Source organism: Heptranchias perlo, chromosome 36 (assembly GCF_035084215.1).
Source record: "Heptranchias perlo isolate sHepPer1 chromosome 36, sHepPer1.hap1, whole genome shotgun sequence".
Taxonomy (NCBI): Eukaryota; Metazoa; Chordata; class Chondrichthyes; order Hexanchiformes; family Hexanchidae; genus Heptranchias; species Heptranchias perlo.
In genome coordinates, this window is record NC_090360.1 from 21,421,275 (window position 1) to 21,709,632 (window position 288,358).

At 44.1% G+C, this 288,358-nt stretch overlaps 1 protein-coding gene, 2 long non-coding RNA genes and 1 other non-coding gene across 13 annotated transcripts; 2 read left to right on the top strand and 2 right to left on the bottom strand.

Moving 5' to 3' along the window:
- Window positions 1-16,239: 16,239 nt before the first annotated feature.
- On the bottom strand, window positions 16,240-24,805 carry LOC137304192 (uncharacterized). The gene is made up of 3 exons (XR_010958528.1): window positions 24,566-24,805; window positions 18,544-18,584; window positions 16,240-17,878 (listed from the first exon to the last, which is right to left on the bottom strand). It is a non-coding gene; the product is annotated as an uncharacterized lncRNA (long non-coding RNA).
- On the top strand, window positions 20,906-29,761 carry LOC137304191 (uncharacterized). Of its 4 annotated transcripts, none has more exons than XR_010958524.1 (5): window positions 20,906-21,562; window positions 21,697-22,544; window positions 25,152-25,278; window positions 25,414-25,555; window positions 29,489-29,761. It is a non-coding gene; the product is annotated as an uncharacterized lncRNA (long non-coding RNA). The 4 variants fall into 4 exon arrangements; XR_010958525.1 differs by having other exon boundaries at window positions 21,697-21,938; XR_010958526.1 differs by having other exon boundaries at window positions 21,697-21,850.
- Window positions 29,762-32,007: 2,246 nt separating this feature from the next.
- LOC137304189 (paired box protein Pax-2-like) lies at window positions 32,008-213,116 on the top strand. 7 transcript variants are annotated; one of them, XM_067972714.1, is made up of 10 exons: window positions 32,008-32,729; window positions 35,587-35,797; window positions 38,523-38,720; window positions 43,928-44,013; window positions 48,391-48,513; window positions 141,214-141,410; window positions 155,664-155,790; window positions 190,620-190,721; window positions 206,950-207,036; window positions 209,555-213,116. In XM_067972714.1, exons 1-10 carry the CDS (start codon window positions 32,687-32,689, stop codon window positions 209,674-209,676), a joined length of 1,296 nt encoding a protein of 431 aa, XP_067828815.1. In that variant the 5' UTR covers window positions 32,008-32,686; the 3' UTR covers window positions 209,677-213,116. The 7 variants fall into 7 exon arrangements, with proteins under 7 accessions (XP_067828815.1, XP_067828817.1, XP_067828816.1 ...); XM_067972716.1 differs by having other exon boundaries at window positions 32,009-32,729; window positions 209,536-213,116; XM_067972715.1 differs by having other exon boundaries at window positions 32,009-32,729; window positions 141,235-141,410.
- On the bottom strand, window positions 116,247-116,318 carry trnaq-cug (transfer RNA glutamine (anticodon CUG)). Its single transcript has one exon. It is a non-coding gene; the product is annotated as a tRNA-Gln (tRNA).
- Window positions 213,117-288,358: the final 75,242 nt, after the last annotated feature.

Sequence of the window (288,358 nt, forward strand, 5' to 3'; positions counted from 1 at the left end):
CAGAAAAGTGATCATTTAGTGCTATAATATTTGAATGATCAGATCATTTGAATCAAGCGACTTTGAACTTGGAGCAGCAAGCCGCAAATGTAAAAAAAATCGAGGAAGGCAGGGGATAGATGTAAAAATGAGGAAACCTATCAAAACTAATTTCTTCCCCAATCTGGGCCAGTGCGTTGGCAATCAGACAGAGTTCCCATTCCTGATCATTATCCAGTGACCCCCCTACTGGAAAGTGTGTGTGGATGTCAGGTGAGGGGAGTATCTGCCGTGACGCCTTTTGACAGTTGAATGGCCCATCGGCACTCTAAGCTGGCACCCACTTGGATGATGTGAGTGCCAAAATCATTTTAGAGGTGTGGACCCATCTCCCACCCTGAATCAACGTAAGATAGGCAGGAAATAAATTCTCAAGACAGATATTATCTGAACTTGTCTTAAAAATTCCACTTGCCAAAATTCTTAACACCTAGCAGTAAGAGTTGAGCTTATAATGCAAACTGACTGGCATTTCTGGGAAGGCTTACAAATCCATACACAAACACACTAAACCATTCCACGGGAGGTCACACAGGAAATAAAAACTGTTTGTGCTACACAGTGACAACAGCTTGTATTACTCCTTGAGGTCTGCCTTACACTGGACTTTGTGATATTACCCCAGAGGGAAAAAGGAAGCATCAGACAAAGACTTGGTGCCATTAACAATATGTAAGCATACAACAGATTATACTCTCTACAAGATGCCAAAGGCAACAAAGGCAAGTGTTTGTGATGATTTGAATAGGAGCAGCCCTTTCCCATATTGCAGACATGCTACTGGAAGCTGCTTCCCATCTGACCTCAGGATAGCAGCTGGGTCCTAGTGCCTGAGGTGGCCTCTATGCAAACTATCTAGCTGAGCCCACACAGCAAATTACCCCCTCCCCCTCCCCCTCCCCCTCCCCCACCCCCCCACTGCAACACATAACAGTGGACCCTTACATAAGGGAGAGCTACATCATTTTCCTCACGTTAGAGAACAGCTTATTGTCCAGGGGATTTCTGATGCAGGAGCAATCATGATCAGGATTAAAGGATATCCCTGTGTCAACAGTCAAAAGACTAATAAAGTATTCAAGCTTTAATCACAGTTACGAGGAGAGATTACACAAATTGGGATTGTATTCTCTCGAGTTTAGAAGGTTAAGGGGTGATCTGATCGAAGTTTATAAGATATTAAGGGGAACGGACAGGGTGGATAGAGAGAAACTATTTCCGCTGGCTGGGGATTTTAGGAGTAGGGGGCACAGTCTAAAAATTAGAACCAGATCTTTCAGGAGCGAGATTAGAAAACATTTCTACACACAAAGGGTTGTAGAAGTTTGGAACTCTCTTCCGCAAATGGCAATTGATACTAGCTCAATTGCTAAATTTAAATCTGAGATAGATAGCTTTTTGGCAACCAAAGGTATTAAGGGATATGGGAAAAAGGCAGGTATATGGGGTTAGATCACAGATCAGCCATGATCTTATCAAATGGTGGAGCAGGCACGAGGGGCTGAATGGCCTACTCCTGTTCCTATGTTCCTAGCATCCTGACACCATATACAGTCGCATCCCTCTAAGGGCTAACGGAGTAGAGATACCTACCTTCCTCCAGCATTAGTGGTGAGGATGTGGGATGGGGGAGCATCCATCTCACCTGGGTAACATGCAACCTGGTTCTGTTATTGCTGACTCTCCGGCTCGTATATGCACCAAAGAGAAGGTGCCGCAGACGAGGCAGCAACAGGTGGCTCTTCCTGACACTCTGCAGCAGTGTGAAGTCTATGCCTTTGGTAGCTGATAGTTCCCCCTAACTCAGAATCCTGCACCCTCCTGGACCTGGATTCAGAATCCTGGACCTGGACTCAGAATCCTGGACTCTCCTGGACCTGGACTCAGAATCCTGCACCCTCCTGGACCTAGATTCAGAATCCTGCACCCTCCTGGACCTGGACTCAGAATCCTACACCCTCCTGGACCTGGACTCAGAATCCTGGACCCTCCTGGACCTGGACTCAGAATCCTGGACCCTCCTGGACCTGGACTCAGAATCCTACACCCTCCTGTACCCTATCACTGTAACTTTCTGAAATGGCCATTGCCTGAGCTATTGCTCCATTAAAAACGTGGCTCGACACATGCATGAGAAATGTAGCACTGCGGCAAATGCCAGCCAAATGTAAAATAAAGCAAGTTGAGGGGTATGAACACAGAACTTCATTCATATAAATGAATGACTTCCATAACTGACTTTATTAAAGCAGAGGTTAAGAACGATGTTTTCAGACTATTTGTACTATACCAGGATATTTTTGTTTAAAATAAAACACCCAACTGGCCATACTTCATGTGTAAGCCCAGGTATAAACTGTTGCCAAACTGTTTGACTTAAAGGACATCACAGCTGCGCCCAATCCTCTTCTCATCCAACACACTTTCCATCAGCAGGTCACTGGATGACCAATTTTTTCCCTCAATAGACCAGCTGTGCCAAGACCAATTGAAAACCCCCCAACTATTACCTCACAGGAGTATCTATCTGTTGAGACTGGGATTTGGAAGCAAACCACCTAATTGAGAGAACAGCACACTGGTATTGTCATCCCTGGCAAGATAATTCTCTTAATAGCTCAAACTGTTGTGTAAATGAGAAAATTCCCGGCATTTTTGGGCAGTTATTGAGCACAATTCAAGAGGAACATGCAAAACATACACCGTACATGCAGGCAGTTCATGTACAGTCTCCAAAAGCTCAAAACACAAAAGAGAAACTGTGCACTGAATAAAGATATTTGCTTGGCCTGAATATAGGATTACCAAGTCATTCCACCTGCTCTATGATGGAGAGATTGCTTTTCCAGAAGACCCTGATGAGTCCAAAATACTGTGCTTTCTGAAACTATTTCCTTGTGCTGTACTAGCCATTTGAAAACACTCTTTTTAACCTCTACCTTGATTGCCTTGCTATAATACAGGTCCTCAGGAGAGAAGGGGAGAACTTGGTTAGAAAAAAATTGATAGGTGGTCCCAGGCCTCGCCAAGAGGCTTGAGCCCATTTTGGCCAGTTAATTTGAAGATGGAAAAATTAATCTAATGGGAGGGAGCTGTGCCTTTTGTATCTGTCTCATGTAATAGGTCATCCAGCAACACTGACAGCATTGATAGAGGCGACTGGATAAGTGGATACTTGAAATTAAAGAAAATGTCATTTATTCTCTTAAGAAATGAGAAGTAGTACTCCATGGCATGATGCATCTGGATCGTGAATTAATATAAAGTTATCGTCTCCACTATCCAACCGAGAAGACCATTCCATTGACAGTCATTGTGTCAAGAAGTTCTTCCTAATGTCCGGACTAAATTGGCCTTTCATCAGTTTAAACCTTTGCGCTCTTGTTCTGTCTTCTCATAAGTCAATTCTCTGAGGCTTAGAGATTAGCCTCATGACTCCTCTCCGCACCACTCCTATAGTGCCAATGTTTCCCTTGTGGCTTGGCTGCCAAAAATGAACTCAATGCTCAAGGTGAGATCTAACTATCACATGTCATCTTCTGCCTTATACTCTATTGATTTAGTTATACTTCAATATCTTTCATCATTCAATTTACTTGGTTTACTGCTGCTCCAGTGATTTGATATGTTAGGTGCCAAGTCTGCTATCACCCCAGATCCTTTGCAACGCCACCTTCTGCCAGTTCTACACTATTTACATAGCATAAATTTTCCTTCCAATTTGCATTTGCCTCACATTTGCCTGTATTAAATTTCATCTGCCACTGTTGCGTCCACTTACAGATTGTATCTAACTCTTGGAAGTACATGGCTACTTCCTCTGACTTGATTGCTCCCCTCCCACTTTAGTGCCATCTGAGAGTTTAACCAATTTGCATTCCGTTTTCAATCCAAGTTGTTAATGTAGATTAGGCACAGTAGGGAGGCCCAACACCAAACTGTGGATCCACCCCTCATCCCAACAAGCAGACGAGCAAGTTGTGACATTACTTTCACCTTTAGAGTTCTGCTCTAAACTACTGGGGGATAAAGAAAAGGCTCTTGAAGAATATTAAACTCGGCACAAAGACACGAGGCAAGTGGTGTTTTCAAATCAATTAAGTGTCTCAATAGGAAATGTCAGCTCTGCTCCCTTTCTTTAGACAGAAGATTGATGGAACTAAAAAGGGAGAGGAATTTTCATTTAATTATCAGGAAGACATGCTTAAATTACTTAGCTGCAATGACGAACTGAATTTGATTTCATGCAACAAATGAGACAAGTAAATGCAAGTAAGTTGTTCTCAACTTTAGTAGGCGCTTGCAGGTCCTGGAACTTGCAACCTGAAAGACCTGCGATGCTTTCAAAGTGCCTGGGTTTGTTTACACAGCACCATGGCCTAGGGCAAGTTAGTGTTTCCATAATGGCACCACTGGGAGACAAAGTAGGCTTCATGTCATGCTTTTTCCATAACCTCAAACATCTGTCCCCAGCTTCCATGCTGTCAGCAAAGGTTAACACGATATATAAATGTTTCCTGAGACAACTCAACATTATCATAGCTATTGAGTTACAATGACACAGTGTAGAGTGGTGATGTTATATTCCGGTCCTCGGCATGAGGCTGTTCTCCCCAGTAATAATGTTTGTTTTTTTAAAAAAACACTATATAAGAAAACAACAATGTGTTTCAAGGTAGTAACACGTCGAAGGGTTCAAGTAACATCTCATAAGTGAGAGCAAAGCCTGGGAATTTAATCAAGGTTATCGCAGTGCCTTGAACCAGGCTGTTGGATGCGTGTTACTTTATACTGTAATATATTTACATATTAAAGGAAAATAGTCCGAAACCTTGGAAGGGTAGGAAATATTGGAGCTCAGAGGTAAACTTGCATGGACAAACTAAAATAGCACTGAAATAAAAATCAGGAATGCAGCACATAGCTCAAATTAACATGTCATGAGATTTATTTTGTCTGATGTCACAAAGTAACCTGCATCAAGAAATAAATGATAACCTAGGTTGTTAAGGAATACAGGGAAAATCATGTTCTGTATATTAGAGGAATTAGTATACACTGCATTTATTATAGGGTACATCCAGTATATATTGCAGTGCATATCAGATCCTGTATATTTTATAGGGAATATCAGAAACTTTATATATTATAAGGAATTTCAGACCCTGTGTATATTATGAGGAATATCAGGCCCTATACATGCATTATAAGGAATATCAGACAGTGTATATATTATCCAAAATGTCAGACCTTTTATATATTATACGGAATATCAGACCCTATATATATTATAGGGAATGTCAGGCTGTGTATTTATTATAGAGAATATCAAATAATGTATATATTATGGAGAATATCAGACCCTCTATATATTATAGGGATTATCAGACTGTGTATTTATTATAGAGAAAATCAAACCCTGTATACATTATGGAGAATATCAGACCCTCTATATATTATAGGTAATATCAGACCCTGTATATATTATGGGGAAAATTAGACTTTGTATATTATATTGACTAGCAGACCCCAGTGCATATTGCAGGGAGAATCCGTCTTTGTATACACTAAAAGGTATATCAAATCCTATACATAATGAATATCAGAATATGGAATATCAGACCCTGTTTACACTACAGACAATTTCCAAAATTGGTTTGCCCTGAGGCAGCCACCAGCACTCTGGGAAAACAGCCCTAGGGATCGCCTGCAACAAAGAAGGTAAGTAACTTACATGAATATAAGCACACCTGCCCCTCCCGACTCCACATTTAACACCCCTCCTGATCGCTGCAGCATCCCACCCCTGGTCGGTCCCCCCCACCCCGGTCTCCTCTCTCAACTCCAGATCAGCCTCCTCTCCTGACCTCCGATCGGCCCTCCCGACCTCCTCTCCCAACCCCTGATTGGCACCCCGACCTCCTCTCCCAACCCCCGATCAGCCCGCCCCTCCTGATCTCCTCTTCCAACTCCCAATCAGCGTCCTCTCCTGACCCCTGATTGGCCCCCGACCTTTTCTCCAAACCCCCGGTCGGCCCCTCGGCCTCCTCTCCCCACCTCCGTACAGCCCCCCCAACCTCCTCTCCCAACCCCTGATTGTCTTTCTCCACCCAACACCAAGTTGAAGGACCTGACCACCCCCCACCACTGTCACCACTTACAAATTGATCCCCGACAACAGCCCCGATCCCCGACCCCAGATCCATGCCCCATCCCGATCCTCGGCCCAGACCCTGATCCCTGATCCCCGATCCCCAACCCAGGCCTGGATTGCCGACCCAGGCCCTGACCCCTGACCCATGACCCCATCACTATCCCCCAACCCAGGCCCTGATTCCTGACCCATGACCCCATCCCTATCCCCGACCGAGGCTGCGATCCCCAACCCAAGTCCCGATACCCGATCCAGGCCCCAATCCTGATCAACATTTACCTGAGCCCTGCTGTAATGCTTGCAGTGGCCCAAAAGCTGAGGTCCTGTTCACTGGCAAGCTCTTGACATTTTGCCAGCAACGTGAAATGAGGCAGAAGGCCCAATATCTGGAAATCCTTGGGCTTCACCATTGTGGCTACGTGGTCGCAGCCCAATTTCTAGGCCCCTGTATATATTATAGTTATTCACATTTGATCAATTCTTCTTTCCCCTCCTGTCATTATTGCCAATTCACCAATAATGATCGGATAATCTGTTATAGTGAAATTGGTTGAGGGATAAATATTGGCCAGGACACCGGGGAGAACTCCCCTGCTCTTCTTTGAGATAGTGCTATGGCATCTTTTACGTCCACCTGAGACGGCAGACGGGGTCTTGGTTTAACGTCTCATCCGAAAGACAACACCTCCGACAGTGCAGCACTCCCTCAGTATCCCACTGGAATGTCAGCCTGGATTATGTGCTCAAGTCTCTGGAGTGGGACTTGTACTCACACTCTTCTGACTCAGAGGCGAGAGATCTACCACTGAGCTACGGTCGACACTCAGTACATTTGCTCACTGAGTAAACTGAGTGCTTCTAATGACAAAAATGAATGAGTGAGAAAGAAGGCATTCCAGTGGGTGTGCATGTGTGTTTTTGTGTGTGTTTGTGTCAGTTTGTATGTGTTCCCATGTGTATGCATCGTTGGATGGCTGTGTGACACTGTGTGGTTCTGTGCTCCCGCGTTTATCCCAGTATGTGTATCCCTGTATGTATAATATGTGACCCTGAGAGAGAGTGAGAGCATGTGTGCGTGCATGGGTGTGTGCATGTGGGTCTATATGAGTATGAGCATGTGCAGGCCTGTGAATATGTGTATATCTTTACGTATGCATAGACATTCCATTATGCATGAGTGTGTGCATGTGTACGCATGTGTGCACTTGTCTGTAAGCACTCCATATGTCACATATGCATGCATGAATTTATATGTGCATCTATATATCTATTTATACACTTGTGGGTGTGTGAATGTGTGTGTACGCCTATTTGTATATGTGAGTACCTTTGTGTTTGTGTGTGTCCATATGTGCACATAAGAGTCAGAGTTGATGTTTTCCTTCTCACTGTCTGTTTCAGCAATCAGCTTCCCCTCACGCTGAGACAATTGCAGGCATTGTATTTCCCCCACCACCCATATACAGGCACCTTCTCATTGTTTAATGCTCGATTGGGTTGCCAATTGTAACTGGGATGTATCAAGCTCAGCTTCCTGAATTTGAAACTGACTTTCTGCATTTTGCAGGCATGATTGTAGTTTCTATGCAGTAATAGAATCATAGAATGATGCAGCACAGAAGGAGGCCATTCGGCCCATCATGCCTGCACCGGCTCTTTGAAAGAACTATCCAATTAGTCCCACTCCCCTGCTTTTTCCCCACAGCCCTGCAAAATTCTCCTTTTCAAGTATATATCCCATTCCCTTTTGAAAGTTACTATTGAATCTACTTCCACCACCTTTTCAGGCAATGCATTCCAGATCATAACAACTCGCAAGAAAACAAATTTCTCCTCATCTTCCAATTACTCTTTTGCCAATTATCTTAAATCCGTGTCCTCTGGCTACCGACCCTCCTGCCAGTGGAAACAGTTTCTCCTCTTTCAAAACCCCTCATAATTTTGAACACCTCTATTAAATCTCCCTTTTGCCTCCTCTGCTCTAAAGAGACAGTACAAAGGAACTATACTGCATAATATGTACAAGTGGCTGGTTTTCCTTGTGTGCTTCTGTTAAGCATTGAGTGGCAGTGTCACTTACTCCTGCTGGCCGCACACAGCACAGAAGCTGTGCTTTCAGCATCATTACAGAACAGACAGCCTTACTCAACCAGAGACATCGGCGGTGAAAAATGCGTGTTATCTTTTAAGACTGTAACCTCAAGAATGCACTGTCAAAGCTCACACATGAATAATGGCCACTTGGGCATGGTACTAGAGGCTGACTACTGCTCTAAGAGGGAGTCACGTCCTTCAGGAGCGGTGGGGAGGAAATTGGAGAGCTGATCTCAGCCAGAGTGGTCAGGTGCTATGGCCAGCCTTAGTGACCCAGGTTACACACTAAATGCTCAAAAAGTCCAACCAATGCAGAGCAGCAATCAACAAAGCCAATAGAATATTGAAATCCATGGCCAAAGCAGGTCAGAGGAAGTCATGATCAAATTGTACCATGCGCTGGTCAGACAGCACCTTACTTGTGGCCAGTTCTGCTCAACGAGCCTCAAGGGAGCCATAAAAGTGGTGAAAACAGTGCAGATAAGAGCCATGAGGCTGACCCTTAAGGGCCAATTTTAACCCTCCATACCCCACAGGAATGGTGCGAGCAAGATGGTATAAGATGTCAGGGGGTGGGGGCGCTCTGCGTTCCCGACACATTCCCAACCCCCACTATTTTACTTGCTTGAATTCAGGCACGAGAAGGCCGTCCGCCCCAGAGGAATGGAGCCTGATTTAAATGGCAATGCCACATCACATGCACGCCATTTTAACCAAAGACCCGCCAATTGCCCCCATGATCTCAGGGCAACAAGAATCCAGTCCACGGGAGGCCCAGGTAAATGCTGTTTTTAAATTTTTTAAGTGTCCTTGTGGGCCAGGAGGAGCAGGCGTGCTCTAGGCCATGATCTTGTGCAGGTGTATATGATAGATAAAGGAATTGAATAAATTAATCTAGAATATCACTTTAAACAAAACTGTGGGAGTAGGTCATGGGACACAGATTCAAACTTGGACTGATCTCAGGAGGTTATTCTTCACACAGAGTGATCAGCACTTGGAATGGATTCTTAGATTGGTGGGGGGGAGTTTAAAAGCCTAGAATTATTTAAGAAACAATTAGTCCTATCAATGGAGGAGATGTAGGGTTGTCCTGAATGGATGAATTGAGGTGAGCTGAATGGCCTTCTTATCCACGAGTATCTTATGATCTTGAACTGGCAAGATCGCTGTGGGCTGATTGCACTGAAATGTGGCCTTAACCTAAATATGCAAGGTTTGATCCCCTCCCTCTCTCAGTTTCTACTGGTATACTTCTCCCCAGTTCCTGCTGACAGTCTCCTCCTCTCCCCCATCGAACCCCACCATGAGTAAGAGAACAACATAGGCTGACTTGCTTGCTGATATTTTTTCCCTCCAGTCAAACACCCAACCCCCTGGAGAAAAGCTTTGCCTTTGCTCAGTAATCCCTACAGGTGTGTGTGACCAGGAACTTAACTTGTGGGAAATCACTGCAGTTCGTAACAGCTACCCAATGTTGTTGCTCCAAGATTACAACAGTGATTATACTTCAAAAGTACTTAATTGGCTGTAAAGTATTTTGGGACATTCTATGAAAGGAGCTATAAAAATGCAAGTCTTTCTTTTTTATTTCTTTTTTTTCTTAATTTCTTTTGAACTACAATGAGAAATTCCAACCACAGCAATATTCCCTCCACCACTTGGCACCAGGTAGGAATTAGGAGTAGCTTTGGTTTTCAACGTTGACAGAAATAATTCGGAACTCATGGTTTTTGATTAAGAGGATGAATACAAATTTTATGGGGGAAAGGGGGAAAAGAAATTGGATACCAAATGAGACTGATCAAAGAGTGGGTACCAACCAATGGGCAAGCATGAACACAGTAGCTCAGGGATATATATTGGCATGAGCTATCGCAACAGGGTAACGCAGTGAGAGGGTCAAAAATAAAATGGTCACAAATCTACATTAGGGTGCTAGAACAATTAGGCATAAGGAACTAGAAATTCCTGCCATCTGGCAATGTAAAGTTATTTTGGTATGCAAAGAAGGAATTTGAGGCGGGACCCAGTTACACCAGATCTCCACCCCTCTCTTTCCCCGGTGCCCATTCTGCCAAAAGTAGGGGTGAGTGCTTCATGCAGGGATCAGTGCTTCATGCACCTGCCCCCTCTTTGGTGACAATTTGCATGTTTCAGGACTAGAATGTTGCACCAAAACATTGCCCCTAAGTTGAAGCTGCACAGACTTGCAGGCAGAACCTAGGGACCGAATATGGACGACAGAGGTGCCTTGGTCAAAATAGAGATGGTCCTCCAAAGACGTGTTGGCTGACCTCAAAATGATTGGGGGGATCATGACCACCTCCCATCCCACTTATACCCCCACTGACTCCACCACTGGATGAAAATAAGTTTAGCATTTAAGAAGAAAATATGGGCAACATAATGGATGTTGTTGAAATAGCTATGGGTGAAGTTGAAAGAGATCTAGGCTAGGGGTACAAGTAGACCTGGTGCTTAACATGTCCAATGTTGAACTATATAACAAAAGCAGTTGAGTACAAGTTAGCGTAAGTTATGCTTAAACTGTCCATTGCTCTAGTCAGACTACGCCTCATGCAATGAGCCCATCCCAAATGAAACAATGGAAGTAATTTCAAATTGGGGATGTGTGCACGCTATTATTAATATTATTACTGGATTATTATTAGTATTATTACTGGAAGAGCAGTTGCTGCCCTTAAATTGGCATGTGTAAACTGGCATTTAATCAACAGGGTCAAGTGGTTTATATACGGAAAAGTGGATCCCCCTGAATGAGTTACAGATTGGAACCTAATCAAAGGATTCTGATGGGTTATGCATTGAATAATGAACTGTTAGGAGTTAGTTACAGACTGAAATCTAATCAAGGGGTTCAGTTGCCTTTTGTACAGAATAATAGATTCATGCAAATGAGTTACAGACTGGAATGCTTATGCTTTACTGAAATTGTAGTCACAACATTGCATTTCATGATGTGGTCCATGTTGGTCAGTGCAGCTCTGAAGCACCCAAACACTGCAGCACTGAGGAGAGGTTTGTGATTTTACTGCAATGAGCAGTCTGAAATAGTAACACATGTCATACATGGGCTTTTTAATATGGGGTAATGGTACTAACAGCAGAAATATCTGGTGTTTTCAGTACTTAAACACATCAGAACTGGAGGACTAGATGGTCCAGTGGGTCAGACAGGGCCTTTCACTTGTAGGATCTGGGTTGAACTAGGTCAGACAGATGGGTTGAAAATCTTCTGTGCCTGGTGACTGCGAGGGTCATGCATGCAATGATTTTGGATAGTCTCAGTCCAGTTCAAGTCCAACCTATATTTTGGCACTAAATTGGCCAATTTTGCTATCTACTCTGGAACATAAATTGCATGTTTCAGGAGTAAGATGTCACACCAAATCATCGCCACTAATTTGACACCAATATGGCAATCTCACTCAGAGACATTTAGTGTGGAAAATGGAAAAATGTGACTCTTGTGCAGTAAATATGCTTTTCTACAGTTTACAGTCAAATAATTATATGCAAATCATCTAAATGCCTCCATTAGATTACAGATTATAATTCACTCCCACCTATCCATTGCTCTATATATGAATGATCTGAATCCCTTGTCTCCATTATTCAATACATATAAACCATCTGACCACTTTGATTAGATTGTAGCCTGTAGCTCAGTCCTATGTATTCATTATTCTGTAGTATTTATTATGTGATTCAGTGCTTCCATCAGGGTAACTGTGTTTGAAGAGAGTGCAGGGTGGAGATAGGGCTGTAACATTGTAGCCCCAATTCTCCAACCCAAGGTCCCAATAAATGTGATTCATTACTAGGAGCAGAATTACAGAATTAAGCCTTATATGTAAGCCATCTAAACCCTTTGATTAGATTCTGGTTTATAACTGGCTCCCAGGTATCTGTTATTCGATTTGTAAATGATCTGAACCCCTGGATTATATTCCAATTTGTATCACACTCTGGGGTCTCCATTGCTCAATATATAAACCATCTAGGCCCTATGAATTGATTATGGCCTGTAGCTCAGGTATCCAGTATTCTTTCAGATGATAAGTTACACAAAGACCCCATCTGCCTGCTTAGGTGGGCGTAAAAAATCCCATGGGACTGTTCAAAGTAGAACAGGGAGTTCTTCGTGTGCCCTGGCCAACATTCCCTTTCAACCAACAGATGCCAAAAAAAACAGGTTATCTGGTCATTCATTCATTTGCTGTTAGTGGAATCTTGTGCAAATTGCTGCCACATTTGCCTACATAACAACAGTGGCTGCACTTTAAAGTAATTTGTTGGCTGTGAAGCACTTAGGGGCATCCTGAGGGTGAAAGTTACTGTATAAATGCAAGTTCTTTATTTGATTCTTATTCTATTTATTAACCATTTGGACCTTCTCCATCTTTACTGGAATCCAACCTATAGTTCAATTGAAGGAATCCATTATGATTATGTATATAAGTTATATACTTTGGAGTGCTAGAAGCACAAATACTGAACCATGGGCTCCATACCCAGTTTACCCTGTTCATAGTCAATTGCCCATTTTGCTGCCTGTTACACATATGAAGTTTCTTCTTTCCCATCGCTCACCTACATAAATTCTAACTGAACAAAAGGTGAAGTGATGGACCAATGTTGATGCCTTGCATTGAAAAGTGCACAATTTCCAATTTCTCATTAAAAATCTTGAATAAAAATTAACTCAGAGAAAAACAGGTTTCATACAACACGTCCTGTTTAACTGACACTCGGTATCAGTGGCTGTTTAATCATTTAAAGTAAAGCATGCAGTTACAAAGTTTCAGAAATGATTTCCAGTGAGATGACTGGTCAAGTGTTTGAGCTCCTGGCTCATCCTGTTCTCCCCTGCAAAATATTCCGAGATAAACTTTGGATGTATCACTGCACATAATGCAATGATTTGTGAAACTGCTTACTTTAGTTTCATTACTCACAGTAGAAAATATAATGCTTGTGCCACAAAACTGCACAATTGCTCAGATCGCAATAAAACATCATTGAGAATTATTTGAAAAAAATGGAGTTTGGGGAGTTCCACTGGAATTGGAGGAACGTCTCAAAAACAAAGAGACACTTGGTCTAGCTTGGGGCTAGAGTTTTGAACCCCATCGCAACCTTGTCACCTCTCTAAATGTGATACAGTACAAGCCCCCTCAACCAGGCCTCAGCACCAGATTTAGACTGAACTGTCATGCCCTGCCACTGGAAGTGTCACCCTTATAGTGTGCATGTTTTAACCAGAATATTTAAAAACATTAAACCTACTAAAAGTTCGATAATGAGGTAAAATAAGAGAAATGTGACAGGTTTTCAAAATTATGGAAGGTTTTGAGAGGGTCAGTGGTGAGTTTCACCGGTTGGTGAATCAGTAACAAGATGGCATAGACTGTGAATTATCACTAGGACGGGGTGGTCAGAAGATTTGTTTGATGATACAAAGGGTTATTTTACCACAAGTGGCCATTGACGGAATTGGATAGGTATTTAAAAAAGGATAAATGATACAGAGAAATAAACGTGATTAGAGTCGATAAGTTCAATTAAAGGGCAGGCAGGGAGAGAGACGATGGGCCAAGTGGGCGGTAAATTCTATGATTTTCAACTTCTTCTGCTTAACACACATTCGTACTTAAAGTTTTGCCAGTATCTGGCCCCAGCAGGTGCCCGCGGAATGTAAATAGTGTTTAATTCTCGTGAAACATAGAACTGTCGTTCCAAAGCTTTACTGGTTAATGATGAAAGTCTCACTTATTGGAACCACAATCCCATTAGGGAAGTGGAGCTCCCATTGAAATTAACGACGCGGAAGAATACAAAAATTCAAAGAAGGGATTGTAAAACCTACATACAGGAACATTAACAGTCCCAATAACTTATAAAACATAAGTAATCTCATAGTAATAAACCATGAACGCAATGAAATTCAACATAAAAATAGATTATTGCAGTCATATATTTCATCACCACGCATGGGACTTCTTTGGACTATTTTTTGACACTGCAGGATACCGTGGTAAATGGCCAGTTACTGAGCTCCCAGTTGCTATTCGGCTGCAATTAAACCTTTTTGTGAATTGTCAATCTTTTAATTTTTAGAAGTGCAACAAAATACAGTTCACGGCACTTTTAGCTGCAAACATGCAGTGTTGTGGCAAACGCCCTGCGTTGGGTGAAATGTTGAACAGATTTTTTTGAATATAAATCAGATGAGTTTTCAAAGAGACACAGATTTCATGAACTTCTAACGCCAGCCTTTGCAGACTATGATTAATATGGCGCATTTATAAATAATTTGAAGTGATTTTTGTTTTTAGAACAATGACTATTGTGATGAATGCACATGCCTTGTAGATAGATGACTGTTAAATCGGTTTAATTGTCTAGACTGGTGTTCAAACCGAAGTTTTAAAAAAACACCTGAAAAATATCTGAAATTATATAAACAGCAAGTCAATATAATCTTCATAGCGCAGGTTTTCATTTGTCCGTGCTAAAACATATTCATCTTTTCTATTTAAATATTTATTTTCTTGGATGTAATAGATGTTATTGATATAATAACTGTGTGCATGTGTGTACGTGAACAATATGCTCAAATAGTCATTACTAATAGAAGTATTAATTAACATTAGTATTACTTTTGGCTTTAAAACTCATACAGGTTTGATGTAAGCAGCACATATCTCCATTTTTCCTTTTACTGCTGTGCACATTCATTTAAATAGAACTGGCACAGAGCTGCTTCGCTGAGCCGTTTTCTACTGTAACACAGGCTACATGCGTGACATCTTCGGTTCTGGACCATAAAAGCTGCAGTAATCTACAATGTGTTGCATGCTTAAATAGCTGAGTGGCGTTTTTGCTGCTAATATTTCATGTCAGGCAGAATTTCAGTACAGTAACATGAAATCAATGACCTAGGCAGGACAATGTAATTAGCGATCATCTGAGATCCGCCGTGAAATCCACACACACACACACACACAAAAAGGATTATTGAATTAAATATGTGAAGACTTCAATTCTCATTTAAGTGTAAACGATTATGACAAGACGGCTCCAAACCACCCCCTCGATATCAACACGTTACTTGCTGCTAAACTTGTGAATTAATAGAAATCACTTAGTCTTGAAAAGTTGATACAACGATTCCGTTTGGGAAAGAGAACTTACGATCAGATAATGAGCACCTTAGCAGAAATGGAACAGTTGGCTAGCAGGGAGAAGGGAGTTGGTTTTTTTGGGGAGAATTATATATATATATTAAAAAGCATGGAGTGCAAATAGCGCCCGTAAATTCGTTGTGATAAATAATTGTAATGCAAAATGCTTTGGACCCATTGAATATCACGCAATCTGTAAATTATAAAGTGCAAGCCAAATTTGGAAACAAAATTCTTCGTCGATGAAATGAGGAGAGGTTGTGAAAGATCAGATGTTCCTTTTAATTGAAACTTTACTGGGACTTCTCAAAATAATTTTGCAACCCTCTCTGTCACCGTTATAAGGGGAGAAGACCTGTCTTCGTTTTATCTTTCTCTCGGTGTACAAACAAGTGAAACCGTGAAATTTTACAGTGTGAAGTTTTATCAACCTGCAACAGAGAGAGGGAGAAAATCTTGTTTTCTGTTTCTTGATGTCACGTGGACACAGGGCACTAAAATCATTTCATTTTCCAGATTCCGTTGATGTGTTGAGATCGGGCGATTAAGGCGCTGCGCAGATCAATCTTCGTGGCAAAAAAAAATGAATGCAGTTGTCCTCTCCAGACTAGACAGGGGCCCAACACTGAGCAATATATCGAAATGCCAGTTAGAAGTCAGCCTCTCCCGCATTTCGTTCCGTGAATAAAGTGTAATAATAATTAAAAATGAACAATTTAGGAAGTTCACAAACGCCATCGATTTAATACAAAATCAACGATGATTTTAATGAACACAATTCAATTGGTTGACACTGCGTTCTGTAATTCCCCTTACTTTATATAGGTTGCGATTTGCCCTTGTTAATGTAAACAGTCACACTCATTCACTTATTCAAATCCAGCTGAGCTGCCCCACAGTGTAAACCATGTTCTAATAGATTCGGTTTAAAATGTGCCTCTCTGAGAAGTTTGGAGCTGTGCAAGGTGTGTTCATCTCATTCACAAATCGATCTGTGCCGGCCGACTCTAGCTGGAGGTTCAAACAAGCAAAATACTGGAAACAAATGAGCTTCTTTTCACTCAGACGAGCTATATAGTTTGTACATGAACTCAAACACACCAGCCTTAGGAACTGTGTACCTCTGTGCTTGCATGTATATCAGAATACTATATCTTTATATACACACATTCCGCAATATGACACAGAACTGTGAATGACCGGCTGGACTTCCATTATACAATGAATACATCATTAACGCTCCCATTCTCTTCTTAACAGAACTCTTACCAAATCAAAATTGGAAAGGACACTGCCATCAATTACTGCAGGGCACGGCTGTTTTGCCCATATATCTACATATTAAATGAATGAGGACATACGTGTGCTGTATAACTAATTGTCACAATCTTTGGGATCTTTTTAACTCTTCGTTATTGTTTACGAACCCCTCTTTTGATGATTGCCTTGTTTTAAACGAATAAAATGCATCGAGTGTCCAGTTAATTTATTTCTTGTGAATTTGAATAATCTTTTTCCACCACCTTTCATTTTCTAGTCACCTCCGTGAGTTTTACTGAAAGAAGCGAAAGGTCCAATGCACGCGGTGTGATTGCTTTTTAGAAACACACATCAGATGAGTACTTAAATGGCGGTGGTACTGACTTTTGTTTTTTTTTTCCTCCCTAAAACTATCCCGAGGTGTACGCTTACAAATCTCAGCTAACCACCCGTATGACTGGCAAGCACTCACAAGAGAACGGAGGTGCCGCATCGAGATTGGATTCTCTCCCCGTGTCAGTAAACTTAAATCAGTAACTCTTTACTAAATTGGAACGCTTTACGCTGTGAAGAGACCCACGGTGAAAGGCTGAGGGCAAACAGGGAAAGAATAACTGGTGGGAAATGGGGAATGGGTAGTCGTACGATGAAGAGATAGGGAATTAGCCGGACTAAAACCCTGCTAGTGTCCACACACACACACACACACGATGTGTTCTGCAGGGGGGTTTTTTCCGCCTCTGTTGCAGTTCTTACTGTTGACTGACGCCTCTCTCCAGTCCCTCCCGTGCTGACCAGCATCAGCAGGTGCCCCAGTCTGAGACCCTATGCGTTTGTTTGTAGCTCTCTGCCCTGCAGTGCCACGTTATAAGTGACCAGGTGAAGCCGAGCAGAACTAAGTTAGCCTGGTGCAATGCAAGCGCGGTTTAATGAACTAGAAACTCAGGGAACGCGTCACTCTCACACAAAGTTGAGTTTCAAAGTCCACAGTTATTTGGGAGTCGGCTGCGGTGTCATGGAGACGGGACCTGAGCGTCTCCCCTGCCGTGTGCTGGTCAATATATCGGGGCTTCGCTGTCCGTGTGACACCCGTTGAATCAAATCTGCTTTACAGAGGGACCTGAAACAGAAGCAGACTATTATTGTACAGCTTTACTGGAACTTTAACCGTGGCGCCTCGCCTCGCTCATACTTTATTATACTGCCTCTCCTGGTCAAAGACTCAAATAACGTTTAGTAATCTTTATCCTCACTTTAGATATAAAACTGTTTTGCATGATTTTACAGGAAGATATTAAATAATTCATATACTGGATCAAATAGATAAAACATTACATGGAGAAAACGTGTGAAAAAAATTGTTAAACAGTAAGACTAACGTGGGGAAAACATCAATATGTTGGATTTCAGTAAACTAGCTTTTTTTATAAATTATTTTATCTATAATACAAATATTTAAAGAGATATGTCTAACAATCTAAAGGTTTTTTTTAAACAAAATCTTTTTCACCGAGTATTTGGTAAACTACTGTTTCAAACAGAAACAACATGAAGATTTTATGTATCGCCGTTTCCGGTATATTTATATTTAAAATATTTATATACCGGCCGCCTCTCAGCATGCAAGTTTAATTATGCTTTTAATTTCTCATGCCTAAAACTCAGCGTAGTTGAATTAAATCTATCACGTTGAAAATGTTTCTGAAATCAGGTTTACCGTGTGACAATAATCCCTGATTAAATTGCAGATCAGATGCAAATATTTCGTTAATAATTTGCGGATACCTGCGGGCTGCAGTGTTCCTTCATCATCAGCGGGTCCACATCTACAGCAAAGGGGGAAAGTCATTTTCAGATTATCATCTCTCATTAAAACCAGACCTCATTCACACACATAAACACACATACAGAGAGACAGACAGATAGATAGATAATGATTATATTTAGATTACACACGATGCATAATCAAACATATTAATTACATATTTTGCTCCTTTTACAATGCCCATTTCAATATATATGTGTGTGTTTGTGTCAAATTATCTGTGTAGTCTCTATTTGATTCTCAAATGCTCTAAGAAAAAAGTGGTCACTCAAATGTAATGTTCGCCCTTTTCTTGGGGACTCTGATCTCTGCGCAGCCGGAATGACTGCAGACCGCTATCCTGAACTCCCTGGAATCCGAAACATTTCACTCTGCCCGTTTCGTTCGAATTTATGGACAGGAGAGGAAAAAATCGGTGAAAAATCCTTATTTTAAAAGGCCACAATTTATACTTAATCGGTTAAGTTAACAACTTTCAAAAAAGTTAATATTTATAACAATAAAAATAACGATTTTTGTTTTCTCATCTTATTACTTATAATTTTTATCTGGTCTTCAAACAGTAATTATGTCAACCAGTGGGGCCCACAAGCAATTATTGTAACCAGGGACTGGAAATAAACGAATGTTTTTAAACAGGGAAAAAGTTAAAGTCACCCCTCGCTGCTTCTTAAAACAAAAAAAAACTTTTATATTAATAGGAATAGTTTTCATCGATGTTCCATGCAATTTCCTATATCTGCAATTTACTTTCTATTATGTGATATAGATTTATGAATAAAATCAAATTTCTCACAAGTGCCTAAATAGTTGAGTTGGAACAATTTGTTGGCCGGGCCTGCCGTGTGATTCCGTTTAGGCAAATTCCTCACTGCCCCAGACTTTAGGTTCAAAAGGCACGGTGAACCCGCTCTCCCAGCTGTAGGGCGGTGATTTCATTCACAGCTTCCACAGCCTTTCTGTTAGAGAGAATATATATCCATAATATGCACAACGGCAAGTAAATCTACCAGCTGAGCATAAACGAGCGGAGCTAGAACGAGAAAATTGAATATAAACTGCGCCTGAACTTGCATTGTCATTTTGGATTGAACGGATCAAACACCAGACACTTACGGTGTATCTTTATTTGGGGAAATGGACATTTCACTCTTTAAAAAAATAACTGACCTTTTCGAAATTATTTAGAATTATTTCTAGACTTTTTATTTGACATTTTGGCCTTTTTATCTCCTTTCATTTCCTATTCCGCTCTAACCTTATTTATTTTCTTTGCATCTATTTACTGTGCGATTCATTTGTCGTCTTTGACACCCTCTCCGGTGCTTGCCTTGTGTCGATAACTTTGTCCAGAAAGGGAGGGTCGGTTCTGGACTTTAACCCTTCGCGAGCTGAAATTCGTTTTCACTTTACACAGGGACACGCATGCACGCTTTAACCGTCTCGGAAGAGCACTGAACAATAGCAATTCCATTTATATATCGGCGGATATTGTCAGAAGGGACAGGGATTAATGGTCAGAGTGGCGGTAACAGAAGTGATTGTGTCTCGGCTGGAAGAGTATCTGTAACCAACCCGCTTAAAAATGCAAGACATTTGAGTTGATAAAAGACGCGAAGTCTGGTTATTTGCACCTACATGCCTGCTCTATGGAGCAGCTGACCCAATCCGAACTCCAACCAAACCTTAACACTAATACAACCCCAATTAGAGCCCTAACTCTAACCCTAACACCAATTCCAACTTCATTTCCAACCCTAACTCCAGCCCCAACTCTAACACCAAGTTTAACTCCAACCCTAACACCAAGACCAATACCAACTCCAACCCTAATATCAACCTTAAAACCAACCCTAACACTAACCCTAAAACCAACACTAACACCAACATTAATTCCAACCCTAACACTAACTCCAACCATAACACCAACCCTAACCCTAACCCTAGCTATCACAATATTGTTCCCAGAGTTAATTTTAACAACAGAGCACTGACTGGCGAGACTCAGCCATTCAAACTTGTGCAACTGATGTCGATCGACCGGCACAAAGCAATCACTTTATTTTGTTTCATATTCTTTATTCTCCGACATAAATGAAATCCTTTTCTATTTTTATTATTATTTAAATTGACATCTTTTTAATCATTTATATTTATTGAAGCATTTATCATTCGATTAACCATCCCGGACTTGGAGTGTCGGCTCTGGGTGGCTGCCTGTGGGCGGGTGACTCTGTGTTACGGTATTTTGAAGGTGTGCGGCTGTAAGATGTTGCAAAACTCCCTCCCCTTTAAATGTAGGTTGCCTGCAAGACGGCAACCAATCGGCATCTTTGCCTGATCAAAGTAATTGCGGCTATGCCAGGAGACTGAAATTTGGGTATTTTTCCCTCCCGTCTCCACTCCCCACGCTCCCCATTCTTAACTTTCAGGAAGTTGTTAAACAGTCTGACCACCAGCAGACTTCTAAAGCGCAAATCTCAGTGTAATAGGAAGAGCGGAATAATCAGTGCCTAATCACCTCTTACCTTTCCTTTTGTTACCTGGGTAAGAGGCTGACTGGAAATAGGATAGTTTTCCAAGTACATTTTCCTAATCGACTTTACCTTACAGTTAAGGAAGGGAAGGTTCATTTTCTTCCACAAATATCGTGCAAGGGGGAATTGTTCCTCTTTATTTGCTATTTACAAATTCCCCTTTTATCAGTTCGCAGCTCGATCGATTTACTTAAACTTTTAGTTTCGGTTAGTTGTACGTAGGGCAAAGGAATTAATAAAAACACAGAAAAGACACACAGGGTGGGGGGAATATCACCACCAAAACTAACAGGGAAAATGTAAAAAATAATACAACAGTGGGGGAAAGAGCTACAGGGCAAGCCGACGAGAAAGTTCAGGAGCCCGGAAAGATTTACTAGGGTGCGTCGGGCAACAGACCATTAAGCAAAGCTCTGCATGGCTCACAGAACAGAGCGATCAGGTAGGCTCACCCATCATGTCAAACTGTTTATTTGAACTGGACCAAAAAGGTGTGATTGCTTCTGTGTTCGCTCTCTCTCTCTCTCTCTTTCTTTCAGTCTGTGATAAGATCGAGGGTGTGATTTTTTTTTGCAGGAGTTGCGGGTTGGAGTTGCAGTCGAAGACACCGGTGCTCGCCCTGCTATCAGTAGACTGCCTTGCGGCACATTTATAACGTCAGAACAGACGGAGCCGAGCGGCCAGGTCCCAGTCCCCGTTCCCTGCCCAGCTCATTCCCACCTCTGCCAGGGTACAAGTATCGGGCGCTCAGCTGATGTTACCTAATTATAAAATGATACCTGCTTTCATCACTTCAAAGGATAGATACTCTGTTTCTGGTATTTTTTTTAGCAGAGATTGTTAGTTATAATTTCACTATTCAGGGTGAATGGCGGTACAGTATAACTGATGTATTTTCCTTTTAATGACGCTGATTTCACGTTCTAATAAAGTTCTGCCTGTACTGTTCAGTTAGTTTAGATTTCGCATGTCATTTTCATTGCCCTTTACCATTTCCTAGTGCTATGGATGCTTTACTTCGACTGTACATGCCCAACTTATGATGCATTTCTTAAATCGGGTAACTTTTAAATCCATCGCTTTGATTATTCCCGTGTACCTATTCATAGTTATATCAGCATTTTACATTCAAATATCTTCTGAACGCGTTTATTTGAAATTTTTTCTGGAGTTCACTGTGATCATTTCATTGCATTAATGGACTCTGTGCGTTAGCGTTTAACTGGTCCGTTGTTTGCCCGTAACATTCTATTCAACTTATTTATTGGGGAAAAAACAATCCATTAACATGTTCTGAATCCTCCCCTCACAAGTTTCAGTGAAGTTTAGTTAATATAACTGGTGGCCGACAAGCCCCTAACAAACAAGCCTCGTTCTCTGGGTTTTAAAAGAATGGCAGAAAAAAATATTGAGGTATTTTCACGGTAAGAATTTGACAAACGCCAAGGCACTGGACGGTCGATAGCGGGTCCTCTTTAAAGTCAAATTAGGAGACCAATACAGAACCGCTGTAATGATCTAATTAATTATGATAAAATTAAAAAAACCAAGTAAAAAATCAATCTCCGATCGTGTCGAGTGTACAATTAAATTGATTGCCCATCTGGCTCCGTTATACATCCGTTATGAATATGCAATCTGTACTGTCGCCAAACCTGGAACCCTGAGGTTTGGTATTAAAAGCATCACGTTTATTTATTTGCAATTGGATAATCGTGATTCAGTCTACGCGAATTGATTGAATTTTTTTTAAGCGTCCAGGAACGAAAGAACAAAATAAAAACAATACATCTCCCTGCAGTGAGAGCGCGGCAGTTGTGAAGGTAGAAGTTTTGTGAATGAGTTTTTTTTTTCGAGCGCGACGATGGAGCTTTTGGCCAGAGTCTGCCTCGATCGATACTGCAAACGCTTATTTTCCCTTTCGTTGCGCTTGCCTTGTTGCGGCTATTCTCCCGGAAAGAGAGGCCACTCGGGGTGGGGATTCCTAGAAATCCAAACTTCACTTTTACACCAATTGCCCTTCTGAGACCCGCACAACAGGAAAGGGAGTTAAAAACAGGCAGAGCATCGGGTACACTGTTTATTTAAAAAAAAACCTCTGTATATGTCTACGCGTATATCCATCAGCACAGGTGCAGGTTTCTAGATTAAATCATAGCATTATATAAATATACATTATTGCTATTTTAGAATACACAGAACATTGCAGACTGTGTACACAAACTAAGTATTGAACATCATATTTATCTATATTTAATAAAATACATTGCTACTCAATTCCCGTTTTACTTTTAATTTTGATTTAATAATGGGACAATAAAACATTCCATTTTTTTCATCCTCCCGAGTAGCGTGGATCCGTATCTATAAAACGCCAAACTTTGCTCAATTCACATCTTGGAGGAAAACAAAACCTTCCAATTGTTTTTTTTTTAAATATATATATATTTTCCTTTTTTTTAAAAAAATGTTGCGTTTCACTGAAGCAAGCCCGGATGAGTTGATGTTACGTGACATTAATTAATTTTAAATAAATACAAAGTCACAGCTGTGTAGCAATTATTTTCAATGCTGAGTAATCTCGGAATCTTTATTCCTTGCTGCTCTGTGTGTAACACACAGCGTTAAATAGCAAAGCAGAGAAATAATACCTCAGAATATGCAGAGCGCTCTATAACGGCACTATGCATATTGTTAGTAATATATAATATGTGATTTAAATGGAGGGGTCACATCATCTCTCGGTTCCTGTCGCCAAGGCGGGCAAGCTTTGCCTGGATCTCCTTTATTCTAAAGACTGTGATGCGACACGATAGCAACAATTATGTTGATTAAACGCTAACGAATAAATTGAAATCATTCTCAACAACCGCTTTCCATCCGGCTCCTGGCCTCACTCAGAAACACAAATAAAAAAATAATAATTCCCAGCCTCCTTCGCCCTTCTTGGCTCCACGCGAGGTTCTAATATGATATATTAATTGACACGGTGATTGATCTATCGATAGGAGTGATTGATTGACAAGCTGCAAATAGAAATAGCGCTTGCCCCTTTAGCTTTTGGCCGCTTTCTCTGCGATCTGAGACAACTTTTTGGAACTAGAATAGTGCATGCTATACATTTGTTTCTCTATTTTTTCAACATTATAAAACTTCTCTGCCATCTCAACCGCCGATCCCGTACTCAATGAGCAATACAAGATGCTGTCAAATAAATTCCGCTTATTATGAAATTTCACTATAAATTATCAATTTATATTCTTTAATGAATCTGACGTTTGCCGATTGTTAAACCCTCGTGTTAAACAAACACGATTTTACAGAAACCGTTCACTTTATCCCCGTTTAATGGTAAATCATCGCGTCAATATATCGAATTACAAACAATGAAACGTTTTTTTTTTAACTGCAGCAAGATGGTTAAGAGGTTATGTGGTAAACTCACACCCACTGGCACCACGTCCTATAGAAGCATAAACACACCGGTCGCTAAAGCTGCCTCCGACACTGGCATCTGAGCTGAGCTTGAGCTGAGGTAGAGCTGCAATCTGAGTTTGGACTCACTAACTGTGCACCTGGCTAAAAGGGGAAGGTGGGAAATGCCCAGCGTCCGCCCGTTTGCACAGGCTGGGCGGGGAACTCTCTCCAGCCCGAGCTCCGAATGGGGGCTCCTGGCCCCAGCCAGCCACCAGGAACCGTTAACAGCTGAGGCTAAAGACGAATGGATTTCTGTCACTCGCTCAAACGGCTTTTAATTAGCGTCAACTCTCTTTTTTGGGGGTTTAATCTCTATAATCACCAATTCCCAAATTACATTTTTCCACCCAATTATCTGTTAACCAAAACAATACACTCGGAGTTAGCGGGAAAAAAAATCTTTTCAAAGCCAAACACACTCTATAAATCCAGAAATGGTTTCTATTTCTCCCAAATGAATGACTTATCCCCTCCATATCTGTTAAAGAGCAGTTAGAACTATGTAATTCAAACCAGTGGCACATTGTTGAAAGTCTTTTTTACGTGTAATGCAGGTGTTAAATATAATTCAACCAGGCCCAGAAAGGATCGCTTAAAGACCGACTTTCTTAGTCATATCTTCTTCATTTTTAACCCCTACTCGTGGGTTTTATATCTCTATTCCACGTTTCCCTTCGGCAGGTTGGTGACCTACTTGTAATTCACCTTGTTTGTTGACTTTTAGCATTTATTCACAATTATTTTCTCTTTAACTGCCTCTCTCCCATTTTCTAACTTTGTTTATTTCATATTTTCCCCCTCTCCACACCGATCCAGGTAAATTGTCTGCTGCAGATCTGCCAGTTCAACAACTGAAAAGTGCACATCTAAGTTCAGAGCGTTATCCTGGAGGAACTTTCCCCATTCAACACATAGCAAAGTGTATCTCAGTGTGGATGAAAGGCTCTGGGACGCGTGTGTATGTGTTTTATATATGTAATACACGTTTCTTTATCTGAGTGAGTGCCCATGTGTCTTTGGGTGTCTGTATGTTTGTGTTTGTACATGTATGTGTGTAGTAAATGTGTTTGGTGCCTGAATGTGAATGTATATTGAGTGCAAAATTATTGATCTAACTATAAATCTATGTATCCATGTGTACACAGGTGTGCCTACTATGGTGTCCACATTTATTTATGTATATGTCTATATGTATGTCCATATTTATGTGTTTGGTGTCTGTGTGTTTCTTAATTTGAACGTGTGTCTATGTGTGCTAAGATGTGTGTCTATATGTGTGCACGTGTACTTGCTTATATTTGCTGGTCTATATGTGTGTATATGAGTGTCTGCGTTTCTGTGCATGTGCGTATACGTGTTTATATAAATGTGTGTGTCTATTCGGGTGTGTCTATATTATTTTTGTATTTATTTATGTGTGTGTGTCTATATTTATTTGTGTGTGTGTGGCCACAGTCCCTACAGTCTTGCTACAGGTGCCTTCAGCACTGAGGCCTTGTAAAAGCCATGACTGGCTCCGTTAACATTACTTGCTAACCTTAAACCAGGGTGCATAATGGATTAGGCACTAACCAACCCGTAACAAAACGGACAAATGGGGTTTCGTTTTAGCAAATGCAGGTAGTTAATACTTTAGAGTAAAATATACATTACCAGGTATTTTGGTTATATGTAATAACATTATGTTATATGTTTGGGCAAGAAAATACATTATAAACATGTCAATGTGGGCTAAATGTAGGATTGCTATTAATCCATCAAACTCAACAAGACTGTATTTTTGCCCGTTTTTTACTGTTCTTGCATACCACCAAACTTGATTTAATTATTTTTAGTTTATGAATGAGATCATGTAAATGTTTTAGGGTGGGGGGTTTATAATGCAAAGTTATAATCAAAGTTATCACCAAGTGGTATCTAATACTGAATGCTGCAATTATACCGGCTCGCTTCACTAACACGCTCTCTGCAAAACACCTGGACATGAATTTGGAATCTAATTCATTTTCCCGGTCCGGGCGTACATAAAAAACTTAAGATTTTCAGATGCAGTTTGTGAAAAGTGTTAATTGTGAGGTGGCTAAACAGGACCTCTCCATGTGTGCTATTAACATTCAAAGCAGGCAGATGCAAAAGAAGGGAAAATAGGCTATTACCGATGTAGCGTGACCAGATTGGATATAACATTTATTTTATCCTTGCTTCCTCTTTCTTGAACTGTGCATTGTAACCAAGCACTGTAAGGTAAAATGGCAATAATCTCGGGGAGGGGTCCGAGACAAGGGAGGAGGGAGGGGGGGGGGGGTGGGGAGAGAGAAAAAAACACAAGTTGCTTTAGGCAAAATGTTCTTCGGACTGTGAAATTGCAGCCGATGCCGCTACATTTCGTACCAGAACGCCTCAACTTCTCCAAAATACGCACATCCAGCAACCCCAAACCTAGCCAAGGGCGCACAGAGCACAAACTGGCACCATGTGCCCACTCGTGTCCCGCCAGCACATCTTAATGCACTTAGAATTCCGCTTGGAAACAACAACTATTTGTTGGGGATTGATGAGATAATTTGTAGGAGTGTGTTTATATACATATATAATGTGTGTGTATGTGTGTTTTATATATATGTGTGCGTGTTTATATATGTATACATATATGTGTGTATGTGTGTATATATATGTGTGCGTTTGTGTATGTGTGTAGATATGTGTATATATTTATATATATATGTGTATTATGTGTGTATATATAATTAGTGTATATATGTGTTTGTGTATATACACACGTGTGTGTGTATGTATGTATGTATGTATATATGTTTATTTATATATACATGCGGGTGTATGTATATATATATGTATGTGTGTATATACGTGCATGTGTGTATGCATATTTGTGTGTGTATATGTGTATATGTGCATATATATGTGTGTATGCATATTTGTGTGTATACATATATGTATGTTTGTATATATATATGTGTGTGTATATGACACACATATATAATGAAGCTTAATTAATGTCAATTTTGCTCGTCGCCCCTCTTTACCAGCAAAAATCATAACTAACCACCGGTAATGTGCAACTTACCCACCGCTTTGACATTGCCTCAACTCCCCAGCACACACACACACACACACACACACACTCCGCCTGATACTAAAGCACTCGTTATTATCTATTAACAATGCGCAGTTTGCACATACAACTATCTCCAAGTCACAACATTCCACGGGGGTTACCTATAAACTGCATTAAAGGGGGATCCAGAAAAGAAAGGGGCAAGTTCAAAATAATTCATCAAAAATAAAAGATTTGTAATTTACGAGTAAAATACTTTTTTTTCAGCGAGAACATAATCGAGTGAAAAGCATTGTTTGGGAGAACACACGCATATATTGAAAATTAAATTATACACACATACAAATACTTTCCAATTCATTATCCCAATGTTCTGTCAAATTCTACATTTAACTTTTAAACGATCGGCACTTGCTCTGTGACTGAAAAGATCCGTAAATTCAGATCAAAGGCAACGATACAGCCGCGGGTAATCCTGTGTGTAAACACCGAGAGGCGTCAAATCGGACCAGTATATCTACACGTAACACGATTATAGAGTTAAACAGTGAGCGGACAAGAGGGGTCTGGATAAAACAGATAATCAAGGGATTTGCCTCTCTCAGATAGTATATAAAATGAATTGCGGATTGACTGCGGCCATACAGGGGCTGATCTAGAGAATCCACGCAGTCCCCTCTCCCTGAAAACACACTCCCCTCCCTCCACCACCCACCCCCCCCCCCAAAAAAAAAGTTTATTTTTCTTTAATTTCCGTTGGGCGAGACGGCGGGCCTCTTTGAAGTGCAAATGAAGCGAGGGGAGCTTCCTGTGAAATAGGTTAATGAAAGACTGGAGAGCGGGGTTATCCAACCATTAATCCCCAAACCCTCCGATTCTCTCCCACCTCTTCCCAGACTGGCATCTAAAGAACATGGCACAATTGCACCTCAAATAATAGACTTTATTTCCCTCGCACATTTGATCAACGCATTTCTTACTGGTTAGATATACACTTTCACTAAAACACTGCTAGACGCGTGGGCGTCAGTCTACATTGTAATTTGTAATTAATACTGAAATTTATATTTTTTGAAATCACGTATTTCTTCCCTTGGATTATTATTATACAGTCAAGAATACATGGATTCATACCTGGAATAATCCAGGCTGTGTTGGCGCTCCTTAGGATGACTAACTAATCCACTGCTGTGTGTTATAACAGTCACAATAGAACATGGCTTTCTAAAGTTGACCTTTCCTGAATAGGATACTAAAAATAAATAAAGGGACTGATCTGCAGTTAATGATTGTTGTCGCATAGGAGAAAGTGTTACTTTTTATACGGGTGATGCAAAAATCTTCAATTTTTTTTTTCAAAAAGCCAACAGTTTGTATCTTTTTCGGGATTGTCTGTAACTATCACTTTTTAGGTGGTCATTAGGTCTAACAGCGCGGTGAAAATTCTCACAACTATCGACGATTCCGAGGGAAACACAGCAAAGTGGCCGTTTTACACGGGATAATTGCAGCAAAAGTGACACAGAATGTCGCCACATTGCACTAATTTGTCCTTTTTGATTCATGATATAAACCCGTGTCCCCCTTGCAACTCCGATTTGCAATTTCTCTTTAAGTGACAGTGACTATTCTCTTTGCTACAGCCCCATTAACATTTCAAGCCTTTAACAACTCCTGCGCTATATCAAATGAATTTGCACAGATTCGCCTCCAACGTCCTGTTTAACAGAATGACAGTTCCTCCCTCATATTTAGTCTGATAAAATATAGCAGCTAATTTCGATTCTATATCCTAACATACTTTCTCTTTCCCAGAAAAAAAAATAGGAAGAACAACGCAGGAAAACTCAGTTACACAATTGGAAATGTGACTTAACCTCAACCCCCTTCTCCCCACGCCGATTTAATCCAGTGTTTTACTGTTTTGTATTAATTACATTTTATTAAAATTGATCAGGCGGCTAATGGCTACTTGTACTGTTAAAAACATATATATATATTTTTTAAAATACAAGAATTAAGACTGAATTGCATGGGCTGAGCTGAATTGAAATCATTCTTTAAATGTTACATTAAACTACGACTTTAATTTTTTGACCTGTATAGTGTCTAATTGGGTCTTTAAGAGAGTCGCCGGCTTAAAGAGCCGGCACAATCCAAGCAGAGCAGTGAAAGCGGGAATTGTTTGCAAACTAAAATTACTTCAAGTATGGGAAATGGGATTGGGGGGCTGGAGGGGGAGAGAAGTCGCAAAGAAAAGATTTCAATTACAATATTCACCACACGATGACAGAAAATCGTTTGAAAACAAGCAGCCTGATGACAGATTAAATGATTTGTCACCAAGAAATCAGACGATTGATTCGATTCCAAGAAGAGTCGCAATAGTAAATAGCAAAATTAATACAAAATAACATCAGTGCCGAAGCAGGCATATATATATGTGTGTGTGTGTGTGTATCAAATAATCTCTGATTTAGGAGAGATCAAAGGGAGATTTTATTCACAGTAACAACCAAATTTATGCCCAGAAAGATTTAACACAGTTCTGTTGGCCGGTGTTTCAGGGAGTTTTTTTTGTAATAAAGTTCTTATTGTGTCCCAGGGGAGTGAGAGCTGAGTTAAAGCAACTCTGAACACTTCCAACTTTGAACTCACCCAAAACCTTTATCAAACTAATTCTACCCCAGACAAGTATAAAGCCAGCGCCACCTACAGAGCGATCGGCGACAAGGCGTCTATCTCCCCTCAAAAAAAATATTAAAGAGAAAAATCACCTCGTAATCACTTCAACTGAGAACAAATCATTTGTTTTTTTTAATTAAAAAAAAATCCATCCAAAACATTCTGTTATGGGAACACCGCAATTAACGAAATGAAACACACGTTAACTCTCCATTTCAGAAAAAGATCACAGTAAGTTCTGAACAGTATTCACAAGGAATCGGCCTGGTACAGAGTTAACGTTTAGTATTCTGTATGGTCACTCTCACCAGGCTATGTGGCTGTCAGATCGCTGTGGGTCAGTCACTTTACAAACCGATTCAGTGAGAAGTTAAGAGGAAACCTTAATAATAAAACAAAACACCTGGGAAACCGGGTAAAGTGTGATTTGTAAACTCCATTGATGCCGTTAAAAACATTTTTTTTTAAATGTCTGTCAATCTTATTTCACCTTCCACCCCGTGTGCATAACATACAAGCGCAGGTCAGCCAGCTCAGGTGACCCAGCGAGGAGGGGGGTGGGTTGGGGAGGAGGTTAAAATAATCCGGTTACACAGACACATCGGTAAACCAAATCAAATATACAAACAGCGTCGCGTAAAGTGGAGGCACCATAGTTGCCGTTTGATATATACCCTTCTTTGGAAGAGGCTGATTGTAATAAAGAGTCAATCTGTTTAAAACAAACAGATGTACAGGGAGAGACTGTTCCCGCAGAATTCGATTTAAAAATAGACAGGAATGCATATGCTATGTTGGAGGGGAATACAGCAAGACACAGAGTAAAAGAGAATTGGCTGAGCTCTGCCTACTTATTCCACTTATGCATGTGCCTCACTGAGATCAAACGGGCTATTTCCGAATTCACTTTCCCCAAATAAAAGCGAAACTCAGAATCTGGATTTGGTGTGTGTATGTGTGTAAGTGTGAGAGTGTGTGCGTGTGTGTATATGTGTGTATGTGAGAGTTTGTGTATATGTATGTATGTATGAGTTTGTGTATATGTATGAGTGTGTGTGAGAAAGTGTGAGTGTGTGTATGTGTATGAGTATGTGTGAAAGTGTGTCTGTGTGAGTGAGTGTGTGTATATGTGAGTGAGTATGTGTGCGTGTGTGTATATATGTGTGTGTTTATGTGTGTGTTTATGTGAGTGTGTGTATATGTGTGTGCGTGTATATGTGTGTGTGTATGTGAGTGTGTGTTTATGTGAGTGTGTGTATATGTGTGTGTGTGTTTGTGTATGAGTGAGTGTGCCTATGTGAGTGAGTGTGTGTAAATGAGTGTGAGAGTGTGTGTATGTGTGTATGTGTATATGTGAGAGTGTGTGTATGTGAATGTGAATGTGTGAGAGTGTGTGTATATGTGTGTACATGTAAGAGTGTGTGTGTATTAGTGTGTGTATATGAGTGTTGTATACGTGAGTGTGTGTGTATTAGTGTGTGTATATGAGTGTTGTATATGTGAGTGTGTGTGTTTGCGAATGGTAACTCTCAGAGTGGCAGATCACGGGACCTCCTCATTTGGGGTCCAATCTGCGTTGGCGAATCACAAAGTGTTGTAATCTATTGCCTTTGTCTGACATGTCATCCATCTTTCTAAAGGGGACTGGAGTGGCTGGAATCTGCGCAGGGTTTTAGAGAGAACCACGCAGAGCCCGGGCTTCAGTCCGCACTTCAAAACCTGCAACCAGCACCAGCAACTAACCAGAGACACGCTCTCTGGGTCCATTTGGCTCATCCGCCTCCCTCTGATCCTGCAGATCGGCCTGTTCCACTGGCGCAACCAAGGCACCGCCAGTCGCATTTGAGGAGAGAGGGGGAAAAGAAAGGATTTGAGTGAAGGTGTAAAGAATTTTCAGAGGACAGTGAAACTGACAAAACGACGTATCGCGCGTTCAATTCCCGTCACTGCGTGAGCGTTTTTTTCCAAACAGTCTATAAATCCGAGCCTTGGTTTCCGACTGATGCTATTTGCTCCACAAACATCTCAGAAAAGTGGACGGACATGCGTCCCACCTGTCCGATTGCCGATCGCTCCCCTATCTCTCCGTGCAGAGGACTGTGAGAGAGGACAAGGGGCGCCAATCACTTAACTTTCTTTTCAGGAGTAGTTTTATTTTTTTCGGCTCGTCGCCACAACTGAAAGGGGGAGAAAAAAGAAGTTGTTTTTTTTTGTTTGTTTTTTTTTGTTCTTGTTTACAGTCAATGTTTTTTCTGCATTAACGTAAGCATTTAATTAAAAGACGAGACGGCGGAATCAGCCCCCTTCATTTCTGTAGCGTTGGCACTCATGGATATACATTGCAAAGCAGACCCTTTCTCAGCTATGCACAGTGAGTAGGCGATTGATTGTATTTTTTTTTCTAACGCCAGTAAAACCTATTTTAAGTAAAATATTAGATCTGCAAACCGCAAATTAATAAACCTTTCTATTTAAAATTGCTACTGTATTTTTTTACGCAGAAATATAACGAGATACACATCACTTTATAACACGGCGAGTATTAAAAGGACGGAAGGGGACTGCACTTGTCAAAATGTCACTTAGATCCAAATATACATTTACGCATTGTTTAGATTCATTTCAGATACATATTACACGAGTATTTGAAGAACATTAAAAAGGTAAAAATATAATCGTACGAGAAAGGCAAATTGATTAAAACTCCCAGGAGTTGCTTATATTTTAAGGAGGTGAGTGAACTTTCCTCTTCCTCGCACTCCTCGGCTTGATACCAAAGGGAGAGCGAATGCTTTTCTCGCCGCATATATTAACACACTTTCTTTCACAAATGCCCTCACTAATATTCGCGTTGTCACGCTATTATTGTCAGTAATATACAGGTAGGGGGTTGCGAAATATTTTCTTCCCGGCTTCCAGCTGTTTACATTCGCTTGTTAAAGTGGGTAAACATTTGGAATTAAATTTGAAAAGGGCTCCGAGAGTTCAAATTGTAATAAATTAATTTACTTTCTTTTTATTATAAACAGATTTATGAAGCGCGCGTTATTCCGCTGTCTAATTTCACCGTTAACCACGTGTAGGGCCCTATAGCATTAGTAGAAATCTCTTAAAACCAAAACTGACACACTGCAGAAACACATGCATAGATCTGTATATTATTTATAAATAGGTAGATAGATATACAGATTAAATATATATTGTACCATATTTAATTGACAAATAAAACCATTCTAACCTCGACAGAATGCAGAACAAGGCTGAACAAAATATAAAATGATTCATATTTTGTTATTACTTTTAAAAAAATGAACCCTGGGTTTAAAAAAACTGAAAAGACTCGCTAACATATTACAGCGTAAAAGGTTTTTAAATTATTTATTCTAATCCTTCCTTGATGATGCGGCTTTCAAATAATCCGTAATCTGAGATATCAAAGCTAGTTTAAATTATTGATGTCGAATCTGATAGGAGTTTTGCCAGACAGTAACTTCAAACCACATATCGGAGAGACGAGGATAACTGCGAATAAACAAGTATCATTAGCAAATATTTACCCTGCGCTTCTAGTATTATTTGATAGGATAGATTAGCAAATGTTTTAACTTTTTTTTACAATTGAGTAAAATAGAACCAAGATAAAATATTTTTTAGAAGATAGGCCAGACTCTAAGAGAGAAAGATTAAGAGAGAGCGAGAGAAAGAGAGACTTAAAAAAAATCTGTTCAAGATACTCCTTCAAAAATCCATATTTATAATCTTCCGACATGGGTCGATTTGAGGGCAATTGAGAGTTTGGCGAAGTCGTCTCGCATCGATAAGTTACTGTTTGAAGTGGAGGAATTGTGATCCGCCGAAATACCACGGTCACTCCTACACAAACACAAATAACAAACTTCCAAATCACCTCGAACAAGTACATTAGCAACAAGAAGACAATCGTGCGCTCACGTGAAAGCTCCGTGTCGCTCTTGTTTCAGGGAATGACACGGTCTTGTAAATATACCGAGGCGTTTGATATAATTCTTCCCGTTCGCTATTAAACAGCATATCGGCAATCAATAACAGATCATTTTCACGCATTCTGTGCTTTTTAAAAACTATAACATACAACATAACATACAAGTAAAATAAATTGATATTAAGGACTGGCTACATGAAATGTCTACACAACAAATATTTAAATGTAAACATTTGATACATCCAATTAACTTGTGTCCAGTATATGCGTCCCTCATACAGATAATAACGTATGTTTGCTGTTCATTAACACCTATAGATATATGCATTCTATATGACACATAGAAATACATTTGTAAGTTATATATATATATATATTAGCCCTTCTCACTTCATGGTGCCGGTACTAAAATTGCCTAAAATGTTATTGGCTTTCAAATCGTTTCATTCCCTGAAATGCACTGTCTTGTTAAGACTCCCTCAGAGTAGGGCAATGAGAGAATGCTTAATCCGTGTACCCCAGTAAAGGGGATACACACACACACACACACACAATAGGAGAAGCAGAGGAAACGGAGACAGAGGAATTTTCAGCGGGCTCTATGAAGCCCTGCAGCGAGGGAATCCTGCACTGTTGTAATCTGTAGCTTTATCCACCCTTTCCGCACAAATACCAGCGTGTCGTTCAGTAAACAGATCGCCTTACTGCTCCGTCAAACACTCTCACACACGTACTCACACTCACACACAATGCAATCAACACACGTTCGAAAACAAAAAAAATGGAACCTATTTCGAAGTTTTATATATAGTCTTTTTATTGTAAAAAAAAAGTCATATCATTCTCATTTTTCAAAGTTACGCTGGATAATTCTGCTAGCTAAAACTGCCACGTCATATTATAATAGATACATTGAATTTAGTCGGGTGGCAGCTGGTATCAGAAATTTTGTTTTATTCTATAAATATATGTGCTTTTGTTTTCATTAAAAGACAAAATGAATCAGTAAATGAAAATAATATAGTCTTAAAAGATGGCACTTCATGTGCCTTTATATTTAATTTAATATGTGAATTATATTGTCTTGCCACTCGTGTCCACATATATGTAATTTCTTTATTCCATGCTTTCGATTTCTTTTTCCTCTCGTTCTTTTTCTCTCTCCCCCCCCCTCCTTTCCTCCCTGTTCCATTCTTTTGCTTCTTTTTTTTGCCACTCCTCCCTTCTTCTTCTTCTTTCCCCTTCTCTTTTTTTTTCTCTCTTTCAGGTTGCAGTTCTACCTGGGATGAGTTCAGTTGTGTGTGTTTTGCAGGGCATGGGGGTGTGAATCAGCTGGGAGGAGTGTTTGTGAATGGCAGGCCCCTTCCTGACGTGGTGAGACAGCGCATTGTGGAACTGGCACACCAGGGAGTCAGACCCTGCGACATCTCCCGGCAACTGCGGGTCAGCCACGGCTGTGTCAGCAAGATCTTGGGAAGGTGAGGGGTGAAATTAGCAGAGAGAGAAAAAATGCACCAAAGAGAAAGATTTTCCGATTAATTATATATATATTATATCCCAGAATTAATATGAGAGATTGGCCAGAGGTGAAAGGAACCATAAAACGAAATCAATTTATAATCCAACCTACTTCCAACCGTGTACTGATCAGCAATTTATTTTTTAAAAATAAAATTCAAATATTTTATGTAACGAAAGTTAACTCAGAGCAATTAACAGCGGGAATGTGAAGTAACGCTATTTTAAAAATCAAAATTATGGACAGTACCACCAAACACAAGTCGAGACTCTCAGGACACAACAGATGAAAAGTCCAAAGTGAAAGAGAAAAGTAATCAAGAGAGAGAGAGAGAGAGGTACCAAAAATAATTGGAAAACGAATGAGTGCAAACGCGGACACAAAAACTCACAGACAGAAGGTGGATGGGTAGCTAGGTGAGAAATCAGTTACAATCTGTCCTTAACACCAAACCAGATGAAAATACTAAATATCTTTGAAGTGCCACTTCTAAATGTGCACACATTTTAGCAGTAAGTAGATCAGATCGGCTCTAACGGAAGAAATGTGAACCAGAAGTGGAATAAATTTAGGGAGGGTGGTAGGATTTGCAGTTGGTTGTCAGGCCTTCGAGGTTGACGTGGTTTATGCAAAGTGTTGTAGTTTTAATAGAACAGGTGGACTTGCGAATGGACTATATTTTTCATTAGTTTAATTTTTACTCTGTCCCCTTAGAGTACAGCCCACGACCTGTCCCATTACTTCGGGGTAACACGTCTCTTCAAATCAGCTTTAAACCACTTCTTTCCTAAGGAATGCCGTTTTCCTAAAAAAAATATATATGCAACTACTGAAGTGTTTTAACAATTAAAAACGAAGCTGAATAGAAAGACAAGATGCATTTAAACCAATAAAAAACTTTTAGAAAATAAAACTTGGGTCCAGAGTAATATATTTAATGACTGATGTTTCAGCATTCAGCGAGCTGTTGTTTGATAAAGTCAGTGCATGGGAACTGAATGCCGGTCTGGAATATGAGTTACACTTTTCCTGTGAAACAGGAGTCAGACACACAATTCACTAAAATTCACTGAAAATTAATCTTCAAACGAATAATTGTTGTTGGGCTCTCACTGATTTTCATTTTCCATTCGTTGTCATTTTAATGTAACTGAGTTATTTTTTTTATTTGATTTATAATTGACCGACGTGACAACTGGAAGTCATTGTATTCGAAGTGAAACTCGCTGCAATTCGCATAGGGGGCAATGGAGAAACTTTAAAATTGCCCGTACCACGCTGAGCATTTAGTGCCCTAAACTCACTGATTGTACAATGTGAATGCATGTGCGCAGTTAAAAAAAGCTTATTATCCAGTGCAGCCACTGGGAATGTGCACAGTGGGGGAAACAAAGTGTGTGTATTATCCACTAGTCATTGCATATGTGAACTGTAAAAAACAGTCCAATATTATCCAATCTGAACACAGGGCATATTTGCCCTGAAACACCTACTGTTTATTATGGAGTGTGGACACGGTGTGCATACCTTAAAACACTGGCTCTGTATTATGAAGTGTGCACACTGGGTGTATATAACTTAAACCATTGCTGCTAGGTTGAATCACAGCGACGTTATTTTGTTTACAATGGAGCGTTCCCAGGTTTAATCCGATGTTGTTACCGAACTAACTTATACGGAGTTAATTCGAATCATTGTGTCGTATTCAATTGTTAGTTAGATTTGACCTCCCATTTGTAGTCGAAATCAAACAGGGAAGCGAAGTTTATTTATTTTCTTTTTTTCTGTTTATGAGTCTTAACAATCTAACCTGGCCCTGTTGCACAATTCTTTACCATAAAACGCACTGAGGCTGGGAGGCCTGCTTTACGTGTTAGTGGCAGTAAGACTCTTAAAGTCAGCCGTACAATCCTTATTCACACTGTGACATTTGTGCCTGGATTCGGGTTTCACATCAGATAATACAGGGAGGATTGAAATGAACCATCACCTTTAAAGACCTTTAATATCTACACATAAAACGAACAGAATCTTAGAATAAATAAACTTTCACACGCACAATATCTTGACTTCCTCTCGTCCCCAATCTTTTCCTCCCCTTTCTGGCTTTCTTCTTCCTTCTATTTCGCTCTCATTGCAGAAATGCACTCGGGAGAAGAGCAGAAACTTCTGATTCTTTCCCTCACTCCTTCATCAAAGGCAACATCCAGTACTAAAAGTCTTGTCAATTTTTAATATTAATTATGCCCTTACTAAAATTGTTTCCCCATAAAAAAACCGAAAGGGATGTGCATCGATGCCTTTAGCTTTCTAATCTACCAGCGACGTGACGGTTTGTTTCAGAGTAGGGAGGACTGTAACACAGACAGGTTAATACTTTTGCATACATACACTGATTTATTTGCGTTTTACTGTTTCATATCCATTTTATGAGGCTGTAAATAACGACTGAGGTCGAGTTTTGCTGTCGTTTCCTTAAATTTAATTATATAAGAGATACAGCAATTGTATAATTAATATATATATGTATATATAATTGTTATATATAATGATAGCAAAGGAGCGCCCAAATTCAATTTTTTGTTCATTGTTTAAACGCTATACCAGTGCGGGAATGAAGCCTATCTTTGCTGAAGTTTTACTTGTTATCTTTTTTCGTTTCTTTGGCTTTTCTCCCCTATCAGATACTATGAGACGGGCAGCATCAAGCCCGGTGTTATTGGGGGCTCAAAACCCAAAGTTGCAACCCCGAAAGTGGTGGATAAAATAGCCGAGTACAAGCGCCAGAACCCCACTATGTTCGCCTGGGAGATCCGGGACCGGCTGTTGGCAGAGGGGATTTGTGACAACGACAGTGTTCCCAGCGTCAGCTCAATCAACAGGTACAGCAGCCCCCGGGAAACTGGGGAGCAACTGCCTCCAGAACCAAAGACAATAAATAGACAGCTTTAATTTATGTTTTTTTTAAAAATACGAATAAATGCAAAACGCGAGCGAATGATGCTAGTTCCATTTAATAACTGATGTAGGTTAGGAGATTCTATTAATGAGGGTTATAGTTAGGACTCAGCACCATTATTTGGTAAATCATGTAGCAGGTGTATTTGATCAAGAATATGTCTGTCAGACTGATACATTGATTTCATCGTGTAAATGCGTGTGATATTAAGTGTTAATTTAAGCAAGTGTAGATGAAATGATCTTAACGGACCCTCGCTGAATAATAAGATTAAATGGAACAATTTAACCTAACTAGTCGCAAGTACACAGTGAAGGAGGGGACAGAGACAGAGCGACAGAGACAGAGGAAGTACCTGGCAGTTTATATAAAGAAAAATGAAATTTCAATTATGAAATACCGGGAGCATTAATCTGTCTGATTGATATGGTCAAGAGAGACTGAACGTTCCGTCCAAAAAAAATCAGTTCCAAACACAACGCTTCTTCAAAGGAACTAAGCACGTCAGACTCAGCGTCTATTTATATAATACACAATGCAATAAGAGTAAGCTAGAAATATAAGCAATTAGCCAACAAGTAATTTTCATTCTGAAAAATGGGCTTCTAATGAAAACACAGCAAATGCCAAGAGTGCCGGCCTCCTTCCTGAACTCACCTGGGACCGCCGTGAATTATACAGGAATATTAGTAAAAAGCAGGTAAATGAGACCCGGATGCAATGCCCTTTAATATAATTGCAAATTGGTGGAAATGTAAACTGTTAAGGATGGTCTATAAGGATGTTGATTTAAAGATTGCAGCCTGGACGCTGGCTGCTACTTTCTCCCCTGTGCCTTGATGTAGCTAACAGTACAAGTGGAAGGTGCTGGGAATCGGTTCCCATTAACACCCCCGGGGGAAGGAGGGAGTTTACACAGAAATAGACCAGTTGGGGCGGTCGGCGTGGGTAATGGGAACACAGGAAGGACAGTTCCAGGGAAAGGAGTACCGAAATAAGCCAGAGTCGGAGCCAAACGCAGAGTTCTGTCCAAGGATAGCGAGATCTTTAATTAGAATTTACAGAAACCGCTTCTTAAAGGCGCACGGATAATTTGGGTGGATTATTATTGTATCTTTTACATGGCTAAATTGAAAACTTATTGCACAGAAGAAAAATTAATCTCCGCAAAGCAATCTTGGACTTTGTGTGTATATCTGTCTCCTTCTCTCTGTTTCCCTCTCACTGTTTTTTCTCTCTCCCTGTTCTATCTCTCTATCTGCCTCTCTCTCACTCTCTGTTCTCTCCCTCTCTCTGTTCTCTCTATTTCCCATCGCTTTAGAAAGCTGTACACGGCCCGAATAGTGAATCCGGGATCTAAGAGGAATGCAAACATTTTTAACAGTAATGGAGATGACTTGTTATGTGAATGCACACTTTGTCTGAAGTTCAGTGAGGTTCAACCATGTGAAACCGCACACCGCGCCTCTACATTTGCACTGAAATCACCAGCTCACTCCTACCTAAACACACACATCTTGACCGTAAAACTCACCAAACTATTCCCCACCAACCGCTATTGGTACCGAAACGATTTCTGCTGATAAGAATATAGACTGACAACTTTTAGAAAGATAGCTTTCACAGCGTCTTAACACCTGCTCCGTAACGTCTCCGAATTAAGAACGGAAACTGAAACCGGATTTTAACAACTCTGCACCCAGTTCAGCGGGTTGATTTCTAAATTACTGAAATTGACAAATACTGAAACGCTTAATGAAGTATTCAGAAAGCTTCTGAGCAGATGCAGAAGGATTTCGTCCCATTCCGGCGAAGATTTAATATCTGAAACAGTGGGCATCCAGTTTCGCCTTTCCGTCAGCCTTACTTTTGATGTCTGGGCGGTGACCAGTCTGTATTCCCTTTGATTAATCTGCAGACATCCCCACGAACCGAAATAGTTATCCCTTAGTGTCTCTCGATACTCTTTTAATATCATTACACAGACAATTTAAGCAAAACGAAAGCCTTACATTTTGTTGCACACACACATAAAACAGTTTAAATTTCTACTTTCGTAAATCCACACCTTTAGAATGTTTAATTCTGGAAACTTTTCTTTCCGTGTCTCCCAGATTGCTGGAAGGAGAAATTGGGGAAAAAGAAAAATATATTGTTTCTTGCCTCTGATTTAATTCGTGAATGAGCGGGGAGGGTAGAAGGAAAAGATAGTCCATTATGCCCGATTGCCTCGGCTTTTTCTTACCGCTCACAGTGTTTAAGGAGACGTGAAACAATCATCAAATAAAAACTAACAGTTGCTGGTGGCCAGCTCGCAGGGAACGGGTTTATTGCACACCCCATAACCGTGACGAAAAATATCCGTTTGTGATTTGATTAAAATTAGTTCAATAGATCCACTTTTATACAGAGAACAAAAAATCAATTCTGTTTATTTTCGTGTCTGCAAGTAGCTTCTTCAAGTTCAACAGGTGTTTCAAACAATTGTTCTCCAACATTTATTTTTGGAGGGGGTTTTAATTGGGTTTTTCCATCCTCGGTGTACAGTAAAGTCTAATCTCCCCTCCTCAACCAGCCAAGCCTCCAGTCACCATCCACCCCGGGGGGTTTCGCTGACTTCTTCGCCACCCCGAGGCTTCGGGAACAGCCGCTAACTCCCAACAAGTCTGGCCTTGCAATGTTTAGAAAAGCATTGGAATTTTTTTTCTCTCTCTAAATTTTCAAACGTTAAAAATCACTGACGCCCATTAGCTTCGATGTGTGTAAAAAAAAAAGTTTTCTTAAATTTAAAAAAAAATCCTATTTTAAAACGCAACCTGTTTTATGTTGTTTATTCTGAGCTGAAATATGACAAGGTGCAGTTCGAAGGAGTTGTGGGGAGAGGGAGGGATAGAAAAAGGGAATGTGGAAGGGAGAAAGTGCTTTGGTACAAGCTGGGATGTAGTGATGAACTTTGCTTGGAGAGTACTGCTCTTTAGTGCTGGCATCAGCAATACATTTTAATGAGATCTTTGGAGATCAGGGCAGCGTTTCACGGGAAATTTCAGTGTGTGTTGAAGAAAAAAAGGTTGAAAAAATTCATTTCATGCACCGTGGTCGCTCATAAGGGCGATTCGAGCAGCTTCCAACATACGTGTGTGATACATTCTAAGTGTGGATTAATCGCATTAGAGAGCGTTTGTAAAACTTTTCAGCTTCAATTAAATTGGAGTGGGTTTGAAAGAAATCTAGTTGGCTGCGGGGGCTGGTGTTTATACAGAAGATTAGAATGCAGAAATACAATTAAATGTATTTTTTTTCGCCTTAATGAAAGGGCGTTGCTTTGCAGTGTTGGGTTTTAATTCAATATACAACGATTATCTCAGATCATTACATTGGCAAGTACACATTGTAGTTAAACGCTCTCCCTGCATGAATTTTTAAAGATTACAACTAGACAAGGCTTCACTCTGTTGTTGCATTGCAGTCAGGAATTAGCACCAAGCGGCTGGTGCCCATTAAAAAAAACCAAGTCCTTCTTTCGATGCTATTGATTCCGACTCAAAGCAATTTTAATATTTCTTCAGGGAATTTTCCGCAACGGCCAACTCATTAATTCACCCTTCTAAATTGCTTATTCAATATCGAGGACATGGATTCTGAATAAAGTCGGTGAATTTATGTGACTGGCGCGAGTCAATAGGTCAAATAACAGTTATGGAGGAATTTGAAAATCCAAATAAAATATTGATACATGTTTTTTGATAAGTCCTGTAGCTTTTGTCGTGTAGCCCCAAGGACATTACTAGGGAGATTGTGGGCGATCTTGTGGCCATTAAAATCAATGAGTGTTTGATGTATATTGACTGTTTTTATATGAACTCCTACTAGAGAACCCAAGTGTTAGAGGTCACGCAATAACATGGAGGGGAAAAAAAGTCAGCTTTTAAACATTATAGAGGGAACAGAGTTTAGAAGGATGCATTTAAAGCGGGCTCTCCCCATGGCTCAGTTTCTAAAAGGTTCTGTATAACTTAGAGGGAATGACTTGCTGTAGTGAGAGGTTATCTCACGACAGGCTGCTTGGGGTATGGGGTGCTACAATTAACCTAAGCGCCCTGGGCTAGGAATAAGGGAGCACCTGCTCCTGATCACAACTCCCCCGCGCTGGACAGCGTGCACTTCGGGCGAGGACAGGGCAACACCGCACCACGGTGAAACTCCCATGGTGGAATAGCCGCGCACAGCGTTCGCTGTCAAGGGTCACGCATGAAGAGTTGCCACTCGGCCGAGAAACAGGAGGCTGCCGGGTGCCATGGGGGCCCATATCTGAGTGACCGTCGATGCCTTCGGAAGGGGAAGGGGTGCGAACGGAGGAAAAGGCTGGGGGGAATAAAACAATAGCGAACGAAAAAGGGTCATCTGCATTATTTAACAAAACATTAGTGTGTCTCAGTCTTGAGTTAATTTATAAACCTCAAACTCTTTCATTGAGGAGAGAATATACTAATTTTACATATTTAAAGCACTGATTTTTTTTCGTTTACTGATTAACTGAATGTTTACACTCCATCGCGATAAGAAATGAGCTTTTATATTCCCCATAAAAATATATTTTTTTTGGTTAAAAGAATTGCTGGAATAAATCGCTAAATAAAAATTAACTTTTTACATGATTGCTGGATGCTTTTATAATTCAGGAGCAAGTACTGTGTCCCCGCAGTCGCTCTTTCTTTGGCTCTGATGATAACATTTTCTTCTTGGTGAAATCTCAGGCTCACACACTTATCAGTTTAAAAATTCAATGGTGGCGAATCCCATTCCAAGTGTCATTCGTACAGGGTATTCTGTGATAGGACAAGGCTTGCGAGCAGCATTACAGCACTATTGCATTCCTGTCACTAATAATTTATAGCTTTCTATTTGCATTACTTTGCTTGCAACTAATTCCCAACTTTTCCGAGCCTCAGATCAATTAAATCACATACTTTTTAGCAGTATCCAGGCGCCTCACGCAGTTTCGACTCTGGGAGTTCTGCCTGGGGAGCTTCGGCTGCTTACACGCTAGACAACTAGATTAGCCGTGGCCAGGTAGAGTCAGTCGCCCTGATCATTGAGGTGAATTGATGTGATTTCATGGTTTGTTTGCAGGATCATTCGGACCAAAGTGCAGCAGCCTTTTCATCCCTCACCGGATGGGCCTGCGACAGCAGTCACTGCACCAGGCCACACAATAGGTAAGAGAGAAAACAGACCCGGGAAGAAATGTCAATCATTTCATATGTATCAAATTTAACCCTTTCACTATCATAAACCTATATTTCTAGCTCTACCAGAAGTACAGAGCAGGGTTGTGCTGTTTGTCTGCACACGTTTTCAAGTGAAACCATTCTGGGCTCCACACTTTAAGGCCATACAGAGGGTGCAAGAGACGATTTACTAAAATGGTACCAGGGATGAGGGACTTCTACTTGGAGAGACTGGAGAAGCTGGGATTGTTCTCTTTAGAGCAGAAAAAGGTTAAGGGGAGAATTTAATAGAGGTGTTCAAAATAGTGAAGGGTTTTGATAGAGTAAGTAAGGAGAAACTGTTGCAGAAGGGTTGGTAACCAGAGGGCACAGATTTAACGTAATTGGCAAAAGAACCAGAGGTGAGTGGAGGAGAATTTTATTACGCAGCGAGTTGTTCTGATCTGGAATGCGCTGCCTGAAAAGGTGGTGGAAGCAGATTCAATAATAACTTCCAAAAGGGAATTGGATAAATACTTGAAGGGGAAAAATTTGCAGGGCTGTGGGGAAAGAGCAGGGGAATGGGACTAAAATCATAGAAAGGTTACAGCATGGGAGGAGGTCATTCGGCCCATCGAGTCCGTGCTGGCTCTATGCAAGAGCAATCCAGCTAGTCCCACTCCCCACCCCATCCCTGTAGCCCTGCAAATTTTTTTCCTTTCAAGTACTTATCCATTGGATAGTTCTTTTACAGAGCCAGCACAAACATGATGGGCCGAATGGACTTCTTCTGTATCATTCTATGATTCCATGATTTTATGCAGACACTGGTACTTTAATATGAAGATATGTGATACATTTTTAAAAAATGTTTCATGGATGTGCTTTAATGTATATGCATCCAACTGCACAAATGATCAGGGTCTCAGTTTAATGTCCCATCCAAAGGACACAGCACTTCTGACAATGCAGCACTCCCTCAGCACTGCACTGGAGCGTCAGTCTGGACCATGGGGTAAAATGTCTGCAGGATTTCTCCCGATCACTCGCTGTAACTAGTAGAAATCCTAGAAGAATGGTGTAAATGGCTGTTTACACTATTTCTACATGATTTCCATCAACCTTCCACCGAAGTTCAGGCAACAGATCGGGAGAACTCCCATGGATATTACCGGTGCATATGCTGAAGTTCTGGAGTGGGTCTTGCACCCACATCTGTCTAACCTGGAGGTGAGAGTGTTGCCAGGTGTACTAAGCTGCCAGCATCGCTTGCTGTACCAGTGGGACACTTTCCATTTCTCACACCAGCCGTCCTTGTGACGTCTCTTGAATGAAATTGCCAATTCATGGCAAACAATGGACAGGTTACTATTGTGGTTTCACAATCACTAGGAACCGGGGCTCATTTTGTACAGTTATTAGAGGCGATATTAAGCCACTCGTCCTAGGCTGGATTCAAATGAAAAGTCTCAGAGGCAAAAGGAGTGTATGACATCCAGATCTGAAAAAGTGAAAGGGCCACTTGCTCCATATCTCATTTTCATTTGTAAAAAGTAGATTATCCCCCAATTTGACTGTAATAATTCAGGTAATGTTTACAGTGTATTAATCCAGGCTTTGAGACTAGCTTATCAACACCAATAGCAGCCATCTGCTCTAGTGGGGGATCCTAAGTCAACAAACTAGGGGCTGCATGAATTAGCCCTCTGGTATAGTACGATTCTTGGTGAACACAAGGGGAGGTGGCAGCTAATGCCCTGATTTTGCTGTGGAATTAGCCCTTTGGTATAGTAAGGTTATTAATTCCAGCCCCCACCCACCCACCCACCCAGTTCCTTTCCTCCTCCCCTGAAAGTGTTGCCTGTGGCTGGGGTACAGCTCCAATGGTGCGGCAAGCCCTCGGTACCTCCCTCAGTTAGTCATTCTTCAAATATTAGCCTAGGCATGAGCAGGAACCCTGGCTGAGATTCCCCCTTTCCAGCTCAAGAATAATAAGATAGATTGTAGTTCCCCTACCTGAGATCAGTTAACTCAGGACAGACCAGTAGTTAAACCTGGGACCTGCTCTGCATGGCTCAGTACCACATTAGGCAGTGCCTCTACCCAATGGGCCTTTGGGGGATGTTTCTACATTGAGGAATTCAAGGTCAACACAGCCAGGGGATGTGGGAGTTAACTGTCTGGATAGGGAGTGATTCTTGATGAACAAGACAAGGGCCTGCAGAAGTTAAAGCCAGGGTCCAATTGCTTTGCACTTGTTTTCACAGAGGGTGCTCCTACTGGGGAGATTTGTAGATTATCTTGGCCGAGGTAATTGGTGTAATTTTACAGTTACAACACAGTGAGACGCCGTGCATACACTCCCACAAAATGGAACAGTTACTGACGGCAATATCACACAGATCTATTTGAACAATACTGGGTGTACATGAGTTACAGCAACCTGTAACTGAAGACAGGAGGCTGATTGTCTCACCCGTCAGTCACACTACTTTTAATAGCCATGTTGTATAATGCAAGATATATGTATATACACGCTACACATACATACACACATGCCCACATATATATATGCTGCACACATACATATACACACACATACATGTTTTATATATATATATATATATGTGTGTACACACACATATAAATATATGAAACTGTACCCAAACTTAACACATTCATGGCAAATGACTATACCAGTTGTTTTAACGAAGGCATTAACACACTGGGTTACTGTGACAGAGTAACATCATACGCATGTATTTATTTGCTAATATCACAACCAGTCATTTCTGGCCTCTATTTTGTGTGACTTGTTTTAAAATAAAGCAAGTCCATTGGGGTTGGGGCTGGTCAGTAGCCTCAACGTGAATTTGGCAACATTGAGTGGGGTGAGGGGCAGCTCAGGAGAAGTCAGTTGAATGGACGGTGGCCTGGCATACTCTGATGCCCCATTACGTTGCAGTCCGGAGGCAGAGAGCACCAACTGCCAAGTTAGTTTTGTCCCATGCCTGCTGGAACAAAGAGTAAAGTAAATGGCTGTCTTGCACTTTGGCCGGTTCTGGTGCTGTCTCTAACCCAAACCTACTGCTGGCTGAGCTACTGGCCCTGCCCCATCCTTTCTCACACAATGGCTAATGCTGGGCCTCAATTTTCACTGGTATCAACAGCTCTCTGGCAACTTGCGAAAGTGGGGTGAGCCCAATATTTAATTAAAATGCTTGACCTGACCGGACTATGGCTTCTTTGGGTGGCCGTACGGCCGGGTGGGATAGTGAGCCATCCAGATCGAAGAGGCCCCAGATTTATTCTCCGGACCTCGATGAGTTTGTTGGTGGACCCAATTGGAGCACCTTGGGCTAGAGAGGTGAAAAATCAGCCAGGGCTCCAGTGAGTGGGACGTTCACAGGCTAGACTCACACATGTAAGCATGGCCACCTGGGCCAGGTACTGGAGGACTTTCGTTGCTTGTGGGACTGTAGCCATCGAGCGTTAGGGAGAAAATTGGGTAGAAAATTGCTTGGCCCTTGAACATAGGCAGTCTAACTGAGTGAACTAAGCTGCTTATTGTCTTCTAACCAAGCTAACCTCTTAACGTCCTTAAGGGGTTGCCTGAAGGATCACTGTATAGGGTAAAACTGGTCATTTTTCTCAAACCCAATAACATATAATTTGCCCTAAACCCCCTATATTGAGTCTAATAATTATATTTCTTTCAGTTTCATTGTCAGAGATTCAATGTGCAGACTGAGATTACGCACTTTCTTTTTAATTACAATTTTTCTTTTTCCCAATTTTGTCTCCCCGTTCCCACCAGATGTTTCCTCTCACTGGGCTGCAGATCTGTGGGGAACCAGCTGCCCTCCAATACCTTGCTCGAGTGGCCTTTATTCACGTCTGAGCCTTGACAGTGAGTATTGGCCGGCTATTCATCCCTGGAAGGTATCACAGCCAAATCCGATCCTATCCTAACTCAGCATTCACCTACATGCATTTTCCAGTAGAGGTCACTGGATAGCAACCAGGAGTGGGTACCCTGGCTGATTTTGCCCCCCTCCCTAGCTCAGTGGTACTGAGGACAACTCAAGCTCCCTGACCCTGCCCTACAACCATCAGTTAACTCAGCACAGTTAATACAGCCTGAGACCTCCTGTCTTAATATTATATCAGGATGTGCTCCTATCCACTTGGCAATGTATTATATTTGGTTATTCTCCATGCTGATTAGCCTCTTGGTTTATGAGTGTTATAGAATGTTGTTCAGTCTCGTTTATAACCATTAAAGTGCTCAGCTGGCTTTGCCAAAGCAGGTTGTAGAGTGTAACAGGTTAAACTGTTGACTGTGCTGTGAAAAGCAACTTTTTAAAAAAAGCGGATTCCTTTCAGTCCCCAGCACAAACTCTCCACCTGTGTCCTCCGCATCCAATGACCCTGTGGGATCCTACTCCATCAACGGAATTCTGGGTATTCCACGATCAAATGGCGAGGCCAAGAGGAAACGAGACGAAGGTAAGAGGGGAAACACGATCCAGCTTTTTGTACTGTCACATGTAGGGCAGCTAGTGTTTCTGGCACAGTGACCGCGTGCTGCCCATCTGCTCTCTAATCATCTTCTAGTTTACACAGGGTTTGGGCTGTTGGCTTCAGTTAGTCTGCAGATGGGTTTAATGTTTATTATATAATTCTGTTTCGCGATCGGGTTTGTGTAATGTGATCGGCTGCGAGGTGGTGGTCATTAAGGCTGCACGGTTAGAGCTCAGTGCAGAGCCTGTAGTTCTAGTAATGGGAATTTCGAACTCATGCCTTCGTTTGCTCTTTCAGTGGTTGGTGGCAGTCCCAACTCACCATTTAAAGAAGTGGGTGCTTTTGTGTTGGTGGCACATGTTGGTGCCTTTGTGTGGGAAATTAGCTTGTTACAGTCATGAAGGAGTTAAGTGCATTCCCTTGTTTGTGAGGAGACAAATCTGCTTGGTCGGTGTGATCTCTGCTTAAAGAGACAGAAAAGGAGTTGTTTAAGTGGCATTAACCCTTTGGGTGCTGGAAGATTGTGTCAACAGTTGTGCAACTTTTTTCTATAAGAATTGCAAAAGGGTTTTCTCCTTAACTTCCTACATGTGAATATCAAAGTAAATGATATATAAGGTAAACAAACGCAAGTTATGTTACCCATTTCTTGTGCCATTCTTTCGTTCATCTTTAAGCATAATTTCAAACGCGGTAAGCAAGAGTGGCGATTTGGTCAGATGAAATTAATCAACAATGTGATATAATTGGGTAAAAAAACGAAATCACACTAGTGAACTCCACTGTGCATCACCCAAGAAAACGAACAAATATCTTTTACACATTGGTGTATAAAGTCCTATTAATGACACAAAGATGCTTGCAATAGAAGCCTGCCGACATCTACTGTTAAGGCTTGCAAATTAAGATTGGGATGTCAAGTGAGATACTGGAGGGCATTTGGCACCCATTAAACCAACTCCTCAACATGAGTCAACACCTTCAGGATAGGAGGAGATGGAAGGGTATAACATTGGAAATATAAAATGTAAATAAAACCAGCAATGAACCCTGTGATCCGCGCGTGTTTCACACCTCCACATTCCTGTCGTCTCAAAACGCCCTCCTCTACCCTCAGAGCTCAGAATGTTCCTTCAGCCTCATGGTTTCAGAACATGGGAGCATACACGATTTGAACTTTGGTCACAGAGAAGCGACTGTAGGTTGAGTTCTCTCCATTGTTTTTTTATTGAAAAATCCAGGTGAAGGGTCAAGGGCCATAGCGCAGGTCACCATCAAGGCTGAAAGAAATAGGAGACAAGACAAATTAAGTCAAGAAATCGTAATTAGATGGCCACCAAGCTTGCATTTTGAAATGGTGTTTGGCTGTAGGACGAGGAAAGGATTCAGAGAGCTATGGAGTTCTGCAGCTATGAATTCCAGGGAAAAATGAGTTAAATTAGGAGCCTGTGAGATGCTGCAAGGAGAAAACATGTCTGTACTTTTGAGAATACCGATGCAGCCTCCCCTGTCATCTTCTCAGCTCTTTGATGACTTTCTAATAACTCAAGATCATTGATTATTTACTATGTGTATCCAAGAGCTTGTAAGAAATGCTTTCCGAAACAATAATTTCTATTTTTTTTAAGATGATATATGTATCCTTGTTACATAAGATAAAGTATTGTTTAAAAATGCTGTGGTGTTTTGGTTTCTCTCGATTGTGATTGAGCATATGGATGAGGTTCACGTAATGTATTTTAGAAATAGGTGTGGTAAAATAATTATAGAATAATTCTGTATGCTCTAGCAGGTTCATCATGGTGTTAAAAATATTGCACACTCTTGCAACTGTGCTGATATATTTAAGGCACCGTGGTATTTAAGGTGGCTTGACGATTACAGAGAAGGTTACCTCTTACGAGCAGTCTGGTACCACCCGGTCCAGCAACGCCTCGATTTTAAAATTCTCACTCTTGTTTTCAATTCCCTCCATGGCCTCGCCCCCTCCCTATCTCGGTAACATCCTCCAGCCCTACAACCCTCCGAGATCTCTGCGCTCCTCCAATTCTGGCCTTTTGCACATCCCCGATTTTCATCGCTCCACTATTGGCAGCCGTGCCATTACCTGCCTAGGCTCTAGGCTCTGGAATTCCTTCCCTAAGCCTCTCTGCCTCTCCTCCTTTAAGACGCTACTTAAAAGCTACCCCTTTGACCGAGCTTTTGGTAACCTGACCTAATATCTCCTTATGTGGTTAGGTGTCAAATTTTGAATGGTTACGCTCCTGTGAAATGCCTTGGGATGGTTTACTGCTAAAGGTACAATATAAATGCGAGTTGTTGTTGTTGTTGTCGTCGTCGTCGTCGTTGTCGTCGTCGTGGTTTCAAGTCCCAGAGTCATCTTTCACTCCAAACTGCCTACTGAGGTTGGCATACGTTTTCCCAGAGTTGGCATCTATTTTGCCTGCTGTGTTTAATCTGAGTTTTGCCAGTCTAACTGGGTGCTTGCGTATGGGAATCATCCCGTTACAGTTAAGGACGGCTTTGTCCATCGGTCACTCCGATCTGCCTGCCCCAGTTGGACAGTGTTTTTTTTCCTGTCCAACTGGATCACTAGGAGAACCTCAATACGAATGGCTCAGTTGGCAAGTGGGCTGCCCAGTGAGTCTCTGAGTCACACATGGGGCCAGGAAGGTCTCGGTTTTGGTCTCCGACCTGTGCCAAGTTAGTTGCTGTCAGTCAGGACTGTGCTTTGGGTGCTCCATGAATCTCAGCATCCCTGGCCCAAAGTGAGGGAAACCTGAACCAGGGTTCCTACTGCTGATTCTCATCCAATGCCTCCCTTGCTGGAAAGTATGTATTGTGCGGATGTTGGGTGAGGTCAGAATCAGCTGTGATGCTCTCCGTGGTCTGGCATTCACCCACAAAGGGTGGCATTCATTGTTTAAGCCCACCCACAAAGAATGGCAACTTGGGTGGGGTACCAGATGGTGAGGGGTGAGGGGGTGGGGTAGGCGCTTGGGGAATCACATCCGAGCAAGAATCAGTACCTTCAGGGGACCATTGGAGAAAATTGGAGGAGAAACAAAGCCTCTTAACTTCCCTATAAATGTACCACCAACCGCCACAGAGGGCAACAGTCGTAGAGCCCAACCATCTTACTGCCCGATCTTACTGAAGGAATAAGCGGGGCAATGAAAAAGCTCAGAGAGTAGAGTGGTGAGCTAGGAGGGGGGTACAAAGCAGGAGGGAAGAAACTGAAAGGAACAGCTGAGGCATTCTACGATTTAAAATAACTGGCTGTGTGGTTCTGGTGATATTCGAATCTGTGAGCACATTCAACAGACAGACACCTAGCAAAAAAAAACGAAGCTTTCTTATGCAGATCGTACAATGAATTCCCTGAAGATTCTATTCAGCCTTGTCCCCCTCCCCCCAACCCATACCCAACCGAGCGTAACACTGACCACCACCCCCCCGTAAAAAAAAATAAAATCTTGCTTCCCTTTCAGTGAAGTTTATTAATTGATTCAATGAAGCACGTATTGAACAGAAAGAGAGGGGTTTCCACTCAAAGGCCTGACCTACACTTTTGTCACTGTTGTCTTATACAATTAATCTTGGGTGAAATGATTAAGAAGAGTTAGGATAATTACATGTCAAGATGATGTAGCAAGCCACCCAGGTCAGCCGCAGAAAGCACTGCTGATGTGTTAGATGCTTTCACTCCATTTCTGAGCGAGGGGAAGGGAGAAGAAATGATTTTTTTTGCCTCAAGCCTTACAGATTATAGACGCAGTGCACACAGCACAGCTCTCCATTTTAATTTTATTGAATAAACATTATTATAAGTAGAAAAAAATACAAAAATCAATCAATTCCGACACATTCATACAGTACAACAAATGAGCAATATATAAAACCTAATGCCGATGCAGGGCTGAGTGCTATTATGATTACGGAGCCACTGAACTTTCACATAGCACAGAGAAAATGTTTTTAAAAAAGCGTAGAGTTACCAGCAAATGAAAATTAAACCCGAGAGTTTTAAAACTGCCAACAATCAAGCAAGGGAACGCTGCGTGTGTCAGGCATCGATGTTTCAACACGCAAAACGAACGGTGTTGGCTGATGAAGCTTGTCGTTCACAAAATAAAACCCAGCTAGAATTCCTGTCCCAATCCCTATCCAGTGATTCCTGCTGGAAAGAGCGTGTGTGTGTGTGTATATACGTTGGACGTAAGGTTGAGTTTGCGATGCCTTCCATGGTAAAATAGCACGTCTAGATAGCAATGTCTAGATTCACACGTAAAAGAATAGCTAGTTGGCCGTGGCCTGTGCACCAGCATAACATGATTCCACTCTCACAAACTCTCACGCTGACCCATTAAACCTCATGTTCAGAAGTAAATATAAATTCACTCTTGCACAGGACATCATGCGATCCAATGTATCAAGATGGCTGCTGAACAAATTACATGTTGCAAGCTTTGTTTTTTTTAAAACACTTCAACCTTTGGCAGACTGGATTCACACTAGAGGCAAGAGGAGGGAAGGGGAGGTGAAGATAAGAGAGAAGAGAAAATAAGCAATAAATAAATAAAAAGTACTAATGAATTAAAATTATGAAGTGACTCCTTAACCATTTTTACAATCACCCGTGCTTGCATACTCACACTTGTATACTCGCACACTGATACCAATTTGCACTTATCTATATGCACTCACACACACACTCATATGTTTACACTAATAAATTTGGTAACACACACATGCACATATTAGCACCATTCACTTATGTGCTGATACACCCACAAATGCTGACATTTTTACACACACAAAGACTTACACACTCAAACATATACATGCACACTCAATATTCCAACTCCTTCGCTACATTTTGACTTTGTGCGATAGTGTAAAACGGATGAAAGAGAATCAGCCACCCGTTTTACATCTCTTCTGATTTTTATTTCTACTGACTTAAATGGAAATAAAAATGGGGAGAGATGTAAAACGGGCTGCCAGCTCGCTATCATCCATATTACACTATCGCACAAAGTCAGGATCTACCCCATTGATTCATAGACAACTGTTACACTCACGCTCGCAATTCACTCCTATCCACGCGCTCACACTCTCACACTTAGATACTCAGAGGGAGTAAAATTCAGCTAAAAACGGGAGTTGGCCGCTTATTAGACATTCGCTCGATTTTCCTTCCCATTGACGTCAATTGAATCGAGAATCGGGTGGCCTGTATAACGGATGGCTGATCCGCTACTGCAGGCTTTGCAGCCCCATCAAAGCGAATTTTACCCCTTGTAGACTCTTACCCATAAATATTCACCCATACACTCACAAATCTATAAACATAAAACCACTCTTATAAAGCCCAGATTGTGATTCAACGTGTTAAGGTGGCGGCCGAGCAAGGGACGTTTTGCAAGCAGGTTTTGATTTTTTTCAATGATTAACCCTTTGACGAATGGGTTTCTGTTGTAGCAGTCCCAACATGCGTGTGTTTCTTACCATTTAGCATCTTCAAGAACGATTGACTGTGTATGGAGGCCGTGGATTAACGTAGGGTGCAATTAGCTGAAATGAATAGCCAAAAAACATTCTTAATTTTCTCTGTGGGTTATTAGTAAGATGCTGTCTTTAAACAAAGACCTCTTGTTTATTCAGCAGGGTGATGGTTACTCACTGTGTAACTGTGTGGAGTTCCTGTTTAACCATCAGAGTGAGGGTTATTATGTGGAGTTACTAATTAATCAGCAAAGTGAAGATTACTTATTATGTATCTGTGTTGAGTTTCCCATTTACTCCTCAGGGTGAGGTTTATTTAGTGAGTAAGAGGTTGTTATACAGGGACTGCTTGGAACCCGATTCCTGTTTAGAGTAGGGTTCCCAACACTCCAGGATTGTCCTGGCGTCTCCTGGAATTCAAGATTAATCTCCCGGACACCGCTACGAGCAACCCGGGAGAAAAAAATCATAGGGGCATTAAAAACAATTGTGTGTTTTTCTCATTTTCCTTGAACACATTCATTTATTCGTTGCAAAAATTGTGGAGATGGGAAAAAAAGGCAGTTTGACTGGGCGGGACAGTTGGAGGTGGGAGGTCATGTGATAAAACCTCCAGGAATACGTCCAACCAGAGTTGGCAACCCTAGTTTAGAGTGATGCAGAGGTAACAGTGCTGAGTTATGCACTTGACTGCTCGTCGCTCTCTGGCCTGCACATACATGTTTACATAGAACTCCACGCACCAGTATCCAAATCCTGGTTACGTTTAACACAAGTGAAAAGCTGACGGGAGAGGCTGCTATTCATCAACATTAAAGAGCATAACAATTATGTTTATAAAGTTCGCTTCACACCAGTTTAGGGATGCCAACTCTGGTTGAACGTAACCCTGGAGGTTTCATCACATGATTTCTTGCCACCAACTTCCCCGCCCAGTCAAACAGCCTTTCTTCTCCATCTCTAATATTTTTATAACTAATAAATAAAAGCGTTCAAAGAAAATGAAAAACAAACACTGTTTTCATTGTGCCCCCATGATTTTTCTCCCGTGTTGCTTGCAGCAGAGTCCTGGAGATTAGTCTTCAATTCCTGGAGACTCCAGGGCAATCCTGGAGGGTTGGCAACCCTACACCAGTTCTAGTTATATGGCAGCCAGTATTAACTCGAAGCAGTGTGAGATGGCCTCTGTGCACTGATGCAAACTGCGTGCTTTAACTAGCCTGTGCACAGAATCTCTGTTTAATTAGCAGGCTCAGCCTCCCTCACTTCTTCATCTGTCCACCTGTTCCTTAGTGATTATTTTTTTTATTTATTTATTTTTTTGTGGTTCCTGCTTATTTTGAAACTTGGGAAATCGAATATCTTGAAATGACACTGAAGTTAGTGAGGTCCAAACAACCCAGAGAACCTTAGAAAGGTTACTATAGAAACTGTATGAATCACGCTGTCTGTAAGTCACCTCTCATTAAAGCATGTTTTTGTGTGCCTATAAAAGACTGTGTTGTGAGGAATGCAGTGTAGTTCCATTAAAACTGCGGGAGTCAGTCACAGTCAGCCCAATCACTTCCTCCTTTTTATTGGGAAATCAGCACATTTTTTTTTAAACAAAACAAACGTTTTTCATCTACAATAGATTGAAAGCTGCCGTAATTAAACAGAGTTTTTTCAGACCTACTGGTCATTCTAATCTTCCTGCCACAGATGGGATAAACTATGTCAATGCTCCTTTATTTTTCTCTTACCTTTTCTTGCAAATTTCTCCTTTCTCCCCCTCTCTCCTGAAGGAATTGACTCCTTGCTGGGCCACAATAACACAGGCACTCGGCACCCGTGGATTCTTGTTTTAGTGGCTGTTAGTCACATGTGAATCTGGGCAAATGAGAGTCACAGGCTATTCGACCACTGGGGGCATCGCAGTCCGAGCCCAATCCAGCCATCATCCAATGTCCAAACGCACCCTGGTGATCAGAAGTGAGAAGCCCAGCTGATTTTCGCTCTTCCTAAACCAGGGGGCTGAGCCAAATTGTGGAGCCTGTGTTGCTGAGACAGCTAACCTAGAGCAGATTAGCGGATTGAACCTGGGACCTTCCTGGTCCGTGCGGCTCAGTTATTAACCTTTCAGATTCGCTAAGCCATTGGGGGAGCTGTGTTGTCTTTTACTGTCTACTTACAAGCTGTCTGGCAATGGAAGACGCTGTATAAATACTGTACAAAAATTACTTTTTATGGAGGTCATCTCAGCCATTCAACAAGCCTTGGTGTGAGTCTTAAACACACGACCTTCTGACCCAAAGGCTAGAGTGTTACCAACCTGGCTGGGTTATGGACAATAATGGTGAACGCTCTTCAACTGTGGAGTAAGACCTGTTAATGTCCTGCTGGAGTCAAGGTCAGTGTAAAAAGGGAAATCAGGTTGAACTTTTTCATCCAAACTGTATTAAAGTTGGTGTGGAGAACGTTACCAGGAAAGGGCAGAGTCGGACAGTTTAAGAGACAATTTGATGCTGAGAGGATGGGAAGATGAAATTGGAAATTAACTCTTCTTCTTCTTAAAAAAAAATCTTAGCTGTTTACCCTCTGGTGTGGCATGTACACTGGATTAAGTACATAGGGTTAAATATCCTTCAGTTTCAAAACTGGAGTATATGCAGTGGGGTGTGTATACTGGACTGTACAAGACAACAAGATAATCACAGATAATGAAGGCCATTCAACCCATCTTAATTCATCCATCCAGGAAGACCCTACAGTCCCCCCACTGCGATATCCAATTATTTCTTAAATGATTCGAAGGTTTTCATCTTCAGTGCTCTATCTGGGAGCTCATTGCAGGCGTTGATTGCTCTTTGTGTGAGGAAGAACTTCCTGACATCAATCTTAAATTTGCCTTTTATTCGTTCAAACCTGCATCTTCTTGTCCTACTCTCGCAATTCAGTTTAAAGTAATTTTCTGGACTCCCCTTTTCTGTATGTGCGTTGGATTAAATACACTGGAGTATGTACGTTAAAGTATGTGCATTGGGATGTGTACGCTGGACTATATGTACGTGTGGTGGAGTATGTGCACCGAAGTGGAATGTGCACACTAGGGTATAAATACCGGCTATGTACACTGTAGTGTGCACATTGAAATATGTACAGTAGAGTTGGTATTTTGGAGTATGCAGACTGGTATATCTGCTGTGGAGTATGCAGACTGTACAACAGCCTAGTCCTGATTCAAAGTTGTGTTTCGTAATAAAAAGTTGCATTATCCAATAATTTGAATTCAGCAACATAAATAATATTTTAAAATGGGAATTTAACGTTACAAAAATGGACTTATCAGATAACTTGAATTAAGAAACTTTGAATTAAGGGGAGTAGAGTATATGTATACTGGACTTTGCACACTGGAGTATGTGCATTAGAATATGTATGATAGTATATATACGTTGGAGTGTGTGCACTGGAACATGCGGTCTAGGACATGCATAGTGTGCATATTGGGGTGTATACCCTGAAGTACAAACACTGTTTGTACACTGGAATTTTGTCAATTGAGTATTCACACTGGAGCATCTGGATGAAGATGGGGTGTTTTCAATGAGGTACGCTCACTGTAGTTTGCACACTGATCTATATGTTAACTGGAGTATATGTTTTGGAGTATTTACACTGGAGTATGCATGTTGAAACAGGCACAGCGGAGTATGTACATTGGGGTACATACATTGAGGTATGTATATTGGAGTATGTAGACTGCAGTATACAAGCTGGAGAGTCCTGAACTTACCCCGTAGTCTCTCTGGAATCACTTATCAATTCTTTAAAATCACAGTGGAGTCTCACTAGGGTCTTAGCAGATTGAGATTTGCATGGATCGCTAGTGCGTCAGACTTGTTTTTGAGGAAGTATTTCACAGAAGAGGCACAAGGCTGGGGAGAGAAATAAAAGAGCAAGGTGTTAAGTGTCAATAGGGACTGCTCAGTGATGGACTGCACATTTGCTCAATGCATCTGTTTCAAATGATTTGCCTAATCTGCAGTTTCCTTGGGTTTAAATCTCGGGCACATTCTTGTCAGTCTGTGCTTGGAGGGAGGGATTAGGGAAGGTTCATAGGTCAGATAGCTGAATCAAAATACTGCCACTAGAAGGAGCTTTAATCATGTGACTGCACCTCCTAATCTAACAGGAAGCATTTTTGGTATCTCGCACTACCATCACTATACACAACAGGCCCACAGTAACCCGACTGCCCAAATAACATCGAGAAAATATCCATTACTTCATTCAGGTCACTTCAATTACATTTCTCCCTTTTTCAACGTTAAACATTTCCTAAACTGAGATCTATTCAATTAAAAACATAAATGATTGAATTAGTAAAGTAGTATTACATTTTAATGGTGTCCTTAATTAACATTTGAACGCATCAACTCATTCTTTCACAGGCTCCTCTAACTCCTCGCCTCCTTTATTCTTTCCTTCCTCCTACAATCTTTATGCGTTTATAATCTAACTCTACTGACACTAATTCTGATTTACCTCACCTCCTCCTTTGCTCTTTTCATTCTTGTTGGTGTTTTGCACAGTGTCCCCTCTCTATAAAAGAAACTATAGGAAATAGATAGCTTTAATTGAAGACCTAGCACAGAAACCAGCACAATGGGCCAAATGGCCTCCTTCTGCACTATAACTTCTATCACAGGTAGAAACTCGGCAGTAATTTTGTTTTTCCAATTTTTGCTTCTCTACTGTCCTGTTTGTGCTGAAAGATAGTGAGACATAAATTGCCCCCTGTGTCTTTTTGATCTGTAAAATGTCATCAAGCAATATACTGACAGAATCTGTGCTTCCAAACTTGAGTTGTATCTGGAGAGAGCATTTTGAGCTGAGTTGGGTGAAGTTCTGGTGGGTACAGGCCTGCCACTGGTGGCAGCAGTTTGAGGTGAGGAATTAAGAGTAATAAATAATAAGTGTATTGGCTAAGGTGTGATTTTTCCAGTAACGCTCTGGTATACACACTAATTACACCTAAGGGGCAATTTTCTGATGGGCAGTCATTTGGTTCACACAGTTAAGGTGCTCACAATGAATTCCTGCCAAAATTAGTTTAACTCATTTAAAATGACACCATTAACCTGGTTAAATAAACGAGTTAATGTCTGCCTTAAAATAGCATCCGCACTAAAGCATCGCCCATCGGAAAATCTCCCCTTAGTGACCAGAGTGTGACATACAACATCCTTAACCTTCAGACTCTGACTAATTTCATCAGTGACTGTTTACTTTTGAGCTAGAAATTCAAAAATTTAAAGTATCCGCTGACTGTTTAAGTAAGCGATATTTTCAGGGTTGACTTGCTAAAAGGGGTAATGCTCCTTAAAGGGAATTGTTCATTAAAGGGGCAATATTCATTATAGACATTGGTGACAGTAGAACTTGCGACGAAAGGTAGCTCATTTCCCTGACCTCTATAAACTTGGACTTTATCCTATAACGCTTGACCTCGTCCTTTTGCACAACAACAACAACTTGCATTAATATAGTGCCTTTAACGTAGAAAAAAGGTGCCTCATACTGCCAACCAGTGGTGATTTTCAGTTTAGAGTTTATTTGTAAATCTTCACCATGGTGGTTATGTCTTAAAAGGTGAGGGGCAGCTTGAGTAAATTTCCTCTGTGTAGAGGTGACAGCTAAAGCTACATCTACTTTGGGAAAGGGAGATATTTATTTAGTACTTCAATCATTTCTAGGGTCAGTTTGCTATGGAGCTTTGGTTTTACCTATTGAAGGGTTAAAGATTTTGAGTTGGCCACAGAGACGCTGACCATCACAGGCTCTCTCACACTTACAGAAACAGCTTCCTCGATTAGCCCTACAAAATAGGTTCAGTTCTGCATTCTGTGCTTCCAGTGGGGAGCTGCTTCTCAGGGAGCATGAGTTGGAGGATTGGGCTGCAGAATTGTAGCCTTTTCTCTGACCCACATGCTCTTCAAACACAACTTCCTCATAGAGAGTGCAGAGATTACCGTAATAAATCTGGGGAGATGTTAACAGTCTGAACCTTAGACACTCGAACATGTCCACACCCTCAGTTAGATAGAAAAGTAAAGAAAAATAGGCAAAACTTTAAACGAAACATAGACATACCAGGAAGGAAAAACATAAAACATAGAAACATAGAAAATAGGAGCAAGAGTAGGCCATTCGGCTGATCGTCTAACTCAATACCCTGTTCCCGCTTTTTCCCCATATCCCTTGATCCCTTTAGCATTAAGAAATATATCTATCTCCTTCTCGAATATATCTAATGACTTGGCCTCCACTGCCTTGTGTGGTAGAGAATTCCACAGGTTCACCACCCTCTGAGTGAAGAAATGTCTCCTCATCTTGGTTCAAAATGGCGTACCCCATATGGAAGAAGAAGAAAGCCCAAACTAATGCCACATTTGTGGTCATGCTTTTATGTCAATATTTAACATTAAAGCTGCCTATGTAAGTATTGAGAATGGAAATCCTGCATGTAAACAGTAGCCTGTAATAATATAGTTGTTGGGTCTGGCCAGTACGTGTTGCTGTAGATGGAGTTTCCAAAGTGTCTCTGTCACCATCTTGTATATAAAAAAAAGCTTATTTTCATCAAATAACCACGGGCACCACACAAGCAATTTACCGGTAATATTATTAAAAACTGTACGATCGCACGCTCATCACAATATCTGTGTCCCACTCTGGCTTTGCACGTTCTGATTCACTCACACTTTGGTAGCACACTGCCTGATTCACTTGTTCATGCTTTTAGTTATGTTATCTTGTTCTGTCTTTTTGATTCAAATTTAATATTGAACAAATCACAATTCAGTCGCTACAAAACGCAACCCAAATCAATAAATAAAGCCAAGGAGAACCTGAACCAATCAAGTCTCCAGAAAAATCTGCCACTTCTTAGGAACTGAAATGTCTAATGTTCAAAATAAAGTTTGCCCCATAACAAACACAGTAAAAAATATATAGTTTACATTGACATGATTAAACTTAACTTTAAATTGTCCATTGTGTCTTTGAGTAGCAGCATAGATACGAAATTGTCTAAGTGACAGGAAACCGAGAGTAGTGGTGAACGGTGGTTTTTCAGATTGAAGGGAGGTAAACAGTGATGTTCCCCAGGGGTCGGTGCTGGGACCACTGCTTTTCTTGCTATATATTATTGACTTGGACTTGGGTGTACAGGGCACAATTTCAAAATTTGCAGGTGACACCAAACTTGGAAGTGTAGTAAACAGTGAGGAGGATAGACATGGGTGGAATGGGTGGACATGTGGCAGATGAAATTTAACGCAGAGAAGTGCAAAGTGATACATGTTGGTAGGAAAAACGAGGAGAGGCAATATAAACTAAAGGGTACAATTCTAAAGGGGGTGCAGGAACAGAGAGACCTGGGGATATATGTGCACAAATCTTTGAAGGTGGCAGGACAGGTTGAGAAAGCGGTTAAAAAAGCATATGGGATCCTGGGCTTTATAAATAGAGGCATAGAATACAAAAGCAAGGAATTTATGATGAACCTTTATAAAACACTGGTTTGGCCACAACTGGAGTAATGTGTCCAGTTCTGGGCACCGCACTTTAGGAAGGATGTGAAGGCCTTAGAGAGGGTGCAGAAAAGATTTACTAGAGTGGTTCCAGCGATGAGGGACTTCAGTTACGTGGATAGACTGGAGAAGCTGGGGTTGTTCTCCTTAGAGCAGAGAAGTTTGAGAGGAGATTTGATAGAGGTGTTCAAAATCATGAGGGGTCTAGACGGAGCAGATAGAGAGAAGCTATTCCCATTGGCAGAAGAGTTGAGAACCAGAGGACACAGATTTAAGGTAATTGGCAAAAAAAATGAAAGGCAACATGAGGAAAAACTTTTTTACGCAGCGACTGGTTATGATCTGGAATGTACTTCCTGAAAGGGTGCTGAAAGCAGATTTAATCATGGCTTTCAAAAGGGAATTGGTTAAGTACTTGAAGGAATAAGATTTGCAGGGCTACAGGGAAAGGGCAGGTGAGTGGGACTAGCTGGATTGCTCTTGCAAAGAGCCGGCATGGGCTTGACGGGCCGAATGGCCTCCTTTTTTGCTGTAACCATTCTATGATTCTATAATTCTATGATTCTAACTTCCCACCATGTATCAGTAGGATTCTCTCACCATGATTGGAGTGGTGTAAATGGAGTTGAGAGTTTCTTTCTCAATTTTCCCAAATGATTTGAAAACAAAACTGATGAATGAATTTTGAGGTAACCTTTCACATTCCTTATCGACTGCTTGTTTTTTTTAGTTCAGAGAGAGCAGAAATGAGAGACAGCTAGCCAGTTACTCAGATGTGTGTGAGAGATGGATAGAAAGAAAGAGAGAGATAGAGCAAGGAGTGAAACTAGCATCTGTGCTTTATTTTATCAGAATTCAAACGCAAATATTCTTTAAAGAAAGAACTTATATTTATACAACTCCTTTCATGACCTCAGGATGTCCCAAAGCGCTTTACAGCCAATTAAGTACTTTTGAAGTGTAGTCACTGTTGTAATGTAGAAAACACAGCAGCCAATTTGCACACAGCAAGGTCCCACAAACAACAATGAGATAAATGACCAGATAACCTGTTTTAGGTGATGTTGGTTGAGGGATTGGCAGGACACTGGGGAGAACTCTCCTGCTGTCCTTTGAAATAGTGCTGTGGGTTCTTTTATGTCCATCCGTGATGGCAGACGGTTTAACGTCTCATCCGAAAGACAGCACCTCCAACAGTGCAGCACTCCCTCAGTACCGCACTGGAGCGTCAGCTTAGATTTTGTGCTCAAGTGTCTGGAGTGGGACTTGAACCCACTACCCAAAATCAGAGATGAGAGTACTACCGCTGAGCAAAGGCTGACGCTTTATGGACAAATACTTAGAATTTGGAAACAGTCATTATTAATAGACTATTTTAATCAATGGAATCTTTTATTTTTCTTAATCTCTTTCCTGATATCGTAAAGTGATACCTGAGCTGATTTTGCCAACAAAAACAAATTAGAGTTGAATTGCGAAAGCCTTTCAGCATGATGCTTAACAAAGAAAAATAACCAGGTGCAGGCAGTTTTGCTTTGCATATACTTCGAGATCAAAAAACATGGCAGTCAATCAGTTGTGTGGGCAAGGAAAAATCAAGGGGAGGGAATTTTGGAACTTTTTTGAGCAATAATGTTTTGGGGGAAACTATTACCAACGTGGCTGCAGACCTGCATATGTCCAGGTCACCTGTCTCCCAATGGTACCAATCCCCGGGATCCCCCAGTGCTGCTAAACCCCATGATTCCTTCCCTTCCTCAGTGCAGCTAAATGTCAGGTACCCACCTCCGGACTAGTGCATACTGGTACCATTTTCTGAGCATCTTGGGCTTCAAGAAAGGTGAGAGGTAAAATTGAGTGCGTAGGTAGAAGCATATAATAATCGTAGCCACTGTCTTCATAGAAGAATGGGCTGTGTCATGGGATTCAATCCTTGAAATCCCAGAATGCCACATGATACCAGCGCAATCTGGCCCGGATAACAAATGGTAGTTCAATGCCCCTTACTGTCATAAAGCAGCGTTTCCGCCAGCTCACCGTGAGCAATGCCACAGGAGGTTGACTGAAGAAATATGAATGAACAGAAATTATGAAAGTAAAACGACTGTTACCTGCAGTCGGCACTTGGCAGTGAGACCAGGACTAGCCTAGGGGCACAAAGTGGTACCATATACTTTTCAATCGTGTCAGGACTGGAATGAAAAAAAAACATTCCAGCTCAATTTAACCTTGTTTGATGGTAGAATTACTAATGATCACCAATGATGCTGAATTAGTGAGAAGATGGAGCAATGCACTTCCTCATCACACCGGCCATGTTGAATGTGACTGGGCAGAGCAGACTGAAGATGCATGTTTCAATCTGATCCTTACTCCTCACTCTCATCTGTGTAGGTCTCAGGGAATGCGGGAGGGGCTGCTGAGCACCAGACTAACTTATCTTAAATACTTCATGGTCACGAGGCAACATTATTATTGTTAAAAAGGAAATATCGTTAAGCTGATGTAGGATCCATGGTATGTACTTTCATTGAGGCCTTCAGCTGTCTCAGCCCTAAGCTCTGGAATTCCCTCCCTAAACCTCTCCGCCTCTCTACCTCTCTCTCCTCCTTTAAGACGCTTCTGAAAACCTACCTCTTTGACCAAGCCACGTGTCATATTGTCTCCTTTGGCTCGGTGTCATTTTGTCTGATTACGCTCCTGTGAAGCGCCTTTAGGCCGTCTCACTACCTTAAAGGCGATATATAAATGAACATTGTTGTTGTTGAGAGAGACTTCAGTCAGGTATACAGTCGCCTATCTTTTGAAAAACTTCATGATAATGAATGTACTCCCCCTCCCAAGAGAGCTATCTCTCCACCTCCTCCCCTGAAGGTACCGCCACCCAATCAACCATTCCTCTGTCTGCCGAGACCCCCAGGTTTTGGCAAATCATTTGATCTTGTGACGCATCATGACTGAGCTGACGACCGCACACAGGAGCGTTCCAGCAGAGGGAAAGCAGGGACGCTTGTCTATATTTCCCTCCCCCCTAGCCCAGAGGGTGCTGATGCCGACTGTCGCGCCCTTACTGCTGCCGTGGCTGAGATCAGTTAACCGTGGAATGACTGGGGCTCTAACCTAGGACCTTCTGTTTCCGTCTGGCTTCCTGCTACAGAGGGCAGTGCTTTTATACGTTAAGACATTGGGGAACCAGCATCACTGTTTGAAAGAATATATGTGATTAATTCTAAATTCAATATCGCCGTTAAGGAAAAAATTAAGACTACCTGCAGTATTACATCAATATCGATAAATTTCACCAACATCTTGAATTGATATAGTGCCTTTAACGTTGTAAAATGTCCCAAGGCACTTCACAGGAGCGTTATCAGACAAGATTTGACACTGAGCCACATAAGGAGTTATTAGGACAGGTGAGGTTTTAAGCAGCGTCTTAAAGGAGGAGAGAGAGGTAGAGAGGCGGAAGGTTTAAGGAAGGGAATTCCAGAGCTTAGGGCCTACGCAGCTGAAGGTACGGCCGCCAATGGTGGAGTGATGCAAATCGGGGATGCGCAAGAGGCCAGAATTGGAGGAGCGCAGAGATCTCGGAGGGTTGTAGGGTTGGAGGGAGTTACAGAGATAGGGAGGAAGCGAGGCCATGGAGGGGTTCGAACATTCACAAGATCAATACACTGTGGTCACACTGAGAGTCCTCCATTATGTTGGCGGAGCAGTGATATTTAGGGGAGTTTTGTTCTCAGGATATTTCTCAAGTGGAAACTTTTACCTCACTTATTTTGGGAGGGGACTTTTAAACTAAACAGGAGGTGTTAGCATTTCAAAGATAAGATGTCGTGATAAGAAAAAAAAATGTACATCAGTAATTGACACTCTGGAGACTGACAGCCCCCAGTATATATTGGAATGTTTTATTTGTTCCTATTACTTTTGTTTGTAAAACAGAAACCAATTTGAAAATGTAATTTGCAAGAAGAATGGAGGTAGGTGGGAGTCTGGCAGCATGGTGAAACACTGACAGGCAGAGTGGAGGCAGGCACAGTCCTGACTGCTCCCAGGCTCCTGACAGGAAGGTGAAAGTAAATTGCATATTCAATCACCTTGGGTTAATATAACTCCTGCCTCACACCACCTCAAAAAACAAAAGCCCTTTTTTTTTGACATTATACAGAGTGCGACGTGAAGAACTGATAACTTGAGTTGGTGACCAAATTGGAGTCATTAATTCTGGGCTAATGTGGGAATCATCGCTTACCAATTTCAGAGGATATGAGGGGCCTCGGTAAAAGGTCCAGAAAAGGACAATGAGATAATGTAGTGTGACGTCTATTATGTACACTGTGTCTTTGGAGAAAGCTTAGGGGACACAGGTGTCATAAGGCCCATTATTTCTGCCTTTGTCATGTGTTATTGTAAATTAAAAGTAGCATGTTACACTCAGTGGCTATTGGAAAGGAGAACTGTGATTGTTCCCACAGCAGAGAGGCTTTCCACTGTGTGTGAAATGTGACATTTAAAACAAAATTTGCAATTCCACTGAGAAAACCTATTAATTCACAAATTAAGATTTTTTTTCTCCTTCTGATGGGGAACCAATTGAAAAGACAAAAAGGGAAATAGCCTAAAGGATAAGACTTATTCTCTGTCTCAGTGTAAGTCTGTTCTGTTTTCCATGCGGCAGCAGGAACAGAATTCAATTCCCCCGTTGAGTGGCGTGTGTGGCTCATCTGATTGCCACAGACTTAATCCTTCAACTCGTTGCCTTGTACTGTTTCCAGATAGACCTGTAATTACGATTAGTCAGAGATCATCACCGTGTGTTAGACTTTCTTTATGCAGGCTGGTAAATATCGCCGGGTTTTGGGGGAGGGGGGGGTTTGTAAATTACAATTCCCAAAAAGGGGAAAAGAAACCAAGTGGGGAATAACTTTGGAATGATCTGTGTCTTTCTACCTTTACCCCTCCTTTCTTCAAGGTGCTTGGGTTCAGTTCGATGGATGCAGAGCGCCTTCAGAATCTTGTCCCATTGGACACTCTTCATGTTTCAGCTCAAGCTGTGAGTGCTGGTAGGCTATTTGACCATGGGAAGGGGGTATCGCAGTTGAATTTGATCCTGACCTTAACACCCACACACTCGCACTTTCCTGCAGGGCATCACCAGAAAGTAACCAGGACTGTGGATGATGTTTTCCCTCCTCGATACAGGGATCCTGAGGTTTCTTTTTTACATATACTGACCCATTGCTTATCTAATTGTCTCACACGAACAGGTACCTTTCTCAAGTTGCCTGTCTTCAGTGATCACATCAGACATGACTGACCATTGACAAGGAGATCTATTGCCTCTAGAAAATTATCTGCCTTTTGTCCTACAGACATTGTTCTGCATTTTTATCTGAAATAATCTTTCGCAGTGTGTCTTTTGTTTTCGCTCACCACGGTGAGTGATGACAGCACTGGGAAATAGAAGACTTTCTTTGGTACACAGCATCAGCATCAAGAGTGAAGAGTGAAGCTTCACACTCCCTAGTCTCATATAGCAGGGGTTAAGAAAATAAAGAATTTATATAGCGCCTTTCACGACCTCAGGATGTCCCAAAATGCTTTACAGCCAATGAATTACTTTTCAAGTGTAGTCACTGTTGTAATGTAGGAAACGCAGCAGCCAATTTGTGCACAGAAAGCTCCCACAAACAGCAATGTGATAAAGACCAGATAACCTGCTTTGTTTTAGTGATGTTGGTTGAGGGATAAATATCGGCCAGGACACCGGGGAGAACTCTCCTGCTCTTCTTCAAAATAGTGCCATGGGATCTTTTATGTCCACCTGAGAGGGCAAACAGGGCCTCAGTTTAATCTCTCATCCGAAAGACGGCACCACCGACAGTGCGGTACTCCCTCAGTACTGCACTAAAGTAGCAGCCTAGATAATATGCTCTAGTCTCTGGAGTAGGACTTGAACGCACAATCTCCTTGCTCAGAGGTGGCAGTGCTACCAACTGAACCATGGCTGACACCATGGGTTAACTATAGAGAGAAGCATCAATCACTCCCTAGTCTCAAATAGCATGGATTAAATGTAGAGTGAAGCGTTCTCTGCAGTCAAGGGCTCCCAGGTCAGGTATAGGCAGAATTTAGATACAAAGTAAAGCTCCCTCTGTTCTGCCGCTGGACAAATCTTAATCCCAATCTCAGAAATAAACTCCAATTGAGCCATTAGGAAACATTTTATTCTTATATCCTCTGAGAGAAATTGATAGCTCAGTGTCAATTTTTCCTGCACCATTGGCAATTGTGTGCTAGAGCCTCTCACTCACTTGAACCTGGGTTGAGACTGCCCATGTAGGACTCCTACAGCCAGTCAGGAGAGAGGAGATTTTCACCCAATGAAGGTAGGATGAATTTGAATCCAGGTGCTGGAAGAAAAAAAAGTCTCTCACTCCATGTCCACCAGCTGCCCTGTCGTACCCTGTCTAAGTGAGCATTTTTCATATGTTAACTCATGTTAATCGACCACGGAGGGCATCACACCCCTCATGCATTCCACACACATGCACTGTCCAGGAGGGACACTGGTTGGCAGTCAGGAGCAGGGAGCCTGATTGATTTTTCTTCTCCCTGCCCATGGATATTGAGGCAAGTTGCTTCACCACCCCCCTCAATCCCAGTTCACAGAGACCGTCTGACTCAGCACAACTCGAGGATTGGACCTGCGACCTTCGGAATTCCATTTTTCAAGTGCAGTTGGTCTGATACGAAAAGGCTCGTTCCCACGACATTGTGGAAGCACGTGAAGCAGCCGTTGTGTTCCGATCATTCTGATATCGCAATTAGAGTGCTCCTATAGAACGCAATGAATTGCTGGATGCTATTTCTGTCTATTGGACTTCTGTACCCACAAGGATGGAAATGCAAAGTAGAAGATATTGATATTGGTGCTGTTTCACTAAATAGTAAAGAAATGGAGCAGTTCCTCCCAGCTATGAATGCCATACCTCATTAACCCACAAGTGCCACTTGTACAATAGGTCCGATAGATTGAAATTGCTAGTTGTAGATGTCTGATTGCAGAGGATGCATACAGTACCCAGCCTGTTCTACATTCTGCACCACAAAATACCTTACTACTAAGTCTCTTAAGGCTGGGGACACTGGAGTGGAACAGCCGCTGAGAGACTGGAATATTTGGCTCAGACCCATAGAGCCAGATCTGTACCACTTTAGTGCTAGGTGTGATTATCCAGGAGGTCCTTTAGACAGACCTAACATGGTCTCATTGCAAAAGAGCCATAGCTTTGTTTAAATATCATGATGCATTTAACAGAAGCCTAGGGTGATTTTTCAGCCACAATTGGACTGATTACTCCTCTCACCCAACCAGAGTGGATTTAAGGGAACCGCCATTAGCGATGAGGCTCTTAAAGGGTCCAAGGCTTTTCTCGCAGTTTTTTTGTTTTCCCGTTTTCCTGCATGTTAACGTGGAATGTAAAATAGCAACAACTTGTATTTATATAGGGTGTTTAATGCAAAAGAATCCCAAAGCATTTCGAAGAGGTGTAATCAAAGAATCCTAAATAAAATAGCCAAATCTTGTCTGCTAATTTACTGGAAAGCTGACTTTAATTGAAGCATTTACAAGACTTGAGCAGAATAGGAAGTGTTCAAAAAAGTGAGGACATGAAAAGGGAACTCTCATAATGCAAACATTGAGGGGGTTAGTCAGAGAGCAATAGGCAATTGAAGAGGTCCATAGCAGACAGCAAGTCAAGTTAAAATTAATGATGGGAGTTGGTTTTTGAAGTACCAAAAACATAGTATTTCACAGTTGAAGTGGTACAAGATGAAAGAATGCATACCATGGAGATCAGTTGGCACCATATCTGCAGGCCCTGATACACCTACCTGTCATTGACCATGACGAGTCAGCTCCACAGGCCCTGGGTCAACACAAAGCCAGTTGCCATCTGCTGTGAGGACACTTGCAACTAGCCTGCAACACAGGGGTGGCACTGCCCATGGCAGTCAAGCTCACCCTCCTCCCTCAACTTGTTTGCTGTGTCCTATTCCAGACTATCATGGGCATCATCTACAGCATCAGCCAATTTGCTGTCCACATATGTATCAAACAGATGACTGATGCATCGGTCAGCTAGCCAACACTTTCATCTCCTTTCACATTGAATAGTAGCAGCATCAATAACTGCCCAACATCCCGGAAAACATTGAAGGGTCAGATATTTAAACATATTACTATTTGTCAATAAATTATGTGTAATTGAAATGTGTACAGTGCATTTTATACCGCTCACCAAATCCAAGAGGAAAAGTATTATCAACTGATAGTTCAGCAATTGTTTCGATTTAGCACTGATAATAATAGTGCCAGACAATTCAGGATAGAGTAGTAGTGACAGTTTTAATCCATAATAGTTAGTAATAGTGACGGACAGTTCTAGACAGACAGTAACAGCAACTGATTCAATTCAGCAGAGAGAGTAATAACGATTGACAATTAAGGACAGATGGTAATAATAAATTAAATTCAGCACAGATAGTAATAGCAACAGACAATTCAGCACAGATAGTAATAGTGACTGATTCAATTCAGGAGAATTCACGGGTAATTTTTCCTGTCCGTAGCCCAGGGACAATTGGATAAATTGTTACGTCCTCACTGCTAGTCTGGCTGAGATCAGGTAACTTGGCACAGACCAGGGAATCTAACCTGGGATTTTTGTGGCCATTATAGAACACAAGGCTTTTATCCACTAAAGTTCGGGGAACTGAAAACGATTCAAGTTTTCAGGTGTAGGACATCAGATACCTTTCTAATTCAGGGTAGTATCAGCGATGAGGAGCTATTGGTATGAGAATGAACTGGGACTATTTCCACCAGACCAGAGAAGGCTAAGAGGAGATTTAGTAGAGGTTTTTAACATTATAAAAGATTTTTATAAGATGACTCAGGAATGACTATTTCCATCGGTTGAGGAATGAGTGATGAAAGGTCATCGATTTAAAAATGTTATTAAGAGAGAGGTTAGGAGAATTTTTTTATATGGAGGTGGTTAGTGCATATTCAGATGGCTTATATACAGGATATCGGGCAAAAGCACTATGGGGAATAGGAAGCTTTGTACATACTATAGGGAAATAGCATAGTCTGTATATCATATCGAACTATACCCTTAATATAATACAGGGAAATAATACATTTATTGTTGGGAATCAATGCCTGTATATGCTATAGAGAATAACTTACCCCATATACTATAGGATTATACTGTGTATAATCATGTGAGAATATACCCTTTATAAAATTCATATAGGAAAATAACATCCTGTGCATATAGTAGTGTGCATGTGTAAATATATATTTATATACAATATATATATATATACAGAGAGAGTGAAAACTTAATCCTATATATGTTATAGGGATTAGTGTTTCCACGTTATTACAGTATAATAGCACTAGCTGCTGACCTTAGTGCTGATACAAGTTTTCTGACATGTGAAAAAGAATTTACTGACACTAACATTCAGGTGTTATAATCAATGAGGAGATTGTAAATGGCTCTTAGTGTGTACAAACTCTGAGACCATCCTAGTGTGTACAAACACTGAGTCTGTCTTAGTGTGTACAAACTCTGAGACCATCCTAGTGTGTACAAACACTGAGTCTGTCTTAGTGTGTACAAACACTGAGTCTGTCTTAGTGTGTACAAACACTGAGTCTGTCTTAGTGTGTACAAACTCTGAGACCATCCTAGTGTGTACAAACTCTGAGACCATCCTCGTGTGTACAAACTCTGAGACCATCCTAGTGTGTACAAACTCTGAGACCATCCTAGTGTGTACAAACTCTGAGACCATCCTAGTGTGTACAAACACTGAGTCTGTCCTAGTGTGTACAAACACTGAGACTGTCCTAATGTGTACAAACTCTGAGACCATCCTAGTGTGTACAAACTCTGAGACCATCCTAGTGTGTACAAATTCTGAGACCATCCTAGTGAGTACAAATGCTGAGACCATCCTAGTGTGTACAAACACTGAGACCATCCTAGTGTGTACAAACACTGAGACCATCCTAGTGTGTACAAACACTGAGACCATCCTAGTGTGTACAAACTCTGAGACCATCCTAGTGTGTACAAACTCTGAGTCTGTCCTAGTGTGTACAAACACTGAGTCTGTCCTAGTGTGTACAAACACTGAGACTGTCCTAATGTGTACAAACTCTGAGACCATCCTCGTGTGTACAAACTGTGAGACCATCCTAGTGTGTACAAACTCTGAGACCATCCTAGTGTGTACAAACTCTGAGACCATCCTAGTGTGTACAAACTCTGAGTCTGTCCTAGTGTGTACAAACACTGAGTCTGTCCTAGTGTGTACAAACACTGAGACTGTCCTAATGTGTACAAACTCTGAGACCATCCTAGTGTGTACAAACTCTGAGACCATCCTAGTGTGTACAAACTCTGAGACCATCCTAGTGTGTACAAATTCTGAGACCATCCTAGTGAGTACAAATGCTGAGACCATCCTAGTGTGTACAAACACTGAGACCATCCTAGTGTGTACAAACACTGAGACCATCCTAGTGTGTACAAACACTGAGACCATCCTAGTGTATACAAACACTGAGACCATCCTAGTGTGTACAAACACTGAGACCATCCTAGTGTATACAAACACTGAGACCATCCTAGTGTGTACAAACACTGAGGCTGCCCTAGTGTGCACAAACACTGAGTCTGCCCTAGTGTACAAACACTGAGACTGTCCTAGTGTGTACAAATACTGAGTCTGCCCTTGTGTACAAACACTGAGACTGCCCTAATGTGTACAAACACTGAGTCTGCCCTAGTGTACAAACACTGAGGCTGCCCTAATGTGTACAAACACTGAGACTGCCCTAGTGTACAAATACTGAGACTGCCCTAGTGTGTACAAACACTGAGGCTGTCCATGTAGTGGGCCATTATTTCCACAAATAGTATTTGAGGAGCTTGCACTACTTTGGTGACTGCTCCGCGCATGTCCTTGAAAATAGAGACAGGGTGCTGCTTGAAGCACCACATTGCAGTCGAACTAGGTATGAGCATGTAGCTCATCGATCATCAGCAGGCACCAGGGCAAGAGGAGGACACGGAGACGCAACAACACCTGCCCCTGAGGAAAAAGGATGGCTGGCAGCACATGAATAGCGGCAAGGTCTGATTGACGGCACCTTCCCCTGGTCTGCTGCACTGGGAGGTTTGTCTAATGTTGTCTGCAACGATGTCCAGAGTGTCTGCTTCCCCTGTTAACTTGTATCCTACCGGTGGCATCTCATCAACATGAGCATGTGCTGATTTCCCTTGATGTTTACAGGTCAAGCATCGGCAATACAATGTTTTAATTGGCGGCAATATTTCTTTAACTAGAAGGTGTACTACTGCACCACTCTGTTTAGGAACATAGGAACAGGAGTAGGCCATTCAGCCCCTCGTGCCTGCTCCGCCATTTGATAAGATCATGGCTGATCTGTGATCTAACTCCATATACCTGCCTTTGGCCCTTATCCCTAATGGCTTAAACATCCACTCCCTCCACCACTGGTGCACCGTGGCTGCCGTGTGCACTATCTTCAACAGCACCTCCCAAACCCGTGACCTCCACCATCTAGAAGGACAAGTGCAGCAGGTGCATGGGAGCACCACCACTTCCAAGTTCCCCTCCAAGATACACACCATCCCGACTTGGACATATATCGCCATTCCTTCATTGTCGCTGGGTCAAAACCCTGGAACTCCCTACCTGACAGCACTATGGGAGAACCTTCACCACACGGTTCAAGAAGAAGTCCCACCACCAACTAGTGATGGGCAATAAATGCTGGCCTTGCCAGCGATGCCCACGTCCCGAGAATGAATTTTTTAAAAATAGTGTTTTTAAAGGAGTGTCCGTGAGGAACTTTGATCTGTGAAAATGCGTGTTTTATCTGCAAAGGTTTACAGAAAGGGGTTTCACCAAGTGAGTGAGGGAGATGAACTTAGCTGGCCTAGAAAATCTGTAACAGGGTCATGTCAACTTTGGAACTCTACCATTGACCCGCTGAAGTTCGCAGGGTCCAGGATCAGGGGGAGGGGCCTACAATGGCTTGCCTTTTTGGCATGGGGGCACATCTGTGAAACCATCTCCCCTCCCGCAAGAAGACCCCGGAGATGTTGGGTGTGGTTGGGGAGGCGGGGGGGGGAGGGGTTGTGGGGTTGGAGAGGGGGGCGGTTTCTGAGTATCATTAAAAACAGTAGAAGCTTTTATAAAAGCTACCAACATTTTTGTACTCCTATGTGGATACTTACTTTTAAGAAGAAAGAAAAAACTTGCATTTATATAGTGCCTTGAAGTACTTTTTGCGGCATAGTCATTGGTGTAATGTAGGAAACGCAGCAGCCAATCTGCGCACAGCAAGGTCCCACAAACAGCAATGTGATAAATGAACAGATCATCTGTTTTTAGTGATGTTGGATGAGGGAGGCATGTTTACCAGGGCACCGGGGAGAACTCCCCTGCTCTTCAAAATAGTGCCATGGGATCTTTTACATCCACCTGAGAGGGCAGACGGGACCTCGGTTTAACATCTCGTCTGCAAGAAGGCACCTCCGCTAGTGCAGCACTCCCTCGCTACTGCGCTATGTGCTCAAGTCTTTGGAGTAGGACTTGAACCCACGACCTACTGACTCAGAGGTGAGAGTGCTACCACTGAGCCACGGCAGACACCGTGGCCACAGCCCTTGTAAGTAGCACTTTGCGCATGGTTTCACCTCCACCATCGCCACCGAGCTTCTAACGCTAGGCCCAGTCTGGGTCAGGGAACTTGCCACCATTATGCAAATGAAGCTAAGTCCACAAAATCACTAATGCTTGGACAGGTGCTAATATAACACTGAATGCCCCAATGGAGGCCCAATCAGAGAATCTACACTACTGCATTGATTTTATCCTTTACTAAGGCTTCTACAGCATGTGACACAGCAACTGGTACTTGCTGTATTTCAGACTTCAAGCTGGAGAAGCCTTGGTCGATCACTTGACCAGTGTTGTTCAGGTTGCTCGAGTTGTTGGAGCAGACACACCATGAAGATGGCCCAGAATCCTCTGCTCAGGAGGGTCCTCCAAGAAGCTACACTCCCGGAGAGGGTTTGGAGCAGCTGAATCAGTGGTGAGTACCCCCAGGGTTCTCTGAAGACCCCCTTGATTTCAGCCTCCTCCTCAATTGAGCCCACCGTATTCTGTGAATTCGGTGATTCTGTGCCACTAACAGTTATGGAGAAGGAACCTTCCTCTTGTTGCTCTTCATCCTGCTCCTCATGTCATTGGGATCTTTTACGTCCACCTGAGAAGGCAGACGGGACCTTGGTTTTGTCATTGAGGCTGGAATTTTGGAACCTTCATCTGTGAAGACAGCACATGGAACAAAAGACAATAATGTAACTATGCTATTGTGGCAATACGTACTTTGTGAATGTTTCTACTGCCTGGGTGCTGTTTTTTTTAATTCATATTCAGGTCATGGGCATCATTGGCAAGGCCAGCATTTATTGCCCATCCCTAGGTGCCCATGAGAAGATGGTGGTGAGCCTCCTTCTTGAACTGCTGCAGGCCATGTGAAGGTGCTCCCACAGTGCTGTTAGGTGGGGAATTCCAGAATTTTGACCCAACGACGATGTAGGAATGGCGATATATGTCCAAGTTGTGATGGTGTGTGACTAGGAGGTGGTGTTGTTCCCATGCACCTGCTGCCCTTGTCCTTCTAGGCGGTGGAGGTCATGGGTTTGGGAGATGCTGACAAAGAAGCCTTAGCGAGTTGCTGCAGTACATCCTGTAGATGGTCCACACTGTAGCCACTGTGCGCCGGTGGTGCAGGACTGGATGTTTAAGCTGGTGGAATGGGCGGACACGTGGCAGATGAAATTTAACGCAGAGAAACCAAAGTGATACATTTTGGTAGGAAGAACAAGGAAAGACAATATAAGCTAGAGGGCACAATTCTAAAAGGGGTACAGGAACAGAGAGATCTGGGGGTATATGTGCACAAATCATTGAAGGTGGCAGGGCAGGTTGAGAAAGCGGTTAAAAAAGCATATGGGATCCTGGGCTTTATAAATAGAAGCATAGAGTACAAAAGCAAAGAAGTCGTGATGAACCTTCATAAAACATTGGTTCGGCCACAACTGGAGTATTGTGCCCAGTTCTGGGCTCCACACTTTAGGAAGGATGTGAAGGCCTTAGAGAGAGTGCAGAAGAGGTTTACTAGAATGATTCAAAGGAATGAGGGACTTTAGTTACATGGATAGACTGGAGAAGCTGGGGTTGTTCTTCTTGGAACAGAGAAGGTTGAGAGGAGATTTGATAGAGGTATTCAAAATCATGAAGGGTCCAGACAGAGCAGACAGAGAGAAACTGTTCCCATTGGTGGAAGGGTCATGAACCAGAGGGCATAGGTTTAAGGTGATTGGCAAAAAAACAAAAGGTGATATGTGGAAACACCTTTTTACACAGCGAGTGGTTAGGATCTGGAATACACTGCCCGAGGGGGTGGTGGAGGCAGATTCAATCATGGCCTTCAAAAGGGAACTGGATAAGTACTTGAAAGGAAAAAAATTTGCAGAGCTATGGAGATAGGGTGGGGGAGTGGGACTAGCTGGATTGCTCTTGCATAGAGCCAGCGCAGACTCGATGGGCCGAATGGCTTCCTTCCGTGCTGTAACCTTTCTATGATTCTATGATTCTAGTGTGAGCCTCCCACGGCAGCAGGGTCTTCTCCTAGAAACATCCCCCTCTGATGCCACTCCTCCCTCTGATGCCACTCCTCCCTCTGATGCCACTCCTCCCTCTGATGCCACTCCTCCATCTGGTGCCACTCCTCCCTCTGGTGCCACTCCTCCCTCTGGTGCCATTCCTCCCTCTGATGCCACTACTCCCTCTGATGCCACTCCTCCCTCTGATGCCACTCCTCCCTCTGATGCCACTACTCCCTCTGGTGCCACTCCTCCATCTGGTGCCACTACTCCCTCTGATGCCACTCCTCCCTCTGGTCCCACTACTCCCTCTGGTATTGTAAGACATTTTGGCCACAAATAAATAAAAGTATTCAGTTTTAACAAATGGTGCTGATAAAGAAAGGTGTAACTGTTTTACCTGCATGGGTGAGTCAGGGGGCAGCACTTTCGAGTCCAAGGACAACATGCCATTCATGCCTTGCTGTGCCAAGTCGTGCGTAGGGCATACCAATTAATTCGCTCCATTCAAACACAAGACATGAATGGCAGGGGGTGTACATATTTCTTTTCCACAAACCTCCTTCATCTCCATTTCCAGAGAGCCACCTGCCTTTATTGGACAATTTGTGGCTTTTCCCCACCAATATCAATTTACAATAGTTTGAATGTTCTCTGTTGGTTTGGGAGTCTGTATGTTTCCCATTAATTTCAACTGTGACACTATACCTGCACCTTGTGGTAACAACAGGACACTTGCTCCACAAGCAGTTTGCCTTAAAAATCCTTAGCTGTAATACTGGTGTCAGACAATATTCCAAATGCCAGTGTATCAAAACCTCAAATAAAGTTTCAGTGGTAGCACTACTGCTTCCGATTCAGAAGGGCCTGGGTTCAAGTCCTAATCCAGAGACTTCAGCACATAACCTAAGCTGACACGTCAGTGCAATACTGAGGGAGTGCTACACTGTCGGAGGTATCGTCTTTCGGATGAGACATTGCCCTCCCAGGTGGACATAAACTATCCCATGGCACTATTCAAAGGGCCTGGCCAACATCTGTTCCTCAACCAACAGCACAGTCTGGTCATTTATCCCGTTGCTGTTTGTGGGACCTTGCTGTGTGCAAATTGGCTGCCGCATTTCCCTACATTAAAACAGTGACCACACTTCAGAAAGTATTTCAAGTGCTTTTGAATGTCCTGAGATCATGAAAGGAGCTATATAAATGCAAGTTCTTTCTTTCATATTGTTGGCTTATCTTTGTACTTTGGTGCAAGTTGTTCTACCTGAGCTAGACAACACTCGAGGGGGTTAAATGCACAGCATTCATCCTTTCTGCAACCTCCTGCCAAGCATGCTGTCACCTGGTCTTTGTGGTCTTAACACCCACTGAGTTGATAAAGAGTCTCTCCCCTCTTCAGGATGACAATGACAACAACAACAATGACAATAACAACAACAACTTGCATTTAGATAGCGTCATTAAATAGAAAAATCACCCTCTTCTACAAGTACGGACAGAGACCTAACTGTGAAGTAACCTGTGCGTAGTTGTGTCATAATCGTTCCTGAATTGTACTCTTTGTAGCTGTTATAGGGTGCTACTTTTAACAGTCAAGTGGCTATTGAGCCAGTTATGGAGCGTGAAATGGTCAATATCAGAGGTAAGTTGGGATTGTCCAGATTTCCGGTGTGATGTAAGATTGCTCCCTATGGAAATGTGGGACTTCATGTGGAAAAGCATCACCACTGATAATCAGAAACAATAGGAATATTAATCAAAAGCAGAAAGCTTACTGGTCTCCGTATATTACAGGGAATAGCATACCCTACAAGGAAGTAGAAAAACTTTAGTCGTTAAAGAAGAATAGTATAATCTGTACCTGTTATAAGAAATATCATATCTTGCATATAACCTGGAGAATAATATGAACTGTGTGTACTATAGGGTAACAGCACACCTTGTGTATATGAGGGGGAATAGCATATTTGCATATTCTAAAAATTAATTCTCGGGATATGGGCATCACCAGCATTTAATGCCCTGAAAAGGTGGTGCTGGTGGCGGTTTGATACAACTGAGTGACTTGCTAGGCCACTTCAGAGGGCAGGTAAGAGTCAACCACGTTGGTGTGGGACTGGAGTCACATATAGGCCAGACCGGGTAAGGACGGCTGGTTTCCTTCCCTAAAGGGTATCAGTGAACCAGTTGGGTTTTTACGACAATCCGTCAGCTTCATGGTCACTTTTACTGGCACCAGCTTTTTATTTCCAAATTTAAAAAAAAACTGAATTCAAATTCTCAAACTGCCATGGGATTTAAACTCACAGTTCTTCGTATTTAGTCCAGGCCCAGTAACAGCAACTCCACAGTCATAGTAGGGGTGGCCAAATGACGTCTACAAGGTCTTATGAATAAGGGGTGCTTTCCGAATGTCTTGTTTAGACGCACTGCTCACACAGCTCAGTCCCAATTTGAAAGATATGGAATAACCAAAGAAGCAAGCAGCTGAAGTAAAATAAGTGGCGTCCATCCATTCCGACCTGACTAACTATAAACTATGCAGTAAGAGCCAGTGCTCCCCCAGCTACATTAAAACACACAAAGGACAACAACGATCCTAAAACAGAAGGTGCTGGAGAAGTTCAGCAAGCCAGGCAGCATCTTTGGAGAAAGAAACAGAGTTAATGTTTCAGGTCTAAGACCTAAAGGATCCTAAACTCAGGTTTCATCTTTCTGAAAAATAATGTTTTGTTTTTGGGATGAATGTAATTTTTAAGAAATAGGCTTTGAGGCTTTTAATCATCCATTGTCTCCGACTGTTAATATTATATTGAAAAGACTTTTCTTAAAAAAATGGGTTTAATAAATGTCTAACTTGCTAACAGTGGTAGCACCCTTGCCGCTGAGTCGGAGATTGTGGCGTCAAGCCCCACTACAGGGCTTGTGTACATAATCTAGGCTGACACTTCAGTGTAGTTCTGAGGAAGTACTCCATTGTCAGAGGCCCTGTCCTTCGCATGAGATATTCAACTACCTGTTCAGTTGATGAAAAATATCCTGTGGCACTTTTTTTAAGAAGAAGAGCAGGGGAGCTCTCCTGATGTCCTGGCCAACATTCATCCCCAACCAACTCTACCATATTGACTGGTCAGATTCAATTAATTGCTGTTTGTGGGATCTTGCTGTATACAATTTGAATGTCGAAGTAGCCTACAAAGCAACCGTGACAAAGCAATTCATTGGCTATGAAGCACTTTGAGACATCCTGAGGACATGAAAGGTGCTATATAAATACAAGTTCTTTCTTTTAATTGCAATATATTTAACTCTACTGGGAACGATGAACTTTCTGATTTCAGCATAGTTGCATGACCTCCATGTAAGCTGTAGCTTAATAAACTCTTCGCAAAACCGTTCTCTCAAATTGATTATTTCCTGAGGGGATTAATAAATACGAGCTTTCATAATATCCAGTGTATAGTTATTGAACTGTAATGTTTAGTAGTGAATTTAGCATTCGGTTCTATTTTCTAGGTTGTGAACTAAAACATCCAGGGTTCTCCAATCTGCTGCCACCATTGTGTTTTTCCTCTGCACATTTTTGCTGCATTTCTGGCTCACTGTTTTATTCTCTTTCTCCCTCTTACGCGTGGGGAAACATGTTGGTTGTATAACTGTGTGTGCGTGACATCAAACGAGCATATAATTTAAGTCAACCCAAAAGCATAAGAAAGCCTGTAGAAATGACATTAACCTAGAAGCTGCTCTTCGGTGTTCGGTTTTGGGCAGCGCACCACAGGAAGAATATTTTGGCCTTGCACTGGAATGCCAGTCTAGATTTTGTGCTCAAATAGGATGGGACTTGACTGAGAAAGAGAAGTGACAGAGTATAATCCAGATCTTAAGTGAATAGCATACCTTCTGGAATAGTATACCAGGTATATGTTACGTGGAATAATATACCATGTCTATGTTACTTCGAATAGCATCCCTTGTACATATCATGAAATATATGATGAGGAAATCAAAGAAACTATATCCACTATACAGGAATAGTATTGAACGTATACTAGCTCTGCGACCTTTCTGCAGCCTTTGATACATCCAACCACACCCTCTTCCAACACCTCTCCTCCATTGTCCATCTCAGCGGGACTGCTCTCGCTCGGTTCCACTCTTACCTATCCAATCGTAGCTACATCATCTCCACAACAGCTTCTCTTGCCACCCCTGCACTATTACATCTGGAGTCCTCCAAGGATCTAGCCTTAGTCTCCTCCTTTTCCTCTTCTGCATGCTACCGATTGGTGAGATCATCCCCAGACATAGGGTCAGCTTCTACTAATACACTGACCCAACTCTACCTCTCCACAACCCTCTCTCCAGCCCTCCGCAACCTCTGTATTGTCAGACTGCTTGTGCGACATCCTTAATGAGCCACAATTTCCTCCAGTTAAACATTGATAAAACCCAAGCCACCATGTTAAGTCCCCGACACTAACTCCTTACCCTTGCCCATTAATTCCGTCTCCCTCCCCGGCTGGTGTCTCAGGCTGAACCGGACCGTTTACAACCTCAGTGTCCCATCCGAGCTGAGCTTCCAAGCTCATATCCTCTCATTCAGAAAAAACGCCTACTTCCACAGATTCGCGCACTCAGTAAATATTATTGAGGTTTTAACAAGCACGCTCTGTATGAATTTTTAGGAAACTTTGTGTATATAACACAGAGATTAACACACATTGTATATATTATAAGATATTAACACACATTGTAGATATTATAGAGAAATTTAGCACACCATGTCTATATTATGCATAGATTAGCAAACTTTACAAATATTAGCGAGAGATTAGCATACTCTATATTATATAGAGATTAGCAAAACTCTTGTGTATGTTATAGAGCTATTAGCACATCTTGTCTTATTATACATACATTAGGATATCCTGTATATATTTTAACTATGTAAGCACATTCTACAAATATTATTGAGAAGGTCACACCCTTTTTATATTAGAGGGATTGGCGCACCCGGTAAATACTATAGAGAGATTAGCGCACCCTGTCTATATTTTAGCGGGATTAACATACTCTGTTTATATTATAGGGGGATTAAAATACCCTGTCTATATTATAGGGGGATTAGAGCACCCTGTATATATTAGATTAGCGCATCTGAACCAATTATGGAAATATTAGCACACTCTGTATATATTATAGAGATATTAGTACACACTGTATATATTATAGAGATATTAGCACACACTGTATATATTATAGAGATATTAGCACACACTGTATATATTATAGAGAGATTAACATACCTTGTATATGTTATAGAGGGTTTAGCGCACCCTGTATATATTATGGAGAACTGAGCCCACCCCGCATGTATTGTAGAGAGATTTGCACATGCTTTATATATTATAGAGATTAACACACCCTCTATATGTTATGGAGATATTAACAGACTCTGTTTATATTATGGAGAGATTAGCACACCCTGTGTATATTATGGAGAGATGAGCACGCCTTGCATATATTATCAAGAGGTTAGCACATCCTGTGTATATTATGGAGAGGTGTGCAGACCCTGTATATATCATAGAGAGATTAGCACACACTGTATATATTGTACAGAAATTAACACTCCCTGTATATATTATAGACACATTAGCACACCCTGTACATGTTATGGAGATATTAGTACACCCTGTGTACATTATGGAGATATTAACACCCTCTGTGTATGTTATAGATATATTAGCACACCCTATATATGATATGGAGAGATTATTATGCACTGTTTATATTATGGAGAGATTAGCACGCACTGTATATATTACAGCCAGATTAACACTCCCTGTGTAAATTATAATATATACACTCTGTATATATTATGGAGATATCAGCACACCCTGTATATATTATGGAGATATCAGCACACCTTGTATATATTATGGAGCTATCAGCACACCCTGTATATATTATGGAGCTATCAGCACACCCTGTATATATTATGAAGATATCAGCACACCATGTATGTGTTAGGGAGATATTAGCACACTCTGTATATATTATGAAGATATCAGCACACCCTGTATGTGTTAGGGAGATATCAGCACACCCTGTATATATTATGAAGATATCAGCACACCCTGTATGTGTTAAGGAGATATTAGCACACCCTGTATATATTATGGAGATATTCGCACACTCTGTGTATAATATGGAGATATTGGCACAACCTCTATATGTTATGATTATAGCACACCCTGTGTATAACATAGAGATATTAGCACACCTGCATATATTATAATGGTGATATTATAATGCTCTTATGTCTATATTATGGCAATATTAGCACACCCTATATATGCTAAGGAAATATTAGCACACACTATATATATTATGGTGATATTAGCACACCCTGTATATATTATGGAGATATTAGCACACATTGTATATATTATGGCAATATTAGCACACCCTGTATATACTAAGGAAATATTAGCACACCCTGTATATATTATGGCAATATTAGTACACCCCGTATATGCAATGGAGATATTAGCACACCGTATACATGCTATGGAGATATTATCACACCTTATACATGCTATGGAGATATTATCACACCTTATACATGCTATGGAGATATTAGCACACCTTATACATGCTATGGAGATATTAGCACACCTTATACATGCTATGGAGATATTAGCACACATTATACATGCTATGGAGGTATTAGCACACCTTATACATGCTATGGAGATATTAGCACACCTTATACATGCTATGGAGATATTATCACACCTTATACATGCTATGGAGATATTATCACACCTTATACATGCTATGGAGATATTAGCACACCTTATACATGCTATGGAGATATTAGCACACCTTATATATGCTATGGAGATATTAGCACACCTTATACATGCTATGGAGATATTAGCACACCTTATACATGCTATGGAGATATTAGCACACCTTATACATGCTATGGAGGTATTAGCACACCCTGTATATGCTATGGAGATATTAGCACACACTTTATATATTATAGAGAGATGAGCAAACCCTCTATATATTATAGAGAGATTAGCTAACTCTGCATACATTATGGAGAGATTAGAACACACTATATATTATGTATATATAAGCACAGCTTGTGTATATTATAGAGACATTAGCACTCACTGTATCTTTAGAGAGAGATTATGACATCCTGTTTATATTATGGAGAGATTATCACACATTGTATATATTATAGACACATTAACACTCCCTGTGTATATTATGGAGAGTTTAGCTCATCCTGTGCATGTTATGTAGAGGTTAACACACCCTGTATATATTTTGGAGATATTAGTACACCCTGTATATATTATGTACATTAGCACACCCTGTATATATTAGGAAGATATTAGCTTACCCTGTATATATAATGGAGTTAATAACACATCCTCATAGAATCATAGAAAATGTATGGCACAGAAGGAGGCCATTCGGCCCATCGTGTCCACGCCAGCCAAAAATGAGCCACCCAACTTAATCCCACTTGCCGGCACTTGGTACGTAGCCTTGTAGGTCACAGCACTTCAGGTGTATATCCAGGTACTTTTTAAATGAGTTGAGGGTTTCTGCCTCTACCACCCTTTCAGGCGGTGAGTTCCAGACCCCCACCACCCTCTGGGTGAAAACATTTTTCCTCAGCACCCCTTCTACCAATCACTTTAAATCTATTCCTCCTGGTTATTGACCTCTCTGCTAAGGGAAATAGGTCCTTCCTATCCAATCTATCTACGATCCTCATAATTTTGTACACCTCAATTAAATCACTCCTCAGCCTCCTCTGTTCCAAAGAGAACAACCCCAGACTATTCAATCTTTCCTCATAGCTAAAATTCTCCAGTCCTCGCAACATCCTCATAAATCTCCTCTTGTACCCTCTCTAGTGCAATTACATCCTTCCTGTAATGTGGTGACCCGAATTGTACACAGTACTCAAGCTGTGGCCTGACCAGTGTTTTACAGAGTTCCAGCATAACCTCCCTTCTCTTATATTCAATGTCTCAGCTGATAAAGGAAAGAATTCCACATGCCTTCTTAACCACCTTATTTACCTGTCCTGCTACCTTCAGGGATCTGTGAACATGCACTCCAAGGTCCCTCACTTTCTCTACACCTTTCAGTATCCTCCCATTTATTGTGTACTCCCTTGCCTTGTTTGCCCTCCCCAAATGCATTACCTCACACTTCTCCGGATTGAATTCCATTTGCCACTTTACTGCCCATCTGACCAGTCCATTGATATCTTCCTGCAGTCTTCGGCTTTCTTACTCACTATCAACCACACAGCCAATTTTTGTAACACCCGCAAACTTCTTAATCATGCCCCCTACATTTAAGTCCAAATCATTAATATATACCACAAAAAGCAAGGGACCCAGTACTGAGCCCTGCGGAACCCCACTGGAATCAGCCTTCCAGTCACAAAAGCACCCGTCGACCATTACCCTTTGCTTCTTGCCACTGAGCCAATTTTGGATTCAACTTGCCACTCTCCCTTGGATCCCATGGGCTTGTACTTTTTTGACCAGTCTGCCATGTGGGACCTTGTCAAAAGCCTTGCTAAAATCCATGTAGACTACATCAAATGCACTACCTTCATCGACCCTCCTTGTTACCTCCTCAAAAAATTAAATCAAGTTAGTCAGACACGGCCTTCCCTGAACAAACCCATGCTGACTGTCCTTGATTACTCTGTACCTTTCTAAGTGACAGTTTATCATGTCCCTCAGAATTGTTTCCAATAATTTGCCCACCACCGAGGTTAGACTGACTGGCCTGTAATTACTCGGTCTATCCCTCACTCCCTTTTTAAACAATGGTGCAACATTGGCAGTCCTCCAATCCTGCAGCACCACACCTGTATCCAGGGAGGATTGGAAAATGATGGTCAGAGCCTCAGCTATTTCCTCCCTTGCTTCTTTTAACAGCCTGGGATACATTTCATCCGGGCCTGGTGATTTATCTACTTTCAAAGATGCTAATCCCCTTAATACTTCCTCTCTCACTAAGTTTATCCCATCCAATATTTCACACTCCTCCTTAATTACATTGTCTTCATCGTCCCTCTCTTTTGTAAAGACAGACGCAAAGAATTCATTAAGAACCATAACAACATCTTCCGCCTCCACACATAGGTTACCTTTTCGGTCTCTAATAGGCCCTACTCTTTCCTTAGTTATCCTCTTGCTCTTAATGTATTTATAAAAGATCTTTGGGTTTTCCTTGATTTTACTACAATATTTTTCGTGCCCTCTCTTTACTTTCCTAATTTCCTTTTTAATTTAACCCCTGCACTTGTTATACTCCTCTAGGCTATCCTATATATGTTATGGAAATATTAGCACCTCCATTGTATTAAGGAGATATTAGCACATCCTGTACATATTACGGAGATACTAGTACACACTGCATATATTATAGACACATTAATACTCCATGTGTATATTATGGAGACATTAGCACACCCTGTACATATTATGGATATATTAGCACGCCTTTTAAATATTAGGGCGATATTAGCACACCCTGTAGATGTTATGGAGCTATTAATTCACACTGTGTACGTTATAGGAACATGGGAACGTAGGAACCTCGAGCCTGTTTCGCCATTTAATGAGATCATGGCTGATTTGTGACCTAACTCCATATACCTGCCTTAGCACCATATCCCTTAATATCTTTGGTTAACTAAAATGGATATGGATATATTAGCACACCTTGTATATATTAGGGAGTTATTAACACATGCTGTATATATTATAGACAGATTAACACTTACTGTGTATATTATAGCGAGATTAGCACTCGCTGGTATATATTATGGATATATTAGCACAACCTATAAATATTAGGGAGATATTAGCATACCCTGTATATATATCAGGGCGATATTAGCAAACCCAATATTACAGAAATAGTAGCACACCCTATATTTTAGCATATCCTGTATATATTAGAGTGATATTAGCTTATCCTGCATATATACTGGAGATGTTAACACACCCTGCATATGTTATGGATTTTTAAAAATTTGTTCATGGGATGTGGGCGTCGCTGGCGAGGCCGGCATTTATTGCCCATCCCTAATTGCCCTTGAGAAGGTGGTGGTGAGCCGCCTTCTTGAACCGCTGCAGTCGGTGTGGTGAAGGTTCTCCCACAGTGCTGTTAGGTGGGGAGTTCCAGGATTTTGACCCGGCGATGATGAAGGAATGGCGATATATTTCCAAGTCGGGATGCTGTATGACTTGGAGGGGAACGTGCAGGTGGTGTTGTTCCCATGTACCTGCTGCTCTTGTCCTTCTAGGTGGTAGAGGTCGTGGGTTTGGGAGGTGCTGTCGAAGAAGCGAGTTGCTGCAGTGCATCCTGTGGATGGTACACACTGCAGCCACAGTGCGCTGGTGGTGAAGGGAGTGAATGTTTAGGGTGGAGGATGGGGCGCCAATCAAGAGAGCTGCTTTGTCCTGGATGGTGTCGAGCTTCTTGAGTGTTGTTGGAGCTGCACTCATCCAGGCAAGTGGAGAGTATTCCATCACACTCCTGACTTGTGCCTTGTAGATGGTGGAAAGGCTTTGGGGAGTCAGGAGGTGAGTCACTCGCTGCGAAATGCCCAGCCTCTGACCTGCTCTTGTAGCCACAGTATTTATATGACTGGTCCAGTTAAGTTTCTGGTCAATGGTGACTTCCAGGATGTTGATGGTGGGGGATTCGGCGATGGTAATGCCGTTGAATGTCAAGGGGAGGTGGTTAGACTCTCTCTTGTTGGAGACGGTCATTGCCTGGGACTTGTCTGGCGCAAATGTTACTTGCAACTTATGATCTCAAGCCTGGACGTTGTCCAGGTCTTGCTGCATGTGGGCTCGGACTGCTTCATTATTTGAAGGGTTGCGAATGGAACTGAACACTGTGCAATCATCAGCGTACATCCCCATTTCTGACCTTATGATGGAGGGAAGGTCATTTGTGAAGCAGCTGAAGATGGTTGGGCCTAGGACACTGCCCTGAGGAACTCCTGCAGCAATGTCCTGGGGCTGAGATGACTGGCCTCCAACAACCGCTACCATCTTCCTTTGCGCTAGGTATGACTCCAGCCACTGGAGAGTTTGCCCCCTGTATATATTATAATATATGGTACAGCCTGTATATATTATAGATATAGTAGCATACCCTCTATATATTATGGAGATATTAGCACTTCCTGTGTATATTACAGAGATTAGTATACCTAATATATATTATGGTGATATTACAACACCCTGTATATATTATGGATATATTAGCACAGCTGTATATATTGGGGCAGTATTCACACATCCTATATATGTTAGAGATATATTAGCACACCCTGTATATGTTATGACAGTATTGGTACACCCATTATAAGATGTGGAGATATTAGCATATCCTGTGTATGTTATAAAAGTATTAGCACACCCTGTATATATTAAAGAGAAATTAGTGCACCCTGTATATATTATGGAAATATTAGCACACACTGTATATATTACGGACAGATTAACACATCCTGTATGTGTTATGGAGCAATTTTCACTCTCTGAATATATTATAGGGAGATTAGCGCACCCTGTATATATTATGAAGATATTAACACACCTTGTGTATATTATATTGAGATTAGCACACGCTATATATGATATGGAGACATCAACACACCCTGTATATATTGTAGTTATTATCCAACCCTGCATATGTTATGGAGATTTTAACACATGCTGTATATATTATGTGGATATTCGCATACCCTGTATATATTATGGAGATATTAGCACACCCTTTGTATATTATGAGAGAGTTCAGCACACCCTGTGTGTGTTACAGAGAGATTAGGCAGGGGGATAGGAACCTGAGCATAGATTTAGATAGGATAGAAGCAGAACTGGAAATAGAAGGCAGAAAATTAGTACTTGAGTTTGGAAGGCAGAGGAAACAAAGGTTAGAAACTAGACAACAAATGAGTTTGGCAGTGCTTAAGGGTATATACTTCAATGCTAGGAGTATAGTGAATAAGGCAAATGAGCTGAGGGCATGGATAGACATGTGGCAGTATGCTATCTTAGCTATAACAGAAACATGGCTTAAAGAGGGCAGGAATGGCAGCTCAACGTTTCTGTTTACAGGGTTATCAGACGAGATAGAGAAGGGAATGAAAAAGAAGGGGAGGTGGCAATTTTGGTTAAAGCAACAATTACAGCTGTGAGGAGGGATTAAATGTTAGAATGAGGCCATATGGGTTGAGCTAAGGAACAAAAAAGGGGCAGTCACACTTCTGGGAGTGTACTATAGACCCCCAAACAGCCAGAGGGAGATAGAAGAGCAAATACGTAGGCAAATTTCTGAGAAGTGCAAAAACAATAGGAGTGTTTGCTAGTGCTGTTGGGGAGGGTTTAAACTAAAGTGGCAGGGGGTTGGGAACCTGAGCAGGGAGAGAGAGGAAAGCGTAACAGGAAGGGACAGAAGGTATGGAGTAATAGGTAAAGTGTTAAAAAAGGAAAAAGCAGGAACTAAGCGTCACAAAACAGATTTGAAAGTTCTTTATCTGAATGCACGTAGCATTCGTAATAAAATGGACGAGTTAACGGCACAAATAACTACGTATGGGTATGATCTTGTGGCCATTACAGAAACATGGCTGCAGGGTGACAACGACTGGGAATTAAATATGCCAGGGTATTTAACAATCAGGAAGGACAGGCAGGAAGGAAGGGGAGGTGGGGTGGCTATGTTAATAAAGGAAGGAATCACTGTAATACAGAGAAATGATATTGGGACAAAGCATCAAGATAATGAAACAGTTTGGGTGGAGATAAGGAATTATAAGGGAAAAAAAACATTAGTGGGCGTAGTATATAGGCCTCCTAATAGTTGCAACTCTGCTGGAAGAAGTATTAATCAGGAGATAGTCGGGGCATGTAATAAGGGAACAGCCATAATTATGGGGGATTTTAATTATCATATTAACTGGACAAATCAAATTGGGCAGAGCAGCCTTGAGGACGAGTTCATTGAGTGCATCAGGGATGGATTTCTTGAGCAGTATGTAACTGATCCTACAAGGGGGCAGGCAACCTTGGACCTGGTCCTGTGTAATGAGTCAGGATTAATTAATAATGTCCTAGTTAAGGATCCCCTTGGAACGAGCGACCACAACATGGTTGAATTCCATATCCAATTAGAGGGTGAGAAGGTTGATTCTCAAACAAGCGTACTGAGCTTGAATAAAGGAGACTATGATGGTATGAGAGCGGAATTGATTAAAGTGGACTGGGAAAATAGATTAAAGGGTAAGACGGTACATGAGCAGTGGTGTTCATTTAGGGAGTTATTTTACAACTTTCAAAATAAATATATTCCACTGAGGAAAAAAGGGTGTAAAAGAAATGACAGCCACCCGTGGCTAAGTAAAGAAATCAAGGATAGTATCCGACTAAAAACAAGGACATATAAGGTAGCCAAACTTAGTGGGAGGATAGAAGATTGGGAATTCTTCAAAAGACAGCAAAAAGTAACTAAAGGATTGATTAAGAAAGGGAAGTTAGATTATGAAAAGAAATTAGCAAAAAATATAAAAACAGATAGCAAGAGTTTCTATAGTTATATAAAAAGAAAAAGGGTGGCTAAGGCAAACATAGGTCCCTTAGAGGATGAGACCGGGAAATTAATGGTGGGAAACATGGAGATGGCAAAAATGCTGAACAAATATTTTGCTTCAGTCTTTACAGTAGAGGACACTAAGAATATCCCAACACTGGACAAACAGGGGACTCTCGGGGGGGAGGAGCTAAATACGATTAAAATCACTCAAGAGATGGTACTCAGTAAAATAATGGGACTCAAGGCGGATAAATCCCCTGGACCTGATGGCTTCCATCCTAGGGTCTTGAGGGAAGTGGCAGTAGGGATTGTGGATGCTTTGGTGATAGTTTTCCAAAATTCCCTGGACTCAGGAGAGGTCCCGGCAGATTGGAAAACTGCTAATGTAACACCGTTATTTAAAAAGGGTAGTAGGCAGAAGGCTGGAAATTATAGGCCAGTTAGCTTAACATCTGTGGTGGGTAAAATTTTGGAGTCTATTATTAAGGAGACAGTAACGGAACATTTAGATAAGCATAATTTAATAGGACAAAGTCAGCATGGCTTTATGAAGGGGAAGTCATGTCTGACAAATTTGCTTGAGTTCTTCGAGGATATAACGTATAGGGTGGATAAAGGGGAACCAGTGGACGTAGTGTATTTAGACTTCCAGAAGGCATTCGACAAGGTGCCACATAAAAGATTATTACTTAAGATAAAAAATCACGGGATTGGGGGTAATATTCTGGCATGGGTGGAGGATTGGTTATCGAACAGGAAGCAGAGAGTTGGGATAAATGGTTCATTTTCGGACTGGCAACCAGTAACCAGTGGTGTTCCACAGGGGTCGGTGCTGGGTCCCCAACTCTTTACAATCTATATTAACGATTTGGAGGAGGGGACCGAGTGCAACATATCAAAATTTGCAGATGATACAAAGATGGGAGGGAAAGTAGAGAGTGAGGAGGACATAAAAAACCTGCAAGGGGATATAGACAGGCTGGGTGAGTGGGCGGAGATTTGGCAGATGCAATATAATATTGGAAAATGTGAGGTTATGCACTTTGGCAGGAAAAATCAGAGAGCAAGTTATTTTCTTAATGGCGAGAGACTGGAAAGTAGTGCAGTACAAAGGGATCTGGGGGTCCTAGTGCAAGAAAATCAAAAAGTTGGTATGCAGGTGCAGCAGGTGATCAAGAAAGCCAATGGAATGTTGGCTTTTATTGCTAGGGGGATAGAATATAAAAACAAGGAGGTATTGCTGCAGTTATATAAGGTATTGGTGAGACCGCACCTGGAATACTGCATACAGTTTTGGTCTCCATACTTAAGAAAAGACATACTTGCTCTAGAGGCAGTACAAAGAAGGTTCACTCGGTTAATCCCGGGGATGAGGGGGCGGACATATGAGGAGAGGTTGAGTAGATTGGGACTCTACTCATTGGAGTTCAGAAGAATGAGAGGCGATCTTATTGAAACATATAAGATTGTGAAGGGTCTTGATCGGGTGGATGCGGTAAGGATGTTCCCAAAGATGGGTGAAACTAGAACTAGGGGGCATAATCTTAGAATAAGGGGCTGCTCTTTCAAAACTGAGATGAGGAGAAACTTCTTCATTCAGAGGGTGGTAGGTCTGTGGAATTTGCTGCCCCAGGAAGCTGTGGAAGCTACATCATTAGATAAATTTAAAACAGAAATAGACAGTTTCCTAGAAGTAAAGGGAATTAGGGGTTATGGGGAGCGGGCAGGAAATTGGACATGAAGCTGAGTTCGGATCGGTCAATGCCCTGTGGGTGGCGGAGAGGGCCCAGGGGCTATGTGGCCAGGTCCTGCTCCGACTTCTTGTGTTCTTTAGATTTGTGGTTGGGATCAGATCAGCCATGATCTTATTGAATGGCGGAGCAGGCTCGAGGGGCCGATTGGCCTACTCCTGCTCCAATTTCTTATGTTCTTATGTTCTTATGTAACAATAGGGCAGTAATAGTCGGGGATTTCAACTACCCGAATATTAACTGGGGTACAAACAGTGTGAAGGGTATAGAGGGCACAAAATTCTTAAATTGCATTCAGGAGAACTTTTTTAGCCAGTACGTAGCAAGCCCAACAAGAAAGGGGGCAGTTCTGGATTTAGTTTTAGGAAATGAAACTGGGCAGGTGGAAGGAGTATCACGGAAAGCAGTTTGGTGGTAGTGATCATAACTGAGTTAGATTAGGCATAGTTATGGAAAAGGACAAAGATAGAACAGGAGTTAAAGTTCTCAACTGGGGAAAGGCCAATTTTACTAAGCTGAGAAGTGATTTAGCAAAAATGGACTGGAAACAGCTGCTTGAAAGTAAATTAATGTCAGAGCAGTGGGAGGTGTTCAAGAGGGAGATTCAAGGGGTTCAGAGTAAACATGTTTCCACAAAGAAAAAGGGTGGGACTGCCAAATCTAGAGCCCCCTGGATGTCAAGGATCATACAGGGTAAGATAAGGCAGAAAAGGAAAGCTTATGTCAGACAACAAGAGCGCAATACTAGAAAAAGCTTAGAGTATAGAAAGTGCAGGGGTGAAATTAAAAAATAAATTAGGAAAGCAAAAAGAGGGCATGAAAAATATTGGCAAGTAAAACCAAGGAAAACCCAAAGATCTTTTATAAATACATTAAAAGCAAGAGGATAACTAAGGAAAGAGTAGGGCCTATTGGAAACTAAAAAGGTAACCTGTGTGTGGAGGCGGAAGATGTGGGTATGGTTCTTAGTGAATACTTTGCATCTATCTTCACAAAAGAGAGGGATGATGCAGACATTGTAGTTAAGGAGTAAGAGTGTGAAATATTGGATGGGATAAACTTAGTGAGAGAGGAAGTATTAAGGGGATTAGCATCTTTGAAAGTAGATAAATCACCAGGCCCGGATGAAATGTTTTCCAGGCTGTTAAAAGAAGCAAGGGAGGAAATAATGGAGGCTCTGACCCTCATTTTCCAATCTGCCCTGGATACGGGCATGGTGTCGGAGGATTGGAAGACTGCTAGCACTGTACCATTGTTTAAAAAGGGACAGAGGGACAGACTGAGTAATTACCGGCCAGTCAGTCTAACCTCGGTGGTGGACAAATTATTGGAATCAATTGTGAGATACCAGGATAAATCGTCACTTAGAAAGGCACTCATTAATCAAGGACAGTCAGCATGGATTTGTTAAGGGAAGGTCATGTCTGACTAACTTGATTGAATTTTTTGAGGAGGTAACTAGGAGGGTCAATGATGGTAGCATGTTTGATGTAGTCTACATGGATTTGAGCAAGGCTTTTGACAAGGTCCCACATGGCACACTGGTCAAAAAGTACAAGCCCATGGGATCCAAGGGAAAGAGGCAAGTTGGATCTAAAGTTGGCCCAGTGGCAGGAAGGCAAAGGTAGACAGGTGTTTTTGTGACTGGAAGGCTGTTTCCAGTGGGGTTCCGCAGGACTCAGCACTAGGTCCCTTGCTTTTTGTGATATATATTAATGATTAAGATGTTTGCAGATGATACAAAAATTGGCCGTTTGGTTGATAGTGAGGAGAAAAGCTGTAGACTGCAGGAAGATATCAATGGACTGGTCAGGTTGGCAGATAAGTGGCAAATGGAATTCAATCCAGAGAAGTATAAGGTAATGCATTTGGGGAGGGCAAACAAGGCAAGGGAGTACACAATAAATGGGAGGATTACTGAGAGTGTAGAGGAAGTGAGGGACCTTGGAGTGCATGTCCGCAGATCCCTGAAGGTAGCAGGACAGGTAGATAAGGTGGATAAGAAGGCATATGGGATACTTTCCTTTATTAGCCGAGGCATAGAATATAAGAGCAGGGAGTTTATGCTGGAACTGTATAAAACATTAGCTAGGCCACAGCTTGAGTACTGCACACAGTTTTGGTCACTACATTATAGGAAGGATGTAATTACACTAGAGAGGGTACAGAGGAGATTTACAAGGATGTTGCCAGGACTGGAAAAATTTAGCTATGAGGAAAGATTGGATAGGCTGGGGTTGTTTTCTTAGGAACAGAGGAGGCTGAGGGGTGATTTAATTGAGGTGTACAAAATTATGAAGGGCCTAGAAAGAGTGGATAGAGAGGACCTATTTCCCTTAGCAGAGAGGTCAATAGCCAGGGGGCATAGATTTAAAGTGATTGGTGGAAGGATTAGAGGGGAGCTGAGGAAAAACGTTTTTCACCCAGAGGGTGGTGGGGGTCTGGAACTTACTGCCTGAAAGGGTGGTAGAGGCAGAAACCCTCAACTCATTTAAAAAGTACTTGGACATGCACTTGAAGTGCCGTAACCTACAGGGCTACGGACCAAGTGCTGGAAAATTCGATCAGGCTGGATGGCTCATTTTTGGCCGGCACAGACATGATGGGCGAATGGCCTCCTTCTGTGCCATACATTTTCTATAATTCTATGCTTCTATGATTAGCACACTCTGTATATACTATATACAAGATCCTCCTCCATATTTTATAGAAAATAAAGCAGCTTGTGTATATCATAGAGAGTTCAAACACTTGGAGATTAGCTCACCCTATATTTGTTATGGAGATATTACATCTCCCTGTATATATTATGGAGATATTTGGACACCATGGGGGTTATATTGGATAACCCCCGAAACTGGGCGCGCGGGTCGAGGTGCGCGATTTACCCACCCCGGTCGTTGAGATGCAGGCAGCACGTAACACTTATGCTGCCTGGTCACTTACATGATTGCTGCGTGCAGCCAGCCCTACCTGTGCTGCTGAGTGGCTGCTCACCAGCAGGGGGCCCAGATAGCGTGAGTCAATAGCACCACTTAAAGGCAGTTTGACCTCTTAAAGGGGAGGTGCAGTGTGGCTGCAGGAAGTCAATTGGGAAGTGAATCTGTGCTGCAATATAATGCAGCATGGTGATCTCTGGGACCTCTGGAATTTTTAATGAGCAACAACTGGGCTGCTCAATGATGCAAAATATAAGATGGAGTCCACATGGAGTCTGAACGGAGATCAGATATCCCACACATAAAACACAGATGCAGGTCCGATCCCTATATTTACAAACTGTGGAGTTATTTTAAAACATTGAATAAAGGTTGCGCACTATTAAATCCCACATGCTCCAATCTGCACGCCAGACCTGACCAATCTGCCGATCTGAGTTTGTACCAGGCCTGCGAGAGAGTGTGCACCAAGTTTCTCTGATGATGCACTAGATGCAAGAAGTGGATGGAAGGAGGGGTGTCCTATGTTTGCATGGTGGGGGGGGGGGGCCAAGAAGCCCCCCAGAGATATGCTGCCGAGGCAGAGGGAGGCAGTTGGGGACAAAGTCAATGCCAGGCGCATAGCAGCACAAACATGGATGCAGTGCAGGAAGAAGTTCAATGCTTTGACACGAGTAGTCAAGGTGAGTGAGGTCAACTGTCATGTGGCATCTCCTACCAAATGCACCACTAACCATATCCACTGCTCCACGCACTACAACCCCATCACCCACTTACAAACAAATTCTTTCAATCAATACTCAGCTCTTCCAATCAGATGCTTCCTCTCACCCACACACATTACCACAGTTGCAAGCCGTACACCCAGAACTCACAGGTCACACACGCTGGCAGCTATTCAACCATGACAGCCAAACATCACCCAAACATCTTGTAGGACACTTACTGTCCTGCAAGCAAACCACACGTCCTGCTTTCTTGCAGGAGAAGGTGGCATATAACAGGAGACAGCAAGTGGCAGTGGCTCCCTGGAACATGAACCTGCTGTCCTCTCTCAGGATTCCTGTCCCATCCCTGACCCATCCCTGCCACTCCACCAATGCCCTTGCTGTTGCCTGTCAGCTAGCCAGCCCGCTCCCTGTACAGTATTGAAACTTTATTATAGGAACATACGAAGATAGGAAGAGGAGTAGGCCATTTAGCCCCTCGAGCCTGTTCCATCATTCAATGAGATCATGGTTGATCTGTGACCTAGCTCCATATATCCGCCTTAGCCCCATATCCCTAATACCTTTGGTCAACTAAAATCTATCAATCTCAGATTTAAAATTAACAATTGAGCTAGTATCAATTGCCATTTGCGGAAGAGAGTTCCAAACTTCTACCACCCTTTGCGTGTAGAAGCGTTTCCTAACTTCATTCCTGCAAGTCCTGGCCCTAATTTTTAGGCTATGTCCCCTAGTCCAAGTATTCAAGTGTAGGAGACCTTTCAAAAACATGCATCAGCATCCAGATGCATTAATCCAGCAACTAACCTGTAACTCCTGCATGATCCCTGTAAATAGCACTGGCGGGGGTGGTCTGCCATGCTGTTTCAGACCTATTCAGCGAGTTGGCTGGAAGTGTTGAGTTCCAAATTCGCACCTGTCCTTTTAAAACAGCGTTGTACACTGATCTACCACATAGTCTCCCGACATAACATGCTGCTGGCGTTCGTTATGCCATTATTAATATGGCGTCCGGGGCACATCATGCTAGAAATGTGTGCGCGCATCCCAGACGCCATTTTGGGTCTCTAGGAGTCTGCGTAACGCCTACACAATGGGCACTACGTGGCCCAGTTCAGAGCCCCCTGTATATATCATAGAATCATAGAATGGATACAGCACAGAAGGGGGCCATTCAGCCTATCGAGCCCATGCCAGCTCTTGGTAAGAGCAATCCAGTTAGTCCCATTCCCTCATTCTTTCCCCAAAGCCCTGCAAATTTTTTCCCTTCAAGTATTAATCCAATTCCTTTTTGAAAGTCACATTGAATCTGCTTCTTCCATGCTTTCAGGCAGTGCATTCCAGATCATCTATTCGCTGCGTAAAAAAATTGTTCCTCATGTCGCCTTTGGTTCTTTTGCCAATCACCTTAAATCTGTGTCCTTTGCTTCTCGACCCTTCCGCCAATGGGAACGGTTTCTCTTCATTTACTTTGTCTAAAACTTTCATGATTTTGAACACTTCTATCAAATCTCCTCTTAACCTTCTCTGGTTAAGGAGAACAACCCCAGCTTCTCCAGTCTATCCCGTAACATGAAGTCCCTCATCCCTGGAACCATTCTAGTAAATCTTATCTGCACCCTCTCTAAAGCCTTGAAATCCTTCCTAAAGTGCGGTGCCCGGAATTGGACACAATACTCCAGTTGTGGCCGAACCAGTGTTTTATAAAGGTTCAACATAACTTCCTTGCTATTGTATTCTATGCCTCTGTTTATAAAGCCCAGAATCCTGTATGCTTTTTTAACTGCTTTTTCAACCTGTCCTGCCACCTTCAAAGATTTGTGCACTTATACCCCCAGATCTCTCTGTTCCTGCACCTCCTTTAGAATTGTACCATTTAATTTATATTGCCTCTCCTCATTCTTCCTGTCAAAATGTATCACTTCGCACTTCTCTGTGTTAAATTTCATCTGCCACGTGTCCGCCCATTCCACCAGCTTGTCTGTGTCCTCTTGAAGTCTATTACTACCCTCTTCATTGTATACTACACTTTCAAGTTTTGTGCCATCTGCTGTGTCATCTGCAAATTTTGAAATTGTGCCCTGTACACCCAAGTCCAAGTCATTAATATATAGCAAGAAAAGCTGTGGCCCTAGTACCGACCCCTGGAAAACAATCATTCACCACTACTCTCTGTTTCCTGTCACTTAGCCAATTTCCTATCCATGCTGCCACTGCCCCTTTTATTCCATGGGCTTCAATTTTGCTGACAAGCCTATTATGTGGCACTTTATCAAACACCTTTTGGAATTTCATATACACATCAACCGCATTGCCCTCATCAACCCTCTCTGTTACCTCATCAAAAACCTCAATCAAGTTCGTTAATCATGATTTGCCTTTAACAAATCCGTGCTGGCTTTCCTTTATTACTCCGTACTTGTGCAAGTGACTATTAATTTTGTCTCGGATTATCGTTTCTAAAAGTTTCCCCACTACTGAGGTTAAACTGACTGGCCTATAGTTGCTGGGTTTATCCTTACACCCTTTTTTGAACAATGGTGTAACATTTGCAATTCTCCAGTCCTCTGGCAGCACCATCTAAGGAGGATTGGAAGATTATGGCCAGCATCTCTGCAATTTCCCTCAGCAATCTAGGATGCATCCCATCTGGACCGGGTGACTTATCCACTTTAAGTACAGCCAGTCTTTCTAGTACCTCCTCTTTATCAATTTTTAATCCATCTCAATTACTTCCTCTTTTAATGTGACTTTGGCAGCATCTTCTTCCTTGGTAAAGACAAATGCAAAGTACTCATTTAGTACCTCAGCCAATCCCTCAGCCTCCATGCGTAGATCTCCTTTTTGGTCCCTAATCAGCCCCACCCCTCCTCTTACTAACCGTTTACTACTTATAGGCCTATAGAAGACTTTTGGATTCCCTTTTATGTTAGCCGCCGGTTTATTCTCATACTCTCTCTTTGCCCCTCTTGTTTCCTTTTTCACTTCTCCTCTGTACTTTCTATGCTCAGCCTGGTTCGCACTTGTATTAACATAAGAACATAAGAATAGGAGCAGGAGTAGGCCATACGGCCCTTCGAGCCTGTTCTGCCATTTAATAAGATCATGGCTGATCTTCGACTTCAACTCCACTTTCCCACCCGATCTCCATATCACTCGATTCCTCTAGAGTCCAAAAATCTATAAATCTCAGTCTTGAATATACTCAATAACTCAGCATCCACAGCCCTCTGGGGTAGAGAGTTCCAAAGATTCACCACCCTCTGAGTGAAGAAATTCCTCCTCATCTAAAGTCCTAAATTGCCCACCCCTTATCCTGCGACTATGCCCACTAGTTTTAGACTCTCCAGCCAGGGGAAACGACCTCTCTGCATCTACCCTGTCAAGCCCTCCAACATATACATTTCAATGAGATCACCTCTCATTCTTCTAGACTCCAGAGAATATAGGCCCATTCTTCTCAATCTCTTCATTATCATCCTGAGTTCTGTCATGCGCCCTCTTTTTCTGCTTCATCTTACTCTCTTTCTCTAACGTCATCCAGGGAGCTCTGGTTTTGTTTGCCCTACCTTTCGTGGGAATGTACCTAGACTGTGCCTGAACCATCTCTTTAAAGGCCGCCCATTGTTCGATTACAATTTTGCTGCCAATCTTTGATTCCAATTTAACTGGGCCAGATCCATTCTCAACCCACTGAAATTGGCCCTCCTCAATTAAATATTTTTACTCTAGATTGCTCCTTGTCCTTTTCCATAACTAATCTAAACCTTATGATACTATGATCACCGTTCCCTAAATGGTCCTCCACTGACACTTGCTCCACTTGACCCACTTCATTCCCCAGAACTAGATCCAGCAATGCCTCCTTCCTCGTTGAGCCAGAAACATACAGATCAAGAAAGTTCTCCTGAACACACCAGAAATTCCTCCCTCTCTTTGCCCTTTACACTATTACTATCCCAGTCTATATTAGGATAGTTGAAGTCCCCCATTACCACTAGTCTATTGTTCTTGCACCTCTCTTTAATTTCCCTGTAAATTTGCTCTCTATATCCTTCCCACTAGTTGGTGGCCTATAGAACACACCCAGTAGTGTAATGGCACCTCTATTGTTTCTTAACTGTAACCAAATAGATTCTGTCCTTGACCCCCTCAAGGACATCTTCTCTCTCCAGCACTGCAATATTCTCCTTAATCAGTATTGCCACCCCCTCCTTTTTTTCCTTCCCTATCTTACCTGAACACCTTGTATCCAGGAATATTTAGTACCCAATCCTTCTCTTTTTTGAATCAGGCCTCTGTTATCGCCACTACATCATGTGGCTATTTGCGCCTGCAGCTCACCAACCTTATTTACCACACTTCATGCGTTTACACACACACACTGTAAACCTATCTTACACCTTCTCGTATTCTCTCTTAGTCTGATCCCACCTGATCCTGGACTATTTCTTACTCTAGAGCTATCTGTCTCTCCCAATCCTTTGTGCATCTTGTTTCTCCTTTCCAATGCTACATCCAGATTCCCATCCCCATATTTAGTAGATATTTGCAAACCCTGTATATATTATGTAGATATTAGCACATCCTGTGTATATTATAAAGAGATTAGCACAACCTGTATTTATTATAGAGATTAGAACCTCCTCCATATTTCATAGAAGTTAGAGCAGCTAGTGTGTATCATAGAGAGTTCAAACACTCTGCACATATCAGAGATGAGCAGACCCTGTATATATTATGGAGATATTACAACATCATGTATATATCATGGAAATATTAGCACAGCCTGTGTATATTATGGAGATATTAGCACACCCTGTGTATATTATAAAGATTAGCACCTCCTCCATATATTATTGAAATTAGTGCACCTTGTGTATATCATTGAGAGTTCAAACATCCTGTGTATACTATAGAGATTAGTACACTGTCTATATATTATAACAACAACAACAACTTGCATATGGTGCTTTTAATGTGGTAAAACGTCCCAAAGTGCTTCTCAGGAGTGAATCAGACAAAATTTGATACCAAGCCACATGAGATATTAGGCCAGGTGACCAAAAGCTTGGTCAAAGAAGTAGTTTTTAAGGAGCGTCTTATATAAGGAGAGAGAGGTAAAGAGGCAGAGAGGTTTAGGGAGGGACTTCCAGACCTTAGGGCCCAGGTAGCTGAAGGCACGGCCGCCAATAGTGGAGCAATTAAAATCAGGGATGTGCGAGAGGCCAGAATTGGAGGAGCATGAGATTTTGGAGGGTTGTAGGGCTGGAAGAGGTTACAGAGATAGGGAGGGGCGAGGAGGCCATGGAGGGATTTGAAAACAAGGATGAGAATTTTAAAATCGAGGCATTGCCTTTCTGGGAACCAATGTAGGTCAGCGAGCACAGGGTTGATGGGTGAATGGGACTTGGTGCGAGTTTGGGCAGCAGAGTTTTGGATGAGCTCAAGTTTATGGAGGGTGGAAGATGGGAGGCCGGCCAGGAGATCATTGGAATTGTCCAGTCTAGAGGTAACAAAGGAGTGGATGAGGGTTTCGGCAACAGGTGAGCTGAGGCAGGGGCAGCGATGGGCAATATTACGGTGGTGGAAGTAGGCGCCTCGGTGGTGGAGATGATATGGGGTCAGAAGCCCATCAAAGGGTCAAATAGGATGTCGAGTTTGCGAATGGTCAATTTCAGCCTGAGACAGTGGCTAGGGAAAGGGATGATGTCGGTGGTTAGGGAATGGAGTTTGTTTCCGGGAATCGAAGATGGTGGCATCGGGCATCCTAATATTTAGTTGGAGGAAATTTTTGCTCTTCCAGTACTGGATATTGGACAAGCACCATGACAAATTGGAGACAGTGGAGGGGTCGAGAGGTTAACACAACCTGTATATATTATAGAGAGATTAGCACACCCTGTGTATATTATAGAGAGATTGGCACACCCTGTGTATATTATAGAGAGATTAGCACACCCTGTGTATATTATAGAGAGATTAGCACACCCTGTGTATATTATAGAGAGATTAGCACACCCTGTGTATATTATAGAGAGATTGGCACACCCTGTGTATATTATAGAGAGATTGGCACACCCTGTGTATATTATAGAGAGATTGGCACACCCTGTGTATATTATAGAGAGATTGGCACACCCTGTGTATATTATAGAGAGATTGGCACACCCTGTGTATATTATAGAGAGATTAGCACACCCTGTGTATATTATAGAGAGATTGGCACACCCTGTGTATATTATAGAGAGATTAGCACACCCTGTGTATATTATAGAGAGATTAGCACACCCTGTGTATATTATAGAGAGATTAGCACACCCTGTGTATATTATAGAGAGATTGGCACACCCTGTGTATATTATAGAGAGATTGGCACACCCTGTGTATATTATGGAGAGATTAGCACACCCTGTGTATATTATAGAGAGATTAGCACACCCTGTGTATATTATAGAGAGATTAGCACACCCGTTATATATTATAGAGAGGTTAGCACACCTTGTATGTATTTTAGAGAGATTAACACACCCTGTATATATTACAGGGAGATTTACCATCACCTGGTATGGTTATCATTGAATATATCTGCTCTTAAAGGTTTGGACCCATTCAAATCACATGTTAATGTTGGGGAAGTGTTATACAAGATGTTATATAAGGTGCTAACCATGGCTCAGTGGTAGCACTCTTGCCTCTGAATCAGATGGTCAAGCCCCACTCCAGAGACTTGAGCACATAATCTAGGCTGACACTCCAGCGTAGTACCGAGGGAGCGCTGCACGGTTGGAGGTACCGTCTTTCAGATGAGATGTTAAACCAAGGCCCTGTCTACCCTCTCAGGTGGACGTAAAAGATTCCATGGCACTATTCAAAGAAGAGCATGGGAGTTCTCCTGGTGTCCTCGCCAATATGTATCCCTCAACCAACATAACTAAAACAAATTATCTGTTCATTATCTCATTGCTGTTTGTGGGACCTTGCTGTGCGCAGATAGGCTGCCGCCTTTCCTACATTACAACAGTGGCTACACTTCAAAAGCAACACTGGGCGCCAGGAATGCTGATATGTTCCTGTCATCCAGCTTTACGAAGTGGGGTATTAAATGGGTTGCAAACTGAGTCCAGTCAATCACAGGGCAATCGATTGGACCCAGCCACTGCACCAATTTAAACATTTTGAAAACGTTTTCTTCAACTCTTCAGCTGTCCCAGTGGTATCCACTGTAGCAGGCGCCCGAGGCCCACAGCAATGATGCTCCTCTCGGCACCAGTGGAAATATCGCTGGGATCCCGCTAAAAACATGCAAATGAGGCCTTCCCCCTAAAGCCCCCCCCCATAGGTTCCAGCGAAAGAGGAACATTTTTGGCCAGTGTGGATGTAGCTGCATTTTGTGCTCATCAGGTAGGGTTGCCAACTCTGGCTGGATGTATTCCTGGAGGTTTCATCAAATGATTTCCTGCCTCGAACTGCCCCGCCCCCACACCCCCGCCATTGGTCGCCCGACACGTCCACCCACACGGTGCCCCGCCTTCCCACGGCCCATTGGAAAGCGAACAGACACCTCGTTACCTGAATGGCTGATTTTTGGATGTCAGTCAAACAGCCTTTTTCCCCCATCTGCAATATTTTTATAACTAATAAACAAAACACAATTTTTTTTTAATATCACTGTGATTTTTCTTCCGGGTTTGCTCGCAACAGTGTCCAGGAGATTAATCTGTAATTACTGGAGGCTCCAGGATAATCCTGGAGGGTTGGCAACCCCGTCATCAAGGTGAGCAATGTTAGAGGAGGAGGTAGAACACATCGAGCACCCAATGTCAGGATCTGGCATTCCCAAGTCACAATCAGCGTTAGCACTTTTAATGCAGAGTAAAAATCCCTCTACTGTGCCTTCACCCCCAACTCAGAGCATGACAATGTTGCAGTTCTCACACCAGCCATCCTTCAGACCTCTGTTTGAGATTACCACTTCAGGTATGGCTGCCAACTCTGGTTGGGCATATTCCTGACCTCCCGTCTCGAACCATCTCGACCCCACACTAATGCCATTGGTCCATCCTCCAGGCGCACTGCCTTCCCAACGCCTATTGGAAAGGGAACAAACTCTTTGTTACCCAATTGGATTAATCTTGTTTGTTAGTCAAACAGCCTTTTATCCTCATTTCCAATATTCTTGTAACTAATAAATGAAAGTGTTCAAAGAAAAGGAAAAGACACAATTTGGTTTAATTCCCCTTCTGATTCTTCTTCCGGGCTGCTTGCTGCAGTGTCCAGGAGATTAATCTTCAATTTCTGGAGACTCCAGGACAATCCTGGAGAGTTGGCAATCCTAACTTCAGTGTTGAGTCCGGGACAAATCTGTGCTGTGAGCCCATACCCACAATGAACTCGATCAAGACTGCAAAACTCATCTCACATAGAATCCACAGAGGTAGGAGAAAGAGGAAGCTTTTATTCCATCACTCTGACTGGGGTTTTAGTCTAGGTCCCAGAGATAAAAGGCAAGTGTCTAACCGTCTGCATCACCTAGTCCCTTTGAAGAGGGTTATTTTTAAAGAGCCTCTCACTGCTAATCCCCTTTAAAATTCAAGCTGCTATAAAGCATTTTGAAATCTACTCAGGCGTCCTTTTGTATTCTTCTTTTCATTGTTGAATGAGCACCAATGACATCGTCAGGGGTATTGGCTTGGAATAACTCCTGGCCCTGATGGTGTGAGGTAACTCGTTTAGCATACGCAGTGGATACTGAACAACCCTAAGGTTAATGGCCCACCTCTGCAGGTGATAATTCAGCTCCCTGGCATTGCCAACCTCAGCAAATCCGTTCACAACACAGTTGCGATGCTGTCAGCACTTGCTTCAGCGAAAATATCCCGAAGCATTGACAAGGATGAGAACTAAATAAGATCTTAACATCTATCGTGATTCTTTGTTACGGTTTCTTTCTCTGTTCCGATGACCTCCCCTTCCATCCTGAAGGTGCTGACTGAGGCTCAGATGGGTTCTGCGAGTGCCAATAGCCGTCTGATACCTCATCAAGGAGCTGTTCATCGTGTGTGGAGTTTCTGACCTTCCCCAATGTCCCCACATGTACGCATTTCAACTGGGGTCATCGTACTGCCGCGAGCAGGATTAGAGGGGACATGAGGAAAAACCTTTTTACCCAGAGGGTGTTGGGTGTATGGAATTCGCTGCCGAATTGCTGATTGAGGCAAGAACATTCAACTCTTTTAAAAAGTATCTGGACCTCCACCTAAAGTGCTGTAAGCTGCAGGGCTACGGACCGGGTGCTGGAAGGTGGGATTAGAATGGGCACCTGGTTGTTCTTCGAGCTGGCGCGGATACGATGGGCCGAATGGCCCCCCTTCTGTGCTGTATCTTTTCTATGGTTCTATGGTTCCAACCCTGGCTGATTTTGACTCTTCGTTGCCCGGGGCAACAGAAGCCAACTGTAGCAGCCATCCTCATCCGCCCCTCTCACCCCCCCCCCCCCCCGTGCCCTCTCTCCTGCCCACTGCTGCCAAGGTTAAGATCAGCTAACAGCACAAAGCAGAGAGTAACTGAATTTTTAAAGAAGTCCTGTTGATGGGACCTCCCTCTGTAAAAAAGGGTCACATGGCTCTTTAACTAGTGGCAACTCTGAATCTAAATCACATCCCCTTGTTTTCGCAGAGAACGTAAAAAAGTAAGGAAAGAACAAAAAAAAAATCACGGACGAGTTAAGACCATTCCCTAGCCAAGCTGTTCCAGTGCAGCTACAACACTGGCATCTACCCGACAATGTGGAAAATTGCCCAGGTATGTCCTGTCCACAAAAAGCAGGACAAATCCAATCCAGCCAATTACCGCCCCATCAGTCTACTCTCAATCATCAGCAAAGTGATGGAAGGTGTCGTCGACAGTGCTATCAAGCGACACTTACTCACCAATAACCTGCTCACTGATGCTCAGTTTGGGTTCCACCAGGACCACTCGGCTCCAGACCTCATTACAGCCTTGGTCCAAACATGGAGAAAAGAGCTGAATTCCGGAGGTGAGGTGAGAGTGACTGCCCTTGACATCAAGGCAGCATTTGACCGAGTGTGGCACCAAGGAGCCCAAGTAAAATTGAAGCCAATGGGAATCAGGGGAAAAGGTCTCCAGTGGCTGGAGTCATACCTAGCACAAAGGAAGATGGTAGCGGTTGTTGGAGTCCAATCATCTCAGCCCCAGGACATTGCTGCAGGAGTTCCTCAGGGCAGTGTCCTAGGCCCAACCATCTTCATCTGCTTCATCAATGACCTTCCCTCCATCATTAGGTCAGAAATGGGGATGTACGCTGATGATTGCACAGTGTTCAGTTCCATTCACAACCCCTCAAATAATGAAGCAGTCCGAGCCCACATGCAGCAAGACCTGGACAACATCCAGGCTTGGGCTGATAAGTGGCAAGTAACATTCGCGCCAGATAAGTGCCAGGCAATGACCATCTCCAACAAGAGAGAGTCTAACCACCTCCCCTTGACATTCAACTGCATTACCATCGCTGAATCCCCCACCATCACATCCTGTGGGTCACCATTGACCAGAAACCTAACTGGACCAGCCATATAAATACTGTGGCTACTAGAGCAGGTCAGAGGCTGGGTATTCTGCGGCGAGTGACTCACCTCCTGACTCCCCAAAGCCATCTACAAGGCACAAGTCAGGAGTGTGATGGAATACTCTCCACTTGCATGGCTGAGTGCAGTTCCAATAACACTCAAGGAACTCGACACCATCCAGGACAAAGCAGCCCGTTTGATTGGCACCCCATCCACCACCCTAAACATTCATTCCCTCACCACCGGCGCACTGTGGCTGCAGTGTGTACCATCCACAGGATGCACTGCAGCAACTCGCCAAGGCTTCTTCGACAGCACCTCCCAAACCTGCAACCTCTACCACCTAGAAGGACAAGAGCAGCAGGCACATGGGAACAACACCACCTGCACGTTCCCCTCCAAGTCACACACCATCCCGACTTGGAAATATATCGCCGTTCCTTCATCGTCGCTGGGTCAAAATCCTGGAACTCCCTTCCTAACAGCGCTGTGGGAGAACCTTCACCACACAGACTGCAGCGGTTCAAGAAGACGGCTCACCACCACCTTCTCAAGGGCAATTAGGGATGGGCAATAAATGCCGGCCTCGCCAGCGACGCCCACATCCCATGAACGAATAAAAAAAAATTCAGCCTAGCACAGCTCAGACTGCGAAAGACTTTGAATGGAATGTTTTCCGTCTCTCCGACCCAGGCTATTCAAGCGTGTGTCACTCTTTGAGTAACAAAGTTCTTCCTAATATTTATTTTCATTTATTTTTTATCTAATTTAGATTTATATCCTCTGGCTCTGTTTCCCACCTTACTTTATTACAGTTCAGCAATACCCAATATTGACAACACCATTTAATATGGTTTTCCCCTTTAACTGCCTTCCTTCTGAGGCGACAGCACTTGGGAACCAGTAATCGTTCCTTATGGTTCATCCCCATTACAATTCAGATCAGTCTTGTTGCTTTTCTCTGTGCCCTCGTACATTAAGTATCTGAATCCTGCTGAACACAGGTCATGATAGACTTGGGTGCTTCAGAGGGCAGAAGGGAGCCAGCCTCACTGGTCTCGGATAGGAAGATAGGATCATAGGAACAGGAGTAGGCCATTCAGCCCCTCGAACCTGTTCCGCCATTCAATGAGATCATGGCCGATCTTTATCCTAACTCTATCCACCCGCCTTCGCTCTGTATCCCTTAATACCCTCGGCTAGCAAAAATCTATCGATCTCAGATTGTGAAGCATGACGCAGTGTGAGGGGGGGATTTGCTTTGCTCTGAAAGATGCCACATAGTATTTCTCTAAGTAGGCTGACAGGCCTGAGCTTCGATTTGCTGTAACTGATATCGTTGCTCCCCCCCCACACCCCCTCCCCACCCCCCCGCTTTTACATGGTACGCAGTGCTCACAAAGAAATCATGTCAGAAAAGTCAATTACTGCTGCTGACGTTGGTGAATTAATGGGGCAGCTCACCAGTTGTAAAAATGAGCCACACATTAATTGTGCCTCGGCATCGCTAAGGCCATGCTAATGATAGCGTCTGTGGCGCGGATCATGTTCAGACCTGCCGAGCACACGGATGTCAGCCTTGTTGTTCGACAGTGTAAAATTAAATTAATAAATCCCAAACACATGGAAACATAACATGAAATTAATGGCCTTTGGTGCCAGATCTGATGCAGTCATTTGCTGCCTGACTTTCCGCACCAAGGACTTCATAAATGTGAGCAGTTTCTCAAAACAAGCCTGGTTGTTGTACAACGTAATTTTTTTTTTTCCTCGCTGTGTTCTCTCAGAGTTAACACAGGCATTTCTTGTTATAAATTGAGAAGTGAACTCTTATCAGAATCTCGGTAGAAGCAGTAATCAATGTTCTAGCTGGATTGCAATCGCGATAACGGGGCACAAATTAATTACTTTCACTCCCTTCTTCCTTCTCTTCTGCGCCCTCAAAATTAAACGCAAGACTTTTTACGGACAGACCAAGGAGCCTTCCCCTTTTTCATACATCAACCCTGCTGACCCACCTTCTCATCATATCCCCTGATCACTTATCTCTCCAGACACACACCTAGACGGAGTTAATAATAACAGAAAATGCTGGAGAAGCTCAGCAAGTCAGGCAGCGTCTGTGGCGAAAGTAACAGAGTTAACATTTCAGGTCAAAAACCTTTCGCCAGAACTGGAAGATGATAAAAGCCTATACCTAGATGGAGGATTTGCCCAGTGTGCTATTTATAAAATTTGATTAAAAAACATTGTTTCACAAGGCACACAGAGGATATCTTTCCCCTGTTTATGTCGTCTGCTTCAATGATCAAGAAGGTAAATGCTATAATGGAATAAAAAACATACACACACATACAATAACTCATGACGTTATTGCGAAGAAAATCATGGACGTTTAGCCTCTTCTCCCTTCACCGATTATTCAAAAAAATGTTGCTAAAAACTTTTTCATGACGGTGTGCCTCTTTAAATTCACAGTTTTTGCCTCATCATTCGTTTAAAGATGGGGAGTCATGTGATCCCATCCAACATGGAAGCCAAAATCCCAGCCATGTTTCTAGAACGATCGGTGCTATCACAGTGTCTTTACATTTGGTTTGTCTTTGGCTTTAGGTCAGATCAATTTGGGGAGTTTTGAAGCTGGAATACAGATGTCTTCATATACAGATGTCTTCATATACAGATGTCTTCATATACAGATGTCTTTGTATACAGATGTCTTCGTATACAGATGTCTTCATAGGTAGTTTAGGAGGTCCATGATGGCTTAGGAGTAAATATACTGTCCAGTGTGGGACTGAACTCATCCAGACCAGGGAATGGCCAGGTTCATCCTCAATTTACGTTGAGTTAGCTTACTTCAACTAGGGCAGCGGTAGGGAGCACCACATTTAGCTTCAACATCCTGGGCTAGGGATGGAGAGAATCAACAAGGGACCCGTGCAGTGATTCCTCTTAGAAAGTTCAAGTAAACAGGGCAAGAAGAGGAGAAAATTGGAATAAAATTTTTTTCTGAGTGTGACTTTCATTCTTCATGAGATCACGGTTGCAATTAAGATACTGGGATGGATTCTCATCTTCAGTTCCTGGGCAGTAATCTGTTGGAGGGGATCATCCGCTTGTTATAGAAACCGCCTGATTTTCATTCCGTTGCAGTCAATGGAATGAACATACAACATACGAAAATGACAGGAAAAGACCAGCTGCTGCATCAAACCTGCCCCACACTCGTGGTGCCTGGAACATCCTGACTAAACACTTCCTCCCTTCCCCATCCCCCTCAGCCATGTCATCTCCTGGGAGAGACAAGAAATCAGAGGTAAAACCCAGGGCCAATAAGGGGAAAAATACACTGGAAAATCCCATCAGGCAATCGAAACCAGTCTAGGAGATTGCATGGACCAAGTGTTATCTGTAAAACCACTTACCTTCTACATGATGTGATCTCTGCCCCAGTCAAGAACTGGTCCAGCTCCCTCTTGAAGGCAAACAGAGAGTCAGCACCCACCGCACCAGCCAGCAATGTATTCCAGAGGCTCACTACTCTCTGGGAAAGAAGAAGCAGCCAACGTCCAGTCTGTTGCTACTCTTCCATTGTTTGAACGCAGCTGAAACTAAGGAGGGTTCTATAAAGGGTGGGCGATCGACTCCACCAGATTACTGCCCAGAGAGTTTCAGAAGGAATTCTATCCCAATGGTTCGTGTTTTCTTACTTAACAAAAGCTTTGGATCCAGTCTGTAATACAGACACGGGTGGACTTAAATCATCAAACCTGCTTAATTGGTTAAAAGAACTGTGAAGGTCATGTTTCCCGGAGCTGCCTACATCTGTTACACAAAATGGACGTGCAAGACCAGGGCATGGGGAACATAGTGTTCAAAGTCAGAGATGGTGGGGTCAGGGGGGGCTGCCAATCAAAACCCTTTTGACTAATCAAATTAACGACTATTCCACCAAACTGCAGCCAGCATCTGCACTAACAGAAACTCTGACTGTCTATCCATTAGCTGAAGTGAGCCAAGCTCGGAGGAAGGGCCCTATTGCCTGAAATCCTCTATCTGAGCCCAGTACATCAATACGTTCATTGCAAAAGATACAACGATCTCCAAATTAGTCTTTTTTGTACTCAGCAAGTTGTTATGGTCTGGAATGCGCTGCCTGAAAGGGTGGTGGAAGCAGATTCAATGGTAACTTTCAAAAGAGAATTGGATAAACACTTGAATGTGAAACATTTGCAGGGCTGTGGGGGAAGGGCAGGGGAGTGGGGCTAATTGGATGACTCTTTCAGAGAGCCGGCACGGGCACGATGGGCCAAATGGCCTTTTTCTGCGATTCTATGATTCCACAATAATGGAACCAGCACCAGGAAATCAAATCAGGTTTTTAAAAAATGAAATCTACTTCACGGAGCTTTGGAAGGGGCGAGGGGTTAAGAAAGAGTTTTGGCCACTAACTGCACAGACCTGACTCCAAACAGCCTACGCCCTAAACAGATAGACAAAGAAGACAGTAATGGAGAGTGAGAGCTGATTCATCCTTTTAACAGGACGGTAGAGAATACTATAAACCTGGTCTGGTTACCCTCCAGCATCAGAGGGATCTGGAATATGCTCAAAAAACACAAGGATAGATTATCCTATTAGTTAAACCTGATTAACATGCATTGATGCAGCATAAAAAATTGGAAAATGCCAGGTTTCCTCCATTTAGCACCCCATCCAGTGTTCCAGTCAGATCCTGTATGTCCCCACAGCTTGTAGTTACTGATATGAAAATGATCCCCAGTGTGATCCACCAGTGCTTACTCTGGTTTGGTGTCCTGTGATCTACACGCCCCTAAAAACTCGGGCGTCCAGGATGTCAAGGGGGTGCTGTTCACAGGACTTCTTTTAAGTATTAGTAACATTTATAGCGACTTCATGTGGCTCTTATTGGATCTTCCGTCCTCCTTGTTTTTCTCTTTCCTGTTTCCACATAGTTGGTTAGGAGAATATCGGAGAAAACACAGTGTGTTATAATATAGACAGGAGAGAGACTTGGGGTAAAACACAATGGTGGTAATTTTGACTTTGGTTGGTACTTTAACACTGGCAATATTGATTTAGCCACCTGTTATACATCGCTCTGGAGTTCCATTTCCATTAAAGTTAATTGCAGTTGCACAGACTAATTCAGCGTGGGGGGAATTATAACCCCCGCCCCCACCCCACGACGGGCGGGAGAGAGTTGGTGGGGGGAGGGTAAATTCATTAAAAATATGAAACCCGACCCCGTGTTTTCGGGGATCCCAGTAACCCGCTCTGGAGAGGCGGGTCCATCATAATATTTAAATGGGCTGCATTCCTAGGATTTTGGGAGCCGTTCAAACTTAACGGCTGTGGGGAACAATGCAGCTGAAGGGAGGTGGGAGCTGCCAGATCTAGTAGGTAAGTGCTTGGGTCAGGAGGAGCAGGAGTACTTTCTCCAGCCCCTCAAGTAAATCTTCTGCCGCAATCTCTCTCCCCCCGCGATATCCCTCCCCCCATGATCTATTATCTGTCACCCCCCCATGATCGCTCCCTCCCCGCGATCTCTATCTCTCAACCCCCATGATCTTTCTTCCCCTCGTGATCTCTATCTCTCCCCCCATGATCTTACTCTCTTCCGCGAGCTCCTTCCTTCCTGCGATCTCTCCCCCAGTGATCCCTCCCAGCTGCGAGCTCTCCCCTCGCCATCTGTTGCCCCTTCGCGATCTCTACCCTCCTCCACAATCTCCAACTTTCCCCTCTCCGTGAACTCTACCTTTCCCCCTGCGATCCTCTGCAATCTCTCCCTCCCCTGCGATTTCTCCCCCTGCGATCTCTCCCCCCCCGAACCATGCGATCTCTTCTTCCCTCCCTCCCTCCTCGCTGCTACAAGCCCCCACCCCTGCCCCACCAACCTCCGATCTTTTTGGTTGCCGGGGACCTGGCTGCGGCCTTCCACCGCTGGCTTTCCCGCCTGGCAGCCGGTCAGCCTCTCAATCTGGCTGGCTGCCGGGCTGAAAACAGAGTAAAAAAAAGCTAATGAGCTCCTGCCGCGTTCCTGGGATTTCCGGGTTTCTCGGCCGCTGACACTGCCTCCCCGTCTCCCCGTAAATATCGGGGGCCTGTATGAGAGAGAGATGCATCATGGGAGTTGTGGTTTTCACCTCGTGATTGTGGACGTACACTACCCAGAGTGCACCAAAACAACCCATGTCACCTGACAACCAGGTCGGAAAAGATGGTAGAATTCTTGGCCTTTGGCTAAGATCAAGTGTTGTATCTGTTCTTGCCAGTTAATCGGTGAAGGAGGCTCTTTGGTCCGCCCAAAACCTGCTGGTCTTCCAACGGAAGGAGCTGTCCATGACCGAGTGTTGCTGACTGGCACACTTCAAGGTCCAGGAGCACATGTTGCGAGATGCAGCCTATGCCAAAGGCTCAATGGAGAAAGGCCACTGTGTAAGGCCACCCCACCATGTATTAAAAGATATGTAGAGTAAGAGCAGCTGTTGGCAAATTCTGTGTATGTGTGAAAGAGAAGTTGGCTTTCACCCTGGTCCACATAATTAGAAAATACAGTGACAAACAGGCACAAAATTTACAAGTAGCAACTGTGAGGTGTGGCCAAGAATAAAAAATATTTAGTTTTTTTCTCTCCAGAGTCTTATACATATTAAGGCATTAAGTAATTCTGAGCTCACAGCGTTGCATAAGGTTTTGTTTGTGCTGCTGAGGGAGAATGTTAATTGTATCCGGGCCAGAAGGGGATGTTTATCAGGCAGTTTGTTGCAGGCCTTTGAAGGTCAGTCAGGCTCGGAGCAGAGCGAGTGACTTGTTCAGGTGCTGGTCATCCGGTGCAGACCAGGAAACATTCTTGGGCAGCCCGACGCTAAAGAGCAAGTTGCACAAAGCCACTGATGGAAAGTAATGAGAAAAAAAATAACAATATGCTTGTTTATAATCATAAGAATTGAGATAAAAGTGAAAGCTTTCAGGAGAGCGGAGGGACAAATAAATAACAGAATTACACTTCAAGCAAATGCTGCAAATCCAACAAGGGACATAAAGCAAAAAGAAATGATGGTGAAAATAAACAAAACTTAAGAGATTTGCGGGATGTAACAGCAAAGGAGATTACTTGCATCGTAAACAGGTTTTGTACTGTGGTTGTTAATTGGTATTACAAATATTGGACGACACTCCTTAAAACCTATATCTTTGACCAAGCTTTTGGTTACCTGTCCTAATATCTCCCTATATAGCGTTGCGTTAAATTTTGTTTGATAATCGCTCTGTTTAGGCGTCTTGGAGCATTTTACTACATTAAAGGCGCTATATAAATGCAAGTTGTTGTTGTAGTGTCAGAAACTGGGATGAAGTGGGTGACGCACCAATGTTCATTTCTCACCCGATAAATAGGCACGACACGATCCAATTTCTCCCCATTGTGTCCGCACTGGCTCAGTGGTGATGCTACCTCCTCTGAGGTTGTGAGTTCAAGTCCCACTCCAGGCCTTCTAGCCCTTAATCTAGGCTGATACTTCAATTCAGTACTGAGGGAGTGCTGCACTGTTGGAAGTGCCGTCTTTCAGATGAGACTTTAAACCGAAGCCCTGTCTGCCCTCGCAGGTGGATGTAAAAGATTCCGTGGCACTATTTGAAGAAGAGTAGGGGAGTTCTCCCCGGTATCCTGGGCCAATATTTATCTCTCAATTAACATCACTAAAACAGATTATCTGGTCATTTATCTCATTGCTGTTTGTGGGACCTTGCTGTGCGCAAATTAGCTGTTGCGTTTGCCTATACTTTAAAAGTGATTGATTGGCTGTGAAGTGTTTTGAGTACGTCCTGAGGATGTGAAAGGTGCCATATAAATGCAGTCTCTTTCTTTCTTTAATTGATCAGGGTTTAAAACTTGTGCACTCACCAATCCCTGCTTTTGTGTCCTTCAAAGTGAATGGATGGAAAGTTGTGAGCTGACAAGCACAGAAGTGAAAAACACTGAGCAATACATCTGTGAGGCCTATATCTTCAGTGCGGTGTGTAATATTAGTACCTTGGGTCAGTCATGTAAGACATTATATCAGTAATGTTGCTATATTACGATGAGCAAATTCGGATTGCAGTTGGATTGCAGTAAACATCAGAAACCTTGAGGGTGAAATTAGTCTTGGGGAGCAGTGATAAAAGGGTAATAGTGTATCGGCAGACGGTTATACACCATGGTGATATTCTGTTCCATTGAAGTTAATGGAAAAGAAAATGGAGCGGAGTTTAAAATGGGCATGGTGGGGCCTAATTTCTCCCCATTGTGTCAGCGTTGGCTCGGAGGCAGCACTCTCGCCACTGAGTCAGAGAATGTGGGTGCGAGACCCCACTCCTGGTCTTCAGCCTTCAATCTAGGCTGGCACTCCAGTGCAGTACTGAGGGAGTGCTGCACTGCCGGAGGTGCCATCTTTTGGATGAGACGTTAAACGGAGGCCCCGTCCGTCATCTCAGGTGGACGTAAACAATCCCACGGCACTATTTGCTGATTAGCTACTCCCGTTTTGCACTATCATCAAAGACCAATTTCATCCCCACGTTCCAGGTTTTGGATTATCCAGGAGCAATGGATGGGAAATGTACAAGGATTAGAAAAAGCTCCTTGTTCAGTGATAGATTACATTTTTTTCAATATCCTTTCTGGAAATCATCAGAAAGTTTCACAAGCACCACACGCTTGACTGTTAACAAAGAGAATAACATTCTAGGAACCAATGCACAAGAAAAAAAGCAATTTTGATGAACTAGATTTAATATGATAATAATATTTAGAAGTGTCCAGGACACTAACCGTTACCCCTATATACATTTTTGCAATGGAAATTTTACTCTTGACAAAGTTCTGGAACCAAACCAAACTAAAAAGCACCCAATCGATAAAGAATTATGTTGAAAAGGATGAAATCTAATACTGGTGGACCTCACTGTGAATTGGATGATACACTATTTTGTAATGACATGAGTCATTTACAGCACAATATATTATTCTGTTGCTGAAGTCTAGCTGTGTTTAAATGGTCCACACCTTTAAGGCCAGAAACTCTCATTTCTGTACATGAAAACAACCTGAGGTCATTCAGAGTTTAATCGTTGTTTGGTTAGGGAACTTTTCAGGTTGGAATGTGCTTGTCACTTCCAGGTGGAAGCAAGCTGCATTTTAAGATTATTTTGCATCTATAACCGAGTGTGAATGTATGGAGTGTGATGCCTTCAAGTGCTTATATATCATTTTAATCTACTGTAAAAAATAAGTGGCCTTCCTTACAGCAAGACTGTTTCATTAGGATGGAAGAGTTAAACCAAGTAATGCAGAATATATTATTCTGCTGGTAAGGTGGAATATGTAACTTTAAGGCCGCAAAGTCTCATTGTTAAATAAACAGAGCCTCAGGCCATTCAGATTTTAATTTTGTTTGATCAGGGAGCTTTGCAAATTGGAATGTGCTTGTCAAATTTAGGCTGCAGCGGAGAATTGCACAATATTTTTAGATTGCTTATCTCCATCTCCAATGTGACATTGCAATGAGATGTCTTCATGCACTGACTTACACAGGTATGGATGGAAATGTACAATCCCAATACACTAATGGTTAAACCTAGAGCCTGAACTTGTAATGCCTTCTAATAACTAAGTATACAGAAAGAGCATTTTCAGAAGAAAAAAACTCCAGAATGCACAGAAATAAACGAGAGACACACCAATGGTTGAGGGATCAACTGTAACTGACTAATAATTAACCGCTGGCACAAAGTATATTTAAATAAAAATTGGAGGACAAATATGGCAGCAAAGCTTTTATTTGCTTATTTTTTTAAAACTGTGACAGAGAAATTTGCATTAAACAGTGTGTGACACCTGAAGTGTGACAGAAAATTACAGATTGATGGACAGGAATTGCACCCATGTGTAGAATTTTTATAATATTATGACAATTCTCCTGCAGTGAGAATGAGCTGTTTTATAAGGGCAGGAAGATTGTAGAAAGAAAGACCTGCATATATATATATATATATATAGAGTCTTTCTCGATCTCAGGGCATCCCAAAGTGCTTCATAGTTAAGAAATAGGAGCAGGAGTAGGCCAATCGGCCCCTCAAAACAAATCAGGTTCCACCGAGATTTGAACTCGGATTGCTAGATTCAGAGTCTAGAGTGCTCACCATTACACCATGGAACCCAGTCAAAGTTAACTAAGTACTTTTGATATTGTAATGTAGGAAACCAATATGTGCACAGTAAGCTCCCACACACAGCAATGAAATGAATAACCAGATAATCTGTTTCAGGTGCTGGTTGAGGGATAAATATTGGCCAGGGCATCGGGAGGACTCCCCTGCTCTTCTTCGAATAGTGTCATGGGATCTTTTACATCCAGCTGAGAGGGCAGACGGGGCCTCAGTTTAACGTCTCATCCTAAAGACGGCACCTCCGACAGTGCAGCACTCCCTCAGTACTGCACGGGGAGTGTCAGCCTATTGCATGGAAAACACGAAGGGCCTGATTTAATTGTCCTTTTTGCTCAGAAAAAACACGCGGGTATAAATTCACCTTGGCGATAGCACAAAATGGGTGGCGTAGCCCCGCTTGTTATCGAATTCCATTGACTGCAAAGGAACTGAATACCGGGACGGCATAAACGGGCGGCCAATACCACACCATCCATTTTGCACTAACGTACAAAACGGATCTCCACCCCATACTGCCCAGGTGCAATGCACGGGAAAAAAGGGGAGGAGACCCATGATGCTGGGGCTTTGGCCCCTCTACATCGCTCTAGGATTTCTGATACTTCTCCCAAAAGAGGTGCCTACAATAGGTGCAAGCTAATGGCTGCCATGGCGATGAGATGGGATTGGGTGCTCCTGCCTCATTTACCTCGCCCAACACAGGGAGGGCGCGCATTCAGAGGGGCACCCAGAGGAAGGGAGGTCAGGCAGCAAAGACCACAGGGCCTGTGGTCACGTCGTGTTTTTCTTCCAGGGACAGGGACCTACGCTTCAGGCTCGCTGGCTGCTTTTTCCGAGCCAGCGGCCATTCCGGCTACTGCAGATATCTCGGCATGGCAGCTGCAGCAGATGTTCCTCCCCTTGCTTCCAGGTGCTAGGCTCTACAAGGGGACTGGACCTTTTTATTTATTTCAAAATATAATTTATTTCACAGAATTTAAAGGTACACACAGCTCAAATTAAATAACACAATTCAAAATCAGTACATTGAAACCAAAGCACTACAGATCATACACAAAGCGATCTCATTATTGCAATTCAAACACAGTATTTCTTATGACTCATGGTGTACAGTACAAGGTGGGGTGGCCTTACACGGTGGCCTTTCACCATAGAGCCTTTGCGTAGGCCGCACCTCGTTTCAGTGCGTCCCGCAGCACGTACTCCTGCTCTTTGGATTGTGCCAGTCGGCAACACTCGGTCGTGGGCAGCTCCTTCAGCTGGAAGACCAGCAGGTTTCGGGCGGACCAAAGGGCCTCCTTCACCGAGTTGATGGTCTTCCAGCCGCAGGTAATATCTGTCTCGGTGTGCGTCCCCGGGAACAATCCGTAGAGCACGGCGTCCTGTGTTACCGAACTGTTTGGGATGAACCGGGGCAGAGACCAACACATCTCTCTCCACAACATCTGCACAAAGGGGCAGCCTATCAAGAGGTGGAAGACCGTTTCCTCCTGGCTACAGCCTCGAGGGCAGCTCACAGTGAGGCTGAGGGTCCGTGCGCGTTGGAAAGATCTACTGAGAGGGCCTTTCTCACCACCATCCAGGCCACAACATGGCGCCTGTTGGTCACTTCCTGCAACGAGACGTTCTGCCAAATGGCAACGACCATCTGGTCGGGGAATAGAGTCATAGAATCATAGAAAGATTATAGCATGGAAGGGGGCTATTTGGCCCATCAAGTCTGTGCCGGCTCTATGCAAGAGCAATCGAGCTAGTCCTATCCCCTGCCTTGTCCCCCGAGCCCTGCAAATTTTTTGCTTTCAGGTACTTATCCAATTTCCTTTTGAAGGCCATGATTGAATCTGCCTCCACCACCCACCTCGGGCAGTGCATTCCAGATCCTAACCACTTGCTGTCTAAAAAAGTTTTTCCTCATGTCACCATTGGTTCTTTTGCCAATCATCTTAAATCTATGCCTTTTGGTTCTTGACCCTTCTGCCAATGGGAACAGTTTCTCTCTATCTACTCTGTCTGGACCCTTCATAATTTTGAATACCTCTATCAAATGTCCTCACAACTTTCTCTGTTCCAAGGAGAACAACCCCAGCTTCTCCAGTCTATCCACGTAACTAAAGCCCCTCATCCCTGGAATCATTCTAGTAAATCTCTTCTGCACCCTCTCTAAGGCCTTCGTGTCTTTCCTAAAATGCAGTGCCCAGAACTGGACACAATACTTCAGCTGTGGCCGAACCAATGTTTTATAAAGGTTCATCATAACTTCCTTGCTTTTGTACTCTATGCCTCTATTTATAAAGCCTAGGATCACATATGCTTTTTTAACTGCTTACTCAACCTGCCCTGCCACCTTCAACGATTTGTGCACATATACCCCCAGATCTCTCTGTTCCTGTACCCCTTTTAGAATTGTCTTTCCTCTTTCTTCCTACCGAAATGCATCATCTCGCATTTTTTGCATTAAACTTCATTCTGCCATGTGTCCACCCAAGCCACCAGCCTGTCTATCTCCTCTTGAAGTCTATCACTATCCTCCTCACTGTTCACTACCCTTCCAATTTTTGTGTCATCTGAAAATTTTGAAATTGTGCCCTGTACTCCCAAGTCCAAGTCATTAATATATATCAAGAAAAGCAGTGGCCCCAGCACTGACCCCTGGGGAGCACCACTGTACACTCGCTCCAGTCCGAAAAACAATCGTTCACCACTACTCTCTGTTTCCTGTCACTTAGCCAATTTCATATCCATGTTGCTACTGCCCTCTTTATTCCATGGGCTTCAATCTTGATGATAAGCCTACCGTGCGGTACTTTATCAAACGCCTTTTGAAAGTCCATATACACCACATCAACTGCATTGCCCTCAACTAACTTCTCTGTTACCTCAGCAAAAAAACTCTATCAGGTTAGTTAAACACGATTTGTCTTCAACATATCCATGCTGGCTTTCCCTAATCAATCCACACACATCCAAGTGACCGTTAATTCTGTCCAGGATTATCGTTTCTAAAAGTTTCCCCACCACTGAGGTTAAACTGACTGGCCTGTAGTTGCTGGGTTTATTTTTACAACTCTTTTTGAACAAGGGTGTAACATTTGCAATTCTCCAGTCCTCTGGCACCTCCCCTGTATCCAAGGATGATTGGAAGATTATGGCCAGTACCTCCGCAATTTCCACCCTTACTTCCCTCAGCAATCTAGGATGCATCCCATCCGGACCGGGTGACTTATCTACTTTAAATATAGTTAACCTTTCTAGTACCTCTTTATCAATTTTTAGCCCATCCAGTATCTCAACTGTATCTTCCTTTACTGAGGCTCTGGCAGCATTTTCTTCCTTGGTAAAGATAGATGCAAAGTACTCATTTAGTACCGATTGAGTCCACCCTCTCAGTTCCTTGCAGGACTCTGAGAACACTTTGTCTGATGGCCTTGAAGGGGTTCCTCATCAGGAACTTCTCCACCTGGGACAGGTCGGGGTGGGATGGTCCAGCTGGACGGGACGTCCTGTGCCTGCTCGGCCAGCGTGGCCAGACCCAGCCTTCTCAGTGTGTTGGACAGGTAGAAACCCAGCACGTAGCAACATTTGGTGCTTGCGTACTGGGGCTCTACACACATATCCTGAGGCAGCCACACACAAAGATGGCCATCAGGATCAGAGCGGCATTGGGGACGCTCTTCCCACCTTTATCTGGGGTCTTGTACATGGTGTCCCTGCGGACACGTTCTACCTTGGACCTCCAAAGTGGAAGATAGCTCGGTGACTGTGACGGCGGAGTTGTGGGGGATGGGCCAGACCCTGGCCATGTGGAGCAACACCGCGAGTACCTCACACCTTATCACCAGGTTCCTGCCGGTTATGGAGAGGGATCGCCCCACCCACATACCAAGCTTTCGTTTGGCCTTGACGATCCGCTCCTTCCAGTTCTTTGTATAGGCCTCGGGCCCCCGAACCAGATCCCCAGCACCTTCGGGTAGTCGGACCTGATGGTGAAGGGGACAAAAGGCCAGGTCTCTCACCTGCCAAAGAACACGGCCTCGCTTTTATTTTGGTTCAACCTGGCTCCCGAGGCCAGCTCGAAACGCTCACAGATGCCCATCAGTGTGTGGACCAACTGCTGATCGGAGCAGAAAACTGTGACATCATCCACGTACAGGGAGGTCTTAACCTGAGAGCCTCCGCTGCCTGGGATCTTCACTCCCCTGGTACCCGCATAATTCCTGATGGACGCGGCAAACGGCTCGATACAACATACAAACAAGGCCTCGGAGAGAGGACAGCCCTGCCTGACTCCAGATCTGATCGGAAAGCTCTCCGACTACGGATGTCCTCGTAGAGCAGTCGGATCCAATAGCGGATTCCCTCCCCAAAACCCTTTTTGCAGAGCACGTCCATCGTATACGTGTGAGATATTCTGTCAAAGGCCTTCTTCTGTTCCAGGCTGATGAGGCAAGTGTTCAGCCCCCTGTCCTACACGTAGGCGATCGTATCCCTAAGCAGCGCAGGGCTATCAGAGATCTTCCTGCCGGGTACAGTACAGGTCTGATCCAGGTGGATCACCCACTCCAGAGCAGAATTGAGCCTGCTGGTTGATGACCTTAGACAGAATCTTGGAGTCGACATTTAGCAAGGAAATGGGTCGCCAATTTTTGATTTCTTCCCTCTCCCCCTTCTGCTTGTAGTTGAGGGTGATGATGCCTTTCCTCATGGACTCTGACATGCTGCCTGCCAGAAGCAAACCCCCGTACGCTTCCAGTAGGTCTGGGCCTATCCAGTCCCACAGAGCCGAGTACAACTCAACCAGTAAGCCGTCGCTTCTGGGAGTTCTACTCTTCTCGAAGGGCTGGACGGCCTTTGTCAGCTCGTCCAAGGTCAGTGGACGATCCATGCTCTCCCGCTCGCTATCCTGTAAGACTTCCATGATAGAGGACAGGAAGGACTGGGAGGCCGTGATGTCTGTGGGCTTCGCCTCTTACAGTCCGGCATAAAAGGATTTGCTGACCCTGAGTATGTCGGCCTGCGAGGACGTCAGCGAGCCGTCTTCCTCTTTCAGGTTGCTGATCTCAGAGGTTTCTCTATGCAGTTTGTGGAAGAAGTGCGAGCACTTCTCGCCCTGCTCCATGGAGCAGACTCTGGACCGGAATACGATCTTTGAGCCCCCGGAGGCGAAGAGCGAGGCTTGCTGGCCCTTTACCTCTCGGAGTTCCTCCCTGACATCGACCCCCATTGACTGCAGCTGGAGCAGATCCACCATGCTTTTCTGGAGTTGTGATACTTCTCTCTGTCTCTCTCTTGCCTTCACCTTTGAGGATGAAGAACCTCTTGATGTTGGCCTTGTTGGCTTCCCACCAGTGCACCGTGGAGTCGAAGAGCGGTTTCATGGTTCTCCAACCTGTGTAATCCCTCTTTAGTTCCTCGATGTTCTTCGGGGTCAACAGTCTCACATTCAGCTTCCATATCCCCCTGTGATTGACAGTCGGCCAGTAGGAGGCAGTGGTCAGAGAAGAACACCGGTTGGACGTCTGTGCATCTGACACAAAATGGATGTCTATCCTGGAACGGACGGACCCATCTGGCCTGGACCAGGTCTGTCTCTGTGGCGCTGCATCTGCAGGGTTGCTGAAGACTTCGCGAAGCTTTGCTTCTTTCACCGCCTCTATCAGGAGTTTGGACGTGGTGTCCAGTCTACTGCCGCCCCTGCTGGATCATCCAGCCGCATCGATGATGCGATTGAAGTCTCCGGCTAGAACAATTGGTCTGGAATTCGCCAGCAGCATCGGGAGATGCTGGAAGTCCTCCATCCGCTCGCTCCAGAGGGTCGGGGCGTACACATTGATCAGTCGGAGTGGGGCGTTCTTGTTCAGAACATCTGCTACGAGCAGGCAGTCCCCCACCACCTCCTTAACCTCAATGATGGTGACTTGACCTCCTCACAGCAGAATCCACAGGCCCGAGGAATAACTATCGTTGCCTCCTGACCAGATCGACTACCCATGGGTCCATATGCGTGACCACTGCCGGTAGTTGCTGAGGTGCAGGATCCCACACTCCTGCAAGAACAGCAAGTCCCTCTTGGCCCTGGACAGGGTAGTCCAGGGTCACGGCCATCACATAGTCGATTTGATGCTACGCACGTTTATGGATCCAATTTTTAAATCCATTTTAAAATACAAAGGAAACAAAACATTCAAGTCTTACTTTTGCATCAGTCCGGGGTCCACGTTACCGTCCATTTGGGACCCTGGGTCCAGATTCTGCATTTGTGTGGTGTGCAGGAACTTCTGGACAGTCCTTGGGCTGAGGAAGGAGGCTTGTCCTCCATTGGGGGAGGGTCCTCACTTGGGAGTCGACGGCGGACTCTCTTGGGTGGTGTGTCCATGAGATGGACAACTGGGTCCAACTCCTCGTCCGTCGCCGAGGGTTCGCTCTCCGCGTCTGTCGTGCTGCTCCCTGTTGCCCGGAATTGGGTGACCTCGCTCTCCGCATTGCTGCTCCTGGCATCTTGGAGTTGGGGTGCGCGAGGCACGTCGCTGCTCCCAGTGCCCTGGAGCTGGGTGTTGCTGCTCCCAGGTTCTTGGAGTTGGAGAGCATTGTCGGTGTCGCTGGTCACTGTTGCGTTTTGCCTCTTTCTTTGATGAAGGTTGGGGGGGGGGGTTTCCCCCCTTTCCTTGGTCGTTATCCGAGGAGTGGTCGCTGTTGTCTGTTGGGGACTCTAAGCTCCTCTTGCTGCTGGCCGCACCTTTGGCGTTCGTGCCTCTGGTTCTGTGGGACTTCCTCTTTTTCTTTGCTTGCGTCACCCATCCTTCATCCATCCCTGGTTCGCCTTCCATTGGCTCTGCATTCTCAGGGGTAGTTTTGGGGCTGGGTGTCGGGGTTTGGTTGGTTTCCTCAACACTCCCTTCCTGCTCTTTCTCCTCCTCCTGGTCGTTGGCCCTTTCACTTGGGACCACAGCGGGGGGGGCGGGGGGGGGGTGGTCTGGCCTCCTTTGGGCAGCTACGACTGCTGCTGTCTGCTCCTGTGTCACCTCGCCTCTCGCTGCCCATGCACAGCTTAGTTTGCGGTTTGGGTGGGTCTTGTACAGGTGACCAGCCTCTCCGCACAGGTTGTAACACTTGGCCTCCTGACAGTCCAGTGTCTGGTGGCCCTCCTTCCTGCAGTTCCTGCAGATCACTGCCTTGCAGGAGGCCGCTTTGTGCCTGCGTTTGCCGCAGGATCGGCAGACTCTGGGTTGCCCCGGGTACACCACGTACCCTCGACTCGTCCCAATCGCGAAGCTTGATGGTGGGTGGATGATGTTTCCATCAGCGTCCGCCCTCAGCTTCGTCTGGGTGTTCCTCTTGTTGGTCCATATCCCGTGCATGTCCGCGATGTCGATGCTCCGCTCTGTCCACGTATCGCTTGAGGAACATCAGCACATCCACGACGGGCGCATGCGGGTTGAACATGTGGACCGTTAGCGTCCGTTCCTTCTCCTGCGGGAGCACGAAGAGCGGTTCCGCAGTGAGGAGTGACAACGCTGTTTCCTTCCCCTTGTCCTTGAAAGCCTGGAACATCTACAGACATCCTTCGCCGGTCTTGAAGGTCACGTCGAAATAGCCACTCCTCGGGAAGTCCTGCAGGCAGAAGATGTCCGCTGGCACGAATCCGCAGTCTCCCAACAGTACCTTCCTCACAAAGACATTCCGTTGCCATGGCGTGGGTCTTTCACCTGTCTTTACCGTAAGCCTGACCGTGTTGTGCACCCCATGTCCTGGTGCTCTGGAACCCTTGGTCGCCATGTCCGCTGCAAAAAAGAAACCATCTTCACCTTACTGGAAAAAGGCATTAGACTGCTCCCCGGCCAGCATGGAGATCCACCTCTACGTCAGTCTTGGGACATCCGCCTTCAGGATCACAGATTCTCCTCTGCCAGGTGCTAGACTCTACAAGGGGACTGGGCCTGCACCAGGCGCACATCGGGTTTACGTACATCACCTGAACCCAGATATACAGGTGACTTCAGGTCATTTCAGGCAGAGCACGCTTCAGACACATGGAGTTATGGGAAAAGGACTCCTCTTATTTTTAGCCAGTACTTGACAATCTGAGGGCAAAAAAAAAAATTATGACGAACAAAAACAGTTTCAAAAAGTGATGTGAACAATTTGATAGGTTGAAGGATTTGAGTTCTCCTTGCTAACAAATTTGCATTTGACCGGCTTACAATTAAGAAATTAGAATAAAAATTAACAAATTTGCACACCAGACAATGAACTGGAGGTAATTTGCATTGAGCTTGAATAAATTACCTGGAAGAATTTGAATATCAGCCAATTTGCAATGCAAGAATTTAAATAATTTGCATAAAAGACATTTCTGTATAAGAAGTGTTACAAGGAATTGTGTCACAGAAAGTGTGGTAAAATTGCATCCTAGCATACTGATATTATAATATTAATAAATTCCTAGATAAGATACTGGTAGACTTCCTATGATGTTGCTCTTGGTGATTATGCAGTTACATAGAATTACGTGGAATTTTCAGCACAGAAACAGGCCATTCGGCCCAACTGGTTTGTGCCGGTGTTTATGCTCCTTAAGAGCCTCCTCCCACCCTATTCATCTAATTCTATCAACATATCCTTCTATTCCTTTCTCCCTCATGTACCTATCTAGCTACCCCTTTAGTGCATAAGAACATAAGAACATAAGAAATTGGAGCAGGAGTAGGCCAATCGGCCCCTCGAGCCTGCTCCGCCATTCAATAAGATCATGGCTGATCTGATCCCAACCACAAATCTAAAGAACACAAGAAGTCGGAGCAGGACCCGGCCACATAGCCCCTGGGCCCTCTCCGCCACCCACAGGGCATTGACCGATCCGAACTCAGCTTCATGTCCAATTTCCTGCCTGCTCCCCATAACCCCTAATTCCCTTTACTTCTAGGAAACTGTCTATTTCTGTTTTAAATTTATCTAATGATGTAGCTTCCACAGCTTCCTGGGGCAGCAAATTCCACAGTCCTACCACCCTCTGAGTGAAGAAGTTTCTCCTCATCTCAGTTTTGAAAGAGCAGCCCCTTATTCTAAGATTATGCCCCCTAGTTCTAGTTTCACCCATCCTTGGGAACATCCTTACTGCATCCACCCGATCAAGACCCTTCACAATCTTATATGTTTCAATAAGATCGCCTCTCATTCTTCTGAACTCCAATGAGTAGAGTCCCAATCTACTCAACCTCTCCTCATATGTCCGCCCCCTCATCCCCGGGATTAACCGAGTGAACCTTCTTTGTACTGCCTCGAGAGCAAGTATGTCTTTTCTTAAGTATGGAGACCAAAACTGTATGCAGTATTCCAGGTGCGGTCTCACCAATACCTTATATAACTGCAGCAATACCTCCTTGTTTTTATATTCTATCCCCCTAGCAATAAAAGCCAACATTCCGTTGGCTTTCTTGATCACCTGCTGCACCTGCATACCAACTTTTTGATTTTCTTGCACTAGGACCCCCAGATCCCTTTGTACTGCAGTACTTTCCAGTCTCTCGCCATTAAGAAAATAACTTGCTCTCTGATTTTTCCTGCCAAAGTGCATAACCTCACATTTTCCAATATTATATTGCATCTGCCAAATCTCCGCCCACTCACCCAGCCTGTCTATATCCCCTTGCAGGTTTTTTATGTCCTCCTCACTCTCTACTTTCCCTCCCATCTTTGTATCATCTGCAAATTTTGATATGTTGCACTCGGTCCCCTCCTCCAAATCGTTAATATAGATTGTAAAGAGTTGGGGACCCAGCACCGACCCCTGTGGAACACCACTGGTTACTGGTTGCCAGTCCGAAAATGAACCATTTATCCCAACTCTCTGCTTCCTGTTTGATAACCAATCCTCCACCCATGCCAGAATATTACCCCCAATCCCGTGATTTTTTATCTACTCTATCTATGCTATTCGCCTCAGCCACTCCATGTGGTAACAAGTTCCACATTCTAACCACTCTCTGGGTAAAGAAGTTTCTCCTGAATTCCTTATTGCATTTATTAGTGACTATCTTATATTTATGGGCACGAGTTTTGGACTCTCCCACAAGCAGAAACATTTTCTCTACATCTACTCTATCAAACCTTTTCTCTATGTTTATCCCTTCTTCACTCACACACTGTGTCTGTCGGTCTCTCTCTGTATCTCTGTGTTTGTCTTTCTCTCTGTGCCAATCCATCTCGCTGCCTGAGTTTCTTCCCTCGACCCCTGTATATGTCCCGTTTATCTCTTCCCTCTATTTGTCTGTATGTTTCTACATGTCCGTCCTACTCTTTTCCTTCCCCCTCCCCCCCGTCTGTCTCTTTCTCACTCTTGCTCCTCCTCTCAGCCTATCTGTCTCTCTGAAGTAAAAATTATTATTTGAATATAGTTTTCTTGTCAGCATTTACCATAAACGAGGTTTCAAAGTTCATGCCTCATTTTGTTCATCAATCATTTGGAAACAAAAACTTATAATTATTGTTATGTGTCATTTAAATTGTGTAGATTATCTTAGAGAATCATACTGTGGTATGCTGGGCATTTTATCCACAGTGCACATGCTCACATTAGTGAGCTGGGAATTATAGGCATTGATGCCTGCTGGGAGTTGCAATTGTTAAGTTTAATCAGCTGACAGATTGATATCTGTGGGGTGAATATTAACTCAAAACCTAGGCTTTTCTAAGAGGCTGAGGCTTATGAGCAAAAACAGTAATAAAAGTATTCAAAGATGCAAAAAGGCAAGTGATTCTGGACGACACAATCTTTTAAGGCTTTATTATGTTGCAAACCTCACTTTCAACATTAGATATCTTAGAAAGCAAGCAAAACACCTTTCCTGTTGAGTTTCAGTTTTTATTTCTTTTACTGATTGCAGTTGCTAATATTTTTGATAGAGAGATATTCAGCTAAAACACAGTGAATTACAATATATACACAGGAGAGAGACTGTCAGGGTAAACACAGTGAATTATAATAAATACAGGAGAGAGACTGTCCGGCAAATATAGTGTATTATAAAAAAACAGGAGAGAGACTGTCAGAGTAAACTCAGTGTATTATAATATATACAGGAGACAGACTGTCAGGCAAACATAGTGTATTATAACATATGGAGAAGAGACTGTCAGGGTAAACACAGTGTATTATAATATATACAGGAGAGAGACTGTCAGTGAAATCACAGTGTATTATAATATATACAGGAGAGAGACTGTCAGTGAAATCACAGTGTATTATAATATATACAGGAGAGAGACTGTCAGTGAAATCACAGTGTATTACAATATATACAGGAGAGAGACTCAGTGAAATCACGGTGTATTATAATATATACAGGAGAGACTGTCAGGGTAAGAACAGTGTAGTATTATATACAGGAGAGAGATTGTCAGTGAAAACACAGTGTATTATAATATATACAGGAGAGAGAGACTGTCAGTGAAACCACAGTGTATTACAATATATGCAGGAGAGAGACTGTCAGGGTAAACACAGTGTAGTATAATATATACAGGAGACAGACTGTCAGGCAAACATAGTGTGTTATAATATATACAGGGGAGACTGTCAGGGTAAACACAGTGTATTAAAATATATACAGGAGAGAGATTGTCAGTGAAACCACAGTGTATTATAATATATACAGGAGAGAGACTGTCAGTGAAATCACAGTGTATTAAAATATATCCAGGAGAGACTGTCAGGGTAAACACAGTGTAGTATAATATGCAGGAGAGAGACTGTCAGTGAAAACACAGTGTATTATAATATATACAGGAGAGAGACTGTCAGTGAAAACACAGGCTATTATAATATATACAGGAGACAGACTGTCAGGCAAACATAGTGTATTATAATATATACAGGAGAGACTGTCAGGATAAACACAGTGTATTATAATATATACAGGAGAGAGACTGTCAGTGAAAACACAGTGTATTATAATATATACAGGAGAGAGACTGTCAGTGAAATCACAGTGTATTATAATATATACAGGAGAGAATCTGTCACTGAAATCACAGTGTATTATAATATATACAGGAGAGAGACTGTTACTGAAATCACAGTGTATTATAATATATACAGGAGAGAGACTGTCAGGTAAACACAGTATATTATAATATATATACAGGAGAGACTGTGAGGTAAACACAATGTATTATAAAGATCCCTAACTTCCACCTCCATAACATTGCTCGTCTCGACTCCTACCTCAGCCCATCTGCTACCGAAACCCTCATCCATGACTTTATCTCTTCCAAACCCGACTATTTCGATGCACTCCTGGCCCCTCTCCAATCCTCCACACTCCACAAACTTCAGCTCATCCAAAACTCGGCTGGCCCTATCCTATCCTGCACCAACTCCTGCTCACCCTTCAGCTGCCTAAGCCCCTCTGCCACTCTACCTCTCTCTCTCCTCCTTTGTTTAAAACCCACCTCTTTGACCTAAGGTTTTGACCACCCTATCACATTCTTTGGCTCGGCATCCGTTTATTTCAGATTACACTACTGTGGAGTGCCTTGAGACCTTTTTATACGTTAAAGGTGCTGTAGTCATGGAAGTTGTTGCTCTTGTATTATATTTACAGGAGGGAGAGTACTAAAATATTGGAAAGAAAATCCCGTGTGATCTGGTGATGATTGCCATGACTTTCCCAATTTATCCCCCCAGTGGAAGATAGTTTGCTCCGGGATTGGGAATTTATATGATGTACCCTGTAACACCCTCAGGATATGACACAGGAAGTGGTTTTAGTGTACCATTGAAGCGTATTGCTATAAGTACAATTTTTCCTGTCGTGTACGGGCTCCAGTGGATATATAAGTCTGGTGACAACACTGCACAAGCTGTTCTGGAGCTAGTTTACAAGCGCAGGAATTATCTCCAGTCTGATAACTGGAGATTTATTACATGAAAAGAATGCGTACTTATGGTGATGGCAGTAAATGGATCCTGGCCAGTGGCGACTCTCACCAGTGAAGAGACTTTTTAATATTTGAAAGCTGTTTCCCTCCGTTTGTCCGATCAATGAGTAGATAAACACTCAAAGCCTTCAAGCAACACAATAGGCCAGTCTCCTGTGAGGAGGTCAAGACATCTCAGGTGTCAAACCTGTAGCGATGTGACTTGCCTCAGGAGTCGATTGTTTGATCTAATATCGGAACGTTAGTACTGACTGATGTCAAACTGTACAGAGTCAAGTGTGACAGCAATCAATATAAACACTGCCTGAGATCATTCAATACAGTTCAGTCACATCATCATCATCTCACCGCCGTCAGGCCTAGTGTGGGATCAGCAACCCTGACCACTTAGTACACCGCTGGGTTCAGTCTGGCTCCACAGTAATACACTTATCTGGAGTGGGCACTCAGTGGAAAGCAGATACACAGCAATCTATTTGGACAACTGTTTTATTATTAAGCCAGGATATATTCATAGGATCATAGAATTATAGAAAATTTACGGCACAGAAGGAGGCCATTTGGCCCATCGTGTCTGTGCCGGCCGATAAAGAGCTATCCAGCTTAATCCCATTTTCCAGCACTTGCTCCGTAGCCCTGTAGGTTACGGCACTTCAAGTGCACATCCAAGTACTTTTTAAATTAGTTGAGAGTTTCTGTCTCTACCACCCTTTCAGGCAGTGAGTTCCAAACCCCCACCACATTTCTCCTCAGCTCTCATCTAATCCTTCTACCAATTACTTTAAATCTCAGCCCCCTGGTCACTGACCCCTCTGCTAAGGGAAATAGGTCCTCCCTATCCACTCTATCTAGTCCCACATAATTTTATACACCTCAATTAAATCTCCTCTCAGCCTCCTTTGTTCCAATCTTTTCTCACAGCTAAAATTCTCCAGAATCATAGAATCACAGAGACTTATAGAATAGAAGGAGGCCATTCGGCCCATTGTGCCCGTGCCGGCTCTTTGGCAGAGCTATCCAATTAGTCCCACTCCTCTGCTCTTTTATTGTAGAACATTTATAGAGAGATGAGCCTAAGAATTAGTGTTTGTCATATTTGCACACAGATTCTTTTTTTTATTCGTTTATGGGATGTGGGCATCGCTGGCAAGACCAGCATTTATTGCCCATCCCTAATTGCCCTTGAGAAGGTGGTGGTGAGCCGCCTTCTTGAACCACTGCAGTCCGTGTGGTGAAGGTTCTCCCACAGTGCTGTTAGGAAGGGAGTTCCAGGATTTTGACCCAGCGACGATGAAGGAACGGCGATATATTTCCAAGTCGGGATGGTGTGTGACTTGGAGGGGAACGTGCAGGTGGTGGTGTTCTTATGTGCCTGCTGCCCTTGTCCCTCTAGGTGGTAGAGGTCGCGGGTTTGGGAGGTGCTGTTGAAGAAGCCTTGGCGAGTTGCTGCAGTGCATCTTGTGGATGGTACACACTGCAGCCACAGTGCGCCGGTGCTGTGCGCAAATTAACTGCCACGTATCCTACACTTCAAAAGTACTTCATTGGCTGTATCAGACAGAAATTAGGACAAGTGACCAGAAGTTTGGTCACAGAGGTAGGTTTTAAGAGCATCTTAAAGGAGTAGAGAGATCGATGAGATAAATAGACAGAACGATAGCTACAATAGATAGACAGATATAGATAGATGATGGATAAAGTCTGATTTCCATCTCATTTTTGATGTTGTCTCTGTCTTTCAGTCCTCTTCAATACTGATGCAGCAACATGATGTAAGGGATGAGCCTCTGATGCCTCAGGAATGCAGGCGCCACCCTGTGTAAAGGCCTTTTGCTCAAAATGGGCCAGGCATCGGCAGTGATGCTCGCGGCACCTGCCTGATGGGCTATGGGACGGCCCCAACCATTTTCAGCTTCGGGCCTCATTAGAATACAATTGGTGAGCTGCCCAGCTCTCATCGAGCGCTATTGGGCAGCTCCTCGATCGTCAATGGGGTGGGGGGGCAATGAAAATCCGACGGCTCCATGAGTGAGCCAAGGCAGAAGTTGGCAGTAGAAGGGGAGGGGTCTCCAGTAGGAGTGGGGCCTACCCCAGCGGCTGTCAGCAGGCCTCAGTGTTTGCGGGGCTAGAAGGAGCATTCCAACTCCTCCTGGCCCCACAGAAATTCCCCCAAAGAAATGTTCCAGGCTGTTTTTGGAGTGGCCCCTTTAAGGACCGCTGGTTAGACTGCTCGCTGCCCGGTCCAAATGGACAGATGGCGTGAGGCATGGCACACACTCCACCTGTTGGTACATGGAAATTGCTAATGGGGTTCGACAGCTGACGTAGGATCCCGATTGGCATATACAGGCCTGCCTGTTACGGGCAGGAATACAATGATGCATTTTGGAAGGAAAAATCAGGAGAGGCAATATAATGGTACAATTTTAAAGTGGGCACAGGAAAAGAGAGACCTGAGGGTTCACATACTTTGAAGATTGAGAAGGCTTTTAAAAAAGCATATGGGATCCATGGCTTTATAAATAGAGGCCTGGAGCACAAAAGCAAGGAAGTTATGCTAAACCTTTATAAATCACTGGTCAGGCTTCAGCTGGAGTGTGGTGTCCAATTCTGGGCATCATATTTCAGTAAAGATGTCAAGGCCTTAGAGAGGGTGCAGAGGAGATTTACTAGAATGGTACCAGGGATGAGGGACTTCAGTTATGTGGAGAGACTGGAGAAGCTGGGAGTTCAAGCAGGAGCTGCTGTTTCCCTATCATATTGAACTGCCTTGTAAATAAAATTTGTTTGCCAATGGCTCCTGTGTGCCATACAGATCGGAAAGGTCCAGCCTCCATTCCCTGCCTGTGCAGCAGTCGGACTATTAGAATCCGCACTCCAGCGGCCCAGGTTGGAGAGGGGAAAGCAGCTGGCCACGGGGGTCCCTCTGTTGCTGGGGCTCCTGTCGGGAAAATGCAGGCGTGCAGACCTCAGGTGACCGCATTATCACGCTTGGCTGCGATGCCCCCTGCGGTCGAATGGCCACTGGCTCAAAGTGATGGAAAGGTGCCGGCAACCGGTGAGCGGTATCCTTGGAAGTGTCAGAGAAGCGAGGAAATTGGACGAAGATAAAGAAATAGGAAATAAAGTGAGTCATGAGCTGCACACTGAAGGGCTTGACAGGAATTTTATTTCAGTGCTGAGGGGAAGCAGGATCACGTGTGACGTGGACACGGGAGCACCTAGACCTGTCGGACAATAGTACAGCTTTCTCTGTTCACTCTTAGCACCTCGTGTCAATCAGCCCAGGATATGTATCTCAGGTTACCTGTTAAGTCCTCTTCGAATGCATTTCTGGAACAAATTCTCCACAGTTCGATTCTTGTTTAGTTTAGTATTTTTCGATTTCTTACTTACATAGTGCAGGCAAGAGAAGAGATTGAGCGCCAGGACTGGCTGCTGCAGACACTGCTCCCCTTTCTGTTCAACAGTCTTAACAGCGCCAAGTGCATCAACAACAACAATTTGCATTTATATAGCGCCTTTAACGTAGTAAAACGTCCCTGGAGTGCAGGAGTAGTTGGAAATCAGATCTGGACCATGTCAACACCTGGTATAAATAGACACTACAGCAGGACTGAGCAGACATCTGTTATAAACAGCCAGCCATACAGGGTGCAGGATTGAGAGAGTACCTCCCACAAACAGCCAGCCATACAGGGTGCAGGATTGAGTAGGCACCTGCTATAAACAGACCCAGCCTCAGAGCTGAATGAACAGGAGTCCTCCTAACTGATTTCTCCCAGTGCAAGACATATCATTATCCAGCACCGTGCTCTCCATGGCACCAGTAACATCTAGTTCGATCGTAACTTGTGTCTTGCTCATTTAGAATATAAGAAGGACTTGCATTTATATAGCACCTTTCATCACCTCAGGATGTCCCAAAGCACTTTACGATCAATGACTTACTGTTTTAATGTTGGAAACGCAGCAGTCAATTTCAGCACAGCAAGATCCCACAAACACCAATAATACTGACCAAATAATCTGCTTTTAGTAATAAACATTAGGCAGGACAACCAGAGAACTCCCCTGCTCTTCTTCGCATAGTACCCTGGGATCTTTTACATCCACCCGAGAGAGCAGACGGGGCCTCGGTTTAACGTCTCATCCGATAGACGGCACATCTGTCAGTGCAGCACTCCCTCAGTACTGCACTGGAGTGTCAGCCTGGATTAAGTGCTCAAGCCTCAGGAGGGGGACTTGAACCCACAACCTTCTGACTCCGATATTGCTTCCACTAAGCCAAGGCTGACACTGGCTCTCATTCGGCCTGTAAAGGGATCGGTGATATTGGTGCAGCTATCGTCGGGTTGGGAGAGGGGGAACAGAGAGGACGTCGTGTTATTCCGTCCTGTTTAAACTCACCAGGATTCTGATACAGAGCGACTGAGAGAGAAAATACCCATGCTGGTGAAGAGCAGTGCAGCCCCTTTTCTGAAGGAATTAGTAACCGAGAGCTGGTAAAGCATCAGGTGAAGGACTTTCAGTCCCTCTAGGTCTGTATAAACTGCACTGCGACATTCAGTAATCCCTTGGCACTGTGGAGCTGACCCTGTGGCTTAATTCAAAAATCTTTTTCAGCGCTATGTCGTACAGGGCAGGAAGGCCGCGTATTCGACTGCTGGTCTGTCCGCGGATCTCAGTTGGGGCTCGGGTTGGAATGATAAATTAACCCCCTGTCCTCCCCAAGTAAGGGTTCCGGCTTCTGATTGGTATCTACTGACCCCTGCTGGATAGTGCCTGTGTGTGGGGGTCAGGTGAGAACAGGATGTGGGTACAGCTGCCAGGCTCGCACATGAAGATTGGGACTTCGGGCGCAAGGTACCAGAGAGCAGATGTCAAGCCCTTTCTTGAAAAGACGGTGTCCTTTTCAAATTCGTTTTTAGTTGAAAAGGCCTGAGGAGAGAGGTAAATAGTCAGTAACAGTAAAGAAAGAACTTGCATTTATATAGCACCTTTCACTAACCTCAGGACATCCCAAAGCGTTTTACTTTTAAATTGTAGTCACTGTTGTAATGTAGGAAACCCGGTAGTAAATTTGTGCACAGCAAGGTCCCACAAACAGCAATGTGACAATGACCAGATCATTTGTTTTAGTGATGTTGGTTGAGGGATAAATATTCTCCAGGGCACCGGGAGAACTCCCCTGCTCTTCTTCAAATAGTACCATGGGATCTTTTAGGTCCATCAGAGAGGGTAGACGGGCCCTCGTTTTAAAGTCTCATCCAAAAGACAACAGTCCAGCCCTCCCTCGGTACGGACACATGAGGAAGATTATCTCTCCTGTGAGGCTGAGAGCAATCCCGCTCCTGTGCCTCACTGGTGGAGATTTTAATTGCAACTCACTGCTGTCCATGACACCACCGATTTGAGGGGGGGGGCTGGTGCTGAGCTGTTCGATGCAGGTACACACGGCACCTTAGGCCAGGAAATGTGGCAGCCTTAGGGTTAGGACCGTACAATCCGTGCAATTGCACGGGGCCGAGCCACAGGGGCCTCGAGCCAGTCAGGGCTCCAGAGCTATTTAGAGGCCTAGAGCTATTTAGGGGCCCAGAGCCATTCAGAGGCCTCAAGCGGATCCAGTGAATGGACACCTACATATTGGTGACAGATGATCCCCGATCATTTACTGATTGCAAGCACATCTTCTCACGTTCGTACGTGGGCGGGTTTGACAGCAGATGAAGTCGGTAGTGTTTAGTATCATCGTAAAATGTAGGGGCCCCACACCCAACCTTTGCAGGGGGGGGCCCCCGCAAGTCAAACACCACCCCTGGGTGTGGGGCCTGTACGATAAGGCCTGGTCACACCACAATTACCAGTGACGGGCAGGGTCGCCAACCCTGGAGGTTTCATCACTTGACCGCCCACCTCAACCCGCCCCCACGCTCCTGCCATTGGCCGCCCGACACATCCATCAACACGGTGCCCCGCCTTCCTACACCCATTGGTAAGCGAACAGACTCTCGGTTATCCGATTGGATGATTCTTGACTGTCAGTCAAACAGCGTCTGTTTCCCATCTCCAATATTTTTATATCACTAGTAAACGGAAGCGTTCAAAGAAAATGAAAACAACACACAATTTTTTAAAATGCCCTTATGATCTTTTTCTCCTGGGTGTTGCTCGCGGCAGCATCCTGGAGATCAATCTTTAATTCCTGGCGACTCCAGGACAATCCTCGGGTCAGGGGCCGTGGGAGGGGGTCACCTGATAATTTTGATATTCAAAAAACCACAAAGAGAATGGCTGACACTCGATTGCTGCACTACCTAAACAAAATACACTTGGACCAACGAGTTAATTTTACATGTGGGTGCAGGATTTAAAATAAATTACTACCCCACCCCCATCTGGATTCACACTGGGCAAAAAAAAAAAGGTGTCAGTCGTACACAATACCAGTGTCAAAAAGTCGCTCTAACTGCTGGTTGATCGGGTTCATGGGTTTATTATTTTTTTTTACGGAAAGCCTGTGGAGCTGGAATGAATGACAAATGCCTTGTATTGATCGCCCTGTGTAGTCGGCCCGGGCTGATAGAGAGTAATTAATGACTCTATTTGTTTCTGTACCGAGGAGAACAATTGAGTTTGATACAGCAACAACTGGTGCCAGTGTGAAAGGCCCCTAGGGAGCCGTCCAGGAAAAGCCTGTACTGAGACGGCAACACAGATCCATGGCCATATCCCTGAGATGCTATCTATATTGTAACAGATACGATTTGACACGGAAAAGAAAGTACTAATGTGTTAGTTGAGGCCAACAGAGATTGTTTAATAGATAGAGAGAGAGCAATGATATAGTCAAGAGGCTATTCCTCAGTAACTGGTACCCAACACCTCCAGTTTCCTCCTCGTAGATAGCCTCAGGGGCACTGTTTAAAAAGGTTGATGTAAACAATTTAAATAATTTATTTCCCCATTGACTCTTTGACAGCTTACACTTAATAATTATACTTCCACTGTGTACGATTGTAGAATAAAGTCCATGGAAATGGAATATCGCACCTGTATTTCACACTGCAACTGATCTGAGTTCACTCATCCCTCCAAACGATGTGTTGAAGGGATCGTCAGCTGGGTTCTCATTCCTGCCCCTCCGGATTCCCCCTCCTCTCCTGAAGGCTTGGACCGTTGCTGGATTTTACCTGCTCTTGTATCCCCTCCAATTGCTCCACGTGTGATCTGAGACACCGAGGCCCCGAAAATCCTAGGGTGGGGGGTCTCACTCCACCAGAGCCATTGCGGCAGAATGGAATCCCTCCACTCCCTGGCTGGGGACACCGTCCCGACTGCCGGGGACGGCGTACTTTACAAGGCCGGGGTGGGCTGCTGACACCTGAAGGTCTCCATTCTGGCCTTGTACGGTGGAGCTGCCCACAGCCGCTCGGTCTGAGGTGCCCCCAGGCCCTTCTCCGCGGACCAAACATAAAACCTACCCTAAAACAAAAGCAAAATACTGAGGATGCTGGAAATCTGGAATAAAACCAGAAAATGCTGATAAAACTCACCTTTTTTGAAATTCACGGCTCCAAAAGGAGTCATTCTGTCTCCAGAATATATAATTGATCCCTTTCTGCTGTTATTACTGCTACTAATACTGCTACTAATAATAATACTAATAATACTAATACTACTACTACTAATAATAATACAAATAATACTACTACTACTAATAATACTAATAATACTACTACTAATACTGCTACTAATAATATAATAATATTAATACTACAACTACTAATAATATTACTAATACTGCTGCTACTAATAATAATACTACTACTACTACTACAACTTGCATTTATATAGTGACTTTAACGTAGAAAAATGTCCCAAGACGCTTAAAATAAAGGCAAGGTTTGGGGCCTTTCAGAAGGCCTCAGAGGGACTCAGGCTGCTTCTCAGCTTTCAGCTGGCTGATAACAAGTATCTAATCCTGCAGTGCATGACACTAGTTACCCTTTTATTAGGTTTCAGCACGTGACTCACTCCCGGGTATCTGTTATTCTACATATAAACCACCCGACCCCCTCGATTGGATTCCAGCCAGTAACTCGGCCCACACCCCAGGAACCCCTCGATTAGATCCCAGTCTGTAACTCGCCTCATACTGCAGAAACCCCTCGATTAGATCCCAGTCTGTAACTCGGCCCATACTGCAGAAACCCCTCGATTAGATCCCCGTCTGTAACTCGCTCCATACTGCAGAAACCCCTCGATTAGATCCCAGTCTGTAACTCGCTCCATACTGCAGAAACCCCTCGATTAGATCCCAGTCTGTAACTCGCCTCATACTGCAGAAACCCCTCGATTAGATCCCCGTCTGTAACTCGCTCCATACTGCAGAAACCCCTCGATTAGATCCCAGTCTGTAACTCGCTCCATACTGCAGAAACCCCTCGATTAGATCCCAGTCTGTAACTCGCCTCATACTGCAGAAACCCCTCGATTAGATCCCAGTCTGTAACTCGCTCCATACTGCAGAAACCCCTCGATTAGATCCCAGTCTGTAACTCGCTCCATACTGCAGAAACCCCTCGATTAGATCCCAGTCTGTAACTCGCCTCATACTGCAGAAACCCCTCGATTAGATCCCAGTCTGTAACTCGCTCCATACTGCAGAAACCCCTCGATCAGATCCCAGTCTGTAACTCACTCCATACTGCTGAAACCCCTCGATTAGATCCCCGTCTGTAACTCGCTCCATACTGCAGAAACCCCTCGATTAGATCCCAGTCTGTAACTCGGCCCTCCACCCCAGGAACCCCTCGATTTGATTAGAATGTAAAATACCATCAATCTTTATTTATCTCGCAGCTAACTTTCTTGATGACAATTCTCTTATAATCCCGGCCATAACGAGAGTGTTTGTGTGGGACACTCATTGTGTGGGGTTTCTGATTCTTTACCCCACACAGACAAACAAAAGAAGCAAGAGCCAGGTTCAATAAAAATGTAGTCGCTTGGTATAAGGTGATGATATTTTCTTTCCCCGAGTTGGTTTAAGCTCATCTCCTGGCCTAGCCAAGGAAAGGTCAAGCCTTGAAATGGAACGGCAATAACACCCTGAAATAGTACTATCAGTGAAACATGATTGATCAATTGAATTCCATAGCTGTGAAAAAATGCGGGATTAAGTAGAGTATTATACGCACAATGAGTTGAAGCATGATGTTCATTTCAAGTTCATTTCTGGAGCCTTTGCCACGAGATCAGGCAATCAATAGGGCCTTGCATATCATATATCACCCAGCGCTGGAAAGAGAACATAATCTGCAGCAAATTTAGAATGACAGATTTGTTGGTATCAGAAGCCCCAGACTAAACTGAGAGTGCCACAGCCAGCACTGAGAGAGATGGCTGACAGTTGGAAGAGATTTATGTGATAGAGGGAAGGAAAGACATCATGCATTAGAATCAGGTGCAATGGGGGGTGGGGGATTCAGATGAACGGAGCAAAATTAAACGCAGCCCTGCATCTGCGTCTCAGGCACAGCACTCGATCTTGGCAAAGAACAATTTAAAATTGAGAATTAAAATATAAAGAGTTTTGACTATAAAATGGACCTTCCCTATTCATATAATAGGCAATGTTACATTAAGCTCCTGTGCAATATATAATGGATTTACGCAGGGCTTTACACATTCATCAAGAGTGCAGGGCAAATTCAACAAGGATGAGTTTCCGGAGCCCAGCTTCGCTAGAAGGGAGTGTTAGTCGGAGAGTCGGGGCCTTCATGTTGTGGCCATATTCCCGACTTGCGCTCCCGCCCAGCGAGACTGCAGTCCTAGAGTGCAGCCTTGCTGCCTTTGCCCCTGTGTTCTCTGTGGAGTAGGGGGGTATATTGCTCACGGTGTTAGTGGTATTGCTTGGTACCTGGAGCTGTAATCTGAGCTCAGAACAGCACTCGCACTTTCAGCCCTGGTCTCCATTTTATTAAAAGGCTATAGAAGCATTGGAGAAAGTGCAAAAAAGATTTAAAAGGGCCGGGAGGTTAAAATTATCAGGAAAGACTGAACAGGCTGGGGCTCTTTTCTCTTTTTGTTTTCTAGAAAAGGGAACACTGATCGAGGTCTTTAAAATTATGGAAGGGTTCGATAGTGTAAAGAAGATGTTCCTACTTGTGAGGGAGACCAAATCTAGGGGCCATAAATAGAAAATAGTCACTAATAAATCCATTCGGGAATTCAGAAGAAACTTTTTACCCAGACAGTGGTTAGAATGTGGAACTCGCTGCCACATGGAGTAGTTGAGGTGAATAGAATAGATGCATTTATGGGGAAGCTAGATAAGTACATGAGGGAGAAAGGAATAGAGGGTTATACTGATAGGGTTAGATGATGAGGGGTGGGAGGAGGTCGTGTGGAGCATAAACACTGGAATGGACCAGTTGGGCCGAATGGCCTGTTTCTGTGCTATACATTCTATGTAATTCTATGCAGTAGATGGTGGGTTCACCCACATTCCAGGACTTGTACACGTTTGGGTAAATTATCAAAAGCCCCCATGGCGCGAAACCATGAAGCAAGCATCAGGACTGTCTTCACTGGGGCAACTGAACTGACAATCACACTCATCTTTCACACTTCTGGCGCTTTCCAGGCGCCTACTGAGGGATATAGTGAGAGTGAGTCCATATACTGTTCATCGCAGCACTGGTGGGAGAGTCACTGAAACCTTCTCCTGAGATCCAAAGCACTGGGATCCAATTTAGTGAGGATTAGCAACAGCGACAGAGAGAGACATGCTCAATTTTCTGGCTTCCCCAGAAAGCAAGTTGCAAGGCATAGACTGTCTGAGCGCTGATACACCAGGCAGTGCTGTTCCACAATAGAATGGAGGGTATCCCAGCAGCAGTTAATACCTCAGGAATACTGCCAGACAAGGTCCAGCAGTGCCTCCGTCTGCTGAGAGCAGGCATAGTTGTGTGTCACAGCTGTTTCTTTTCAGTCAGCTAGCTCAGTGCAATTGAGGTCAAGGAAGTTTGAGGAGCAGTAGGCCTAGGTTGTAGGGCTACCAGCGTGGGACACTCAATAAGGGATTTTTCAGCCCATAAAGCCTTTGGGCCAACTAGGCTGTAGCTGCCCCTCCCAGAGCCGCAGGGTATCAATCTGTGACTCCACAACCGCCCCTCAAATCCAAAGGGCCTATCCCCAGGATTTGGGATTATATCAGGATCAGACTCAAGTGCGATGCTGCCTAGAGTTGAACAGCCAACTGATAAGGATCTAACCTGGGATCACTGCAAGAATTGGCAGATGCCTTCCTTTATTTTTTGAAGGGACTTGCTCTTTCAGGATTATGGTTTCATGACCTAAAGACCAATCCTCTTCCTTACTGTCGTCACCTGGTGGGAAACTCACTGGGGTAGCAATTTGTCACGGTAGCATCGGATCGGCAAAGGAACTGAATCTCAGGCTGGGCGGATAACAGGCGGCCGATGCGATTACGTCTAAATTGAATTTCTATCCCATTGTGGCTTCCCGCTCAGGCAGTGGAGTTAAAATGGCAGTCAGGTCCCGATGATGTCATCCGCACCCAACATGCATATGTAACATAGGACCCCACAGGCTTTGGACGGGAGTCCTTGCCGGTTGAACAAGTTAAAATCGGTGGCTCCAGACTGGGTAAGTAACCTGGGTAAATTTAACTGCCTACCTGCCCGGTTTCCATTGGATATGATTAAAATCGCCCCCCCCCACCACAATCTCTAACCTTACTCAAGGCTTGTGAACTTTTATGAATTCAGCACATTTCTCAATTGAACAAAAGTCCTTCAAGAGCAGTATTAATTTTCACTTTACTGACCTCTCCAGCCCCATGTGGGTAAGCAGAGATTTTATTTAAAAAGTAAAGAAAGTACTCTTTATAATTTAGACAAAAAAAAACATAAAATGCAGTTTGTGTCCTCTTCCTCTTAGATACCCAGGATAATTCCGGGCCGAACGGTGAATCTCAGGGAACTGCGGACAGCGTACGGAAACAGCTGCGGAGTGAAGCCTTTGCCCAGCAGCAGTTGGAGGCCCTGGAACGTGTCTTCGAGCGTCAGCATTATTCAGACGTCTTCAACTCTGGAGAACACATCAAATCAGAACAGGTGAGTCTGCTTTCGACCCTGAAGAAATCTGGATGGGGGTTGGGGGCAAGGTTCACGCACAAGAAATCATTTGACATTTTAAGTGGCTCAGTGGGTCGCACATAATCTCGGCCGACACTCCCAGTGCAGTACTGGGGAATGGCCTGCACTGTGGGAGGTGCCTGCACTGTTGGAGGTGCCGTCTTTCGGATGAGACATTAAACCGAGGTCCCATCTGCTCTCTCAGGTGGATGTAAATGAGCCCATGGCTACTATTTTGAAGAAGAACAGGGGAGTTCTTCCCTGGTGTCCAGGCCAACATCACTAAAAATCAGATTATCTGGTCATTATCACGTTGCTGTTTGTGGGACCTTGCTGCGAGCAAATTGGCTGCTGCGTTTCCTACATTACAACAGTGATTACACTTCAAAAGTATTTAATTGGCTGTGAAACGCTTTGCGATGTCCTGAGGTTTGAAAGGCAAGTCTTTTTTTCTTAATTGAGCCGTTTGATATGTTACAGCATGCTCTCCTATATATAAAGACCTCAACGAGTTACTGTGTAGTACACATTCCTTTGTCTGTGTCCTTTATATAAATCATCTGAGTCCCTCAGTGTGCTACTTTCGTGTCCACACACCCAGGCGTGTGATATCCTGTACATACACCATCTGAATCCTTTGTTGTGAACACATTTGCAGCATCTGTTGTTCTGTGTATATGCCATTTTAGTGAAGGATACTGTAGCCGAGTGATTGTGTTGCAGGATTAGCAACTCAGAGATTGTGAGCTCATAATCCAACCATCGTAAATGATGTAACTGAATTCAATGAACCTGATAATCTGTGGGCTGGCACAAGGAAGTGATCATGAAAGCGGCTGGATTTTTGCTGTAAAAACCCAAATGGGTCACGAATGTCCAACCCAGTCTGGCCCACACATGACTTCAGTTCCACACTGCGTGATTGACTCTTAATGGCCTCAGGGCAACTAGGGATGGACAGTAATGACTACCTTGGCAGTGTTGTCCACATCCCAAGAAAAATACAAAAACCTCAATTTGCACCTGCTAACTATCTGTTAGCCTGTGTATCAACCATCTGAACCCCTCGATGCATCACTGCTGTCATGGGAATGCCTCGATTTTAAAATTCTCATCCTTGTTTTCAAATGGCTCCATGGCCTCGCCCCCTTCCCCTATCTCTGTAACCTCCTCCAGCCCTGCAACCCTCCGAGATCTCTGCACTCCTCCAATTCTTGCCTCTTGCGCATCCCCCGATTTTAATCGCTCCACCATTGGTGGCCGTGCTTTCAGCTGCCTCAGCACTGACCTCTGGAATTTCCTCTCTAAGCCTGTCCACCTCTCTACCTCTCTCTCCTCCTTTAAGACACTCTTTGACCATGCTTTTGGTCACCTGTCCTAATATCTCCTTATGTGGCTCGGTGTCAAATTTTGTTTAACAGCGCTCCTGTGAAGCACCTTGGGACGTTTTACTATGTTAAAGGTGCTATATGAATGCAAGTTGTTACACACTCCTAGCTATCTGTCATCCTGTATATAAACCATCTCATCCTCTTAATGTGCCATGGCTGTGTACATGCTACTAGCTGTCTGGCATCCTTTCTTCAAGGCATCTGAACCCCTCGATGCATTAGTGCTGTGTACACACATCTTGCTGTCTGCTATTACATATTCAGCTCGTACCTCACTAGACCAAACAGGAAAACAGGAACCCACCCAGGGTTTAACCTCCTCAGGTGACACACTCATCAGCGCATTGATGTAAAATGCCTTTGTGGCCTGTTTTGAAACAGTTGTTAAACCGTTTATATAAATAGGTTAGCAACTGAGTTAAATAGCACCCCATGGAGAGTTTAACCAGATAATGCAACCTGTCCTCACAGTGTAACCCTTTAACCTCTGGTATCATTCTGGTGAATCTGCACTGTACCCCCAATAAGAAACTGGAATTAATGAATAGTGGCATTTCTAATACAAGACCTCAATATAAAAAAATTGCAATAAGAATTTACAGTCAAAGGGTTTAAAGTGAAAGAGTTTATAATAAGAGGGTTTTCAGTGAGACAATTTATAGTTGGGGCGTTTACAATGGTCGAGTTTATAGGGAAAGAATTTACAGTGAGAGTTTATTCTCAAAGAGTTTACAGTGAGAGTTTACAAGGATAGAGTTGTAGTGAGAGAGTTTATACTGAGATAATTTGTACCAATACAATTTATAGCGAGAGAGATTACAGTAAGAAAGTTTACACTGAGAGTTCAAAGCAAGTGTGTATACTGAAAGAGATAACAGTGAGCAAATTTATTGTGATACATTTTATGTGAGTTTATAGTGAGAGAGTTTATAGTGAAACAGTTTATGGTGAGAAAGTTTATGTTGAGAGTTTCGAGTGCAAAAGTTTAGAGTGCGAGACTTTATAGTGAGAGAGTTTATAATGAGAGTGTTTACAGCGTTGGAGTTTATAGTGAGAAAGTTTACAGCCAGAGAGATCCTACAGTGACTACACTTCAAAAGTACTTAATTGGCTTTAAAGCGCTTTCTCGTTGTAAACTCACTATAAAATTTATAGTGAGAGAGTTTATAATGAGAGTGTTTACAGCGATAGAGTTTATAGTGAGAAAGTTTACAGTGAGAGAATTTACAGCCAGAGAGATCCAACAGTAACTACACTTCAAAGGTACTTAATTGGCTTTAAAGCGCTTTGGGACATCCTGAGGTTGTGAAAGGCACTTTATAATTGCAAGTTCTTTCTTTTTTTATTTCTTTCCAGAAAGTTTACAGTGAGAGAGCTTGTACCATTTACAATCTCAGATATCAAGGGCATGTATAGTGTGTATACCAAAAGAGTTGACAGTGAGAAAGTTTATTGTGATAAATTTTATAGTGAGTTTACAATGAGAAGAATTGGTAGTGAGAGAGTAGATAGTGAGAGTGATGATAGTGAGAAAGTTGATAGTGAGACAGTTTACATTGAGAGAGTTTATAATGAGAGAGTTTACAGTAAGAGACATTACTTTGAAAATTTGTAGTGAGAGAGTTTACAGTAAGAGAGTTTATAGTGAGAGAGTTTATAGTGAGAGAGTTTATAGTGAGAGAGTTTATAGTGAGAGAGTTTATAGTGAGAGAGTTTATAGTGAGGGAGTTTATAGTGAGAGAGTTTATAGTGAGGGAGTTTATGGTGAGAGAGTTTATGGTGAGACAGTTTATTGTGAGGGAGTTTATTGTGAGAGAGTTCATAGTGAGAGAGTTTATTGTGAGGAAGTTTATTGTGAGGGAGTCTATAGTGAGAGAGTTCATAGTGAGAGAGTTTATAGTGAGACAGTTTATTGTGAGGGAGTTTATTGTGAGGGAGTTTATTGTGAGAGAGTTTATAGTGAGAGAGTTCATAGTGAGGGAGTTTATTGTGAGGGAGTTTATAGTGAGAGAGTTCATAGTGAGAGAGTTTATTGTGAGGGAGTTTATAGTGAGAGAGTTCATAGTGAGAGAGTTTATAGTGAGGGAGTTTATTGTGAGGGAGTTTATAGTGAGAGAGTTCAAAGTGAGGGAGTTTATTGTGAGGGAGTTTATTGTGAGGGAGTTTATTGTGAGGGAGTTTATAGTGAGGGAGTTTATAGTGAGGGAGTTTATAGTGAGGGAGTTTATTGTGAGGGAGTTTATAGTGAGAGAGTTTATAGTGAGGGAGTTTATGGTGAGAGATTTTATGGTGAGACAGTTTATTGTGAGGGAGTTTATTGTGAGAGAGTTCATAGTGAGAGAGTTTATTGTGAGGAAGTTTATTGTGAGGGAGTTTATAGTGAGAGAGTTCATTGTGAGGGAGTTTATTGTGAGGGAGTTTATAGTGAGAGAGTTCATAGTGAGAGAGTTTATAGTGAGGGAGTTTATTGTGAGGGAGTTTATAGTGAGAGAGTTCATAGTGAGAGAGTTTATTGTGAGGGAGTTTATAGTGAGAGAGTTCATAGTGAGAGAGTTTATTGTGAGGGAGTTTATTGTGAGGGAGTTTATAGTGAGAGAGTTCATAGTGAGAGAGTTTATAGTGAGGGAGTTTATAGTGAGAGAGTTTATAGTGAGAGAGTTTATAGTGAGGGAGTTTATGGTGAGAGATTTTATGGTGAGACAGTTTATTGTGAGAGAGTTTATTGTGAGAGAGTTCATAGTGAGAGAGTTTATTGTGAGGAAGTTTATTGTGAGGGAGTTTATAGTGAGAGAGTTCATTGTGAGGGAGTTTATTGTGAGGGAGTTTATAGTGAGAGAGTTCATAGTGAGAGAGTTTATAGTGAGGGAGTTTATTGTGAGGGAGTTTATAGTGAGAGAGTTCATAGTGAGAGAGTTTATTGTGAGGAAGTTTATTGTGAGGGAGTCTATAGTGAGAGAGTTCATAGTGAGAGAGTTTATAGTGAGACAGTTTATTGTGAGGGAGTTTATTGTGAGGGAGTTTATTGTGAGAGAGTTCATAGTGAGAGAGTTAATTGTGAGGGAGTTTATAGTGAGAGAGTTCATAGTGAGAGAGTTTATTGTGAGGGAGTTTATTGTGAGGGAGTTTATAGTGAGAGAGTTCAAAGTGAGGGAGTTTATTGTGAGGGAGTTTATTGTGAGGGAGTTTATAGTGAGGGAGTTTATAGTGAGGGAGTTTATTGTGAGGGAGTTTATAGTGAGAGAGTTTATAGTGAGAGAGTTTATAGTGAGGGAGTTTATGTTGAGAGATTTTATGGTGAGACAGTTTATTGTGAGGGAGTTTATTGTGAGAGAGTTCATAGTGAGAGAGTTTATTGTGAGGAAGTTTATTGTGAGGGAGTTTATTGTGAGAGAGTTCATTGTGAGGGAGTTTATTGTGAGGGTGTTTATAGTGAGAGAGTTCATAGTGAGAGAGTTTATAGTGAGGGAGTTTATTGTGAGGGAGTTTATAGTGAGAGAGTTCATAGTGAGAGAGTTTATTGTGAGGGAGTTTATAGTGAGAGAGTTCATAGTAAGAGAGTTTATTGTGAGGGAGTTTATTGTGAGGGAGTTTATAGTGAGAGAGTTCATAGTGAGAGAGTTTATAGTGAGGGAGTTTATAGTGAGAGAGTTTATAGTGAGAGAGTTTATAGTGAGGGAGTTTATGGTGAGAGATTTTATGGTGAGACAGTTTATTGTGAGGGAGTTTATTGTGAGAGAGTTCATAGTGAGAGAGTTTATTGTGAGGAAGTTTATTGTGAGGGAGTTTATAGTGAGAGAGTTCATTGTGAGGGAGTTTATTGTGAGGGAGTTTATAGTGAGAGAGTTCATAGTGAGAGAGTTTATAGTGAGGGAGTTTATTGTGAGGGAGTTTATAGTGAGAGAGTTCATAGTGAGAGAGTTTATTGTGAGGGAGTTTATAGTGAGAGAGTTCATAGTGAGAGAGTTTATTGTGAGGGAGTTTATTGTGAGGGAGTTTATAGTGAGAGAGTTCATAGTGAGAGAGTTTATAGTGAGGGAGTTTATTGTGAGGGAGTTTATAGTGAGAGAGTTTATAGTGAGGGAGTTTATTGTGAGGGAGTTTATAGTGAGTGACTTTACAGAGAGAGTTTATAGTGGGAGAGTTTATTGAAAGGGAGTTTATAGTGAGAGAGTTCATAGTGAGGGAGTTTATTGTGAGGGAGTTTATTGTGAGGGAGTTTATTGTGAGGGAGTTTATAGTGAGAGAGTTCATAGTGAGAGAGTTTATTATGAGGGAGTTTATTGTGAGGGAGTTTATAGTGAGAGAGTTCATAGTGAGAGAGTTTATTGTGAGGGAGTTTATTGTGAGTGACTTTACAGAGAGAGTTTATAGTGGGAGAGTTTATTGAAAGGTAGTAGGTACAACAGAATTTGTACTAAGTTTTTTGACACATTGGGCACGATTTTGAAAGAAATCTGCAGGTGCGTTGGGATCGGGGGGGTTGGGGGCAAAGAAAAAGTTGTTTTTGAGGAGCGGGCAGAAATCCTGAAATTCCGAGGCAGAAATTAAAGCCGGCGGGACAATATTTAAAGCATCAATTCAACTAGTTACCTCGTTTAAAAATCCAAAAATACAATTAGGTATGAAGGCAAGCGACTTCAACTCTATCTCAGCGTGTTTCCCGTGCTGCGTGCAACACACCGTGGTGAAGGAGTCGTGTTTCAGCCGGCAGCCATTTGGACATTTAAATGCCTATTTGACAGATGGGGATAAAAGGTGAGTTTTTCCAGCAGGGCATTCAGTTCTCTCAGACAAACTTTTGGCTGGGAGATCTTTGTGTTTAGACTGAAAATTCTTGGTTTCCACTCAGAATTGTTCTGTTCACGCATATTTACCAACTTTTCGGACCCTCTCAAACTGACACCATCAGGGTGGGGGTCGGGGTGGGGGGAGCCCGATGGCTGCATTCACCAGTATATTTGAGGACGAGCAACATCACCAGCCTCGCCAGGCATGGCGTGCACCTCCGCCACTTGGAGCTCCACAACACAGTGCTGTGCCACAGGCACCTGCACAAGTGCACAGAGGGCAACAACAGAGGGAGCGACATCGCAGGAGGCACTACCCTCGCCACAGGGTCTACCGACCGAGGCTCAGCTTCCTGGACCTCTCTGAGGAGCAGTGCATATGAAGGCTGAGAGTGAGTCGCCAGGTGGTCGCAAGACGTCTGCAGCCTCCTTCATGCCGACCTGCTCCCGGCTGGGCCTGGCGGCATCATTTAACTGTCGCAGTTAAAGTGACCACTGCCCTCAAATTCTTCGCCTCCGGATCATTCCGTGGGTGCCACCGGTGACATCGCCGAGGTCTCTCAGTCGCCTGCACACAAGTGCATAAGGCAGGTCACCGACGGCTTGTTTCGCAGAGCCTTGCAATACGTCAACTTCCCCATGGATGACCTCAGCCAGACGGAATGGGCAGTGGGATTCCACACTGTGACTGGCTTCCCACATGTACAGGGTGCAATCAATTGCATCCATATAGCAATCTGAGCACCTCCACATCAGCCAGGACTGATTATCAACAGAAAGGGCCATCACTCCATCAACGCTCAGCTCGTTTGCGACCACCGCAAAAGATTTCTTCACGTGTGCGCCAGATTCCCTGGCAGCTGCCACGATTCGTTCATTCTGAGGGAATCCAACATCCCGCCCCTCTTCCAAGCAACGAACACTCTTAAGGGCTGGCTCCTCAGGGGCAAGGGATACCTCCTGCACACGTGGCTCATGACACCTCTGAGGATATAATGACAGCCACATCACCACCAGGTCTAGAATTGAACAGGCGATAGGGCTGCTGAAGATGCGATTTCGGTGCCTCGATCGTTCTGTGGGAGCGCTTCAATACGCACCAGTGAGAGTGGGCCGCATTATAGTCGTGTGTTGTGTCCTGCACAACATGGCGCTACAGAGAGGGGTAACGGTTGAGGATGCCCCATGTCCTCATCCACATCTGCCATCCACATTGAGGAGGAGCAGAAGGAGGAGGAGGAGGAGGATGAACCCATGGGCAGAGCAGCGGCTTACCTGGCTGCTCGTGAGGCCAGGGGAGTCACTCATTTGTGAACGGTTCTCATAAGATCAGAAAGTGAGAAGAGTCCAGTCCTCACACCACCTGGAAAGACCAACGCCAACACCAGCCCCACCCCCCCCCCAAACCCCACTCCTGCACAAAGCAGTCCTGCAACTACACATACACCCACTGTAAAGTGATCCACTGGGTGGCATCAAGTGTCGCCGTTCATGGTGAAGCTCATGAAAGGGCCCGATCACAAAAGCCAGTCAAGAATTGGCAAGACGTGGCAGTAGTGGTGAGAATGATAACATTTAATGTGAGTTTAACAGAAACTAAATATAAATGAAAAATATGACAGTCTGTCAGACACCCTTGTGCAAACCCTTCGTGCTCACAAATCCTTAGCCTTTCTTTTCCTACCGCTTCTACGTGGTGCATCCCCTGTGGCTGCAGCAGAGGTCGTGGCAGGTTGCTCTTGTCCATCGCCGGACTGCTTAGATGCTTTGGGCCTATGCCCTCTGGGTTTTGGAGCCTGTGAGGGCCTATCCAAAGACTGCTCCACCTGCACCTGTGCAGGGGCAGACTCGGCCACCTGGAGAGGAGGCGGCATTGCGGGTACTGGGTGAGCAATGGGTGAGATGTGGGAGCGCTTTGAGTGGCATCGTCACTTCCACGGCCCATTTTGCCATTATCCCTCTTCTGGACCAGGTCCACATCACTCCGACCACCCTCATGGAGAACAGCTGGAGGACATGTGTGATGCCATGGAAGCCCAGTTGTAAAGTTTCTGTCTGCCTGTTTAAGGTGGCAGAATATTGTTCACCATGAGTCCGAATGGCCATTGACAGGGCCTGAATGGACTCATTTGTGAGCCGTGCTTGAAGCTCAATGGAGGCTAGCCTTCCCTCCATCGCAGATATTCCCGCACTTAACTGTGACACTATCTCAGACATTTCAGCAGTTACCTGCGACACTACCTCAGACAGTTGCTCACGTCCCTGCTACACTATCTCAGAGATTCCCTCCCGTTCCTGTGCCACCATTCCACTAATGCAGGAGTTGGACTCCTCCATCCTCTGGGCTATTGTGGAGAGTGTGCATGACACCTGTTCCAGCACCTCGCAAATGTGCTGCTGTCCCTCGATCATTCTCCCTTTAAAGGATGGCGCCCGGGGTTCAGCATCTGCGTCCAGCTGAGCAGAGCCTGGGGAGGAGTGCGCACACCGACGCGGACTCTCCACAGCTGCCCCTCCACCAGTGTCTGCCTGTGCTCTCGTGTGTGGTAACTCGCCATGTGCGACCTAACTCTGGACTGGGACCCACCGAGGTGTGAGTATCTGCGCTGGTGGATGGCTCACTAAGATGTGACGGTGCCCCCTCAGAGGCCGGCTGGTCTTCTGAGGAATCGCCTTCTGCCATCACTGTGGTCGTTGAAGGGCCTGTAAGAGAACAGAAGGCAATATTAAACATCATCACAGATGCGTCATGCTGCGATGAGCATACTGAGGTGGTCAACATGCCAATCATTGTTAACAACAATTCATGTTAAAGTTGTGTCACCAGACGTTTGTGGGGTGCCAGTCTCGCCATCCCCGACGGACTGGCACTCGAGGGTGCGGCTGATCTGCAGGGCTTCCTGCTCCGCCTCTGTGAGGGACCACTATTTGTTGTGGCCCCCTCCAGTCCTCGCCCTCTCGCGCGCATTTTGCGCTCTCTTCTGGAAGGGGAGAAAGTACAGACGTGTGAGTGAGTGATGGTGAAGTGGCCAACCGATGAATGCGTTGGTTTGGGTGACACTTGTCATGAAAGAGGTGCATCAGAGGGTGAGTATGAGATAGAGCCATCGCATTGGATCAAGTTTGAGGTGAGTGGTGATGGTGGGGTCACAAATGGGGAAGTGAGGAAGTGCTGAGGAAGTGCAGGTTAGTTGAGGATGAGCCTTAAGTGGGTGTGAGGAGTGATGTGATGGAGCAGTCTTGGCAGTGCAGAATGAGTTGGGGGGCTGGGAGGGGGTGCACCACAGAATGCAGGACAATCAGTAAGTGTACTCTCTTTTGCTGAGCTAGTTAGGTCATTGAAACGCTTCCTGCACTGGACCCAAGTGCGGCAGATGTTGCTCCTGCTGGTGACCTCCTCTGTCACCTCGAGCCAGGCCTTCTTGGTGGCAGAGGCAGGGCGCTTCCTCCTGTCAGCCGGGTAAAATAGTTCCCTCCTCCTCCTCACCCTGGCCAGTAGCAGCTGCAGTGAGGCGTCGCTGAACCTTGGAGTAGCCTTGCCCCTGTGCTGCTCCATTGGGTCTTCTTGCTATTTGCTCCAGCAAAATCCATTGAAGCAATGGCCCTTTAAATCCAGCTGACAGCCCGTTATATGGGTGTGCAGTCCGCCCACTGCGCGGCTCTGGGACGGCAAACCCGGAAACAAGATTAATGGCCACCAATTAAGTCGCGATCGCGTGGGTAATGGTAAGTTTTTATTAGTCGGGTTTCCCGCGAGCCCATTTCCCCCCCTCCCCCGCTGCCATCCAGCCCATTTAAAATCGAGCCCATTGTCTCCCCTCCTAACCTTTGCTAAAGTCATTGTCTCCTTGTTGGTTTACCGTTTCATTTGTGCTGTGAAGCTTCAGGTACCCGGCCCCTTAGCTGGGCTCCATCTGCGAACCTAGACTGTAAACGCGAGCCGTGTATTTGAGTGCGGAGGGCCAGCCCGATCCTGCCCTTTCCCAATGTGCAATCCCTGGATAGGAATCATGAACAGGAACTCTGGCTAAATTTGCCCTCCTTACCACAGGGATACTGAAGCTAAAGCTCAGCACCCGCCTGGGACCTTGTCTGTAAGTCTCATGACCAATGGGCAGCGTCTTCACCCCTGGATTATGTGGAAGGGGTCGTATAATAAAATTAAAAAGCTTATGAAGAAAGAGGTTGTAGTAAGGGTTTGTAATAATGGAGAAGCAGAGTTCCACTGTTGACCTTTGACCTGACGAAGTAATGGCTAGAGCAGTACAAATACATAGGGATCAGATATTCGCCTTGGGTGAATGAGCTGTATTCGTAACAGGGAATTGCAACCGCAGCTCACCAGAGGATCTGTCAGATCTGCAACTTGCCGAGCTGGTTTGAAGTAGGCATCTTGACAATGCTGCCCCTTTGAAGTGAAGCCCCATGCAGAGACTGTTTATCTTAATGGAAAAGAAATTACAGTCGAATGTCACTATGAATCTCCAGCATCATAAATGAGGGCTGTGGCCGTATACAACTTTTTATAGCTGCTGCCTTATTACAATGGATAACCTTTATTTACTTTCATTAGACTATTAAACAACAAGAGACTATTAATTTTTCGTCCGAAACTCCATCCGAGCCCATAAAGCAAACCAGTTGCTTAATTGAGTTCATTTTAATTTCCCTCCAATCGCACTGAATTACTCCAGTGATAAATCAGGGGGACAGGCCTCACCCCCAGTAGAAGGCCTAATTTGCAGCTAATTAGAAAACTGATTCCCAGTGAAAGATCAATACCGCAACGAATTGGAAATGACTTGCAATCTCCGAGACGGAGACTGAAAGAGTGAGTGAGAGAGAAAGAAAGCATGTGGAGGAGGGAAAAAAAGGCATGCGTCTGGAGTGAGGAGAAAAAAAATCAGCTTTAATCTAATGTAATATTAATCAGGACACTTGGCTTGTTGGTCCTTATGTTGATTTTTAAAAAATCTTTGTAAAGGTAGCTTTGAGATGTAGCTGTCGGTTTGAAAAGCCGCTGGATACAGTCGGACGTGTTTTTAAATTCAATGAGTCTCCACCCTGCACTCCTGTACTCCGTGGCTTCTCTTTTCAAAACCAGCTCTGCATTGGGGAATTGCTATTATGCATTTGAATGCTATTAAAAAGGGAACATCCCCTGCAGCTGGGCGACAGTTGTAGGAGACAATCAGGGGTTAGCTGTTGTTGAATGAGACAAGGCAAGGTCAGCGAGAGGCCTGCCAAGACATGGCCACTTGGGGTGTCACTCTACTCGTGGGTCATTACAAAAAGTGCCACGAAACAGCAGACATTTTTATCCATCTCTTCCGTACTTCCACTCTTCCATCTTTCTCCTTTTGTTCTCCCACTCTTTTGTTGTCCTTCCTTTATTCTTTCGTTTTTCACTCTCTTCCTTTCTTTCCTGCTTCCTCCCTCTTCCTTTGTTCCACCTATCTCTGACGGTCAAGTGTTACTCACTGTCACTCGAGTTTATCTTTTGGTTAATTTGAGATTTCTGTACCCGTAACGAAGGTCGTTGTGACGGATTTGTGCAGTGATATTCCTGCCTTACCGTCAATCTAATGGGAACCACATTGGCTCTGAAATTCTGGGGCTGGAGAGGTCATAAGTAGCAGTTACGCCTGAGGTATGGTGGGGAGACATTTGAAAGGCCTTTGAAAGGCTTTAGCGGAACTCACACCAGTGGCTTAAGTTCTTTTGAGGCCTTGCAAGAACATAAGAAATAGGAGCAGGAGTAGACCACTCGAGCCTGCTCCGACATTCAGTAAGATCATGGCTGATCTTTGACCTCAACTCCACTTTCCCACCTGATCCCAACATCCCTCGATTCCCCTAGAGTCCAAAAATCTATCAATCTCAGTCTTGAACATATTGAACGAGTCAGCATCCACAGCCCTCTGGGGTAGAGAATTCCACAGATTCACAACTCTCTGAGTGAAGAATTTCCTCCTTATCTCAGTCTTAAATGGCCGACCCCTTATCCTGAGACTATGCCCCGTAGTTCTAGACTCTCCAGCCAGGGGAAACAACCTCTCAGCATCTACGCTGTCAAGCCCCCTCAGAATCTTTTATGTTTCAATGAGATCACCTCTCATTCTTCTAAACTCCAGAGAGTATAGGCCCATTCTACTCAATCTCTCCTCAGAGGACAACCCTCTGTGGTAAAGGCCACAAATCGGTACAGGAGTAAGGGGATTGATTATCTTCTCACGTCAGAGTGGTCCCGATGGGAGCCGAAGAATTAAAAAATAGATTTCTACAGCCCATCGGGGCCTCGGGAGGACTCCAACCCGAATTGGCTCAGCTCGTGGTGACGACTACTGATGAGCCTTTGCAGACACCGATTACCGCCCCCCCCACCCCGCCCAGTTAAGCAAAAGATCCCGTCCCTGGAATTTGGGATGGGGTCTCTGACTTAGGCAAGGATGGGCGAGGGTTCCACCTCAATACGTTTCTGCTGGCAGAGCAGGGCCCCACAGATTTCCAGGCCATTGTGTTCATGCACTCACTTTCAGCATCAGGCACCGCCAGGTCAGAAATAGCAGTGCTTGATGCAGAGTAAAGCTTCTTCTACTCTGCTCCAATAAAGTGCCTCAGCTCCAATCTCAGGATAGCACCTTTAGGGACAGTATTCTGTTGTGAACGCATGCCCACTAGAAACTGGATTGAGACAACCCATTTAAAACCCTTACAGACAGAGGAGACTTTCATCCCATTAGTCTGATCTGGATTTGAACCCAGGTGGCAGTGGTGTGGGTCTAAGCCACTGGACCTTCGAGCCTCACAATAGATTCATGTGTGATATTCATGTGTTCCTTCCTGCTGTGATGTACAGCAATGCATTTGGGCTGAACACTTCACCTGTCGTAGTGACGCGTGAAGGAAACTCTGTTCACTCCTTATATCAGAGATGGGAACTTGCTCTTTCTTTGGGATCCCATAAGCACAACTCTCGCTAGCCTGCATCACTGTGGCAGTAGTAGAGGCTGGCTCTGATATATTAACAATACTCACCCCTCAATCTCTTACTTATCTTATTCCCAGTCACTGCTGTTCCATGTATCTCATCCCAATGTCGTTTATATGCAATATTTCACTCCCAGACTCTATTATTCCTTGTAGCTCACTCCCAGTCTCTGTTACTTTCTGTATCTCATTCCCAGGTCTCTGTTATTCTTTTTATCTCCTTCCCAGATCTCAGTTACTCTCTGTATCTCATCTCCAGGTCTCAGTTACTCTCTGTATCTTCTTCCCACGTCTCAGTTACTCTCTGTATCTCCTTCCCAGGTCTCAGTTACTCTCTGTATCTTCTTCCCAGTTCTCAGTTACTCTCTGTATCTCCTTCCCAGGTCTCAGTTACTCTCTGTATCCCCTTCCCAGATCTCAGTTACTCTCTGTATCTCCTTCCCAGGTCTCAGTTACTCTCTGTATCTCATCTCCAGGTCTCAGTTACTCCCTGTATCTCATCTCCAGGTCGCAGTTACTCTCTGTATCTCATCTCCAGGTCTCAGTTACTCTCTGTATCTCATCTCCAGGTCTCAGTTACTCTCTGTATCTTCTTCCCAGTTCTCAGTTACTCTCTGTATCTCCTTCCCAGTTCTCAGTTACTCTCTGTATCTCATCTCCAGGTCTCAGTTACTCTCTGTATCTTCTTCCCAGGTCTCAGTTACTCTCTGTATCCCCTTCACAGATCTCAGTTACTCTCTGTATCTCCTTCCCAGGTCTCAGTTACTCTCTGTATCCCCTTCCCAGGTCTCAGTTACTCTCTGTATCCCCTTCACAGGTCTCAGTTACTCTCTGCATCTTCATTCCCACATCTCTGTTGTTTGTGTCTCGCTCCCAGACTCTCTATTATGTCACAATGATGGAATGTATGAGAATATTCATTCTCCATCAGTCTTCTCTGAGAAAACTAAAATGAAACTTCTTCTATTTTGTTCGGTTACAAAGTCACTTGCAAGGAATCCAAAGTGAACTCCTGTCAATTGTCCCTTCATTACACCTGCCTTTTTTTGCTGTGTTTCCCTCAGGCTAATGAATATTCCCTCTCCGCCCTGGCCTCTGGATTAGACGATGTTAAAAGCAGCCTATCAGCCGCTGCAACTCCCGACCTTGGGACCAACGTTTCAGGACCCCAGAGCTACCCAGTTGTGACAGGTAAGGTGTCTACCTCATCTGCCAGTTTAATAATAAAAATGACAGCAAGCATGGGGTGCTGGGTAAAAATATTTACAGTCGGGTAACTGGGAATATTTAAAGGTGCCTTGATTATGAAACATTTTTGTCGTTTTGGATGGATTGTTTTCCTCATGATCACGCAATTGGTGAATCATTTCAACATGATCTGTGTAAGCAAAGTTAAAATATAAATCATTCGTCTCCCCCAAATCTTTCAATACTTCAGTTTCCAGAACAGCTCGGCTGACAGTCCACAGCTGGTAAAGAGACTAGTGCAGTTGCACTCTGAGAACAGCCAGTTTGTTGAATGGAATTTACTGATTTCCTCATGGGATGGTCGCCTGTCTGATTTTGAGCAAAGGGTCCAGTTTCTGGTAATTTCAAGGAATGAAAACCAGACATTAAAAGTGCACTTTTCAATTTGTCAACTGAGAAAACACCTGGCCAGTTGTAACGGAGGACCACACATGAACTTTTCTTCATTTCAGATACTAATTCGCTTGCAATGGATAGTTAGATGCATGGATGGATGGATAGATAGATGGATTAATAGACGGTGGGGTGGATGGTTTAATGGATGATTGGATGGTTGGGTACATGCATGGTGGGATGGGTGAGTGGACAGATGGGTTGGTTGCTTGACTTGTAACAGATAGATAAATAGTTGGATAGATAGATAGATGGATGAATGCGTGGGTGAGGTGGATGAATGGAGAGATGGAGAAATGGATGGTGAATGAATGAGTGGGTAGATGAACGTGAGGATGGATGAATAGATGGATGGGTTAATGGATGGATGGATACATTGATTGAATGGATGGATGGTGGAAAGATATAAGGATGGGCAGGTGAGTGAATGGGTAGGTAGGTGGGTGCATAGATGGCTGGCTCCATGAAAATGGATGGTGAATGGATGGATTGAAAGGTGGGTGAGTTTTTGTGTATAAGATGATTCTTACCTCTGGGGTGAAGGAATTTAACCAGAACCTAGGCAGTTTTTAAAATCTCAATTATTCTTAAACAATGGAATGGATGTCTCAGAGATAGGAGCATTCCTGCCCCTTCAGGGACAACAAACAGTGTCTTTAGTAAGGAATCATGTCAAGAGCTACATTGTAAATTGTTTTGCATATAACAGTGGCAAACTGACTACCTTGGCACAAGATGGTGTAAAATATCATGTGCTCACTCTGCTGCCTACAGTTGTATTCACCACCAAGTTGTGTAATCTATACTTGCAATTATTATTATTGCACCATGTACCATAGGGGGTAAAGCTGACGGCTGTGTTGGCAGAGGCAGTGTGCAACTGCGCCATAGAGACCAAGAAGGTCTCTGGTGCATAATCCAGTCTGTGCCGAATGGTGAATTGATGGTGAATGGATGGTGAATGGATGGTGAATGGATGGTTATCACCACTCCTTTCCTAAGTATCTATCCACCATGTGTGAGCTTAGGTACTGTATGTCAGGGGACGTAAACGTCCAGACGCTGTGGAGTTTGCGGAGGACAGACTCGTGGTTGTTCTCGGGAGGTGTTATGGGTCGCAATTACCCATCGCACACCTGTGAAAGAGATAAACTAATTATTGCTTTCTAAAAATTATTTTATTGGAGTATATTTAATACAACCTGTTTAAGATAGAAATGGGAGAGAGGTTAGGGTTAGGGTTAGGGAAGTGGGAGAGAAGTTTCAGAATCCTCGAGTTAAATTTACATGTGAATCCCATCAAACGGTGGGTAAAACTCTCACCTCTGAGTCAGAAGGTTGTGGGTTCAAGCCCCACTCTAGAGACTTGAGCACAAAATCTAGGCTGACACTCCAGTGCAGTACTGAGGGAGTGCTGCACTGGTGGAGGTGCCGTCTTTTGGATGAGACCAAGGCCCCGTTTACCCTCTCAGGTGGACGTAAAAGATCCCACAGCACTATTTCGAAGAAGAGCAGGGGAGTTCTCCCCAATGTCCTGGCCAATATTTATCTCTGAACAAACACCACTAAAAAAAATAGATTATCTGGTCATTATCACTTTGCTGTTCTTGGGATCTAACGGTGCGAAAATTGGCTGCCACGTTTCCTACATTACAACAGTGACTACACTTTGGGACGTCCTTAATACGTCTTTCTTAGTAACAAGGAACTCCAAACAGATTTCTTCTTAAGCCAAATAGCTCCCCTCCTCTCTTGAAGGAGTAATGTAAGGAATCTTACAACACCAGGTTCTAGTCCAACAATTTTATTTTAAAATCACAAGCTTTCGGAGATTATCTCCTTCGTCAGGTGAGTAGTGAATGAGAGGTTCTCAAATCGCATATCTTATATTAGGCTGGGACACCATCACACCAATCAAAGGTGTCGTTGGTGTTCAGACAGGTTAGCCATGGAAAACAGTAGGTCCCAGTATGCTGAATACACAATGTGTCAAATTACACAGACAGAGAGAAAGAGACCCGAAAGGCAGAGAGAGAGAGAGAGAATTTCCAGTTGTATTAAAAACAGATAACTTTTTTTTCTTGCTGGTGGGGTTACGTGTAGCGTGACATGAACCCAAGATGCCAGTTGAGGCCGTCCTCATGGGTGCGGAACTTGGCTATCAATTTCTGCTCAACGATTTTGCGTTGTCGTGTGTCTCGAAGGCCGCCTTGGAGAACGCTTACCCGAAGATCGGTGGCTGAATGTCCTTGACGGTGGACATTCAGCCACCGATCTTCGGGTAAGCGTTTTCTCTCTCTCTCTCTCTCTCTCTCTCTCTGCCTTTCGGGTCTCTTTCTCTCTGTCTGTATAATTTGACACATTGTGTATTCAGCATACTGGGACCTACTGTTTTCCGTGGCGAACCTGTCTGAACACCAACGACACCTTTGATTGGTGTGATGGTGTCCCAGCCTAATATAAGATATGCGATTTGAGAACCTCTCATTCACTACTCACCTGATGAAGGAGATAATCTCCGAAAGCTTGTGATTTTAAAACAAAATTGTTGGACTATAACCTGGTGTTGTAAGATTCCTTACATTTGTCCACCCCAGTCCATCACTGGCATCTCCACATCTTGAAGGAGTAGGTTTAGGTTTCATGGATCCACATCGTTAATACGCAGCATCACAGCCAAGCAAGCTCCTGGCCTTTACTCAGCACCTACACACGTCTTGCATCAAAAATCATTGGATGGCGGTCGTGGAAGAGGAGCCCTTATTGGATTATTTCCCTCCTCTAGCCCAGGGGTACTGAGGCTAAGTTTTGGCGCCTGTCCTGGCTGATATCAATTAACTCAGCACAGGCAGGGAATCGAATCTGGAATTGCCTATCCTGTATAGTTTTGTTCTAACAGCCTGCAATGACTTTCCCTACTGCGGCATGGAGTGTGTCCCTTTAATGACTGCAGGACTGACAGCAATCCAACATCCCTCACTTTGCATGGCAAATAGTTAAAGGGTTAACTGGCCCCTGCCATATCACTGAATCGCAAAGGTGCAAGGGCAACACATGAACTGGCACTCAGAGGGTTAAACACGGTCATGCCCAGCTGTCAGTGTCAGATTAATATGATACTATTTTATTAAAATTCACATAATTATACATGAACCATCAAAAACAGTGACAGTAAATGCACTCTACAGAGCAAAGGGGACTGTTTGAACTCTCAAATGATAAGGTGCAGTTATGTGACAAAGGGAGTCCTTATCTTATAAATATGTGACTTGGTGACTTGACTAACAGGTTAGGCCGGCTCAGAAAAGAAAGGACCATTTCTTACCTTGTTGCTGAGGTCCTTCTCATCTCGTGCCTGGGCTTCATGCTCACGCCTATACTGGTTTGTGCTGTAGTCTGACATGAGATGCTCACTGACTGCACAGGCTGCACTGGTTGCACACCATCCATGCAAAGTCAGGGAATCCCATTAAATTTATCAATGTACCCTGAAATTTACCATGGCCGGTCAATCAATAGGGACATAAGAGGAGTAGGCTATTCAATTAAATTATGGCTGATCTGTATCTCAACTCCATTTACCCGCCTTGGTTCCATAATCCCTTGATACCCTTATCTAAGTAAAATCTATCAATCTCAGTTTTGACATTTTCAATTGACCCCCAGCATCCACAGCCTTTTGGGGGAGAGAATTTGAGATTTCCACGATCCTTTGTGTGAAAGTGCCCTGGAGTACTACAGACTGCCTGGTTCAGGTACTGAGTCTTCTCCAGAGAGTTGACTTGTTCCCGAACTTCCATCATCAGGCAGGTCAGCTTGGAGCCAACTCAGCTCAAAAGAAATCCCGCTTACCTTCCCCCGAGGAAATTAATCACCAGTTGGTCATTGAACAACGGAAAAACACAACTCACTATAAAACGTGTGAGTACATTGCCTCCGTCCTTCTGATAACAGGATGGACACACACCATACCCCCATGGAGCAGTGGTTTCATCAGTTGGAGGTGCGGAGTTTCAACAGCAGTTGTTTGTCTCTCTCTAATTCAGTCTTGGATACCTGTCTTCGGTGTTGTTAGGGGTTTTGGTAAAGATGTGTGACCACCAGAAAGCTGACTCCTCCTCCAGGGTTCTCCGTGACAGGTTGCTGTAGGCTCAAGCTATCCCTCCCTCTCTGCCGATCCACACCCCACAGCTTGGTCCCGGATCATGCGCAAGGGACAGACATGTCGCAAGCCTAGGAGTTCAGAACCATGAAAGAGAATTGTTTGGACTCATGTCTCATGGCACAAACTAAACCCACACTGGGATTTTGTTGTCACTGAACAAAGACGAGAAAGACCAAGGTATCTTTCACCCCTTCTCAGTCCAGGACCGTATCCAGTCTGAAGTTGCCCCAGGACCCTCAGGTATGGTCTTGAGTCAACAATTGGGATTGATGACCCTGGACCTTCAAGATCCCCTCTTGGACTGTGTAAAGCCATAATACCACACCTGGGGACACCCACCACCAGTTAGCCCATTGTTCAAGACAGAGAGTGAAGTGCACTAGCTCACCAGGTGAGTCTGCCAACAATATAACATCATCTTTGACAAGGAGCACTGTAATACTTTCAGAAATGCCTGGAAAAGACACTCCAAGCACCCCTCATGATGCATCCAACACCTTGATGAAGATATTGAATCAGATGGATGACAGCGGCAGAGATAGGCTCAGTGAGTCTCTTGTTTATCCATACATGGATCTTGGAGCTAGAGTACACATCGCTGATTTGGCCATCCACTCCCACAGCTTCCAGCTTCTTCGTAAGGGCTACATAAGGCACCAGGTTGAATGCCATACAAAAATCAATGAAAATATTGTAAGTGGTTTTCCCCTGAGCCTTCCAATGTTCTGAAATCTTATATAAAGCCAAAACCTGTCCTACACATTGTTCACAAGAGTAGAATCCAACCTGTTCCTTGCTGACAGGTCTCCACAGAGCACGCGATATATGTCTAGTTTCAATCCGATGAACCACATAAAGAACCACTGGTGACTCAGCGGTTTGGGGGCTTGCTGGGAACCCTCCTCTTGTAAATGGAAACCACAGCTGTGCCTTGAAATACTGAGGGTATGCTTAACTCAAACAGAATCCCATTCACCAACCTCAGAAAGGCAGACCGAGGTGAGTCGATGGTTTCTGGCAGTGTTCCTCATCACCATTCCTGCCCCTAGTGCAACTTCCGGGATTTCAGCAGGAATCTACTCTACTGTTAGCTGGATGCGGGGTACACATCCACTAGGCTCAACTGGTTCTTTAAGGTTTTCTGTCTGTGCAGCAGACTCCTATTTTTCGGATCCCCATGCAAAAGGGACTTTGCTTCAGCCTGTTAGGGTCAGACACCAACAGAATGGTGCTCGTTCCAAACTCCGAGGATGCCCTCACTAGTTTGCTGGAGAGCACTAGACTTGTCACTCACTGGAATTGGCTCAGAGAAACCCTTTTGATCACAATTGACAATGAAAAAATAATTTAGGATAATTTCTGTGCATTTGCAGGTGAACACAACCCACTGATCCTGCTTCATTTTCCTAATGGCCCTCCAGATTTCACGATTTGCTGCATCGTAATCTACCATTACAGCATTTCATCATTGCTGTATAAACCATTTCAAAGGCCCTCTGCTCTCAGCCCACAACTCTCCTTCCCTTGCAGTTACCTTAATAGGACCCCGCTTTAGTGATTCATTGACTCGCCAATTCATGCTTCAGTTTGTTGATGACTTCAGCTGCAGAGGCAAGGAAATCATTGGGCACGTCATTTGCCATCAGTTCTGCCCCATCGACAGTCGCACAAACCCCAGTTCCAAACTTCATGGTCGCCAATATCCTTCTTGTGGCTGAGCGCCTTGGCCTGATTACTTGTAGCACAGATGGCATCAGCCACTCCAACTTGGCAGTCACCCTTTGCGTTTATGAATGAACAGTATACTCTGTAACATGGGGACCAGAATTAATGACAGTCAGCATTATTTATGTCAGAACTGGCATTTAACAAGTGTCAGTTCTGTACTGCACACAATGTCAACCTACACCATCCTGTTCTGTCTTTGTGGCCCAGGTCCTGGTGCATTAAGTCCTTTCCAAGAGTCATCCCCAACCAGCCCTTGCCTCTCTCCTCTGCCTCGCTCTCCACCGATTGACAGCGTTCATCCATGTCCCGCCTCACAGAATTGGAGGTGCTGCCAGTCAATGTTTGTCAATTGGAGAACAATGGCCGCTCACACTACCCACAATCCCCTATGTACCAGAAAGCACTTTATCCTGTGAAAGTCAGCCAGAGACAGAAAATATATGTTAGTAGATGGGACACAATCAGCATGAACAGGGTAGTGTGGAGAGGGTGAAAAAGCTGAACGTCAGCTCAGATCTTTTAGGTCTTTAATTTGGATCTGCGCTCAGTTCTCACACAACATTGGTCGAGGGAAGAGATGTCACAGGATTACAAGCACAAGGGCCAAGAGGAGCTAATTCTGGAAACCGGAGAAGAGGAAGAATAAATTACTTTGGATGGGCAGGAATATATCCCCAACAGCACCAGCAGCAGTCCTAGACAGGAGAGAAGAAAATCACTGCCACCTAATAGGCAATCCTCCAACCTCCAACCTCTCTCTATCACAATTGCCTTCTCTATTTTATCAATTTTTAAAAAAATCGTTCTCAGGATGAGGGACTTCAGGTTTGTGGAAAGACTGGAGAAGCTGGGGTTCTTCTCCTTAGGTGAAAGAAAGCAGAGAGTGGTGGTGAACAGTTGTTTTTCAGACTGGAGGGAAGTATACAGTGGTGATCCCAAAGGGTCAGTATAAGGACTACTGCTCTTTTTGATATATATTAATGACCTGGACTTGGGTATAGAGGGTATAATTTCAAAGTTTGCAGATGACACGAAACTCAGAAATGTAGTAAACAATATGGAGGATAGTAACAGACTTCAGGAGGACATAGACAGACTGGTGAAATGGACAGACACATGGCCGATAAAATTTAACGCAGAGAAATGTGAAGTGATACATTTTGGTAGGAAGAATGAGGAGAGGCAGTATAAACTAAATGGTACAATTTTAAAGGGGGTGCAGGAACAGAGAGACCTGGGGGTGCTCATACACAAATCTTTAAAGGTAAAAAAAGCATATGGGATCCTGGGCTTTACTAATAGAGGCATAGAGAACAAAAGCAAGGAAGTTTTGCTAAACCTTTGTAAAACATTGGTTAGGCCTCAGCTGGAGTATTGTGTTCAATTCTGGGCACCACTTTTCAGGGAGGATGTCAAGAGGAGATTTACTAGAATGGTACCAGGGATGAGGGAGTTCAGTTATGTGGAGAGACTGGAGAAGCTGGGATTGTTCTCTTTAGAACAGAGAAGGTTAAGGGGAGATTTGATAGAGGTGTTCAAAATCATGAACGGTTTTGACAAAGTAAATAAGGAAAAATTGTTTCCTGCGGCAGAAGGATCGGTAACCAGAGGACAGAGATTTAAGGTGATTGGCAAAAGAGTCAGAGGCGATATGAGGAAACATTTTTTTAGGTAGTGAGTTGTAATGATCTGGAATACACTGCCTGAAAGGGTGGTGGAAGCAGATTCAATAGTAACTTTCAAAAGGGAATTGGACAAATACTTAGAATCATAGAATCATAGAATGGTTACAGCACAGGAGAAGGCCATTCGGCCCATCAAGCCCGTGCCGGCTCTTTGTAAGAGCAATCCAGCAAGCTTGAAGGGAAAAAATTGACAAGGCAATGGGGAATTGCAGGGGAATGGGACTAGATGGATGGCTCTTTCAAAGATCCGGCACAGGCATGATGGGCCTCCTCCTCTGCTGTACCTATGATATTATTTGGGCATCACTGGCAAAGCTAGCATTTATTGCCCATCCCAAGTTGCCCTTGAGAAGGTGGTGGTGGGCCTTCTACTTGAACCGCTGCAGTCCATGTGATGAAAGTGCTGTTAGGTAGGGAGTTCCAGGATTTTGACCCAGTGGCGATGTAGGAACGGGGATATATGTGCAAGTCGGGATGGTGTGTGACTCGGAGGGGAACTTGGAGGTGATGGTGTTTTCATGCATCTGCTGCCCTGTCCTTCTAGGTGGTGGACGTCACGGGTTTGGGAGGTGCTGCCAAAGAAGCCTTGGCGAGTTGCTGCAGAGCATCCTGTAGATAATACACATTGCAGCCACGGTGCACCGATGGTTTTGTGCCTGACTATTGACCCCTCAGCATGGCATGGCACTTATTTAAATGATTAATTGTTCACTGAACCGGTGACACAATGTCCACGTTGGGACATGTTAGACCAGTGTTGAAGTGTTGACTGGTTCTATCTACTTTCACTCAATTGGTGTGGTGTTCTACCTCATTGAGCGTTATATAGGGTCATTTTAAATAAAAAATAAAGTTAGTGAGTTGGTGTTAGTGGATTGGTGTTAGTGGCAGTTTCAAGTCCTCCTAGACAGCCCTCTATCTCCCAAGTTGGAAATGAGGCCCGGGTGCTATATTGATCCCTTGTTGTGTTTTTGACCTGAGCTACCCAAGTGTATTTTGAGTTCTGGATTAATAGCATCATTATTGCCGGAGGTGCTTTAGATAATGTTCTTCTAAAAATGTTTTCATTGTCAATTAAAACGACTGAAGTTATTGATCTTGTTGATTTCATGTCGTGGAGATTTGCATAATCTATTTAAAATGAATGACTCATGAACTGTTTATTACCGTTACAAAAAGCACCTAGAACTCTTTTGAATTTGCAACATAATCAGCATTGGCAGTTTGATGTGCTCTACATAAGTTGAATACAACAGGCATGAAATAGGAAAACAATTTTTAAAGTACTCAACAAGGGATCTTCAATTTTGTTCTCCTACAACATTCCACTGCTGGAACTATCGCGCTGTCTAATGCTGTACAGTTAGAGCTTCCGGGGAAGCTAGATAATTACATGAGGGAGAAAGGAATAGAAGGATATGCTGATAGAGCTTGATGAAGCAGGGTGGGAGGAGGCTCATGTGGAGCATAAACACTGGCATAGACCAGTTGGGCCGAATGGCCTGTTTCTGCGGTGTAAATTCTATGGCCCCAATATTTCCGGGGAGGGGGGGAGAAGGTGTAGCGGCCGGGAAACCCGGACGTATGGGTCTCTCGGAGGTCGTGCCGAACTTAACGGCAGGATCGGATTAAAATTTTTGGACTCTGTTTGCCGGCCGTAGCCGGCCAGAATTCAGACTTTGGCTAGCTGTTGGGCGGGATGGCCACAGCTGGGGAGCAGAGAAGAGGGAGGGAGAGATCGTGGGTCGGGGAGGGAAAATTGTGGGGGGGCGGTTCTGGAGAGATCAGTTGGGGGTCAGTGAGATAGCGGGGGTCCGATTGTGGGGGTCTGATCGCTGTTGTGGGGGGGGGGGTTCAACCGATCGCAGGGGCCCGATCGTGGGGGGAGGGGGTGTGGCCGAATGTGGGGCTTGGGGGGCCGGGAGTAGCACTCCTGCTCCTCCTGGCCTACAAGCAGTGCTGGAAAGGCACTTTCCTGTTAGATCCAGCCGTTCTCACCTCCCTTCAGCTGCTGGGTTTCCTGAGCCCTGGGAAACCTGGCCGGCCAGCATTAAATCTGAAACACAGTTAAAAATTGAGGCACACAGCCTCATTAAAATACTTAAATTAGGGACCCGCCTCTGGAGAGCGGGTTAGTGGCCCGCCCCCCCAAACCCACTTCCATTAAAACCGGAAGTGGGCGCATTGGAGGTGGATTGGGTCAGGTTTCCCATTTAAAAATTTTTACACATTCCCCCCCACCGCCCGTCATGGGGAGTTAAAATTAGCCCCTATGTAATTCTAGCACTGCACAATGGGAATCCATTACACCACTGCTGGTGTTAGCCAGTGCTACCTTGTTAGAGCCTACTGCATGGAACTCCATTGTTCAACTGCGAAGGTTACTGACCCTCTGATTTGGTGACCGTGCTCTATTTCTAGAAGTACTGGGGCCTCTGAATGGGAACGGAGAGTGTGCAGCATGCCTTTTCAAAAATAGCTTTTTGGATGAGAGGTTAAACCACGGCCCTGTTTGCCTGGTCAGGTGGCCGTACAACCTCCCACGACACTATTCAAGGAAAAGCTTGTCCTGGCAAACATTCATTTCTCAATCAACACCACCAAAGCAGATTAATTGAACATTCATCTTATTACTGTTTGTTTGGCCTCGCTGCATGCAAATTGGCTGCCATATTCACCTACATAACAGTGACTGCACTTCAAAATTGCCTGTGAAGCACTCTAACTCTCCAGGCCCTGCATGTGATATAGTCTCCATTTGACAATATTTGGTACATTCCTCTTGCAAGTAGTAAAGGTGCGAGATGAATGCAATCTCTTTGTGTTTTGAGGCCAGTGTTCTATTGATGTTGAGATTAGTTTTTCATTAAGGTGGTCTCCTTTTAAAAGGATTGCTTTCCTATTCCATTGGGTAGTTGTGAGTCCAGTCCTGCATGGTATGATGGAAAATTGTAAGTCAATTTGTAGGTGAACGGACACATGGCTCTATCAGGATAGAGAGTGACATTAACACTAATAACAGGTTAAGTTGTTTTTAATCATTGTCGTTAATACTGACTCTCCCCCCTCCCTGGTATGATGACATTGTCCTTTTAAGGGGAATTTATCCCTTTATAGCAATGCTGGCATCAAATACTAACGAGAACTAGGCAAGTTTAAAATCAGATTTGCAGGAAAATCTAATATCTTTAAGAGGCATGGACCAAATAATGTTATGACCAGTCTACAGTATGCTGGATCATGTGCAGGACCTGGATTATTAATAGCCACATGGCACACTCCAAGCCTGGAGTGCACATTCCATATATTTGAGATAACTGCCAAGTCACACATGGAGAATTGTTATTATATTGTTGGGAAACCAAGTTGAAAGACCAAAGCCCATTGTGCAGAACAAACACTGAGGTTGGGAATAGTTGGCGAAGTCAATAAGTGGTGATTAAAAAAAACCAATCTTGGGTTTTTAATGCCCAGGATGAAGAAAAGACTGATTGTGTGGAGCGGGGGGTGGTGGATGGGGTGGGAGAAGAAGTTCTACAGCTTTGAGATCCTGCAAAAGAAAGAGTTAGAGCAGAGAGGAGAGAAAGGTGGATGAAGAGCAGAGGAATCAAGAGGGTATGCAAGGGTGGACAGACAGAAAGAATAAATTTCAAAGGGTGCTTATGAGAGTGAGGTGAAGAGGGAGAGGTAATTAAAAATAATTTAGCAACCTTCCAGGATATTGGGACATCCTGACAGAATTTGACAGTGTCACAGGGGCATAAGGGAATTATCTATGTCCTGGAAGTGATGCAGAGAAAGGCCATGAGACAGAGGTTAACATTATGAGGAAAGGTCAGAAAAATGCAGACTCTTCAGCCTTGCAAAGGGATGAACAAGAAGTGACCTTATCGTGGTATAGGAGACATCAAGTGAAATAGAAAAGATTAATGCCGAGCAGTATTTTGGGTTCAACCACACTGCAGGGCAAGGAACATAGGGACAAACTGGGAAAGGGCAAATCAAAGGCAGAGAAGCACTTTACACAAAGAACGATCAATGCGTAGAATGCGTAGAATGGGAAGGGTAGTGGAGGCCAACATTGTGGAATCATTCAAGAGGTAGTGAGAGATTGTGATCGAGGAAGCCACAGGTTCCTATGGAAGGTTGGCCTAGAATGGACTAATCACCTTAACTCATCTTTGTGATCATGAGCAGCTACGGCGATGCTACCTTAAGTGATCCAAGAAGACCTACCACCTACAAACTGCCTCGGTTACTCACTGAGTGTTAGTCCCACGGCTCCTGTTAGGGCCCCCATCATGTGCAAGTGTATAATCTACAGGGAGCATCTTAAGAATGTAACTACCATGATAGATCATGTCAATTAGGCCCTATTAAGACATTACTGACAGATCTTTAGAGTCATCAGAAGTGGATTTGATGCAGGAGTATTGGAGTAATGTGTCAGAGGTTATATCAATATAGATGAGTTAAACTATTTAATTTGGGGATTATACATAAAGCCTAAAGGTTAAAGCATTGTAAATCCTATTGTAACTATTGTGATTGGTGTGGGTGGAAAGAGCTTTGTGCTCATGTAACAGTATTGATCATCACTGTAGTCCTTCCAGCCTCTTGCATGGGTACCTTGCTGAGACTATTAATCTCATGCCTCCTGAAGCTGGCAGGAGATGCTCGGCACCCCACAATGCTGTGGGCAACTTGTGAGAATCACCGGTGCCAGAGTTGGGCTCTGCCGTGTGTGTGAGCCGGGTGCCCTGGATGAAGAGAGGCATTTCTGTTCCATTGTAATTAATTTCTGTGGGAACGAGTCCAGTGAAGTTTACAGGCCGCCTGAGTGCCACTGCCATCTGGATTGCACTGATCGTGCTGTGGGGTCTTCAGTACAATCAATTGTGGAAGTGGAACTTGTTAAGAGTGGGTACTGGGGCTCTCTCAGCCTTCCATAGCCTTTGATCTTGGTCATTGCTGTTTTTTATTCACCCATGCCAAAGCTTGTTTCTTTTCCTGTAGGAACCAATTACAGGCGGAAAGAAGCTTTACCTCTTTCAGGGGTTGGGGGAAGTTTCTAAATGTAACCTGTGGGGTCCTCCTCCCTCGATTTCCTTCCTGCCACAATGGTGACAGATCCTCCACTCGCCCCTCTTCTATGGCTCTGATCCCAGCCGTTGCCAGGGTCAGGGTCATTCACTTATTGAGGGCAGGTGCCAAGGCCACTTATGGTGCCAGAGAGGTGGCAGGTGCCTACCTCAGGTGGGCCGGGGAGAGAATCTGCTGCCACCATTTGCCACAGTGTGGCATGGCTGGAAGTACCATCAGAAAACACCAAAAAAGCGATACATATTTAAAATTTGCCAAATTCGATTGATTTCTCTGCGATCGGTTGCACTAGGCAAACTAGACATTTCAATTCGAACCCGCCCTTCGCCCCCGGCCCATAGCAACGCTGGGCACGATGCATAGGCATCCCTTGCACTCTGCGTTGCTAAGGTGCAACTGATGGGGAGTTCGTCACATGATGTCACTCCCTGACATTTGTCTCCATTACAGCACACCCATATTTGGTGAATCTGTTATACGCTCAAAGTCAATCCAGATGGAAAATCCCAGCAGTGGGATTGAGTGACGGGGAGATAGCGGGATGGTTCCTTGCCTGATTTTCCTCCCCACCCAGGTCATGTTGGTTTTCCTGCGGGTCTATTCAGGAAATTTGTTCTCCATCTTGAATATAGAAGATTAAGGGGTGGTCTAATTGAGGTGTTTAAGATGACCAAAAGAGTTGATTATTTCCTCTGGTGGGGGAGTCCAGAACAAGGGGGCATAACCTTAAAATTAGAGCTAGGCCATTCAGCAGTGATGTCAGGAAGCACTTCTTCTCACAAAGAGTAGTGGAATTCTGGAACTCTCTCTCCTAAAACACTGATGAGGCCGGGAGTCAATTGAAAATTTCACAACTGTGATTGATAGATTTTTGTTAGACCTTAAGACCATAAGAGATAGGAGCAGGAGTAGACCATTCGGCCCCTCGAGCCTGCTCCGCCATTTAATGAGATCATGGCTGATCTGATTATTACCTCAACTCCACTTTCCCGCCCTTTCCCCATGTCCTTTGACTCCTTTGCTGATCAGAAATTTGTCTAACTCAGCCTTGAATGTATTCAATGACTCAGCCTCCACAGCTTTTGGGGTAAAGAATTCCAAAGATTCACGACCTTCTGGGAGAAGAAATTCCTCCTCATTTCCATCTTAAACGGGCGACCCCTTATTCTGAGACTATATCCCCTAGTTTTAGATTCCCCCATAAGGGGTAACATCCTCTCAGCATCTATCCTATCGAGCCTGCTGAGAATCTTGTATGTTTCAATAAGATCTTTTCTCATTCTTCTAAACTCCAATGAGTATGGACCCAACCTGTTCAATCTTTCCTCATAAGACAACCCTTCCATACCCGGAATCAACCTAGTGAACCTTCTCTGAACTGCCTCCAATGCAAGTATGTCCTTCCTTAAATAAGGGCACCAGAACTGTACGCAGTGCTCCAGGTGTGGTCTCACCAGCATCTTGTACAGTTGTAGCGTGACTTCCCTGCTTTTATACTCCATCCCCCGAGAAATAAAGGCCAATATTCCATTTGCCTTGCGGATTAGCTGCTGCACCTGCATGTTGACTTTTTGTGTTTCATGTACGAGGACACCCAGATCCCTCTGTACCCCAGCATTTTGTAGTATTTCTCCATTCAAATAATATTTTGCTTTTTTATTTTTCCTCCCAAAGTGGATGACTTCACATTTTCCCACATTATATTCCATCTGCCAAATTTTTGCCCATTCGCTGAACCTGTCAATATCCCTTTGCAGACACTTTGGGCTCGATGTTACCAGGGCTGCGGGTTCGCGGCGGGGGGGCTATCGGGCGCATGGGTAATGCGCCCGGTGAAATTAGTCAGCCACCCGCGAGATCGTAGCCCAATTGGATCCACTTACCTTGTCTTCCGGGTTCCCCACTGCTGATCTGCGCGTCGGGCGGGCTGCGCATGCGCAGTAAGGTCTGTCAGCTGGAGGAGCTCTATTTAAAGGGGCAGTCCTCCACTGACTGATGCTGCAACAAATAGAAAAAATTACAGCATGGAGCAGCCCAGGGGAAAGGTGGCTCCCAGTTTAATGATGCCTCACTCCAGGTATCAATACATGGGGTGAGGAGGAGGGGGAGGACTGAGATCGTCCCCCCGGCGGGCGGGAGGAAGCGGCCTGCCTCTGCCACCAGGAAGGCCTGGCTTGAGGTGGCAGAGGAGGTCACCTGCACCACCGACATATCGCCCACCTGCATACAGTGCAGGAGGCGCTCCAATGACCTCAGTAGGTCAGCCAAAGTGAGTAAACTTACTCATTCCCCTACACTCCATCTGCCACATCACCGCCCCCACCCCACATCTCCTTCTGCACTGCCAACACTACTCTGTCACATCACCCCTCATACCCACTCAAACCTCATCCTCATCTTACCTGCACTTACTCACCTCGCCAATACTCATCCCGCCACTACCACTCAACCCAATCCTCATACAATCTCATGGCTCTCTCTCATACTCACCCTCTCGTGCATCTCTTTCACGGTCAGCCTCACTCAACCTGCCACTACCTGTGCTGCAGCCACAGGGTATGCATCACATATGTGCAGTAGGAAGCGTAAGGCAAACATGTCGTGAGCATGAAGGTGATACACAAGGGTGTTTGAGGGTTTGTCATGGTTGTTACTTATATTGAATTTCTGACCAACTCACATTACATATTATATTGGCACCATTACTGCCATGTCTTTGCGAATCTTGTCTGGTCTGTGCAATGATGCCCTTTCCTGAGGATCACTATGAAGACCCACAACTGATGCCACGCATTGTGTCACTGCAGAGTGGGTGTAGGTGTATTTGCAGGGCTCTTTTGTGCAGACGGCTGAGAGACGTCGGCGATGTCCCCGGTGGCACCCTGGAAGGATGCGGAGGAGAAGTTGTTGAGGGCAGTGGTGACTTTGACAGCGACAGGTAAGAAGATGGTGCTCGGGCCAGCCAGGAGCAGCTTGGCATGAAGGAGGCTGCAGATGTCCACGACTACATGTCGAGTGACTCTGAGCCTCCGTGTGCACTGCTGCTCAGAGAGGTCCAGGAAGCTGAGCCTCGGTCTGTGGACCCTGTGGCGAGGGTAGTGCCCTCTGCGACGCATCTCTCTCTGCGGTAGCCCTCCCTCCTGCTGTACAGGTGGATGTGTCACAGCACTCTGTTGTGGAGCTCCACGTGTCAGAGGTGGACGGCGTGGATGGCGAGGCTGATGAGGCTGGTGAGGCTGTTCGCCCTCCGAGGAGGTCATGACTGCAGCTGCGGCGGCCCCCTCCGCAAGATGTACATCTGAGGCGGTCCGCAAGGTAGTTACATATCTCTGGACCCCGGGGTAAGTGGGCAAGTTGGTGACTTTGATTGTCAGGAGGAGGGTGGTGGAGGCCAAACTTTGTCCCAAGTGACAGAGTGGCCTCCTGCAATGGGTGAGGGTCTCCCCCCCCCACCTGTCAAATGGACCTTTGCAGCTGCCACAGGCTGACAGCTGCAACAGGTCCATTTGAACTGGGAGTGTTTCCTCCAGTATGGGAAACAGTCCCAATTTGCTTTAAAATCCCACCCCTCCTCACATAATCCCTTAATCAGGTCAGTTAATGACCTGAACAACCAAAATAAATACTGTCAAGTGGCACCCCGCTGACTTTAATTGCCTGCGGGATTCCCACCAGCGGGGGCTGCGCGCGCACGCCGGCGCGTCAGTGGGGAACCCCGAAGTGGGCGGGTTGGAGCCGGGCTCCCGACCCGTTCTGGGATTCTCCGATTTTCGGAGCCCACCCGCCAGGAACGCACCTGATAGCGGGTGCTAAAATGATGCCCTTTGTGTCCTCATTGCAACTTGCTTTTCCACCTATCTTTGTATCATCAGCAAATTTGGCCACAAGATACCCTGTTCCTTCATCCAAGTCATTCATATATATTGTAAATAGTTGAGGCCCCAGCGCTGAGCCCTGTGGCACCCCACTAGTTACAGATTGTCATTTTGAAAATGACCCTTTTATCCCGACTCTTTGTTTTCTGTTAGTTAGCCAATCCTCTATCCATGCCAGTACATAGCCCCCAACACCATGAGCTCTTATCTTGTGCAGTACTCTTTTATGTGGCATCATCCCGACTTGGAAATATATCACCGTTCCTTCATCGTCGCTGGGTCAAAATCCTGGAACTCCCTTCCTAACAGCACTGTGGGAGAACCTTCACCACACGGACTGCAGCGGTTCAAGAAGGCGGCTCACCACCACCTTCTCAAGGGCAATTAGGGATGGGCAATAAATGCCGGCCTCGCCAGCGACACCCACATCCCATGAACGAATAAAAAAAAAATCTTATCGAATGCCTTTTGGAAATTCAAATATACTGCAACAATTGGTTCCCCTTTATCCACCCTGCCCGTTACTTCCTCAAAGAACTCTAATAAATTTGTCAGACAGGATTTCCCCTTCATAAAACTATGTTGACTCTCCTTGATTGTATTATGAGTCTCCAAATGTCCTGCTACTACTTCCTTAATAATGGATTCTAGCATTTTCCCAATGACAGATGTTAGGCTAACTGGTCTATAGTTACCTGCTTTCTGTCTCACTCCCTTCTTGAATAGGGGTGTTATGTTTGCGGTTTTCCAATCCGCTGGGACCTTTCCAGAATCTAGTGAATTCTGGAAGATTACAGCCAATGCATCCACTATCTCTGTAGCCATTTCCTTTAAGACCCTCGGATGCAAGCCATCAGGTCCAGGGGACTTGACAGCCTTTAGGCCCATTAGTTTATATAGTACTTTTTCTCTAGTGTTAGTGATTGTTTTTAGTTCTTCCCTCCCCTTTGCCCCTTGATTTTCTACTATTATTGGTATGTTATTAGTGTCTTCTACTGTGAAGACAGATACAAAATATCTGTTCAATTCCTCTGCCATTTCCTTGTTTTCCATTATAATTTCCCCAGTCTCATCCTCTAAGGGTCCAATGTTTACTTTAGCTACCGTCTTCCTTTTTATATACTTGTAGAAGTTTTTATATTTCTTGCTAGTTTACTCTCATAATTTATTTTGTTATTCTTTATTATTCTTTTAGTCATCCTTTGCTGGTTTTTAAAGTTTTCCCAATCTTCGGGCTTACCAGTAATCTTTGCCATGTTGTTTGCTTTTTCTTTTAACCTGATACCATCCTTGACTTCCTTAGTTAGCCATGGTTGGTTCACCCTTTTTGTGGAGTCTTTCCTCCTCACAGGGATATATTTTTGTTGCGAGTCATAAAATATCTTTTTAAATGTTTGCCACTGCTTATCCACCATCATACCATCTAATCTGTTTACCCAGTCCACTTTAGCCAATTCCACCCTCATTCCTTTATAATTGCCCTTATTTAAGTTTAATACAGTAGTTTCAGACCCAAGATCCTCGCTCTCAAACTGGATGTGAAATTCTATCATGTTAGGCAAGGGTATTGAGAGTTACGGAACCAAAACGGGTAGATGGAATTAAGCTACAGATCAGCCATGACCTAATTGAATGGCGGAACATGCTCGAGGGGCTGAATGGCTTACTCCTGTTCCTACATTCCTATCTCTAAATAGCAAATAGGAGATTTAATTCCTAGCCTTTGGTATTCATAGAATTCCAGAATAAAGATAGAACTTGCATTTATATAGCACCTTTCACGACTTGAGGATGTCCCAAAGCGCTTTACAACCAATGAAATACTTTTGAAGTGTAGTCACTGTTGTAATGTAGGAAATGCACCAGCCAATTTACGCACACAACAAGATCCCTCAAACAGTAATCAATTAAATGATGTTTTAGGTGTTGGGTGAGGGATAAATATTGACCAGGAACCAGGAGAACTCCCCTGCTTTTCTTTGAATGGTGCTGTGGGATCGTTTACATCCACTTGAGAGGGCAGACGGGGCCTCGGTTTTTAATGTCTCATTCAAAAGCAACAGTGCAATACTCCCTCATACTGCACTGAGGTGTCAGCCTAGCTTTTGTGCTCAAGCCTCTGGAGTAGGGCTTGAATCCACAACCTTCTGACTCAGGCAAGTGTGCTACTGCCTGAGCCTTGGCTGATATCGATTAAGGGATGTTTCTAAATACCAGGGGTAAAATTTGCAAGGTGAGCTTCCTGACATGGATGCAGGCTAAATGGAGGAACCGGTTGCCCCATTTAAAATTTAAAAGGATTGGAAGAAAGAACAGGGGAATGGGACTAAGTGGAGAGCTCTTTCAGAGAACCAGCAGAGGTGTAATGAACTCCTTCTGTGCTGTGAACTTCTATGATTCTGTAAGAGAAAAAGCAAAGAAGCTGAACAAACTGACAGTGAATTACTGCTGCAATTATTCTCTGTAAACAAAAAAATGGCAAACTTTGTAATAATGTTCAAATCCTGGAGACACTGATTAATTGTGTGATGTACCTGTGGGGAGATCATTCCTTTCCATCAGCATAATTTTAATTTGTGATTCAACTGGGCTGGGTTACGAGCCAGGAGTCAGACTTGGTGGGAGAGAAATAGATCAAAGGGACTGAGGAGGACTCAGAGGGAGGAAGAGAGAGATAGTTCAAGGGGCTGGCACTTGGTCAAGTGGGAGAATGCACAGTGGGACACATGACATGGGCGAGAGGGACAACACAGTGGGAGCTTGGATTTGGGTAAGAGGGAGAGAACATGCAACAAGAGCCAAGAGTCTCACTTATTTGGGGTGGAAGACAGAGAAAGCTTTGGGATCTGAGAGCTGGACTTAGAACCATAGAACCTAAGAATGCAGGAAAGGGTTTGGGAAGACAGGAGCAGCAAGAGCTGGTACACAAACTTGAAGAACCTGTACTTTTTGTCCCAAGATCTGAACCACTGTACTGGAAAATGTTGGCTCACCTTAATCAATGAAATGCATTTATATAGCACCTTGCCACATCCTCAGGACATCCCAAAATGTTTCACAGCTAATAAATTACTTTTAACATCGCAGTCAATTAGCATACAAGATCCTACAAACAGTAAATGGACGAATAGCCAGTTTGTTTCTGGCGGTGTTAGCTGAGTCAGGAATGTTGTCCAGTCCTCCTGGAGAACCCCTTTGCTCTGGTTCCAATAGTGTCATGGGATCTTTTACGTCCTCTTAAAAAGCGGACAGTTTTAACATCTCATCTGAAAGATGGCACCTCTGACAAGTCAGCACTACCTCAGCGCTGCATTGGCATGTCAGCCTTGATTGTGGGTTCACGTTCTGGAGTGGGGCTTGAGCCCATGTCCTTCTCGTCCTGGTTAAGAACCTGGACTGGTCCACGGTAAAGTGACAATGATAAAAGGATGCAAATAATGAGGCTGTCCCATTTAGTGTGGACGAAGTAGCCGAAGATAGGTGTGGGTTAATGCCCCCTGTGATAGGTGTGGGTTAATGGCCCCTGTGATAGGTGTGGGTTAATGCCCCTGTGATCGGTGTGGGTTAATGCCCCCTGTGAAAGGTGTGGATTAATGACCCTGTGATAGGTGTGGGTTAATGACCCTGTGAAAGGTGTGGGTTTATGGCCCCCTGTGATAGGTGTGGGTTAATGCCCCTGTGATAGGTGTGGGTTAATGCCCCCTGTGATAGGTGTGGGTTAATGGCCCCTGTGATAGGTGTGGGTTAATGCCCCCTGTGATAGGTGTGTATTAATGCTCCCTGTGATAGGTGTGGGTTAATGCCCCTGTGATAGGTGTGGGTTAATGGCCCCTGTGATAGGTGTGGGTTAATGCCCCTGTGATCGGTGTGGGTTAATGCCCCCCTGTGATGGTTGTGTATTAATGACCCTGTGATAGGTGTGGGTTAAAGCTCCTGTGAAAGGTGTGTATTAATGCTCCCTGTGAAAGGTGTGTATTAATGCTCCCTGTGAAAGGTGTGTATTAATGCTCCCTGTGAAAGGTGTGTATTAATGCTCCCTGTGAAAGATGTGTATTAATGCTCCCTGTGAAAGGTGTGTATTAATGCTCCCTGTGAAAGGTGTGTATTAATGCACACTGTGAAAGGTGTGTATTAATGCTCCCTGTGAAAGGTGTGTATTAATGCTCCCTGTGAAAGATGTGTATTAATGCTCCCTGTGAAAGGTGTGTATTAATGCTCCCTGTGAAAGGTGTGTATTAATGCTCCCTGTGAAAGGTGTGTATTAATGCTCCCTGTGAAAGGTGTGTGTTAATGCTCCCTGTGAAAGGTGTGTATTGATGCTACCTGTGAAAGTGTGTATTAGTATTAATGCCCCATGTGATAGGTGTGTATTAATGCCCCCTGTTATAGGTGTGTATTAATGCTCCCTGTGATAGGTGTGTATTAATGCTCCCTGTGAAAGATGTGTATTAATGCTCCCTGTGAAAGGTGTGTATTAATGCTCCCTGTGAAAGGTGTGTATTGATGCTCCCTGTGAAAGTGTGTATTAGTATTAATGCCCCCTGTGATAGGTGTGTATTAATGCCCCCCTGTTATAGGTGTGTATTAGTGCTCCCTGTGATAGGTGTGGATTAATGCCCCCCTGTGATAGGTGTGTATTAATACCCCCTGTGATAGGTGTGTATTAATGCCCCCTGTGATAGGTGTGTGTTAATGCCCCCCTGTGATAGGTGTGTATTAGTGCGCCCTGTGATAGGTGTGTATTAATGCTCCCTGTGATAGGTGTGTGTTAATGCCACCCTGTGATAAGTGTGGGTTAATGCCACCCTGTGATAGGTGTGGGTTAATGCCACCCTGTGATAGGTGTGTGTTAATGCCCCCTGTGATAAGTGTGGGTTAATGCCACCCTGTGATAGGTGTGTGTTAATGCTCCCTGTGATAGGTGTGTGTTAATGCTCCCTGTGATAGGTGTGTGTTAATGCCCCCTGTGATAAGTGTGGGTTAATGCCCCCTGTGATAGGTGTGTATTAATGCCCCCCTGTGATAGGTGTGTATTAATGCCCCCTGTGATAGGTGTGTATTCGTGCCCCCCTGTGATAGGTGTGTATTAATGCTCCCTGTGAAAAGTGTGTGTTAATGCCCCCCTGTGATAGGTGTGTGTTAATGCCCCCTGTGATAAGTGTGGGTTAATGCCCCCTGTGATAGGTGTGTATTAATGCCCCCCTGTGATAGGTGTGTATTAATGCCCCCTGTGATAGGTGTGTATTCGTGCCCCCCTGTGATAGGTGTGTATTAATGCTCCCTGTGAAAAGTGTGTGTTAATGCCCCCCTGTGATAGGTGTGTGTTAATGCCCCCTGTGATAGGTGTGTATTAGTGCGCCCTGTGATAGGTGTGGGTTAATGCCCCCTGTGATAGGTGTGTATTAATGCCCTCTGTGATAAGTGTGGGTTAATGCCCCCTGTGATAGGTGTGGGTTAATGCCCCCTGTGATAGGTGTGTAGTAATGCCCCCTGTGATAGGTGTGTATTAATGCCCCCTGTGATAGGTGTGTGTTAATGCCCCCCTGTGATAGGTGTGGGTTAATGCCCCCTGTGATAGGTGTGTATTAATGCCCCCTGTGATAGGTGTGTATTAATGCCCCCTGTGATAGGTGTGTATTAATGCCCCCCTGTGATAGGTGTGTGTTAATGCCCCCTGTGATAAGTATGGGTTAATGCCCCCTGTGATAGGTGTGTATTAATGCCCCCTGTGATAGGTGTGTATTAATGCCCCCTGTGATAAGTGTGGGTTAATGCCCCCTGTGATAGGTGTGGGTTAATGCCCCCTGTGATAGGTGTGTATTAATGCCCCCTGTGATAGGTGTGTATTAATGCCCCCTGTGATAGGTGTGTGTTAATGCCCCCCTGTGATAGGTGTGGGTTAATGCCCCCTGTGATAGGTGTGTATTAATGCCCCCTGTGATAGGTGTGTATTAATGCCCCCTGTGATAGGTGTGGGTTAATGACCCTGTGATAGGTGTGTGTTAATGCCCCCTGTGATAAGTGTGGGTTAATGCCCCCTGTGATAGGTGTGTATTAATGCCCCCTGTGATAGGTGTGTATTAATGCCCCCTGTGAAAGGTGTGTATTAGTGCGCCCTGTGATAAGTGTGGGTTAATGCCCCCTGTGATAGGTGTGTATTAATGCCGCCCTGTGATAGGTGTGTATTAATGCCCCCTGTGATAAGTGTGTATTAATGCCCCCCTGTGCTAGGTGTGTATTAGTGCCCCCCTGTGATAGGTGTGTATTAATGCCCCCTGTGATAGGTGTGTATTAGTGCGCCCTGTGATAGGTGTGTGTTAATGCCCCCTGTGATAGGTGTGGGTTAATGCTCCCTGTGATAGGTGTGTATTAGTGCGCCCTGTGATAGGTGTGGGTTAATGCCCCCTGTGATAGGTGTGTGTTAATGCCCCCTGTGATAGGTGTGGGTTAATGCTCCCTGTGATAGGTGTGTATTAATGCCCCCTGTGATAGGTGTGTGTTAATGCCCCCTGTGATAGGTGTGGGTTAATGCTCCCTGTGATAGGTGTGTATTAGTGCGCCCTGTGATAGGTGTGGGTTAATGCCCCCTGTGATAGGTGTGTGTTAATGCCCCCTGTGATAGGTGTGGGTTAATGCTCCCTGTGATAGGTGTGTATTAATGCCCCCTGTGATAGGTGTGTGTTAATGCCCCCCTGTGATAGGTGTGTATTAATGCCCCCTGTGATAAGTGTGGGTTAATGCCCCCTGTGATAGGTGTGTATTAATGCCACCCTGTGATAGGTGTGGGTTAATGTCCCCTGTGATAGGTGTGGGTTAATGCCCCCTGTGAAAGGTGTGTATTAGTGCGCCCTGTGATAGGTGTGGGTTAATGCCCCCTGTGATAGGTGTGTATTAATGCCACCCTGTGATAGGTGTATATTAATGCCCCCTGTGATAGGTGTGTATTAGTGCGCCCTGTGATAGGTGTGGGTTAATGCCCCCTGTGATAAGTGTGGGTTAATGCCCCCTGTGATAGGTGTGTATTAATGCCACCCTGTGATAGGTGTGTTAATGTCCCCTGTGATAGGTGTGGGTTAATGCCCCCCTGTGATAGGTGTGGGTTAATGCCCCCTGAGAAAGGTGTGTATTAATGCCACCCTGTGATAGGTGTGTATTAATGCCCCCTGTGATAGGTGTGTATTAATGCCACCCTGTGATAGGTGTGTATTAATGCCCCCTGTGATAGGTGTGTATCAGTGCGCCCTGTGATAGGTGTGGGTTAATGCCCCCTGTGATAAGTGTGGGTTAATGCCCCCTGTGATAGGTGTGTATTAATGCCCCCTGTGATAGGTGTGGGTTAATGCCCCCTGTGAAAGGTGTGTATTAGTGCGCCCTGTGATAAGTGTGGGTTAATGCCCCCTGTGATAGGTGTGTATTGATGCCCCACTGTGATAGGTGTGTATTAATGCCCCCCTGTGATAGGTGTGTATTAGTGCCCCCCTGTGATAGGTGTGTATTAATGCCCCCTGTGATAGGTGTGTATTAGTGCGCCCTGTGATAGGTCTGGGTTAATGCCCCCTGTGATAGGTGTGTGTTAATGCCCCCTGTGATAGGTGTGGGTTAATGCTCCCTGTGATAGGTGTGTGTTAATGCCCCCTGTGATAGGTGTGTGTTAATGCCCCCTGTGTTAGGTGTGTATTAATGCCCCCTGTGATAGGTGTGTGTTAATGCCCCCTGTGTTAGGTGTGTATTAATGCCCCCTGTGATAGGTGTGTGTTAATGCCCCCTGTGATAGGTGTGTGTTAATGCCCCCTGTGATAGGTGTGTGTTAATGCCCGCTGTGTTAGGTGTGTGTTAATGCCCCCTGTGATAGGTGTGTATTAATGCCCCCTGTGATAGGTGTGTATTAATGCCCCCTGTGATAGGTGTGTGTTAATGCCCCCTGTGATAGGTGTGTATTAGTGCACCCTGTGATAGGTGTGGGTTAATGCCTCTGTGATGTACAGTGTCGACTCTTCATACCTGTCCTCTTATATCTGCGTATTTTAACATTTCAAAGTGTTAAAAGCTCAGAATCTGGCACGGGCAGTCCTTGAAATATTTTTGAAAGATCTGACATTTTTCCATTTCAAACTCTTGATCCTAGTGACGGTTTCATCAGCTTGAAGGAGGAGAGGCAATAGCAATGGCATGCTTCTTAAAGACATTTAATGTGTCTGTGCCGGTGCAAAGTAACCTCTGAATCCCTGGCTGTGGAACTTATGTCAAAAGGAGCTTAGGCTGAAGAGATGCAAAGGGTATCAGAGACTGGTATTTGAATGGTCACATAAGAAACGGCAAGAATTTGAAAATTTCGATTGTTTGTTGCACCAGGAATCTTCTGCTGTTGTACTTGTGCTCAGTCTATCTCAACACTAAACTATATCCACAGCAGATGGGCTGGGAGGAAGTCTGTGGCTATCCTAATGGTGTGAGGGCTTACCTACTCTGTTTTAGTGGAGATTAAAACACAGACAGTGGATACAAATGAAATGGATGGGAAAGAATAGAGGTGACAGATAATCATCTTTGGTTCAGTAAAAACAAACTGTTACATGCATTTCCTAAACAATGATTATCACTGTGATTATAAGATTATACTCACCTACATTCCCACCCTGTGTGTGAGCCCCTGAGTTGGAATGAGAGGGAGGGAGTGTCCTCTCACTTATGTCGCTGGGTGTTAACACTCTGAATTACCAGTCTAGTTTAAGACAAGAGACCGTACCACTCTGCCCCTTTGGCTTGGAAGCTAAAAACCACCAGGAGCTTAATCTATGGGGTAGCCTGAAGGAAGGTGTTGCCCCCAAAACAGGTCAGCTACGACAGGGAGATGTCTCACACAGGACACTCCTCATTGTCCAAGCTTTTGGCCGCCACTCCTACTATCTTTTTTTTTTGCTGGATGTGCATTTTGTTTTGATTACATCTCTGTAAAATGCTTTGGCAAGATTTTCTACATTAAGGGCCCCATATAAATGCAATTTGTTGATGCTGTTTTCTGTTTGTGGGATCTTGCTGTGTGCATCTGTTCTGCCACATTTGCCTACATAACAACAGTGACTGGACTTCAAAAGTAATTGGCTGGAAAGCGCTTTGGGACGTCCTGAGGATAGAGAAGGTGCTATATAAATGCAAGTTCTTCCTTTCCTCTTTGAATTGAATTCTTATAACGTACAGAGAGGTGTCTCAGAGCACTTTACTGGCTAAAGGAAAATTACAGCGATTTGCATATTGTAAGTAGGCTGATCCTCAACCTCATTTACAAATTCCACCATACCCTCACCCCGCCTCACCCTGCACACTCTGTTCCTCTAACTCTGGCCTTGTGTGCACCCTCCTCTACCAGATCCTTCACCTGTTTCACCCCTTCTCCCCTCCCTAAACCTCTCTCTCCTTTTTAAAAACTTTCTTCAAAACCCATCTTTCCAACCAAGTTCTTGGTCACCTGCTCTCAGTATCTCTTGCTTACTTCCATTTGCAAAGCATCTTGGGACTTTTTACATTAAAATTTCACCAATTTATGATATTACTGATTAACTTTCGTCCTTTCCCCTCTCATTGTAACAACAGCTGCTGCCTCTCTGTGTCCATCTCTCTCCCTCTCTCTCTCTTTCCACCGTTATACTCCATCTGCCTGCTTTCTTGGCCATTCTGTAAAAGAAATAACCCACAGCTTGGTGCCGATGACTCTAGCCTCCCCGTTGTCTGTTGGGTAACGTATGATCCTCCTCTTAGGTGAGTGATTTGGGGAAATGACAGACCACCACAAGCTGGCCTTGCTCATTCAGAACTTACTGCAGGAGTCATGGTGCCTATAGAATAAACTCCGCAATACTAATGTACGAACATTTAACACATTCATATGAAATCCTGCTGTGCGCTATCTTAACAGGAGTGCTGACCTTTAATTCCAGTTGGTTCATACCTCCATTAAGATAATGAACAAAGTAATTTTATATGAAGGGGTTAAATGTTATAAACGAATGCCATACAGTGCTAATTCAGGACTAACCAGATTTTTAAAATTTTATTGAAAGGTAGCCATGAGGTTCTATCCTTAACTTCTATCTACTGTTTTGTTTTCTGATTGATTTTTTTTTATTCGTTCATGGGATGTGGGCATCACTGGCGAGGCCGGCATTTATTGCCCTCCCTAATTGCCCTTGAGAAGGTGGTGGTGAGCCGCCTTCTTGAACCGCTGCAGTCCGTGTGGTGAAGGTTCTCCCTCAGTGGGAGTTCCAGGATTTTGACCCAGCAACGATGAAGGAACGGCGATATATTTCCAAGTCGGGATGGTGTGTGACTTGGAGGGGAACATGCAGGTGGTGTTGTTCCCATGTGCCTGCTGCCCTTGTCCTTCTAGGTGGTAGAGGTCACAGGTTTGGGAGGTGCTGTCGAAGAAGCCTTGGCGAGTTGCTGCAGTGCATCCTGTAGATGGTACACACTGCAGCCACGGTGCGCCGGTGGTGAAGGGAGTGAATGTTTAGGGTGGTGGATGGGGTACCAATCAAGTGGGTTGCTTTGTCCTGGATGATGTTGATCTTCTTGAGTGATGTTGAAGCTGCACTCATCCAGGCAAGTGGAGAGTGTTCCATCACAGTCCTGACTTGTGCCTTGTAGATGGTGGAAAGGCTTTGGGGTGAGTCACTCGCCACAGAATACCCAGCCTCCGACCTGCTCTTGTAGCCACAGTATTTATGTGGCTGGCCCAGTTAAGTTCCTGATCAATGGTGACCCCCAGGATGTTGATGGTAGGGGATTCGGCGATGGTAATGCCATTGAATATCAAGGGAAGGTGGTTCGAATCTCTCTTGTTGGAGATGGTCATTGCCTGGCACTTGTCTTGCACGAATGTTACTTGCCACTTATCAGCCCAAGCCTGGATGTTGTCCAGGTCATGCTGCATGCAGGCACGGACTACTTCTTTATCTGAGGGGTTGCGAATGGAACTGAACACTGTGCAATCATCAGCGAACATCCCCATTTCTGATCTTATGATGGAGGGAAGGTCATTGATGAAGCAGCTGAAGATGGTTGGGCCTAGGACACTGCCTTGAGGAACTCCTGCAGCAATGTCCTGGGGTTGAGATGAATGGCCTCCAATAACCACTACCATCTTCCTTTATGCGAGGTATGACTCCAGTCACTGGAGAGATTTCCCTCTGATTCCCATTGACTTCAATTTTTCTAGGGCTCCTTGGTGACACACTCGGTCAAATGCTGCCTTGATGTCAAGGGCAGTCACTCTCACCTCACCTCTGGAATTCAGCTCTTTTGTCCATGTTTGGACCAAGGCTGTAATGAGGTCTGGAGCCGAGTGGTGCTGGCAGAACCCAAACTGAGCATCGGTGAGCAGGTTATTGGTGAGTAAGTGCCGCTTGATAGAACTGTCGACGACACCTTCCATCACTTTGCTGATGATTGAGAGTAGACTGATGGGGCGGTAACTGGTCGGATTGGATTTGTCCTGCTTTTTGTGGACAGGACATACCAGGGCAATTTTCCACATTGTTGGGTAGATGCCAGTGTTGTAGCTATACTGGAACAGTTTAGCTAGAGGCACGGCTAGTTCTGTAGTACAAGTCTTCAGCACTACATCCGGGATGTTGTCGGGGCCCATAGTCTTTGCAATATCCAGTGCACTCAGCCGTTTCTTGATATCACATGGAGTGAATCGAATTGGCTGAAGACTGGTTTCTGTGATGGCGGGGATATCGGGAGGAGGCCGAGATGGACCATCCACTCGGCACTTCTGACTGAAGATGGTCTCAGCCTTGTCTTTTGCACTCACGTGCTGGACTCCGCCATCATTGAGAATGGGGATGTTTGCAGAGCCTCCTCCTCCCGTTAGTTGTTTAATTGTCCACCATCATTCATGACTGAATGTGGCAGGACTGCAGAGCTTTGATCTGGTCCGTTGGTTGTGGAATTGCTTCACTCTGTTCATAGCATGTTGCTCCCGCTGTTTAGCATGCACGTAGTCCTGTGTTCTAGCTTCACCAGGTTGGCACCTCATTTTTAGGTACGCCCGGTGCTGCTCCTGGCATGCTCTTCTACACTCCTCATTGAACCAGGGTTGATCCTCTGGCTTGTTGGTAATAGTAGAGTGAGGAATATGCTGGGCCATGAGGTTCCAGATTGTGCTGGAATACAATTCTGCTGCTGCTGATGGCCCTCAGCGCCTCATGGATGCCCAGTTTTGAGCTGCTGGATCTGTTCTGAATCTATCCCATTTAGCACAATGGTAGTGCCACACAACATGTTGGATGGTATCTTCAGTATGAAGTCAGGACCTCGTCTCCACAAGGACTGTGCGGTGGTCACTCCTACCAATACTGTCATGGACAGATGCATCTGCAACATGTAGATTGGTGAGGACGAAGTCAAGTAGGTTTTTCCCTCGTCTTGGTTCGCTCACAACCTGCCGCAGGCCCAGTCTGGCAGCTATTTCCTTCAGGACTCGGCCAGCAGTGGTGCTACCGAGCCACTCTTGATGAAGGACATTGAAGTCCCCCACCCAGAGTACATTCTGTGCCTTTGCTACCCTCAGTGCTTCCTCCAAGTGGTGCTCAACATGGAGGAGGACTGATTCATCAGCTGAGGGAGGACGGTAGGTGGTAATCAGCAGGAGGTTTCCTTGCCCATGTTTGACCTGATGCCATGAGATATCATGGGGTCAGGAGTCAATGTTGAGGACTCCCAGGGCCACTCCCTCCTGACTGCACTGCCACCTCTGGTGGGTCTGTCCTGCCGGTGGGACAGGACATACCCAGGGATGGTGATGGAAGAGTCTGGGACGTTGGCTGAAAGATATGATTCTGTGAGTATGGCTACGTCAGGCTGTTGCTTGACTAGTCTGTGGGACAGCTCTCCCAATTTTGGCACAATTCCCCAGATGTTAGTGAGGAGGACTTTGCAGGGTCGACTGGGCTTAGTTTGCCTTTGTCGTGTCCGGTGCCTAGTGATCTGATGCCGGGTCGTCCGCCCGGTTTTATTCTGATTATGATTTTTTTGTAGCGGGATTGTACAACTGAATGGCTTGCTTGGCCATTTCAGAATGCGATTAAGAATCAACAACATTGCTGTGGGTCTGGAGTCACATATAGGCCAGACCGGGTAAGGACTGTCAGGTTTCCTTCCCTGAAGGACATTAGTGAACCAGATGGGTTTTTACGGCAATCCAGTAGTTTCATGGCCACTGTTACTAGTTTTTTTTAATTCCAGATTTTATTTAATTAATTGAATTTAAATTCCCTAGCTGCTGTGGCGGGGTTTGAACTCATGCCTTCAGATAATTAGTCCAGGACTACTGGATTACCAGTCCAGTAACATAACCACTATGCTACCGTACCCGTAACATGTGGATGCGTGTACACGTGTGTGTCGGCATGAGCGCGTGCACATCCTTGTGCTTGTGTGTGTGTGTGTGTGTGTGTGTGTGTGCATCTTTGTGTACCCATGCGTGCATGTGTGCATGTTTGTGTGTATGAGCGTGTGCGTGTTCCAGCGTTTGTGTGTGTGCACGTGTGTGTCTGTATTTGATCAGACCATGCTCGTTGAACTGCCCATGACAGAAGGATCATTCCACCCTGGCTGCTGCTCACAGCATTTCATTTCTTACATGTTTCGTGGCGAGCACAAGACTATAAAATATTTGCAATTTATTAATCAACAGTCTAATTACTGGTCAGTTAATGACATTTCCTCCTGGTATCTTAATCGTTTCTTCTATTGTGCTGTGTTTAGAACCATAGATTAACAGACTAATCAGGATCATTATCTGAGACTACCTACTGAGAAACAAGAGGAACTTGGGTCAGTCTGCGATCAAAGCTGACACAACACATCCACATACGGGCACGTGGACACACACACACACACACACACACACACACATACACAGAAAGCCTGGAGGAGTATAAAAACTGCAGGGGTGAAATTAAAAAGGAAATTAGGAAAGCAAAGAGAGGGCATGAAAAAATACTGACAAGTAAAATCAAGGAAAACCCAAAGATGTTTTGTAAATACATTAAGAGCGAGAGGATAACTAAGGAAAGAGTAGGGCCTATTAGAGACCGAAAAGGTAATCTGTGTGTGGAGGCGGAAGATGTGGGTATGGTTCTTAATGAATACTTTGCATCTGTCTTCACAAAAGAGAGGGACGATGCAGCGATTGTAGTTAAGGAGAAGGAGTGTGAAATATTAGATGGGATAAACCTAGTGAGAGAGGAAGTATTAAGGGCATTAGCATCTTTGAAAGTAGTTAAATCACCACACCCTGTATCCCAGGCTGTTAAAAGAAGCAAGGGAGGAAATAGCGGCGGCTTCAACAATCATTTTCCAATCCTCCCTGGATACAGGCGTGGTGCCGAAGGATTGGAGGACTGCTAATGATGTACCCTTGTTTAAAAAGGGAGTGAGGGATAGACCGTGTAATTACAGGCCAGTCAGTCTAATCTCGGAGGTGGGCAAATTATTGGAATCAATTCTGAGGGACAGCGTAAACCGTCACTTAGAAAGGCACGGACTAATCAAGGACAGTCAGCACAGATTTGTTAAGGGAAGGTCGTGTCTGACTTCATTGAATTTTTTGAGGAGGATACAAGGAAGGTCAATGAGGGCAGTGCATTTTTTTTATTCGTTCATGGGATGTGGGCGTCGCTGGTGAGGCCGGCATTTATTGCCCATCCCTAATTGCCCTTGAGAAGGTGGTGGTGAGCCGCCTTCTTGAACCGCTGCAATCCGTGTGGTGAAGGTTCTCCCACAGTGCTGTTAGGAAGGGAGTTCCAGGATTTTCACCCAGCGACAATGAAGGAACGACGATATATTTCCAAGTCGGGATGGTGTGTGACTTGGAGGGGAATGTGCAGGTGTTGTTCCCATGTGCCTGCTGCTCTTGTCCTTCTAGGTGGTAGAGGTCGCGAGTTTGGGAGGTGCTGTCGAAGAAGCCTTGGCGAGTTGCTGCAGTGCATCCTGTGGATGGTACACACTGCAGCCACAGTGCGCTGGTGGTGAAGGGAGTGAATGTTTAGGGTGGTGGATGGCGTGCCAATCAAGCGGGCTGCTTCGTCCTGGATGGTGTCGAGCTTCTTGAGTGTTGTTGAAGCTGCACTCATCCAGGCAAGTGGAGAGTATTCCATTACACTCCTGACTTGTGCCCTGTAGAGGGTGGAAAGGCTTTGGGGAGTCAGGAGGTGAGTCACTCGCCACAGAATACCCAGCCTCTGACCTGCTCTTGCAACCACAGTATTTATATGGCTGGTCCAGTTAAGTTTCTGGTCAATGGTGACCCCCAGGATGTTGATGTGGGGGATTCGGCAATGGTAATGCCGTTGAATGTCAAGGGGAGGTGGTTAGACCCTCTCTTGTTGGAGATGGTCATTGCCTGGCACTTGTCTGGTGCGAATGTTATTTGAGAAGGTGGTGGTGAGCCGCCTCCTTGAACCGCTGCAGTCCGTGTGGTGAAGGTTCTCCCACAGTGCTGTTAGGAAGGGAGTGGATGTTAGGAAGGAAGCGTGGATGTTGTCCAGTTCTTGCTGCATGCGGGCTCGGACTGCTTCATTATCTGAGGGGTTGCGAATGGAACTGAACACTGTGCAATCATCAGCGAACATCCCCATTTCTGACCTTATGGTGGAGGGAAGGTCATTGATGAAGCAGCTGAAGATGGTTGGGCCTAGGACACTGCCCAGAGGTACTCCCGCAGCAATGCCCTGGGGCTGAGATGATTGGACTCCAACAAGCACTACCATCTTCCTTTGTGCTAGGTATGACTCCAGCCACTGGAGAGTTTTCCCTCTGATTCCCATTGACTTCAATTTTACTAGGGCTCCTTGGTGCCACACTTGGTCAAATGCTGCCTTGTTGTCAAGGGCAGTCACTCTCACCTCACCTCTGGAATTCAGCTCTTTTGTCCATGTTTGGACCAAGGCTGTAATGAGGTCTGGAGCCGAGTGGTCCTGACGGAACCCAAACTGAGCATCGGTGAGCAGGTTATTGGTGAGTAAGTGCCGCTTGATAGCACTGTCGATGACACCTTCCATCACTTTGCTGATGATTGAGAGTAGACTGATAGGGCGGTAATTGGCCGGATTGGATTTGTCCTGCGTTTTGTGGACAGGACATACCTGGGCAATTTTCCACATTGTCGGGTAGATGCCAGTGTTGTAGCTGTACTGGAACAGCTTGGCTAGAGGGGCAGCTAGTTCTGGAGCACAAGTCTTCAGCACTACAGCCGGGATGTTGTCGGGGCCCATAGCCTTTGCTGTATCCAGTGCACTCAGCCGTTTATTGATATCACGTGGAGTGAATCAAATTGGCTGAAGACTGGCTTCTGTGATGGTGGGGATATCGGGAGGAGGCTGAGATGGATCATCCACTCGGCACTTCTGTCTGAAGATGGTTGCAAATGCTTCAGCCTTGTCTTTTGCACTCATGTGCTGGGCTCCGCCATCATTGAGGATGGGGATGTTTGCAGAGCCTCCTCCTCCTGTTATGAGGTAGTCTGCATGGGTTTTAGCAAGGCTTTTGACAAAGTCCCACATGGCAGACCGGCCAGAAATTGCAAGCCCATGGGATTCAAAGGAGAGTGGCAAGTTGGATCCAAAATTGGCTCAGTGGCAGGAAGCAAAGAGTAATGGTCGACGGGTGTTTTTGTGACTGGAAGGCTCTTTCCAGTGGCATTCCACAAGGCTCAGTACTGGGTCCCTTGCTTTTTGTGATATATATTAATGATTTGGACTTAAATGTAGGGAGTATGATTAAGAAGTTTGGAGATGATACAAAAATTGGCCGTGTGGTTGATAGTGAGGAGGAAAGCTGTAGACTGCAGGAAGATATCAATGGACTGGTCAGGTGGGCAGAAATGTGGCAAATGGAATTCAATCCAGAGAGGTGTGAGGTAATGCATTTGGGGAGGGCAAACAAGGCAAAGGAGTACACAATAAATGGGAGGATACTGAAAGGTGTAGAGGAAGTCAGGGATCTTGGAGTGCATGTCCACAGATCCTGAAGGTAGCAGGACAGGTAGATAAGGTGGTTTAGAAGGCATATGGAATACTTTCCTTTATTAGCTGAGGCATAGAATATAAGAGCAGGGAGGTTATCCTGGAACTGTATAAAACACTAGTTAGGCCACAGCTTGAGTACTGTGTACAGTTTTGGTCACCACATTACAGGAAAGATGTGATTGAACTGGAGAGGGTACAGAGGAGATTTACGAAGATGTTGCCAGGACTGGAGAATTTTAGCTATGAGAAAAGATTGGATAGTCTGGGGTTGTTCTCTTTGCGACAGAGGAGGCTGAAGGGAGATTTAATTGAGGTGTACAAAATTATGAAGGGCCGAGTTAGAGTGGAGAGGAAGGACCTATTTCCCTTAGCAGAGAGGTCAATAACAAGGAGGAATAGATTTAAAGTGATTGGTAGAAGGATTAGAGGGGAGCTGAGGAAAAATTTTTTCACCCAGAGGGTGGTGGGGGTCTGGAACTCACTGCCTGAAAGGGTGGTAGTGGCAGAAACCCTCAACTCATTTAAAAAGTATCTGGATGTGCACCTGGAAGTGCCGTGACCTACAGGGCTACGGACCAAGTGCGGGAAAGTGGGATTAGGCTGGGTGGCTCATTTTCAGCCGGCATGGACATGAAGGGCCGAATGGCCTCCTTCTGTGCTGTAAATTTTCTATGATTCTATGATTCACTCTCACTCGCACACTCACAGGCTCACAACAAATAATATTTGACTGTTAGTTCTCTAAAATGCCACAGTGCATCCAATTTATACTTAAGGCTTGTTTGTTTTTCAGGCCGCGATATGGCAAGTACAACTTTACCTGGCTATCCTCCACATGTTCCCCCGACTGGGCAGGGCAGCTACTCCACCTCCACGCTGGCCGGCATGGTACCAGGTAACTCAAAAGTTTAATGAGATGCCTTCAATGTGAAGGGGGTGGGGGTGGGGAGGGTGGGAAACAGTGATAGTGTGTTTGGAAATTCCTTCTCTGTAACTATGCATCGTTATTTATAGTGTGATGGGTTTGCATGTTATGTCTGGAGCCATTACCTGCTAGTGATGAGAGACTGGCAGTGGGATGAAGAGCATATCAGGGTTCACCATTACATCAGAAAGGATGACGTGCAGGGGTTGATGGGATATTTGCCAGCGCCCCCTGGTGGCTGGCCCTCTTGGCTGAGCAGCGGTGTTGCCGGGGTCAAAAACTGCAGTCATGGCTGGCAACACCCAATGACCTGCAGAGTGAGGGAACAAAGGGTTTTTGCAGTTTTGGGGTACTTACTGATTTATTATTTATTCATATATTGTTAATAAGATTCTTTGGTCATCAACACCTCTTTGAAAGGAGAAGCATCTTCATGAAAAAGTGTTTTGCAAGCCTTTTTTGGCTACAGAATAAGAGCAGTGCCTTGTGAGTGATGATGATACATTTGACTTGATTCACAACATTGTGTGGAATCATAGAACCATAGAATTTTACAGCACAGAAGGAGGCCATTCGGCCCATCCTAGCTGTACTGACTCTCTGAAAGAGACATCTACTTGGTCCCGTTCCTCTGCCCTTTCCTCATACTCTTTAAATGTTTATTTATCCACTTCCCTTTTAAAATCTATAATGGACTGCTTCTACCACTGCTTCTGGTGAGGCATTCCATGACCCAACAACCCTAAAAAATTCTCCTAACTGCTCTGTTCGTTCTTTTGGTGATGATCTTAAATTTACCTCCAGTTTCTAACACACGATCATAAGAACATAAGAAATAGGAGCAGGAGTAGGCCACATGGCCCCTCGAGCCTGCACCGCCATTCAATCAGATCATGGCTGATCTTCGACCTCAACTCCACTTTGCTGCCTGATCCCCATATCCCTTGATTCCCCTCGAGTCCAAAAATCTATCGATCTCAGTCTTGGATATATTCAATGACTCAGCATCCCTTGCCCTCTGGGGTAGAGAATTCCAAAGATTCACAACCCTCTGAGTGAAAAAAATTCCCCCTCATCTCAGTCTTAAATGGCCAACCCATTATCCTGCGACTATGCCCCCTAGTTCTAGACTCTCCAGCCATGGGAAACAACCTCTCAGCATCTACCCTGTCAAGCCGCTTCATAATCTTATATGTTTCAATAAGATCACCTCTCATTCTTCTAAACTCCAGAGAGTTTAGGCCTATTCTATTCACTCTCTCCTCATAGGACAACCCTCTCATCCTAGGAATTAATCTAGTGAACCTTCCCTGCACCGCCTCTAAGGCAAGTATATCCTTCCTTAGATAAGGAGACCAAAACTGTACACAGCACTCCAAGTGAGTTCTCACAAAAGCTCTGTACAATTGTAGTAAGACTTCCTTACTTTTGCACTCTAACCTCCTTGCAATAAAGGCCAACATTCCATTTGCTTTCCAAATTGCTTGACGTACCTACATGCTAACTTTTTGCGTTTCTTGTACGAGAACACCCAAGTCTCTCTGAACATCAACATTTAATAGTTTCTCACCATTTAAAAAATATTCTGCTTTTCTATTCTTCCCACCAAAGTGAATAATCTCACATTTCCCCACATTATACTCCATCTGCCACCTTCTTGCCCACTCACTTAACCTGTCTATATCCCTTCGCAGACTCTTTGTGTCCTCCTCACAGCTTACTTTCCCACTATCATCAGCAAACCTGGATACATTACACTTGGTCTCTTCATCTAAGTCATTAATATAGATTGTAAATAGCTGAGGCCCAAGCACCGATCCTTGCAGTACCCCACTAGTTACAGCCTGCCATCCTGAAAATGACCCATTTATCCCTACTCTCTGTTTTCTGTCTGTTAACCAATCCTCTATCCACGCTAAGTGGGAAAGATTTTCCTGATTTACCGCATCAATACCCTTTGAAGTGTGACCCTCTCCTTCAGCTCTCCTCTTAACCTTCTCTGTCCTAATGAAAATAACTACAATTTGTTTAACCGCTAAAAAGTTTGCCAAAGAGTTTTTCAGCAAGGTGATGGCTTCTCAAAACATTACCTCACCATCAAGATCCCGTTAAGAGAGGGAATGTCACCATTATGACTTCTGTTTTCTGTTAAATAGAGAATCTTAATATCAGAGCCCCTTATAATTCCTCATTATTAGGAAGCCTTTTGGAGAGAGCCTCATTATCGGGATCTCTTTTAAAAAGGGAATGTTGACAAGTGGACTACGGTAAGCCCTATGACATGGTGTACTTGGATTTCCAAATGGCCTTGATGGCAAAGTTTCACGCAAAAGGTTATTAATTAGACTCATAATTGTGGGGATTCAGGGTAAACCTTAGAGAATAAAAGAGAGTAGGAAAAAAAGGAACAAAGAAAAAACTTGCATTTATATAGCGCCTTTCATAACCTCAGGATAGAATCATAGAATCATAGAATCATAGAAGTTACAACATGGAAACAGGCCCTTTGGCCCAACATGTCCATGTCGCCCAGTTTATACCACTAAGCTAGTTCCAATTTCCTGCACTTGGCCCATATCCCTCTATACCCATCTTACCCATGTAACTGTCCAAATGCTTTTTAAAAGACAAAATTGTACCCGCCTCTACTACTGCCTCTGGCAGCTCGTTCCAGACACTCACCACCCTTTGAGTGAAAAAATTGCCCCTCTGGACCCTTTTGTATCTCTCCCCTCTCACCTTAAATCTATGCCCCCTCGTTATAGACTCCCCTACCTTTGGGAAAAGATTTTGACTATCTACCTTATCTATGCCCCTCATTATTTTATAGACTTCTATAAGATCACCCCTTAACCTCCTACTCTCCAGGGAAAAAAGTCCCAGTCTGTCTAACCTCTCCCTATAAGTCAAACCATCAAGTCCCGGTAGCATCCTAGTAAATCTTTTCTGCACTCTTTCTAGTTTAATAATATCCTTTCTATAATAGGGTGACCAGAACTGTACACAGTACTCCAAGTGTGGCCTCACCAATGCCCTGTACAACTTCAACAAGACATCCCAACTCCTGCATTCAATGTTCTGACCAATGAAACCAAGCATGCCGAATGCCTTCTTCACCACCCTATCCACCTGTGACTCCACTTTCAAGGAGCTATGAACCTGTACTCCTAGATCTCTTTGTTCTATAACTCTCCCCAACGCCCTACCATTAACGGAGTAGGTCCTGGCCCGATTCGATCTACCAAAATGCATCACCTCACATTTATCTAAATTAAACTCCATCTGCCATTCATCGGCCCACTGGCCCAATTTATCAAGATCCCGTTGCAATCCTAGATAACCTTCTTCACTGTCCACAATGCCACCAATCTTGGTGTCATCTGCAAACTTACTAACCATGCCTCCTAAATTCTCATCCAAATCATTAATATAAATAACAAATAACAGCGGACCCAGCACCGATCCCTGAGGCACACCGCTGGACACAGGCATCCAGTTTGAAAAACAACCCTCTACAACCACCCTCTGTCTTCTGTCGTCAAGCCAATTTTGTATCCAATTGGCTACCTCACCTTGGATCCCATGAGATTTAACCTTATGCAACAACCTATCATGCGGTACCTTGTCAAAGGCTTTGCTGAAGTCCATGTAGACCACGTCCACTGCACAGCCCTCATCTATCTTCTTGGTTACCCCTTCAAAAAACTCAATCAAATTCGTGAGACATGATTTTCCTCTCACAAAACCATGCTGACTGTTCCTAATTAGTCCCTGCCTCTCCAAATGCCTGTAGATCCTGTCCCTCAGAATACCCTCTAACAACTTACCCACTACAGATGTCAGGCTCACCGGTCTGTAGTTCCCAGGCTTTTCCCTGCCGCCCTTCTTAAACAAAGGCACAACATTTGCTACCCTCCAATCTTCAGGCACCTCACCTGTAGCGGTGGATGATTCAAATATCTCTGCTAGAGGACCCGCAATTTCCTCCCTAACCTCCCATAACGTCCTGGGATGCATTTCATCAGGTCCCGGAGATTTATCTACCTTGATGCGCGTTAAGACTTCCAGCACCTCCCTCTCTGTAATATGTACACTCCTCAAGACATCACTATTTATTTCCTCAAGTTCCTTAACATCCATGCCTTTCTCAACCGTAAATACCGATGTGAAATATTCATTCAGGATCTCACCCATCTCTTGTGGTTCCGCACATAGATGACCTTGTTGATCCTTAAGAGGCCCTACTCTCTCCCTAGTTACTCTTTTGCCCTTTATGTATTTGTAGAAGCTCTTTGGATTCTCCTTTGCCTTATCTGCCAAAGCAATCTCATGTCCCCTTTTTGCCCTCCTGATTTCTCTCTTAACTCTACTCCGGCACATCCAATTAACTACTTTTGAAGTAATGTAGGGGAACACACAGCCAATTTGTGCACAGCAAGATCCCATAAACAGCAATGAGATAAGAGACCAGATGATCAGCTTTAGTGATGTTGGTTGAGGGATAAATGTTCGCCAGGACACCAGGGGGAACTCCCCTGTTCGTCATCAAATAGTGCCATGGGATCTTTTACATCCACCAGAGAGGGTAGACAGGGCATCGGTTTGACATCTCATCCGAAAGACGACACCTCCAACTGTGCAGCACTCCCTCAATACCGCATTGAAGTGTTAGCCAATTTCTGGAAATTTCTGCTCGTTCAGTACTGGATGTTGGACAAGCAGTATGACAAATCATAGGCAGTGGAGAGGTTGAGAGAGGTGATGGTGGGGTTGAGCTGGGTGTCTTCAGTTTTTGGATGATATGGCCGAGGATCAGCATGTAGATGAAAAATAGGAAGGGACCAAGGATGGATCCTTGGGGGGAAAACAATCAGATGCTACAATAAGGGAATGTTAGAATCTCTCTGGATGGATCTACCAAGATGGGCTGAATGGCCTTCCTCGTCCGTTATTATCTTGTGATCTTTTGAAGAGGCCTGGTAAATGCCAGAAGCCTGAATGCCTAACAACCAGTGGCTGACATTAGTTTAACGACTTGTTCCAATTGTGAGCAAACCTCCAACTATGCTACAAAATAAACCACTCTTTGTCATTACAGGACATCTCACATAACTTAAAAAGAAAAATCTTCTTTCCCCTTTGCGGCCACAGAGTAATTACACCGCCTTGTGTGGTACTGAACCATCAGAGCAAAGAGGGCCTCAGTTTGGTCCAGCTGCTTTCAGTTGGGTGCTACAATTGGGAATAAACCAGGGTTTTGTTCGTGATTGCTATCAAGTGTGCTATCAAGTGTGCTATCAAGACTTATTAGGCTCAGCTCCGATGTCTCTTTGAAGTGTCATGGGACAGCTTTTGTCGTTGTTGTCATTGGTTTAATAACTGTTGACACTCAGGCCTCCATTTTAACTCCCCCTCCTCGTCCCCCACCGTGAAGGACACGAAATTGACGGGCGAGGGGTTCAAATCTTAAAAATCAAGATCCCACCTCCAACTCGCAATGTAATTTTAAGGTCCACGCAGGGAGAGTCCCGTGCTGTCTGCTGCCCGGCAACAGCAACATGGTGGGGGGAGCCAACTGGCCAGAAGAGGCCCAGGTAAGTTTAACAACTTCTCCACTCTTTGAACTCCTTGTGGGCCAGGAAATGCATCCCCCCCCCCACCCCCCCACCACCCCCTCCGGCCTTCGGGGAATCCTGAGACACGGAAATTCCGTCCTTCCCTTCCCACCGCGATGCGAGGGAATTCCCTCCGGCCACTGACTGCCGGAGTCTGTTCCCCAGGTCTCCGGCTGCGGCCAAATTCCTGCTTCCGCCCTCTGGCCAGGTAGTTAATCTGGCCGGCTATCGGTCGGGAGTCTAGGAAGTTTTGGTTAAATAAAGCCCTGCCGTTAAGATTGGGTTCGCCGACCATGCTGGATTCATCGCCCGTTACCAAACTCCCACGCACCCCTCCCACCACCCCTCACCATCGCCTCCCCCCACCTTGGTAAAATCGAGGCCTCACTGTCTACAGTGAAATTCTTTGCTTTGTGGGAAGCCTTAAACTCATAAAGAGTTAAATCAGACTATAATTCCTATACAAAACCCTGGTTAGACCGCACCTGGAGTACTGTGAGCAGTTCTGGGCACCGCACCTTCGGAAGGACATATTGGCCTTGGAGGGAGTGCAGCGTAGGTTTACTAGAATGATACCCGGACTTCAAGGGTTAAGTTACGAGGAGAGATTAAATAAATTGGGGTTGTATTCTCTGGACTTTAGAAGGTTAAGGGGTGATCTGATCGAAGTTTATAAGATATTAAGGGGAACAGATAGGGTGGATAGAGAGAAACTATTTCCGCTGGTTGGGGATTCTAGGAATAGGGGGCACAGTCTAAAATTAGAGCCAGACCTTTCAGGAGTGAGATTAGAAAACATTTCTGCACACAAAGGGTGGTAGAAGTTTGGAACTCTCTTCTGCAAATGGCAATTGATACTAGCTCAATTGCTAAATTTAAATCTGAGATAGATAGCTTTTTGGCAACCAAAGGTATTAAGGGATATGGGCCAAAGGCAGGTATGTGGAGTTAGATCACAGATCAGCCATGATCTTATCAAATGGCGGAGCAGGCACGAGGGGCTGAATGGCCTACTCCTGTTCCTATGTTCCTATGTTCCTCTGGGAACTGAGACAGCCCATTCCTTCAATATAACATCAGTAAAAATGTGTTAGGGGCTGTAGTTCTAACACTCAGCACCATAGAGTGGGGTTGCTTGCAGATTAAAGTGCTGCTTCACACACAACAAGAAAATGATGACTGATCATCGGAGGGAATCTGGAGGGGAGAGTTATACCAGCTGTATATAAGGCGACTCGGCGGAGAGCTGGGAGCACCAACTTTCACAACTGTTGCCATCAGACCAGGCAAGGGGATAAAATACAAAACAAAAAGGCAGGTTCCAAAATACAACATAAAAGTACAATTGAAATATAAATGCCTCACCTAGGTTCGAAGTAGAACAAAGCTCCCTCTATGCTGTCTTACATCATGAAGATGCGCTCGGTATGAGCTAGGTATTCTTTGGAGAAAAGAAGGTTGGAAAAGAATCCAAGACTTTAAAACACTGATAGATGTGAATACTATAGATGTAAGCGAGTTATTTAACTTAAGCAATGGTTATAGGAATACGGGAAATAAGTATTAAATCTGCAAGACTTTAGAGATTAGGAGAACCTTTGGCTCCACAGAGCAGTCAATATACACAATGGATTCTCATCAGAAGCTGTTAAATCTGTGACAATCAACTCATTTAAAAGAAGTGAGTGAAAATCTTGCTAATAATGGGACTGCAAGCTATAAGAGTAAATACAGATTATAGATAAGAATGTGCATGGGTATTTGTAAAAGAAGAAAAGTCCATTAAACCAAGAATGCTGCCTCTTTTTCACAGATCAGCCTCATCTACCCACCTTCTCACCACGTCTCTCTCCCTCTACAGAAATATACCGAATTATCCCTTGAGTTCACCGATACTGCTAGCATCGTTCCCCAATAACTTATTCACAACTCTATTACCCTTTGGGAGAATAGGCTCCACCTGTCCTTTTTTTGGTCACCCAGGTGTCTGGTGCGTGTGGAAACTCATCACTGTGCCTCAGAGTCTCCAAACCAAGCTACTGAAAAATCCACACGGGTAGAGTTTCTGTTTGCCTGATATGGAGTGCACGTTCTCTCCCTATAGGCACTTACCCAAATCAAGGGAGCTTAGGCCTCAGGTTAGCAAGGTCCCAAACCTTGCTTAGACTAAGGTCATTGATTCCTGGAGACAGAATGACTCCTTTTGGAGCAGAAGGATCCTATGTTCAGCCTGGAGGGACCTGGGGCAGTTCAGGTGGAGCGGCTGTGGGCAGCATTGCCTTACAAGGGCAGATAAGGGCGGGCAACACTAATACCCTTTTGCAGGGGCTGGGAGCTCACCCCGGTCTTGCAAATGACCCCATCGCTGGGATTTGGGACCTCCCACCTGGGCTTAGGTGGGTGGAGGTTCTGCTCCACCACACTTACACCAATAGGGTGGAGCCCCTGATATTTCGGGGTCCATACCGTCCAATGCATAAGGTGAACTGGGATTCTGTTACTAGAAACCTTGACGGATTATAATTGGTCTGGCTCCCATTAATTCTTGCTGAGTGAGGTGTCTGAGGGTTTACACATCCACTGCACGGTCTCTGAGGCTATGATTACTTGATTTGAAATTTCACAACGTTTTTGTATTTTTTTAAGCCTAACAAAGTTACAATATTTGTTATTTCTACTTGTTCATGTCCCAGAAATAGAGGTAGACAAGGTAAGGGAGAGAGCGATAGAGAAAGTGAGAGAGAAAGAGATACAGGGAGAGAGAAAGGGAGAGAGAGATGGAGAAAGGGATAGAGAGAGAGAGATGTTGACTAATGTAAAAGAGAAGAAAGTACCTTAGAGAGAGTGATGGAGATAGAGAGAAAGAGATAGAGAAAAGGATAGAGAGGGAGTGGATGTTGACAAATGTAAAAGAAAGTGCCTCACAGAGAGAAAGACAGAGATAGAGAGCTGACTTGTGTTAAGGTAAGGAAAGCACCTCATAGATAGAGAGAGATAAGAGAAACAGTGAGATACAGAGAGCTGGCTGGCATTAACAGAAGGAAAGTACTTGGGAAAAATCCAATGTTGATGAGCAAATTGAACATGTTTGATTACTATCTAGAATGAGATAGAATAGTTCCTTCCAGTCACATATCACCCTAGAGCTCATTATCTAACACACACTTTCCCGAGTCATCGATAAACATTGTTGTGAGCTGTGCAGGTGCTGTGGAGCGTATCTGGTTCCTCTCTACTTAACCTGCGGTTCAGGTTCAAGAGAAGCATTTCAGGGTCAGAGAATAGAAGAAAGGTCTGTAAATATTTAAATCACAGTCTTGGTCATGAGTCACAGTTTCCCTTTCCACCCCAGAACTCTCACTAGTGTGCCAATCAATCCCTGCATAAAGGTCCTAGGAGGTTTAAAACCTCTCTACGTGAAGCAAACATTGGCAGCAGGTCCTAGAAGCTGATGAGCCTGGATTACTTGGCTAGAGAAAGTCTTTAAAGAGTATGGAATCTTTGCTTCTCCCTTCTATGTGCCAAGCCTCACTTATTTGCAGTGAGAATCACTCATTTTGGTTTAAAGTTGTCCCATATTTAATGTGCCTCACTCGCTGTATTTCAACGGAGTTGTTCTTTTAGACTGTAGCTTTCAATTCTAACATTTCTCTGATGTTGTCAACACTGAAGCTATTCTGGATAAGGAACCGCTCTCTGACGGCGAGCTGTCGATACGGGGGCACTGCTTTCCGTAGTTGCGGCCGCACTCTACGATTTTCCATCCAGAAAATCACGGGGCACATCCTTGGGATTTCTGAACGTGCGCTCCCAATATAGAGGCTCCACAGCAGCCCTGTAACCTATAATAAAAGCCTCACTGTACAAGTCTTGTATGTGGAATAAGATTTTGCAATTTTTTTAATTAAACTGTAGCGGACCAATATACCAGATGTGATATTTGATACATAGAAGCCGAGCTACACTGGTGTTATCATGAAGGGTTTTGATAGGGTAAATAAGGGGAAACTGTTTCTACTGGCGGGAGGGTCGGTGACCAGAGGACACAGGTTTAAGATAATTGGCAAAAGGACCAGTGGGAGATGAGGAGACATTTTTTTAATGCAGCACGTTGTTATGATCTGGAATGCACTGCCTGAAAGGGTGGTGGAAGCAGATTTAATAATAACTTTCAAAAGAGAATTGGATAAATATTTGAAAAGGAAAAATTTTCAGGTCTATGGGGAAAGAATGGGGAGTGGGACTAATTGGATTGCTCTTTCAAAGAGCCGGCACAGGCACGATGGGCCAAATGGCATTCTTTTGTGCTGTATGATTCTATGATTCTATATCCTGTCATAAGGGCAATTAGGGATGGGCAATAAATGCCGGCCTCGCCAGAGACACCCACATCCCAGTCTTGGTCATGAGTCACAGTCTCCCTTTCCACCCCAGAACTCTCACTAGTGTGCCAATCAATCCCTGCATAAAGGTCCTAGGAGGTTTAAAACCTCTCTACATGAAGCAAACATTGGCAGCAGGTCCTCGAAGCTGATGAGCCTGGATTACTTGGCTAGAGAAAGTCTTTAAAGAGTATGGAATCTTTGCTACTCCCTTCTATGTGCCAGACTTATCAAGCCTCACTTACTTGCAGTGAGAATCACTCATTTTGGTTTAAAATTGTCCCATATTTAATGTGCCTCACTCGCTGTATTTCAATGGAGTCGTTCTTTTAGACTGTAGCTTTCAATTCTAACATTTCTCTGATGTTGTCAACACTGAAACTATTCTGGATAAGGAACCGCTCTCTGACGGCGAGCTGTCAATACGGGGGCACGATAAAAAATAGTTCATGAGACCCACGGTGGGATTGGGTGGAAAGGGAGAAAATGGGACATATTTCCTTCTTCAGCACTTGGGAATGAAGCATCAGCTGGGTGGGGTGCATAGAGGAGAATGGGGTGTGGAGGAGCAGGTAGGGTCCCCACACCCAATCACTGGCTTGTAATCCCCACTAGAAACTGTGAATGTCGAACAACCCACTGACATTTGCGACACGTGAAGAATAGATACTTGGATGAGGTACCAGAGGGGGAGTCAGTGCCTCCGCATCAAGGAGCACGTCCATTTAAATTAATGGTATAAATCTTGTTAAGGGCTCCACGTTCAATGTTTCCCTACATCGTCTGCCCAGGTGAAGCTTTATATCCAACCGCTGAATAGGAAAATCTGCCCAAATAACTTGAGAAATGGGTGCCTGACGCATCTTACCAAATCTGTAGAAAAGGGAAAGAAAATTGAGAGTCAAAATGTTAATAACTAATTCACAAGCCCGACAGCGAACTTCTCACGGTGATCTGAAACATTTCTTTCCTTTCTAATTAACCATTTGTTTTCCTCTCATGAATGTGCTAACTCTTGCTGGGATACAGATCCACCGGCGTGCAGCCACCCTCCAGTACCCTCACCCAAATGACCGTAGGCTATTCCACTACGAAGACCATCACAGTTGAGCTGTCCATCTTGCCCTCACCCAGTTTCCACACACTATTAGAATTTTCTAGCAGGTGGTCACAAGGTAGAGATCGGGTGTGGGGACCCTGTCTGATTTTTCTCCTCCGCAGACCAGGGGCACTGAGGCCACCAGGAATACGTTCAATTAATTTAAATTAACAGCAAATAGCAGTTCATGGTCAGGTGACCATGTGAATTCCAAATGTCTTGCTATCCGCCCTTGTAGCTCTTATGAGGGTATTTCTCAGGGCAGTAAGATTCAGCAATGCTGTGAAACCTTGTTCTGCTGGATTAGTGATAAAGTTTGCAGTGTAAACTCTCTCATTAGTTCAGGCGACCAGTGAGCTCTATCGGCCTTTTCTAAATCTGTTTGTTGTTGTCATGTTCCCCCTCCTCCTCTCTTCCCACCCCATTAAAGGAAGCAAAATATTTCGCCACCTTTGTTATGGTCCAGCACACCCTATGCTCCCTGTCATTAAGGGCAAGACGAGAGAATTAAAAAGCCCTGGAGTTCTACAGTGCCAACTTAGCACAACTTTTACAGACTTCAAACTGCTTATTAAAGATAGTAATGAAATATTAAGCACATATCTTCATCATTCTGTCTCTTCAGTATGTCCATTCCACACTAATCTTCATCACGCACACTCATTAGTGTATATTTACTGTGTTACTCTTCAATGCTGTTTCCTTAGTGTTTACAGACAACACTAATCTTCACTATTATCGCTTCTTCTGGGTTCTATAACAGTTATTTTTGCCAATCTGTCACTTCATTGTGTTATTTACAGTAATAATCTCCATCATTACTTCTTCAATGCACAGTGTCAATTCATATCACACTTTCTCTTCACTATGCTTCACTCTTTCTGAAGTTTATGTGAATACATCCATGGTAATCTGTCTGTTCATTGTGTACAAACATTAATCTTCATCAGTCTTTCACTTCAGCGACTACTTCATAGTATTATTGTATCATAGCAGATACAGCACAGGAGGAGGCCATTCAGCCCATCGTGCCTGTGCCGGCTCTTTGAAAGAGCTATCTAATTCGTCCCACTCCCCTGCTCTTTCCCCATAGGCCTGTAAATTTTTTCCCTTCAAGTATTTGTCCAATTCCCTTTTGAAAGTTACTATTGAATCTGCTTCCACCGCCATTTCAGGCAGCGCATTCCAGATCATAACAACTCACTGTGTAAAAAAATGTTTCCTCATGTCGCCTCTCACTCTTTTGCCAATTACCTTAAATCTGTGTCCTCTGGTTACCGATCCTTCTGTCACAGGAAACAGTTTCTCCTTATTTACTTTGTCAAAACGGTTCATGATTTTGAACACCTCTATCAAATCTCCTCTTATCCTTCTCTGTTCTAAGGAGAACAACCCCAGCTTCTCCAGTCTCTCCACGTAACTGAAGTCCCTCATCCCTGGTACCATTCTAGTAAATCTCTTCTGCATCCTCTCGAAGACCTTGACATCCTTCCCAAAGTGTGGTCCCCAGAATTAAACACAATACTCCAGCTGAGGCCTAACCAGTGTTTTATAAAGGTTTAGCATAACTTCCTTGCTTTTGTACTCTATGCCTCTATTAATAAAGCCTAGGATTCCATAAGCTTTTTCAACAGCCTTCTCAACTTGTCCTGCTATCTTTAAAGATTTGTGTATGAGCACCCCCAGGTCCCTCTATTCCTGCACCCCCTTTAAAAGTATACCATTTAGTTTGTATTGCCTCTCCCCATTCTTCCTATCATGCATCACTTCACACTTCTCTGCGTTAAATTTCATCTGCCATGTGTCTGCCCATTTCACCAGTCCGTCTATGTCTTCCTGAAGTCTGTTACTATCCTCCACTTTGTTTACTACATTTCCAAATTTCAAGTCATCTGCAAACTTTATACCCTCTATACCCAAATCCAGGTCATTAATATGTATCAAAAAGAGCGGTGGTCCTAATGCTGACTCCTTGGGGAACACCACTGTATACTTCCCTCCAGTCTGAAAAACAACTGTTCACCACCACTTATTGTGTATTCTTCACCGTTGTTTCTCAGTGCATACATTCTGTTGTAATCTTAAGCACTTTGCCTCCTCAGTGTAACCTTCTCTACAGGGAATTCCCTTGGTGCTAAACCTCGTAGAACATGAAAAAGACAGGGATCAGAAAAGACCACTCAGACCCTGGCAGCTCATTCCCTTGAGTACTTTGGAGCCAAAATTTTGGTACACTCCCAACGCAACTCTAGCGGGAGTTTAACGGAAGAGCGAGAAAATAGGCTGGGACCTGGATAAGCGGCTGTAAGTTTCCTGTGGCCTTCTTTGAGGGAAGAGCCTGCCCTAAATAAGACCATCAATGTGGAAGGGGCAGTTCGAGAGCGAGGAGTTCCTATGTCCTCTGCCTCACAGGGACCTGCTGTAAGGTTGGACGGCAGTATGCGAAGTGAAAAGAGGCATACTGGCCTTCCGAAGGGCCCCACCGAGGCACGGGGGTCGTGCCCAGGATTGTGGCCTTGACCCTCGAAGGAAAGTTGAAGATTTTGTTTGTCAAGTTTTAAATCCGACCTCTTTACAAAGGGGGCCATTAGAGGCACAGCAAAGGCCAAGTAACATCAGATCTGCTGGCCTGCGGAAAACAGCAGATACATAAGATGCGGCCCCAGTGCTGTAGGAACCACTGGCCCCATGCAAATTGGGTACTTTCCCCCTGACCCCACATATTCCATTGGGGTCAGTGCTGGAGGGCACAGGCAGGCACCGTCCCATGATTCCAAGCATAAGTGCTTGGAATATCGTCCATGGAGTTTCAGAGTCAATTACTCTCCCATCACTGAATCAATATTGCTATTTCTATAGCCCTGCCTGGCAGATTATTCCAAATGTTTATCACTCTTCAAGTAATGAAGTCTTCCTGATACCTGTTTCAAATTTATATTTCATTAATTTAATTTGTGTACTTTGCTTCTTGTTCCCTGCCGTAGTTTGTCACAGTGACCCTTCTGTGTGCATATACAATGCTCATTTTCATCATGCAGTCCCTTCACTGTACATATACAATGCTAACCCTCATCAGAACAGATAGCAAGCCGGCAACGAAACAGAAAACAGAGAGTAGGGGTTAAAGGTAGTTACTCAGACTGGCAAAAGGTGGGAAGTGGTGTTCCACAGGGATCGGTGCTGGGACCACTGTTGTTCACTATTTACATAAACGATTTGGACTCGGGAATCAGAAGTACAATTTCAAAATTTGCAAACAACACCAAATTGGGGGGTACAGTTAATAATGAGGAAGACTGTGACAAAATACAGGAAGACATTAATAAACTTGCAGAATGGGCATGTAATTGGCAAATGAATTTCAATATAGATAAGTGTGAGGTATTACATTTTGGTAGGAAGAATAAGGAGGTCACATACTGCCAGGTTAATAAGAGTCTAAATGGGGAGCAGAGGGATCTGGGGGTACAGATACACAAATTACTAAAGTAGTAACATGGGTTAATAAGACCATAAAAAAGCACTGGGTTTTATTTCTAAAGGTATAGAATTGAAAAGCAGAGAAGTTATGTTAAACTTGTATAGAACCTTGGTTAGACCACACTTGGAGTATTGTGAACAGTTCTGGTCTCTATATTATAAAAAGGATATAGAGGCACTGGAGAAGGTGCAAAAAAGATTTACTAGGATGATACCTGAAGTGAGAGGTTATATCTATCAGGAAAGATTAAGCAGGCTGGGGTTCTTTTCTCTAGAAAAGAGGAGACTGAGGGGCGACCTGATAGAGGCCTTTAAGATTATGAAAGGGTTTGATAGCGTAGACATGGAGAACGTGTTCCCACTTGCGGTGGAGACCAGAACTAGGGGCCATAAATATAAGATAATCACTAATAAATGCAATAGGGAATTCAGGAGAAACTTCTTTACCCAGAGAGTGATTAGAATGTGGAACTCACTACCACAAGGAGTAGTTGAGACGAATAGCAGAGATGCATTTAAGTGGAAGCTAGATAAACACATGAGGGAGAGAGGAATAGAAGGATATGCTGAAAGGATTAGATGAAGTGGGGAAGGAGGAAGCTCGTGTGGAGCATAAACTGCATACAGTTTTGGTCTCCATACTTAGGAAAAGACATACTTGCTCTCGAGGCAGTACAAAGAAGGTTCACTCGGTTAATCCCGGGGATGAGGGGGTGGACATATGAGGAGAGGTTGAGTAGATTGGGACTCTACTCATTGGAGTTCAGAAGAATGAGAGGCGATCTTATTGAAACATATAAGATTGTGAAGGGGCTTGATCGGGTGGATGCGGTAAGGATGTTCCCAAGGATGGGTGAAACTAGAACTAGGGGGCATAATCTTAGACTAAGGGGCTGCTCTTTCAAAACTGAGATGAGGAGAAACTTCTTCACTCAGAGGGTAGTAGGTCCGTGTAATTTGCTGCCCCAGGAAGCTGTGGAAGCTACATCATTAAATAAATTTAAAACAGAAATAGACAGTTTCCTAGAAGTAAAGGGAATTAGGGGTTACGGGGAGCGGGCAGGAAATTGGACATGAATTTAGATTTGAGGTTAGGATCAGATCAGCCATGATCTTATTGAATGGCGGAGCAGGCTCGAGGGGCCGATTGGCCTACTCCTGCTCCTATTTCTTATGTTCTTATGTAAACACCTGTTGGGCCGAATGGCCTGTTTCTGTGCTGTACATTCTATGTAATCATGCTGACTCTCCACTGTGCATATACAATGCTAATCTTCACCACGTGACACTTCCATGTACATGTACAACGTTAATCTTCATCACACTGTCTCTTCAGTGTATATGTACAATTCTAATCTTCATCATGTTATCCCGTTATTGTATATGTACAGTGCTAATCTTCATCATGCCTTTCCTTCAGTGTACACGCACTATGCTAATTTTCATCACGTTTTCTTTGTGATGATTTAAGATGCGTTCCAGTGGTAATTCAGGGATAAAGCTATGAGCTCAATGTGAACAGCACAACCAGGAACACGTGTCTCACCCCAAAACAAAATGAAAAGGCGTCAAATTCTTTTCAGCATTTTTTTAAGCATTGCCTTCTGTGTTTCTTTCCGCAGGCAGTGAATTTTCGGGAAACCCTTACTCCCATCCACAGTACACGACCTACAATGAAGCCTGGCGTTTCACCAACCCAGGATTACTAAGTGAGTGTTTTCTGGGTCATTACTGCGACCTATTTTGCGTCTCTTTCTTCACAAAGGCGTCTGTAAAATGTGATCCAGTTTTAAGAAATATTTGACGGTATACAACTGAGTGAGTAAATCATTTTTTTTAAAGTGGACTTGTGCATTGGGAATAGCTTTGATTTTATTACATAGTTTGATGTTAGATTCACTCTCGCACAAGTACATCGTACCATTTAAAGGTCTCATTGAATTCCTGCACTAATTTACATTTGAATTTCCCTTGATGGATCAGTGAGTGAGTGCTTTGCAGAGTGTAGCACTGTATCATACAGGTCACAGCTACAACCCCTGTTCTATGCTAAGTTAGATGGTTTCAGCTATTGTTGTAATGGGGGTAGAAGGTAGGGGGAGGGCGAATCTTATAATTTGCCTCAGTACCCTCTGAGCTAGCGGTAGGAGTAATCAGCCAGGCTTCCCGCACTGGTTACTACCCCACAACCCACATGAAACGGAGGACATGATCAGGCTGAGCACTGACAGCCCCCATGGTCGAATAGACAGCCAATTTTCACTTGCATGTGGGCTGGGTGCCAAAGAGTTGTTGTCACCTGTAAAACTGCATCTAACAAGTGTTGGCTCCTTTAGGAGAAGAAAACTGTAAAAGTTAAAACAAATCTATTTCATAGTGACTCACATTCCTAGGGTGTCGAAATGGACTTTAATTACTTTGTTTATACTTGGTCTTAAAAATAGGTATGATGTTACTGAGCAATTTTATAATTTAAACCCTTCTAAATGCAGAGAATGGAAACTCTATTCTTGTGCTGAAAGCTACTTTTTTTGTTTGAATCGTAAGGGGGATGGGACCCTTTCCATTTCAGGTCCCCAGTGTTAGCATCAAGCACTTTCAGCTCAGGTATAACCCGGTTAAATGCAGAGTGAAGTTCCCTCTACTCTACCCCAACCTCAACCTCAAAAGAGCTTCTGCACCATTTCCCACCTCAGCCATCGTCTGTGTGCGATCGCACATTTAGAATCAGTTTTGTGCTGTCGGCCCACACCAAATAGAAACTGGACTGTAAATGCTCTAACTCATTTCACATAGGACCTTTACAGCTGGCAGACAGAGGGACCTTTGTCTTACCAGTCTGGGCGGGATTTGAACCCAGGTCCCAGAGGTAAAATGATAGTGCCGAACCCACTACACAACCGAATCTGCTTAAACCTGCTTTAATCTTCATGAAGTACAGGCACAATGATTCTTATTCCTCCTTGCTCTGGTTGAATAAGCTTCCGTGATATCAGCAGTGTGTATGGTATCACTGACTCCTGACCCCAAAACCCCTGGACTTCTCACTGAGTGGTCATCTAAGCAACATTACAGCCAGGGTTCCCATTTAAAGTACTGAAAATTTTGAAATTCTCATCCTTGTTTTCAAATCCCTCCATGGCCTCACCCCCTCCCTATCTCTGTAACCTCCTCCAGCCCTACGACCCTCCGAGATCTCTGCGCTCCTCCAATTCTGGCCTCGTGCTCATCCCCGATTTTCACCATTGGCAGCCGTGCTTTCAGCTGCCGAGGCCCTAAGCTCTGGAATTCCCTCCCTAAACCCCTCTGCCTCTCTACCTCTTTCTCCGCCTTTAAGACTCTCCTTAAAATCTACCTCTCTGACTCTCACCTGTCCTAATATCTCTTTATGAGGCTTGGTGTCAAATTTTGTTTGATAATCGCTCCTGTGAAGCGCTTTGGGATGTTTTACTATGTTAAAGTCATTATATAAATGCAAGCTGTTGTTGTTGATATGAAGCATTCATCGTGAACTCCTGGGCTGCACAGGGTTAATATTTATTACACAATTAGAAAAATGTATCTCCTCAGAAATGAAACTATTGTTGCAACGTATCTGAATGGTGGCACATGACATTGGCACAAAGTAGTGCCAAGCGGGTTGGCTGCCTTACACTTATGACTACCCAATCTCACCCCCACTCTGGGCAGTTGCCAAGCTGATGCCAGGCACATTACCCCAGGAGGGAAAAATCGGGGAGAAATGTCACCGTCCGACTTTTGCGCACTTCCCGAGGGCGGAATCAGAGCAGGATTAGTGGAAGCTTGGGAGTAGGTTCCTTAGAGATGCCGAACAGGCGAACAATGGTGGGCAGGGAAAGACCCTCTGGGCCATCCAGCCAGTCCGACTCAACTGCCATGCCTTGTGCATCACAATGTATAGACTCCCCACCCTGAAAACCATGTGATCTCCTGGGAGAGGCGAGAAACCAGCATAAAAACCCGGGCCAATTTGAGGAGGAGGAGAAATCTGGGAATTTCCTCTCCGACACCCTTAGGTGATCGAAACTAGTCCAGGAGACTAATGTCGGTGCTGACCCGGGAGCGGAAAGCTGACTGCCCTCACTAAATAACCAAATAAAACCCATCTTCTGCCGGGTGTGCACTATTTGTTGATAAGCTATATATGTCCTTCCAACTGGTCCATCTTCTCCTGTGTTAACTTTCAGGTTCCCCTTATTATTATAGTGCCGCATCCAGGGGTGCTGCACCACCCACTGCTGCCACTGCCTACGACCGCCACTAGTTATTATGGCAACCACATGAAACTGCAAGATGAAGCTCTTGGGCTCCACATTGTACCAGTCTGATCAATTTCAACAGTGGGATGAAGAACTGGAAACTTAGAAAAACAAAACTGTTATCTGTGAGTGCGATTGAAGGATGGACAACGGACAATTGAACATCCAAATTGGATCTCCCTGACTCTGGCTGCAAGTGTTTATCCTTCAAACTGTGCTGCCATTGGTACATTTAGACTTTTGGCGTTATTTTCCATTTCAGTCCCATTGGTTCCTTATTGACTGGACAGAAAAAATAAAGGAAAGGAAACAAAATATCTCATATATATATATATATATATATATATATATGTATATCTTAATGAATGGATTGATTTAAAAACACATTTAAAAAAAACTGCTTCAGTGCTTGAAAACAATGACTCAGCATTTGGACCAACTCATACTCCCATGGTTGACTTGGTGATTTCAATGATTCCAAATATATATATATATATTAAAAGAAAACAACAAAGAAAGAACATCTGTTGTTTACATGAAGACCATGTCTGGAAAGTCAACGGCAACATGACAACTGGCGGGTTAAATAAGCGGACTATTTCCCTGCCGCATCATGTTTACAAGACGGCGCATCTCAAAACTTTGGCTCAACGTTGACTTCTCTTGCTACAGATGGAGAGAGTACCCTCACCCCCGCACCCCCCACAACCCCCACCAAGGTACACTCGCCGTCTCCTTGTTGCTTCTTGGCTCCATCAATCTCCCTCGCATCTCTCCCCCACCCTCGCACCAAACCATACTCACCCAGCTCCGTTGAGTGCTCAGCTCATGTCCAATTCTCCAGACACTTTTGTTCCTATGACACACACTCTTTTCAGGAAACTACCGAAAGCAGTAAGTGCTACCCGTGAGAGACACGAAGGCCACATTTAACCGTTCAAACTCCGACACACAATGTGCAACAATTCTCAGTAAATTTGGTTGTGTTTTACTTCGAAAGTTGATGATGGAAGGTTTAGGACGAAGACAGAAAAACAGTTTATTTCCTTCAGACTGGCGATCTTGGAAGAGCTAAAAGGAAGGCCACATAATAGCTGATGTTTCTTTGTACTTTTTTTGCACTAGCTATCTGATTGTACCAATTACACAGCTGCAATGGGCTTAGAGTTGGTGAGCAGCACCGATTTCTGCATTGGACGATATTGTAAAAACACTTTCCTTTATGAGAGAAAAAAAGAGAGAGTCAAATAGGCACTTAATTGGCTTGTATTTTGAGTTTACAGTTACTGCACTCCAGTGGTGAAAGGTATTAATGAAGCCTGTAGATAGAAGTTACAAAATAGCTAAATGCTTTGGCGGTTACAGTAAAACCCTGCCTTCTGACTACCTGCCAGAAAACAGAGCTTCCACATACAACAGAATTAAATGCAAGGTTATTTTAGAATGATTCTGACGGGGGAGAAAATATTCACTGAGCTGTCCAGATTATTACTTGCACTTACTGTGATAGTACAGAGTAGCAGTGTATTCTCCACTCCAGACTGTTACTCTGTAGATTGACATAAGAAGCCTGTGTTCTGGAGCTTGCTTTGCTCTGTGTCCTCACCACCTCTTACCTGCATGCGAGTGCAAAAAACTGGCGTCACACGTACACACAACACGCACAGGCCGGTACCTGTCTAGGTCGGTTGCTCGACAATACTGGAAGATTTCTCTCCCCACCCCCCGCTCTCCGACAGGACCTCAAAACCGATAAAATAAATATTTCAGACAAAGCACAATAGTCACTGCCACAGCTCCCCAGCATTTTTGTATGTCTCTTTCCTGACCCATTTACGAAGGCTCGTTCAAACCGGGAGCCAACTCACACTTGGGCGCGACTTCAAAAAGGCGGTTGGGAGGGAAGGGAGGGGCAGAGACGGAGGCAGGGAGGGAGTAGTCAAGAAAGAGACAAACAAACGTTGTTTGATAAGGAACAACCTATTTGGTACTGCTCTCTGAAACAACTGATTAAAAAGTGAATGTAATTTTTATTGCAACATTTGCCAAAGACTCGGTTATTGTTAGGTTTTTATTTACAGGACGTGTATGCATTGATTGTAAATCAGTATTATAGGTACCTACTACTTAACAGATTTGGAATTTATATGATAATATGCAGCTGAATCTTCAATATGCATATTATATGACAATAGAACTGGGTAGAATGAACTGTGGACAATAATAATCCCAGCAATTACTTATTGTATTGTTAATTTGCAAAAAAAAGATTGCTGCTTTGTAGGATGATATTGCTTAAAATGTGAAGGAATTCCTCTTGTATATATACATCACAGTTGCATCCATTAGAAAATACACTGACACAACAATGTCTTGTAGATTTACTGACAAAACGAAAAAAAATAGACAAAAAAAAATGACTCAGCACCTGTTCTGTTAAAGTGTCTTTGTGCTTCCTACAATGTTCAAATAAAGCACAGCATGGCCCTCGATCCTGGTGGGCACACAGTGTCTTTCACACTGGACTTTTTATTTTTTGTTTTTGTTTTGTTTTACGAAATGAGAAAAAAAAAGGTTTTTTTAAAAAAAACGAAAGAGATTCATCACTATGCAAATTTAAAGAAATGCTGTGCTTTTTTTTCTCTGTTGTTGTGCTACACTGATATCCAATCTCGCCTTCCTTTCTTGTGAAACACACACAGTGTCAGATGTGCTTGGTAGAATGAACAGGGTGTTGTGACATTATTCTGGAGACTGTTTTATCACAGAGATCGTTTCATCGTGATTCGCCATTCCCACGTTCGTCGTGATGTGGAACTGCGTTCTGACCGGGGCCTACCGGTGCCCGCTCGCGCCTCGGTCGGAGACGCTTTTTTTTTAAACCCGTGACCATTAGATGTTTAGTGACAAAAAAAAAACCCAGCAGAGATCATTGTGATCGACTCTTGCATGCTGTTATCACACTTGCTTACCCAATGGGGTCAGGGGGAGGGGTGGGAAAGCCTGGGGGGAGGGAAGGGGAGAAGCTGGGACAAAGTTCTGAAGAAAAAAAAACTCACTTGTCTCACCGAGAACAAAATGCAGATCATGTGATTTAAAGCTTTAATCAGATGGGCTGAGAAAGATGTGTTTTTTAAATTTAAAACAAAATTGTACTTCTTGGGAGAATTTAAAAAATACATTCAAAGGAAACTCAATTTTTACTTGAGACTAAACTGTAAACTGCTGGACTTCCCATGGGGGGCTGGTAGATGCCAACGCAGCCCAGCGAGAAGTGAGTGGAGCGGGTGGGCAGCCCTGCAGTCAGGTCAGTAAGCTGACAAGGCGGCTGCCTTCAGTACCTATTGATTGGCTCTCCCATCACAAAGCTGACAGCAGGGGCACGGTGATGTCACTGCTCTTGGAGACAATTTGGATGGTCTACAAACTGACCCATGTGGCTCTCATTAATGGTTCTATTCTGTTCAGATTTTTTTGTGCACATGAGAAATAAATTTTTTTGTATGTCTCCTCCGAGTTTCGCCTCTATTATTAATTGGGTTCCTTTCTATCGGATGCTACTGGTGACAAATATTTGGTTAAGAAATGGTTGTGGGGATTATTTCCTGCCCATTAATGTAAGAGAGCCATTTCTGCTTAACGAGAGAGATATATCAAGGATCGCATGTCTTGATACTTACACCACGTTTAGAAAGACACAAGGTCCAATGACTCAGTGCTTCAACACCACCATGTCATTAATCGCATGGGATACAAAATATTTACTGTTTTTGCACTCAGTTTTCTTCCCGCCCCCCCCCCCCCACCTTGTGAATGCTACAAATCCAGGGGCAACAACAGCCCTTCAATATCCTCCCCACGTGCCTGTCTTTCATGTCTATCCTAGATAGTGAGTGCGCCAGGCAACTTGTTCACAAAAGGCTTCATAGCTGAGTCTCACCCAGCTTCCCCACTTACACACTTTCCAGCATCAGGACGTGGACAGTGATAAGGCGCAGGAACCCTGGGGAATGTTTCCCCCACTCCCTAATGCAGAGTTTCTGAGGCCAGTTGTAGCATCTCGAGCACTACTCCAAGAGCAGGGTGCACGGGGGATGCAGGGGCAATAGAGGAAGATATTCAGTAGAAGCTCATTATCCGGGTAAAAGCCAAGGATGAGTGATCTTATCTAAGGAGCAATGTAAAGAAGTATAAGCTGAACAGGGAGGTAATTAGAGAGGCATGCTAATACTAGATCCAGATTTGGAGGCTGTCTCCACCCTGTAGCTGTACGTCTTAGGATCCAATAATGTTTCTCCTGCAGGGTTTTTCTAGACAGTTGGAGGAGATCACAGCAGTACCGGTCAAGGTGCCATGTCCATCTGCATGTAGGATATAACAGATGCATTGCTTTGGCAACCTGGCAGGCCCATTCAATCTTCTCAAACTGTGGAGAAATAGTTGGCAACAACACAAAAACTTCTGCCATTGTAAGCTTTCGCAGAGTGCTTGGTGTGTTGGACTGTTCCCAAATAAAAATAAAGGTGCTGTTGGTCAATGCACAAACCACAAGGGTTTTCATACATACTGAATGATACTCGGAAAACTGCTGTTGATTACTCCCAAGGTCAATATGTGACTCCTTCACCTTCAGCTGGTCTCATGTGTCATGCATTTGAATCGGACAACCAGCTGCTTCTGCAGGTTATCATTTGATGCCGTATGTCCTGGCCAACATTTATCCCTCGACCAACGTCACTAAAAATAAATTATCTGGTCATTGCTGTTTGTGGGAGCTTGCTGTGCGCAAATTGGCTGCTGCGTTTTCTGCATTACAACAATGATTACACTTCAAAAGTACTTCATTGGCTGTAAAGCGCTTTGGGATGTCCTGAGGTCATGAAAGGCTCTATATAAATGGGAGTCTTTTCTCACCAGCTGGGCGGTAACCTGGCGGACTGGATTGCCCATCTGTTATAGAACCTGCCTGAATCAATAGAATGAAAATGGGGTGGTGTTATAAGAGGGGGTGCATTCTGCCCGATTACCACGCATGTGATGAAGACCAAAATTTACCCCATAGTGTTCTTACCCAAAACAGGAAAAGGTTAGCCCAAGGTTATACAGTTGGTTGTATCTTCAACACTGGCTGTACCGATACAATTAGGAAGATAGGAAGCAGCCACATTATCGGACTGTTACAAACACTGAGGTTCAACTTCACAAATCAATACGCCTTGAGGTCCTAAGACTTAAGAGCTAACGTCTATTTAAAACATGAAACAGATATTGTTTGAAGTTCTAGATCACAAAACTGAAGTACAATGAGGTACTGGATCACAATACTGATATTTGATATCTTACAACAAATAGCCTGTCCTCAGCTGCAAAGGTAAAAAAGTGTATTCACAATGACATTTCCCCATTATAAAAATAGTGCACCTGCATGTTTTTCCTGTCATGTCATGTCATGTTTAAGTGTCAGTCTTGACTCAATGGGTAGCACTTTCACCTCTGAGTCAGCAGGTTGTGGGTTCAAGTCCCACTCCAGGGACTTGAGCACATAATCCAGGCTGACAATCCATTCCAGTACTGAGGGTGTCCTGCACTGTCAGAGTTGCTGTTTTTCGATGAGATTTTAAACCGAGGCCCCGTCAGCCCTCTCAGGTGAATGTAAAAGACCCCATGGCACTATTCAAAGAAAAGCAGGAGAGTTCTCCCTGGCATCCTGGCCAGTATTTATCCCTCGATCAACATCACTAAAACAGCTGATCTGGTCATTATCCCATTGCTATTTGTGGGATCTTGCTGTGCACAAATTGGCTGCCGTGTTTCCTACATTACAAGAGTGGCTACACTTCAAAGGTATTTCATTGGCTGTAAAGCGCTTTGGGACATCCTGAGGTTGTGAAAGGTTCTTTTTAAATGCAAGCCCTTTCTATGTGATCATACACTTTCCTCTCACATTTTCCGTCACACTTGGCTTGGGTCACTGGTGTGAACTTTAGGCCAATTTATGCAAAATGCATGACTTAATTTTTTTTCCAAATCCTTTTGGCTGCAATGAATCAGAATGTGATTATTACGAACACTAGAGAAAGTGAACCAATTGAAAAAATAAATGGGAGCTCAACCAATCAAATCACTCAAAAAAATCTAAATCCTTTCATTTGCCATTTTTGTTTTCTCGGTAAAAAAAAGTCTAACCTTGAAAATAAACTTCCTAATGTACTAAACATAGAAAACAAAACATATTTCACAATGACAGGATCAGATTTACAATCGTGTTTTGCTCCTTTGAATTCTTTCATTAACAGTTTTTTGTTGCAGTTCTGGTCATGGCCAAGGATCCTGGGACGATCAAGTTAGATTTTTTCGAGGACAAATTGTCTACATCTTCAAAATGGTGTCATTCATTTTCCATGCATGTGTTTTTCAGACATAATGCAAGGAATATTCTTTACGATATGCTTCAAAAGTTGAATTGCTCCCTCTTAAATCACACTGTAGAATTACACTACATAGATCCATTCTTCACTTTGTACCTTTTCCCTCAGCCTTCTTTCCTCCTTCCAGCTCATCCCATTAGCTTCCTTTTTGCTCACCATTCACTGCCATGAAGTGCCCAGCAACCCTCAACTTGCTTGTTCTTTGTCCCTCAACTCACCCCCAACCCCCACTTTACTGCCCACTCACTGCCAACACCTTCCATCCTGCTCACCACCACCGATCTCTCCACACCCCCGTGCTTTCCTCATCTGTCCTCCCCAGCTTGTGTTGCTCAACTCAAATTGGCCAAAACTTCCTCAACTGTCTGTCACACATCCAACGTCACACTCACCTGACAAACTCCAACTTGGCCACATTCTCTTGAAAAACAATGACTCTTGCACTATGGTCCAACTTTCATCTGATGAAACACCTATTGTTAAACATTCACCAAGATAAACAATCTTCCTAACGCCGTGCAAACTGATATTCACACAAATATAAAACTATCTAAATATTGAAACTAGATACAAAGGGGTAGAGTTTCCACTTTGGGTGTAATCGGGAAATTGAGCCCAAAATGTGCCCGAAATTGCACTGGTTGGGTTACAGTTCAAGTTTCCGATAATATTCATTTGCATAATCAAAAATGTAAAATCTTCAATGAACCTAAAGAGATCTAGGAGTACAGGTTCATAGCTCCTTGAAAGTGGAGTCACAGGTGGATAGGGTGGTGAAGAAGGCATTCAGCTTGCTTGGTTTCATTGGTCAAAACATTGAATACAGGAGTTGGGATGTCTTGTTGAAGTTGTACAAGACATTAGTTAGGCCACACTTGGAATACTGTGTACAGTTCTGGTCACCCTATTATAGAAAGGATATTATTAAACTAGAAAGAGTGCAGAAAAGATTTACTAGGATGCTACCGGGACTTGATGGTTTGACTTATAGGGAGAGGTTAGACAGACTGGGACTTTTTTCCCTGGAGAGTAGGAGGTTGAGGGGTGATCTTATACAAGTCTATAAAATAATGAGGGGCATAGATAAGGTAGATAGTCAAAATCTTTTCCCAAAGGTAGTGGAGTCTATAACGAGGGGACATAGATTTAAGGTGAAAGGGGAGAGATACAAAAGGGTCCAGAGGGGCAATTGTTTCACTCAAAGGGTGGTGAGTGTCTGGAACGAGCTGCCAGAGGCAGTAGTAGAGGCAGGTACAATTTTGTCTTTTAAAAAGCATTTGGACAGTTACATGGGTAAGATGGGTATAGAGGGATATGGGCCAAGTGCAGGAAATTGGGACTAGCTTAGTGGTATAAACTGGGCGACATGGACATGTTGGGCCGAAGGGCCTGTTTCCATGTTGTAAACTTCTATGATTCTATGATTCTATTCTATAACCAGTGCAATTGGGCAGTGCAAAAGAGCTGCTGGATACTTCCTGGCGGTGAATGGTGAGCAAAAAGGAAAATAATCATTTCTTTTCTTTCCATTAAAAAACATTTCTTGATGTATTTAAGTGATAACCTGGTGCAGTTTTATTAATACAACAGAAAATGGGTTTATCATCAAAAATAAACATTTTTAACAAAGGCGTCCAGTACTCCACCTGTGAGTAACCTGATTTTGAATCACTGAAAACGATTTAAAAAAATTATACTGAACAATTAAATAATTTCATTGGCATACACTAATCAGTTCCTTAGTAAACTAAATATGTTTTGATATGAAAAAAACTTTAACGTGCGTTCTAGTGCCTGTGTGCCTAAGAAAATGAGTGCAATTTGAACCAATTCAATCAGCATTGTTCCCACTGTTAAACTCGTGGGTCCATTTTTTAATGCGTCCCGGGCAGATGCTTAAAACAGGTGCTAGGCTTCTAAAATAGGCAAATTAGGGGCCTAACGCCTGTTGTAGAACTCCATCCACAAATTAGTCGGCAAAGAACAATTAGTTTAATTTAAGGCATCGATCTCTTCGCTCGGCTGAGCTGCCTGTGGAGGAGTGACCTGCACGGGGCAGCTCGCTCCGAGTATTCTGATGAGGCCCGAGGTTCAATTTCCATTGATCCTCGGGCCTCTCGCTTCGGGGGCGCTCTAGTGTCTGGAGTGTTAGGAAGGAGAAGCACTGCGGTAGTGGCACTAGAATCAGAGACACGTCATAGGTCAATAGAATATGTTGGGACTGGAGTTGCAGATTGTGCAGCCAATTTCATTTGAACGCCTGTGCAAAGGACATGTTCAGTGAAGACAAGTGGTTGAGATGACCAAGGGCAAAGATTGAGGATTGTGCTTTAGTTCATGGCATGGGAGGAATGCAGGGTGCACTGGTAATGGAAGGTTGAAAATGTCCTCTATCAGGATCTGCTGAATGGCTCTTGCAACCAAAGTTGTTTCTGTTCCTTTGCTTCCTCCACCTGCTTCTTTCAATTACCAGGTTGTGAAGGATGCAGCAGACCACAATTGTTCTTGAAACTTGGCCATACTGAAGGACATCCTTACCTGCTGAGGCATGAGATTTGTTGCCTCAGCATGCCTATACTGTGTTTGGTTATAAATCTGGTGAAGGTATATGTCCCTCTTGTATCAATACTTGGCTGGTGTCTGGGGATGCTGCAGAGGGAGCATAAGCCAAGGCATATTGGTGATTCCAGATCTCCCAGGATCTAACCTTTGACTTGCTGGAAGTCAGCAAATAAATCAATGGCCCTGATAATAATACATTGTGCATTAAGAAAGAAAGAAAGAACTTGCATTTATATAGCACCTGTCATGACCTCAGGATGTCCCAAAGTGCTTTACAGCCAATGAAGTACTTTCGAAGTGTAGCTACTGTTGTAATGTAGGAAACGCGGCAGCCAATTTGCGCACAGCAAGGTCCCACAAACAGCAGTGTGATAACGACCAGATCAACTGTATAAGTGATGTTGGTTGAGGGATAAATATTGGCCCAGGACACTGGGGAGAATTCCCCTTCGCTTCTTTGAATAGTGCCTTGGAGTTTTTTACATTCACCCGAGGTGGTAGATGGGGCCTCGACTTAATGCCTCATCCAAAGGATGGCAGCTCTGACAGTGCAGCACTCCCTCAGAACTACATCGGAGTGTCAGTCCATATCTTGTGCTCAAGTCTCTGGAATGGGGCTTAAACCCAGAACCTTCCGACACAAAGACAAGAGTGCTACCGTTGAGCCATGGCTGATGGCTTTCACCTCTATTGTACAACTGAGTAGCATCCAACTTACTATAAGCAATGCCATGGGAGATACACTAGTAATATATTAAAAACAGTACAATATATAGCATGTATTTCCTGTCTGTCATGTCACACTTCCTGTGTCACACTTTGGGTATCACACTTTTTGAATGGCTCAAATTTCATATCCACAAACTAACAGCAAATCAGGATTTATGAATGAAACTGGAGAAAGTAATTAAAATCAGCCAATGGAAAACTACTAAGGACTAATGAAAACAATCAATCCTGAATGATTGGTCAGGAGAATCTCTCATGAAAGAAAGGAGAAGGCAAACCAATTTAAATGATCCAATAACTTTTTGAAAACATTTTCATCCCCCATTTTTTTAAAACTTTCAGCCAGCTGACCAGACACAGGCTACAAAAAAAAACAATTTTTTGCATAACTGTGACAAAAAAGAAGCATTATTATCTGTTTTTCACCAGGTGTCTGTCCAAATCCAATGCAAAAGGAGGTGGAATTCCCATGGGGATTTCTCCAATCTCCTACCGTAATTTTGGTGGAAGTTTGTTGGAATCCCCGGAATTTGGTGTAAAGGCGATTTGCACTATTTCTACTTGGTTTCCGCTGATCCCAGGATGAAGTGACAGTGGGGGGATCGGGAGAACCCCAGTGAAAATTCCAGGCGAAGGAATTTGAAAGCCCATTGTAGCTAAAACCCACGTCCCTTACCTCGACCACACGTTGAAACTTTCTGTTGGTTGCCATGTAATTCAAAAATAAACGGTACTGTGTGATCGGCTCAGTTACATGTATGACTGACACCTCCTTTTTGAATTGAATCGTCAGTCATTGAAATCCGAAGGCTCACTGACAACTGTTTCAGGGGCACGTAATGATGTTAAATTACTCAAAATGGAAAGAATTCTGTTTGGACCCTTCAAGAGTTAGATCAGGTCAGTGTAGCCCAATGCAAATGGGAGGGAAATCCTATGGGGATCTCATGCCCCCCTACCATCATTTACATTCGGTGGGCAGGGAAGGAGATGCCAGCTGTGATCCCGGTAGGTTTGCCAACCCTCCAGAATTGCCATGGAATCTTCAGGAGCTAAAGAATAAACTCTCAAAGACACTGCTGCGAGTGACCCAGGAGAAAAGTCATAGCGATATGAAAATAAAGTGTTCCTCTTTCATTTAAAAATATTGGAGGCAGGGAAAAAGGTTGTTTGGATGAGTCAAGATTCATCCATTCAGGTGACGAAGAGTCTGTTCGTTTCCAATGACGTGGGAAGGCTATACGTCGCGAGGATAGATGTGTCCAGCGACCAATGGCGGGTGAGTGAGGAGGCGGGAGGTCATGTGATGAAACCTCCAGGAATACGTCCAACCAGAGTTGGCAACCCTAGATCCCAGCAGTGGGCCTTACCACCTGCATTTTCTTTCATTCTCCACCAGAATCTCACCTCATTTCCGGTGGGATGGCAGAGGAGAATCCCAGTCATAATTTTTTGTAAGAGAATCAAACATGCAGGAGGTGTGATGGACATGGACACTCAGGATAGAAGGAAAATTTACTCCATGAATGTTGCTGAAAGAGCTAAGGATAACATTGAAAAAGGCTTAGGAAACTTGGGTTTCTCAGCTAGGAAAGGAGGGGGTAGAAATTGGACTTCATTCCTCCCATTTTGGGAGCAACGTGGACTAATTCCGGGGATCAACGTTCTGCGCCCAAGGACGCTTGAAAGACATTCGACCCAATCGCCCCCGCCCACCCACCTCACCTGATGCCGCTCCGTACCCCTCTCCTGGGAATTACCTTCAGGTCGCTGTTGGCGAGGTAATTGTCCGTTTAAAATGAATGAGCTGCCCATGGAGGTACGACAGGCTCATCCTAAATAATATTAATGAGACCCAAGGCCCAATTTCGGGACGGCATCGTACCCATTTCAGGCCCGAAAGCAGGCATTAAACAATTTCACCACCAATGTGTCTGAGAGGGGATCTTGTAGACATATAGGAACATAGGAACAGGAGTAGGCCATTCAGCCCCTCGTGCCTGCTCCGCCATTTGATAAGATCATGGCTGATCTGTGATCTAACCCCATATACCTGCCTTTGGCCCATATCCCTTAATACCTTTGGTTGCCAAAAAGCTATCTATCTCAGATTTAAATATAGCAATTGAGCTAGTATCAATTGCCGTTTGCAGAAGAGAGTTCCAAACTTCTATCACCCTTTGTGTGTAGAAATGTTTTCTAATTTCACTCCTGAAAGGTCTGGCTCTAATTTTTAGACTGTGCCCCTTACTCCTAGAATCCCCAACCAGCGGAAATAGTTTCTCTCTATCTGCCCTATCTGTTCCCCTTAGTATCTTATATAAGATATATCAGATTGTTTAGTGTATAGTGGTGATATATATGTATATATAAGATTGTTCAGTGTATGGAGGTGATCATATAGATATATAAGATTGTTCAGTATATAGAGGTGATCTTATAGATATATATAAGTTTGTTCATTGTATAAAGGTGATCTTATTGATATATATAAGATTGTTCAGTGTATGGAGGTGATCATATAGATATATAAGATTGTTCAGTGTATGGAGGTGATCATACAGACATATATAAGATTGATCAGTGTGTAGAAAAAGTTAACGCAGAATATTACTTTTAAAAGTAATATTCCACAGTGGGAGTGGAACCAGAGGTCACAGGTTCAAATTAGAGAAGGGTATGTTTAGGACAGATATAAGGAAATTCTTCTTCACACAAAGAATCATCCACTGTGGAATAAACTTCCAGATAGAGAAGTGGAGACAAAAACCTTGGAATCACGTCGGAAACAATCAGATGCTACAAAGGAGGAATGTTAAGGTCTCTCTGAATTAATGTATCACGATGGGCTGAATGGTTTTCCTCCTCGGTAATTATTTTGTGATCTTGATAGTTGGTCAACTGCTTTTAAAAAAAAGGCTGGGTAAAAATCTGGTTGGAACTGCATCAAAGATTATTTCTGATTATAAATCCCAGAGAGCCAAACTGGGCGTGCATATAAAGAAATCGCGAGCACTGAGCCCATGGCTTTTCATCCATTTATTTCAATGGGTGAAAACTCAGGGGCAGCGTGCGTGTTATTTCCCAGTGTGCCCTCCCAGTAGGCAAGGTTCTACACCAATGAGAAACTTTACCCTTAATTGCACTCAGAGAAAATCAAAGAGTATTTGGAACATGATAGTCCCTGAGTTGCTGGGATCACATCAACATCATGCTGTGGAAGCAAGCAATCAAGGGTGTGGAGCATAGTTTGATGGATATTACAGAGTTTTGTTTGATTACCCATGATGGAGAGGCAGGGTGAAACTTTTACAGGACCTACACCCAGGAGATGCAATAGGTTAGGCAGTATCCATGATAAAAGCAGAATATACACAGTCTGTGGAAGGAGCACAGCAGGTTTTGGGAATAGATCCAACATTCCCATGACTGTTGAAAAACAAATGTCTTTCCAAGCTTCAGGCTTGCTCTGGGCTTGGTAATTTCATATTTATCTCCTTCCGTTATGCCCTAACAATCCAAGTTGAACATCCTCCTTGCATCCATTTCATGCAGATCCTGTATTTTTTTTTAATTGATAACAAAATCAGTTCCTTGAACCTTTTTCCATAAATTAGAGCACAAAGTCCCAGAGCATCTGTGTCATCGGAACCCTTCCCAATGCATAAATATCCTGCTCTGCAGAGGGAGCTCAGAAATGCACAAAAAATTGCAAAAGATGCTTCACCAGTGATTTGTATTAAGTTAAGATTATCTGCCACAATTAAGTGCCAACCAATGGAAAAATTAGCCTTGCCAACATTTTCAAGTTAACTGGATATTTCCAGTCGATGATTAGTAATCACCCCCATAACCTTTTGCTTTTTCATCTTGTTAATTAGCATCCCTTCATTCGGTGGCTTTTTTTCATTTTTGTTTATATTTGTTCTCGAGATTTGGACATCACTGGCAAGGCAGCATTTATTAGCCGCCCCTGAGAAGATGATAGTGGGCCTTCCAGCGAGTGTTTGTACAACCGAATGGCTTACTAGGTCAAAGGTCAACCATGTAGTGCAAGACTGGAGCGATGTGCCATGGTAGAAGTGATCGGTTCCCTTCCCTGAAGGACGTGAGTGAATCAATGGGGATTTTCACCACAATTGGCAGCTTCCAAGGTCATTTTTCTCCTGGTGCTTGGACAAATTACGAGCCGGTCAGAATTCCCGGGCTTTGGGGGCACAGCAGCGCTGTTATCTGGGCAGGCGAGGCGGGATTCGGAGCAGTGCCCCGTCTCTTTTTGCATAAGAGGGAAATATGTCTTAGGATGTATTTCCCTCTTTTGCGTCCTTAGCAACGTTGCACGCATGGGATGCCTGTGCATCCTTGGCATCCAACTTAGCTAAGGGCTTGGGGGAAGACTTAAGAAGTAAAATTCAACTTCGGTGGGGGCGCAATAGAACGGAAAATCAGGTGCATAGTGGGCGGCCTTTTGGGACCCCCGCTAAAGTTGAATTTCATCCCGTTAAGTTTTAAAATGGACTTCCGCAGGGTGATTGTCTGCACTGTGGAAAGCAGGATACCCGGAACTGTTGAACTAAATGATTATTTTTTTCAGTGGTGCTCAGCCCCGTGTGCCCCTTTATACTCTGGCAAAGTGTCGCTGCAAATCCCTCACCCCTCCCATCATGAGGCGATCCCCCCCATAGTCATATGGGCACCCACCAACTATATGCAAATATCTCTAAGGGTCAGGAGTGCATCCTGAGGACAGATAGAAGTTCCTCCCTATCCCAGATCTGCTCCCATTGGAGTAATTTCAAGGGCGTAGATTTTTATTGATTTAGATTTCACAACTTGCCATGGTGGGATTTGAACTCATGATTTCAGGGTTACTAGTCCAAGACCATAGTCAATAAACTACTGGAACTTTGTGGTTAGCTCCCCTACAGTTGCCTTGGCTAAGATCAGGTATCTCAATACACTGAGAACCTGAACTTTCCTGTAATGTATGACTCAGCTACTCCCTGTCATAGCCATGAGAGGAGCAATCTGCCCATTCACTGCACTGGACCATATCCCATTGAATGTTACCAATTGCCACTATACTCATCACACAGTCCTATAGCTTGCTGTTATCAGAAAAATATTTTCCTCCTTATCGCTTAGTGTGAGCCTGAAGGGGTAGAACAGATCTCTGTGGGGCTCTATAACTCACTACTTTCAAACCAGATTTTTCCATGTCTGGTTTCTATTGCTAAGCCACTTTTCAATCCAATTAGCTGATATGCATTAACTTCATAAGCCTTAATCCTCTTTATAAACCTCATGTGTGGAACCTTATCAAATGTTTCCTGAAAACCCAAGTAGATTGTATCTTCAACCATTTTAGTCACCTCCTTGAAGAATTTCAATAGATTTGTGAGGCATGACCTATGCTTCTAAATCCATACAATTTGTCATGAACTCTTTGCTGTTTAGATGAACAGTAATAGAGGTGGAGGTTTATAAATTAGAAGTGTAGTGGGTTTATATGCAAGGTGTAATTACGACTGATGTATACAGAGACATGCATGTGTAGCAGAAATTTATGCATATAGAAAAGACTATGTATATAGGGTGGGTGTACATGGAGAGTACGCAGGCATATGTAATATAGATATAAATATAGAATAGATTATATAGAGATAATCAATAATTATCCAATGGCAAATCTTCATTAGGGGAGATATGTCCATAATTCTCGGTTGTGGACGTGACTGGCCAGGCCGGCATTTATTACCCATTCCTAGTTGCCCTAAAAAGTTGGCAGTGGGCCTTCTACTTGAACCGCTGCTGTCCGTGTGGTGAAGGTGCTCCCACAGTGCTGTTAGGTTGGGAGTTCCAGGATTTTGTCCCAGCGACAATGAAGGAACAGCGATATATGTCCAAGTCGGGATAGTGCGTGACTTGGAGCGGAACTTGGAGGTAGTGGTGTTACCAACATACAAACATTCGAACAATGACAGACAGGAAAAGACCCTCTGGTCCATCCAGCCTGTTCCACACAATTATGATACCTTGTGTCTCAATAGATACAGTCCCCACCCCACCCCACACTATGTGATCTCCTGGGAGAGGTGAAAAAACTGATAAAAACCCAGGCCAATTTGGGGGAAAAAATTCTGGGAAATTCCTCTCTGGCCCCTGCTAGGTGATCAAAAACTTATCAAGGAGATCATTCTGGTCCTGATAATTCTGTGCATTACCTACTTTTTGTATGAGATGATCTCCGCACCAGTCAGGAAAAGGTCCAGCTCTCATTTGAAGAATGCATGTTCCCACGCCCCTGCTGTCCTTGTCCCTCTAGATGATAGAGGTCGCGGGTTTGGGAGGTGCTATCGAAGAAGCCTTGGCAGCTTGCTGCAGTGCATCCTGTAGATAATACACACTGCAGCCACGGTGCGCCGGTGGTGGAGGGACTGGACCTTTAAGGTGGTGGATAGGCTGTCGATCAAGCGGACTGCTTTGTTCTGGATGGTGTCGAGCCTCTTGAGCTTTGTTGCACCTATCTGGCTGGATAAAACCATGGCCTGGAATTTGTTCGGGGCGTTTCCCACTCCGCTGCCGTATCTTTGCCGGACACCCCGTTTACGCTCAAATGGGGATTCCAGCGAAATGACGGCGACAGAGCAGAAACTGCTCTTAGGAAATATAGTGCCCATGTCACCTCAGAAGATAATTAATTTCAATCATGCCAAACACTTTCCTAATTGTAAACAATTTTACAACACCAAGTTATAGTCCAGCAATTTTATTTTAAATTCACAAGCTTTCGGAGGCTACCTCCTTCGTCAGGTGAACGATGTGAAAATTTTGGACACAATTTTGGACACAATTCTGGACCTTTTCCTGACTGGTGCGGAGAAACACTTTCCTAACAGACTAAACTACCAGACAGGTTTATTCAAAGGTTACCATTATCTCAATGATTATCTCACTGAAACATATAAAATTCTGACAGGGCTTTTTTTTATTCATTCATGGGATGTGGGCATCGTTGGCATTTATTGCCCATCCCTAATTGCCCTTGAGAAGGTGGCGGTGAGCCACCCTCTTGAACCGCTGCAGTCCGTGTGGTGAAGTTTCTCCCACAGTACTGTTCAGAAGGGAGTTCCAGGATTTTGACCCAGCAACGATGAAGGAACGGCGATATATTTCCAAGTCGGGATGGTGTGTGACTTGGAGGGGAACGTGCAGGTGGTGTTGTTCCCATGTGCCTGTTGCCCTTGTCCTTCTAGGTGGTAGAGGTCACACGTTTGGGAGGTGCTGTCGAAGAAGCCTTGGCGAGTTGCTGCAGTGCATCGTGTGGATGGTACACACTGCAGCCACTGTGCGCCGGTGGTGAAGGGAGTGAATGTTTAGGGTGGTGGATGCGGTGCCAATCAAGCGGGCTGTTTTGTCCTGGATGGTGTCAAGCTTCTTGAGTGTTGTTGGAGCTGCACTCATCCAGGCAAGTGGAGAGTATTCCATCACACTCCTGACTTGTGCGTTGTGGATGGTGAAAAGGCTTTGGGGAGTCAGGAGGTGAGTCACTCGCCGCAGAATACCCAGCCTCTGACCTGCTCTTGTAGCCACAGTATTTATATGGCTGGTCCAGTTAAGTTTCTGATCAATGGTGACCCCCAGGATGTTGATAATGGTGGAATCGGCGATGGTAATGCTGTTGAATGTCAAGGGGAGGTGGTTAGACTCTCTCTTGTTGGAGATGGTCATTGCCTGGCACTTGTCTGGCATGAATATTACTTGCCACTTATGAGCCCAAGCCTGGATGTTGTCCAGGTCTTGCTGCATGCGGGCTTGGACTGCTTCATTATTTGAGTGGTTGCGAATGGAGCTGAACACTGTGCAATCATCAGCGAACATCTCCATTTCTGACCTTATGATGGAGGGAAGGTCATTGATGAAGCAGCTGAAGATGGTTGGGCCTAGAAGACTGGATGCAGGGAGGATGTTTCCCCTGGCTGGGGGGTCCGGAACGAGGGGACACAGTCTCAGGATACGGGGTAGGACATTTAGGACTGAGATGAGGAGAAATCTCTTCACTCAGAGGGTGGGGAACCTGTGGAATTCTCTACCACAAGAGGCAGTGGAGGCCAAGTCAATGAATATATTTAAGAAGGAGATAGATAGATTTCTGGACACAAAAGGCATCAAGGGGTAATGGGAGAGAGCGGGAATATGGTTTTGAGATAGAGGATTAGCCATGATCATATTGAATAGTGGAGAAGGCTCGAAGGGCTGAATGGCCTACTCCTGCTCCTATTTTCTATGTTTCTATGTATTTACAGAAGTAAGCAGCAACAGCAAGTTGATGGAATCATTTCCAATAATACAGCAGCTTTGAACCTGTTCATGAAAAATTTAAACAGAACCACCCGTCACTTTGGTTCCTTTGATTGGCTTTCTATGCAGGTCTTTCTGAAAAAAAAGACAAATATTTCTCAAAGGGAAGTTGCTGTCCCTACTTGATGCAGTTTTTTCCAGAATTCCCAAAACATCAGGAGGTAATTTTAACCTAACCACCGGGCGGGAATGCCACGGGATCAGGTGGAACGCTGGTTGAACACCCCACCCAATGTTAGTCTCCATTGACTAAAATCGGGCCGGCATCCTGTTAGATTCCCAATGGGTGGGTTAGGTTAAAATTGCTCCCTATACCTGTGCAGCTGCAGCTTTCCATGTCCATCATGGATAGGTCAAGACCATAAAAATTGGTATATTAAAAGCACTGGATTCCTATATCCAAAACAAATGTCTAAAGTACAGTCTTGGCTCTGTGAGGTCAGTCTGTGAGACAGAGGCATTTTACTCAAACAATGGGCAACGAACTCCATATCACAAACATAAAAACATGCTGATGGCCACCTGTGATATTTGACAAGTGCGATCTGTGTTAGAACTGTCTGGATGAAATTACAATCGATTAACAGCCCAGTGATATATGTTGATTCTTTTCAGCATGTGGCTGTGCTTGATGATTGATTAAATAATACAAATAAACAGCTTTTTCCTTATATATTTCATGCAGAGCCAAAAGAATAGATGCAATTTTCTGACTATGCAGTTGTAGAAGCCATTTAGAGAATGGTATCTTTCTTAAAATATTTTTAAGCCAAGAAAGACAGTACCCATCGGGGCTGATCGATAAACTGTAGGCAAAAATATCTGTTACACCCAGGTCTAAAAAATGTCTCTCTCTCACTGAGAGAAAGAATGAAAAAAGGAAGAAAGAGAGAAAGAAAGGATGAGAGATAGACAGAAAGATTTAAAGAAAGATAGACAGACAGACAGAAAGAGTGAAAGAAAGATAGACAGACAGACAGAAAGAGTGAAAGAAAGATAGACAGAAAGAAAGATAGACAGAAAGAAAGATAGACAGACAGACAGAAGGATTGAAAGAAAGAAAGAGAAAGAAAGAAAGATAGACAAACAGACAGAAGGATTGAAAGAAAGAAAGAGAAAGAAAGAAAGATAGACAAACAGACAGAAAGATTGAAAGAAAGAGAAAGAAAGGGAGAATGAAAGATAGACAGAAAGAAAGACAGACAGACAGAAAGATTGAAAGAAAGAGAGAAAGAAAGAAAGGAAGAGAGAAGGACAGAAATAAAGATAGACAGAGAGAAAGAAAGAAGAAAGCACTTGCATTTATAATTTTATTCATTAACTTGCACTGCGATCATTTGAAAATATCTCTCAGATGAATTGCATCACAAATAAGACTTTCATAAAGTAGTCCTAAAGTGTAGAATTGTCACATCTATTGTGGGGCACTGTGGGGCTGAACCGAGTACGTCACAGGACACGGTACACCAATAAGTGAATATTCAAGAGTTGTGCATGACACGTTAATTATAATAATCTTATTTATAACAAATCGTGTATCTAATCATGTGTGCTGAAGTGTAAAGCCGTTGTGCCATCAGGTTTTGTTGATATGCCAGTGGATGAGAATCCTTGCAGCCAATATCATTACACATAACTGATGTAATTAGGAGCAATGTATTCATGTACGGCATTATCACATTTGCAGAATCCGTATCAATAAAGAGTTCTCGGCTGTTTTAAATTTCTAATAGAAAAGGACTATTGCATGTGTGTGCTTTCTTCTCTTTCCCTGTAAGAAAAAAACTAATTTGATTGTATAATTAGTCTAATTAAAACAATAGCCAATTAGAAGACATGCTAAATGCAAACCCATAGAAAGCACTTTGCATCAAATGGTAATGTTTATTTGGCGTTGCCTCGCTCACTATTTCCTGTTGTTTTCTTTGTGCTGATCTCCTTTAGCTCCCCTCCCTTGCGCACCTCCTCCTGGATGCTGAAGGCTGTGGCCTGTGTTGCTCCGGTGAGATCGGTGACTGAGAGCGGGCCGAGGAATCAGTTGCCATCTAATTACACTGATGCTCAGTGCCACGGTCATAGGAATATAGGAACAGTAGTAGGCCATTCAGCCCATCAAGCCTGTTTCGCCATTCAACTAGATCATGGCTGATCTGTATTTCAACTCCATTTACCCACGTTCCATATCCCTTACTACCCTTACCTAACAAAAATCTATCAATCTCAGTTTTATTCTTGGTCTATTTGCTTTCCTAATAATGACCATTTATCCTTCATACAATTGCCCTCTTGGTGAAAGCCTGGTGGTATTATTCAGCCACGCTGGTTAGAAAGTTCTGGGTTTGATTTCGGATCTGTGGTGTCGGCATACGTTGGCTTCAGCCGCCCTGAGCTAGGAAGGGGAGACATAAGGTAAGGTTTCTCGTCCTCATTATTATACAGCGATCCCAGATGGAAAATTTATGTATGTTGACATTGGGTTAGGACCCGATCAGGCCTAGTCGCCGTACACAACACTCACTTTATGGACTGGCATTTAAAAATATGGCCACTAGTGCAAAATATTGAAGGACTGTGTATTTCCGTGGAATTCCAGTAAGAATCAGGCCTTCGGGAGAGGAGGAGAGAAAATTGGCATCATCAGCAAAACCCATATTTAGAATTCAACCAAAGGCCCACTTGTTTAATCAACACTTCTGTTTGCATCGCTGTGTCATTTTGTTATCTAAATGAAATGCGCAGGGAAAAATAAATTAATGGAAATTTTGTAAAATTCTAAAAATAATATGCAAATAAAGACTGGAGTCGATTCATGGGGTAATGTGCATGTGGCAATAATCACTGTACAGAGAGCCTCAGGGGCACTGCCAGGACAGGCCAGTAAAGGGTTAATCGTGTGGCTGTCTTACCAGAGCTCAGCAGGACATTACACTTGCAAATTGTAGATGAAATAAGCCAACAAAGAGAAGACACATTCACACAGCAGCTGGGCATGTGGATATCCTCTGAATCACTGAATAAACTGGACAGGTCTATTTATTGATGCATGACTTTGGCATAAAAACATCCACATTAAGAACATATGAACTTAAAACATTCATATGTATTACATCTATTCGATTGATCTAACTATCTATCTATCCATGCATACATGTAGATAACAACTGCATATGTATAAAATAAACTCTAAATGGGATTTGTGAACCTGTGTTTTATGCAAAATAAACCACCAACTTCATTAATTAAATCTCCTTGATATTTATAAATAAAATAGTTATATATCTTTTGAATAAAACATTTTGTTTCCGTCATGGATATCAAGCTGCCATATACATTGTGATTGTAAAGCCAATGGTGAACTCTGCTTTTTCCTGATTGGTTAAGTGTTTTCTCTTTTCTAGTTGGTTATTTCCCATTTGCTCTATTCACCAATCATTTCGCACAAAGCCTTTCAATGTTCTCCCCAATTAAATTCCACCAGAAAATAATTCTACCCGATCGCAGCCATTCAAAATAATTCTTCGGTATACATCCATCCGACTATGTAGGTCTAAAAATTAAATTCATCACATAGCAAACACATAAAAAAAAAACACCACACTGGGGACAGTCCCCAGCAAGTGGAGCTCGGGATGATGGGGGAGAGCCTGGCAATCGAAAGGGAGGGAGGGCGAGGTTGGGGGTTGGAGTTGCGGGTGGTCGGATCACAGGGCAGGCCGGAGATCGAGGGTTGGAGGGGGGGTCACGATCGCAGTAGTGAGGAGAGGCCGCAATTGGCAGAAGGTTTGCTTGAGAGCCCAGGGTGGGCCTCCTGCTCCTCCTGGCACACGAGGACTGCTCTAAAAAGCACTTACCTTGTAGACCCAGCTGCTCCAGTCTTCATTTCGCTGCAGTGCATCATCAGAATAGTTCCCTCTCCCTTCCCCAGCAAGGTTGATGTTGCTTTAAATGGCCTCCAGACAATTGGTTCTGGGGCCAGGGCGTTGGAATCATTTCATTGCATGAGACTGGGATATGGCTTTGGAGAGAACCATGGCAGAATGAGACAGAGAGGGATAGAAATCTGTGCCTAGGTTTTTAGGTGGGAATCTACTTACTTTGACTGAAACCTTCTCCCTCAGTTCTGCAGAATGAGTATGAGTAATGTTTTGTACCCGGACTAGCTTTGGTTACAACTACTGTTGTAAGTAAATTCTGTTCAGATTTTTAAAATCGACCTGTCAGTGCTGGGATCTGGTTTTCTGCTTTTTTAAAACAGGCCTTAACCCTGGAGGAGCATCAGAGGCCCAAAAACATTTGAAATGCTCGGGTCTGGCTTGAAAAAGTTTGAGAATCGTTCATATAACCAGTGACGGTCCTGATATTCTGGTGCATTGGAGTCCATCTCTGATGAACAAACTTCTTGACTTTTGTTCAGTTCCGTGGATCAGAGAATCAGGAGGGAAGAGAAAGAGAGAGATGTGCTGTTGTGGGAGAGAGAGAGGGAGAGTAATCTTATTGACGGGCAGGGAGATGGAAGAGATAAATGAACATTGCTTGCAAACTGTATATATCCCATGCTGCAAATTCTTGGTCCCATTATGGACAATACGTCATAGGGTAGACTGGATGTTTGGTGTGTCTGTAATGTATATGTTGCTGATAATTTTATAGGATTTGTTAAACACTCTGGGGATGAAAGCAGAGTTGCCAATTCTGGTTGGATGTATTCCAGGAGGTTTCATCGCATGACCTCCCGCCTCCAACTGCCCTACGCTCCTGCCATTGGTTGCCCGATATGTCCATCGTCGTGAGGCACTGCCTTCCTACACCAATTGGAAAGTGGACAAACTCTTTGCCACCTGATGAAATGATTCCTGACTTTCAGTCAAACTGCCTTTTTCCATATTCAATACTGTTATAACTAAATAACTAATAAGTAAAAATGTTAAAAGAAAAAAAAAATCACTATTTTTTATTGCCCCTATTGTTTATCTTTCGGGTCACTCACAGCAGTGTCCAGAAGATTAATCTTCAATTCCTAGAGACTCCAGGACAATCCTGGAGGGTTGGGAACCCTAAGTGAGAGGCCTCCCAAAAGTTCATTCATATTTACTGAGCAGTGCTAACTGAATAGTATATTGTTATAAGACACTCTCCTAGCTGACTGAAGGCACAGCAAGATTATCCAGGGAGAGGCTCAGCCACACAGAGCAGGATTGAGCCCATTCTATGTTGAGTCAGCTAATCTCACAGCACTGCTATTGGCATTAATGCCTTGTGTTAGGTAGGGGAAATTGATCCAACATTCCCACTCCTAGAAGATACTGCTAAACTTCACAGCCTAGGCGGTAACCTGGCGGAAAAGTTTCCCCACCCATTGTAGAACCCACCCAGTTTTTGTTCCATTGATTTCAATGGGATGTAAATAGGGCAGGTTCCACAAGGGGCAGGCGATCCACTCTGCCAGGTTCCCGCCCAGGTGGTGAAGTTGAAAATTACCCCTCCCCCAATCATTATGCAGTGACTCCTGCTGAAAGCACATGTGTCTGGACATTAGGTGAGCACAGAATCAGGCTCAGCTGTGATACCCTCCCTGGGGACACTGTATCAAAAAGATACTACAACCCTTGGTAAATTCAGCACTCCCCGCTTAGCACTGCATTTAAAGACTATGCAGGTTAGACATAGAGTTCTAACCCTGTAGCAGCGATTCTCCCACCTGTACTCCCTTCAAGCGAGAGAGTGCAGGGTACCTGCATTTGCACTCCTAATGCAGCAAGGGGAAAAGAGAGCAGGCAATTTTTCAAAAGACACTTTCCCCCATAACTTAGGTTCGAAGCTGTCCCCTATAAGGTTAATTCTGCCACCCTGTACTCCCAGCAGGAAGATTCAGGACTACAAAGTTGTAGCCATTTCTTTGACTACAGTCCCTTTGAGCTCAGCTTCTCGTTTGGGAGCACAGAATTAGAACTAATATTTCAACTGAGGCCTACCTAAGGCTTTGTATAAATTCAACATTACCTCCTTCATTTTGTGTTCTATGCCTCAAGATACAAAACCAAAGATCTATTTGACTTTTTTACCGCCTTATTTACTTGCGCTGCCATCTTTAATTACCTCTGCATCTACAAACTAAAGTCTCTCTGCTCTTCTACTCCACTTATAAATCCACAATGGAAGGTGTGTTTCATTTGGTTAATAAAGCATATTTGAAGTAATGCAATTGGTATATGTAGGTCGCAACCATTAAGGGTGGTCTGATTGAGGTTTTTAAAATAATGAAGGGAATTGACAGGGTGGGTAGGTTATAATTCTTTACCCTAGTAGGGGGATCCGGAACACGATGACATGACCTTAGAATTCAATCTAAGTCAGTTAAAAGTTAATCCAGGAAAATCTTCTTCATACAAAGGATTGAGACAATGTGCAATGCACTGGCCCAGACAGCCACAAATGGAAAGATAAAACAAAGGTAGATGCTTAATCGGGGAGTAAGGAAATTAAGGAATAGGGATGAAAAAGATAGAGGTGCTTTGGCTAATAACAATGGTGATCATTCTCTACCAGCAGTTCGGAATATAAGTTGAATGGTCTACCTGTGTTCCTGTACAATGGTCTACCTGTGTTCCTGTGGAATGGTCTACCTGTGTTCTTATGTCCCCAAATGCTGGTAGCTCTTCTCCTGCACCTGTGCCCATATAATAACATTACACTTGCTCCTCAGCTCTCTAAAGAATTTTGTAATTAACATGATCTATTTTTATTTTGTCTCCCATCCCACCTACTTGCTTAGAGGAAGAAATTCTTTCTCCTTGAGGCACCCCTGGACCCCAGGTAGGGGCCTGAACTTCAATGGGTGTGGGTCTGTGAGATTCAGACATTACAAAGTCATGGTTTGCTAAACACTGAACAGAGGCTATTAATGTGGCTGTCTTAGACACTGTCAGTGCAATTCCTATCGTTCAATATCACCGGTACCAAATCATTGGTCCAATATCATGGCTACCATACCACTGCTCAAATATAGGAACTTAGGAATTGCTCGATGAGAAAAGACCTAGATCCATCAGTTTACCTTCTACTATCCTGCTAGTCATATAATACAATGATAATGGTGTTTATTACTAGTACAATGCCACTAGTACATCACTGGTAGAATACCACTAGCAGAATATCACTAGTACAGTACCTTTGGTGCAAGACGGCTAATGCAAAACTTTAGATACAATACGATTAGTATAATATGATTGGAACAACACCACTGGTAGGTTGGCCTGGAATTTGCTCCAAAAATAACGGAGAGCCGAACAACGTTCACCGTTATTTAAGGGCAAATAGAAGACCGACTACCGGCAAGCACACACGCGCAGTCAAACGCACAGATCTGGAAGTTGCTCTCCGAGATGCCCTGCTCATCCGGAAGCTGCGTGGGAAGGAGATCTCGTCGGCTTGAATGAATGGACCAGAGTGATGTTCCTTTCCCGCCCAGCTGGAAACAAAGTAATCTACACAGAAAAAGGTATGCTCAATTTTTTTAAGTCTCAGTCATCTTTTAATGGTGTGCTAAGTATTAATGACCAGCAAACAACCTCCCTGGCACTGAAAATTAACTTTTAAAAATGTGCAGTCTCATTCCTTCTGACTTTAATTGTTGTTGGACATTTAAAAATAAATATTTCTTTACTTTTTCTTTCTGTCTCTTTTATCTCTGTCTTTTAATTCAATATTTATTACCCTCTGTTTAGATTGCTTTCTCTAACTGATTTTACATTGAATTTACTGTTGTAGCTTTCACTTTCTGGGTTCTGTGTCTGCGCGGCTTGTCAAGGATGCTTCAATCTGATTAGTTAAAGGGACGGAGAGATCCTTGCCCTGCTCACGCAGCTCCCCAGGAGAGGACGCTGCACTTTTTGCAGCTCACCATTAGAGGAAGTTCCCGCACTAAAGCCCATGGATCGTTTGTGGGTAAGTTTAAATCTAATGAGCAGCAGGCACTGTTCTTTGCCTCTCAGAGCAAATTCCAGGCTGATACCACGAGCACAATACCATTAGTAGAAATATCACTAGCACAATGCCACTATTCGAGTATTACTAGTACAATACCACTGATATGATACAACTAGTAAATCACCCAGTAAAACTAGCTACATAGAATTTACAGCTCAGAAACAGGCCATTCGGCCCAACTGGTCTGTGCCAGTGTTTATGCTCCACACGAGCCTCCTCCCTCCCTACTTCCTCTAACCCTATCCGCCCTCCCCTTCTTTGAGCCAGGTCTCCGTTATTGCCACTATATCATAATCCCATATGGCAACTTGTGCCTGCAGCTCACCAACCTTATTCACCACGCTACATGCATTTACGCACATGCACTCCTAACTCATCTTAGATTGCCTTGCATTTGTTTGATCCCTCTTATTTCTGAACTATCCTTTACTCTAGTGCTATTTGCCCCAGTCCTCTGTGCACCTTGTATTTTGCATCTTTCTGTAATTTGCCTGCAAATTTGCTCCTCTGTCTCCTTCCCACTATTTGGTGGCCTATAGTATACACCAAGTAGCATAACAGCTCCTCTATTGTTCCTTCATTCTAACGTTTGACCCCTCAACTACGTCATCCCTGTCCAGTGCTATAATAATTTATTTGATCACTAGTAGAATATTACTATCAAATACCACTTGTACACTAGCAATACCATTGCAGAATATTACTAGTGTAATATTACTAGTATAATATCACTAGTGCAATACCACTTGTACAATATTCCATGTATATTACCATTGGTACGTTATCAGTAATAGAATACTGCCAGTTGAAATTCACTAACACAATATCACGAGTATAATAATATTAGTACAATGTTATTAGTACAATACCAGTAATACGGTACCACTGGTACAATACCACGAATACAGTATCATAGCATGATAACACTAGTGTAATACTACTAGTGCAATATCAATAATATGGTACCATTGATATGATGTGTTGTGTGGCACTACCACCGTGCTAAATGGGATAGATTCTGAACAGATCTAGCAGCTCAAAACTGGGCATCCATGAGGCGCTGTGGGCCATCAGCAGCAGCGGAATTGTATTCCAGCACAATCTGCAACCTCATGGCCCGGCATATTCCTCACTCTACCATTACCAACAAGTCAGGGGATCAACTCTGGTTCAATGAGGAGTGTAGAAGAGCATGCCAGGAGCAGCACCAGGCGTACCTAAAAATGAGGTGCCAACCTGGTGAAGCTACAACTCAGGACTACATGCATGCTAAACAACAGAAGCAACATGCTATAGATAGAGCTAAGCGATTCCACAACCAACGGATCAGATCAAAGCTCTGCAGTCCTGTAACATCCAGTCGTGAATGGTGGTGGACAATTAAACATCTAATGGGAGGAGGAGGCTCCATGAACATCCCCATCCTCAATGATGGCAGAGTCCAGCATGTGAGTGCAAAAGACAAGGCTGAAGTGTTTGCAACTATCTGCAGCCAGAAGTGCTGTGTGGATGATGCATCTCGGCCTCCTCCCGATATCCCCACCATCGCAGAAGCCAGTCTTCAGCCAATTCGATTCACTCCACGTGATATCAAGAAACGGCTGAGTGCACTGGATACAGCAAAGGCTATTGGCCCCGACAACATCCTGGCTGTAGTGCTGAAGACTTGTGCTCCAGAACTAGCCATACCTCTAGCCAAGCTGTTCCAGTACAGCTACAACACTGGCATCTACCCGACAATGTGGAAAATTGCCCAGGTATGTCCTGTCCACAAAAAGCAGGACAAATCCAATCCGGCCAATTATCGCCTCATCAGTCTACTCTCAATCATCAGCAAAGTGATGGAAGGTGTTGTCGACAGTGCTATCAAGCGGCACTTGCTCACCAATAACCTGCTCACCGATGCTCAGTTTGGGTTCCGCCAGGACCACTCGGCTCCAGACCTCATTACAGCCTTGATCCAAACATGGACGAAAGAGCCGAATTCCAGAGGTGAGGTGAGAGTGACTGCCCTTGACATCAAGGCAGCATTTGACCGAGTGTGGCACCAAGGAGCCCTAGTAAAATTGAAGTCAATGGGAATCAGGGGGAGAACTCTCCAGTGGCTGGAGTCGTACCTAGCACAAAGGAAGATGGTAGTGGTTGTTGGAGGCCAATGATCTCAGCCCCAGGGCATTGCTGCAGGAGTTCCTCAGGGCAGTGTCCTAGGCCCAACCATCTTCAGCTGCTTCATCAATGACCTTCCCTCCATCATAAGGTCAGAAATGGGGATGTTCGCTGATGACTGCACAGTGTTCAGTTCCATTCGCAACCCATCAGATAATGAAGCAGTCTGTGCCCACATGCAGCAAGACCTGGACAACTTCCATGCTTGGGCTCATAAGTGGCAAGTAACATTCGCACCAGACAAGTGCCAGGCAATGACCATCTCCAACAAGAGAGAGTCTAACCACCTCCCCTTGACATTCAACGGCATTACCATCGCCGAATCCCCCACCATCAACATCCTGGTGGTCACCATTGACCAGAAACTTAACTTAACTGGACCAGTCGGAGGCTGGGTATTCTGCGGTGAGTGACTCACCTCCTGACTCCCCAGAGCCTTTCCACCATCTACAAGGCACAAGTCAGGAGTGTGATAGAATACCCTCCACTTGCCTGGATGAGTGCAGCTCCAACAACACTCAAGAAGCTCGACACAAAACCCACGACCTCGACCACCTAGAAAGACAAGAGCAGCAGGCACATGGGAACAACACCACCTGCACGTTCCCCTCCAAGTCACACACGATCCCAACTTGGAAATATATCGATGTTCCTTCATCATTGCTGGGTCAAAATCCTGGAACTCTCTACCTAACAGCACTGTGGGAGAACCTTCACCACACGGACTGCAGCGGTTCAAGAAGGCGGCTCATCACCACCTTCTCAAGGGCAATTAGGGATGGGCAATAAATGCTGGCCTTGCCCACATCCTATGAACGAATAAAAAAGAAATGGCACTGGTAGAATATTACTAGTATAATACCATTGATACAGCACAACTAGAACAGTTAAATGAGTACAGTACCACTGGTTTTTGCCTCATCTACTCCCTGTAGCAAAGCATTCTATTTTAAAATAACCTGTGTTTAAAGAAATTTTTCTTTACCTCAATCCTTGCTCTTTTACTGACAATTGTAAATTGATCATCTCCATACCCTTTACTGATTTCCCAACGAGGAGAAATAGGAGTCGATTTTAACCCTACCCGCCCGGGAGTTAGGCGGTTAAAATCGACCGGGTGACTTACCCGCCGATGTCCCGTCTGGATTTCACCATCTGCAATTTTAACCTGCTCCTCTGAGCAGGTGGCAAAGGCAATTGTCTGAAACCGGCGGGGTCCTCCTTTAAATATGCAAATCAGGGTCTGATGATATCATCGGGGTCTGACTGCGATTTTAACTCTGATGTGAGCGGGGAATCTGCTGCAGTTTTCCCACCAGGTAAAGTCAAGTGAGAAAAAGATCGGAAGCAAAAGAATTCATTCAAGGTCAGTTTTTCTACTTTTCGTTGTAGGGCCAGTAGGGGCTGGATGCTCCTCCGGGCCCCACAAGAAAAGTTTAGGCCTTTCCTGCCCCAGACTTTCCCCCACTTTCCTACCCCGAGATTCCCCCATGAAACTTTTTTTAAGGTAATTGGCAAAAGAACCAGATGGTGGATGAGGAGATTTGTTTTTACGCAGTGAGTTGTTATGATCTGGAATGCACTGCCTGCAAGGGCGGTGGAAGCAGATTCAATAGTGACTTTCAAAAGGGAATTGGATAAATACTTGAAAAGGCGAAATTTGCTGGGCTACGGGGAAAGAGCAAGGGAGTGGGACTAATTGGATAGCTCTTTCTAAGAGCTGGCACAGGCATGATGGGCCAAATGGCCTCCTTCTGTGTTGCATGATTCTATGAATCCCGATTCCCACACTTATCTGAGTGCTGGTGGGCAGCCAAGGGTCGCTCATGTTTCTGCAGATTTGCAGCCATTTCCTGCCCACTTTCTACCTGTAATGGGAGGGAAACCAGCTGTGGCATGTTAATGAGGCACGGAGGTTAAAATCGGAGTGGCCTCATTCTGCCGCGAGCGCAAAATTAAGTGAAACTGTTTCCCTTATAGTCTTTCCCTATTCACGTGCCATCATTATTTTAAAGTCCTCGATTAAATCACTAATATAATACCAACAACAAAAAGAATAACAACAATTTGCATTTACATAGCACCTTAAACGTAGTAAAATGTCCCAAGATGCTTTGCAGGAACGTTATCAAACAAAATTGATATACCACAGGTACAATATCACTAGTATAATACCTCTAGTGTACTATCACTAGTACAATACCACTAGTACAATATCACTAGTATAATACCTCTAGTACGCAACTAGTATAATACCACTAGTACAATATCACTGGTGCAATACCACAAGTATAATATGACGGGTACAATACCACCAGTTCAGTAATAACAACACAACAACAGTGCTTCACCTTTCACTCTTCTCAGCCTTGCTGCTTTGCTCTATTATGGGCCCTGACCCTTCATCCATGATTACAGCTGCTAAGATCCCATTAATGCAATATTGCATCTAATGGGGACACAAAGAACTTCAGCAATGCCCCACCACAGTTGTAGTCAGCTCCTGAGATGCTCAGAAGCAATAACATTACCGATGCCACAAATTCAAAAAGAAAAACGTGTATTCCGAGGGAAAATCTCTGTTGTATGATGCATGCACTGACAATTCTCATTAATTTAATTGTCTTGGTGCTCAGCATCATCGGTACAAGTGCAACACAGTGTTTGAACTAACTGGACATTAAAACACTTGAAGCTCCGTTACTCATAAGGTCCACTTGTTGTATAAATATAATTTCACACTGGCACCCATGGGATATCCACTATATCTCCTTCATAAAAAAGTTGGAATGAATCCAACATGGATCCTCGCAGATATTGAATAAATCAGTCAGTTCAGGCCAGCCACACTTCCCTCATTTCCATAACAGCATCCTGTTACAACTGCTGTCGAATTTTTCCAGATACAATTTGCATCAATTCATCCAACAGGCTCAAGAGGAACATTCAATTTAAATCTTTTAAGAGCTGAAACAGATTTTATTATTGGAAACTATATTGAAATACCTACACTGGCCCAGAAATTGCTTAAAATGGAAAGGTGAGCTCAACAGCGTTCACCGTTGTTAGCGGCGAAATCGAGGAGCAAGTTCCAGCGTTCGCACATGCGCAGTCAAACGCGGAAATCCGGAATTGGCTCCTCTTAGTTCGCGGGTGATATGACAGCTTTGAATTAAATGGATATCGCAGGCTGCAATTAACAGAATCAACCGACCAGCGCCAACTTGCTCTTCTGCCCAGCTGGAAAGTAACTAATATCGCCACATAACAGCTACACTTAAAAATACCAGGTCTAAACTGAGTTTTAACAGCGTGGTAAGTTTTAATGACTGCCAAACAACTAAAAATTCACTTTAAAAAATGTACAGTCTCATTAATCCTTATTTTAATAGCTTTTTGGTCATTACATTTTTTTTTAATTAAAAAATTTAACTTTTTTTTTACTTTTCCCTTCCGTCTCTTTTATTTAATTTAATTATTTCTTACTCACTTTTTTTTCGTTGACTGTAACTGTTTTTACAAATGATTTTAGTGTTGTACCTTTTACTTCCTGGATTTTACATTCCAGCTTGCAGAAACTGTTTGCAGCTTGTCATCAATGCTGCAATCTGATTGTTCGAGGGGAGGGAGTGATTCTGTCACTTCTCCCCTGGGTCCTAGCTTCACTTGAACTAACGCTGGACTCTTCTCTGCTTCCTACTGGAGGAAGTGCACCCAGTTAGTGGGTTAGTATCGATCTTTGGAGAGGCGAGCACATTTGGTTCGCTGCTGGGATCAAGTTCTGGGCCATTATTATTATTAATCAATGGACCATTACCCTGCTATGCATTTCCTTAATTCTGTCTAATAGGAACTGAAATTAGGAATTTATATTGAAAATGAATGACTATCAAAATTTCCCATGGTGTTGCTGGGAGAGAGGTGTTCGAGTTCCCTACATTTACAGCAGTGATTACACTTCAACACACTTCATGGGCTGTAAAGAGTCCTGAGGTCATGAAAAGCACGATAGGAATGCAAGTTCATAGAATCATACAGCATAGAAGGAGGCCATTCAGCCCATCGTGCCTGTGCCGGCTCTTTGAAAGAGCTATCCAATTAGTCCCATGCTCTTTCCTCGTAGCTCTGTAAATTTCTCCTTTTCAACTATTTATCCAATTCCCTTTTGAAAGTTATTATTGAATCTGCTTCCTACACCCTTCCAGGTCATAACAACTCGCTGCGTAAAAGAAAACTCCTCATCTCCCCTTTAGTTCTTTTACCAATTACCTTAAATCTGTGTCCTCTGGTTACCGACCCTCCTGCCAATAGATACAGTTTCTCTTATTTAATCTGATAGTCGACCCAGATTAAAGACCAAAATCTATCTCCATGTGTTGAGGCTGTAGTCAATTAAAGGGAAGTCCAAAAATTACAAAACTAATTTACATCTTTCCTTCTTTACCAAATACCTCTGGAAACGTTTAAAGGTTCCGCACAAATAACAGTTTAAATTCAGGGCTTTTATTCAGAAAATCCCTTCCAACTTGATTAATGTTACAATCCTTCCAGCACTTAGCACCGTTTATGAAGAAGGTTATTTTTTGTTCCGAGTATAAATTGAGTTAGCTTAGACCCTTTTGAAGAGCTCATGCTTTACTTTGTCCTGGTGCTTTAAACAAAACAAATAAATATTGATTATATTCACTGGCGGAGGGGGATTTGGTATCAGTGATTGGGGAGGAGCAAGTCATGGCATGACTGTGAATGATCAGTTTTGCTGTTGATTACAAACATTTCCAGAAGTTTATATTGGAAGTTATAGCATGCCACACTACTGAGTCTCTTTAATTGACAATGATATTTGTGGGAACGTGCAAGAACTCGAGGATCAGGATTTTCACATAAGCACAGGCCTCCAATAGCTATAGGAATACCTGTAGGGGAGCTGCGATGCCCGGCAGCACTGGGCTGGTGCCTGGAAGTACAAAGTGGGTGTGGGAACGCTCGAAGGGAAGTCTGAAAACTGATAGAAATTAAAAGGATGGAGATCTGGAAGAACTGGGATTTGTTGGCATCATCGAAGCACTAGGGTGGGAGCGTCTAGGTGCAACACTGGAGGCTCTGAGGTGTGGGACCAGCGGAGGTGGCTGGGCCAAGGGAAGAGTAGGATGGGGACAGGTCCACTTGAGAGGGACTGGGTTGAGGGACCACTGTTGGAGGAGCAGAAATAACTGAGCGGGAGATGGGGACTAAAAGCACTGAGAGCTTAAGATAGTTTCATGGAGCTTCTAATAGGAATATAGGAACAGGAGAGGGCTATTCACCCCCTTGAGCCTGTTCCACCATTCAATTACACCATGACTGCTCTGTATCTTAACTCCATCTTCCCACCTTCGTTCCTAACCCTTGCTTAACAAAAATCGATCAATCTCAGTATTGAAATTTTCAATTAACCCCCAGCTTCAACAACTTTTGGGGGAGAGAGTTCCAGATTTCCACTGCCCTGTGTGTAAAAAAGTGCTTCCTGACATCACCCCTGAACGGTTTAGTTATAATTTTAACGGTTTTGCCCTCTTGTTCTAGACTCCCCCACCAGACAAAATAGTTTATCTCTATCTACTCTATTAACTCCTTTATTCATCTTAAACACCTCAATTAGATCACCTCTTAATCTTCTATAATCAAGGGACTACAAGCCTCGTCTCTGCAACCTGCCCTCTTAATTTAACCCTTTTAGCCCCAGTATCATTCGGGTGAATCTGTTCTGCACCTCTCCAAGGCCAATATATCCTTCCTGAGGTGCATTGCCCAGAACTGAACACAGTACTCTACATGGGGTCTAACCAGAGCTTTATAGAACTATAACATAACTTCCACCCCTTTGTATTCCAGCCCCCTTGAGATAAAGGCCAACATTTCATCAGCTTTTTAATTATCTTTTGTACCTGTCCACCAGCTTTTAGTGATTTCTGTACGTGGACCCCTAAATCTCTCTCCTCCTTCACAGTCCCAAGCTTCTCGCCATTTAGAAAATGTTCTGATCTGTCTTTCTTAGGTCCAAAGTGGATGACCTCACAGTTCCTCACATTGAACTCCATCTGCCACAGTTTTACCCACTCAATCTTTCAATGTCCCTTTACAACTTTCTGCTCCCATCTACACTATTTACTGTGCCTCCTAACTTAGTGTTGTCAGCAAACTTAGATATATGGCTTGCTATTCCTTCATCTAAGTCACTTATAAATATTGTGAAAAGCTGAGGCCCCAGTACAGATCCCTGGGGGGACACTTCAGATAAAGTTAAAAGTTCATGGTTTGCAATGTTATAATGTTTTTATACAGAAACAATTCAGTTACTGCAAGGGCTTCTGTGCCTTTCCATCATTGGACAGAAGAGAGAGGGTGCAAGGCTTACAGACAGCAAGTCCTGACCTATCCTGTGAATCGCTAGTTTTGCTATTGATCAAGAGAAAACAATCCTGGTGTGTGAGTCGCTCTTCCTCAGTGGACTCATAAAATAAAGATCCATAACTGCATCTGGATCTAAAATGAAGAGGAGGGGGGCTAGCTCTCATTAATGTGGACTGCAGTGAATCAGGAGGGAGCAAGGCATTTTCAGAAAAAATGGTCAGCAAATTCCAACCCAATAAATGAGGCTGCAGCAAGACTACAAGCTGAGCTTTAGACTCCTGACACTGGAGTAAACAACATTTTCCAGAGATTTACAACACTATATGTACAAATCTATAAGTAAGAATAGGTATCTTATGAAAAAGGGTTTCATCTTTATGGGTTTCTGAAGTCATAAATTTACTTTTACTGGTAAAGTTTCAGCGAGCAATAAAATTCAAGATGGTGGCTCAACCAAATTTTTGGAGCGCTTTGATTGGTCAATTCCTGCCCGTACAGGTTGGTAGCATATTAAAAAAAAGTGAGGAATTTGGGGGTGAAAAGGCCGCAGCCTGTGATTTTCCATCCACTAACTTTAATGGATGTAAAATCTGGGGCTGGGTGTGGGCAGTTTTGCCCTGCATCCTTCATGCGGAAATTGTGCGCATAATTACTTTGGTTTCTGCTGCTTATTCGTTCCTCATTGGTGCTTACCGACTGAATCAAACTGCTTTTGATTTGTTCATACTTAGCCAATCAGATATTTGATTGGTAGTGCAACAGATAAATCCTTATTTCAGCCAATCACTAAGTGTGTAATGCCCTGAGGTACGAGTTGTGACGCCCTGAAGTGTGACACTTTCCAGTGTGACACCTTTGAAAAATATGATGCAATGGGTCAGTGCTAAATTTTTAGATATATACGTAGATAGATAGCAAATGAGAAATTAAAAAAATATTGTTTTGAAAGCTCTGATGGACCTTGTACAAAGAGAATTGTAAAACCTTGTATGTTTATAATTCTTTTTAAAAAGCAAGAACACAGTTTAATGCTTATCTTCTATGCCTCATAATTTCATATATCCGCCCCCCCATCTGTAATATCTAGGATAGGAATAGACTATAGCAGCCTTTACAGTGGGCGAAACAGCTCTTTTATCAGATCATTTCTATTAAGCAATTGCTGAATACTTAGGGAATAAATCAGTGCCTGAACAAATGTTCCCTTTTAAAGAGAGAAATTGTCATTAACAAGGGGGCCCATTAACTGGTGTGTACTGTAGTAGAAAGATGATAAACATCAGTGCTAATGTCTGGTAGAAACCCCATGCGGAATAGCAAGGGAAAGTTAAAAAAAAATTCTGCTTGATGTTAAGGCTGACTTATTTGTTTTATACTTGAGACTGCTGTCTGCCCTGAACCAATTCCTTCTTTAGTATGTGTTCTTCACTGGTTGTAATTCAATTCTCTCCCTATTGTTTATTTCATAGCTCCCCAGTGAAGTGTCAAAGTCGATGTTCTGTCAGCCTTTAAGTGTCGTATATGTTTGTCATTCAGTCCTTGTTAAAAATGCTGCCTCCGTTCTTCCTTGGCCTAGAATTCCCTGTAGTAAAATTATTCCATTTAGATGGAAACTTTTTGTCACTCTCTGTCTAAATTGGCATATCTGGCTCTTTTGCAGAAACCAATAAACTGTGACCTTGATGCATCTGTCAATCAAATTCATCTTTACTGAGAGCGCCAGATGACAACAAGGCAGAAAGGGATCAGCTGATTGGTGCTCATCAGCAAGGCATTACAATATCCACCTGTCATTCACCACACAACCAAAACACTCTCCGGGTCCCATCCCTGGGCAATGGTTTCCCAGAAAGGTTTTTGTTTTGATTTTAGTTTTTCTTTTCAAAATTGCAAGCACTTATATTGTAACCATAACGATGTGCAGTGTAAGTATCAATAAGAATGGAAAATCAAAATGTTTAAAATAAAATTTGACCAGAGAAGAACAGCAGCACCCAGTCAGGCTAGACATTTTTATACTGTGAATAGAATTAGGAAAAGGCAATTTGCAAGTGTTGTCATTAAGTTTATTTAATGCATTGGGACCTATAAAGTACCAGACAAATTACACCAAGTCACTTTTTTATTAAGCAAGCTAGATTGTCTGGTAATGTAATGGTTATGGTGCTGGACTAAATAAACCAGAGGTTGTGAGTTCAAATCCCACCGTGATAAGCTATGAAACTGAATTCAATGTAATTGGTTATTTTTGAGTTGGCAGCAGAAAAAATGACCATGAAAGTTTCCAGATTATCACAAAACACCCAACTAACAACAACTTACCATAAGAGCCATAATACCATAAGAGATAGGAGCAGGAGTAGGCCATTCGGCCCTTCGAGCCTGCTCCGCCATTTAATGAGGTCATGGCTGAACTTGCATTTGTATAGCCCCTTTAATGTAGTGAAACGTCTCAAGGCGCTTCATAGTAGCGTTATCAAACAAAATTTGACACCGCACCACATAAGGAGATATTAGGACAGGTGACCAAAAAGCTTGGTCAAAGAGGTAGGTTTTAAGGAGCTTCTTAAAGGAGGAGAGAGAGTTGGAGAGGTTTAGGGAGGGAATTCCAGAGCTTAGGGCCTAGGCAGTTGAAGGCACGGCCGCCAATGGTGGAGCGATGAAAAATCGGGGATGCGCAAGAGGCAAGAATTGGAGGAGTGCAGAGATCTCGGAGGGTTGTAGGATTAGAGGAGGTCACAGAGAGAGGGGGGGGCGAGGCCATGGAGGGATTTGAAAACAAGGATGAAAATTTTAAAATCGAGATGTTGCTGGACCGGTAGCCAATGTAGGTCAGCGAGCACAAGGCTGAAGGGTGAACGGGACTTGGTGCGAGTTAGGAAATGTCCAACAGGGAAGGGAACCTGCCACCCCTATATCTGACTCTGATACAATTGTACAAACAAATGCTACTTCAGGGTTACCAGGGATGTAATAAATGTGACATCGCCAGTGTAATTCAGTTCTCGAGAAAGAACAAATTAAAAAAACAAGATGATGGGTCAAGGTCGATTAGTAACGGATGCCACTAAGGTGAAAGGGATGAGGCAGTACTGATTGGAGATGCCAAGCTTTGGTTTTAAAAGCTGGAAGATTGTAGAAAGAAACAAAAATTGAGAGGGAGATAAACATTTCTACAGTTTTCAGGTTCTTAGAAAGAATGAGATCGAGTAGACTAAGGGAGGAACCAAGCGTTTCACAGAGGCATAATCAAAAATGGCCGCTGAGCGAAAAGAAGGTGATATTAGGAGGGGTGATCAAAAACTTGGTCAAAGAGATTGGATTTCTAAATGGTCTTAAAGATGCAGAGGGAAGTGGAGATGTTAAACTCAGGCTCTGTCTGCCTTCTCAGGTGATTATAAAAGATCCCATGGCACCATTTGAAGAAGAGCTGGGGAGTTCTCCCAGTGTCCTCGGCAATGTTCATCCCTTAACCAACATCACAAAAAATAGACTATCCGGTCCTTTATCTCCTTGCTATTTTTGGGAGCTCGCTATGCACAAATTGGCTGCCATGTTTGCCTATATTACTATATTATATCAAAAATAAAAATCGTTGGACTATAACTTGGTGTTGTAAAATTGTTTACAATTGTCAACCCCAGTCCATCACCGGCATCTCCACATCATGCCTATATTACAGCAGTGACTGCACTTCAAAATACTTAATTGGCTGTGAAGCGCTTTGGGATATCCTGAGGATGCAAAAGGTTCTATATTAATGCAAATAACTTGGAAATATATCGCCATTCCTTCATCGTCACTGGGTCAAAATCCTGGAACTCCCTTCCTAACAGCACTGTGGGAGAACCTTCACCACATGGACTGCAGCGGTTCAAGAAGGCGACTCACCACCACCTTCTCAAGGGCAATTAGGGATGGGCAATAAATGCTGGCCTTGCCAGCGACGCCCACATCCCATGAACAAATAAAAAAAATTTTGTTTTATTCTAGTTCATTTAAGAGTTATAAAACTCAAAATGCTTCTTCCAAACACAATCCAAGTTTTGAAGTCAACATTTCTCATTGTTCTGTTGGGTATTTTTCACCATTCAAGTGGACATCTACAAAATGTAATGTTTTAGATGGTACACTACTTGTCATGTTTAGAGAAATAGTCCAGCGCACTTCAAAGTGTCATATATACAAACTATCTGTCATACTTGCTTCCGATTGGATCAAGTAACTACTAGCTATTAAATTAACCACCTCAATTTGCTCAAATATTGGTATGTAGGGAAAGTTACCAATTAAAAATTCACACAAACCCAACCAATCAAATAATCAAAAACATAATCGAACAAACACATAAAAAAGTTATTAGTTATTTAAGGTCAAATGTACCTGCAAGAAGTTCGCACTGCCCAGGCCTGCTCTTCTAACTGGGGCTTTAGGCTTTGGTTCTGTTTCAGTTCCAGCAGTGGGGATTTCACTCAGCCTCTGACGATTTCCAGCTTTGTTAACAGATTCTGTATGTGAGATAAATGTATCATGGAAGTTGTAGTTTACACCCTGCTCCTGTGAACCTACAACAGCCATGACGGCCTCGTGCATGACAACCAGACAGAAACTTTCAAAAGAGCAATTCTGGGGTGCAAGTGACAGAAAAGAAGTGAAAAGCAAAAAAAAAAATTTCATTTATTTCCAGCATTTCATTCAGCTTACGCCATTAAATAAAAAAGATTGGGATGATTTGGGATGAGTTTTTTTGCGACGCTGAGCAGGACTCATGTTTGTTTTATGTTTATGAGGGATTTTGCTGCCACCCTGAGACATAACAGCTGGAGTCAGTCAGTATGGCCCGATCCATGGAGCCTCTTCAAGGTAATGGCCATTGGACACTTGACAACCCTTCCTGGTGAGGTACTAAGCCAGTGATATCTTTAGCAAGCACCACCATAGAAAATCCACCACAGAAAGTGGGGGCTGAGGTGGAGACAAAATATATTTTATCATCATGTAAATAACTGACAAAAAGAAAGCCTTTGGAGAGGGAGGGATAAAAAACAAATAATATTCTTAGGGTCATAGGAACAGGGGTAGGGCATTCAGCCCCTCGAGCATGTACCACCATTCAATTAGATCATGGCTGATCTGTATCTTATCTTCATCTACCCGTCTTGGTTCCATATCCCTTAGTACCCTCGCCTAACAAAAATCTATCAATCTCAGTTTTGAAATTTTCAATTGACCCCCAGCCTCAACAGCTTTTTGGGGGAGAGAGTTCCAGATTTCCACTCCCCTTTGTGTGAAGAAGTGCTCCCTGACATCACCCCTGAACAGCCTAGCTCTAATTTTAAGGTTATGCCCCCTTATTCTGGACTCCCCCACCAGAGGAAATAGTTTCTCTCTATCTAGCCCATCAAACCCTTTAATCATCTTAAACACCTCAATTGGATCACCCCTTAATCTTCTATACTCGAGGGAATACAAGCTTAGTCTGTGCAACCTGTCCTCATAATTTAACCCTTTTAGGCCCTGTATCATTCTAGTGAATCTGTGCTGTACCCTTAATTCGATATTAAACAAATACTGCAAGGTAGATAAAAGATTATAATGGTCCTGGAAATTCATTGAAATAGCAAGCATTTTGAACTTGACAAATATTAACACCTGTGACGTATTTGTATATATGTTATATTTAATGTAAGATCTTTTATCCGGAGCGGCACATCGGCAGAATTGCTGGGATCCGCTAGCTCATGGCCTTCCCCTGCTGACACCACCAAAGGTCTTAGAATCGAAGGAGGGATCATGAAAAGCAAGTCTTTGGCGGTTTGGGTCACATCTGGAGCACATGCCCACCCCCCTGGTCAAAGAGCCCAGAAATGCTGGTTATAGTTTGCTGAACTGATGGGGAAGGGGTGGGGGGTGTTGATGGGAGTCTTCCAGGAAAGAGGCAGACACTGCCCCTAGTGATTCCCTGTGAGACAGGGCCTTTTGTAATAATATATATAATCAAAAAAAAAATCGGCTCCTCATCTTTGGGGGTGAAGACCCCGATCCTGGCCTGGACTCTCGGGTGAACTCCACATCCACCCCTGTCAGCAACGCATGGCAGGTGTACTTGCACGGACCCTACTCCAGGTGCCAACTGAGGGCCGGAGAGATGGAACACCTGACTTAGGTAGTCCCTGCCTCTGGTCCCACCACCCCTCACGTTGAAGGCTCGTAGGCTATCCCAGAATCTTAACCCTGGTGTATCCAGATAGTCTGCAGCCATTCTGGCAGAATCTCACAAAAGCTATGGCAGGAGCCCACCAGAATGGCCATGATTGTCAGGGCCAACATAAATAACTGAGAATTAGGATTTGGGAAGGGGGTGGGGAAAGCACAAACAAAGATTACTTAAATTTTATAAAGTTTTATCTTAAGATATATTGGCCTTGGAAAGAGTGCAGTACAGATTCACCAGAATGATACTGGGGGTTAAAGGGTTAAATTACGAGGACGGGTTGCATAAACTTGGCTTGTATTCCCTTGAGTATAGAAGATTGAGGGGTGATCTAATCGAGGTGTTTAAAATGATAAAAGGATTCAATAGGGTTGTTAAAGAGAATCTATTTCCTCCAGTGGGAGAATCCAGAACAAGAGGATATATTCTTAAAATTAGAGCCAGGCCATTCAGGAGTGAAATCAGGAAGCACTTCTTCACACAAAGGGTAGTAGAAATCTCAAACTCTCTCCCCCAAAAGACCGTGGATGCTGGGACAATTGGAACTTTCAAGACTGAGATCAGTAGATTTTTTTGTTAAGTAAGGGTATCAAGGGATATGGAGCAAAGGCGGGGAAATGGAGTTGAGGCACAGATCAGCCATGATCGAATTGAATGGTGGAGCAGGCTCAAGGGGCTAAATGGCCTCCTCCTGTTCCTATGTTCCGAAGTGGTAGATAAATATTATTACAGACACTAGGTTGGAGAGATGCATAACAGGCAACTGTTCCAGTATCACCCATTTTACACTATTGCCAAAAGCTAGAATTACCCCCAACGTATTTTGACAGAATCACAGCTTAATCTCTCAACACTGATTGGTTTACCATTCTTCCGGTGAGAATTTGCAGGGAAATCCCCAGATCTCAACGTGTGCTGGAATGTTCTGATGAAAACATAGGAAGTGTAGAACTTTCTAACACAGTGGCTCCCTTGTTACCCCACAGGACATGCATTTCCTTCCCAATCGTGATGCAGCGATGGCCACTTAGACAGTGCTAAGTCCAGCCATCTGTCCAATTAACCAACCGGCTGTTAATCTTTTGAATAGATGCCATAGAAAGGAGTCGGTCTGTAAATTTAATGAAAGTCAATATGGGTGCAGTACTAATGTTCCTTTCCAGGAGATCATTAAATTGTTCAGTAAAACCAACATATGGGATTTACAAAGCATTTTAAGGGTATTTAAAGGTTAAATTTCATTAAGGCATCAGTATATTCTCAACTTTGATTATTTAAATAACAAACTCCTCAAAGTTGGACTAAGAATTCCCTCTTTATTGACATTGCTAGGTTTAGGGCCAAGGAAAGTACCATCAAAGTTCAAATCAGGAAGCATTATTTGGATGATGCTAAGCTTGGCTTGTAAAAGTCTACATATTGCCAGAGGAAGGCTTGATGGACATAAGAGTTCCACAATTTTGAGGTCCTAGATTCAGAACCTGTAATCTAATCTTTCAAGTCTCACAGCTGATGCCAATGGTTCTCTGTATCTGCCCTCTTGCAAGTCATCCAGGTGAGTCACTCCCTTCAGTTTTCCCTCCTTCCTGATGAGGAAAGCACCTGCCACTCCTTGCTTCCTCAAAGCAACCTAGCCAGGATGGAGACGACATCATGTGGTATAGCACAGCTGGGAACCACCTTGCAAATCACTCCATTGTGTAAAGTATTACAATGCCAAGACCTTGCACAAACTGAGCACCAGTGTCTCTTGTATGCTCATATTTTGTACCCAGTGGAAGAGTGCATGGCTTTTGTTGTATGTCATAGTTGTGTAGTGTTTTGTTATAATACTGATTAGGTGATGCAATCACATCCTCAACCAGACACCCGTCTTTCAGATGAGACGTTAAACTGGGGCCCCATCTGCTCTCCCAGGTGGATGCAAAAGATCCCATGACTATTCAGAGAAGAGCGGAGGAGTTCTTCCTGGTGTCCTGGCCAATATTATCCCTCAACCAACATCACTACAACAGATTATTGCTGTTTGTGGGACCTTGCTGTGCACCAATTGGCTGCCGTGTTTCCTACATTATAACAGTGAGTACACTTCAAAAGTGCTTCATTGTCTGTAAAGCACTTTGGGACATCCTAAAGTTGTGAAAGGTGCTATATAAATGCAAGTCTTTCTTTCTTTCAGATTGTAGCCTTAAAACCATTAGGGTGAAACCTTGAGAACGTCTTTTCTGTGGCGTCTGGGATCTCGCTGCCATTTCTCTTGCTGCTCTCTGATCTTAGTCTCAGAGGGTTAGGACCTGATTTGACTCGGTGTCGTAATCCCTGACAATCTGTTTCCTTTCCGAACCCTTTCCCTGCGGCATATTCCCCTGCCCTTTGGAGTTCCAAATGCTTTCTGTCAAGACCCTCTTATATCTAATTGCCAGAACAGTAATTACTCCCCATTTCCTTGTCATGTGCCAGCAGTCTCTCAAAGAAAAGATAACTTCTACAATTAGTCGGGGAACTATGGGACAAATCCTCAGAGCTATTAAAATAAAAGTGTGTATCACAAGGGATGTGTTGATACCTTTAAATGCTGCATTGGTCTAAGCTACAAAGGAGTACTCTGCAATTATAGTGTTGATAGATATTTTCACACCCCTGTGGTTTTCTTATCTGAGTTGCTGAATTACGCTAATGTGTTAGTATGAATTGTGTAATCTTGCATGTGATTTTAGCATTGTTTTTAACACTCTCTGTGAAGTGATGAGAGCAATTTTACAAATATTCCGCACAATGCCTGAATTCAAATTTTATTGTGTTAGGGTTCCAGTTGGGTTCTTTAAGAGATTTCAGCCTAGAAATTGGTTTGCGCTGGCCTAGTCGCAGGGATTGATCCCTGCGCCACAACGGTTAGGCCCGAGGCACACCCGATATTGGGCCTCAGGCCTCATTTACATGAGACTGGGTGGCCCCTGGCATCTCACCGGCAAAGAAGATTTCAATTTCAGGCTACTTGGTGCTGGCAGCGGCCCTCAGGTAGGTCCTGGGAGAGGGGTGGGGTTGCGATCGGGAGGGAAGGGCCGTTCGGGTGAGGGAGGGAGTGAGCGAGCGAGAGGAGATGACCAAAAGAGGGAAAAGCGATCGGAAGGAAGAGGAGCATTGAGGAAGTGGGGAGGGGAGAACCCAGGAGAAGGAGGGAAGCGATTGGGAGGGTGGGGGGGCGATCAGGAGAGGGTGGTGATCAGGAGAGGGACGAAGTGGGTGATCAGTGGGGAGGGGGGTGATCGGGAGGGGATTGAGTGAGGGCCAGCAATGGTCTTCGGCACTGCAGTGGAACCAGGAGGGGCACTCCTGCACCTCCTGGCTCCACATTCAGATAAGTATTTGTTAAAAAAAACTTACCTGTTTGTTAGTGACCTGTAGTGGTCCCTTTAAGGACCACTGGTTAGGCCGCATATAGACATTTTCCTGAACGCAGCCTGCCCAAGGAACCACAAACGTGTTATGCCTCCTATTTGTATATGTCTGATTCAGGCGCATGCCTTGGACACCTTTTTTCTGACTTCACCAATATGGTGAGCGTCGCACCTCCGGCTGTAATGAGCCCGTGTACCCCGTCCGCCATATTGGACGCTAAGGCGCCTTTTTGCGCCTGAAAAACAGTTGAGGCACCATCGAATTTCTAGGCCATAAAGTTTGTGCACTAATTTGGATTTGATGGTAGTTGAGTCACCAACACTGTTACCAATGAAATAGCAATCAGCAAAATAAAAACCAAATCTAATTGAAATGGTTGTTGTTGTTTTTGTACACTCTTCCCTTGGAAAACAGCATGAAGCAGTGAAAGGTTCATAGGCTGATTAACAGTCTGATATGTGATTGCTCCTTCCATGGCCGTGACCATCTTTATAACAGCCAATAGGGCAGTTAGTTTTTCATTCATTCGCGGGATGTGGGCATTGCTGGGAAAGCCGGCATTTATTGCCCATCCCTAATTGCTCTTGAGAAGGTGGTGGTGGGCCTTCTTATTTAGCCACTGCAGTCCATATGGTGAAGGTACTCCTGCAGTGCTGTTAGGTAGAGATTTAACCCAAAAACCCATGCAGCAAGAGGGTTTTATGGGCTCCCACAACCCATACGATGAGGCGGGGGGGGGCGGGGGGCACCCAAAACCACTGGATACAGGTATCCTGCTACATGCCAACCCAGAATTCAGAGCCAGAACTCCACTCTTCACTCGCCAGGACTGTCTGGAGCAGGATTCCAACCCTCCACCTTCTGACTCAGAGGCAGGAATACTGCACGGCTCGCTCCCATTGAAATGGTTACTTATATAACGTATGGGCACAGCAACCAATAGGGCAAGGTCATTGCTGCATCCAACTCACCCAAGAGCAAGCTAAGTAGGGATAAGGAACGGATTTCCTAATTGATAAATTTTCAAAGACATTTTAAAAATGTGTGTAAAACTTACTACTAACTGTCCCTTTAAGGTCCAATATTTAAAGGGATAGCATGTCTAAAATGCTTTATTTTTACGTGGAGGTTATTTACCTTCTCCACCCCAAAAGAAAATTGGAAATATTTTTTTTAATATTCTCTTTCAAATGTCTTTTTCAGTCTCCTTAATTAATTGTATTTATTTCTCTCCCACAGTTTTATTCCTGAGCATATTGAAAACACAAGGGCTTTCTTAAGATTTTTGGCCAAGGGAGCCCAGGCTGTGGCATCGACTCACATGAGCATTGAAACTGTTTGTTTCTGATGATGAAGTGGCTCAGGTCATTCTGCTTGTCAGGACTTGAAGGTTCATTGATGCCTGTCGCTGTGCTGAGTTTCCTCAGACTGCTAAATAGAGCATCCATCGCGTGGAAAAAGTGACAATCTATCTCCAGCCATGCACTTCCCGCTGGTGGAGCATCGGGCGTTGAGAGACTTTGAGGATTCTGAAAGCCATTCGCCTTCTCTTGCGGTAAAAGACTAAATATAAGTTCCCACCGCGCAAAGTAAGCACAGACCCCCCTTTGCTTGCATTCAGCGCATGACAGACATGCACATCTGTTGCGATGGAGCCTTGGCAGCAGGCACAACATGGTTATCCAACACCATCTCGGTTCGCAAACTGGGAATGCCGATGAGCTGTCACATCAGGAATAAATGCCACTGTGGTGTTCAGGAACACTGTTTTGGTGACATTCGCGGTTACCAAATCTGTAAGGGTCTCTCAGTCGGGACTCTAAATATTTTACCTGGGTTCGGGATTACAAGGTGTCAGCCTGGGCTCAGTTGGTAGCCTCTCTTACCTCTGAGGCAGAAAGTCGTGGGTTCAAGTCCTACTCCAGAGACTTGAGCAAATAATGCTAGGCTTATACTCCAACTGCAGTACTGAGTGGGTGCTGCACCGTTGGGGATGGTGTCTTTCAGATGAGATGTTAAATCCAGGTCCCAGATGGCTGGAAAAGATCCCACGGAACTATTGGAAGAAGAGCACGGAGGTCCACCTGATATCCTGGCCAATATTTATCCCTAAACCAACATCACTAAAAAACAGATTTAATGAGGGCATTGTCTGAATCGCTCACAGTATTCCAAGGATAAAAACAATTATAGAAACTTTTTCTCTGTCAAATTCACAAAGTTGTTTAAGTAGCTGTATTGTTTTGGTGAAAACAAGGTCCTGATCAATATTTGTCTCTCAACCAACATGACTAAAACTGATAACCTGGTCACTATCTCATTGCTGTTTGTGGGACCTTGCTGTGCAAAAATTGACTGCTGCATTTCCTGTGTTACAAGAGTGACTACACTTCAAAAGTACTTCATTGGCTGTAACACGCTTTGGGACATCCTCAAGTCGTGAAAGGCGCTATATAAATGAAAGTTTGTTCTTTCGTTCTTTCCTCGCTCCCTATGACTTTGAGTGCACCTTTATCTGCCCAGTATCTAGGCAACTTGCAGTGAGTTCAAGGGCCCGATATCACCACGGTGGCGGGTTCACGGCGGGGGGTCGATTGGGCACGTGGGTAACGCGCCCGGTGAAATCAGTCTGCTCCGTGCGCAATCGCAGGCTGATTGGATCCACTTACCTGTTGTTCCGGGTTCCCCGCTGCTGAGCTGCGCGGCGGGCGGGCTGCGCATGCGCAGTAAGGTCTGTCAGCTGGAGGAGCTCTATTTAAAGGGGCAGTCCTCCACTGACTGGTGCTGCAAGAAATAGGAAAAATTACAGCCTGGAGCAGCCCAGGGGGAAGGCTGCTCCCAGGTTTAATGATGCCTCACTCCAGCTCTTATTGGATGGGGTGAGGAGGAGGGGGAGGACAGAGATCTTCCCCCCAGCGGGTGGGAGGAAGCGGCCTGCCTCTGCCACCAAGAAGGCGTGGCTTGAGGTGGCAGAGGAGGTCACCTGCACCACCAACATATCGCGCACCTGCATATAGTGCAGGAGGTGCTGCAATGACCTAAGTAGGTCAGACAAAGTGAGTACACTTACTCATTCCCCTACACTTCGTCTGCCACATCACCGCCCCCACCCCACATCTCCTTCTGCACTGCCAACACTACTCTGTCACATCACCCCTCATACCCACTCAAACCTCATCCTCATCTTACCTGCACTTACTCACCTCGCCAATACTCATCCCGCCACTACCACTCAACCCAATCCTCATACAATCTCATGGCTCTATCTCATACTCACCCTCTCGTGCATCTCTTTCACGGTCTGCCTCACTCAACCTGCCACTACCTGTGCTGCAGCCACAGGGCATGCATCACATATGTGCAGTAGGCAGCGTAAGGCAAACGTGTCGTGAGCATGAAGGGGATGCACAAGGGTGTTTGAGGGTTTGTCATGGTTTTTACTTATTTTTAATTTCTGATCAACTCACATTACATATTATATTGGCACCACTACTGCCACGTCTTTGCGAATCTTGTCTGGTTTGTGCAATAATGCCTTTTCCTGAGGATCACAATGAAGACCCACAACTGATGCCATCCATTGTGTCACTGCAGAGTGGGTGTAGGTGTATTTGCAGGGCTCTTTTGTGCAGAAGACTGAGAGACGTCAGCAATGTCCCCGGTGTCACCCTGGAAGGATGCGGAGGAGAAGTTGTTGAGAGCAGTGGTGACTTTGACAGCGACAGGTAAGAAGATGGTGCTTGGGCCAGCCGGGAGCAGCTCGGCATGAAGGAGGCTGCAGATGCCCACAACTACATGTCGAGTGACTCTGAGCCTCCGTGTACACTGCTGCTCAGAGAGGTCCAGGAAGCTGAGCCTGGGTGTGTGGACCCCGTGGCGAGGGTAGTGCCCTCTGCGACGCATCTCTCTCTGCGGTTGCCCTCCCTCCTGCTGTACAGGTGGATGTGTTACAGCACTGTGTTGTGGAGCTCCACGTATCAGAGGTGGACGGCGTGGCCGGCGAGGATGGTGATGCTGTTCGCCCTCCGAGGAGGTCATGACTGCAGCTACGGCAGCCCCCATTCGGAAGATGTACATCTGAGGGGGTCCGCAAGGTAGGTACATGTGTCCGGACACTGGGGTAAGTGTGCGAGTTGGTGAATTTTATTGTTAGGAGGAGGGTGGTGGAGGCCAAATTTTGTCCAAAGTGACAGAGTGGCCTCCTGCAATGAGTGAGGGTCTCCCCCCACCTGTCAAATGGACCTTTGCAGCTGCCATAGGCTGATGGCTGCAACACATCCATATCAACTGGGAGTGTTTCCCCCAGTACGGGAAACATTCCCAGTCAGTTGCAAAATCCCATCCCTGCTAAAATAACAGGTCAATCAGGTCTATAAACAACCTGAAGTACCTGTTCAATTACTTTAAGTGGCACCCCCCCGGCTTCAATTGCCAGCGGGAGTCCCACATGCGGGGGCTGCGTGCGCATGTCAGCGCGTCACTGGTGAACCCGGAAATGGGGCAGGCTGGAGCCGGGCTCCCGACCCGCCCCGGGAACCCCCGATTTTCATAGCCCCCCCCCGCCACCAATGCACCCGATTGCGGGTGCTAAAATCGAGCCCCAGGAGTCAAACAGAAAACCAACCCTCTTCATTGTATTTCGACTTAAGGGTTGTATCTTGTGACCTCGTGTGATCCTCCTTGACTTTGGAAGCAGTTAGAATAAAGACTTCACTCGACCAGGAAAGGGATAAATGAACAGAAGTGATAATACATTTACATAGTTACATGGTTAACTACTGCTGTTCATAAGACAGAAAACAACAAACAGTCGCACTAACTATGCTAAAATTCAGTTTAAATTGGACCCAAAACAGGGGGCTAAATTTAACTTTTGCAGATAGTGTGAAACGAGCTATATCGTATCGAACCTCGTTATGTACCTCTTCCAATTTCCCTTTCGATTGAAGCACCATTTCCAATTTTTACCAGCACTTCTGGAGAGGCGGCTAGGCTGCCCGACCAAAGCCAGCGAGGTCCTTCTTTAAATATGCAGATCGGGATCTGATGACATCATCGAGCACTGACTGCAATTTTAACTCAGGCCTGAGTGCGGAAGGCACTGCAGGAAATTAAAATCCACCAATACGTCGCCTGTTCACCTAATGTGCCCAATGATTTCATCCAGTGAGTAGCTAAGAGGTGCAGACTATGAGGGTCCCATATTCGATCACTAGTCTGTGATGTCTCAGCTAAGGCAACAGTAAGGACACTGCAATTGACAACATGGATCAGAAAAAGGAGAGAAGAGTCAGCCTTTCCTTTCCCAACAGTCGGGACATAAACTTGGACTACATCACCTTACCTGCAGTCAAGGGAGCAAGGCACAATATGTTAGCTCCAAAACTGCACCAACTAGCAGATCTGAAAGATGATAACAAGGATTGACTGAGGAACCCCAGCAAGTGTAGAGCTAGGATTGTTTAATGCAATTTAAAACATTAACTTATTGCCAATTAGTAATTTATTTATTTAGTAAAATCCTTCAGCTGAGGCGTTAAACCTGCCCTCTCAGGTGAATGTAAAAGATCCCATGGCACTATTCAAAGAAGAGCAGGGCAGTTCTCCCCGGTGTCCTGGCCAATATTTATCCCTCAATCAACACCGAAAAACAAATTATTTGGTCATTACCTCAATGCTGTTTGTGGGACCTTGCTGTTCATAAATTGGCTGCCAAGTTTCCTACATTACAATTGACTGCACTTCAAAAGTACTTAATTGGCTGTAAAGCGTTTTGTGATGTCCTGAGGTTATGAAAGGCGCTATATAAATGCAAGTCTTTCTTTACATAACAACAGTGACTGCACTTCAAAAGTAATTCATTGGTTGTGAAGTGCTTTGGGAATCCTGAGCATGTGATCAGTGAAGGTTCTTTCTTAATTCTCATATCTGTTAATCTACCAACGAAAAATGACTTGGGGAAAATTTGCTGTTGTCATGCTTGCAGGAGAGAGGTGTGCTCGCAGGGAGCTCGAGGCAGAGGGAGAGCTATAGTATGGCAGGTACTGATTCTCCAATCCGCAATTCATTTAAATTGGCTGCCGGCTAGGAACATGGGATTGGTGAATTTACCTTATTGTGACCCTTATGGTTACATCACTGCCTTAGCAACAAAGAATGGATTATGGTGACTTCACCAGTTTAGGAGCAGTTTTCACCATTGACTGAAAATATTCCAGTTTACATCGAATTACACAGAATTATCATCCTTTCAACATATCCTTCTATTCCTTTCTCCCTCGTGTGTTTATCTAGCTTCCCCTTAAATGCATCTATGCTATTCGCCTCAATTACTCCATGTGGTAACAAGTTCTTGTAACAAGCCTGCTGAGGGTTTGATTCCCATCAGTTTTACTTTTAACATAATGAATTCTTGAAAGTCTTCCCTGAGGCATTTAGACTTTTTCAATGAAAACACATTCAGGGAAATTATCAGTAATTTAATTTGAATAGAATTACATAGAATGGCATAGAATTTACAGCACACAGATAGGCCATTCGGCTCAACTGGTCCATGCCGGTGTTTATGCTCCACACGAGCCTCCTCCCTCCCTACTTCATCTCACTCTATCGGCATATCCTAATCAAAAAAATGTTGTAGCCAACAGTTACTTCAGAAATTCCCATTATAAATGTTTACATAGGTGGTTTCAATTTTAAATGTTATTATCAAAATGGCCTGGATATCCTTCACAATCAGCCATTTGTTGCCTACAAAATCCTTTCAAAACATTGGAGGCCTCTGATCTTGATATAATTTACAGGCCTCTTAGGATTTAGATATTGAATATGTTGTTTAATGCTGAAATTCTAGAGTGTAGTTACAACCATGTGATTCATTTTCATTGATACATATGTGTTAATAATATTAGCCAACTAATAAGGATAAGTACATAATGAGCTGGCACAGAGTCTTTTGGTGATGCAATTAAGGTTCTATTACCAACACTGTTCAATAATGTTATACAACGAATCGCTTACTAACAAGTTAATTTGTAATAAGCACTGTCAATATTTCTTCTCCAAGTGTCTTAAAGGTTTGAATAGGGCTGCTGTACTTCCGCTGCTTTTATGCAATGAGAGTTGGTTGCCTTATGACCAGAGTGATACCATCAATGTAATACTGCAAATCACCTTATCACAAAGTACCTTAGCAAAGCAGGACAGTAACAGTTGGCTTTGAGGCTGGGCTGGGCTACTAAAGATTGGGCTAGGCTGCTAATGGCTGGGCTAAGTTACTAAGGACTGGTCTCTGCTGGACTGAGCTACTAAACGCTGGAATGAGCTGAGTTGGACTAAGCTGGTCTGGGCTGGACTGATCTAATAAATGCTGGGTTGGGCTACTAAAGGGCTAGACTTGGCTACTAAAGGTGAGATAAGCTACTAAAGACTGGGTGGGGCTGTTAAAAGTTGGGCTGAGCTGAGCTGGACCACTAAAGGTCTGGGCTAAGCTACTAAGGGCTGGGCTAGACTAAATTTTGAACTGTTTGACAAGCTGGCTGGGCTAATGATGTGAAATAGTCTTGCGTGGTGACAAAAAGGAATCCTACAGTTGTGTATGAGTGGAATAAAGTCAATTGACTCAATATGACTGTGTTAGAAACTGTTAGAAATTGATTTCTGCCCTAGTTCCTGAGCTTTGTACCTGGTACTAACTCTGCCTGATATTTAACAGCTGGCTCCATACCACAGGTCTATGTCAATACTAATGTGACCAAAATAGTTATTTAACTTGTTGAAACTGGTGCAGAAGGTTTTGTTTCTGACCTTAACACGATATGGGCCTTTAAGCTGAAATATATATTTTTGTAATGTTCAAAAAAATGTCTCTTTAATAATAAGGGCTGATTTTACAGATGCCTGGTACTGGCAGAAAACCTTGCCCTCCGGCTGAGTATATCAGTAAATTGTGGGTGCATGTGTTAGGAAAATTGGTCCTGTAATCTCAACTTCATTGCCTGATGAAAAAAAAATGAAGAAAGAAAATTAGGAGAGAGAAAAAGTGACCCCTTGATATATCATGGATGATCCAGGCTATTCCAGCACAGCCCAGCACAGCTCAGACATCTCTCACCTTCATGAACAAAAGAGCAGGGCAAGTGGACACTCAAGAAAGGCCAAAGTAGGAGTAGCAGAGGACATGGGACATGGGTGGTGGAGGCAGATTCAATCATGGCCTTCAAAAGGGAACTGGATAAGTACTTGAAATGAAAAAATGTGCAGGGCTACGGGGATGGGGCGGGGGAGTGGGACTAGCTGGATTGCTCGTGCATAGAGCTAGCACGGACTTGATGGGCCGAGTGGCCTCCTTCAGTGCTGTAACCTTTCTATGATTCTATGATTCACAACTTAATCTCGGACAGACAGTCTGACAGCACAGAGGTGGTTATCAGGGAAGTGGTGGAAAGTAGAGTTGGGTGTTGTCAGCGTACATATGGAAGCCTATGGAATGAGGTCATTGAGGAAGAGGAGGGGCAAAGTATGGATTCTTGGGGAGCTCCAGAAGTGACTCTGTGAGAGTACGAGGAGAAGCCATTGCTGGAGAATCACAGCCATGTTGGGATATATGAGTGAAACCATGCAAAAGTCCACCCACTGAGGTTGATCACGGGAGAGAGGCTATGGGGAAGGTCGACTCCGCTCCAGAGAGATCGAAGAGGATAAGGAGGGATAACATGCTGCAGACACAATCACAAAGGACATTGTTGGTGACTTTGACCAGGGCAGTCTCATTGCTGTGAACATAATGGAAATCAGACGAAAGGGATTTGAACACGAAGTTGTGGGAGAGTTAGGCAAGGATATTAAAGAGGAAATAGAGGTTGAAATGGGTCAAAGGCAGCCATTCTGAGGAGTACTTTTGAAAGGGAGAGAAATAGTGCCTGAAAAAGGGAACCATTAAGAATATTGCCAAATATAAGGGCTAGGAAATGTAGTTCGTTGGTCAGTGGAAAGGATTGAAGGAGCATGAGGTGGGTCTCATGGAAGAGAAGGCGGGGGTGTATAGGAAAGAAGCTGCAGAGTTCAGGAGGCTAGGGTGAGGGACTGGGGGTTAATTAAGGTCATGAAAGACAAGTGGTGGCTGAGGTAAAGCAATCTGTCAGATCCTTGCATACGATGTTAGAAGTGAATGTGGAGGGGTTGGGGGAAGATGTTTGAAGAGGCAATTCGTCATTTGGAGAAACAGTCACGCATTGTCCTTAGGCTCCAGAATAATGCTGGAGTACTAGGAAAGTTTGGCTGTGGAGAAGGTGGTATCATAATGGTTGACGTAGTCGAGCAGTAGACAACAAGAGCAGTTGTGCAGCGGATGAACGGAACTCTATGGCCCTCAGACTTCAGGGTGAAAAAGTGGACACCACGCTAGGGGGAGTGGCAGGGTGAGAGATGATGTGACTTGGTAGGGATGAGGGAATTGATGGCAAAAGTGCAGGAGCAGTTTAAAAGGTCTACAATAGCAGAGTTGTCAGGATGCCTTGAAGGAGGGGGATTTGGTAGTTTGAGAGTAGATTTAGGTAGGTCCTCGGGGTAAGTCTTTCCAGGCGCAGGGGGTGACACTAATCTGTTTGGCAGGGACATGTGGATGGTAAGGAGACAAAGAACTGATCAGAAGAATTGATCTCGGAAAGCTTTATTGGTGATAGGGACCTTTGAGGTGGCATGTTTGCAGGTGATGGAGGGATCAAGGTGATAGCCAGGGCCGTGGGTTGGAGAAACATTGTAAAGGGTGAGATTGAATGAGGGTAGGAGATTATAGAAGGTGAGGATGTAAAGGGAATTGAGGTGTAGGTCTGAAATCACCAAACACGAGGAGCTGCTCGGTCCAGAAGCTAAGAGAGAATTAGCCCTGGGAGGGCGGTAGATGATAAAGGCTTTCACTGAGAAGAGGAAGGATGTAAAAGTGTCAGAGGAGTAAGGTGAGATGCTGCAGTGAGACTCGATAATGAAAGCCATGATGTCACACCTCCACTTTGCGTTAGAGCTAGGGTGATCATAGATTCATTCATGATGAGGTCATAGATGGCAAGGGCCATACTTATGAGGGAGCAAACATTCTGTACGGTGGTTGATGATTCACCAACTGAATCAGAAGAGGGGAAATTGGAAGTGGTAAGAGGAACTAGGAGGAGATTAGAGGGGGCAACCCACAGGAGGTGAACTGGGCCGGATGGCCATTGAAAGTGGGGGAAAGGGTGATTTGTATTGCTGCTCAGGGATAGCTAGTAGCAAGTGCTGTGGTGGTCAGCAGAGAGTACCAAGGTTAGAGCAGAGGGAGGATACTGGCTTGTCCAGCAGGGTCAATAATGGGAGATAAGGTCACCTGGGGAGAAACATCATTTTCTGAGTTGGGGGTCCGAGAGGTGGTTATTGATGAAGAGGGTGGGCTGAAATGGGGCATTGGAGGCATGAGGAGCTGCTCCTGGAGTAGATGGAAGAGGAAGAGAAAGCAGGATGTGTCCAATGGGGGAGGAAAAGGGACAGTAGCCATCATGTGTTAGCAAGTGGACCGAATGAGACCTTAGATTACATGGACGCATGACAGAGAGTTGAGCATAGCATGGAATGTCTTAGAGTAGGGAAGCAACCAGTCGAGTGTAGTGTCTTCAGGGTAGAACAGCAGGGCCTTTATATTTCCTGTCTGAGTGATGGGGTCCTGAGGCAGAGTCTGGAAGTTATGGTGGAAGACTGGCTGGTGGTCAGAAATGCAGGATGGCCACTGTGCTGACAACGATCCTCACCAAGAGTTCTAGGTATAAGCGGGATAGCAACTCCTCTTGGCCTCTGAAGTTCTGCAGCCAACAACTTTATAATAGAGTATTTCATCAGTGCCTGTTTAACATTGTGCAACTGGAGCATAACACCCTTGCTACAGGATGTACTCCAAGGATCTCAGTAGCATCATGCTGCAATTCCACAGAATTGAAAAGGCACTGCTAAAATCTTGTAGATCTGTTGGCTGCACAACTCATCCTTGGCTCAGAGATAGCACACTTGCCTCTGAGTTAGGAGGTCCAAGTACTTTTGAGGTATAGTCACTGTTGTAATGTAGGAAATGCAGTAGGCAATTTGCACGCAGCAAAGTCCCACAAACAGTACTGAAATAAATGGTCAGATCATCTGTTTTAGAGATGTTGGTTGAGAGATAAATATTGGCTGGGACACCAGGGAGAACTCCTATGCTCTACTTCAAAATAGTGCCATGGGATTTTTTACATCCACCTGAGAGGGCAGACAGGGCCTCAGTTTAACATCTCATCTGAAAGGCAGCACTTCTGACATTGCAGCATTCCTTCAATACTGCTCTGGAGTGTCAGCCTGGATTGTGTGTTCAAGTTTCAGGATTGAGGCTTGAATCCACGACCTTCTATCACTGAGCCAAAGGCTAACAACTGAAGGAGGCCATCAAACAACAACCCCATGGTATATATGAACAGGAAAGGCTTCCATTGCATTGGACTGCAAGAACAGAATAATGCAATTGAATGCACGTTTTCCAGTGGCAGCCTCATGCCTTCATTTTGCAGCATTGCCCTGGGCCAACTATTTGAAAAAACAGATGACTGGGTGCTAAGGAAACAAGGCTACCCCCAAGCTTTGGTTATTGACACCATGGAGAAGCCCCTGAACAGAACTATAACAAGACTTGTGCCTCCACTGAATTCCAGCTCGAACAATTGGCGTGCTGAAGCAGAGACTCCGCTGCTTTATAGCCCTGACTAAGGTGTCCAGAATCATCAGCGTCTGCTTCACCATGCATTCTCTTGTTATCGAGAGAGGGAAAACCTTTCAGCAAGAGGATCAGAAGAGTTAGCCTGCAGCTTTGTCAGAGGAACAGGAAGAGAAGGAGGAAGAGGAGGAGGAGGAGGAGGAATGCAGAAATAGGTGAGGCCAACGTGCAAGTAGGAAGACTTTGATTGATGGGTCTTTTGGTCAAAATCTGTAAATGTGACCCTGCATAAACAGTCTTATGGTCTTCCTTATAACATACTAGTCCATGAACCACATGCTCTGGCTAATCATCACTGTCTCTATTATCATCTCTGCCTATGTCCCACCAATTACAACATCAATCTGTCCCTTCTAACAATGTCTTCAAGGGAGTACTACCAATGTATTTCTCTACTACCATTTAGTGTATGCATGTTTTAATTTTTGCTTCCTGAGTGCTAATGCATGGAGAGAGTTAATGACATGTCCGTTAACTCTTTGCTCCATCAAAGTGCTGTCTCAAAGGGAGGAATGAGTGTGTTGGCAGCCTGCTATTCCTCAATGGGGATCTGGGCTGTGGCCCTATCCCGCTGCGTGCTGGATCATGAGATGACTCTGTAACCAGTGCCAGCTCTTTGCCTCTATGCGCTGGCTGGTTGCTGGTTGTTCACCACTTGCCTCTTCATCAGTCTTCTGAGGAGACTGCCTCGGTTGGTGAGATATAGCTCTACTCTGAGAGGTAACTGGCCCATCCATGCCTCCTCCTGCCCCGACTGCTGGATGTCCATTGGGAATGAACAGAGATCTGTGTGGAAATACATTTTTAGCCACCTCTAAGCAGTGTGAAGCTCACCAGCGTGGTACTTTCAAGCTGACCATCTAGCATCTCCGAGCCAGAGCTGAGAGCTTCCTGCAAATGATAGGTCTCAATAACCACAATCTCAAGGTTCACAAGGAGAAACTGTCTGAGCTTTGGACCTTTATCCTCAGGGCTACATAGAGCTGCCACTTGCTTCATGGCATCTGAAGGTTTCTAATGCTACCTTGCATGACTACACAGATGTTGGAGCTGCTCTTCTGCATAATCTCCCACATACGCAGGGAGCTCAGAATATTCTTAAAGAACTGTATTAAGTGCTTCTGCTCATTAACAATTTGCTCTCTGTGCCCATCCCCTGTAAGGTACAAAACTATAGGCCTTGTAGCAGAGAAATGTTGGCCCTTGCTTCACCACATAGTTGCTGCTCCTCGGGTGTCACCTCAACTTGCTCCTCCTCCCTTGTGCTGTGTGCTTCACCAGGTGCTCACTCCTGACCCTCTCATCCTGATTTCCCTGAGGTGGATGTCTCCAAGCTGGTGCCTGTGTGTGGTCAGAAGTGCTTGACAGGTGCTCGTGTGATGTGCCAACTTCCTAGTGGTAGGTGCATCAGCTTGAGAAGCCCTTGCACAAAGAGAAAATTTATTAGCATGATGCAAGCTGCAAATGGTTCAAGGGCAACACATTGGGTTCCACCCTGCTGCTGGGCAGATGTGCCTGTTTGCTACTGAGTGAATGAGCTTGAAGGAGAAACGTGAAGAGACTTAAGACAACACTTGCCTTTTCGGGTTGGGACAAAGCCACCAAGCTCTCCCTAGCCACGTCCTCAATGACTTCCACCCCATGACTCCCAGAGTGAGCTCCTCATGGCAAGTGAGGCAGTGCAGGTTGGCAGTGCCATCACCAGTGCAATCTTTCTAAGGTTATGGACAAGCTTCTCCTTTAATAGCAGACAAATTGTATACTTTCAGCAATTGGGCCTAACATGAGTGGCACCCCACTGACCAGCCTACGTTCCATTCTGAGCGAACGGATGGCTGCACAGCAGTCTGAGGTGGCATTTTGACTTGATGCCACTGCACACAGCAGCTGAGCGTGCCATTAGAAGCCTGTCATTGCGCCAACCATACGTTCAAGCTGAAAAATTGCAGACGTGGAAGGCCATAATCCTCTCCATCACCAAGATTGCCTATTTCCACCTCCGTAATGTCACCCGTCTCCGCCCCTGCCTCAGCTCATCTGCTGCTAAAACCCTTATCCATGCCTTTGCTTTCTCCAGACTCGACTATTCCAATGATCCCCTGGCCGGCCTCCCACCTTCCACCTTGAGTTCATCCAAAACTCCGCTGCCCGTATCCTAACTCACACCAAGTCCCGTTCACCCATCACCCCCTGTGCTCACTGACCTACATTGGCTCCCGGTCCGGGAACGCCTCGATTTTAAAATTCTCATGCTTGTCTTCTGTTGGCTTTATTCTTCACTCTTTGCTCCTTTCGTTCTTCTTTTATTGCCTGTTTCTGGACTTTTCTCTCTTCCTTGCTCGAGTCTCATTGTCGCGGTTGTGTAACCCCTCCCTATCTCTAACCTCCTCCTGACCTACAACCCTCCGAGATCTCTGCGCTCCTCCGATTCTGGCCTCTTGCATATCCCCGATTTTCATTGCTCCGCTATTGGCGGCTGTGCCTTCAGCTGCCCGGGTCCTAAGCTCTGGAATTCCCTCCCTAGACCTCACCCGTTTGCAGCACCAGTCAGCCTCAGGAAGCATCAGTGTTCTAAAAGAGCAGCAGCCCTTTAACAGCTGCTGCTGTCCTCGTTCATCACCCAAATACAGCCGTAGCATGTCCTGCACTGATGCAAACGAGCAGAGAGAATGTGATCATTTTTTTGAATGAGCTGATCTTGCTGAATCTGCTGAGCTCAGCTTCCCAACTGCCTTTACTTCTGTGCATGGAGAATTCTGGGCCATTCTTTCCCATAGTAGTGGAATCGGCCCCATCAACAATACAAACAAAAATACAAAGGCCTAGATATTTTCAGTGACAGACAGCGAAGTTTAATTGTCACTACCGAATTAGCATCTGGCAGGGACAGGAAACAGCTGCTCCCAATGGCCTCAACAACTCCAGTCTATAAAGAGGAAAAATCACCCTGGAATTACTCGTCCTGAATCCTATTTGCCATCTAACGATACCTGCTAGAAGCGCACTTGTGGACTTTCCAGTGAGAGCGTGTGTCGTCGTTTACTCCAGTCATCCACTGGGCATGCAGCTCTGAAAGAAGGGCCAAGAAGTTCTGCTGCCAGCCACCATCGATGCCACTCTAAGCCAGGCACTGGGAAGCACATGGCAGTGGCTTGATGGGGGCATCCCTTCCAACTTACCCTTCCCCTACACCGAAGACGACTCCTCCTCTTCAGCATACCTGATGTCAAGTACTCCCTGGAGTGGGGCTCAGTATAGTGCAGTCCGTGGGGGCGTCTGAATTAAGCAGTGTTGCATCAAAACTCATTGGTTTGGAGGCGAATTCACAGCTCCTCATATTTCCAAGCCCCTCTACGCATCCTCATATGTCAGCCTGCCTCATACTATTCCACCTGGTTTCTGACCGTTGTATCCCCTTTGTATTGCCTCAGCCCCACACCTGTTGGAATGGTCTGCTATTGTCAACCACAGATTCTTCCTAGTTGAACATCAGAAAAGCTCACACACCAAGGTTGCAAAAGCATTTGAGGCTGGGGTTGGGATTCACAGCCCGATGCTGTACCACTCGAGCCAGGGACCATCCTGGGGAGGCACAAGTTGCATTGCTTTTCATTCATGAATCACAAGCTTCCAGAGTGTTGTACTAAAGTCTATGAAAAAAACAAACAGCTTTCTGTACAGCAATGATCGTAATGAGGAGTGAACAGCACCAGGCTGCTTCCCATAGCCGTTCAGACTAAAGGGAGATTCGTAAATGCAGAGAACAAGGGGGCGGAGGACAAAACCGAAAGGGTAGAAGGGGCTCGCCCCAGTTTAAATAACGCCCGCATATCGATCTGAATCCACTGAAAGGTGCTGCTTAAGACCAGCAGACAGACATGTATCAGCCTCCTACGTTCTGTACTCGGGAGTGAAGTAAAAGGCAGCCTCGCAGCCCCCTCCCCCCTCACACTGTCAGGCCAAACACATGATGAATTGCCCTGTCAACGGAATTCATTCAGGGACCAATTAATTCTGCAGAAATGAACTGGAGCCATCAGTTGGTGAAAAACTCACTGCAAAGAAAGAGGAGCTCTGTAGCGCTGGAAGTTAGTCTGACAGAAATTGGTCATTTAATGCTTTAGCGCACTGGAGACAGCCCTGTCATACACAATGCCATGGCAGGACTCCCCTGGTACTTTATTTATTAATTATCCCGAGCAGCCAGGGCATTTAACTGTCTCACTCCAGACCCGTCAAGTTGACTTCTTGTCATTTTTTTTTTCACAAACAGATCCTTAAGCTACTTGGAGGTTAATGGAATGAAACCCTCATCTTTCCAAAAATGTAAAATTTATTTATTTAATTTTTTTTTGAAGGAAGTGTGCAAATATCATTTTTTTTTAAATGCTAAGTTTTTATGTGTCAGCAGGTCCACCTATGAGTGGGCATTTCGGGTTAAAGCACTTGTATTGGAGAGATCCTTCAGCACAGTCCCCTGACGACGTAGATCTTAAAGGCAACTTGTAACTGGAGGTATATGGGCCAAAAGGTTGGGCCCTTGGTCTTCACTGAATTAACTGATCGCACCTGGCATGGCAGTAGGGGTATTGCAGCTCTGGATCGCTGGAATTTTTAAAGAGGGATGATCTTGCTTTAAGAATCAGCTATTTACCTGGCAAATACAAGTGGATCAAGTTCCCATTCCAATGCCAGGAACTTTTCTCACTTCTCTCATTTTGCAACTGGATTTTAAAAGAGCTCTGAATTATTCATCAGAGTTTTGCTAAGTTGGAAAGTCTTTCTGTAGCTGCGCAGGGAGACTCAGCTATTCATTAGGTTAATCTGGCATCAAACTTTTCCCTTCAAGCTGCAAGTGAAACCATATTAAAGGGACAGTACCTTGTTTGAAATCAGGTGGCATCTCCTTATTTTTAGCCTTAAAGGGAAGTTCGGTCTTCTGCACCCTCCCAACAATCTTCTCCCTTCCTCCACTGACAGTGGTGAGTCTCACTAGACTACAGCTCCATAGGCAGCAGTAGTGCTCTGATATCTCAGTAAAGTGGCCATTCTTTGTGTATAAGCCTACACCATGAGTGTTGGCAGACCATTTAACCATGGAGGGCATCATAGTCAAGCTTGTTCCAGTCCTCACCTGCTACATGCCTCTCAGCAGAGGTTACTGAGCAGTGATTACCTTGTAGGCTGATCTATTTAGTCCCATGGCACTGAAGCAAATTGCGTCATTTGCCCCGGCTGTGGTCGGGCAACTCGGCAGAGGCCAGGAATCAAACCAGGGCCTTTCTGGTCTTCATGGCTCAAGGTAATGCCTTCACCTAGTAGACTTCAAAAGTTTTGAAGAAGGATATGCACCAGAAATCCTCTTCACAGATGAAGATTGGCCTGGGGTGTGCTTCCAGCTTTTTCTGTTTGCGCTTCACACATATAATGTTGGATTTGAGCCCAGCATGAGGCAGCTGCTGGGATACCCATACCCTTTAATATTCCTCCAGTTGGATACGATCCTCCACTCCCTGTGCCCCCACCATTGGCGGCCATGCCTTCAGCCATCTAGGCCCTAAGCTCTGGAACTCCCTCCCTAAACCTCTCTGCCTCGCTACCTCTCTCTCCTCCTTTAAGACACTCCTTAAAACCTACCTCTTTAACCAAGCTTTTAGTCACCTGTCCTAATAGCTCCTTCTTTGGCTGATAACGCTCATGTGAAGGACCTGGGGGTGTCTCCTACATTAAAGTCTCTACATAAATAGAAGCTGTTGTCTGAGCCACTGATTTTACTTCAATATAAATTTTGGAGATTATACAATTTACAAAAACCGGAAAGATAAAGAAATGGTGATAAATATATGTAGATTTCATTTCACGGGCCCAAACCGCAAACACCTGACTGGCGATGGGTATAATTTTTATGCAACTTCTGATCCGTTGAGTCTTTGATGCTGATTTTCTCATTAGAATGAGCTGATAAACTGTGACACAACTATTCATAAAAATTCTATGTGTTTATCTAAACTCCTGATTAATCAGCATTGCTGTCAGCTTGCAACTTGAGTATGACTTTTTCAAGGGATTTATCCCGTTCAGAGTAGGACATGTGTGAGGGAGTAGAACAACTATAAACTGCCGACAAAATACTCCCTATAGCCAGCTCTTTATCTGTCATTCCTCTTACAAACCTCTCCCCGTCTCTCAGCATTTGCTCTTCAAAGCACACGGCCACCTTGTCCCAAGAGCAATCAATCAACCAAATCGCTCACCTTTCACCTGCTGATGCTTGACTTAATCTTGACCATGAGAAAAAAATGAAGCCACACATTCAACTTGTACTCCATCAACCTGACATCTATACCTCACCGCAGCAACTCTTGGTTAGTCAGAAGTGCGACAAATGAGGGAGCTTTACTGAAGATTTAGTACTGAGTTACATAGCCCAGAAAGAAAGAAAGACTTGCATTTATATAGCACCTTTCACGACCTCAGGACGTCCCAAAGAGCTTTACAGTCAATGATGTACTTTTGAAGTGTAGTCACTGTTGTAAAGTAGGAAAGGCAGCAGCCAAGATGCACACAGCAAGGTCCCACAAACAGCAACGTGATAATGACCAGATCAACAGTTTTTAGGTGTTGATTGAGGGATCAATATTGGCCAGGACACTGGGGAGAACTCCCCTGCTCTTCTTCAAAATACAGCAGGGGATCTTTTATGTCCACCTGTGAGGGCAGACAGGGCCTTGGTTTAACATTTCATCTGAAAGACAGCACCTCTGTCAGTATACTACTGGAGTGTCAGTCTAGATTTTATGATTAAGTTTCTGGGTTTGGACTGTGAACCCCACAACCTTCTGATTCAGAAGCAAGTGTGTTACCCACTGAGCCACAGCTGAAGGTCCCAGGTTTATTCTCTATGTGTACAGATTTCATCCATGGCAGTGGTGAAATGCTACAAATCACCTCAGTGTGTCTCTGGGCTAGGGAAGGGCATTCTTGGCCATGGACGTGAAAGAGTTGAGGGTGAAAATGTGGTCATCGTTTATATTCAGACTGAGACTCCATAAAATGGTGGCATTTCCCATCGTTTCACCTGGCTGGGTGAAACAATGCGAATACTTGATGAGAGTATGTGGGAGGGAGAGCAGGTGCAGGTGAGGAGGCTTGGCCTTTCGAGCTTCAGTCAAGTGGCAAAAGCATCAGACACAAAATTGTAGGGTATCACGTTAAGTTAAAGAGGGCAGAGGGGCCAGGGGCTAAGGTCGGTGGTTTATGTGAGGCCGTTGTAGAGTTATATTTTATTTTTTACTGTTATCATCATAGCTCACATCTTACAATTTTTGAATAACTACCAGAAAACTAATGAATTTTAAAAAGAAAGACTTGCATTTATATAACACCTTTCATGAACTCAAGACGTACCAAAACACTTTACAGAAAATGAAGTTTTTTTTTAGAAGTGTAGTCACTGTTGTAATGTAGATACTCCATGGCCGCTTTATATTAAAATTAAGGAAGCTAGGCGAAAGGCCTTGGCCAGAGTGCAGGACATGACCAACGTTGGAAAAAATGGGAGAGAAGGTGAAGGAAATCAACGAGCAGTGAATGGGTGACGTCCAGCCAGAGGTTTCAAGACCTGTAGGAGTAGGGAATTGAGATAAGGAATTGCACAGTTTTGAAGTGATATATCTTTGGAACCTCTAATATAAAAACATTAACCCTCTTCATCCTACATTGTACAGCACGATTTGCAAATTTAATCATCAGAACGCTTCAACATCAAAGAATGTGCATGGTAAAGGAGACTATTAGACGTTGAAAATTCGCTCTTCGTCATACATTATGAATAATAACACAAAGAGAATTGGAAGTGAATATAAGGCAACAATCCAATTTCAGGAAGTTTATAACATTATCTAACCCCAACCCAGATTATATGCGTACCTTGTACTTTACTGACTCACGTCAATTGCCTGCTATTTAATTTCATCAAAGACTGTGACACTAAGAAAGAAAAATATCTTTGGCTGCATGAGATTATGCTAGAGTGTGTCAGAAATACATCGTAACAATAAATTTACAAATGATCGGACAACTGCAATTTTATACGTAGTTGAGGTATACAAATCTGCAATGCAGACTGACTAAAGCAAGTCATGTCCAATCTAGAGTCTTGCAGTGTGGTACCCTCCACTTTGAACAGATTATACTGATCCTCTGCACCACACAGGGATCAAGGTACAGCAAAGAAGATAAGCATGTTGTGGGTGAGAGGAGGTTAACTGGGCTACAAGGCTTGCCTCGCTGCTCCTGATTACCTCCGCTACCCCTCTTTTATTTTGGAGAGAAATCTGACAAGCGTCCTGAAAAATAAATGAAGATTCCTTGTGTCGTTTTTTTTTTCCCTTTCTTGAGGCTGATTGGTGCCCTGCGTGGACTTGTTAAAAGTTAATAAAAAGAGAGATATGAGGATGTGCAGCAGAATATAATTAATTAAATGAGACTAATTAGGAACATGAGACCAGGTGCCGAGCAGAAGCTGACAGCAGAAAGACAATGTGAAAAACTCCAGTTAAGGGTGTTATATGACAGGAGCAGGAACAAAAAGCAACTTTTATGCATTTTGCTATCTGTAGCCTCCCCAGGGTCTCCGAGTGAAACCATAGACTGCTGGGTCCTGTGCTTTTATTGTTGTCAGGGATCATTTTTTGGCACTGGCAATAACACAGGCTAAAATTTGCTAACTAATTACTCCAACATATGTCCAATGTTTGCCTCACGATTCTCTCTGTATCAATTTCTCCTGCATATTTATTTCAAATGAAATCTACCATGAAGATATTCTGTCAAACTGAGAACGTCTCATCGGAAGAAAGAAAGAACAAAATAACCAAACGGCCAGCATTAACTTTTATTAAACTCATTGCTTTGATAAAATGCGCACAGTGTTTGCCCCTTCCTCACGCTGGGGTACAGTTCCATGGGGGCTGTCAGTTCTCCAGTCTTCACCCAAATGACCAGTCTTAATGTGTGTGCCCAAACAGTGAGTGTTGGCAGGCTATTTAACTATGAAAAGGGAAGAGGGAGATTCAGTATTGTGCTACAGCTGAGCCCAATCCTGTCCTTGCCTGATATCTACACACACACACACACACACACACACGCACGCACGCTCGCTCATTCACTCGCTCCCTCGCTGGCTCACTCACTCCCTCACTCCCTCCTTTGCTCACTCACACGCTCCCTCACTCGCTGCCTTGCTCACTCCCTTGCTCCCTCGCTCACTCACACGCTCCCTCACTTACTTCCTGACTTGCTCACTCCCTCCATCGCTCACTCACTCGCTAACTCACACAAATGCACGCATGTTCCAACATAGGGTCATTGGATGGCAATCAGGAGCAGGAACCCCAGCTGATTTTCTTTCGCTTGATCTAGCCCAAGGGTGCTGAGGACAACTGTAGTATTTCTGCTGCTTCCATGGCTGACATCAGTTAACCCCAAGTACAGGGCAAGGATTGAACCTGAGCTCTTCCTGATCTGAATGACTTACTGCCACACCAGGCAGTGCATTTACTCACCGAGTGATCAGAGCATCTAACAGAGAAATTCTCAAGATCATGCACTCACACACCCCCATGTCAGCTGCAGCTCAGTGGTAGAACTCTCACCTCTTAGTTAGAAGGTTTATGGGTTCAAGCCCCACTCTAGAGACTTAAGACACATAATCTAGGCTGGTACTCCAGTGCAGTACTGAGGGAGCACTGCACTGTCAGAGGTACTGTCCTTCAGATGCGATATTAAACCGAGGCCCTGCCTGCCCTCTCAGGTTGACAAAAAAGATCCCAAGGCATTTTTCAAAGAAAAGCAAGGGAGGTGTCCTGGCCAATATTTATCCCTCAACCATGACTAAAACAGTTTAGCTGGTCATTTATCTCATTGCTGTTTGTTGGATCAGGCTGCTGTGTTTCCAACATTCCAGCATTTCCAACCTATTATGTAATATATTTTATTATAGAATTAGGCCCATTGTACTGGGATAAACAGTTTTTTTAAATACTAAATGGAACCTCGAGCAATGCAATGAATGGCTTTCATTTTTGAAGAGGGCTTATTATTTTAGAACAATAAGGTTTTATCCTGGATTGAGGCTCACTCTTTTCTCATTGTTGTTTGTGGGATCTCGCTGTGCGCAAATTGGCTGCTGTGTTTCCCACATTACAACAGTGACTACACTTCAAAAGTACTTCATTGGTTGTAAAGCACTTTGGGACATCCTGAGGTTGTGAAAGGCACTATATAAATGCAAGTCTTTTTTTCTTTCTTTCTTTCTCTGCTGATAAAAACAGTGACCCTAATTTTAACTCCAGCTGGATTTAGGGAGTTGGTGCTGACGTCAATTAGAAACTCACCCTCTGTGGCAGAAAACAGGCCTGGGCTATTTTAACTCCCAGGCCTCATTAACACCTTGTGAGAAGGAAGTGGGCAAGAAAATCGGATGGCCGACCCACTGGGGTTCCGGAGGGTCTCATGACAGGGAAGGGTGGAGCCCGGAGCAGGAGAGGCCTAAATTTTCCTTTTAGACCTGGAGGAGCACTCCTGCTCCTCCTGGACCCACAAAGGAAAGTGTAATACTGAAATTTTGTGATATCTTCCTCTTCCTGGCAGGTTCTGCCTGGCCTTTACCTGGTGGGAAAGCTACGGAGGCTTCTTCGCTCAGACCAGAGTTAAAATGGCAGTCAGGGCCCATGACGCCATTGGACCCCAATCTGTATATTTAAAGAAGGACCCCACCGGTGTTGGGCTTAGCTGCCTGTCCAGAAACTTGGGTGAAAATCACGTTTGGTGGGGTCTGAATGGCTTTCCATTGAGTAAGAATTTGTAACAACAATAACTTGCATTTATATAGCGCCTTTAACATGCTAAAAGGCCCCAAGGCGCTTCACAGGAGCGTAATGAGACAAAATTTGATTATGAGCCACATAAGGAGATATTAGGACAGGTGACCAAAAGCTTGGTCAAAGAGGTAGGTTTTAAGGGGGGGTCTTAAAGGAGGAGAGAGATGGAGGGGCGGAGAAGTTTAGGGAGAGAATTCCAGAGTTTAGGGTCTCGGCAGCTGAAGGCACTGCCGCCAATGGTGGGGTGAAGGAAATCGGGGATGCGCAAGAGGCCAGAATTGGAGGAGAGCAGAGATCTCGGAGGGTTGTAGAGAAGGAGGAGGTTACAGAGATAGGAAGGGGCGAGATCATGCAGGGATTTAGGGCTCTATGACTCTATGATTCTAACAAGTCATACAATATTAACAAAAACAACCGTTATTCTGGATTCGATTTGTTTTTTGTTATTGAGAAAGGGCCATTGTACCAGAACCAAAAGGTTTAATTCCCAATTCAATTCAAAAGAGCAGTTTGTTATTGTGCAGCAAGTAAACTGTAATGCAGAACATTTAATCGAGATCAAAATCTTTTGGTTTGGTAGAATTTTGTTTTTGTTCTGTGACAAAGGCCTTTCCTTCATTATGAACAGCTTCCTTAGAAAAGTCTAATTGTACTGGAACAAATAGTTTTTTTTCTCAAATTAAGACTTCATACAGGCTTACATCAAAATAACTGTATATACCTGAAGCAACAGGTTTATTCTGAAAGAAGCTGATTGTGCTTCAATAAATGGCTTTTTGGTCTGTAACAAGACTTATCAAACATGAATGAAAAGACTTTTATCTCACAGCAAGTCCCAATGTATTGGAGACTGCTTGATCCGCAGCCCTTCCACCATTTTAAACATTCACTTCCTCTACCATGAGCACACAGTGACTGCAGTGTGGACCATCCACAGGATGCACCTCAGCAACTCGCCAAGGCTTCTTCGACAGCACCTCCCAAACCCGCAACCTCAACCACCTAGAAGGACAAGGGCAGCAGGTGCATGGGAACAACACCACCTGCACGTTCCCCTCCAAGTCACACACCATCCCGACTTGGAAATATATCACCGTTCCTTCATCGTGGCTGGATCCTACCTAACAGCACTGTGGGAGTATCTTCACCACATGGACTGCAGTGGTTCAAGAAGAAGGCCCGCCACTACCTTCTCAAGGGCAACTAGAAATGGGCAATAAATGCTGGTCTTGCTAGCAACGCCCATATCCCAAGAATGAATTTTTTGAAAAGTTATCGGGGATAAATTTCAACCTCTCTACGTGTGCAGTAACCTGAAGCAGCGGGACACCCTTCATTTGTGGAACCCATTCAATTGTCAGATCATTGAAATCAATGGGATGAAAATTGAATGGTTCTATGATGGGCCGTGCGATCATCTTTTATTCTGGAATGAGCTGACTGCAGTGTGAAGAATGGCTTTCAGTCTAGAATATAATTATAGAATCATACAGCATATAAGAAGGCCATTCGGCCCATCATGTCTGTGCCAGCTCTTTGAAAGAGCTATCTAATTAGGCCTACTTCCCTCCTCTTTCCCTGTAGCCCTGCAAATTCTTCCTTTACAAGTATACATTCAATTTCCTTTTGAAAGTTACTATTGAATCTGCTTCTATCACCCTTTCAGGCAGTGCATTCCAGATCACAACATTAGCCTCATTTCCTCCCTGGATTTTTTGCCAATTATCTTAAATCTGTGTCATCCAGTTACCGACCCTCCAGCCAGTGGTAACAGTTTCTCCCTATCTACTCTAACAAAACCCCTCATAATTTTGAACACCTCTATTAAAACTCCCTTTAACCTTCTCTGCTCTAAGGAGAACAATCCCAGCTTCTCCAGTCTCTCCACATAACTGAAGTCCCTCATCCCTGGTACCGTTCTGGTAAATCTCCTCTGGACCCTCTCTAAGGCCTTGACATCCTTCCTAAGGCCAGAATTGGAACAGGCCCACGTTCTAGAACGACGAGGTTTTATTTTGGAGTGGGACCCCCTATAGTGAGTGGGTCGGTGTAGATTCTCTTTACTGAGGAGCCTTGCTCATTTTACAGAACTGGCTCCCTCTTGTTTCATTTAATCAATTTAATACAATAAATAGATTTAATTTTGTACAAATTCCCATTACTTTGGAATGAACGTTTTTTTTCAGAACAGCTCAAACGAATAGCTTTCACATTGGAGCAAGGCTCATACTACGGATGAAAGATCTTTCACTGTAGAATTAGATCAGTTGTAATGAGTGGACAATTTTCACTTTTAGCAGCCCGTTGCATTTAAATGAACTATTTATTTTTCTAGGACAATGCACAAGTCATTTGTTTTGATTGAGGAAATTGTCTCGCTGTATTAGAGCAGACGATTTATATTCTGCATCTAGCTGATTGCAATGTTAAGAACATTTATTCCTGAACCAGTCTTGTTTCGTTCGAAAGACCGTCTTTTCTTCTGGAGTGATGTTATATTGTAGAGGAATGAATCGCTTATATACTGAAACGAGGCCTATTGCACTTACTGAGCGGTTTTTACTCTGGGATCATGCCCATCGTATTGAAGTGAATTCGTCTCAAGAAACTATCATTAGAAAAACTGTTGATTTTTACCTTCTGGGTGGAAGAGTTGTTGGACTGGAATTGATAGGTTTAACTTGGATCAAGATTCACCAGTTGGAATGAACAGCTTTATATTGGAACTCCATCCTTTGATAGAAGAATGAAAAGTTTCTGAAATATGGCTCATTGTACCGGAACAAACAGCTGGGAGAAGCTTTAGGATGCTTTTACTCTAGGGCAAGGTTGATCTGTAATGAACAGCTTTTATTCTGGGGAAAAGGGTATATACTGTTAGAATGAATACCTTTTATCATTGAGAAAACCTTGTCAGACTGGAAGAAACAGTTTTTATTCTTCAAGAAGACCACAATGAACTGCTTTTTATTCTAGCGCAAGCCCAACTGTTCAGAGTGAGAGGGCGCTAAATTGGGCCGTGTAGCACCCATTGTTTCGGCGCTACTCGGCCTCTCGAGGTGCCAAAATGGCATCTTGGCTGCTCACGCACGTTTCCAGTGTGTTGTGTGCCAGACGCCATCTTGGTATAGGAGTTAGCGCATGCACAAATACCAAATGCCAGCTGCATGTAAAGTAAGGAGAAAATGGATACAATTAGTGTGCAACACTGATTTAAAGTGATAGACACCATTTTGGCACTTAACACTCAACTCAACGCACAATCTGAACCATCTGAACATGTCTTAGAATGCCTGAAGGACCCCCAGCAGCGCTAGTTAAAGGGACCACGCAGGATTTACAGGTTAATGGCTGGATTATTGTTTCTGGCTGCCGAGACATTTGTATCTGTTTTTGGAGGTCTCCTATACTTGAATACTGGGATGTGGTGACATAGCCTAACATTTAGAACCAGGATGTGCAGGAGTGAATTTGGGAAATGCTTCTACATGCAAATGGTGGGAGAAGTTTGGAACACTCTTCTGCAAATGGCACCTGATGCTAGCTCAATTGTGAATTCTAAACCTGAGATTTCTATGAACCAAGGGTATTAAGATATATGGAGTTAGGTCACAGGTCCACCATGATCTCATTGAATGGTGGAACAGGCTTGAGGGGCTAAATGCCACTGCCACTTGCAGCCTCTTGATATGTGCCACCTTCACCTGCAAGAAAGCGGGACGTGTGTCTGGGTGATGTGCCTGTCATGGTTGAATAGCTGCCAGTGTGTGTGGCCTGTGAGTTGTGGGTGGGCAGCTTGAAACAGTGCAAGGGTGAGAGGTAGCATCTGATTGGAAGAGTTGAGCACTGATGGAAAGAGTGAGTTTGTTGGTATGTGGGTGATGGAGGGTGCAGTGCGTGGTGCAGTGGGTGCGGCTAGTGGTGCAGTTGGTAGGAGACGCCACTTGACAGTTGACCTCACTCACCTTGACCACTCGTGTCAAAGCATTGAACTTCTTCCTGCACTGCATCCATGTTCATGATGCTGTGTGCCTGGCATTGACTTTGTCCTCTATCGCCTCCCACTGCCTTTTGGGCATATGTCTGGAGGGCCTCTTGCCCCCCCACCCCTCACCTCCCCGCGTGGATATAGGATGTCCCTCCTTCTGTCCACCACTTGCACCAAGGCCTCTAGTGCATCATCAGAGAACCTTGGTGCATGCTCTCTCGTAACCCCGGTACAAACTCAGATCGGCAGATTGGTGAGGTCTAGCTTTGGAGCATGTGGGATTTAGTAGTGCGCAACCTTTATTCAATGTTTTAACATAACTCATCAGTGTGTAAACATTGGGATGGGAGCTGCATCTGTGTTTTACGTCTGTGATGTCTGATCTCCGTTCAGACTCCGTGCAGACAGCAGACTGTTATTTTTAGCAAATAACAGGCACCATCTACCTTTAAGAGTCATCCTCCCTTTAAGAGATTGGGGCTCACCTGCTGGTGGAAAGTGCAAATTGCATTGAATGGACATGCAAGGCCTGGATTTGAACGCAGCTTGCAGGTGAGTACTGAGGCAGGACAAAGTTCTCGTTAGGTTTTACGAATGGGTTTTATCCTGGAATAACCTCATTATATTGAAAGGAATATTCTGGGACATGGGCCTCGATATTCACCCCCCCCCCCCCACCATGTTGGGCGGGAGAGGGTCAGGGGGCTGGTTAAATAGTGAAACCCACGTAACCCGACCCCAACACACCGCGCACGGGTCCATCTCCTGATTGCCGATCTCTTCAACCCTCCCCTCCCGATTTCTGGGGACCATCCCCAAGGGTCACCTACTGGCGCCTTCTGCCACTAGTGCTCCCTCCCTCCAGGCTGTCCATTTGGCCGGCTGCCGGGCGGGAGGCGGAGCTACAAGATGCAAATGAGGCCCTGCCGTTAAACTGGACAGGACCTCAGCTTCCCCGGCCTTGCCGGGTTCGTTTTTGCCCCCCCCCCCCTAGATATCGGGGCTGTGGTCTCTGTTTTGTTTTGTTTCAGAAAATGTAAAGAATGACTTTTGTGCTTGATCACAGCACATTGTACTAGAATTAATAGCTTTCATTTTAGCGTTTATTGTGTTGCAATGAAATGCTTTCACTCTATAACAAGGTCCATTAAACAGGAAAAAAATAGCTTTTATTTGGAATATGGCCTACAGTGTTGGAACGTTTTATAGAAAAAGGGCCAATTTATTGAAACAAGCCATTTTGATTCCAGACCATGTCTGCTATACTGTAATGAATGTTTTTTTTTCTGGCAAATTCCCTTTAAATTGATATATTGGCGCAGCACTCACTCTGGAACAAGGTCCCTTGCCCTGGAATGAACAGGTTACGGAATCCGTTGTACTGTAATGAACAGCCTTTGCCCAAAAGGCCCCTTTCTACTGGGGTAAGCAACTTTGATTTTAAAATGAAGCACATCGTATTTCAGTAAATATCTTTTTGGACAAATGTTAGAGAGGAATGTTTGGGTTGAATTATCACAGAGAGGTTTTGTTCAGACTGGTTGGGTTATTATAGGGGAGGCATTGCGGATTCTCTTTTAATAGTTCATCTACCTTACAACACTACCATGAACCGCACTGAGAGACAAACAGATCAGTACCAGTGCCTTTAGCAGCAACGATTGCCACCTGACTACCACAGGCCACCGGTTTCTTGGTGGTGGATGCGGTTTTAGCATTGTTGGTTTGTAAGGGCCTGAAAACAAAACTTACAGTCGCGACTTTTAAACAACTGCTTTCACATTGCTGGCATTTCTGTGGATTTCATCCCAAAGTGTGAATAACATCGAGGCACAATAAGGACCCTGAGAGGGATTGTGGGAATTCCTTGTGAATATTATGTTACCAAAGCATTAGTGCTAAGGTATGGATCGCTTTTCATTTCAGATACCCAGTGTCAGCATCGAGCATTGTCTGGTCAGGCATGGTATGATTATGTTGCAGAGTAAAGTTCACTTTAATCAGAACAGCACCCACTGTTCCATCACGGTGGTATTCTTGACATTTCCTGCATCTGCTGTTTTGTGGCCTCTCTGATTGAGATTGCCCAGTTTAGTGCCAATTACCAACAACGAAGGGATCTGTACTGGGCCGCAGCTTGTCACTATATTTATAAATGATTTGGATGAAGGAATAGAAAGCTGTATATCTACGTTTTCTGATGACACTAAGTTAGGTGGCACAGTAAATAGTGTAGGTGGGAGCAGAAAGTTGCAAAGGGACATTGAAAGATTGAGTGGGCAAAATGGTGGCAGATGGTGGAAAGTGTGAGGTCATCCACTTTGGACCAAAGAAAGACAGATCAGAGTATTTTCTAAATGACAAAAAGCTAGGAACTGTGGATGAGCAGAGAGATTTAGGGGTCCAAGTGCTAAAAGCCAGTAGACAGGTACAAAAAATAATTAAAAAGGCGAATGGAATGTTGGCCTTTATCTCAAGAGGGCTGGATACAAAGGCATGGAAGTTATGATACAGCTGTACAGAGCTCTGGTTAGACCCCATGTAGAGTACTGCATTCATTTCTGGGCACCGCATCTCAGGAAGGATATAATGGCCTTGGAGGGGTTTCAGCACAGATTCACCAGAATGATACAGGGCTAAAAGGGTTAAATTATGAGAACAGGTTGCATAGACTAGGTTTGTAGTCCCTTCAGTATAGAAGATTAAGGGACGGTCTAGTTGAGATGTTTTAAGATGATTAAAGGATTTGATAGGGTAGACAGAAAGAAACTATTTCCTCTGGTGGAAGAGTCCAGAATAAGGGGGCATAACCTTAAAATTAGAGCTAGGCACGGGCTCGATGGGCTGAATGGCCTCCTTCTGTGCTGTAACCATTCTATGATTCTAGGCCGTTCTGGGACGATGTCAGGAAGCACTTCTTCACACAAAGGGGAGTGGAAATCTGGAACTCTCTCCCCCAAAAAGCTGTTGAGGTTGGGGGTCAATTGAAAATTTCAAAACTGAGATTAATAGATTTTTATTAGACAACGGTATTAAGGCTTACGGAACCAAGGCGGGTAGATGGAGTTCAGATACAGATCAGCCATGATCTAATTGAATGAGGGAACAGGCTCGAGGGGCTGAATGGCCTACTCCTGTTCCTATGTTCCTAATTATGCTTTGGATAATTGTGTCCAAACTAATAAACAAGCTACTTCATATAGGACCCTACAGCCAGACAGCTGACAGGAGAAACTATCATCCCATGCGTCTCGATTCAATCTTAACCTTGGGGCCGATTTTCAGATGGCCGAGCAGGTGCATTGGGGGCGGGGCGGGGGCCTCCTAAAATGGCGGAATCCAGGACCGGATTCGGAGCCCGGCTCCAACCCGCTGACTTCTGGGTTCCCCAGTGACACGTTTGGGTGCGCGCACAGCTCCCGAATGTGGGACTCCCGTCGGCAATTAAAGCCGGCGGGATGCTGCTTTAGATAGTTAGTCAGATAGTTGAGGTACTTGACAGACCTCATTGAGTGGAGATTTTGGCAGGGGTGCAATTTTGAAGGATCCTCAGCGTGTTTCCCGTGCTGTGGGAAACACTCCCTGTTGGAGCAGACGTGTTTCAGCCAGCAGCCAGTGGGAACCCTGGTTCAATGAGGAGTGTAGAAGAGCATGCCAGGAGCAGCACCAGGCGTACCTAAAAATTAGGTGCCAACCTGGTGAAGCTACAACTCAGGACTACATGCATGCTAAACAGCGGAAACAACATGCTATAGACAGAGCTAAGCGATTCCACAACCAACGGATCAGATCAAAGCTCTGCAGTCCTGCCACGTCCAGTCGTGAATGGTGGTGGACAATTAAACAACTAACGGGAGGAGGAGGCTCAGTAAACATCCCCATCCTCAATGATGGCGGAGTCCAGCACGTGAGAGCAAAAGACAAGGCTGAAGTGTTTGCAACCATTTTCAGCCAGAAGTGACGAGTGGATGATCCATCTCGGCCTCCTCCCGATATCCCCACCTTCACAGAAGCCAGTCTTCAGCCAATTCGATTCACTCCACGTCATATCAAGAAACGGCTGAGTGCACTGGATACGGCAAAGGCTGTGGTCCCGACAGCACCAATGGCTGTAGTGCTGAAGACTTATGCTCCAGAACTAACCGTGCCTCTAGCCAAACTGTTCCAGTATAGCTACAACACTGGCATCTGCCCGACAATGTGGAAAATTGCCCAGGAATGTCCTGTCCACAAAAAGCAGGATAAATCCAATCCGGCCAATTAACGCCCCATCAGTCTAATCTCAATCATCAGCAAGGTGATGGAAGGTGTCGTCGACAGTGCTATCAAGCGGCACTTACTCACCAATAACCTGCTCACTGATGCTCAGTTTGGGTTCCGCCAGGACCACTCAGCTCCAGACCTCATTACAGCCTTGGTCCTAACATGGACAAAAGAGCTAAATTCCAGAGGTGAGGTGAGAGTGACTGCCCTTGACATCAAGGCAGCATTTGACCGAGTGTGGCACCAAGGAGCCCTAGTAAAATTGAAGTCAATGGGAATCAGGGGGAAAACTCTCCAGTGGCTGGAGTCATACCTAGCACAAAGGAAGATGGTAGTGGTTGTTGGAGGCCAATCATCTCAGCCCCAGGACATTGCTGCAGGATTTGCTCAGGGCTCCTCATCTTCATCTGCTTCATCAATGACCTTCCCTCCATCATAAGGTCAGAAATGGGGATGTTCGCTGATGATTGCACAGTGTTCATTTCCATTCGCAACCCCTCAAATAATGAAGCAGAGCGTGCCCGCATGCAGCAAGACCTGGACAACATCCAGGCTTGGGCTCATAAGTGGCAAGTAACATACACGCCAGACAAGTGCCAGGCAATGACCATCTCCAACAAGAGGGATTCTAACCACCTTCCCTTGACATTCAACGGCATTACCATCACCAAATCCTTCACGTCAATATCCTGCGGGTCACCATTGACCAGAAACTTAACTGGACCAGCCACATAAATACTGTGGCTACAAGAGCAGGTCAGAGGCTGGGTATTCTGCGGTGAGTGACTCACCTCCTGACTCCCCAAAGCCTTTCCACCATCTACAAGGCACAATCAGGAGTGTGATGGAATACTCTCCACTTGCTTGGATGAGTGCAGCTCCAACAACACTCAAGAAGCTCGACACCATCCAGGACAAAGCAGCCCGCTTGATTGGCACCCCATCCACCACCCTAAACATTCACTCCCTTCACCACCGGCTCACTGTGGCTGCAGTGTGTACCATCCACAGGATGCACTGCAGCAACTCGCCAAGGCTTCTTCGACAGCACCTCCCAAACCCGTGACCTCTGCCACCCAGGAGGACAAGAGCAGCAGGTACATGGGAACAACACCACCTGCACATTCCCCTCCAAGTCACACACCATCCCGACTTGGAAATATATTGCCGTTCCTTCATCGTCGCTGGGTCAAAATCCTGGAACTCCCTTCCTATCAGCACTGTGGGAGAACCGTCACCACACGGACTGCAGCGGTTCAAGAAGGCGGCTCACCATCACCTTCTCAAGGGCAATTAGGGATGGGCAATAAATGCCGGCCTCGCCAGTGACGCCCACATCCCATGAATGAATAAAAAAAAATGCAAAGGATTATTTGACAGGTGGCGGGAAAACCTCATTTATTGCAGCAGGGCACTCTGTCACTGCAGACAAAGTTTTGACTGCAACACCTTTGTCTTTCCACTCAGGATTATTAATTTATACCCTACACTCTGCTGTGCAAACACATTTACCTACTTTGTGGACCTCCCTCAAACTCACACCGTCAGGATGGGGGGGCACCATGGCTGCATTCATCACTTCATCCGAGGACGAGCAACATAACCAGCCTCGCCAGGCACGCCGTCCACCTCCGCCACGTGGAGCTCCACAACACAGTGCTGCGCCACAGGCACCTGCACAAAATAGTTGTGCAAATACACATAGACCCACTGTAGGGTGACCCAATGCATGGCATCAAGTGTGGGTGTTCATGGTGAACCTCATGAAAGGGACTTATTACACAAGCCAGTCAAGAATGGCCAAGACGTGGCAGTGGAGGTGACAATAATAATATTTAACGTGCCATTAACAAAAATCAAATATAAATTAGAAAGCATTACAAACTGTCAAACACCCTTGTGCATCCCCTTTGTGCTCACAAAACCTTCGTCTTACGATTATGAGCACTCCTACATGGTGCTTCCCCTGTGGCTGCAGCAGAGGTAGTGGCAGGTTGCTCTATTTCATGCCCTGACCGATTAGATGCTTTGGGCCTACGCCCTCTGGGTTTCGGTGCCTGTGAGGGCCCCTCCAAAGACTGCTCCACCTGCATCTGTGCAGGGGCAGACTCGGCCACCTGGAGAGGAGGCAGCATTGCGGGTACTGGTTGAGAGGGGGGCAACGGGTGAGACCTGGGGCGCTTTGAGTGGCGTCCCCACTTCCATGTCCCCTTTCACCATCATCCCTCTCCTAGGCCAGGCCCACACCACTCCTACCATTCTGCTTGATGACAATTTGGAGGACATGTGTGAAGCCTGGTAAGGCCAGTGCCAGACTATCTACCTGCCTGTTTAAGGCGGCAGAATGTTGCTCACCCTGAGTCCGAAGGGCCGTTGTCAGGGCCTGAATGGACTCATTGGTGAGCCGTGCTTGAAGCTCCATGGAGGCTAGTCTTCTCTCCATCACAGACATTCCCACACTTACCTGCGACACTATCTCAGAGATGCCCTCACGTCCCTATGACAGTATCTCGGAGATTCCCTCCTGTACCTGTACCACCATTCCACTCATGTAGGACTCCTCCATTCTCTGTGCGATTGTAGAGAGTGCACGTGGCACTTGTTCCAGCACCTCGCAAATGCGCTGCTGTCCCTCGATCATTCTCCTTTTCATGGATGGCCCCTGGGGTTCAGCATCTGTGTCCAGCTGAGCAGAGCCTGGAGAGGAGTGCTCCCACCGATGCAGACTCTCCACAGCTGCCCCTGCCACCAGTGTCTGCTCGTGCTCACATGTGTTTGGTGACTCACCATGTGTGATCCCGACTAAGTGAGGACGGGGACCCACCGAGGTGTGTGTATCTGCGTTGGTGGATGGCTCGCTCAGATGTGACGGTGCCCACTCAGAGGCCGGCTGGTCCTCTGAGGAATCACCCTCCGCCATCATGGTGGTCGCTGAAGGCCCTGTAAGAGAACAGAAGGCAATATTAAGCATGATGATAGATGTTGAGGTGCTGAAGATGGCAAGGCATGGTAACATCATTCACCATTGTGAGTGCTGAATGTTAAAGTTCTGTCATCAGCCATTTGTCGGGTGGCAGTCTCGGCGTCCCCGACGGACAGGCACTTGATGGTGCGGCTTAGTTCCAGAGCCTCCTGCTCTGCGTCTGTGAGGACGACCAGATGTTGCGGCCCCCCTCCGGTCCTCGCCCTCTACCGTGATTCTGGGCTCTCTTCTCCTATAAGGGGAGAAAGTAGAGAGGTGTGAGTGAGGGATGGTGACGTGGCCAACCGCTGAATGCATTGGTTTGGGTGAGGCTGACCGTGAAAGAGATGCATCAGAGGGTGAGTATGAGACAGAGCCACGACATTGTATGAGGATTGGGTTGAGTGCTAGTGGTGGGATGAGTACTGGGGAGGTGAGGAAGTGCAGGTAAGTTGAGGATGAGGTTTGAGTGGGTGTGAGGAGTGATGTGATAGAGTAGTGTTGGCAGCGTAGAAGGAGTTGTGGGGTGGGGTGGTGATGTGGAAGACAGAGTGTGGGAGAATGAGTAAGTGTACTCACTTTGACTGTCCACATCTGACCTAGTTAGGTCATTGAAGCGCTTCCTGCACTCGATTCACGTGTGGGAGATG

Coding starts and splice junctions, on each gene's coding strand:
- LOC137304189 (XM_067972714.1), top strand. CDS start 32,687: ATGGATATACATTGCAAAGCAGACCCTTTCTCAGCTATGCACA. Junction 32,730..35,586: donor CCCTTTCTCAGCTATGCACA/GTGAGTAGGCGA, acceptor TCTCTCTTTCAG/GTTGCAGTTCTACCTGGGAT. Junction 35,798..38,522: donor GTCAGCAAGATCTTGGGAAG/GTGAGGGGTGAA, acceptor CTCCCCTATCAG/ATACTATGAGACGGGCAGCA.